The 288358-nt window shown below is 35.9% G+C and overlaps 1 protein-coding gene across 1 annotated transcript; it reads left to right on the plus strand.

Annotated features, from left to right (window-relative positions):
• The first annotated feature begins 56225 nt into the window (after positions 1 to 56225).
• On the plus strand, positions 56226 to 230240 carry SEMA3C (semaphorin 3C). The gene is made up of 18 exons (XM_046021382.1): positions 56226 to 56660; positions 58671 to 58811; positions 142946 to 143106; positions 144231 to 144293; positions 152369 to 152488; positions 159840 to 159930; positions 162031 to 162150; positions 163551 to 163693; positions 164959 to 165073; positions 167442 to 167511; positions 169240 to 169384; positions 178197 to 178419; positions 205694 to 205782; positions 209821 to 209862; positions 213079 to 213236; positions 221909 to 221976; positions 225371 to 225501; positions 229190 to 230240. The coding sequence occupies exons 2-18, from the start codon at positions 58709 to 58711 to the stop codon at positions 229598 to 229600; spliced, it is 2253 nt and encodes a 750-aa protein (XP_045877338.1). The 5' UTR covers positions 56226 to 56660; positions 58671 to 58708; the 3' UTR covers positions 229601 to 230240.
• The last annotated feature ends 58118 nt before the right edge of the window (positions 230241 to 288358 follow it).

Genomic DNA, 288358 nt, shown 5'->3' on the forward strand with positions numbered 1-288358 from the left:
TTCTTAGGCCTCACATCCCTACTGATCTTGCTGGACCTTCTCCTTACCTGTATTTCTCACCAATTCAACTGCTTCCAGTCCCCAGAAAATGTCATTCTCTTATGAACAGCCTTGGGAAATCTTGAATCATTCTAACTTTATTATGGAGAGATATTTAGTAGATTTATTTGTCTATCTTTGCCTAACTGAACAGGACTCATAGAAGTACTACTCAGGAAAAGATGGATCCTTCCCTGAATAATTCTGTCAACTAGTTCTCAAATGGACTATTTCTCACAGCTACACCCACAAGCATCTTTTTTGTTATTGATGTTTATGAGATAAAAATTGGCTCATATAAATGATGAAGAAAGAATGTCCCTGTAGAATAAGCACTATTTTCCAAAAGAAAAGACTGTTTACAGAATTCAGAGTCAATCTGCTTTCTCAAGTCACATCACCACGAAAGCATAAGCTATCCAAAAAAGCTAATGTTTATAACTGATCCAAAGATGCATTTATCCCATCCTCTACCTCTGCCTCCCTTCCCCTAGATGGTGGTTAGACATGAAAGAGCCTTTTTCAGTGCTTTTTGGGTTGAAATTGTCCTGGCATTTTTTTGATCCTTGCCGTGGTTAAAAATTCAGCTCACTTGTTTATTTTTTTCCTATTTATCATGCTTGTATGTGTAACAAGTTCCAGACCTTGGATCTGGCAGAAGTTTCTAAAACAACATTCAGGAGTGATATTACTATGAGACACTCTTAGATGTAGACTCTGTGGAATGTGTGGTTTGTCTTTTAATCTAGGTGTGTACTCTGAGTAATTCTGCACCATTATGAATCCCTTAGGGGAAGTAGTTATAGAACTTAAAGTTGGAAAAATGTATGTGTGTAGGTATGTATTTATGTAAGTTTAAATAAATGTGTATCCATTGGTCTTAATGATATATTACTATACAAACATAATTCTTGTCTTAATGCTGAATAAACACTATAGGAAAAAATGAAGGGGAATAAGACACTGTTCCTTTGAGGACAAGATAATTCCAAGGGAAACTGGGAAATGTTCATACAAATCCTCAACATTTTTTTTATCTATTTTTTAATTTCCTGTTAGTGTGTTAGGTTTCAATTTAATAAACCTGATAATTAAATTCACTTCTAACCAACTTTACTGAATTTTTGTGTTCAGTCTCATTTGGACAATTGGACAAGTCTTATTTGTTCTCCATAACAAAACACTTACACTTAATATTGGTATGACCTGATTTTTTTTTTTTTTTTTTTTTGTAAAATAGCATATTTGAAGAGAACCAAGTTGAGTTATTTACTTTGTAACGCAGTGAAGTGATTTGAAATGAGAACAAGTAGAGTCTGGTCACCTGGGTATAATCTTGTTTCTTCCCGGATCTAGCTGTTTCAACCTGAAAAAATTCACATAAACTGTCTGGTCCATTTTAAATTAAATATAAATTAGAGGAGTTAGATGAAATGATTTCTCTGTCTGTATGGTGTTGGGAAAACTGGACAGCAATAGGCAGAAGAACGAAACTGGACCACTTTCTTAAACCGTACATAAAAATAAATTCAAAATGGATGAAAGACCTAAATGTAAGACAGGAAACCATCAAAATCCTACAGTAGAACACAGACAGCAACCTCTTTGACCTTCGCTGTAGCAATTTCTTACTAGACATATTGTAGGAGGCAAGGGGAACAAAAGCAAAAATGAATTATTGGGATTTCATCAAGAGAAAATGCTTCTGCACAGCAAAGAAAACAATCAACAAATTCATGTCTATCAATGATCACTCTGAATGTAAATGGACTAAATGCTCCAATCAAAATCTGACATAGGTATCAATCTGACATAGGGTATCAGAATGGATTAAAAAAAAAAAATAAAAGACCCATCTATATACTGCCTATAAGAGACTCATTTTAGACCTAAAGCCTTCTCCAGATTGAAAGTGGGCAGAGACCAATCTGTCATGCTAATGGATATCAAAAGAAAGCCAGAGTAGCCATACTTATATAAGACCAAAGTAGATTTTAAACCAGAGATTGTAACTGAGTGCTAATGTATTACCTGTAAGGTCGATGTTTCTGGTGATCTCTTGTCCTTTCTAGTCTTTGTTGCTTTTGGTTTTTCTTTCCCACTCAGAGAGTCCCCTTTAATATTTTTTGAGGGCTGATTTAGTGGTCGTGGATTCCTTTAGTGTTTTTCTGTCTGGGAAACTCTTTATCTCTCCTATTCTGATTGACAGCCTTGCTGGATAAAGTATTCTTGGCTGCATATTTTTCCCATTCAGCACATTCAATATATCATGCCACTTTTTTCTGGCGTATCAGCTTTCTTTGGAGAGATCTGCTGCTAACCTGATTTGTCTTCTTTTATAGGGTAGGGATTTATTTTCTCTTGCTGCTTTCAGGATTCTTTCCTTATGTCTATATTTTGCAGATTTTACTATGATATGTCTCGGTGTTGGCTGGCTTTTGATTTTGATAGGAGTTCTCTGTGCCTCCTGGATTTGGATGTATGTTTTTTCCCCCAGCTAATGGAAGTTTTCAGCTATAATTTGCTCAAATAAATCTTCTGCCTCCTCCCCCCCACCCCCCCACTATCTTCTTCTGGGATTCCCAGGATGTGTTATTATGGTTTTTGGAGTCACTGCATTCCCTAAATCTGCATTTGTTAGCCAGTATTCTTCTTTCCCTGCGCTTTTCAGCCTCATTATTTTCCATGTTTTTATCAGCTATATCACTTATTTGTTCCTCTACTTCTTCCATCCTTGTGGTCACTATATCCAGTTGGTTTTGCATCTCAGTTATAGAGTTTATTATTTTGGCCTAATTGTTAGGTCTTTTATCTCTGCAGTGAGAATCTCTCCAGTTTCTTCTGTGCTTTTCTCAAGGAAGCCCTCACAGAAGGCCAAACAATTTCTTCTCTTGTGTCCTAGGCTTCCTTCAGATCCCTGCCTTCACCCTGTCTGTGTCCTTGCCATCTGCCTGCCCAGCAGTGGTACAGTGCTCCTGTGTTTTATCTCAGGTATGTAGCTGGGTTTCAAAACTCCAAATTTTAGGGACCCACAAGGTGCAGACCCATGCTGATATTCTGGGGGAATATTCACCACACTGTCACTGATACCAATTTGTCCCAGAAAAGGAGTTGCATGACTGTGTAAGGGCTTGGAATTTATGGTAAAGCACAGCAAAAAGCTAGCATCCAGGTCAGCTGCCCTCAGTGAGCATCTCTGCTCATATGATAACAAATGGAGCAGCTCAGCTCAATGGCACCTGCTGGCTCTTTTGTCTCATGAAAGGAAGTGCCATAACTCCCAAATATACTCCAAGAAGGGGAACTGTCCTCCCAGCATGGCCTAGGGGATTCTCAGAGCACTCTGTCCACTCCCATGCCTTTTCCCTCCTTCTCTGCAGAAGCATAACTATGCCCACCAGGCTCAACCCTAGTGATAGTGTGGACTTCTAAAACTTCAGACTTTCCATTCTGCTGCTTGTAAACCTTGTGGTAATCAGCCCCCTTGTTGACTCAGTCAGTGGTTTTGGGTTAGTGTTTTTCTTGTACAATCCCCTATCTGCTGCTTTATCTCTCTCCCTCTCTCTTTCTCCTCTCTCTTTCTTCTCTCTGTGATCACCCATCTGCAATACCTGTAGTTCTTTTCTTCCCCTAATCACATCACAGCACCTCCTATCTTCTGCAAGTGGCCTCTTTTCTCCCTCCAGTTGTGCTCTTTGTTCTCTCAGTCCTCAGAATGATTTCCTGGGTTTTCAGAATGATTTGATAATTATCTAGCTGTGTTCAAGGGATGAAGCAAACATAGGGTACTCCTACTACTCCACCATCTTAACTCCCCTATATAGTATTTACTGCTCTCTTATGTAATGTTGCTTAAAATAATTATATAATAATAGTTATTGTATTTATTCTATAGTGACTTTATTTTAATTGTTCCTTTCGTTGTATTCTCAACTTCAGGAGATTCAAAATACTTTGATTATCCCTATTACTATAAATCTGGAGTAAGAGGTCTCTATTTAACAATTTCAGTCAAAAATTTTGATGGTCAAAAACTTAAATATAAATTACACACCTTAGTAAAACGTTGAAATAAAAAGTTACTTTTTTCTACCTGGGAGTACTACTCATTTCAGTGTCATAGATGTGTGAATAAAGAAGCCTGCATAAAAGAAAAGGATGAAGTACTAAAAATTTTACCATAAACCTTATCATTAGTCATTGACTAAAATTAAAATTCAAAGTCTGGTATAGCACATGTCATTATATTACTTAAAATCTGTTGAATACAGGGCCTGCTTTAGTGATTTCCCAAATTACTCTTAGCAGATTTTATTTTCTAAACAAAATCTTACAAGGAGCAACAATGATGAATAAAATAAGACATGAAAAAAAGAGAGAGAGAGAGAGACTGGTTTTCTGAAACAGCGATAGGAAGATGAGACTTCTCCAGCCTAAGTTCTCTGTCATTGTTTGCAGCTGTTTATGACCCTACCAGGGACCCCTGTGTCTCCAAAGAATGCAGTTCCAAAACTTGTCATTTTTAGTAATGTCTAATGGCTTAAATGAAACTAAGTCTCCTGCAAATAACAATTAAATATGGATAAATTGTATTTTTAAAAAATTATTGAAAGAATTGTAAACTGACACAAACCAGGCAGAAACTTGAGGGAAATTGATGCTTGAAAAAAAGAATTTCACTGGGTGAGTTCTATGCTAATATGTTGTCATTGTTGTTGTGTTTTTCTTCAGACTTAGCCAATCCACAATGTTCAGGAAAACTTTAGCGATCAAACAGAAACCTGTGGTGTTATTGTTTTGAGGCATAGTATAAGATGCACAGACTTTAGTGTTACCAGATAGTTGAAAATTGAGATTAATTCAGGAAGGTAGGGAACCATAAACATAGAAATCTGTAAATTTTCATATTACTCCCTCATATCCTTGGCTGAACTTTTAACTGCATGAACAAGAAAGACTATAAGAAATCATGCAAGGAACAAAAGCTATAAAGAAGAAAACGTTAAGTGGGACTAAGAGTGCTGCTCACTATAGGGGAGTTAGAATTTAAAATTTGAAATGTAGCCTTTGAAGTCTTTCTGTCTGTAGATTGTTTCTATATTTCTGTTCAATGATATTCTTAGGATTTTTTCTCTTTTATAGGACCCCCCCTTAATATTTCCTGCAGTGTCGGCTTGGTGGTTGCATAGTCTTTTAAGCTTTGCCGGTCTTGGAAACTCTTTATCTCTCCATCCATTTTAAATGTCAGTCTTGCTGGATAGAGTATTCTTGGTTGCATGTTCTTCTCATTTAGTACTCTGAATATATTTTGCCAGCTCTTCCTGGCTTGCCAGGTCTCTGTGGAAAGGTCTGACGTTATTCTAATGGGCTTTCCTCTGTATGTAAGGAGCTTCTTTGTCCTAGCTGCTTTTAAGAGGGTCTCTCTTGAAACATAATTCCTCATTCTAACTATAAGGTGTCGTGAGGACTTTCGAGAATCTAAAATCTTGGGAGGAAATCTCTCTGCCTCTAGTACATGAACATTGTTTCCATTTGTGAGATTGGGAAAATTTTCATAGACAACTTCTTCCACTATATCTTCTAGACTTCTTTCTTTTTCCTCCCCTTCAGGGATTCCAATAATTCTGACGTTGGAACGTTTCATGGCATCGTTTATTTCCCTGATTCTGTTTTCGTGGCTTCTGAGCTGTTTGTTCCAGGCTTCCTCCTGATCCTTTCTCTCTATCTGTTTGTCCTCCAGATCACTAATTCTATCTTCTGTCTCAGTTACCCTAGCTTTTAGAGAATTTAGATTAGATTGGAACTCATTGAAATGTACTAGGTTAGAGGAGATTCTGCTAAAACTTAAGAGGGCATACACCATCTCATAATTCTATGTCTTAGAACTAAGAATTTTCCTAAGACCAAGGGCTAAACTTAAACTGATCCTTACTAATAAAATCTAAAACCAAGGCATCAGTCAGTAATTTAATTCCATGCCAGAAGATTAATTACCACTTTTCAGAGGAATATAGCAGTATCCAAAGTCTGTACAATGTATCACCCACAATGTTCAGTGTACAGTAAAAAAGATTAATAAATGTGCAAAAAAACCCAGAAAAACAGGTGGTCCACAATTAAGATAGAAGACAATCAATAGATCCAGACCATGAGATCACCCTGATATTAGAATTAGCAGACTTGAGCTTTAAAACAGCTGATATGTTCAATAACTAGCTTAAAGAAAATAATTATTATAAGTGAACCAGAGAGGACTTTCAGAGGATAAGTTGAAACTGTTCTAAAAAGACTCAAATTGGAAATTCTAGAACGAAAAATTACAGTATCTGAAATCTAAGTGTGATCTAAATCCATTGTGTAGTCTTAGTATTGGAAAGAACAGAAGGAAAGGGCAATAAACGAGGAGAAAATCAGTAGCAACTGTCTAATATGAAGAAGTGGGGGAAAGTTTGAAAATGAAATGAGCAGAGAGACTATGATCTGTGAGACAATATAATTTTTTTCAAATATTTTTCTTTCTCCATCTGTTAACATTCTCTTTCTTGAACTTCAAGTACAAGTACATTAGACAAATTGATATGTTTGTTAGACCAGATTAAGAAGTGAGATCTAATATCCAAAAAGAAACAAAAAAAAGACTCTACTACATTTTGTCTGCAAAAGATGTACTTGAGATACAAAGAACAGAGAGAATGAATGTAAAATGATAGAAGGATTCATTCTTTACAAAGATAAAGCAAAATTTGACAAAGCTAAAAGTAGCAATTGACTAATCCAAAATCATATTTAGAGATTTTAGCATCCATCTATAAGTAAATGTTTGTTCAATAACTATCTACCTAAAATATTTTAATAGTACTATCAATCTCTTTGACCATAACCCTATGTTGTAGAATAAACATTCTTTTAGCTGCACCATAAAATGTTTCAATAATTTTGGAAAGATTTAAGTCTCAAAATATTTTCTTCTACCACAGTAAAATTTAATTATTCACAATAGGATAAATACAAAATTACTTAAGTGATTTTTAAAATCATAAATCTTTTAATACAAATATGAAAGAACAGTTTTCAATTTAATTTATTTGAAGAATGGTATTAATGACTTAAAAACTGGATATAGGGTGCCTGGGTGGCTCAGTCAGTTAAGTGGCTGCCTTCAGCTCAGGTCATGACCCTAGGGCCTGGGATCAAGTTCTGCATCAGGCTCCCTGCTTCGCCCTCTCCCTTTGCCTGCCGCTCTGCCTACTTGTGCTATCTCTCTGTCAAATAAATAAATAAAATCTTTTTTAAAAAAATTAAAATTAAAACTGGATATATACATATATATGTGTGTGTATATATATACACACACATATATATTCAGGATTTATACTATATCAGGAAAATAAAATGCAGAATTTCCTTAAATGGGTACTTTGTCACTCTGCTTTTTAAATAATTTGAGTGAAATATTTTCTTTAGATAATTGGTTATTTGAAAATTCAAAATATAGTAAATAGTTTTGAGTTCCCATTCAACCACCTAATTGCATGGATTGAGCTGCTGAACCAAAAGTTATACATTTAGTTTACTTTTGCTATTTTATATGGTAAGATACTCAACGTTGGGGACCATTCTCTTCTGATCCTTAGGAGTCAGTTTTGTGGCTTAAAGATGTTCAATAAATACTTGTTGAATTGATATTTTTGGTTCAGTAAATGATAAATATTTATCAAAAGAAAATGAAAGAGTAAACAGGAAGAAATTTAGAACTAGTATAGTAAAAGGTATGAAGATATAAGATATAAAGTCCTATTTTAAGTCCCACTCTGCAGCATTTTGGATGGTATAAGAAAACAGTTTATGATAAAAATGATAATATTTGTTTTGTTTATATCTTAGGATTCCAATTTATAATATGAAGTTGCTTTTGGATAGTATCTATGAAACTATATTTTTTAGCATTCACATCTCGTTTTTCTTTGTTCATTGAGACTCAAAGAATAATCCTTTGTCTTTCCTGAATTGGATTAGAATTGAAGACCTTAGGACAAATGGCTACACAAAAAAGTAATTCTCTTTACTTCATAAATAGAAAAATGAAAGAATTATAACATAAGCCCTTAGGATTTAAAAATTCTTCAACACACTCTCTTATTCTTTATTCTTCCTTTACCTCTTCACCACCAAATAGCTGGCTCAAATGTACTTAGTCACTACGTAACCCAATGCCGTTTCTCTTAAATTATACATCAGGAAAATTCTATTTAAAGCCTTTGTCTTTTATCACTTTATCTTCACATCAACAACTCTTTTGTGTTTTTATCCATCTGCATCCCACTGTGATATGGTTGGGGGGTGCAGAGTTATCAGTATGGAAACAGAAGCAGAAAGAACAAAGCAATTTATCAAGATTATGTACATTATCAATGATAATGGAAATAAAGCCTAGATATCAATCCTTAGATTCACAATGTCTTCTTCTGAAAGCTGAAAATTGTACTTGAAACAAAAGGAGTCTTAGAGATGTCAAATAAATTGGTTAGTCTAATGAAACATTAGACTTAATTTGTCTTAATTTGGGGCTAGAAATATGTTTAGACCCAAGTAAATAAAGTCCATTCAAATTAGAATTACATAGCATGACTTCTAGTTAACTCAAATTATTTTGACTATCTCTGGACTTATCATTTTGTTATTTCATGGAAATAGCATTAAATGGGAAGACAGAAATCTAGGTTATAGCTAACTTTAGTTAACTTTAGTTGACTTTGGGGAAGTAATTTCAGTTTCCTGAGACTCAATTTCTTTATTTATAAAACAAAACTTTAAACCACTTTTAGGTAAAATTCTGAACCCTTAACTCTCTAGATAGCAGCTAAGTGATTTGAATTAGAAATATAGGCTTGTGTTTTCAGTCTATATTATTGAATGTTTGGTATGTAGACAGACAAGCAAAGCCCAAGTTCATTTTTGAGATTGTCATTTCTGTTATTGTTCTTTTGTGTTATTTTGATGTATTTGTACCTAAAACAAAACAAACTGTTGGTTTTCTGGATCCGTCTAAGAGAGAGACACCCAAATCATTATGAACAAGAAAATAAGGTGAAGCTACATCAGTGCTGATGATATCCATTAATTCAAGGGAATCTTTCAAAAATTTTAGTGGGAAATTTTACTTATATCCCTAAATTGGGATATAAGTATTCAGTATTCAGACGCTGAATATTGGTTCTTTTCTAATTAGGACCATCTTCATTCCTTATAATTTTATCTAGATTTTACAGGACAGCAAAGTGATTTGTAAAGGGCTGTGGAAATACAGAACAAATGATAGTTTTTAACCCACAAACCAAGGACCCAATGTGGGGTTGTACCACCTACCAAGTATGTCTAGTCTATTCTAATTATACATTCTGGAACTGGGTAATAACCACTAGGTGGATTCTATCATCCCCTTTTTGCCATAAGTGAGCCTAGTTCTGTAATGGCTTTTCTTTCTATCATCCCTGGCTTACAGCCATCAATGAACCCATCTTTTGGTAAAGGTTCATCATCTGTCCCCTCCACAGTGGGTTTTTTCTACTCCAGCATGGCCACTTCTCTGAGTCTAGCAGGTTTCACAACCTCAGCACTGTTGACATTTTGGGCAGATAATTGTGCAGGTTTGTGTAGAAGCTGCTGTGTGCATTGTAGGATGTTTAGCAGCATCCCTGACCTCTACCCAGTTGATACTACTAGCACCTCTACTAGCTATTAGTAGTACTATTGGTAGTATACTAATAGTATAGTTGGACTAATAGTAAGTAGTAGTGCTATTAGTAGCTATTAGTAGTATTCCATTGTAGCTAGTAGTATGTGCCCATATTACTAGCGCCAAAAATGTCTCCAGACATGGTCAATCCTGGGAAAGAAATAGTGGCAAACTTATCCTCAGTTAAGAACTACTGTGCTATGGCAATTCTGGAATTGCAAGCTGACATAGCATAGGCCATATCTTTAAGCTTACTTCTACAAATAATCCAGTCTCAAGTTTGCACTCTACTAACAAATGCTGGGGGGAATTGGGAGGTACTTAATCCTAAGGAAGCTGGAATGAATACAGAAGATTCTGATTTTAAGTTGGACTAGATTTATTGATATGCACATCCTTATGAGTTGTGATTCAGAGTGCTAACATAGAATTGAGACATTTGAATTGTTTGCCTACTTGATTGACTGAAAGCAGAATCCACTGGGGGACTATTCCAAATAAAGCTCAAATGCCAACTCATGAGGCTCAGAGCAAGAGAAGAATCTCCAAGGGATCCAGGGTGAAGTTTAAATAGCTTTATTTCTGGGTGCTTATGAATTAATATATTAAAATGGATTTAAACCATGTAAGGCATTTTGGGATCCTCCAGTGGTAAGATCTTTGTGCAGTGCTCCTGGTCATCAACTTCGTGTGAAACAAGAAGTGGTTTTAGATTAAGAGATATGTGAAATCATGGTCAGAGACAATAACCCACCTGGCTGATCAGGGACCTGGAAGGAGAAGAATAATTTCAGAGATAAATTCTGGAATAGAGATGTGTGAATGTACAAACAGAAGTGGGAATGAAGTATGAAGATCTGTGTATCATGCACTCATACTCACCAGAGAGTATCACTAGAGGAAAGGTACTAAACAACTCAGCAGACAAAATAACCTGTCCATGTGTAGTTAATCAAGCCTTTCCATTGACCACTCTAATGCAGGCAGATGGGCACCTGAGGGTAAAGTGGCCTTTGAGGTGGAGATGAAACTTGTGCATGGGCCCCAGAATACAATCTTCCAGAAACAGAGACTAATGTTGAATTCTGTATTTAGTACAATCCCTTAAGGATTATATGACAAGACAATGAGTGGCAAATTGACCACACTGGATCTCCTCTACCCTGATAGGGACAACCAGATACTCACTCTGAAAGGAAGAGATGAATACTCTGATATGTTTTTGTCTATCATCTACAAGATTTACTTGCATGAGGTCACATGAATATGACATCAGAGAAGGAAACACATTTTAGAGCAAAGAAGATTCCAGAGTCGGACCATGAATAAGGATTCTATCACCTACCATATCATCCAAAAGCTGCTGGACTGACAGAACAGACCAGCCTGTTAAAGTCATAGCTTAAGTGGTAGTTTGTAGATGACACATTATGTAAATGGGGCACTGCAATAAAGAAGTATACACTTTAAATTAAAAGCCTTTATGTGCCACTCTACTCCCAATAGGAAGAATAGATGAATTCAATAACAGTGAAATGATAGTAGCGGGAATAGCCCCACTTACTTCCAGCGACCCACTTGGGAATTTGTGCTATTTGTGCTTGTTCTGCCCATTGTAGATTTAGAAGTCCTGCTTTCCAAAGGGAGTGAGGGACATCTTCACCTTAGGACACAGCAAGAATTCCATTGAATTATATTAAAAATGATAATAATAACAATGTACATTCAAAACATATTTCTCAAGCACCTATTATTTGCCAAGCACTGCCTCAGTTTTGACACTTCCTGGACAACTATATCCAATGACAGATCAACGCAGGGGTGTAAAGGACCTACTATCTCAGTCCAGCTTGGGACAGACCCAAAGGAACATTCAACTCCATTTTGATTCACTGAATGAGATTTTTCAAAATAATGTGTTGAATTGACTTGAATGGAGACACTCAGATATCAAAATCAACAATTGAACATAGATGTATATTGTCTATACATATACTGCCTATACATATATTAGCTCTTAATCCACATTTCATTACCTGTTCTTCAAAAATAGATGAGCGCTTTGAAGATTTTACTTTTACCAGCTGGACTGATGTTAAGCTTTGTCAGTAAAAGTGGTTGGAAAGATATCTCAGGTAGGAGTTTTCCAGTATGCTGTCTTAGAAAACTTTTACAGTGCACAGTTTCTCTAGTACCTGGTTACTACAGTGAGGACAGCTTCACCAGCATCTGATTCTAACAGTGCAGGCAGCTTCCCAAGTGTCCACCTTCCACAGTAGGGGTTGTGTATTAACCATGCCTTTTATACTGGTGCTTTGACACACTGGGGCCACACTGACACTGGAGAGATTGCCCCTTCCAGGGTTAGTTAATTCCTATAGAAAGCAAACAATCAGTCTCCAAGAGCTTCTTTCATATGCACAGTGACCAATTCAGAGCACAAATCCCTAAGGATTTCCTCTATCAGGTTCTCACACTCTTGAGCCACTATCCACCTGCCCCAATCACCCCTGGGCCAGGTACTAGACCACTAGTGACAGCCCTTAAGTCCCAGATGCTATTGAAATTATTCAAACTAGCCAATCATAAGTCTGCTTACCTTAGCTTGCCTTTTCTTTCCTTTGGAAACAACTATAAAGTTCTTGCCACATTTTCTTCTCACTCCCTTTGCCTCTCAGCTGACACTGGTGTTCCCCCTCACCATGATATGTCCCCTCCTCTTGGATATGTGAGTATAAGAAACTATTTTCTTTCAATGGCCATCATCTCCTGATCCACCAGCCTCACCATACCTGAGTAATAATACCTACATTTTAAAATAAGTAGCTTCTCCAGCACTAGACTTCTGCAGGGCAGTAATCAGTAGTTCTCAGGGATCAGAAGCTTTCCTCAGCATACCCCATCCCATGGTGGTTTCACAGTACAGTGCCTCAGTGACACAGCTCCCCAAGAATAGCTTTCCCCAGATAATCACCGAAAGAGTGATTGTTGGCAAGTTCTAAAGGACAGATTTCCCTTTCAGGGAGCGGGGATTATTTTCTCTCCCACAAAGTCTGGATCTCAGGCCCAGCTGCTTGGGGAGACTCTTTTGTGGATACTTTATCTCAGCCCTAGGGTGCTGACTGTTCCATATATGGTCCATTTCTAAATTTGTTAGCATTCCCTTTAATTCTTACTAGCCAACCCCTTGTTACTCTAACCCCCTGTTATATTTAATAATTCTTTATATTAAATTCTTCCTGCTCAAATTCCTATGTGGTTTTATCTCCTGATTGGATTCAGAGTTATACATTGTTAAAATATATACAATTATGGAGAGATGACTGATTTTTCCTGTTAGCAAACCCAATAGGAATCATACATTTTTTTTTAGCATTGGTATTGGCATTAAGTATTCAGCAGATGCTTAAAAAACACGTCCCTTCCCTAATACTTAGCATACCGATTTGACTTATATTAGTTATTTAACCAGTTGTCATTACAAGAGTAATAATATTATGCTGTGTGAATGAAGAACCAAATCTTCATTTTTTACTTATATATAACTATTGCTATTTAATCTTATTAAAAATTATTCTGGACCAAGGAAAATGTCAAAATCTATAGGACCATATAGAAAATAGAACTTGGGAAAGAAACTCTGCTAAATCCTCCTAAACTACATGAGGATATGGGATATGTGATTGAAAGTCTTCATGCTCCTAGTATTGCAAGACAAGTGATACATTTTACTAAAGAAAAATCTAATTGTTCACATTACCTTTGATATACTTTCTGGTCATCCTTAGATGATGTGCTGTTTCCATTGATTAACTGAATTCGGCTTCCAACAATTCATTCTACAGATTAAGAGGTCATGCCATGTGCCAGGCACCCTGTGGAAGATAAATTTTGGTGGAGTCACACTGAAAAAGTGTGAAAAAGTCTTAAATTTTCCTCCCTCTCTTTTTTCTGGAAGATTCACTATTGTGAGTCTGTTTAGAATTAGTATTAATTCTATAAAGCACTTAGAAGATAAAGATCGGGGATCAAACATCATGAGTTTTATTAATTTCCCACCTTATTTCTGCTATTGACATTATGTTTCCCCATAGCTAATTAGCAATACAGTCCTTCACACAAAAAGGAAAATAAAGGAGTTTATGCAAGCCTGATATATCAGAATCTGGAAAAACAGGTGTTAGATGACCACAAGATTGTTTCTCCATGTGTGAAACACCAAACTGTTAAATCCTTTGTTCAACACAAGGTTTTTCCCCTCCTTACCATTATCCCTATAACTACAAGATTTCTTTGTCATAACTTAGAAGCATTCCACTTGGCCTTCATATATGATTAAAAAAAAAAAAATCTATGAAAGGAAAAACCTAACAGATGGTAATGGGCAAATAAGTAGGCCTTGAAAAATAAAATCCTTGAATTCTAATTCCAGATTTGCTTCTCACTTGCTACACTACAGAATTTCAATTCCCTAGATTGTGAAACAAGAAATAGTATAAGGTCATATTATAAGAACCTGAAAAGAACACCTTTAAAATATATTTTTTTATAATGTACAAGAACTTATACTTAACAGTTGAAATGCTTTTTTGATAATTCCAAACACATGTTGTCTTAGTCTGTTTGGGCTACTGTAACAGAATATCATAGACTGAATGGCTTATAAGCAACAGATACTCATTTCTAACAGTTCTGGAGTCTGGAAAGTCCAACATCAAGGCACCAGCACATTTGATGTCTAGTAAGAACCTGTTTCCTGGTTCACAGACATCTGTCTCCTCCCTGTGTTCTCACATGATAGAATGAGAATGGGAAAGGAAGCTCTCCCAGGTCTCTCTTTTTTTTTTTTTAATATTTTATTTATTTGACAGAGAGAAATCACAACTAGGCAGAGAGGCAGGCAGAGAGAGGAGGAAGCAGGCTCCCCGCGGAGCAGAGAGCCCGATGCGGGGCTCGATCCCAGTACCCTGAGATCATGACCTGAGCCGAAGGCAGAGGCTCTAACCCACTGAGCCACCCAGGCGCCCCCAGGTCTCTTTTTTAATGGCACTAATCCTATTCATCAGGCCTCTGCTCTCATGACCCAATTACCACACAAAGACCCCACCTCCAAATACCACCACAGTGAGAGGTAGGATTTAATATATTAATTTGAGGAGATAAAAACATTCAATCTATAAAACATATGATAACTCCTTCAGCTACCTACATTTTAAGGTGTGGTTGGTGAGTATTTTTTACAGTAATGTACTACATTCATTCTACTCAGCCTTAAAAAATAAAAGAAATAGACTATTTCAGATCACAGATGCCCATTTTTCTCTCCATCCTTTAATGTATTTTATTGGTTTAGAAGTTGCGGTGATTTTCAGTTTTTGTAAATATTTGATTGTAATATCAAATAATCATCGGGATTATGTTATGGTATTGTGGATGGCTCATAGTTACTAAAATCTCTCCCTTCTGATAAATTTTATTCCCATATACAAGGACCACCCACTGAGGTAATCAGGCAATTGTTTTCCAGCTCATTCTTTCTTCATGACTTAAGTGAACATCTCAGTTTACTATCCAAATCCTGGGAATACAGAGAAAAAGCAGAAATTCTTTTAAGATGTTTATTAAGGAAGCAAAGAAGAGAATAAATGAGGAAAAAAAACAAAGTGTTTAGAGGTTTTATGGGGAAAGCAGAGAATTCAGATCATTTGATACATTTAAATCAGACTGGGCAAAATATTTGTGGAAAAACAGTTGTGGTCTCAAGGGAAGAGGAAAAGTGACTTAAGGTGGTCTTTTCCATTTCTTATTGATGTGATTAAACAACTTGATCTCTGGCTTTTTACTGACTTCACCAAAGAAGAAACCAATTGGTAGCAATTGGAATGTTGGCTTTACCATGTAGACACCTGCTCTAATAGCTAAGCTGACAGCAGATAAATTTTAAATATGTCAGCAGCTGTCAGGTAGCAACAATTTCAAGTCATTTCTGTCCTCAGCTGGGAGCAAACCAGGAGTATATGGGTAAAATTCAGCTTAAGAATCCATGGATACATCAAATTCCTATTACATAAAACATTTTGGTAATTTCTTCAGTTCCACTCTTCTAATTTAAAGACATTAGATCATTCCTAGTCTTTAATTTACAGATTATTTATAAAAGGACTACATGGCAAACGGGGTTGCCATTTTACCAGTCATATCATATAGTCTCCAAATCAGCACAAAGAGCATGCTTTTAAATTCTAACTTAAAGTGCTTTATATCAACAAAATAGCATAGAATTTTATGGGCCTTTTAACAACTCCTAAGTGTTTACTCTTATTGTGCATGCTTTAAACCTACAAATTTTATATTCTTAATTGCCAGTTAGTATTGAGTCTTGTTCTGCATATGTTATTCCCCTGTTTAAAGCTTCCCTGTGCTCCTAAAGTGATAAATCTCATTACACGGGTTTAGCACAAGACTGGCAATTGCCTCCATCTTTTTCTTCAACCTCGTCTTCCATCACATTTCCCCTTCTTTTCTCTTTTCCAATCACTCTGGTCTTCTTTCTTGTTCTAAACCAGTCATGTGCCCTTCTACTGCAAGATCTTTAACCATGTCATTCCTTCTACTAGAACACTCCTCCCTCTCTTCTTTAACAGATTAATGTCTGCTTCTGTTCAGAGTTCAATGCAAGATCATTCCCTCAAGAAAGTTCCCTGAGTCTCCCTAGGTCAATGCCCTATTGTAAGCTTTCATAGTGCGTCTTTATCCCCTGTCATATTCACTTGGGCTATGTTAAATTAATGCCTTTCTGCTGCACTAGAAGCTATGCTCCAGAAGGTTAGGGGACTGCCTCTCCTTTGTTCACCATTATATCATTAGCACAGAACAATGCACCATACATATTTGTTAAATGAATTACAGGGAAGTATCTAATTGAACATTGTTACAGAAATCAAATGAGTTTTAATCCCCATAGAAATTGGTCCTGTAAATCCAGATTACTCCAAATTCTACTAGATAAACATTAAACAATATAACATGAAAGGATCTAACTAAAATGTACTTCTTTTTATATATGCTCCTTATTCAAAGAAGAGTCTGACAGAAGATAAGCAAAGTACATCTGCCAAAATATCTGCCAAAAATAAACCAAACTAGCAACAAATTTAATAGCCATTAGTAATTTTAGAATTTGTAGAATCACACACTGACTCATGTTTTAGAATCAATGTTGATATGAGTGGTTTTCAAAATGTAAATTTAAGTCGTATGGTGATGTTTGAGAGACTCTCTAACCAGTTAATTAGAATTTAAAAGTTTAAAAGTATATTTTAACCTTCTAAAAGTTGTATTGAGAGACAACATCCATAGCAAATATATTTTATATTAAGTTGCAATCTTGTAGAACCACTAACACATCAATATGTTCTTCAGGGTTAACTCATCTTGTGCAGATATTAAAGCATCTCCAGCCATTTCTGTGCATGTACTTAAACATGTTCTCATTAATTAAGAAAGCACTGTGTTTCTCAATTTTTTAAAAATTCAGGCTTCTGAGCATATTCATTATTATAAATCAGTATAAGCGAGTATATTATTTAGGCAACTGTACCTGTATCAATCTCCATCAGCAAGGTACAAATGCATTTGCTCAGGAGTTACACATGTCGGAATAAAAATGCAAATGACTAAATTACAAGGTAACCATATTTTATTACAAAGTATTACCACTAGTCAATTTTTGGGTTTCTTTTTCTGATTTTATATTTATGATAAAGATACATTTATGATAACAGTGCTTCAATATTTCCTACCACCTACTCATCCACCAAGTATTAAAAGAAGATTATCCTGAAATTGCAAGGTAAAGTCTGGAACAATGTTATCTTTGCAACTACTAATCTGTGACAATCAAGATGATCCATATATGGTACAATCAAACCAAAATAGAGCAATAACACATATTATCTACAGCTGTGTTTTCAAGCCCTTAATTTCAATTTTTAACATCTCTAAGACAACCAAATTGTTCTCATTCACATACATTAAACAAGGAAAAGCTTTACATGTGAATTGAGATTCACCTATTATTTACTTTAAAAAGAGTTTTTGTTAAAAAAAAAAAAGGATAACCTAAACACTATTAAAATATGTGCAAAAGGATCAGTAATACACTCTTGCTTTTTGAGTTTTACATGACAAGATGGATATACCTAAGACTGGATATTTTTAACAAAGGAATGGAATTCTACATTTGCAGAGAATTAAAGAAGATGTACTTCGAAAGCAGAAGCTGCATTAATCCATAATGAGTTTATCAGCTGGCATAACTTAAAACCTTGATTGCTTCTAGTTTATTTCAGTTTATTTTATAATACACTAGAGCGTGAGAAGTATAGATTATGGAGCCTAGCTGCTTGGGTTCACAATTCCAGTTCTAGCACCTAATCCCTGCACAGTCATAGGCAAGTAACCTCACATCTCAGTGACTTAACCTCCTCATCTGTAATTCAAATTGAGTGAGTTCAAAAAGAGCCATTGTCTATAGAATGTTTAGAGCAACACTGGACACTTAGTAATTGATAAATAAAAATCATCTTTTAAAGTTTTTTAAAAGGCTGAAACTATGTAATAAATAAAATTCTAATTTCAGGTTTGTAGAACCACTGCTATGCCTCAAAAGGCACCATGTTTTCTTTTTTTGCAACCATTGATTGAGCCCTACTTTTCTCAAAAGGATTCTTGGATTTCAGAGATAACATTATCTGAGTCTCAAACAGCAAAAATGATTTTATGTACCATACTCATCCTTATTTATATGATCATCTCAGTAAATGCAGAAGAAGCATTTGATAAAGTATAACATCTATGCTTGATAAATACTCTCAACAAGGCAGGTTTAGAGGGAATGGACCTCAAAGTAATAAAGGTCATATATGAAAAACCCACAGCTAACATCAGACTCAATGGTGAAAATCTGAGTGCATTTCTTTAAAGATCAGGAACAAAAACCAAGATGTGCATTCTCATCACTTTTTCTCCAACGTAGTACTGGAAGTCCTAGCCACAGCAATCAAACAAGAAAAAAGAATAAAAGACATCCAAATTGATAAGGAAGAAGTAAAACTTTCACTGTTTGCAGATGATGTGATACTATACGTAGAAAACCCTACAGTCTTCACCAAAAAAACTATTAGAACTAATAAATGAATTCGGTAAAGTCACAAAATACAAAATTAATACACAGAATTCTGTTACATTTCTATACACTAATAATGAAGTAGGAGAAAGAGAAATTAAGAAAATAATCCCATTGACAATTGCACCACAAGTGATAAAATGTCTAGGAATAAACTTAACCAAGGAGGTGAAAGACCTGTACTTCAAAAACTATAAAACACTGATGAAAGAAATTGAAGATGACACAAACACGTGGAAAGATATTACATGCTCACAGATTGGAAGAAACAATATTATTAAAATGTCCATACTACTCAAAGCAATCTACAGATTTAATGCAATCCTTATCAAAATACCAACAGCATTTTTCACAGAACAAGAATAAATCACCCTTAAATTTGTATGCGGAAACATCAAATCCTGCATAACCAACGCAATTTTGAGAAAGAAGAACAAAAGTGGAGATAACGTAATCTCAGAATTCAAGTTATACTACAAAGCTGTAGTAATCAACACAATGTGGTAAAACAGACACATGGATTAATGCAACAAAATAAAGAGTCCAGAAATAAACACACATTAATATGGTCAATTAATCTATGGCAAAAGAAGCAAAAATATGTTAATGGAGAAAAGACAGTCTCTTCAACAAGTGGTATTGGGAAAACTGGACAGCCAAATGCAAAAGAATGAAACTAGACCTTTTTCTAATCACCATACATAAAAATAAACTCAAAATGGAGTAAGGACCAAAATGTGAGACCTGAAACCATAAAATTCCTAGAAGAAAACATAGGCAGTAACTCCTTTTTTTTAAAATACAGGTGTTTTTTTTTTAGATTGATTGATTGATTGATTGATTTGAGAGAGAGTGGTGTGGAGGACCAGAGGGAGAGGAAGAGAGAGAGTCTTAAGCAGACTCTGAGCTGAGTGCGAGGCTTGATTTCACAACCCTGAGATCATGACCTGAGCTGAAACCAAGAGGCTGGCACTTAATCTACCACACCACCCAGGTGCCCCAGGCAATAATTCCTTTGACATGAGCTGTAAAGACATTTTCCTGGATCTGTCTCCTCAGGAGAGGGAAACAAAAGAAAAATCAAATTATTGGGACTACACCAAAATCAAAAGCTTTTACACAGTGGAAGAAACTACCAAAAAATCCAAAAGGGCAACCTACTGAATGGGAAAAGATATTTCCAAATGATATATCTGATAAGGAGTTAATATCAACATATCTCTTAATGTGACTATAAAGCTGTAGATTTCTAGAAGACTATTTGTGAAAATGACATCCTTTTGGAAGTCTTAGCAAACATGTTTTCACTGATGATGTTAAAAAAAAAACTATCATATCCAAATTTTTCAGCTTTGACCTATATTCGTAACTATATTATAGGAATAAAAATACAATTGACTGTTTCTATTGTATTTTTCTATAGAACATGATATGTGGGTGGCAGTGGATTTGGGAACTACTAACTATGGTCCCAGGGAATACTGTTTTGGAGCAGTTACTGCACATATTCTTCAATAGTTTTGTCCAAAGGGTGATTTTGAAGCTTCATGTGCATTTTCTAAGGGCCTATAAAATTTCTCCTATTATTCAAAATGTCATGTTAACAGCTATTCCTTTTGGATGTGTAACACTGTCAACCACATGATCATGAAGATACCAGTTCAAATTGGTGATTAACTTTCTAATCTATCAATTCAACTTCTGCATTATGTTTCCCTCACAGAGCAGTTAGTACTGCAAGATTTCATTAAACAGTCCAACATATTTTGGCTTATTACATTTTAAAGACAGTATGATATTTATTTTTCCTATTGGAAACCACTAAATAGCTCCTCCAGACTGTCAGCAATGTGATTTCAAGCCATATGTTGCATTTCGCTACCAAGTTCCATTGAAAAGGAAATATCTTAATTCTCTTTATTTGTATTTTCTACTTTGGATTTATAGTAAGTAACTCTTTTTTCCCTCAGACCTACATAGCATTTTAATTTGCTTTCACTATTGTCTTCTTTGGAAATTTATGACTCATTGGTATGACCAGTTACTTCCTGGAAGTCATTTTTATTTTTAATTTATTTTATTTTATTTTTTATTTTCAATTATTTGAGAGAGAGAGCACACCAGTGGCTGGGAGGGGCAAAGGGAGAGGGAGAAGCAGACTGCCTACTGAGCAGGGAACCCAGCATGGACTCCATCCCAGGACTCTGGGATCATGATCTGAGTTTAAGGCAGACATTTAAGACTGAGCCACCTGCGTGCCCCTGGAAGTCATTTTTATATGGTTTGAAGCAAATTAATAGGTTTTACAAAAATCCCTGTCATATCCAACTTGTTTTTCCATCTCTAGTCATTTTTTTTTAAATCTCTATTATTTTATTAATAAGGCAATTTGAGGTACATACATAAATTATTTTAACAGAATGTGGTCTTAAAGACTTCAATTTTAGGGGCGCCTGGGTGGCTCAGTGGATTAAGCCGCTGCCTTCGGCTCGGGTCAAGATCTCAGGGTCCTGGGATCGAGCCCCACATCGGGCTCTCTGCTCTGCGGGGAGACTGCTTCCTCCTCTCTCTCTGCCTGCCTCTCTGCCTACTTGTGATCTCTCTCTCTGTCAAATAAATGAATAAAATCTTTAAAAAAAAAAAAAGACTTCAATTTTAAAGCATTTTTGAAATACCAGGTATTTTTCAAGTTATAGACATTTTATATATGTATTCACTCACACATATAATTTTGAGGTATTAAAATTCCTATTGATTTTCAATAAAATGATACATATTAATACTTGTAAGAATATGAAATATAGGTGACAATAACTAAATTGTTCAAAAGCAAAAATATCAGGTTATTTGCAAAAAATTACACAATGGAAAAACTATTTTAGGCAAGAATGATTTACTGTGCACATACTACATATAGAAATAAACATATCATGAAAAAAAATGACCCTACACTTACAGTGTTCACAATCTAATAGAAAACATCTATTATCCAATATTTACTCAGCAGACTATAAGAATTAAGTATTATAATAAATATTTTAGTTAAAACTGGTACAAATAAATAAGTATAATGTAAGAAAATGATCAGAATAGTATTGCTTTGGATAGTTAAAGGAAATATCCTATGGATGGTTTGTCAGCAATCAGATGAGAAGGAAGAAACAAAGTCATATTTTTAGAATAAAAGATGAAGATGATCTATGAAGAATTGCAAGCATAATTACACAAATAAAATCATGGGATGATACAAGATGTCAAGGACTGGAGAATTCTTGCATTGCCTCAGTGTACCATGCCCTATATCTCCTCTGTTGTGTATTGGCACATTTTGTTTATTCATATTTACATGCCTTCCCTCCTCATTCTTTTCCCCATGATTCCTTGGCATACTTTTCACCTTTAAATATCAAGTCAATAATGACCTCTTCTTTGAAGGTTTTTCTGACCCATCTGGAGGGCTCAGGAATTTATTTTTTCAAATTCTAATTAGTTTTAATTTAGAATCACTCTTCTGTTTAAAAAACCACTGCTTCTCAATCTTCTCACATTGAAATCATCAAGGAAATTTTAATACATTGGTGCTTCAGCCTCACCTCAGAAACTCAGATTTAAGTGGTTCAGGAGTACCCAGGGCATTGTAACTTAAAAAAAAATTTAAAAATCTGCAATCCCAAGTGATTCTAAAGTTCAGCAAATTTTGAGCACCACTAGTATGTGAGTTGGTAGTTATATTTGAGATGCCCACATAAAGCTTCCCCCATACTCATGTAAATCTACAAATTTGTACAGAAGGGACCTTCTTATTTTAGTGGTACTGGTTGGAATCCTGAATTGTATACTGCTAAAAAGCGGCGGTTTTACCGTGAGACCAGCTGAGTTGATATTGCACCTCCCTGACTTACTAAGGAAGTGACTTTGGGCAAATAATTTAATCTCTAAGCCTTAAACTTTCTTGTTACTTTATTGGGATGATTAAATGAGATGTAATATATATAAACATTAACTAGAGTGCCTAACACAAAGGTGACCTTAAATAACTACAATTGTTGTAATTTATTCATTGAATGTGTGTTATGTGCCAAGAACAGTTCTAAGAGCTTAAATATATTCCATTAATTTTCGAACACTCTAAAATAAAATGTAAGTAAATTATAAATATTATTTAGTCTTATTTTACATATGAGGAAATTTTCATTCAGAGAAGCTAAATAATTTGACCTAGAATTCTGCTGAAGCTCACAAATCAAATTAAGAAGTGAGATTTGAAACCAGTGAGTCTAACTCCTGGCCCTGTTACTTATATCACTATAGTTTCCTAGAAAAGAATGAAACTATTTTAAAATATATACTTTTGTTAATCATATGTGATACGTGACATATGAGTGTTGGAAACAAATATTTTAGAAGTTTAGGAGAAAAAAAATCATTATGTCCAAAAGCTCAAGAGAGGGTTCATGGGGGAAGTGAAATTTGAGCTGTATTACTGGGCTTTTTCCAATAGTATGAATGGAAATTCATGTTCACAAACATACACATACACAAACACATGCACTCAAAACACCTTATTTAAGATATGCATAATAGCTATTCATGAATTGCAGTGTTTTAGATGAGAAGCAGTATTTCTTGGAGATATATAAAAAGCAACAATTGAATAAGAATGAATGCAGCTGTATTTGGGATCATGAAGTACAGTAGATAACTGTTATTAAAGAGTACAGGATGTGATTCTATGCTAGAATGAATATTTTAGTCTTGAGAATAGACACAGATTGTTAGACAAATTTACAGGAAGAGTTCTCTTCCAATGGGAATACCATGTTCCTGAAATCACAAGTGCAAAATTATTCACTAAACACTTACAAATTACTACCATTTAAAATTAGGACAAAGGCAAGGATGTGCACTGTTACCAGGACTGTAATATTACATTAGAAGTTCTAAAAAATGTAGTAGGATACAAAGCAAAACAAAACAGTGAAAGATTTAGAGAAGGAAAATCTATATATTTTTTTATTTGTAGGTTATACAGAAAACCTGAAAGAATCAACTTTGTATCTTCTAGAATGATTAAGAGTTTGACAAACTGGAGAAGGCAATAAATAAATAAATAAATGGCCAACACTAACCTATTAGAATGATAAGTAGAAAAGACTACATTTGTGATAGCATCTAAATATGTATGATGTTAGGAATAACTTTAACAAGAAATGTACAGAGCATATAGAAAAAATATATATCAAAGAGAGAATACCAGGTCACTGAATGAAAAGACTGATTTTGTAAAGCAATTTTCTTGATGATTGTATAGATTTAATACTATTCAAATCACTATCTTAATGGACTATTTTTGGTTGCTTGAAAAAATAATGTCAAAATGTACATTAAAAAAAAGAAAATATTGGGCACCTGGGTGGCTCAGTGCATTAAGCCACTGCCTTCAGCTCAGGTCATGATCTCAGGGTCCCGGGATCGAGTCCTGCATTGGGGTCTCTGCTCAGCAGGGAGTCTGCTTCTCACTCTCTCTCTGCCTGCCTCTGCCTGCTTGTGATCCCTGTCTCTGTCAATAAATAAATAAAATCTTAAAAAAAAAAAAAAGAAAATGTAAAATTGAGTTTTAGTTCAGCTATGCAAGTTCAGTGTGAAATTATAAGAATTAAAACACCAAAGAGTTGGTATAAAAATCAGCACATAGATTAGAAGATTATTATGAATAACCCTGCAGTAGATCTTTTAGCATATGGGAACACAATACATAATAAAAGATGCTTGCAATTGATAATGAGGATATTTATCATTGAGTAGATGGTATAGGAAAAATTGAATCTTTATGGCTATGTACCAAATTAAATCATGTGTATTTAAATAACTAAATTTCTAATTAAGCCAAAAAAATTAGAAGAAAATATAGGTAAATATTTCACTGATATTAGTACATTAAACCATTTCCTTTTGCCAATTCTATAATTCTTGGTCCAGATTGATTTGAAAATTAAGTGAATGATGGTTATGAAGCCTCCCTCTGGGGGGAAGGAAGAGAAATATATATAAGCACATATAGAAAATCCTGCATAGAATTATAGATAATTCATAAATATTGGAGAGGAGATGAGTGGGTAGAGGATAAAGAGAAGTGGTAAATCATATATGGCTATTCTCATTCCATCCCTCAAAAATCAATTTTCTTTTATGTAGTCCTACTGGATTCCTGAATTAAATTGAATCTTGCTGGGGCACCTGGGTGACTCAGTGGGTTAAAGCCTCTGCCTTTGGCTCAGGTCATGATCCTAGAGTCCTGGGATCGAGCCCCACATCGGGCTCTCTGCTCCGCAGGGAGCCTGCCTCCTCCTCTCTCTCTGCCTGCCTCTCTGCCTAGTTGTGATTTCTCTCTGTCAAATAAATAAAATATTTAAAAAAAAATTGAATCTTGCTTAAGTTTTGGGATCATAAAAGATAAGATTAGGATTATGAGGTGGTGTGGGGGAGTGGGGAGGAGAGTGTCAATTGTTAATGTATTCTCTTTACTTCCCTCGATAAACACTGTTAGTGGGCATGCAAGCTGGTATAGCCACTCAGGACAACAGTGTGGAGGTTGCTCAGAAACTTAAAAATAGAAGACCGTATGATGCAGTAATTGCACTACTAGGTATTTGCCCAAAGGATACAAAAATATTAATTCAATGGGATACATGCACGCCCTATGCAAACCACAGCATCCTCAACAATAGCCAAATGATGGAAAGAGCCCAAATATCCACTGACTGATGAATAGACAAACAAGATGTGGTGTGTGTGTGTGTGTATGTGTGTGTGTGTGTACATCCATATATAACATATATTATGTGTATTGTGTACATATATAGAATTACATATATGGAATATTACTAAGCCATATAACAGACTGAAATCTTACTATTAGCAACAACATGGATGGAGTTAGAGTGTATTATGCCAAATGAAATAAGTCAGTCTGAGAAAGGCAAGTACCATATGATTTCACTCATATGTGGAATTTAAAAAATGAAACAGATGAACATAGCGGGGAAAAGAGAGAGGCAAACCATAAAACAGACTCTTAACTATAGAGAACAACTGAAGGTTGATATAGGGGAGGTGGGAGGAACAGGCTAAATGGGTGATGGGGATTAAGGAGGGAGCTTGTGTTGAACACTTGGCATTACATGTAAGTTATGAATCATTAATTCTATTCTTGAAACTAATATTACACTATAAGTTAGCTAACTGGAATATAAGTAAAAACTTGAAACTAGAAGAAGAAGGAGGAGGAGGAGGGGGAGGAAAAGGAATGAAGAGAAGGAAGAGGAAGAGAAGGAGGGGGAGGAGGAGGAGAAGAAAAAAAAAAGTGGTGCTACTAACTGTACATTTGTGTCTTTCCAAAACTCATGTGGTGAAATCCTAAGCCTAGTTGTGATGGTATTTGGAGGTGGGGCCATTGGGAAGTAATTATATAATGAGGATGGAGCTTTTATGAATGGGATTAGTGTCCTAATAAAAGAGACCCTAGAGAGATCCCTTCGCCCTTCTCCCATGTGAGGACACAGCAAGAAAATCTGTCTGTGAACCAGGAAGCAGAGCCTCAGAAGACATTAAATCTCCCCATGCCTTGATCTTGGACTTCTTAGCCTGCAGAACTATAAGACCATCTAGTCTATGGTATTTTGTTATAGCAGCTTAAACAGACTAAGACAGTGGAAAGAAGACAATACAGATGAAAAATAGAGATGCCTTTAGCCTATTGATACTGCCTCCCTTCTTTGGTTGCATAAACCCTTTGATTCCCTCCATCTTAAGCAGAAACGTCATTTCCTTTGGAAGTGTCTCTTGACTTCCCCACACCCTGTTAAGTCCTGTGTTCTTAATTCCCACTTTATCTGGTGCTTCTTATAACACTTATAATGCACATATAATTATTCTCTAATACCTGTCTTCTAGTTCCTTGAGAACAAGAAGTATGTCTCTTTTTAAAAAATCACTGATCCTTTGAGTCTGTTCAATACTCAGCACAATCTAGGTACATGAGCAATAAATATTGAATAAATAAGGTAGCATGAATGGTATGTCATCATTTCCATAATTTTGCATAGTTTTGCTGCATCACTCAAAATTAGCTTGGCTACTATGGGAGGCACTGGCTCTTGGCCCATAAAACAGGATTTAATTCAAGACATGTCTCCAAAGGCAAAGGAAACAAAAGCGAAAATGAGCTTTTGGGACTTCTTCAAGATCAAAAGCTTCTGCATAGCAAAGGAAACAGTCAACAAAACAAAGAGGCAACCCACGGAATGGGAGAAGATATTTGCAAATGACACTACAGACAAAGAGCTGATATCCAAGATCTATAAAGAACTCCTCAAACTCAACACACACAGAACAGATAATCATGTCAAAAAAATGGACAGAAGACATGAACAGACACTTCTCCAAAGTAGACATACAAATGGCTAACAGACACATGAAAAAATGTTGATCATCATTAGCCATCAGGGAGATTCAAATCAAAATCACATTGAGAGACCACCTTACACCAGTTAGAATGGCCAAAATTAACAAGGTAGTAATAGTTGGAGAGGATGTGGAAAAAGGAGAACCCTTTTACACTATTAGTGGGAATGCAAGTTGGTGCAGCCACTTTGGAAAACAGTGTGGAGATTCCTTAAGAAATTAAAAATAGAGCTATCCTATGACTGTGCGATTGCACTACTGGGTATTTACCCCAGAGATACAGATGTAGTGAAAGGAAGGACCATCTGTACCCCAATGTTCATAGCAGCAATGGCCACAGTCGCCAAACTGTAGAAAGAACCAAGATGCCCTTCAAGGGACGAATGGATAAAGAAGATATGGTCCATATAAACAATGGAGTGTTATGCCTCCAGCAGAAAGGATGAATACCCAACTTTTGTATCAACATGGATGGGACTGGAAGAGATTATGCTGAGTGAAATAAATCAAGCAGAAAGAGTCAATTATTATATGGTTTCACTTACTTGTTGAGCATAAGGAATAATACAGAAGACATTGGGAGATGGAGAGGAGAAGTGAGTTAGGGGAAATCAAAGGGGGAGACAAACCATGAGAGACTGTGGACTCTGAGAAATAAACTGAGGGTATTGGAAGAGAGTGGAGTGGGAGTTGGGTGAGCCTGGTGGTGGGTATTATGGAGGACACATATTGCATGGAGCACTGGTGTGGTGCATAAACAATGAATTTTGGAACACTGAAAAAATTAAAATTTAATTTAATTTAAAAAATAAAATGAGATTTAATCTCAAAAATTGAGAAAATTTTAAATTCATGTGAAATGTCTACAATATAGAAATATGTTCAGCAAATTCTCATGGGTAATGATATACAGCTTTGTTCTGTTTTATGATTCTTTATGCCATATCTTATGAACTAAGTGCCCAACTATGGGGCCTTCTGGTTCTATCCTGGGAACATCATCTGGGCAGGCATTGGATTAGTAGATGTACAAAAATCAAGCGGGTTTTGTGATATGATAGACCCTTTGGAATTTGAGGATCAAATTTCAAAAGCATCAGACATGCTCTGGCAATTCTTGGCAATGAGGCACCATACTCAGAATAGGAAAGGCAGAACCACTTACACTGGACTCAGAAGATAACTCCTAGAGTTCTGATGATCTATATTATCAAACTGTCTCTCTTCTCTAATAGTTGTTTTAAGAGAGATTCTCCACAAAGTCCTCTAAAAATATCCCCATAAAAATATCATTTGGTAAGTGACATTTTTATTAACAATTTAACCTATCACTACTCCTATGATAACTTATTTTCAGCCTTTTCAGTGATATAAATGGAATAATAATTAAAGAAAGATTAATTAATTTGCACCTCTACCCTAGCCATGAGAGTGAATGTTTAGGTCTCTAAAAATTAATAAGTCATTAGTTAATCATCCAAGCCGAACACTTATAACTAGGCATAATCTTCCAGCAATCAATTATGAGCACTTGCTTTCATAATTATTTTCTAGAATTTGACCTTTGTTATATGTATTAGAATGTAAAAAGTTCTATTTCATATTCCATAAAATGTAGATTTAGTGGTAGTGTTTAGAAAATTTAGCCAAAAGCTTTTTACTGTATCTTTTTGCTGTATCTTTTTACTCTTAGTAAAGAAAGCTATTTGTTGACAAAAAACATTAACAAAGGAAAAGAAATTCCAGGGGACAGATTTCAAATGCAATAAATGCTAGAGAAATTCAAAGAATAGCATTTTAAAAACAGAAAAATATAAAACATTGTACTGTACGTAATACATGATTTAACAGTTGGTGGTGGTTTCTTTCTTTTTTTTTTTTGGTGGTTTCAGGTTTAATGTATTTTTTGAAGCTTTGATAGAATCGATCCTTAAAACATTCGGACAGTGACTAACTATTGTTCAGGAACTGAGTAAGAATGACACTAAAATGACAGCATGATGATAAGCCAATAATATTTTGCTGGAGCTCTAGGCAAAAATAGGATTTTAGGTATGGGACTGGTAAAGCTCTTTATTTTTTTATTATGTTCAGTTAGCCAGCATATAGTACCTCATTAGTTTTTGATATAATGTTTAACGATTAATTAGTTGCATATAACACCCAGTGAAGCTCTTTAAAACAACAAGGAAACAATCCTGAATTGAAGTGCAGGTATTCTCAGATCATAGACAATTTCAAGCTGCCAATGGTTTCCCAGCTGGCTATCACAATTACTGAATATTTAACAACCATGTCCTCCTGGGCATAAGCTGTCTCCTCCCTGAACTCACGAGTTTGTTGAAAGAAAGAAAGAGAGAGAGAGAAAGGGAGAAAGAGAGAGAGAGAGGGAATGAGAAAGAGAAGGAGGGAGGGAGGGAAGGAGAGAAAGGGAGAGAGAGAGGAAGGGAGGAAGGAAGGAAGGAGGGAGGAAAGAAAGAAGAAAAGAAAAAAGGAAAAAGAAGCACAAGTACACAGATAGAGATAGAAAAAATTGTTTAAAATGTCATTTTCACATCAAACGCCATCAATGCCATCCAATAATATCGGGGAAGTCTAATAAAAAGCCCTTGTGGTATGATGGTTACATAACATTTTCACCATGTTCTCATGTGCCTGACTCTATGCTAACTCCAGTGGTGCTCTGGGAAATATTTAAGAACACACTTAGTGAAAGGACCCATTTCTGTAACATATATTCCCATCATGGCTGATTTAAAATTACCAACCTGCCATCAATGAGCAGAGTTGAAAAGTGATGTCAGGAATACACCATTAGATAATATTTTTACTATAGAAAGACAATAGATTTAAATAGCCTCAAAGCATAGATAACAGCAGTATATAGTAAAATTAAGAAGTCATTAAGTTCTGGATAGTAATTACCTTTGCTTTTAATATAATTGAATTGTAAATGTGCATAATTAAAATTTTATTAATTTTTTAAAGGTTTTATTTATTTATTTGACAGGCAAAGATCACAAGTAGGCAGAGAAGAAGGCAGAGAGAGAGGAGGAAGCAGGCTCCCTGTTGAGCAGAGAGCTCGATGCAGGGCTTGATCCCAGGACCCTGGGATCATGACTTGAGTCAAAGGCAGAGGCTTTAACCCACTGAGCCACCCAGGCACCCCTATAATTAAAATTTTAATAATGACTGTGTGGACAATTGTATTCCAAAACTTCTGAAAATTTAACAACCAATTCTACAAGGCCAGTGCAAGCCTACTCAGAATGCTACTACCTTTTACTGTCTACCTGCCTCCCTGACAATCATATAAAATAATAGAAAAACTTGGAACCTCAAGCCAAACTGAGAGACCTCTACACAGAGAGATGCCTAAGGGTCACTGAATGGATCTCCCAAATCTTGGACCTAAGGTCACTACCAGAATATCCTATGATAGTTTCCTATCCCTTTCTATAAACAACAACAGCAACAAAGCTTTGATCATCTGTCATTTTAGGCCCGAGTTGTCATCAAGTTCAAATCCACAAGTGATGATACTGGATATAGGACTAGGAATGCAAGCCAAGACCAGTTACATCAGATACATTCTGCTCTCTCTTGTCTCTCCATTTCCTGAAAGCACCTGCTGACGAATGCTAGTCCTGTGAACAGAGCCTGAGATTCAGAATGCCAAGTGCTCTAATGTCTGGCTGCAGCTAACTGGGAGCAGATTGATATCTTCTCAGCTAAGATTTTGCTGTGCTCCAGGCACTATGATAGACTCATAAAACAGATGTTCTCATTTAATCTCGTTACTTTTTAAATATGTCTTATGTTTCCATTTCCGATAAGAAGAAATTAAAGTTTAGAGAAATTATATGACTTGGCAGCACTGACAGCTAATAAATGATAGAATAAGGTTGGAAGTTAGGCTTCAGAAACTGTGCTCCTCACAATTTCACTATCCTTCATAAGGTAATCATGATGATGTTTATGATAATAATGACTGGCATTTGTTGAGTGATAGTTATATACTAAGCACTATTCCGAGTGCTTTACTTATACTTACTCATCTAATCCGCAAGACAACTAGACATTAATTAGCACATTTCCTCAATTCTAAGATATTAACAATTGTACAGACACATTATTGACCTGAAACCACCATTCAAGGAAAAATAGGAGCATGATATGTACTATGTTAAATGCCATATGGATTATACTATGCATCTTATCTATTTTGGGGGGTGGGGAGAGAGAGAAACAGAAAGATATGAAGGGCAGAGGGAGAGGAAGGGAGAGATTCTTTTTTTTTTTATATTTTATTTATTTGACAGAGAGAAATCAACTAGGCAGAGAGGCAGGCAGAGAGAGAGGAGGAAGCAGGCTCCCCGTGGAGCAGAGAGCCTGATGTGGGGCTCGATCTCAGGACCCTGGGATCATGACCTGAGCCGAAGGCAGAGGCTTTAACCCACTGAGCCACCCAGGCGCCCCAAGAAGGGAGAGATTCTTAAGCGGAATTCATGCCCAGCACGGAGCCCAACGTGGTACTCGATCTCGCAACCCTGAGATCATGACCTAATCATGACCTAGAAATCAAAAGTCAGATGCTTCACCAACTGAACCACCCAGGCACCCCTATACTATGCATTATATATTAAAACAGATTGCTTATGTCAAGGACCAAAGAAATACAGTACATTAACTCCTGTATTAAGGACACCAAAGGAAGAAAATTTGTCTCAAGAAGCACAAGATGTGAGAGAAAATGGGAAACTGAAATTCTAAATTACTTGAGCCTTAATTCCCCTTTGCCATGTAACCCAACATATTCGCAGCCTCCATGGATTAGAATATGGACATCTCTGGGGGGCAGTTATTCTGCCAACTGTAATGACCAAACTACAGAAACACATTTTAACTTAAAACTGAATCTAGAGAAGAATTCCAATCAGCCTGGCAAAAGGCACCTGCCCATTCTTGTGGCAAAGATGGGATTGGGAGCCAGATAGTATATTATAATTGGCAATCCCAAAGAGAGCCACATATGTTTTTAGTGAGATGTGCAGTAGACAATTAAAAAGAGGGGATTGCTTTTCTCAGAAGGAAGGAAGGGGGCTAGGGAGAGATCAAATGGTGGCTGGCCAGTGTGCTGTAATCTTACCCTGATCTCTTGCTGCTTCCTTTTAGGTACAAGATGTTCTAAACACACCGCGATGCTAGCTGGTTCCTCCAATCCCCTTTCATTTTCATACAGCCCTTCCTATCTTCTCTCAGACAGTACAGCCTTCCTGTCATTCTCTGCCTATAGAAATCTTCATTCTTCTAATTATACCTGAAATGCTTAGTTCTTTTAGAAGAGAAGCAGATTTCTGGAACTGCTTAGCTCTCAAATATTCAAACCATTTACTACTATATGAAAAGTTTAACAATAATATTGCCATCCTTCTGAGAGCAAATGTTGTCTTTTCTCATTGCTTGAATGTTTCTGAAACCCTTCTAACTCTTGACTTGGAAAAATTCATTTGTATTTATCTGCCCTGTCCTTGTATTGTCCTCTGCTTCAAGAGTTATTGCAAATGCTTTCCAAAAGTCCAGGATATTTGATTTTGCTTTAGAGTGATTTATGAATGCCAAGTTTGCTTTCTAGTTCAAATCTCTTTTCCTACAGCACTAATAGAAAATAGTGACAATGCCACACCTCCAGGCCATTTGACTTGTTTTTGCAAAGGAAAATTTTTATCCTCAAAGGGTATTTTTTTAATTAGAAAGAATGTCATTGAATCAAAATTAGATTTTACTAGGCATTACTTTTTAAAATAAATTATTAAATTCTGACATAAAAATCTAAAAAAAACAGTATTTTGGCATATACTTTATCATATGTTATTTTTGTATAAAATGAAATTTGTCTTAAACATATTCATGAACATCAGTTCACTGCTCTAGCAGGGAGTTCTAGGACCAATACAATACTGTGTTCTCAGAAAAATGTGTCATCTGATGTGATCAATGTTCTATTCAATTTTTTTCTCATAAAGGAAAGAGGAAATGTCTACCCATTGCTTTTATAATAAAATTCAAAATCCTGGGTATGACCTATGAAAGTCTGAGTACTCTTGATATTGCTAGACTCAGCATAAGACATTTTAGCCATAGGTTTCTGCTTTCCACCCATATCTGCCTTTTTCATATCTTTGAATGCATTCTATACCATGCAACCATGGGCCATTTGTATAGACAACTCTTTAATCCTGGAATGCTCTGTCATCCCCTCTTCACCTAACTAATTCCTGCCATTCCTCATATCATGCCTAATATCAGTCCCTCATAGAAAATTTACCTGGTTAGATTGTATTGTTCTATTCCATGCTTCTTTCCCCCAAGTCTCAAAATTATAATGTTATTATCTGAATATTTCTAATTTATGTTATTGCACATTAGTTATTTTCTTTCTTTAACTTGGGAATATATACTGTATAAAAGATTATATCTGTCTGTCGTGTCAACTCTACCTATCACAATCTTTTATACAGAGAAGATCATCAATAAACATTTGTTGAAGAGAAAATAAATAAATCCATACTAAGATGCTGTTTAATGTGTTACCCCTTCTAAAAGAATTTGCTTTATTAAGGGAATAATTCTAATGGCATAGCTTTCTTCTAAAATTATATCCATAATCCACTTCTCTTAATTACCTGATATTTCTCAGTCCTATACTAACTTTGTTCTAAAGGTAATAGCCAGTTCATCCCCAGGCAGATCTATAACTGTCACTACACTTCAATAAATTTAAAAATTGATACCTATTTGGAACGCTGGTATAACAGAAAGTGTTTATCTTTAATGCACTGAACAATACTCAGCTAATGAGAAGATCCCATAATGCTGTTTCTTATATATACATTCTGCTGTTCTCTGAACTTCAGTTTCCTTATGGTTTCCCGTGACTTCTGCCTAAACTTCCCAACTGATGTTGACAAAGAGTTATTCAAAGAGCCCAGAGTTTAGTGAGGACTGTTCAGAAATAAAGTATCAGGCCAAAAAAAAAAAAAAAATGTTGTAATTGAAAAATCTTCACAGCCTCAAGAGTCCATAGTCTTTCAAAGGATAGTAACCATGTCTTTTCCTTAGCAGAGCAACCTAAAACAGTGTAGACATTTAGTGTTTTTGTCGGCTTCTAAAAAGTCAAGTGAGTAAATAATTATCTTGTCTGGGACGCTCAGGGAAGAATTCTAGATATTACAGCATTTAAACAAAGTCCTAAAACTGAGAAGAAATGATAGTATGAGGAAGGAAGTGATTCCAGCTAAAGGGAAAAGCAAATGCAAAAGCATAAAGACATGAAAGAGAACCATGTGTTGATAACAGTGAGTTGATTTAGAGCACACTGGGCTTAGAACCTGTAATGTGACAGAGAAAGAAGCGTTACAGGTATGTTGGAGAGCCCTCCTACTGTGCTAAAGGGTTTACCTCTTATCTTCTAGGAAATTGTATGTCAAGACTTAAACAGGGAAGTGGAATATTTTTTTATTTATTTAAGATTTATTTATTTATTCAAGATTTATTTTTCTTAAAAGAAACATTATGGGTATTTTAAAGCATGAAGAAAAAGGATGAATGACTACAGTTACCAGAACAAATAGATTTTATCTTTTTTGCCTATTCCTGTAAATCACAGGCACTTGGATACATGTCTCAAATGTAATCTCTGCAGAAAACGTTGTAAATCCAACAGTGATGTCTACCATATGTGGGGAAAGGGCGTGGTGTGTGAGTACAGGAACATCAACACACTGGGTAGAGGGTGAGGTTCCTGAGGGAGCAGTTCCAATGGCAAGGGGACATTGGCAGTGGGGACCAAATGGGGTGCTTGAACTGAAGAGATATTTTAAAAAAGTTAACAGCAGTGTGGCATCTTGGAAAAAACAATTAAGAAACAGTGATAGGAAGCAGTTTTCTTGAGTCAAAAAGAATATTTGTCCATTCCTATACTTTGGTCTTGATATAGATAGGACTACAAGGGATGAAGAGTTTCTTCTGCATTCTGTCTATATTTCACTATCTTTAACATGTTTTTGTTGTATTTTATTAACTTGTTCCTTTTGTTTGTTTGTTTTGTTTTTAGATGACTACCTTTCTAGATAGGCAGCAACAATTTTCTTTTGGAGGCTTACTTGGGACAAAAAATAGAATATTGGTTGAAAGAAAAGAATACAGCATTTAAAGAACCTAACATACTTCATATATGAATCACCATGTTATTTATTAAGGCAGCAAATGTTTGTTCAGTAACTCTTTTGAATCATTTTGTTTAATTATTAAAATCAATAAACATTTGTTCACTGACTCTTTTTTACTTGAGTACATACTCATTGATCCAAGGGGGGAAAGAAAAAGAAAAAGAAGTAGTGTAGTCCCTCCCGTTGAAACCAGTGTTTTCCATATTCTCAGAATAAAATTAACTACTTAGAAACTATCTCTCTCCCATAGCCTTCAAAGCCAACGTATTAACTACTATTTGATCACAGGAAGGAAGTGGTTCCTTCTAGGGCTAATAGCCAAGAATCTTGCATTCCATTCCATTCATTGCTTCTGTTACTGATTTATTGAGAAATATTAAATAGCAATTCTGTAGAATTTCCCTTTGTCCTTCTAAGTGGGAAATGCACTGGAAATTCTACTAATGTGGGCATGGCTTGGGGCATGACAAATAAATAGGTGGAGACCAGAAATACATCTCTGGCACGTCTCAGGAATGTCCCTAGAGATGGTTCATTTCTGAATAGCTGAGCAGAGACATGACTCAGCAGAGTTTCTGCAATGGTCTGTCTGGGGCAGCTATGAAAGCTCTGGCAAGAGCCATGGATCAGCCAGTATTTCCTGGATGTAGAAAAGAAAACTGAGCCTTCTATTTAGAATCATGACTTTTAAATTGTAATCTGATTATACAAACTTACTTGAGTTTTTTTTTTGTCAGCACTGCAATATTAAGAAGAGAAGTCTTCTATCTCCTTACAATAACTTTTTCAAATATTATAAATGTATTTGAATCATATTGAAAAGAATTATTATTTAATCAGCTGACATTAGAACTTCTCTTTGGGGTGGATTTGTTAGAAAAATACCTTGTTTTCACAGCTAAGAAGTGAAGAAAGTCTCTGTTGGCAAAGAGATAACAAAAGGATATGTAAACTTGTTTCTTAAGAAATAAACACTAAACTGGAAATGGAAAAAGGGGGAGAGGAAAGAGAAGAGAGAGAAGGAAGGTGACCAAACAACAAAACAGTGACGATAATGGTTCTATTGAAGAGCAGTGTTTAAAAAATGGCGCTTATATAAATTTTCCTTGTAAGAGCTATGGTATCCATATAGAAATATATTTTGCATTAGGGTTTTGATAGTTTGGTACTTGTTTTGAGATTGTGTTCAGTCTCTGATATGAAGAATTTAAAAAATTTCTCCATTATGCATCATTGTGTTTTTTAGTGCCTAATTTTTTATGACAGAAACTGGGCAATTAAGACCAAGTGTAATCATTTCATTTCAACTTATTGGGCAATAGTTGCATGATCCTCTGTTTATAGGAATTTGTGTGTCAAAGCTCATGTGACATTTTCTTTATGGCACTGAAAGAAGACTGTCTTTGTCTCTGCTGTGTTCCTCTTGCCTACCCTTGGTGTATTCCTTATAACAACGAGTTTGTATTTATGAATCAGAAAATGACTAGTTTCCAACTACAAAGCTACATTTAACCCCCCATGAAGGTACCAGCTGTCCCCAACTGAGATAATTGCCATTATCCTCAGACCAAAAATTCCAGTTTTCCTTGAGGCAGAGCCTTGAAATGGGAGTCCCCCAAGAGGCCACTTTAGATCCAGTGATCTCTTTCAGAGTATCAGAGAATTTCCACACACAAGAGCAGACTCAATTTCTTTTGTGATAAAAACCAAAGATTCCCAGAGTGGCTATCCCAGACCCATTGCTCAAATCTAGCTTACATGTTCCTGGTTTATTAACCAGGACATAGTAGAATGGTCACAGGACAGAACACAGTGAGCAGATAGTAAATTTTATGGTAGAGTTGATTCAACATCTGAGAAATATGTAGTGAACAGTGCAGGAGCTCTTCACATCTCCTTTTGGATTCTTTTTACCATTTCTGTGTGGGGGTGGTAGGGTGTTAATGGTTTGTTTGTGTATTCAACAATCTATTTCCTACCCCTCAACAATGACAGAAGACTGTCAGATGCTGTGAAATACAGTTCTCTTGCTTCCAGTTTGGGCACCTCTAAGGCACAGGGTGTACTTCAGAGCTCCATGTAGGCTGAAGACTCATGCTTGAGACTAATCTGCACTGTTGACTTGGCTTTCTTCCCTTCTCTCTCTTGCTTCCTCCAACTCCCTAACCGGTATCCCATGGGGGCACTTCCTTTATAAATCATTTACACATATGTCCTTGGCTCAGGGTCTGCTTCTTTGGAACCTGACCAAAATTAAAAAAGGTAAAAGAAAAGGGAGGAACAGGGAAAATAGGAATTTTCAAGTGTGAGATAGGAAAATAGATTACCAGATGCGGGATGAGAAAGAGTGAGATAATCCGGGGGTCGGGGGGGGGGGGGAGAGTTAAAGTAGAGTGAAGGAGGGGACAAAAAAGCAAGTTACTAAAAATCTAAGACCGTGGTGTGTGGGGCCTTCATTTAGCAATCCTGAAACATGATTAAATATGAGCCCTGAACTCAAACTGATTGGGGATAAAATTCCAACTTTGCCACATCATAACTGGGTGACATTTGGCAAAGTGTATTATTCTCTAAGCCTCTATTTTTCTATCTATAAAATGAATCTAAAATTTAACCCTTAGAAATACTTTTGCATATGGAAAGAAGTTTTATACCTAAAGCTTTATACCTAAATACCTTTAGGTATAAACGTTTAATTTAAAGATGTGTTTCCCTACTGGGGGTGATTTTGTTCCCTAGGGCACATTTGGCCATATCTGAAAACATTTTTGTTTTCACAACTTGAGGATGGGGAAGTCACTAGTTACTAGTGGGTTAAAGGCCAAGAATACCACTATACTCTTAGATGGAAGAGACCGCATCCCACCTTCATCTCCAACAAAGAAATATTTGGACCAAAATATCAATAGTGCCAAGACTGAAAAACTTCAGTTTAGAGCAACAAAAAGTTGAAAGCTAACTAAATATTTTGAACAATGAAAAATAGATAGTGATTAAATTATAGCGCATCTTCTAGATGATGTGGCATAATTGAAAATACATTATTCTGTTGAAGATATTCATTAACTCCTATGATGAGATTATAACATAGAAAGTGCTGAGAGTCTGTAAATCATATAAGTTCATTGATTCATTCAAGTCATAATTTCTGAGAACTACTCCGTGCCAGGCATTGGACTAGGGAAATTATAGTTGTGAAAGAGACAAATTTATTGCTATTATGAATTTACATTCCAGTGGAGAGAAAAGACCATCGAAGATGATAGGTAGATAGATAGATAGATAGATAGATAGATAAAAAGAAGTTATGGAAAATTTACTCATTAAAAATAAGAATATAAAGTAAATGAATAATTAAAATAATGAACAAAGTATGATAAACATAAATAAATGAACAAGAAGCAATTCTCTGAATAGCTGACATTTCAACTGAGATCTTAATGACTAGAACCATGCAAGGATGGAAGGGAAGCATTCCCAGGCAGAAGACCCCAAAGTGAGAACAAATTTGGCAGTTTGAAGAACACAGATGTGAAGAACCAAAGTATGGTTAACAATATAGACTATGGAGAAAAAAAGACTTGAATTGGAATTCCTGTTCTGAGTGATATGAAGTGAGATATTCACTCAACATTTCCTCTTCATCTGTAATGGGAGATAAGAAAACTTCTCAGGGTCATGGTGAAAATTAAGAAGATAATATATGTAAAGTGCTATGTCTTTTGTGTAGTAAGTACCCTATAAATAGTTTTAATTGGATAAAAAAGTCAAGATTTAAAGATATGCATAGGATATAGACTGAATACAAAAAATATTCACATACTAAGCCTACACAATATTAAACATAACACATCCTATAGGGGTGCCTGGGTGGCTCTGTTGGTTAAGCAGCTGCCTTTGGCTCAGGTCATGATCCTGGAGTCCTGCGATTGAGTCCCACATTGGGCTCCCAGCTGAGCAGGGAGTCTGCTTCTCCTGTGACCCTCTCCCCTCTCATGCTCTCTCTCTCTCTCAAACAAATAAATAAAATCTTTTAAAAAATAGAACATATACTATAAGGGTATAATAGATTTGATACCCTCTAAGGTCTTATCTGATGATACCAGGTCGGTGAATTCTTGTACAATAGTAAGTGATAAATTGCTGTACAATAATAAATGACATGTTTACCTGTTCATCTCAGTTCTCTGAATCAATGAAGAATGAATATCTAGTTTACTAAAGTATGAAAGTATAGTGAACACAATGTGGAAATGGGAAGAGCTCTGGACTTGTGACCAACAGATATCAGTTCTAGCACAGGCTCTAATTCATATTAGTTTTATTCTAACAATTCACCAGCCAACTCAAGCATCAATTTCTATAGGTATAAAGAATACATTGGACAATATGATCTCAAAGATTCCTTCTAGGGATTCTAAATATTACAGATGATTTAGGAACAAAAGGCCATTTGACCAAGTATTAATTTAATCAAGTAAAAAAGTAGTTTTTAGATAATACTACTATTTGTTCCCAAAAGAAAAACTAAAGAAATCTTCTGAATTAAGGAAAATGTCTATTAATAATTTGTATAAAGTTATATTAATTATCACAACACAAATACAGTGATTATAAACTTTTGTTTTAATGCATTTGCTTTTAATTTAACTTTTCAAACAGAAGTGAAGATGGCCAGGTTTTTACAATAAGTAGTCTGAGGAGACAAAGCAGTCACATAAGGAAACTCTATAAATAATCACAGTGGAGAAAGACAAGTTGGCCTAAACATCATTGAAATAGCTGTACCTTAGAGAGAGGCTATTCCTAACATTGGAAATGGCATCACATGGGAAGTTCAGCTCAGATGCACCGATCCAAAATTGGTGCACCAATATTATTTTTATATCATAATTTAAAATAATTTTATCACGAATTCATCACATCAGTAAAAGTGATTTATAAATATTTCATCACATAGCAAAAGAAATGAATGGAAGTGAGGAAGTACTGGCTTTGTTTCACACAATTTAACTGATTAAAGAACATAGGTCTAATGCTTTACAGAAAGTCACATACAAATAAGATAAGGTCAGGGTCAGGATCCACTTAAAATCCATTAAAATGTCATGAAGTCATTGCTCCACTACACGTGAGAAGGTAATTGTGCTGTCAGGCAATAAAGAAAAATATCCTTACAAGGAGATATAGAGACTTGCATAGTCTTTAAGACTAGGGAATACATAAACAATTGTACATTCATGTGCTTAATACATACATCCTTACTTACTTATTATTAATATATTTTTTAAATTAGAAGACATAGTGTCTAATGAAACCCTATTTAAGTTCCTAGTTGAACTTAACTCACTTCAAGTGAATTAACAGTGTGGGGGGAACTTTGCTCAAAATGGTAGATGGAACTTTTATATTTATGTCCTTTCCCAGTTAACTTTACTTTAAAGTGATATTGAAGGGATATGTAACAACAGGTGAGCAGAATGGGGCTATTTATGAGACCTTTATATACCTCCAGAAGACGGAAAGCATATGATAAAGTGGTACTATTACAAAAGGATAGAAAAACTGTGACCTAGAGAATATGGGGGTAAGGCAGCAGTTGGTGAGGAGAAAGTCAATATGTGCTGCAAACCTAGGAGGTTCAGAACTGGGGATGCCAGTAACTATAAAAAGTGGATGATTAATTTAAAGTCAGTAGTTGGAAAAACTGGCTCACTCCATTTATCACAACTGAATATAAAACACTTGGCAGCAACTTTTTAATTCTAAGATCAAAAATTAACCTTTACGGGTGGCTCTATGTCTGGAAATAATCATCATAAAACCAGCTATCATAAGACCATCTATATTCTGATATTTAGGGATCCAAGTATGTAGCAATCCAATTTTCTGACTTTATTCCAAGCAGTCTGGCAATCAGCAAATACCTCACACATCAGAGAAACTCATAGCCATGAGTCCACATAAATGGACAACCAAAGTTCACAGGAAAGTTTAGAAACATACAAAATATGAAAAAATCAAAGTGAACAAACAAATAAATGACCCCAGGGAAACAATTCACAAAAGAGAATAGAACATAAAAAATATATATAATAGGGTCATTAGACTCTGGTAAAAAATATACTGTACCCATCATATAAAAATAGGATTCTTTGACAAAAGAATAATCAGAGAACAAAACTGATCTCCCAGCAATTATAATTTATTGCCTCCAAATAATTCACTATGAGGTTTGGGATATAAAGTCAAAGATCTTTCTCAAGAACTTATAAAAGATAAAATAAATAGAAGATGAAACCTGGGAACAGAATATCAAACTAATAAAAATTTCTAGGAAACATGAAGAGAGAAAATACTAGGAAGAGAATTATAAATAATAGACAGTCACTTTGGAGAGATAAAGTTTACAGATTAAAAGGGTTAACTGAGGAGTTAACTGTGAAAAAGATATTCATTTAGAAAACTATTGTAAAATTTCAGTGTGGCAAGGAAAAAGATTGTAAAAGACTGAACTGGTTAACTAGAAAGGAATAATAATCAAACTGGTATAAGACTTCTTTACATAACTGGATCCTAGAAGAATGCAGTACAATACCCTTAAAGTTGACCAGTCTTCATACTGGAACACATGGAGATAGGAAGAGAGTGGTGGACAGAAAATTCATCACTACACAGGTTAAGGTGTGAGAGTATTACTTTCCACATAGTCTTTTTAAAGGAAGTTCCTTAAGTGTGAGTTGCAGAAAAATGAAAGTGCAAATGGACAAACTAACACAAAAAGAGGAAGATGGACATATACAATGTAGAAAAAAGAGAACTGAAACCTTGTGAGTCACAGATATGTACCAGAATATTTTACTATCAGCCAAGATTGAAGCAAGACAATAAAGGGTAGAGATGGGAATTATTTCACGAGGAAAAAAAAGAATTTCATAGGTTTGTTATTTTGAGAATTTTGAAGAACATAAAAGTGACAAAAGCAAAAAAAGTCACCTTAAACTTCAGTAAAGATATAAATAGTGGAATGAATGAATGAATGAATGAATGAAACTAGATAGAAAAGAAACACCTCATACTGCCTGTCAGTTGTAAAAAGTAAGCTATAGATGAAGACCAGAAGCATTAATTATTGTAGAACTGAATAAAATGTAACCAACCTTAACAACATGTAAGAAAATGCTCACATGACTGAAGAGAGAAAGTTGGAGAACTGAAGAAAAGGATGTGGGTGGTAATAACATACAGATCCTACAAAATGAGAATTCTAAGGATGCTGGCTATTGTTGATGGCATAACGAATAAGAGTATAAGAATAAAATTTACAATGGAAACAAAACTAAAAATAATAATCATTACTCCTTTTTTTTTTTTTTTTAAGATCTTGTTTATTTGAAAGAGAGAAAGCAATAGAGAGAAAGGGCATGAGCAGGGGGTGGGAGGGCAAAAGGTGAAGCAGACTCCTCACTGAGCAGGGAGACTGATGCAGGGCTGAGATCAGGACCCGAACTGAAGGCAGACCCTTAATGACTGAACCACTCAAGTGTCCCAGTAATCCCACCTTATGGAGAAAGAAGATTGAGAATAAGTTAAATATTGTATGAATTCTCTGCTTCCACCTATCATTCTGTGAGCACAAAAGATCACCTCTGAAATTGATTAAGAAATATTAACATAGATTTACACGTGTTTAAAAATACAGTGAGGAAAGGGCTGGGTGGCTCAGTCAGGTGGACAAAAGACTCTTAATTTCAGCTCAGGTCATGATCTCAGTGTGGGTCATGGGATCCAACCAAGAGTTGGGCTCTGCCCTGGGCATGGAGCCTGCTCTAGATTCTCTTTCTCCCTCTCTCTCTGCCCCTTCCCTGCTCTCCCTCTTTCTTTCTCTTAAAAAAAAAGAAAAGAGAGAGAGAGGGACTAGAGGAAAATAGGAATAAGCCAGAGAAATATCATTTCTTTTATTATAAGTGCACATGTACTATTTGATTTTTAAAATTGGTGCTTTGTGGGCCGCCTGGGTGGCTCAGTGGGTTGAGCCTCTGCCTTAGGCTCAGGTCATAATCTCAGGGTCCTGGGATTGAGCATTGGGCTCTCTGCTCAGCGGGGAGCCTGCTCCCCCCAACCCCGCCTGCCTCTCTGCCCACTTGTGATCGCTCTCTCTCAAATAAATAAATAAAATCTTTAAAAAATTGGTGCTATTGTTGGTTTCTATTTTGTAATATTTTAGATTTACAGAAAAGTGACATAGTATAGAGTTCTCATACACTTTCATTCTGTTCCTTCCAGTGTTAACATTTTACATTACCATGGTACATTTGTCAGAACTAAGAAACTGACATTGATACATTACTATTAACTGAACTCCAGATTTTATTTGGATTTCACCAAGTTTTTCATAATGTCCTCTTTATGTTCCAGATCTAGAATCCAAGGTCATACAATGCATTCAGTTTTCAGGCCTCCCTAGTCTTCTTTGGTCTGTAGCAGTTTCTCCGTCTTTCCTTGTTTTTCATGACCTTGACAATGCTAAGGAGTACTGGACAGGTGTTCTGCATAATGCCTTCTAATTTTGTTTTCTCTGTTGTTTTCTTACTATTAGACTGTGGTTATGGGTTTTGGAAAGAACAGGTGAAGTACCCTTCTCTTCACATTATCTCAGAAACATGTTATCTAAATTATATCACTCATGAAGTTAATCTTAATTACTTGCTAAAGTAATGTTTTCCGTGGTTCCCTACTGTGTAGTCACTATTTTCTCTTTTGTTGCTCTATCCTTTGGAAGTGAGGTATTAAGTCTAGGCCACCAGCATGTGTGAAGACAGGAATGAATCTTCACCTCCTGAGGGTGTAGTGACCACCCATTCTATTTGGAATTCTTCTGGGAAGAAATATTTTTCGCTTTCAACTATTTATTCATTCAGTCATTTATATCAGCATGGCTCATGTATACTTATTTTATGCTTTAGATTATAACCTAGTACTATGTTACTTATTTTGTTGCTGAAATTGTTCCAAGTGTGGCCATTTGGAACTCTTTTAAGTGGGATTTCTTTGAAGGGTTTCTATCATTTTATTTTTGAGTATTTCCTTACTTCTTGGAAATACAAGATAATCCAGGCTCTTTTGTTGACTTATTTTTTTCCCTGGTCTTAGAACCAGCCATTTCTCCTAAGTGCCCTGGTTCCTTTTTATTAGAGAATTATATTCAGAAACCAAGGTCTAGATAATTATGATGTACTTGTTGTTACTGTGGTGTTATTGCTTCTAGGACCTCTCAACGTATACAGCTATTTATTATATGTGTGTATACTAATCCATGTATACATACTGTATTAAGTTTTCCAGAAAAATAGAACCAGTAGGATGTATGCATTGTAGAAAGAGATTTATTTTAAGGAATTGACTCATGTCATTTTGCAGGCTGGTAAGTACAAAATCTTCAGGATGGGCCAATAGGTAGGAGACCCAGAGAAGAGCCCATGTTTCAGCTCAAGTTTGAAGGACATCTGCTACAAAATTCCTTTCATGTTCAAGAGAGGTCAGTCTTTTATTTCATTTAGAATAATATCATATGGGTTCATCTATGTTATTACAAGTGACAAGATCTCATTCTTAGCTTAGTAATATTCCATTACACATGCGCGTGCGCACACACACACACACACATACCACAAATATATTTATATATATAATATATATATAATATATATACATAATATATATAGTAATATTCCATTATATATATGCACACATATACACACACAAACACACACCACATATATATTTATATATATGTACCACATCTTTATCCATTCATCTGTTGATGGACACCTAAATTGGTTCCATATCCTGGGTATTGTAAATAATGCTGCAATAAACATAAGAGATGCATATAAAAAAATAAGAGAGAGAGAGAGAAGGAGTCTTTTTGTTCTATTCAGGCTTTCAACAGATTGGATAAGGCCCACCCTCATTATAGAGGGTAATCTACTTTATTCAAAGACCAATAATTTAAATGTTAATTTTATCCAGAAACATTCTCACAGAAATATCCAGAATAATGTTTAACCAGATATCTTAGTACTGTGGTCCTGTCAAGTAAACACATAAAACTAATCACCACACGTATATTGTAACTTTGTTTCCAATATAAATATATCTATATATTAAGCTAAACATGAGTTGATATTTATGTCCCTGGCTCTAATCCAGTCTCAATGTTATTTTTGCAAATATGGGTTTTTATTTTTTATTAAATATTTAAGACATGAAACATCTTGACTTTAATTAGTAACTATGAAATTTTAAAATTGAGAATTTTAAATTATATATAATTAGAAAATGTTTGAAACTAGTGAAGCAGGGAAATAACCAATGACTCCTAATACATGTCAGATATTTCAAACTTTTTATTTGGTTTAAGCTACACAGTTATGGGAAGGAAACATCATTGGACAAGACAGGAATCTGAAGCTGAGAGAAAATAAAGAACTTGTTCAAGTTCTCATAGGACGTTAACTTACAACAAGTAATAGATTTACAGGAAAGAAAATAGCACAATGCAGACAGCAGGAGAAGAAAATTAATTAACATTAATTAAGTTCCTAGGGCTTCTATAGAAAGTGCCACAGACTGGGTGGCTTAAAACATCAGAAGTGTATTCTCTCACAGTTCTGAGGTTAGAAATCCAAATCAAGGTATCAGGTGTGCCTTGCTCCCTTTGCGCCCTCTATGAAGGGAATCCTTCCTTGTCTTTTTCAGTTTCTGGTAACCTCAGGTATTCCTGGGCTTATGGGAGCTTAATGCTAGTCTATCACCGTATTTGCAAGGCCTTCTTCTTTTAAAGATATCACTCATATTGGACTAAGTCCTACTCTAATGACTTCCTATTTTGGTTATCTGCAAGGGCTATTTCCAAAAGGTCCTTTCACAGGTACAGGGGGTTAGGAATTCAACATATATTTTTGAGGAACACAATTCAACCCATAATTCCTCCCAAGTGATGCTGATATAATTCAGAAAGCCACTGAAATTGTAGTCAGAGAATGTAGCCATAACCAGCTAGGAGAGCGGACATCCCAGAGGATATAGCTGTGCACAATGGTGATGACCTAAAAAGAATCAGGAGGGACAGAAATTCTGTCTTTCCTACGTTTCATTCAGATTTATTTCCTTACCTAGCTTTCATTGTTTTCAAATCTTGATTGGGGTGTAGGAGTGTATATGCTAAAAATATAATTTATAAATGCTAACAGAGTTGTTCCTTGCTAAATTCCTTGGGATAATAGGATACAAACTGAACTAATACAGCTCTCTGTTAGAAATTACCAGAATGGGGAATAATGTTATTTCCCTGCACCTCCAACTTACTTTGAAATTATATGAAGCAAAACTTTGATCCCCTATATGCTTCCATGTTTCAGCAGAAGGCATGGGGATTTTTGAATCAGAGATGAGGGTGAGTAGACAATACAAGAGGAAAGAGACAGTAGGTGTAGGTGCCAAGGTAGCTGACTGTGTTTATTTGTAACATCATGTAAGAAATATTTCAGGAGGGCACCTGGGTGGCTCAGTGGGTTAAGCCTCTGCCTTCGGCTCAGGTCATGATTCCAGGGTTCTGGGGTCGAGCCCCACATCGGGCTTTCTGCTCGGTGGGGAGCCTGCTTCTCCCTCTCTCTCTGCCTACTTCTGCCTACTTATGATTTCTATCTCTGTCAAAGAAATAATCTTTAAAAAATATTTCAGGAAATGCTATTATACTGTACATTATTTGGGTTAAACTATTGTACAAATTGGCAAGTTCATAAAATATGGATCATTAATGTGATTTGATTAGTCACCAGGTTGCGATGTCCGAGGAAAGTAGATTTTAAAAAAAGATTTTATGTATTTATTTGAGAGAGTAAGACAGAATGAGAGAGAGCACAAATGGTTGGGAGGAGAAGAGGGAAAAACAGACTCCCCACTGATTGGGGACGGTGACATGGGGCTCCATCCCAGGATCCCAAGATCATGACCTAAGCTAAAGGTAGATGCTTAACCGACTGAGCCACCCAGGCGCCCCAGAAAGTAGATTTATATTTAAGTTTCTGTCTGTTTGTGATATCTTATCTTAAAAATGGTGAAACTGAGCAGTGGAGAGATTATTTCTTTCAAGTCTAAATATTTAAACTTTAAAAGCAAAGAGCATTTGTTTGCCCTTCCAAATATAAGATTAAAACATGACACATTCAAAGCTCCACTGTCAACAGTGCATTGTTTAATGACTCATTGTTTAAAGCTTACTTTCTCCATTAAAAGTAATTTCTTGTGTTTAATTTGTAGATACTCCCACCATATTTTGGTTTGATTCAAATTGTTATCCTAAGGAAAAATTTTAAAAGACTGATAAAGAAAGAATTAAAGAAAAAATGAAAACAACAGATGATTATGGGTTTAGAGAGTTTTAAATGAAAATAGAAGGCAAAAAGAATCAAAATGTATATTCTATATAAATATGTCATGTAACCAAAATGTACCCCAGGAGATACATAAGGTATGTAAAGAACATAAATCCCGTGGAGAAGCAATATACTGTGACCAAAAGGCTACATACACTCAAGAGATTTAAATTAAATGGGATTCAAATAATGAAGTATTTTCTAATATTGAAGACTGTTGCTCTGTAGGAAACTTTTCACTGGTCTCTCTATACACACATAGACAAATTACAATATTAATAAATGGATGTGTTAATCTAATTTATACCTCAAAATTGAGGTTATGTCTTTAGGCTGCCTATGTTGTAATAGAATTACAGTATATTTTTGTGTTTGTTCTTAAACACTGCAGATCCAGGGTCAGAATATTCCTAAAAGCTTTTAATAGGATACTTTTTCAAAATATATGCATGTGTATTGGTGTTTGAGGGGTGGGCTTTTTAAAATCAGGAAGAAAAATAGTTGATTGAAAAGAGAAGTTCTCTAGAAGAAATCTCACTCATATAGTGAATTTTCTAGAGTTACAGGTGTACATTTTCTGCCTTCTAAGTTATCAAGAAGAAAAATATCCAGTAATAGCACTTGATTCTATGGCACAGCTCAATGCTTCTCAATAAGGTTTACTTTTGTAAAATTTTCATATTTTCCATAATGATGAAGTACAAATGATTTTTTCCCAGTTGATATGGATTTGCTGTAGATAAAAGCAAAGAATATACCATATATTTCTGAAATAATATGCTTATAATTATAAAAGTTTTATATTAATTTCTTTCATTGCATTTTAAAACTAAATGTTTAGTCTTATAGATGATATCTATTGATGATAGCTATTATAACTCTATTTATTAATTTATTTTAGAGAGATAGAGCTCAAGCTAGGGGTTAGGGTGGCAGAGGGAGAGGGAGAGAGAGAATCTTAAGGAGGCTTCATGCCCAACCTGGAGACCAATGCAGGGCTCGATCTCTCAATCCTGAGATCATGACCCGAGCCAATATCAAGAGCCAGACATTTCACCAACTGAGCCACCCAGGCACACCTGTAACTATTCATTTAAATCATAGCTATTTTTTTGAAAATCAATGTATAATTTTTTTTTAACTTAAATGTATTAGGGTAACATGCTGATTAGAAGAATCTTTTGGATAAACTGAAGAATCCTTTGATAAAGCAAGTTTTTATTAGCTTGCAAGAATTAAAACAAGAATTAATAATGCTATTATTAATCCATTCGTTAATGCCAAATTTTCAATTTATGAGATTATTTCAAATGATATATACTTTAAAAATAAAGAAATGGAGATGGAAATCTACAAATTGATAGATCAAAATATGAAAATACAGTTAGAAAATTGATTTTTCTATTTTTAGAAAATTGATTTCTTAAAAGATGATATTCTTGTTTGTTCAGATTAAGACCTTGATAGAAGGCTGGAATGAAACAAATCTATAATGAAACATGAGAAGAAATACATCCAATTTCTGAAAACAGGTTTTTTTTTTTTCCCCTCTTTCTAATGCCAAGAAGTGCTGCTACTGGTTTCTTTTTAATCTGCTTTTATTTTTATGTTTAATGAGACAAGATTTTCAGAGAATCTTATTCTAAATTTTAAATGGAGAACGCAAAACATATTTTCCAAATTTTAATTTTAAGACTTAAATAAAAAAAGAATTCAAGATTAATGCATACCACCTGTTCCTATAGTAGTTGATTATCAAGAATCAGCCAGTTCAAATGTTCCCACCGTTTTTACAAACTCAGATTAAAATTCAGATATGGCCTAAAGGGGAAAATACAACATAATTACCATTGAGAGTAAAATTATGAACCTTGGAAAGTGGCTACTTAAGAAGCCTAAGAAATTTCATGTGTTTGAATGCAACACCAACAGTGACAATAAAATATTTTATTTAGACTTGTTAAGGTTCACAGAACATCATTGAAAGAAAAGTTTGGTTTAATTAATTGAGTGACCATTTGTCCAGCAGTCACTATGTGACAAGATTAGCTTTGCTGCTGGCTACAAAACTTCTAAGATTCCTATGTTCTGCTCTGTAGAATTTAACCATCAATGGACAAAATGTTCACACAACTGTAGCATTAAATGATATGGCAGAGGGATAAACAAATTTTGGGGGATATAGAAATGAAGGAGTATGTATTAACACACATTATGGTATCTAATTAACAAAGCAACCTAACAGTAATTGTTATAGTTCTCATTTTGCAAATAACAAAACACTGGCAATCAAGCAATACTCCAAATTATATAGTTAGCAAGTTATGTATCAGAGATGTAAATAAAAATTTATTTGACATCAAAACTGGTAGAGTTACCAATCTACATATAACATCCAGGACTTGACTGTTTTTGCCTAGGATTGTAGAAAAGGAATGTTCTACATAGAGGATTTATTTGAGGAGAGTTTCAGTGGATAAGAAAGAATTTGCCAGGTGGGTGAAATGGGGAAGATAGCGCGTGCAGAACCACAGACATGTTAGGAGATAGATATGATCAGAGAATTGTAAGCATTTATCTGATACATAATGAAGTTTAAGTTGCCAGAGGAAGGAATGGGTAAGAGGCAGTGAGGGATTAATACCAACAAAGCAGTGAAAGAGCATGTAAGAGCCATGAAAATAAGCCAGAAATTTATCCTTCAGTAAAGAACTAAAGATTTTTCGAGAACCCTTGTGACAATTAGCATAACAGGTGATTTGTGAGTTGTAATTTTAAAACCAGACTTGACTTTCCCTGATATTGATGAATCTCATTGTATTTAGGCTTGAGTCCGCTGTGCAAATTTGTTTCTGGATGAGCATTTACTAAATATACCTAAGTAACAAACTCAACATTTGAAAGGAATAAAACCAGTTTATATATCTATAAAAGTATTTAGATGGATGATGAAAGAATTTGCATGAATTTTTGTTTCATAATTGTGTGGTCTTTTACATACCCAATTTATTATCAGTTCCCTATTCCACCTATATTCCCAAAATCCTCCTCCCGTTATATGCCAGCCTGTTCATTAATCATCAGAGTTCTGGCATTCTCATAGATACCAAGGAGGATTAAACAGTGACTTGCTCTCAAGCTGTCTAGAATTTCATGATGAAGATGGGATGTCTGCATTTATCATTCAGATCTCTGAGACAAAGTGTTACAAGTGTCCAACAATAACAGAAAACCTTCTTACCTTAGAAGAGGAAAGGGTCTCCGCTCCCCCTTCCTATTTATTGGACTATTAGATTGATGCACGAAAGCAGTGAAAAACAGGAAATATATGGACTCTGGAACAGGCAGATCTGAATTCATTGCCTCGGGGGAGGGCTTAGGAAAGGGAATGGTGCCTCAGATTTCTGAACTGGCCTTCTTGTTCGCACAATGGACATACTTATATCTTAGTATTTTTTTAAATATTAAAAGAAGTACTCTTTGTAAAATATCTGATAAATAATGCATGCTCTTTCGAGCATACTAACCCCCTCACCCCACCCCATCTGAATTTCGGTGAGCTCATTGAAATGGACCCAATCCATCAAGGAAAATTATTTCATTGAAATGTATCCTGAGAGTTACATGTTTTAACTTATGTTTGTTAAAAAGTGAAAATTATATATCCTTCTTTAAAGTTGTTAAATGTCACCTGGAATTTCAAAGCATTAAGTATCATGACAAAAAATAAGTAAGTAAAATAAGGAGATGATCCTTTTCAAATTTACTATACAGTTCTATCTTCTTGAAATTACTGGTTAAAGAAGACAACTGAATTTACCATATGATTTTCATCATGAGAATGCCTCTACTAGGATGTGAAAGTTGCTGTTTACGCAATTTAATTCTCTACTTTCTAGTCAGCCATTTAAAGTCCGCAAAGAGTAGAAAAATGGTAAAATCTGAAGACTACATGGAAAAGGCCTTTGACCATGTGGAAGGGCTGTAGATGGGAGTCAATTAGCCGTAACTAACAGTCCTGAATTCATTACTCCAGCTGGTTATTATTTTTGAGCCTCATTACACACAGCTGACAATCAGAGGCACTTACACAGCTCTGTCCTGGCAGTCCTGTGAGAATAAATATGGAAGCCGTTTTGTACTCCCAGGTGAAGAGAGAAAGAGAGCTTTAGATATAAGAGGGCCATATAAACAGTTTGCCTTACTTTAAAGAAGTCTTACTGTGGATGCACTATATATATTCAATAAACATTATCTATTAAATAACGGTGGGTTACTTTGCAACTGTAGTTGTAAGGTTCATCTTAAAGACATATATTCCTGGGGTGCCTGGGTGGCTCCTGGGGTTAAAGCCTCTGCCTTTGGCTCAGGTCATGATCTCAGGATCCTGGGATAGGGCACTGCATCAGGCTTTCTACTCAATGGGGAGCCTGCTTCCACTTCTCTCTCTGCCTGCTTCTCTGTCTACTTGTGATCTCTGTCAAATGAATAAAAAGAATCTTAAAAAAAAAAGACATATATCTCCCCCACAGAGGTTCACATGAAATGTTATAATAAGGACAAAACAGAGTTTTCATTTTACACCTGTGAGAAAAGCGTGAATGATCATAACATTCTTAGGACTTGGTCAGGTGCAAATACTAAAAAAGTAAAATCACTAACAGACATTTCTACTGAAATTCTTTATAATTATATTTTTACATTTGAAGTATTATAATATGTAAACATTAGAAATGATGTGCTCTTATTTTGGTTGAAATATAGCACTTTATGATGTTTGAGATGTTGAAAGGTATTTTAAAAATGCTGAAGAATTAAACTTTGAATTTTGTTAAGAGCTTATAGTTCACCTGGTTTAAAATTACAAAGGTGAAAAGAGGGAAACAATGAAAATTCTCTCTCTGGCCAGTTTTCCTCTCCAGGACTGTTTTATTTGTTTACTTAATGCCAGTGACCCTACAGAGTGAGAAGCCTAGTCTAGTACCTATCAACAGAGAAAGAGATCAAGGGTCAGGATATAAATTAGCAATGTGTTAAGAATGAAAGTAGAGATACAGTCATCTTACTGTAAAATAAAGAATGATCTTAATGAAGGAAATACTAAAGCCTATCAACTATGCAGAGAGTAATTGCACACACACATTTCTAGGCCAGACCTGTTTGACCGGCTTGGTCCCAGAGCAGCTAAGGTAACTGGAGGAGAAGAAAGGCTGATGTAAATAAAGTAAATAAGCATTTGAAGTAGAGACTTTCAAAGATACAGTTCAGGAAATTTAAAATGCTAGTATCTGGAAGTTGAGAAGAGGAGGAAGATCAAGAGGAAACATTTGCTCAGGTTCCTATTCAAGATCCTAAGGCGGTGAGTCAGTCATGCTTGGGATAGGGCACTATCTCTTTCTATTCCAGTATTTACTATCCACGTGTGACTTTGGACAAAGTTTCAGTGTTCTCATTTGTGAGATAGTAAGGTAATTAAAGAATGCTGCTTGTAATACACAAAGTGCATGAAATATGTATGGTCTATGTATTTGTTTCCTGAGACAAATATTAGTTATGACATAAGGAAACAACTTTTGATCTCTGGAGGATTGAGGTTCTCTTGTTAGATGAAGTTAACTCATATAGCGCATCTATATGATGGAGAAAAATATGGGAACAGTCTATTTTCTTTAAATTTGAAACAAGCGAATTCATAGTGCTCAACTCATAAGGAATCGTTGGGTAGATGGCTAGAAATCAGTGCAAGAGTTTAAAGTAAATGGCTTTTTTCAGGATCACCAAAAATATAAAATATTTAAAATAAGGCCACTACAGCAAAGCAACCTCGGTGTATAAGATGTTTCTTTAACATCTTAATAAAAGTGACTCTAAGTATTTTAAGTTGGATGTTTTTCCCAAGACACCTTGATGAGGGCAAACTGTAATTAGTGGCCTCTAAATTGAATCGTGTCATTACTCCTGTGGCTCTATTTAGTGTCCTCCTTTCCCAAACTAGCTGGCTCAGCTCATATTATTTCCCTCCTATCAGGAAAGAGTCAAAAACTCATCCTGGAAAAGCGGCACTGGCCACCAATGTTTCTTATAAAGGTATTGTTGCATTAAGGTAGTTTAGATTTCTAAGTAAGTTTGGAGAAATGGGGGTAGAGATGAGTCTTAGTAGGGACAACTACTGCCACTCTTAAAATTTCACTTATATGGCCCAAGTTTCAGGCAAGCATGAGCATTCATTTCATCAGTGTGCTTGAATCTGCCTTGGCTAATGCCTATCAGTAATTTCATGACTTATTTTGAGGCCAGTGGTAAGTGTCTCAGTACTAAGTAAATACCATTAAATGTCTCAGTATTAAGCAAATAGCATTCAGTTAAATACATTGAAAAGAAGTTTATTTAGGCAAGGTAGAGGGAATCACAGTATAACTTGCATAGACTACAACTAAATCTAAGCTATTTGTCATAGTTTCCAAAGCCTTGTGAACGTGTGTAAAACATGGATTTAATCCTTTGGATATTTGAAAATTGAGATAAGTAGTAAACTTTCTTGTAAAAACACCATTTGATATGCATTTCACCTTGCCTTTCTTTATCTTGGTTCCCTGAAACTTAAAGGTAAAATGTGTAAATATATTCTACTTTATACAGATGTACAGATCAATCAGTGTCTAATGGTTACACATTTCTAAATTGACAATTATATAATTTGTGTGAATGCTCACAGCAATCATCTTTCTAATGATTTACTCTCCTCCCTCCTTAATTGATAAATGCTGACTCAGACATTAGTGCTCAGTATAGAGGGTCTTGATCGGTTTCAGAATTATTTCAGAGAAATGTGCTTGGTGTTTCTTCATGTTCGCATCTGCTCTTTAAAACTGTCAGATGTTTTGTGGTTAAATTCATTATCATAAACTTAAGGAGCTGTTCACACTTTTATCGCACTAATCACAAAAATAGTTTAACTGTATTAAACTTTTAAAAATAACCCATCCGTTGAATTAGCAATTTCTTTCATAAACATAGACATTTGAAGATAACATTTGCCCTGGAATATAATTTTTTAGTTTTGAACTCTTAAAATTACATTTGATATCATCCCTTCGTAGCTCATCTGTACAGAAAGAGTTAAAGACAGGTTTATGCCAACTGGACATAACAGGTAGTGCTTGGCACGTGAAAGATGTCTTAATCACCTGTTCACTTCCTCTCACCTGGTGTTTAATTCAACTGGCCCACACCAGCAATGATTTTGCACTCTCAGAAGTATTTTCTGTGATTCAGTTTATAAGAATTTAGTGATCTGCTTTATTTCATAAAGAAAATTATAAGGAACAAGATGGAGAAATCACATTCCATATTCTTTGTATAGTGACATCTGTGGGCTGTTGTAGCCCACAGTGGTTTATTTTTAAACAATACCTGCTCATTTTATGGGGGAGTGGGTGTCAAAGCTCATTTGTCCTCCTGTTTAAATATCTAGTCCACTGCGGTCCAGAGAAATAATTTTCACTTAAATATTAAAGTCAGTTCCAGAGTGTAACAAGTTTTCCTGAAAGTAGTGCTGGACATATATCCTTAATGTCTAGATTTGTAAACTTCTATCTGTTAGCATAATTCAAACAGCCTTCTTCCACAGAACTGTGAAATAAATTCTTGTAATTATGTTTTGAGACTACCCGGGAGGGAAGAGTTCTGCATATGAGTCAATGTGTAGAGGTCAACAGAGTTACTGCCTTCGGGATATTAAGGAAACGCAATGGAAAACAACACCCATTAAAAGGGTAAACTGCGATGAGATAGTTGGTTTATCTCTACCGGTTTTAGAAAATCTGCTGCAGGAAAAGGATAAGACTCATGCCCTTTTACAAACGCATCTCTTTGCCTTAAAAGGATGCAGTGATCCTTTTCTGGGGCGGGGTGGGGGGGGGGCTGCTTTGCACTTTGATATTTACGGCTAAGCAAATCCTGAATGCCTTCCAAGAGCTGCCGGTAACAAAATCCTTGGAGCTCACCCTAGGAGTTGCTCACTCCACCGCCGACCGCGAACCGAGCAGAGTTAGCGAGCTGGTCTTCCAGCCGGCAGCAGCGCATTCCTGCATCTCCCGGCAGCCTGTCCTGGGGTCGGCCCCGCCCGTCGGGCGGATCGCCGCCCGCCCTCGGGGCTCCCTGCCACCCTCTCGCGGGCGTGCTCTGGGTGGGGCCTCGCCACGGCGGAGATGCAGCGGGTGTGCTGGGCGGGTGAGGCTAGCCGGCTGGGCGGTGCGCCCGGGCAGCCCGACCCGAGCGCCGCGTCGCTGTAATCGGACACCCGAGCGCTCGCCCCCGGTGCCCGGCCACTTTCCATTCACTCCGAAGTCCTTGATTGAGCGACGCGGAGTAGGGCTCCGGGTGCCGCGGCACTGCGACGTTCAGGATTCCTTTACAAAGAAACTCAGAGGACCGGGAAGAAAGAATTTCACCGCTGGGACGCCCTAGAAATTAAAGTCTTCTGGGAAAAAGACTAGAGAGACACGCGGAGCCACACCGGTAGCAAATTGATGACTTTTACGCGCTGATCTCTTCCCATCTCGGTAAGCTGGATTCATTATTTTCGGCATTACAGATTTAGCAAAATATAACTTTTGCTTCCGTGTACCGACTTTTTTTACACATCGGTGTGCTCAAGTCTGGACATTTTCCTAAGAGCACATGCAGTTTGTCAGGGCAGTGTTTCCCTTGCTGAGAGCCCTGCTTGAGTTGTTTCTTTAGGCTATGACACCTGCGGCGAGTTTAAAGTTGAGTATTTCAGTGCTTTCTAATGCAGGGTTGCTCGAGAGGACGTAAGATTCCTTGTCCTGCACGTTATTAGTGTTGAATCCGTAGAAGTGAAAACAAGCAGCATGTCTAAGTGTCTCAGTTAAAGGGAAGTTATAATATATTGGGGAGACGCACGTGGAAGACCCTTGACTTTCCCTCACTTCTCATTTCCAGGTAGTCTTGAAATCACATTGCTCTGTATACTCACTTCATTTGACTTGTCATTTCATCTCCACTGTTTATCTCTGCAATTTTTAGCATATGTTACTTTTGGTGAGACATACCAGATAAAATACTAATAATAGCAATATGTAAAAATGTGTAAATATTATCCGCCTGCTTAATAAAGAGACAAAGGTTAGTCGTATTTATAGTCTTTTTTTTTTAAACTATTAAGCCACAAAACCAGGGAGCAAATTACTAAGGGAAAGTTATCCCATAAAATCAATTTTCTTGTAAGTTAATTTAGGGATGACAAGGTGAAGAGGTTGTGGAAGCAGGAAGAAACTGTTTCATTTGAAAATTACCAACACAAACATCTCTAGGGTTTCCTCCATCTGTGTGGTAAAAGAGGCAAACAGTTTTGTTTCTGTGTCTCATAACATATGTATCACCTAGGAAATCAACTGTTTAAAATGTTTAAATTGTTTAAAAATGCATGTTTAATTTATCTGTGCTTTTTCTTCTGTGTTCATGAGGCAGTCTTTTCAATTTTTGTGGCCTTTATTAAATAAAATAATGTTAAGATTTTAATATTAAAAGACACATAATAGTGAAGATTAGAATTGTAACCTGTAAAAATAAATTTCTAGATTAAGCTCTGTCATTTTATTGTATAATTACATCAGACTCAAAATTATATGATTTCTTTCATGGTCTTGGGTTTATTTGCATATTGTGGCCAGTGGAGCTGCTTTGAATCTCTAGTTACCCATTACCTGATCTTCCTTGGTATTCAGACATTAGTTAATAGCATGTATCAATGTTATAGGTACAGTTTCAAAAGGTAATGCTTTTCTCTCTGATTTATCTTTTGGAATTTTGACAGCCTGCTTTCTAGTTGATTTATTTTAAATATGCATTGAGGGATACATAGTTCACTAGATTATTCACCAGTAAGTCATTGGTTTGAATTTGGCACTAGTCCATGGTTACCTCATCTACATCATTTAACAGCTGCATGGTCATCTGTATAAATTGGCAGATAACTAATTTGAGTGATTTTAGTGGTCAAGGATTGAGCACACATATATTTATGTGTAAAAACATCACTTCAGATGATTACTCCAAAAGAGCTAATGAGGCTGGAAGTGAGTGGGTGCACATGAATGTTCATGTGGCATTTTCCTGCTACTACTATATTTATGGTAGAAAGAGAAGTTTTCATCCACTAATACATATTGGTACCATTCTCAAGTCTTTTCAATGTTATGTGATTGTTAGAAGATCAACTTTAAATATTGGGTTTTTCTTTGGGAACCAGTACCTTTTTCCTGGCTGCTTTGTTCTGCTTTAATATTAGCATGATTTGTTGGAAGAGCAAGCAGTTTCTTTTCTCCCAAAGACTTCCAGATACAAATGAATCAAATCCAAATTTTCACATCTAAGAAACAAAGTCAGAGCACCTCCTACTGTTTGCATGACTGTCAAAGTTTAGATATGTGTTCTGTGAATAAGGTGCTCTGTCTAGACTGCTGGTTTTGTATGTATCTCTGTGTATGTGCATAGGTGTGCTCCTAAAATGTGAAATGAAATATGACAAACTTGTTACCTCTCTTTTAAAGGTATTTTCCCTTGGATACTAACTTGCAAATCTGAAGATATGGCATTCCAGGCAGTTTTCATGTTGGTTGGAGTATTTGTTTATTCTATCTGTGTAAAAGGATCGTCTCAGCCCCAAGCAAGAGTTTATTTAACGTTTGATGGTAAGAAAGTTGATAAATACTATGGGAAAATGTCATTTGAAAAGTTTTTTAATATTTCACATCCAGATCCAAATATTAGTACTAAATTAAAGATAGTAAAATATCGACTATTGATTAATTTTGAAAATATTTACTGGACTGCTTTTTTGGATAACATGGCTATTTGAAATTATTGGTTCATAGACAAAAGCCCTCTATTGTATTTGTCTATGAAAATGCTCGAAATAGTTTCTTCCCGTTTTGAAGTATCTTCTTTCTAGTCATCTGGTGTTTGAGAAGCACCCTCTGTGTGCTAATCCTTTTCAGCAGAGAGGTCTATGCAGGCTTAATTATTTAAAATTTTTCTTAATAAATTTTGGTCTTATTCTCCAAACTGGTTCCTCCATATGTTGTTCTAATGGTGCTTCTTCCATGTCCAAAAGGAGTTCCTGAGATTGGCAAAATCTCCTAATTAATTGAAAAGGATCTAAAAGAATTGTTGGAAATATGTTTTTAATTGCTGTTGTGTACAAATGTTATCTTCAGAAGCTTAGGAAAATGCATGTGATTTCAAATTTGCTCAAACATAAAAGGTGTAAGAGCCTCTGAGGGAATGGTTTGCCAAATGTATGCGTGAGTTTTAATCTAGATAATCCAAACAATTTATAGATGGATGACTTTGGTCAGTGCATGCTAATTGGACAAGAATAAGAAATGGATCAAGAAGATTATCTTGCCAATCAGGGTTATTTAGTTTATTACTTTTTTCAACTTACTTTTTGTATAAACCTTAGTGTCATTGAGCATATTTTTATTTTACTTGAGAAATAGTATACTCTCAGACCTTTCTATAGCATGTCTTTGAAAAGCTTTATTATCTTGAATTTCAAAGAGCAGATGACTGACACTTATCAGTCAAATGGGTATCTTTTTTCTTTCTTTCCTTCTTTAGTCACCAAGGGCTTTCCCCAAGGTTATCATAAGCACTGAAAGAGCTTTATTTAGAACTTAAAGTGTGTAAGCTTCTAATTGCTTCCTTAGCTTCTAAACCAGCCATTCTCCCTTAAAACCCATGGCTATTCAGTTAAGTTGTGAAGAAAGGAAAAACAGACCCTTGGAAATGTCTTTTTTTTAAATTACTATAACATCAGTCTACTTATACCATTTCTTTCAAGTTGAGAACTAGGAAATATCTAATCAAACAAAAAATAAAAGCATTAGGTAGTAGTGCAATTTTTCTCTTCTATATTTCTCTCAATCTACATAGGAAGATGGAGTGGTCTCACAGATTAGTTATCTAAACTTGTTCTATTACATCAAAACTAACCAAAAATTTTTTTAACCCAAACTTAACTCAAAATGTGTAAATTTCAAAAACAAGTGTGTCACCAGAGATAATCCATCAAGTCCATTATTTGAAAACTTTACAGTTTATCTTTTATAGAGGAAATTAAGTGGTATAAATTTTTTTTCAAGATTTATTTATTTGACAGACAGAGATCACAAGTAGGCAGAGAGTCAGGCAGAGAGAGAGAGAGGGAGGAGGAAGCAGGCTTCCCGCTGAGCAGAGAGCCAAATGCGGGGCTCGATCCCAGGACCCTGAGATCATGACCTGAGCTGAAGGCAGAGGCTTTAACCCACTGAGCCACCCAAGCACCCCTAAGTAGTATAAATTTTTAAAACCAAACTTCAGTACTAAGTGGGACAGTAACTGCTGTGTATAAAGTGACTAGAAGTTATGATGGGCTTTTTAAAATACTCCATGTTTAATGCTCTCAAACTCAAAACAGATTCTTGCAGAATAAGATGTACCTTAATTTATAACATATGTAGAATACAGCATGATAAGATAAGCTATTGATCTGAGAGTTCTATAATATTTTATTCTTTCTAGGAGATAATCAGACAGAATATCACATAATTTGTTTTAAAGAGATATATCAACAGGGAGAACAAATAATGAAATTCCATAATTTCTAAATTAATACAAAAAATTCCTACAGTGAACGATATTTTAGACATAGTATCATAGAAAAAAATTCCTTGGACAAAACAATTGCTAAAATGTATAAATTTTAATCATTAATTCATAATCATTTTGTTAAGAGATGTGACAGTTAAAAAAAAAGAGGTGTGACAGTATACTTGTTTCAGGTGCCTTTCTCAAATTTCTTATTATTTAAAGTTTCTCATTGATTTTATGATGACTTTTCTGTGTATCACAATGAGTAACTACATTTCTTCCAAAATTATTTACTCTTAACATTAAAATATAGAACTTTTACAGAGTTGACACATATACGACTATATATTATTTAAAATATATATGATATATACTTGTTTTCGTTTCTTTCAAAATTTCTGTGACTAGTTTTCAGCCAGAATTTATGAGCTGGAAAATGATTCTGAAGAAATTAAAATAATATCAGCTTATATCACACAGAGGTCATTTGCATCTTTATATTCTCTCATAATTACCTTGCCTCCTAACTCTTTTGTCTTGAATTCTTTTCCTTCACTATTACTTGGTCTTCTGCCAGTCTCTTTCTGTATGGGACTTCAGAAGAATCCCCTCGGTCTTGTCTTACAGTCCAATTAACAATCAAAGTCAATTTAAAAACGTGTGAAACAAGAGATCTCTTCTCCCATCCAAGTTTTATCCCTTCTTCTTGTGGTAGAGTGATGGACTGATAACATTTGGGAAACAATGATTTACAGATTTGCCTTCTCTATTGATCTAGTGCAAGGTCAACCAGATGGTCATCAGTCCTCTGGGAGAATGTACTTCAGGTGTTATTAATTAGTTACATTTGTACAAGCTAAATCTTGCATGTTAAAGAACTGTGCTTCCTATTAAATGCTACATTTTATAATTGTTATCATTCTAATTTTTTGCCAAATATCTTTTCAAATAAATATAAGGTTCATGCAAAGACTTTTTGATTAAGTAGAATTTTTATTAAGAAAAAATCCAGTTTGACAGAATCATATTTCATAGCATTATTGTAATTGTATTTTTTTTTCCTCAGAAAATCTTTGGAATCTATAAGGGTCATAAGGAAAGTCAAGGCTACTTATGTACAATAGACAAATTCGTGCTGCTTGTTAATGTACAAGGGAAAGCATTGTTGAGATGATTTTGCCTTTATCCAATAGGGATTTTAGCACATAGTATTTTGCAAAGCCAGAAATAAATACTGTACAATTTGATAATAGGTATCACTTGCACGTCATTTTACAAAAAGTCTTTGAGCTTGAGAAAAATGGAAATATTGTCTATATTTTAAAAGATATAAAATTCTAAGTTAAATGTGTTAAGTATTGTTTCTGTTTTAAAATGAGGCAGATTCTTATAAGATTATTTTTTCACTTAGTAATTAAGACTGTGAATCTAAGATATACAAGTTATTGACATAAAGTTGTCTATAGTATTACCTTATTATCCTCACTATGTCTGTAGGATCTGTAGTAATGTTCTTTACTTCATTTATGGAACTGATAATTTTTGTCTACTTCCTTTATGTTCTGACTGATCCATGTGGAGATGAACATTTTCCTTTTTATTGATCTGTTTAAAAATCAGCTTTGGTTTTGTTATTATTATTATTATTCTGTCTAATATTTCTTTGGTATATGCTCTAAAATGAAATTGTCTTATTTCTTCTTGCTTTGTGTTTAGTTTGCTCTTCTTTTTGGAAATCCTTAACATGGAAACATAGGTCACTGATTTGAGAACTTTTTTCCTAATGTAACCAGTTATACTACAAATTTCCCTTGGTACACTGTATAGCAGTGTTCTGCATATGTTGATAAAATCTGTTCTGATTTTCAGTCAGTTCAAAATGTCTTCTAATTGCTCCCCTTATTTTTTATTTTACTTACAAGTTATTTAGAAATATGTTGTGTAATTTGAGGATATTTGTGTGTTTTTTTATATATCTTTATGTTGTGGGTCTTTGACTCAGTCTCTTGTTGTCAGAGAACATACATAATATATCTCAGGTTCTCTAAAAAAACTATTGAAACTTGTTTTATGGCACTGACTATAGCCTACAAAGAAAATAATGTATATTCTGTTTTTGTCACACTGAATGTTTTATTAATGCCAATTAGATTCAATCAGTTGATGGTTTGTTATGTTTTCTATATTCTTACTGATTTTCTCTCTACTTGTTCCTTCAATTACTGACAGAAGAAAATGAACTCTCCAACTATAATTATGGATTTGTCTATTTCTCTTTTCAGGTCTATCAGTTTTTACTTCATTTTTTAAAATTTCTATTATTAGATACTGACATATCCCTGATTATTCCTGGTAATAATTAGAATTCTAAAATGTATTTTTGTCTGTATATAATACTTCTACCTTTTTTGTATAATGGAAAATACCAACAAAATTTTAGTTATAATTAAGTGGGAAAAATGTTTGTCATCATTCTAGTGGCCTCTAGAAAGTTTTTATTAAAATATTAGGACTGTGTTTAAAGATTTTTTTATTTATTTATTTGACAGAGAGAGAGATCACAAGTAGGCAGAGAGGCAGGCAGAGAGAGAGGAGGAAGCAGGCTCCCCGTGGAGCAGAGAGCCTGATGCGGGGCTCGATCCCAGGACCCTGAGATCATGACCTGAGCCGAAGGCAGCGGCTTAATCCACTGAGCCACCCAGGCGCCCCTAGGACTGTGTTTAAACATATATTTTTGATGTATGTGAAAGTGTGAGCATTTGATATATGTGAAAATGTGAGCATTTGAATGCTGTGAGAACAGCTTTTACATGGAATATCAGGATTTTCAAACTTTGTTTCTTCATTAATTAACTCTGAAACTTTGTCAGGACCTTTGTTCTCCCAACCAGTTAATTGGGGGGCTAACTTAACTCTAAGACCCCTTAGCAACCAAATTTATAAGATGTCTAAGCTTAGTTTTGCTTTATAATGTCATCTCCTTTGAGGAAGTGTTCTACAATAATTCCTTTCAATGCTTTCAAAAACATTTTGTAGGAAGGACCCGGACAAGGGAGAGAACAAAACTAAACAAACAATTTTTAAAAATTCATGAATTTGGAAGTCATATAGAGCTGTTTTTAAATCATAGTTCCCTGCTACTTTCTGGAGATGCTACATTGGGGTAGTTACTTAAGCTCTCTAATCCAGAATTTTATCATCTACAAAATGAGAATAACACAGAACTGTTTTTAAAATGAAATGAATTAAATTTGTAAATTGTATCATATAGTATATAGTATATGTCTTAAAAATACACAAAGACTTACATTAGGGTTAGTATTTATAAATTCCTTTAGGGTAAAACTATGGTCTTTTGTACTATAATTACTTCCCCTCCACTTAGTGTGGAGATTTCCACTTGCTATTTTTCAATAAATGTTGAATTAATGTACATTTTGATACTTCTAACCACTCTACCTTCCCAACTAATAGAGCCTTAGTATACTACATCAGTCTTTCATCATGAATCTTGGTTAATTTAAGACAATGAAGAGTTACTAGGTAGATGCAAAATTTCTTCATCTTAGCATTAAGATACAAGTACCATGGGAGAAGAATTTTTGTTACTTTTTGCACAGATAGCTTTAGACTCGTATCCTGGTACATAGCTGGTGGTCAAATATTTTCTATCTATTATATCAAACTTTTCCCATGTTATATACACTAGAGATTCAACATAGTCTGGGAATTCAACTTTTATATTTACTCTTTCCAGTTAATTCTCAAATCTCTTTATCTATTTCTTCTCTAAAAGACATTTCATCGCTATAAATTTTAGATGTTTTCTTCCAGAGAGTTTTTTGTGTGTTTTGATTGGAAGCCTAGTTTTCTATATTAAAGGGAAGAGACCTCAAACATACACAGCCTTCCACAGGGCCTTGACTGGTGACCTGTCAGGAATGTTGCCTTAATCCTTAATATTGTTGGCATCTATATATGCTAGTATGTCTAGCATGTCTGGATATGTCTAGACTTTTAAAGTAATGCACAAATGCATTAAGATTGTATTTTTTTAAAAGTCCAGTTTTTCATGATAAACTTGAACTTAGTAAGAACCCTACCTACTTAGTTTACTTCTTATGATTATCATGGCACAGTGCATGGCTTGAAATTTTAGACAACTATTTGCCAATCTTGGAACATTTAAGAATACCATAAAACATCAGGAATGTGGAGGGCATGTAGGATAATTTCTGATCCACTTCTGTACCATGACATGAAATATATCTGTATAAATATACCCATAAAATAAAATACAAATATAAATATATTCATGTAAATACCAAATACAGGTTATAAACATACTCCTAAGGTAATGGCTGTTAGATAGTATATTAGATTTTTCCCCCTTTTCCTTTGTTGAGTAAATTGAAATTTACTGAGGAATACTTGGTCTTTGGAATACATTTTCTGTACAGAAATTAATAGATCCTAAAGTTTATTTTAATTAAGATTTTTTTTATCTAGTTGATCTTATATGAACTAAAGAGTATTATTAAGTTACTGACATAGCAAAATTTCTTGCTTGTTTATGTGTAAGATTGTATATCAGCTGTAATTCAGGAGTTAACTTATCCAAAATTAAACAGTAGTTCCACCTCTGTTACCTTAAAGGTAATAATTCAGCCATGAACATGTTTTATCTGTCCAGTACAAACCTCTAAGACGTCAGACTTTTTTTTTAAGTAATCCTGATAAATTCTGGATTTTCATTTATATTTGCATGGTTTTCGATCTAGAAACATAATATCCTGAAATAAAGAAGTAGGATATCCCCACATCCCTCATCACTTTTCTCTTAGGTAAACAAGCCTGGGACACACACACGCACACACACACACACCCCAAACCAAAATAAAATAAAGAAGGAGGATGCACTCAGTATCCCATAGGCTTCAAAAAGCCTGTATATAATTTTACCGAATAGGCAGCAGTCTGGTTCTACTTCAAGTTTTCCTTTGGCTCAAAACTCTTGAGTTATCAAGGTGGCCATGGAAATATATAAAGCACTTATAGAGCCACGAAAACTCAAAAATAAATTTGCCAATAGTTAGATGCTTTGCAGAAAAGTCAGTTATTTGTGATTGCTAATAATTTTTTGCTTGTGTTTACTAGAACAGTGAAGAGTTCCTACTACTAAACTGCCCCCCACTCCACTGAAATCTGCAACTAATTGCCTTAAGCTCAAAGGGAAAATGACAGTTAAAAGATTGAAACTTTATAAAGATTTCTACCATTTGGATACATTTTTTCCTTACCTTATATTTGCCAATTTTCTGACTCAGGGTTGAGTTTTGCATTTACATGTGCATGATGGTGGCTTAAAAAAAGTTTGAGTTCTATTGGGAAGCAAGTATATGAAGTGTAGAGACTAAGCTTGCATAGGATTATCAGTTCTTTCAGTGATTTACTTTGTGATTCTTTTTTACCTTCTTTCGGTGCTCAGTTTTCATTAATAAAATTGTCAAAGTCTCCAGGTCATCGATAGTATATAAATGAAAGATGATGGAATTTTACAAAACATCTTTTATCTTTTAATATCTGCCTCATTTGACAAGAAGCTTAATTAAACAATAAATAAAAGGACCCCTGTGAACTAGTGAGCTAAACCTGAAAGCTGATGAATTGTTGTTGGACAATAAACTCAAAATAATAAATTGTCTCTTTATGAACTCTGGTAGCATTAACATTACAAGGCACATTTGTTGAAAACAGTTTCTCTTATGGTTGCCCAAGAGATAAAAATAAAGCCAATTGTTCTTGATTTCTCCATTAATCTTGGAGAAAGCTCATTCAGGTTGTATTGAATCTTCTGAAATATTTAGTTCTTGGGAACATTTGTGTTGATACAGTTTATTTTAATTCCCCTTCTGATAGTTTCATTTAAATGTCAGTTAAACATCTTTAAGAACATGAGCATATTTAATAAAATCAAACTCAACAAGGAATGCTGCTGTAAGAAATTCTGCATTCTTCCCCCGTGAGAGTGTTTTTGAAATCAGGAAGGGATTGATGAATATAATTGTGAGCACCTAAATCATAAAGACTTTTAAGTAGAGTAGCACTAAATTGTGATATAAAGAACCAGTTAAAACTGTTATACTGAGAACAGAAGATGAGAAGAAATTGCTAAGAAATTTTCTAAGTCTGTTTTTTCCTATTATATATTGGTATAGGATTCTAGTAGTCCAAATGAAACAAAATCTCTTTCATAGTCTTGCATTAGAGAAGTTTTAAGTAGAGCAAGGAATGTCTCTTGAGAAGTATTAGGATAGAAATATGTTACAATGATGTGTTCTTTTAAAGATTTTGGATAAAAGTTGAAAATTCTCATTTTCCTCTCATAAAAAGAGTAATTCTTGCTCTCGGTGAGTTTTGTCAAATTCCAGTAAGCTTAGTTCTGTTGCCAAAAGATGATGCTGTGATGTTAAGCCATTTCTAAAGGTACAGGGTTCCTGCAACTACAAACAAGGATGGGATGCTCCAGTGATATATTGAAAGAATGAGCTTTTGTTCTGCGTTTTTTTCAGTCATCTCACCAAAGCCATTCCCTAAGAAAAAGTATGTCCTATTCCATGATTATACATAGATACGTATATGGGAATTCAACTTTTATATTTAACAATTATGATCACAATTATGATCAAACAATTATGATCAAACTCTGTTGAATGAAGATAGTTCAAGTGATGTTAGATGGTTTAACTAATTAATGTTATTGAAGTATAATTGATAAACAATATTAACTTCAGGTGTACAACATAGTGATTCAGTAATTTTATACATTACTCATTGCTCACCATGATAAATGTAGTCACCATTTGTCACCATGAAATGTTAGTACTGTATTATTTCGTATATTCCCTATGTTGTACTTTTCATCTCTGTAACTTGTTTGTTTTATAACTGGAAGTTTGTACCTCTTAATCTCCTTCACCTGTTCTGCCCATCCCCCCCACCTTCCTCTTCTCTGGGAACCACCAGTTCTCTGTATTTACCAGTTTTTTGTTTGTTCATTTGTTTTGTTTTATAGATTCCATATGTCAGTGAAGTAATATGGTATTTGTCTTTTTCTGACTTACTTCACTTAGAATAATGCCCTCTAAGTCTATCCATGTTATTGTAAATTGTAAGATTTCATTCCTTTTTATGGCTAAGTAATGGTCCCGTGTGTGTGTGTGTGTGTGTGTGTGTGTGTGTGTGTGTGTACCACAGCTTCTTTATCCTTTCATTTATTGATGGACACTTATATAACCCCCATATTTTGGCTATTGCAAATAATGTTGTAATAAACATAGGGGTGCTGGTATCTTTTCAAATTAGTGTTTTAGTTTTCTTCGGAATTCCTGGGTCAAATGATATTTCTATTTTTTTTAATTTTTTGAGGACACTCCATACTGTTTTCCTAAAGGCTGCCCCAGTTTTCAATCCTGCCAACAGTGCACAAAGTTTCCCTTTTCTCCACATCCTTGGCAAGACCTGTTACTTCTTGTCTTTTTGATACTAGCCATTCTGACAGGTATGAGGTAATAGCTCATTATAATTTTGGTTTGTATTTCTGTGATGATTAAGTAATGTTGAGCATCGTTTCATATGTTTTAGACCATCTGTATGTCTTTGGAGAAAGGTCTGTCCAGGGCCTCTGCTCATTTTTCATTGAATCGGGGGTTTTTTTGGTGTTGAGTTGTTTAAGTTCTTTATATATTTTGAATATTAAGCTCTTATTGGCTATGTCAGTTGCAAACATATGCTCCCCCACAGTAGATTGCTTTTTCATTTTGTTGATGATTTCCTTCATTGTGCAAAAGCTTTTGAGTTTGATATGGCTCTCATTGTCTATTTTCGTTTTTGTTTCCCCTGCCTGAGGAGAAAGATTCAGAAAAATATTGTTAAGACTGATGTCCAAGAGATTACTGCCCATGTTTTCTTCTAGGAGTTTTATGGTTTTAGGTCTTACATCTAGTCCTTAATCCATCCTGAGTTTATTATTGTATGTGGTATAAGACAGTGGTCTACTGTCATTCTTGCATGTGGCTGTCTGGTTTTTCCCAACACCATTTATTGAAGATATTGTCTTTTCCCTATTGTATATTCTTGCTTCCTTTGCACAGATTAATTGACCATATAAGTATGGGTTTATTTTCATACTCTCTATCATGTTCCATTGATCTATGTGTCTGTTTTTGTGCCAGTACCATACTCTCTGTTTTGAAATCTGGGTTTTGATACCGCCAATTTTGTTCTTCCTTTTTAAGACTTCTCTTGTTATTCAGGGTCTTTTGAGGCTCCATACAAATTTTAGGATTATTTGTTTTAGTTCGGTGAAAAATACTGTTGGTTTTTGATAAGGGATTACATTGAATCTGCAGATTGCTTTAGATAGCTTATTTTAAATTTGTTTACAGATTGATCAAATATTTGATATGTTATTCATATATGTAGATTAAAAATGTAAGTTACATACCTTTCTTTGCAATTTTGAGTTTGAAGAACATACTTAGAACTAAAGTTAGGCATTTTTCCATTCTTCATAGATGTATGATATTTTGTCTTCTGTTTTTTCAAAATACTTCTGATAATTTATTTTTATTTGTTATAATAATCACTAACATTAATATTGCCTTTGTGCCAGGCATTATTTTTAATTCTCTAAACAAGACTGTGAATTAGGTACTATTTTTATCCTCATAAAATGGAGAATCCAAGAAAGTAACTTGCCTGAGGTCACAGGGATGGAAAAGGACACACACACACAAAAATACAGCAATCAGACACCAGAGCCAGAGCCATTTCAGTAGATGCTGCTAGAATTAGTTTTAAGACTCACAAAATCACAGTTAAACTTACTTTATCATGTTAAAGGTGTCACAATAGACTTCTTCTTTTTCTTTTAGAATATCCTTCCTTCCTGAAAATAAAGGAAATAAAATCCACTCTCTATACCATCCCTAAATACCCCTTCTATTCTGGATTCATCAAGGTGAGGATAAGGGAATTACTCTTGTGGAATGTACTTCTTTCATTGCAGTAGTTAAGGTCTTCCTTTGTGGCTAAGGGAGCAAGTCCGAGCTAAGACAAAGGATAGCTATAGGAAAATTTATTATTCATTCCCTTTAGCTAACCGTGCAAATTTATCAGAGTAGTGTCTTCATGAAGTTCAATAAAACCTACATTTTCTCTTAAAGAAAAAAAATGATTCAGATGTTCTTTTTTTATGGATACGACTGCAGCATCCACTAAAGAGAGCACTGAGATATGCTCCATTTTTCCCATTTCTTCAGTATCTTTTATATGACAAGGTATAAGAAACTATCATTTTGGTTTTAGTTCCATTACTGTCAAAAATAAAAGTATTGAGAAAGAGAGCTGTGAGCTTTGGGCAATTTCCAGCACTCTTTTGCCTTCTGTACTTTCATTTGTATGTTCCTGAGGACCACTGTTGCTAATGAAAACAAATTTAAAAGCAGGGGACAGAAAAGTTAGACATTTCTGACACAGAGTATGAGTTGGCAAGAAGGGCACATAAAAGGCAGAGCTAAGTGCTGAGCTGTGTGCTATTTATGGCAGTGCTCTCCCTGAAACAATGTGCTGAGCTGTAAAAGATGGCAAGTTCACCCCACATTTCCAAGGTGCATGCTTCTCCAAAGCTATCACTTCAGTCTTCCCTCCTTATTCAGTGGGAATTAACTGCCTTTGAGAACTCTGTAGTGAAATGTTACTGTTGCAGAGTGCTTTTCACTTTTTGGAGGATTTCCATTTTTATGTCATTTATTACAGAATGCCTATGAAGTAGTTAGGCATGAAGGCCCAGAGAGGGTAAGGACTTCCAGCCCATTGGTGACAGAAGCACGACTGGAGGAAATGGTATAAGAAGAGAAACGTTAATTATAGCTGTGCTTGTAGAGAATTCTGCGAATGGGTATTATAAAATCTTCAGAAATACCAAGCCATTAATAGAAATTTTAACAGATTTACCTCATGTGATGTGCTTCCCAAAGTATGTGCAACACTGCACCCTTAACAGTCCCTAAATTTTCAATTAACTACTGTTTTTAGCAATAATTTGTGGATTATTATGTTGAATTTTAATTATATTGTAACACTGTATTAGAAACATTTCTGAGTTCTCTGAGGAAAGAGTGAGGCTATATATAAATGTCAAAAATTCATATTTTTATTTGTTTCTAAGTCATGTAAGTTAATGAACATACTTTCTTTGTCTTGCCTTTCTCAAATTATAACTCCCATAAGTCAAGAGTTTTGATTGTTGTGCTGTGTACATCAGGATACCATTTTCCTCTTTGTCAACACCTAGAATAGAATATTCTACTCTGTTCATTTATGTATTGTCTTAGAAGGAAAACCATCACTAATCTTATGTCCTAGTTTGAAGTGATGTCAGTGAAAATGCCTAGTATTCTTGCCTTTCTCAATTTTAGCACTTGCTAGCATTTAAGATTCTAGATTAAAAAGTATGAAATATTCTACCTAATTAATTCCTAACTTACTATCTCACTGAAATGATTTCCTTAGAAAAAAATGAACAAGTACCAGAGTTTCAATATAAGATTATTCATATTTGATCTTCTATATAATATAATGACTAATGTCAAGTCTCTAGTCTCTATGGACTTGATAAACCAAAGGAATCAAAGTAATATAATTTTGCAACAGATAATTGCTATTCCTCTAAGAAGAGGGTCAGACTACTAATCTCATAAAAACAAAACAAAATAAAACATGTTGATTCTCTACAGGAGTAATAGCAGTAAAGAAACAATTGATGAATTCTTTCAAGAAAAATATCTTATTTCCTTAGCATGGAGTTTCACGTTCTAAAGATAGAATCAGTTATGGAGAGGGGATGTATATCTGAGTAAAAATAAATGTACTATCTATACACACACATACATACATACATACACACACGTATGCTGTGAGTTAAGATCTGTTGTGTTTCGCTACTGATTAAGTCTTTCCTGAGCATATACTGTCTTGTAAATGCATAAAACAAAAGTTGAGAGGTCAGGAAAAAAGCTGTTGTATAACTGGTATCATTTTTAATGTATGATTTATGCTTTCTTATGTTCAAGTTTCAAATACCACAAATTTATACTTACATAATAATGTGGTGATTAGCTTGGCAAACACTGTAGTTCTTAACATATTATTGCAATGCAGGTGTACATAGAGTAACAGCTCAGGGCAAGTGAGCTGAGGAGCAGAGGAAGAAACTCTAGTGACTTCTGTCTTTGAGCCTTGCCTCCTTCCCATCAGTGATGGTTAGTAATGGTGAGAACAAAAGGATTCGCTGACCCTGAAGGTGATCCATGGTTAACTACAGATAACAGGAACCGGAGCCTACAGGGAATGAATGGGGCGAGTCATATGCACAGACACTACAAGTATGTAAATTGGCTCCCTATGCTTGCTGCCTTTACAGCCAGTGAAAGTCTTGCTGCCCAGGTTGCTCATGTTACTATAGTTAGCATGAATTGCCAAGGAATTAGCAGATTTCCAATTATAGCATATGAAACATAATCTTTCTTTATGTGCTTTGTTTTCTAAAATCTTGATTTCACAAAATTTAGATTAGAAAAGACATTATCTCTTTTGTAAATAGACATCATTTTGTACAAACTGTGTGAGGTGCACCAAACTGGCACTTCATTCATTACTGAAATTTGATAGTGCACACGAGTCTGAAAATTTTAAGACTGCACTAGCAAAATTAGAAGCCGAGAGTAAAGGGAGTCCAGGACCCTAGTATTCCTGACCTTCTTTATTTGGCTCATGTAGAGGGCGTATGTGTGGCCACTGTTCTCTCAAGTGTTAGAGACCTTTACATGTAAAACCACAATTCCAACAGAACTGTCATTCTTAACACAGGGACCTTTTGTTTAATGAATAAGGGAATAGCACCAAAGTGATTATAAAATGGACTTGTATAAACTAAATAACATTTGTATTGAATTTCATTATGAAATTAGAGTTATGTCTGTAGGTATTCAAATCGTTCAATAGACTGCCTTGAAAAACTTTCAATGAAAGAACTTAAGGTGATGACCAGGCATGTAGAAATTCTGATAATATGATGCAGTGAATATTTTGGAGCTCTTTTTTTATAACTTTCCAACCTCTTAAATACACACTAGTTGTTATAATTCAAGCAAAAACAAAAACCTCATGGCTTAAGTTATTCCTTGGTTTGAAAAGACTTATTAGATAATTTATTTTGGGTTACTTGCCAATAAGAGCCTCAAACATTCTCCAAACATTATCAACCTAGCTCTGTATTTACATGTAACTGTTATTATGTAATAATGATGCAAACAGTGTGGAGCAATTAGAATCTCATTGGTATCACATACAAATCTGGCTTTAAATAGAAGCACTCTTTCTGGCATCAAAAACTTCCAACTTTTGCTGGTCCATCCAGCTAGATTGTTGCTACATAAATTCAGACTCATGAGGTTTTTTTTTTTCCTTCCTTTTCCCTGAACAGTAATACTCACAGCATTCCAAGAGACCAGAACATTAAGCCGGAATAAAACAATGAGTGTATTGTCATCACCAAAAGGAACATTTTGAATTTTATTAGAAGAAACCAATTAAGATGTTATTTTCAAGCACAGGGCTTGGCATGGCTTCAGAAAGTTACTTCCTGGAATCGGGCAGGGGTTTAGATGGCACAGAGAGAAGATCTTTAGCTTAACGTCTTGACAGCTTTAATGCACATGCAACTGGGATTTTTCTCTGTACGCTGATTCTCTTAAAAGCATGCTTCCTGCCACTGTTCAACATAATTGCATCAATTCCATTTTCCATTAGTACTCAAAACCTGCTGATATGACTGGAGTTGTAAAACCTTTGTGTGAAAATCCAATTATGCATCTTTTTTTTTTCCTGGAGGATCTTATAATGCATATGTTGTATGCAGTTGTATGTTTCTTTATTTTGATATCTAAAGTAGGATAAGCAAAGAGATCTTTATGCCAGTATTTTATACTTTGGTTATTCATTTAATTGTATCAATAATAGTGGTGTAAACAATTTTCTATTGCAGGAGGAAAAGAACATTCAATAGGCTATATTTTGTTGAGGAAAGAGCAGTTATTGCTTTGCTATAGAATAATAAAATATGCTCATTTCAGGTGAAAGGGAAGGATTGCTTCTCATTTATGCTTATAAAAGCTATATCTTTTTTATAATTTATTTTCAGCAGTTTGCCTTTATAGAATCTTGTATGATCATATGCATTGGTTTAGCTCATCTTGTATCTCTCTACTTTCCTGATATGTACCTGACACTTTTTTATACATAGGCAGTTATGTGTAGACATTTCAGATATTACATTAGAAATTTAAAGTGTAAAATACCCTCATCCAGCAGTTAATCACCTTGCGTTTGTTTTCCTCAGGTCCCCTCTTTGGTTTTCTTTAATTGAAGTGAGAAAAAGATGATCAAGCTTAGTCTGAAATTATTCACAAAATGGTGAAAGCCTCAGAGCCCAGGTGCTGATGGAATGTGTAGCAGGAATTGAGTTAAAGGTGGCCTAGTGTTAAGATGTGTCATTTACTCATGCTTTGGAAATGAAATTCAGTACCCCAGCACTTAGGTGAAATGATTTTTAAAACAAAGAACCATCTTTGGTTTCCAATTTTTACAAAAAATATTTTATATTAAAATAGAGTTTTAAAATCTTTTCTAAAATTGCTTCTGGGTAAAAAAAAAAAAAAAAAAAGTTGGGTTTTTAGAACTAAAGATAAATTTGATGAGGTCCCTTAATAGCTTAGCTCTTTTTCGAGTATACAAGTAAATCTGTATTAAGTGCCAGCAGTACAAATTATGTTCACCTTAAAGTGAAAGCTGGGAAATCCGCTTAGAATTGATTGTTGGCAAATTATGGGTCCATATGAGAAAAAGCTGTTAGGCTTTTATAAATAATGTTGTGTCCATCTGTTTCTTAATCCTTTGTTCCCCATTCATCCTCCCTACTTTAGATAGGTTCCATTAATACATCATTTCAATTAAAAAAAAAAAAAAGACCCAATGAACTGCACTGAATTCCAGGAATATTTTAGAGGACCCACCACATGCAATGTTGTGTGCTACATCTTTCAGTATAAAAAGAAGTACGGCGTAAATCCTCTCCGTGGTGACCACCCATTCTAGTCACCAGGACACGCCATCTACATAAAGAAGTGTTATACCAGGCTCACCTGGCCATAAAAGAGGCACAAACAACACATAGAAGAGGTCAGTTTTGAAATAAAAACATTATCTTAAATTGGTTTAGAATATTGGCTTTAAACCCGTTGTGGGCACTAATCATTCTAACAGGGATTAGAGTTTTCATCATGGTTAGAAACTAGATTGAGAGGGGAGTTCAGTTGCAATGCCAAAAAGGAGGTATTTGCACTTGAGGAGAGGTCTCCAAGCTCTGAGGTAAAGCACTTTTGCTGGGTTTTCTTTTCTTTTGTCTGTTTTATTTACCTCCAGATTCCCCTTAGTGTCTGTAACTATGCAGAATCATTATCTCTACCTGACTGATCAGTTGACAAACAGCTTGACTCCAGTTTGCCAAATTGTCTTCTAAATGCCCTGCATTAAAAATCCTAAACTGTATATAGTGGGGGTAGGGATGGGAACTGGTTTTATCCTCTCCACTTCTTGATTTCCAAATCTCTCCTTTGGTCACTCTCCAGCGCAAGTGCTCTTACTATCTCTACTCTCTTTCCTTCTCCCCTTCCCTCCCTCTTCGCACCCCCCCAACAATCTCAGCCATATTTGAGGGATAGAATGAAGGACCCAGACCAGAGGTTCAAGATTATTAGGTCTTCAGAAATATCTTCCATGCCCCAAAATGAATTCCATACCAGAGGTTGTGCTTTCTCTAAACTTTCATTCCCATCAGCAGTTTGCTACTCCATCATTGTAAGTCTATAAGACAGAAAAATTAAGCCAGGGGGGAAAAAAAAAATCAGTAATTCTGAGTGTTGGGAATCATGGCTTGGGTTAAACCTAAGACCTCAGAACAGTGATTCTCAACACTGGCTACACATTAGAGTCATCTGGGAGCTTTAAAATCCTGATGCCCAGGGGCGCCTGGGTGGCTCAGTGGTTAAAGCCTCTGCCTTCAGCTCAGGTCATGATCTCGGGGTCCTGAGATGGAGCCCTGCATTGGGCTCTCTGCTTGGCAGGGAGCCTGCTTCCCCCCTCTCTCTCTGCCTGCTTCTCTGCCTACTTGTGATCTTTGTCTGTCAAATAAATAAATAAATAAGTCTTTAAAAAAAAGAAAAAAAAAATCCTGATGCCCAGACCACACCCAGAACAACTGAGTCAGTTTATCTAGTGATGAGGCATAGAAACTCGTGTTTTAAACTATTCCAGACAATTCCAGTCTGCAATCATGTTAGGAATCACTGTCTCAAATCCCTAAAGTTCAGTTTCTATGAGAGAACATGAAATCTCCCAGGAATTTTTAAAAATGAAAGAGAGCTATAGTCAACCTGTTGCTCTAATGGTATCCAAGATAGTGCTAAACAGTAAATTTTAGCTCCTTTACTCAACAATTAAGATTTTTGGTGCCAGAGAAATCATCATTTGTGTAGCCATAATGAGCTTAAGGGTTAACAACCCATTAAGAATGAACAGATAACAGGGCGCCTGGGTGGCTCAGTTGTTAAGGCTACCTTCAGCTCCCGTCATGATCCCAGGGTGCTGGGATCAAGCCCCACATCAGGCTCCCTGCTCATTAGGAATCATTTTTCTCCCTTTCCAACTCCCCCTTCTTGTGTTCCCTCTCTTGCTGTATCTCTATCAAATAAATAAGTACAATCTTAAAAAAAAAAAATGAACAGATATCCTTCATTTCTATGTGAAACGTGAAGATCTGTTTCAAAGCCACAACCTAGAAAATTATGTTCTACTATAATTTCCTTTATATTTTGAAATGTAGAGAAATCTCACTGAGGTTCTTGATAACCTAAGCTAGGTCTTGATTTATGTTACATCACTGGTCATAGAGTATGCTGCTAAGAAGATTAAATAAAGTTTTGTGTAATGGATACTCTCTCCCAGACAATTTCATTTGTATGTACTTTGTGTCACCCTCCAGAAGGTGAAGAGCTTACAAATAGCAGTGGTTAAGGGAGGGAGAGGTGTAAGAAAAGGAAGCTTTCTTCTCAGGAAAAAACAAAAACAAAAAACGTGTCACCTATGGCAGTGGGAACACATTCTGTTCTTTTTTCCTATATCCTTCTTTTCCAAGCTCGTCAATGAGCATAGAAGCTGTTATATTTGCATTAGTGATGAAGAGTACTGGAGGGGAGCCGAAGTAGGTCAGAATAGTGAATCAAACTCTGACTAGCTCTGAGTTCCAGGATCATGAAGGGCCAATGACTCAGAGACCTTTTTTAAATACGCTTTTAACCTTCTTTTTAGAGAGTTATCTTGGTTTAGGTCTCTGGGCTTAGTAGTGTCATCCTATTATTGCTATGTGGGCAGAAAAGATATGGCTTTTATTAGCTTATGAAATGTATCTGCATGCTTACAAATCAGAAGATTTGGATTCAAATACCATGCGTAAGGGTAATGAGAGAGAAATTTAAAAAGCCATGTTACAAGCAGGTCAATAAACGAACACAAAAGTACTTGAGGCCTTTGTAGAATCAGTATTGACTATAAAGGATACATCATGTTTACTTGTTTATATTAAAACAACATGAATTAAAAACTTAGCCATTCTCAGGAGCTTTATGATATATGTTTCAGTGTACCAATATGATGTCTTTCATTAGAGGGAAAAAAACTGTTTTTGTGGAAGATAGAAGTTTAACACCTGAAATGCACAGTATGCATAAAATGGGCAAATTCCAGAAAGCACATTTTGCTCACTAGATGCAGTTTATGAAGGAGAAGAAAATTAACTACTTATTAACAAGACAACAATGGTGTTCTAGGACATTTTGTGCTTTTAGGATTCCAGTCACATCAAGCTAAGGTTGTTTGTTTTTTCCCTAAGATTCCATCTATAACTTTATTCACTGATCTTTAATGGAAAGATATATATTTTGCCTTTTTAAAAAGAAATGATTAGATGTGGTGTGCTCCTATTAGGGCTTTGTAGCAAGTCTTGCAAAGTATATAACAAAGCAAAGCAAACAAAAAACTGACAAATAACTAAATAATGGCTTAAAATATTTCCAGAAATAAAATACCAATATCCGGCTTCATAAGCTCTATGAATACAACTCAATGTATCAAAATACAAATTTCACAAATGGAACATACTTTTGTAAAATACTATTAAAATAGCCACATTTGTAAATTTTAGGATCATGAGTGAAGGAATATTTCCCTTATCATTTATTTGTTTAGGAGAATCATTGATAAAACTCAAGTCATCATTTAATTCTAACATGACAAATGGAAAAATTGCTTGACTTTTTAGATACTATACAGGTTCCTAATTTATTTCTGGAGTTAATCCACCAAAATGAAGTACAGTAACTCCTTGTACCACCCTCTGTAACAGGCAAAACTGTGACTCATTTCCCCAACCCAATTATGCCAGATTGTTTAGCGCTGTGTAACAAAATGAGGTGTTATATTGCAGTATTTCCCAATTTATTTTTAAGCCACTTAGGCAATATATCCAACATCTTCTCTTCCAGGAAACACACACTAAAATAATAATTACACATTTTTCACATTTCATTCTTGTGTCTGTGTTATCTCAGTAGTAAAGAGAGAAAAAGTGATGGAGAGTTTATAGGGCAGTGCAATGAACTAGTCACGGAAGAACTAAATTTTATGCATTCGCTTGTTATGTAGAAGGATTTTATTTATTCACATTTAATGGACAATTTATAAGATAGTAGTGAATAGTCCCTCCTAATTATTATCTTTGCCCAGTTTAAATCAAAATGGAACAACTGTTTCTGTTTTGTACATACTCTACAGCTAAGGCATGTAGGTCAGGCTTAGGAGTAGAGTGCCTGGGTTTGAAATATTCCTCCACCAGTTGAAACCATATAACTCATGGCAATTCCCTCAGCTTCCCTAGACTTTATTTACTAGGCAATATGGATAAATTAGTTCTTACCTAATACTTTCATTATGAATATTAAATGTGATAATTTATGTAAAACATTTAGCAAGATATGACACACAGTACAAATATACTATGTTAGGTATTATTTTTGTAATTTTGCATAAAGCCGAGGGAGTTAAAAGATGACTAGGATATACTCCATGCCCTTAAGAAATATATTGTCTGTTTATATTAAGAAACATTATTCTAAATGTGGAAAACTTGTGGGTCACTGGCCTAAAAAAGAATGTTCTTGGCTCCATAATATTTAAAAATGAATTAGCCAACTGACCATAGTAAGATAATAAAAATTAAAGTATTTAATAAAAAATGAATTAGCTGCTAACATTTAAGAGTCAGATTTTCACTGATGGTGTATATTTCTCATTGTTCTTGAGAAGTCAGAAGACCCAGGAAGGATAGATGGGAACTGAGTAGGGCTGTCCCCTTCTAGCCTGGTTTCCTTTACTCATTTATGTTCACCTGTCTAAACCTTGCCAACATGAAGTTTTCTACTCCTGGTCTAGAGTTGGGCACAATGACAGATGAAAAATCATTTCTGGGTCTCATAGGAATGCTATATCTTTGGTGGCATTAGAGCATAAAAGAGAAAAAATAAAACTCTTTCTTTCAAGAATATATAATTAGAAAAAAAGAAATGAAAATAATAAAACAAGGTTTATATCTTATCTTCCTTAAAAATATATTCCATGTTTATGATATGAATAGACCCAAATTAACAAAACAGACATTTTGACCCAAATTTAATGAATAGATCCAAATTTAACAAAATAATACATTTACTTTTGTCCTTGTTTATGAAAATACTAGTTATGAAAAAAGTATGTGTAAAGAGTATGTAAGAAAGTTTAGTGAAGGGAATCAAAAACAACACAACTTCTTTTTCATAAATGTGTAGGTATGTGGGCATGTGTTGAGGTTTGCATGAAGGCACAAACTGTCCATAAAATAACAGGCTATGTTGACAGACTCTGGGATAGAATTTATCAGGCACTATGATCAGCAGTGAAGTTAGAGATGTTTTGGGCAGGTTGTGGTTAATGTTGTGATCAAATTGCCTGTTATGATGTACCTGAAGACGTTCATAAAACTTTTTATTCGGGGCACCTGGGTGGCTCAGTGGGTTAAGCCTCTGCCTTCGGCTCAGGTCATGGTCCCAGGGTCCTGGGATCAAGCCCCACATCGGGCTCTCTGCTCAGCGGGAAGCCTGCTTCCTCCTCTCTCTCTTTCTGCCTGCCTCTCCAACTACTTGATATCTCCGTCTGTCAAATAAATAAAATTAAAAAAAAAACTTTTTATTCAATCATTTTTTTTAAATAAAAACAATAACATTGTATTGAGGGATTTGTAACATGTAGAAGTAAAATGTTGGTAACTATTAGCACAAAGAATTGGAAAGTAAAATGGAAATTTAGTGATGTAAGAACCCTTTTTTTTAACATTTTAATTTTATTGTATTTTTGTTCAGTGTTCCAAGATTCATTGTTTATGCACCACACCCAGTGCTCCATGCAATACGTGCCCTCCTTAATACCTACCACCAGGCTCTTTATTGAAAATCTAGTGCCAGATATCCTAGGTTCATACATATTCATTTAAGGAAAGAGAGCTTGCATTAAGTGTTCTGATACTCGACATAGTATTATTATGGTAGTCTGATTCCCAAGTACTGTGAGCTGCAGGATTGATATGATTTGGTTCTGCCATATTTTGCTAAATATTGACAGAAAACATTGCCTGGAGCTCATATATACTAATAATATAATAATTCTTGTCTTATTATTATGATGCATATATATCTCTGTTTCTGTTATTCTTATACATGGAACTCAGTGTTACTCATCTTTAATAAGAATTATTTAAGATTGAGTCCTTGGGTTCATATAGTTTTCATTTTTTAAATCTGGGAAGTTATTTAGAAAAAACAAATTTTCTTAATATGGTCTCCATAAACCACATCTAAATTCTATCCTGTTATTCTTTGTGTCACTTCTTATTGACAATTATGTCAAGATGTAAGTACAAAGAAAAAATATTTACAATTCATAAAGACTTTAGAAATTTTTATTATATATTCATTCAACATGGGAATGATCCATTGCTTAATACTATCTGACTGTACTATCAATTTAGAAGGGTACTGAATAACAACCTAAAAAAAACTTAGGAGTTACAGTTAAACCAATTAGCACAGTAGCCTTAATCTTTAAACTGTAAATGCAACTTTCTTAATCTTCTTAGACTGAATTTCCATGCAGTTCTTTGTTTTCCCAAGTATCCAACCTTCCACTCATTAAACAGCTTCAGACTCTTTTCCAGCAGTTTTCCTCAGCTGGTTACCTTTCTGCTCTTCAAGTTCCTGATTCTCATTCTTTCCTCTTTTGTACCTCTGAGCACTCTTTTCTGTCTGTGTGCGCTGCCCTGCACACCTCCTCTTGCTTTTATTTATCCTTCCAAGAACTGACCTGGGCATAGGAGCAGGTCTGAAGACTGTGGTCTTCCCTAAGCAGCCCTTTTACTGCTAGTCATCTACAGTCTCCAACCTTAAAAGAAGACATTTCTTCCCTCCAGAGAGCTACTTATTCTATAGGGAGCAAAAGAAAAGAATATTGAGTTTTTATGGACTTCGGTTGTTTTATGTTTTGATGCAAATTCCCAAATTTAGTATTTCTAGTCACTGCCCTACAACTCCATACACTGCCCCACAACCCAGGAGACAAGAATGAGTAATTTTGTATAGCTCTCATTCACTTTAGATCCTTATTTTTCTAATATGTACTTAAAGGAAAATTGGAGAGAGAAGTGAACAGAATTACTAACTTTCAGAACACATTGGCTGGTGGATCAGGCAGGCCACGCCAGCTGCTGGACAGTTCCACAGCCCCATGCTGTGCTCAGGGGTCTATGTTCCTCTCTCATGCCCCTCTCCTTCCTGGACTGCTGCTCCATGAACCCTACCATCCTGCCACACACCACCTCATCAGCTTTCCTTTATTGGGAGGTTGATTCAAGAAGTAGCAGAATATTTTTTAAAAGCTGGCACGAAAGGAAAAGAAGCTAAGATGTAGGTTAGCTGAGTTGCAAGATGGCAAGGCTCGAGTAGGGCCCAACAGATAACCCTAAGATAGCCACTTCTGAAGAAACAACCCTTATGATTGAAGGAGGGTCATTTGAGATCCTATTTGACTATAAGAGCTACTAGTGTACTCCACCTGGGGTTCAGTTCACTATTATTAGGCAGATCTAGGTGGCTGCTAAGATGGTTTTTTGCTTCCCTTTTAATACTTTATTTTATTTTTAAATGGAGAGTCTCCTTTTATGAAAGGTAGTCTCCTTTTATTAAAGGGTCTCCTTTTATGAAAGGTAACCTGAAATGGACCTGCTCTTGATAATAGGTGTATGATTGAGGCTTGGTTAATTGACAGCATCAGGAGACAATAAAATGAAGAACTCTGCACAGTTGGAATGACTAACGGTCAGATGACAAAAGTTTTTACTGTTACCTTGATTCGACACAAGTGATGATACCAGTGGCTACCTTTAGTTATCACCTTTAGATGCTGATTTTATAGTGGTTTGAAGCATTTTCAAGTTCTCTACAATTGGCATTGTTATTATGGATTAATAAGCAGATCTAATGTTTGTAGTTGTAGGGCTATTTAAAAGATAATTTAAAAATCATGTAGTAATTTGAATTGTAAGTGATTATGCTAAAAATTGGGAATACTGAGTATGGTTGATGTGAGAAACTAAACACAAATCTTACATTTACATTACTGTATTCTCTATATTTTCTCTTTTTACTTCATAGCATTTTAGAAAATATTAAGAACATTAATTAGGCAGTACCTACAAACTTTATTCATATAGTGGTATCATATGCCTAAAGATCAGTCAATGTTTAAGGATGAATTATAGAAAAAAACCTTAAAAATGAGAACAGTTGACATAATTCATTTATGTAGGACAAACTTTGTTTTAGACAGCCCTAAATTGAATCATCACCTTGATTTTTCCAGATCACAGAGATATTTTAGAAAATGAGGTAACTGGATGTTTCCTAAGAGATTTTTTTGAAGCGTTTTCCTCTGTGTTTTTGAAGTAATCATTGTTTCTACATAGATAATTAATAGATTCCCCATATTACAGAGACCCTTTTGTGTTTAAACTTTTAAATCTCTGCAATATTCTGATCACTCTATGTAACGTGTCATTTGCTGTGCATATTAAGTATTGAATTTGTTTTATTTATCAAGGATTAGAATTTCTGCAGATTTTCATTTAACATTTTGAATCTTTTGCCACTTTGTTAAGCATCGTCAGGAAATACATTTTAAAAATTAAAAGATTACTGTATCCCAACATTGGACTCAGGGAACACTGCCCTGCATTGTCAGTTTACATAGGGAAAACTAATGAGGCTATAAAGAAATACTATCTGTTTTATTAGAATTTCTTTTACCAGTGAAACAGCTGGAAAAACAGAGTGAGTCGGCTGGCTTCCATTTTTCCATTGCTTTCTGCCCTTTAAATTCAGATTTCCTCTTGTTCGTGACCACATGCTCACCACACACAGACTCCTTGGTTTGTTACTTTAAGCCACATGGAGATTAAGCACCATTAGTAAAGACTAGTTTAGGAAAAGTTTTAACTAAAATAAATGGCACTTTCAGAGTGTGGATTTATGGAGAGGGTGTATGTGTGTGGGTGGGTGGGTAGGTGGGTAGAATAAATCAATTAGTAAGAAATCAGGTGGTTGGGTTGGGTGCCATTAGTGACTAAGGCATGTTTTATGTTGCAGTCCCATTTCTAACAGTCTAATTGTACCAAAATGTTAAGTGGCATTCTGGTAGCCAGAAAGAATATGCATCACTTTCCTATATTTAGAATCAGAATTCTATTTCTGGAAGAAAAACCAGAGGCCCTTTTATATAACCGTTGAAGCCTAGGAGATTAAGTGCCTTGGCCACTAGGCAAATAAATAGAACTTGGGTATATTTGTTGCTTGTCTACGGCATTCCTATGTCATCATCACTCTCTTCTCTACCTATTCATGTAAGGCGTATGTGGAAAAATTAGAAATGTACCATGAAGGAGAAGAGAGGGAGGAAGAGTCGATCTAATCAAGCTTTAAAAAGATATAATCATAAAAGATAAATTGAGTACTGTGAACTAGGAAAGTTTTTGGACCAGAAACAAATAAAAATTTGTTGATGTTTTATACCTACTGTTTATGGTTAGTATCTTAAAAAAAAAAACATTTAAAGTCATCTGCCTCCAAAATTCATGAATTGCTACTTAGCCAGTGTCAGAGAGGGTTCAAATCCTTCTACTTTGGAAATGTGTTCTTTAGGGAAATAGGTGAATTTTGTTTAAAAAAAAAAAAATCTGGTAGAAACATGCATCCATAACCTCAACATTTCAAAAGAACTTCTGTAATCATTGTGACAAAAAATACTTTTTAAAAAATCATGTAAGGGTTAATTCCAATAAATATTCTACTAAGATGACAGTGAAATAACTGTATAAGACATAAGGAATGATTTATGTTCTAGTTTTTTAGGAAGGCGCAGTAAATTTAAATTGCACATATGCAAATCTAACTCACTATGTTTTTAATGCTCTTTAGCAATAGAGCCCCCCCCATTTAAATAAGAATAAAGTAGTACATCCTAACACACTTTGATTCAACTGCCACAGTTAAAACTGTAATTCACAATATTCAGGAACTAGTTTGAAGTATTGTCTACCAAGAGAAGAATTATCTCATTGTACTATAAACTGGATATTTATATCATAGCAATGACAGAAACAGTTTGGGCAGTAGGGTTAGTTTTCTTAGCATTCATGTGTGACAACTCAAACAAGTTATAGCAATATATTCAAAGTAGAGAAATGACTTCAGTTTCTCCTTTCAGTCATGACACAGCATTAAAATCCTTGTAACTTTAAGGTTTGTTTACATTTTTAAAATGGTTGTCTGTTTCATAACGGCTGAAGGGCAATTTAAGTTAATTTTTGTATAAGGTCTGGTCTTTCTTTTGTTTTCAGGAATTATTTGGTATACCTTGGGAATATCCTTAGTATATTTCCCTGCATTATTCATGTAATCTATGAGCTAGAATCTGTATAATCACAGGATGACAACTAACACAAAATATACATTAATATGATACCCCCATCAGCCTTTCAAGATGTTTCCTAATTTAAAAATTTCTGATTGAGAACCTACCACATTTAAGGCATCCTCTCTCCTGTATTGAGCAGAACAGTGAATGAGGGACACCTTGCTTTCCAGGGATATACAATCCCATTAAGGAGATGCAGAGAATAATAACTGTACAATGTGACATAATTAGTGATTGGTATTGAAAGCTAAAGAGATAAGGGAAAAAAAACAAAGAGACGGGGTAAATCTGAATTTTACCTGAAGCAAGAGTACAGTTTAAGACTATGCCTCCAGGAAAGAAGGTAAAGAGTCTATCTGATAGAGCAATGGCATAGACATAAATTTCCTAAATTCTGTTTGAGTCCAAGACATTATGTGATGGATTGGAACAGTGTTGATTCCAGGGATTAGGATGAAATGGGACTGGAGAAACTAACCTGGCTAATGTGTTTCCCAGATGTCAAGATAAACTGATGGACATGACAAGGCAGTTGGTTGGAGTTTAATGTACAACATTAAGAGAAAGGGAGTCAGACAAGGAGACCAATGTAAATAAACTAACAGGGGATGATTATGATTTAAAAATAAGTAGAATTTCTGGGTATCATATTTTCTGCCTCTTTGCCATTAATTATCCTCTGATGAAAGAGTTTATGTTCAAGGGTTGAACTACAACTTTAATTATCTAATACAGCACTATTCCTGACTTCCATTCTTTTCTGGAAAAAAAATACCTAAATATTCTAAGGATAGCCAATGTCCTGTATTCTTTTAGAATAAAATGACAAGCAACAAAATACTTTCACATTAGAGCAATGAAAAATGGAGGGGGAAAAAGATCATAATACAACCACCCAAATTTTACCAAATTTTACCAAATTTTACATCCCAAATTTTAACAGGGGAGTCAGTTATTCGGAATGGGAGTTTGTTTAGGAACTCCAGTAGATCCAGAGCAAAGTACTTAAACCTGAATCTTTAGAAATACCTTGTAAAAAAATGAATGTTAGAGATCATGTTTTTGAAAAATCTGTGTTTGATCTAGTGACTTATATTCTTTAATTCAAAAAATATTAGAGTGTCTAGAGGATCTGTTAGCTGTAGGATGCTTTAGGTTTCTCTTTTTCCCCGGGGGTTTCAGAGCTTTTTAGTATATCATTTTCCTACAATGTCTGGGACCTACTTCTGTCTCCTTTTTTAGGCAGTGTATACCCTGAACTTAATCCCAGGTCTATAGTAAAGTAGAAAGTCATATGAAAAGAAAATATCATGACTACCTTTGAAGCATTGTATGTAAAAGAATCTATATAGCTCTGCAAGATATAGATGACCTTGGTATTAGAATAATCTTTTTTTAAAAAGACTCCCATTAACCGGTAAAGTGGAGAATGGTCTCCCTGTAAATACATTTCAGTAATCTGTGCTAAGTCTCCCATTAAAGTGTTGGTGGGTATTCAACATTTAACTGTGAAAGATTACAGAGAACTGCAAGATAAATCAAATGTCACAGTGATCTTACTCAATTTGTAAAGCAATAGTTTATTGTCTCCTATAAGGAAACTCTGTACAAGCCGATGATTTCGTATGTGATCCTAAGATTTTAATATTATGCAAGGAGTATTTACAAAGCTGTATTTCTAAGGGAAGCAGCCTATAACTAATAGAAATATAAATGGAGGAATATGTGTTTTTTTAAAAAGACATTTACTATTTCAAACTTTTGCAGAGGTTATTATCCCAAGCATTTGGTACATACTTTTAGAAGAATAAGAGGGAAAAAATAAAATTTTCTGGTAATCATTCTTGTTTAAATTCCATTATTTCAAATGCTTTTTACATTCAAGAGTAAATGTCACAGTTATACAATTTTCTAGTTAGCATGGGGAAAAGAATTGTGATTTAGGCAAGTATAATAGTTCAGTAGTCTAACAAATGTATTTTAGTTAAGTGGATAAAATTATTAGTGCTTGTAGTTTTGTCGTTTCTAGTCTGATTTTGACTATTATATTCAGCAGAAAAGGTAGAGTATTTCCCCCCAGAATTCAGGAAAATAATATGAATATTTGTTCTTTAAAGAAATTTGGTATTTCCCCTTCAAAAAATTTTTTTAAATCTATCATTCTCATGTATTTTATCATTCAAACAAGAAAAAAATGTGAAAGGAACCATAGTTATGTCTTCTTGCTTTTCATTGCTTTTTGATTCTCTTTTCCTCATTCTCATTCCTCTACTAGGGTCCCAAGTTACTTGAAGATTTTGTGTATGTGTGTAATATAATGGATAAAGTTCCATTTATCAGAATTTTAGGGAGGCTGGGGAAGATAAACTGGCCTTAATTATGGAGGGGGATTGGACCACTGCAATAGATTGTGAAGAGTAAGGAGGGACATATACCATGAGTTTGGGCTCGAGAATGGGTGTAGAGGAAAGATGGCAAACATGCTTTAATGACTGGTGAGATACTCCTGTCTCACTCATGGACCATTTAAATTAGCTGAATATCACAAAATGCTGAGCATGTCCGAAATTCTGTGGAAATTAGCAGGAAAGTGCAACATCCATGCCCTGTCTCACATGGGACACGCATATGACAGACAGTTCTGAACCACAAAGTCAAACAGACTTTTAATTGTACCAGACTCAGAAACTGGGGTCTCAAGCAAGATTTTTTAAATCTTGTTAGTTTAGGGAGGACTCAGTTAACATACAGATCAGATGTGCTTTGTAGTGAAACACTAAAATTTAATACTGCAAAGATCATAAAATAATAGCATTATCCCTAGATAATGCATTTATTTGGTACTCAGGATATTTGCCATTTTGAGTTTTGGAGAAAGCGATAGTATACTAGTAATTCAGGACAACATTTAGAAAACAACAACAACTTTGCCAGAATCTTAAACTTTCTCTGTAGAGAGATTACTGAGCTTTGGTATTTTTGGAACTCCATGAACTGTGTGGTTAATTATGGGCCAACCTAGGGGGAAAGTTCAGTCACTGCTGAACATGTGTGTTTCAGCCTTCAGACCAACAGATTTGAAAAGTAGGTAATATATATATAATAAAATAACTCAGCCAAACCTCAAGTGAAAAGCGACTTCGGTCATTTTTGAGCCTTTAGGTTTGGTTGTTTAGAGGTGGTTTCTAAAGTTTATTTTACCAAGTATTCTTTCAAGAGTTTAAGCTTTATGAACTTAATTTCATATTCCTTTATACACTTTTAACATTGTCATTAATCTTTTTATTGAGTTTTATGGTCTATGTTGAAAAGGGTGTGGCAGGTAAAGGGTACCTTTGAAACCTTGGAAGACCCTCAGCTTCCTTCAGGAACATTTGCCCATATCAGCCACTGAGGAGATCAAAACTAAAAATGAGCTTTCTTTTTTCTTGCCCTTGATCGAGCCATGGTAAAATTTTATCCAAAAGTGACAGCAATAAATGTTAAAGATTTACATATTGAAAATGTGATAGATTAAATTGGACAAGTGCCCAGATTGTCTTAGCCACAATGTCAATGCCTTCAATATGTTAGATTTCTAAAAACAAATGGTTTCTCTTAACACACATCTAATCTGATTCATTTCTTCACATTTTAATTAGGGTTTCTAAATATGAGAACAATAGATGGCATATGAGAACATCAAACATCTAAAAACTGAATAATATGGTTGCTAATTTTGCTTAAAGTGCAAAAGATATAATTTGAATGGTTATTCGTCCTCTCCCAGCTCCATGGTTGACTTGACTGAATTAGTTATTTGTGACTGTGTTATTAAAGATTGTCATAAATACGAAAATGTTTTTATCATTAGGTATTATTTAGGAGGGTGATACACAAATGAATTCTTTTTTTATACTATATATCATCATTTCTATCATCACATTTCTGCTTAAAATATCTACATCTCTACCTTTACAGCATTGCACTCTATTTAGAAATGTACATAGTTACTTTGATTTGTTGTATTTGTCTAAAATTTATCTAAAGTACATTTCTATTTACTTATTTTTATTTCAAATTTATTTATCTATTTGACAGAGAGAGATACAGTGAGACAGGGAACACAAGCAGGGGGAGTGGGAGAGTGAGAAGCAGTTCCCTGCTCAGCAGGGAGCTTATGTGGGGCCTGATCCCAGGACCCCAGGATCATGACCTGAGCCAAAGGCAGATGCTTAATGACTGAGCCACCCAGGCGCCCCTAACATACATTTTTACTAACAATGCATACTCAATTTGTAACCATACCTCTTTGATAATAATTTTTTTTTTTTAAGATTTTATTTATTTGAAAGAAAGAGTGAGCCGGGGCGGGGGGGGTGGGGGGTGTGCACAGAAAGGTAGAAGAAGACTCCCTGCTGAGCAGGGAGCCTAACATGGGTCTGGATCCCAGGAACCCTGAGATCCTGACCTGAGCAGAAGGCAGATGCTTAACTGACTGAGCCACCCAGGTGTCCAGAGAAGAATGTATTTTAAAGGTTAAATGGAATTATAGAACTTATATGACAAGTATTTTAAGTCAATCACAGGTACAGGTGATGATACAAGAAAGAAGAAAATGACACTTTCTATATTAAAAGGGAATCATCGATGATAAGTAATTGTTTGCAGATTTATTTATAGCATAAAAAGGTGATCATATGTATGTGAATATATGTAATACAAATTATATACAATTAGGAATTCTGAGGCTGAGTTCTAGTTTTAATTTGACTATCCCAGTCCTTTAAACTCTGCAGTCTTTCCTTTTCTCTTACCTAAATGAAAATATCAATAACTGTCCTTTCTCAACAGGGCTATTGTGAGATCAACTGGAAAAAAAAGATATTTATTTTTGTAATATAGAATTCAAGATACGTAATTTCAAATATATGATCAAATCAGAGCACTGTATTTGGCATTTAACTATGAGACAAAATACAGCATACTTTGTCTCTTTAATTAGTCTTAGTATATTTCTTTAGTTATTATGGTTATAAATATTTAAAATGTTTGCTATGACCCAGCATAATCAAAGCCAATTCAAGGATTATATTTGTGATACATGAAACAGAGGTAGTGGTATAGACAAAAATTTGGACACCTAAGAATGATACCAGATCTTCTGTATTCTTTGTTAATTACTATATAGATATATGTCCAGGATGTATCTCCTTCCTTTCAGACGTCTCTTCACTGCATTGTCTTATAAACTTAGTATTCATGTCAATATGTTCATATTAACTACACAATTATTTCTTTTTAAATCTCCTGGAGGCCATCTCAGGAATTATCTCTGACTTTAAATGGTGTAAGCAGAAAACAATGTCAGAGACATCTTTCCAAAACATTTTATTTATTTTATAATGTGTAAATCTGTAATGTTAAAATATGCAAAGAGACTTCTTTAGACAAAGAACCTTAATCTATATTTCTGTCCCCCAAACTACATTCTTTATATAAACTATTTACTATTGTTAAACTAAAATCAAAATTATACTCTTTGGGATGTCTAAGATAACATACAAAATCAATATTTTTATAAAGCCTCCATACTAGACTGTGTTAAATATTGCAATTATCGCTTTAGAGACATAAATTTACTTGGAGTCTTTTAAGATTCTTTTCCATGATAAGCAACTGCAAGTTGGTCTCGAGTCTCAATTACTCTGTATACTCAGGACAGTCAGTGCTTTCAGTTGATAGAACAAATCCATGTTATAATGAATCTAAGAACCATAAAACCCATAACCAGCATCTCAAAACTGGTTTGGCAGATTGAAGGTAATATTCTTTAACCTTGGCCTTGAGGCTACTGTATTTTTTAATGCTGTAATTTGTTAAACACTACCAGTGCTTTGATTTGGGGATTTGTTTCACCCATTTAATCTTGGTTTAGAGAGCTGAATCATCAATTTAATCTTTCTACTTCATTCTAAATTCAGTGTTTACTGAAGATAAAACCTCAGTGAGAGGCATTCAGTGGGTCACTCTTCTCGACTTATTGACATTTGTTTTCTCAACCTATTTCTAGCTTATCAAATTGAAATAATTGTTTTGGATGCTGTGTACAAAGTGGTAAGCTCAATCTCTTCAAACATTCAATAACTCTTTTCATTTAAAACTTCATCAACATGCTAAATAAGGATTCCATGCAAGAGTATCTAAACTTCCTTGATGAATCATGCCTTAAATTTTGGATCTGCTCTGTAAAATTACATAGCTACATTAAAATGCAAATCTTTTCATGGGATAATTTAACTACCTAGTAACAGTATGTGTGAGCTAAGCACTGAGAAGCTGCCCGTATATGCCATAGTCTAATTACCCTAACCTATTAGATATTTTACACGTATTTGCACACTTTTAAAGATTTAGTGGTCAATGATGGAATGAGAGAAAAATTGAACAGTATCTGTTACCTAGAAATGCCCTAATTCCTTTCTCATTGGTCTCGTTATAAGAAAATACTGACTCAGTGAGATTTTTAATATTTAATTTATTTTTTTAATATTTTATTTATTTATTTGACACAGAGAGAGAGATCACAAGTAGAGCAGCAGGCAGAGAGAGAGAGGGGGAAGCAGGCTCCCCGCGGAGCAGAGAGCCCGATGTGGGGCTCGATCCCAGGACCCTGAGATCATGACCTGAGCCGAAGGCAGCGGCTTAACCCACTGAGCCACCCAGTGAGATTTTTAAATGTTTGTATAAATTCAACCATATATTCGGCATTAAGGACTAGACTACACACTGGTTCCTGAAGCACAGAGCTGACTTAATCAGTTTTAGGATATTGCATTGACTAACTCCTAGAATCCTGAATCCTTGCTCACCAAGTCACTTCTCATAGTCACTTGGCCATGGTTAACCTTGTGAATGGAAGTGATCCTTAAGAAGTTTAATTTCTGAGTGTATATACGAGCTCAGCTAAGCCTTTTTTTGATAAATACATGGACATATGAATACATACTGCATATACAGTATATGTTTATTGCACAAATACCAACTGAGAAGCACTTTACCACATGTTAGAAATAAAATAAACTAACAAGAGTAAAAAAAAAAAGACTCAATATGTACAAAGCTGTAATTAATTAATTTGCTGATTGGTCTTTACTGTTAGCGTCTTCAACGGGGATGCATTCACCAGTGATTAACTATCCCTCTATTTGAATTACTTTGAATGGATAATGTCGAGTGTGCTCTGGGCTCAGTGGAATCTTACAAAAAAACGCAGCTGCTCCAAAATCTCAGGGGAGACAACTGAAACTAAAAAAATCAATATGTCACCAGCAGCGTTGTTGTCATAGATGCTTAGCACAGCAGGTTTATATAAACCTCACCAGGCAGTGACAAGACAGTTAGATTAAAGAACTGCAAAGGCAGATTCATTGAGGCAGCAAGTCAGGCAAATACAGAAATGCAGGATTTTTGGCAGTGGTATGAGGGCAGTGTGGCTAGAGGTTACAGTACTACAAACTGAGAATAGGTTTTAAACTTCACAAATGTTATGTGGGTATAAAAATCACTTTGAATTGACTCATGTATTTAAAACTCACTATGAAAAAGCTGTTACATTTTTACTGTATTAGAGTTTATATGAATTCATCAATGGACAGTTTGTTTTTTATAGGAAAGCAAAAATTATTCTTTACACAATTGACCTAGGGATTAAAGAGGGAAAAATGAGAAGAGCTATGTTCCCAACATCTCAAACCATAAAAAGAAACTATTATTTGCATTTCAGAGAACAGGTAATATTCTCCTTAAGAACTAAGTAGGGGTGCTTGGGTGGCTCAGTGGGTTAAGGCCTCTGTCTTCAGCTCAGGTTATGATCCCAGAGTTGGCTGTGCTCAGTGGGAAGCCTGCTTCCTCCCCCCGCCCCCACCTGCCTCTCTGCCTACTTGTGTCTACTCCGTCTGTCAAATAAATAAATAAAATCTTAAAAAAAAAAAAAAGAACTAAACTATGGGGAAAATTCCAAGTTGCAAAACATTCAACATGTTAACAAATTTAAACATAAGAGTCATCCTCCTTCTCTCATTCTAAAGAGAAATGTTGTCACAAACCTGTAATCTTATGAAAGTTTGCAGCAGCAATGACTTCATAGAAAGAATGACTTCAACTCAACAGTAAAATGTTTTACTTGTACCTACAGGAACCAAAGATTTCCTTAGAGTCCTTTTATTTTTTTTAATTTTAAAGGATATCTAATCTATTTTGTTAATTCATACACTAGCCTTAACATTTATTATTCTTTAGGTCTTTACACAGTTTTCCTCAACAATCAGCATATTATTACAACCTGGTTTGTGATATGTCATCACAATCTTGTGACCTTTAGGCAGAAATTTATGATATACATCAAAGCAGTAATAAACACATGAAGAAATTCTTCTGTAAACAGACATCAGTATTTCTGCTGAACACGTGGCAGCAGCTTCCATCTGGGGTGTCTTGCACCAGGTTCCATGAAAAACAATGCCACAGTTTGTATGAGAGTGGACGCCTTCTGTTCTTGCATCCACCTTCCCTGCAAGTCTGAAGTTTCTCTCTGCTCAGCCTTTCTGTTTACACTGCTGGAAATTATTTGCTGCTCATCTTCACTGTGGAATTGTCCATAGAGTAGTCTGTAAAATATGGGCTTCGTTCATTTTTTTGCCATATTGGAACATGGTGGTATTTTTAAGATCAGATAGTCTTATAGCCTATCTCATGTTTGAAAAGTTAGTTAAGGAGGGCTCAAATTTTTGTAGCAATTAGATAGAGGCTAGTTAGGTGGTTAAAAGTCTTCTATGGTGGAGTTAAAAAACTTTACCTTGATTCATTCCTTAATAGCCTTTTGGTCTTGGACTGATCTCCAGTTTCTTACCTGTAAAGTGTGGAGATTTCTTAATATTTTTCTTAATATTTTAAGGGAAATGGGGTTATTGCATATATGAAATTTTACTGAGATATGTTCATATATAAAATTAGGGATACATTTCTTTTGCGTAGAACTTTTTATGATGTAAAGTAAACTTATTAATAGATAAATTAAGAAGTATTAAAATTCAGTTGAAGAGGGCAGTTTAACATAGCAGGTGTTGTTTTTTACTGAAAGGAGATTTCTGCTCACAAAGTGATCATGATGCTGATTTTAACCCAGATTAGAGTACAACCTCCTGGGTTTACCACAGTGCCTCACACTTAGTGTGGATTCTGGAAACATTTCTTGTAGGAAATCATGGCTACCAAGTGAAAATGAAAGATGAGTGATGATTCTTGCAAATTATGGTAATTGTTGGTATGAATTCATTTATAATGACATCTTTGATCTTTTCCTCATGATTTTCCTCATGATTCCTCATGCTTTGATACCATGAAGGACCACAGAGAAGCGAATCACTGTAAAGCTGCTTCTAAAGCAAGTCTTAGGGCAAACTGTGAACCTTTATTTGTGTCCAGGGTGGGAGGAACAGCAAGAAGCATGCATGAGTCATAGGACAAAAAGACAAAATGTCACTCCAAGGAGAGGGTGAGAGCCCTTATGTCTGAGTGCGCAAAAACTACTGGGGAAGTGAGCAGCCTGTTCTCAAAAGTTCATGTAATGAGAGAAAAACCAAAATTTTCCTTTAGAAGTTTATTCCGTTGGATTATACAGTTATTTTTACTGATATTCCAGATGAGCTGCCTCTGATTCAGTTTGAAACTATCCCAGAGCAGGCAGAGTGCAGACGCAGACTTGTCTGGGCCTAGTTCTTGCTCTTTGTGATTTGGAACAAGAGAACCTTAATGCGAAAGTGTGTGCTTCTGCCCTCCGAGACTTGGAACCGAATCCAAATTCCGTGTGTGCTGTAATGTGCTTAGGCAGACTCAACCTGTCTTTTATTTTAGAAAGAGTCTGTTGGGGCGCCTGGGTGGCTCAGTGGGTTAAAGCCTCTGCCTTTCGCTCAGGTCATGATCCCAGGGTCCGGGATCGAGCCCCGCATCGGGCTCCTTGGCGGGGAGCCTGCTTCCTCCTCTCTCTCTCTCTGCCTGCCTCTCTACTTGTGATCTCTATCTGTCAAATAAATAAATAAAATCTTTAAAAAAAAAAAAAAAAAAAAGAAAGAGTCTGTTGATTTATTAGATTTAACTTTTTAAAAATTTGTACATTTTGTATTGATCGCTAAATATGAAAAGCATTACATACAGGGTGATCTGTGGCCTATTAACAAACATTTGGGAGAAAAATATGATGAAGTATTATAATAGGAAAATGTGAAAGAAGTCATTTAAACTAACTTACCCGATGGAAGAGAACGTCTAGTTTTCTCATAGTCTGGTTTCATGGAGTGTCATGCCATAGGACCCTCATTCTTTTAATCCATTCCTTTTGCTTTATACATGAGTTTAGGTGAAAGTCACTTTCTAATAGGAGACTCCTCTTCAGGACTTTTTTTTTTTTAATTTTCATATGTGCATATCCATTTTTTATGTGGAAACTGTCCAAATGAAACATTTGCTGTATAAAAAATTTTCCAGATAACTCTGAGACTTCTATTGGATGTCCTTACTGTATTACAGGACTTACACTAAAAAAAAAAAAAAAAAAAGGAGAGGGGACAAAGACTATATCCAATTAAAACAAGGAAAGAACTCTTGAACTCAGTCATGCATACAAGAAAAATAAATCGTTTGAAGTGAGACATGAGGTAATCGTGGCTCCCTAAGGGAGAAGCCAGTACTAATCTGGCTTCTAATGTGCCTGCCTGTTGGGGATGAAATGTTTCATTGACATTAGTGCTTAACAAGTCACCAAATGTTCAGTGAATGCCTACTATGAGTCAGGAGTTCTATTAGTGGCTTATTTTTTTATATGATTGCATTCTAGCCAATATGTAAATTATATGAGGCATAATTGACATGTAAAATATCGGAAAAAAAACACACTTTCTAAAAATTCCAGAGAGTATTTTGAGGTTTCGCTCAGTGCTCTACAGTAATTCAAAGTTCTTGCAATGGTCCAGCCTCTGAGAAAATAAAACTGCCAGAAGATATATTGCATTTCAGGCCAATAATATACCTCCCAGGAAATAAAGACATGTTCATAGACAGGGTTAACACATCTCATTTTATAAATTGAGATTATTTGAGTCTTGTAGGGTGAAATTTTAATGGTCTAATCCATGCAGTACTGAATAATAGCATTTGGGGACCTAGGTGTAGTAATCTACACTATCAGTTATAATGACTAAAGTCCATTGTGATTGGGGTTCCTTTTCATATGATCTTGGTAAATTTTGTACTGCATAGGTGACAATTAAAAGAACCCAGGCCCTTGTGTGCCTACATGAAAACCTGTTTTTCCTCTTACTGATATATTTATGTCTTATTTAAAGATAGTACATTCCAAAATATTTATTATTAGATTAAATCAACAAAATCACATGAGTACTTTTTTCACGATTTTTCCCCAGTAAGTATCTGCATCCCTGTATGGGTGAACTTCCTCAGGCTTTTATGATTTTCAGCAAGCCTTCTTTGTCACTATGAACTTTATGTGGCTTGACATTTTCCCCTCACACTGTCATCAAGTTAATGCACTGGCTGATTAGAGGTTTTCAGGCCTAGTCATTGGTTATCTGCACAAGGAACAGTATGAACCTAATTCTCTAACCTTATTTCAACTCATTGCTGCTGGTGCTGTGAAGCCAATTATAAATGCAGATAATAGTTTCCATGATTCCTAAGATAAACACCACATGTAGGAGAGGTTTGACTTTCCATACTACAAAAGATAAGCTCTGGGAAGAACGTAGCAATTGTAGCATTCAGTTTCCTAATCAATTACATATGCAAAACTCTTTCAATGGTGCCAAAACTTGTCTACTATTTCTTATATGCACTGGATTAAACTCGGGGTGTGCATAGAGGAAGTATCAATCTATTTTCTTGGAAGCTGGTGCTGTTATGTTTGTGGTAAAAAAAAAAAATATGACTTCATCATAAAGCATAGCATAAAACGTATCTTACAGGTTGTTTCTGAATATAAAAATGGTGTGAAATTAACTAAGAAACCATAGATAGAGCAATATTTAAGTTTCCTTTGGAAGAATAATAGTGTTAGTCTTGTTGACTTCTTGGGTAAAATGGTTGATAAACTTGAGTGAATGTGTGTGTCTCCTTCCCCAGGGGACAAGAATAACACTCAGCATGAAATTTTTGGTAGAAGATCATTTTTTAAAAGATTTTATTTATTTATTCGAAAGACAGAGAGATAGTAAGAGAGAGAGCATAAGCAGGAGGAGTAGCAGGCAGAAGGGGAAGCAGGCTCCCTGCTGAGCAAGAAGTTCAACATGGGGCTTTATCCCAGGACCCTGGGATCATGACCGGAGCCAAAGGCAGATGCTTAACCAACTGAGCCACTCAGGTGCCCCTAGAAGATCATTATTTACCAGAAACACCATTATACATCCTAACAATCAAATTAACTTTAGCTATTTTCATCAAAGTTATAATTCCATAACCAGGATTATTATTGAATATTTACAATGCAAGATAATTCTCTAAAAGACAAGCTGATTGATTTCTTGCTATAGTATGATCTACTTTTGGATAAGGGCATTATTTATAAGTACAGGTAAGAGGGAAACTTTCAATTGCATTTCTCCCCCAAATACACTAAAAGGCATGGATCTTTGGGAAGATTTCTGTAAATTATGTAGCATGTATTTCTAAGATAAACAGCCATTATGATTTTTAAACATAATAAATCATATCATCAAATTCATTTATTCATTCAACAGATAGTTATCGGTGCTTATTATATGCCAGATACTATTTTTTTTAAGATTTTATTTATTTATTTGACAGACAGAGATCACGGGTAGACTGAGAGGCAGGCAGAGAGAGGAAGGGAAGCAGGCTCCCTGCTGAGCAGAGAGCCCGATGCAGGGCTCCATCCCAGAACCCTGGGATCATGACCTGAGCCGAAGGCAGAGGCTTTAGCCCACTGAGCCACCCAGACACCCACCAGATACTATTTTAAGTGCTCAGAATATCACTGAAAAAAAAAAAAAAAAAAAAAAAAGGCCCCTACCAGAGTGGATCTTATATCCTTGTGGAAGGAGGCATAAAAAAAAAAACCCACTACATATGACAAATAAATTATCAGTGTCTTAGACTGTGATAAGTATTATGGAAAAGCAGAGGTAGAGTAGGATAATGGTGTTCTACAGGGCTGAAGGCAAGGCAGGCTATGGTATTATGTGGCAACCAGTGTAGGCCTTCTTGAGACTGCAGAAATTTGAAGGAGATGAGTGATGATCAAGGGGATGTCTTTGGGAAGAGCATTCTAGATTGAGCAAAGAACCAAAGCAAAGGAACAAAGATGTGAGGGAGCATTCCCAGCGTATTTCAGAAAGAAGGACAGTGCAGCTGAAGCAGAGTGAGTGAGAGGGCAGCGGGGTTAAACTCAAAAAGGTATTGGTTTGAAGGCGGGGTTGGTGCACATTTGTCTTTTGCATTATGGCTTTAGCTCAAAAAAAGAAAAAGTAAAAGAAAACTATACTTACAAAGAGAAGAGTTCATGACATAAGCCAAGGTAAGGAGTAGCTAAAATTCCATGCATAATTTAATGCATGGCCTGCAAAGTATTTTCACAAAGTGTTATATGTGTTTGGAATTTGTGCTACTTTGCCTCCCCTTCCTTGCACAGCATCTTGAGAGCACAATCGGGTGCCTGCAGTCTTACCGCATCCATGTCTCTCTCTGTTTCTGGCCCTCCTGACTGAAAAGAACTGAGTGTCCTCTTTCTGATTCCTTGTGCTCTGAAATTCCATATACTTTGTCTATGAAGGGACTGTAAGTGTTCCATCAGTTACTGTCCTTGTCCTGTATCTCCAACAAATCCTGCTTAAATGACCATTTCCATTAATGCATGCTGCTCAGAGGCCTCCCATCACTTTAAAAAAAAAAAAAATCCCTTTCTAGGTCCAGTTTTTTGGCTTCTCTTGTTCAGTACCGATGTCTGGATACATTTCTGTACTTGCTGTTTGCATGCTGTCTTCTCCTTTTGTTAGGCTTCAGATCTCTGCAGATGGGATTCATCCCCATTACTTCACTGAAGTATCACCAGTCTTTACTGCTACATTAGGCTACTTTTCACTTCTTAGCTGATTTGATCTCTGTAACATTTGATATTTCGGGCCACTTTTCTCCTTGAAAATATTCTTTAATGACACTATCCTTTCAAGTCATTTCTACCTCTCTGGTAATTTCTTTCTCATCATTTCAAATCCTTCCTTTTGTGCCTACTCTATAAACATCATTGTTCCTAACGTCACACTCGACATTCTAGGCAGTCTCATTCCCTGGCAAGGCTTCCTTTCACCATCTTGGTGCTACAAGCCTTTCCAGTTATAACTCCACTTGAGGTCTCCCTTGAACCCAAGGCTCTTACAGACAATTGTGTACCAGACACCTATGTGAATATCCATATCCTGTATGTTCCCTGAAACTCAAGATGTCTAAGTCTGAATACTGATTCCTTCCCCCAAATTCCTTTCTCTTCCTTCTGTACCTGGTAAATGACAACCTATATATCACAGGGTCCAAGCTAGGAACCTCAGTCCCATTATTATTTTTATTGTTATCATCATCATCATTACTAGAGCGGTTTTAGGTTCATAGCAAAACTGAGAGTAAGTTATAGAATTCCCCATAAACCTTCTACTCTGACACATGCACAGCCTTTTCCATTATCAACCTCCCCCACCAGAGTGTTACATTTGTACAACTGACAACCCTATGTTGACACATGATAATTGCCCAAACTCTGTCAAGTTTCACTCTTGATATTCTACATTCTGTGAGTTTATACAAATATATAATGACATGTACCCATTACCATAGTGTCATATGGAAAATTTGCCATCATGGGTACCATTCTTTATTACTTTTTCACTCCTTACATTCCTCCTGTATAATCATTTACCTTGTCCTTTATAGCTTACAGCATAAAACTTCCTAAATTACTTTAGTGTTTCAATGTCAATTTTTGTGAAATTATATTCATTTTTATTCTGTAGAATTTGAAGGAAATATAATAAATTCCAGTGTGAAAATAAAATTCACATTAATGGAAGAGGCCGTAATCATAAAAAGTTATTAAATTTGAATGAAGATTATAAATTTTAAACTTGTCATTACAGAACTCTAACCAAAAGTGTGATTTAGGTTGAAAGAAATAATTTCACCCTGAGTGGGAATTCAACACATAGGATCCATTGAGAGGAATTTTGCCGCCTTTAACTCATATCGCTTCTAACTATACTACGTCAAATCTCACACATCATAAATTATCTCTTATATTTCAAAGTTTGCAGAGAAGTTAATTTGGGGAAATTTTTTAAAGTACAAAATACATTACAATCAATTATCAATACAGAAAAAAGGACTAGACAGAAAAATATATATTTAAATTATATGTTCATTAAAATTGCATGAAGATGGAATTAACTTTTAAGAAAAGAGGAAACTGTTGGGCTGAGTATAATTTCTTTAGTTCCATCCATCAACTAATACGTATATTTAAGCAGAAATGTAGTTAAAATACTTTTTGAAATATCAATGGCTGTTATCACCAAGTGGCATGAAAACATGAGACAAAATTAGGTGATGGAGTATATGATCATTAAAATCACACTTTAGATTAATATTTACAGGGATTTAAAAGACAATCCTTCAGTACGGAAGAAGTTAAAGAACTTTGTCTATTGTTGAAGTTAAAGAACTTCAGCCTACAAAGAGCTTGACAGTTGGAGGAGAATGAGGCAGAACATTCCAAATTTGAAGACTTCAGTAGGGTATGACTAACAAATATATCATGGAATATATAATAAATTAGGACACTTGTTAAATATATATGGTAACCACTTTTAAAAGGAAGTTTGTAGTGTAAGAGGGACCTATGCATATCTCTTGTGATACTGTGCTCCAAATTTCGTTACTATGTATTTTCAATGTATACTCCCAATCTTGCTATGATCTTTTGCGAAAATAAACTCTAATTGCTCCAGACTTTAAAAGGTTGGCTCAGAAGCAAACTGTAGCATGTCAGAAAAGTAATCTTCATCACTTATAGCTAGCTAGTGGCCATCTAACATGACAGATGGCGCTCTGCCCATCCTCGGCAGCTTGTGGGACAAAGCTGAATGTCAACACCACTGGGGTGTAATTATTGCAATCTCTTGGGTCTAGTTTGGCGTGACCCTGAAAGCAATTCCCCGGGAACTGCTGGGAGCAGTGCAATGATGGAAAGAGCAAAGAAATGAGAGCTTTTGGAGACCAGCAGCATTTTCATTTTACTGACAAGTGTTTTCACACTGCTTACGAATAAGTATTTTACATGTGACAAATCACATTGACAAAGAAATTTAAAAATTTGTGGGACTTTCAGTGTGGCCTGTTTTAAATATTATCAAATGGCTTTCATTTATGTTCAGGAGGAGCTTTTTAATTATCAAAAAGATTTTTAACGATAAAAAAGCAGTATCGTTTTACTTCAGTTTGCTAAATAATTTAATAATGCTTTCTTAAATTTTGGGACATAAATCATACATTACCACCAAAACTCATTTAATCTGAAGTAACCCTACAGGTTAGATATTGTTATTAGCCCCAATTTATAGATGGGGTGAGTGAGGCACAAAAAGGTTAGTCATGATAGAAAACAAATGGTAGATCCAGGACCCCAGCCAAGTCATCTGGTTCCAGAGTCACTCACTGTTCTTTTTTTTTTTTTTTTTTTTAGATTTTATTTATTTATTTGACAGACAGAGATCACAAGTAGGTGGAGAGGCAGGCAGAGAGAGGAAGGGAAGCAGGCTCCCTGCTGAGCAGAGAGCCTGATGCGGGGCTGGATCCCAGGACCCTGGGATCATGACCTGAGCCGAAGGCAGCGGCTTAATCCACTGAGCCACCCAGGCGCCCCTACTCACTGTTCTTAATCATTTCACTTCTTCTATGTTGCCTTCTGTATTTCTTTACAACACTCAACCCACCTGTGTAGGGTGGTAGCAGCTATAAAGATCATGGAGCTTGATACTGGAAATAGATAACGTGAGAAAATCTGAAATTCCAACGTTACTTAAAAAAAATCATTAGGGAAATTATTAATGTATAAATTGACTAATTATAAATTTCTTCCCAGAAAGATGTCTTTTAAGTCATGTATATTATATATATAGTAATACATATTAAGCAATTAGGTAATATATATAATATAATGCATGAAATATAAAGTATAGTTATATATATTTATATTCTGAGGGTGCTGAAAATGTTTTTTTAATAATAAAAAATTAATATCATGAAAGTATTCTTCCATACACCATTTAGTGAGGAGGACTTTATAAAAATGGCAAAATTTTTTTCTGATTTAGGAATAGCACAGACATTTCTCTTACATACAAGGACAAGCATCTGGAAGCTGTGCTGCTAATGGTCGTTAATAAGAACTGAACATGGTATGTGTATTATCTCATTTAATCTTCATAACAGCCCATCAGTGAGGCACTATTTATTCTAACTCCATTTTACAGATGAGGAGACTAAAAGATAAGTTCAATGACTTGCCCATGGTCTTTTAAATAATACATAAACAGGGAAGTACCTGTGGTGTAAAAGAAGTTGCTTATACTGTACATTTAATTCTGGTCATTTCTCAAAGGTCTGCCTATCCTGATCAGTCAGCCAATGAACAATAGATCATAGGAGCCTAGACAGCATGAGGAAAGCACCTCAGGAATTGTAAATGCTGTAAACACCATGCTGGTTGTTGTGATTTTGCTCATTGGGGTTGGTAGGAGCAATCAGTTCTAGATAGTAGGAAAAGTAGAGAGATAAGTTCAGGTCCTCAAGGAATTTATAGTCTAACTGATAAGAATATTCTGATTGTGAAGAGGTCTAAAACCTTGGATTATAATGTTGTAGGGTAAACAAGGAGTACTGTAAGGACCTCAAGGGGTGATTGTGGTCTGGGAATACCGCCCACCCACATCTCCACTTTGAGGAGGGGGCTTTGAGGTGGATCTTGGAGGAAGAAAAGTTAAGGTGAGGTATGAATGGGGGGCAGGACATTCTTGTGGGAAAGGCAAGAAAAAAGACAAAGTTTGTGATGCATTTGAGGGTGGGAGGAGGTGCAGATGGTGAACATTTCAACAGGAGCTTCTACTCTGCCCCCTACAATCTGTTTTCCAGGGAAAAACTGGTTGTCTTTTAAAAACATAAATGAGAGCATTTAACTTACCATAATTCAAGGACTTCTCACCTCAAGTGAAAGTGAAAGCCAAATGCTACAAATCCAATAAATCCTTCCTTAGAGCTCTCACATATGCCACATGTCTGTGGCACATGGCAATGACTTTAATAAGTGAAACAGGCCTGGATGAATGGAAGCGGAGAGGGCTTCACCTTTGAGGAGGCAATAAGGAGTGGTGGGGACTGTGGTTCCCTCTGATGTAGTAAGTGCTGCCATACTTGGAAATAACCCTGCTATTACCTGGCGTTCTGGTCTATTTAAGAGAACCCATAAATACAAATTTTATGTGAAATTCCCATTTTAAAATATGTGTCTCAATGAGGATAGTTAAAAAAAAAAAAAAAGCACTGTGCAGACAGAATGCATCTGTAAGACAGATGTCCAGATCAGAACCACAAGCCACTAGTTTATGACCTCTGCGCTGTTCAGTCTGCCTGTGCCTTGCTCTGCAACCACAGTTCATAGCACCCTTTCCTCTGTTTACCACATTCTCACCACAGTGACCTCCTTTTAGATTCTTTTTTTTTTAGCTCTTCCATACTCTGGGCCTTCTGTGTTTTGTTTTCTGTATGCATACAGTTTTTTCGGGTCCTTCTCATTCTTCAAGCCTCACCTCAGCTTTCACTTCCTCAAGCAGTATTTTCTGACCCCTATCTAAAATTCTTGCCTCACTCCTTGACCTTTGTTTCCTTCCCTTATACCAGTGGTTCTCAAAGTATGGTCCAGGGATCCCTAAAGGCCCCAGGATCCATCAGGGCGGTCCACAAGTTCAAAATTAGTTTTATTACAGAATAAGATGTCGCTTTCTTTTTTTCACTCTCATAATTTCATGACTGTATAGTCAGGTTTGACATGGGGTATTGCAGACTGAATGCAGAAGATATGAAAATTCAGGTCTCTTCTATTAAGCCACATACTAGAAAGATCTAAAAAAAAATTTAAAACACTGCCACTCTTCTCTAATTTTTTGCTTTGAAAATACAGGTATTTTCATAAAATCACATCAATTATGTTTTTATGGTTATTTTTAATATGTTAATGCATATTTAAACTTTTCTCCATTTTAATTTATATTATAGTAATAATCAATAAATATAAAACCAAAACAGGTTCTTTGAGGTGCATAATCATTTGTAAGCGTGCAAAAGGGACCCAAAATTTTGAAAGTTGTGTTAAAATAGGCATCAAATGCTAAAATTACCTCTTTTATTTACTTGTTTCTTTTACTAAAATATAAGCACTGGATGGGCACAGACTTTGTCATATTCACCACTTTCACATCCTTCAGCACCTGGAACAGTACCTGAAGCATTGTAGACAGTCAGCCTGAGAACAGGTGAATTAATGTCTAAACAAAAGGGGTTTGAAGGAGAGTAACTCTTAGGCTAGGTGTGAGCCAGCTCTGTAGGAAGCTTTGCATACACGGCAGCTCGTAAAACTGATCATGTAGCTAATACAGAAAAAATTAAGGTCTCCAAATGGGAAAGTAACAGGGTAAAAGCTGGGTACTAAAAAAGATGATCCTAGAGTGACAGATTTGTCTTCCTTTTCCCATCCATCTTTACCATCTCTTCTACTGACTTCCCCCTTGGCTCTTTGAGGGGGCAGAAGTTTGTGAAACCCTTGTGTGTTTCTTACAGCTATAAATACATTTGTGCTAATGAATGAGGTCACATCAATTTAAATGGAACACGGACAGAAAATACAATTTAGTTCGTTAGTAAGGCATGACAAATTTACAGCCAGAATCTCATGTTGACTTTTATAGAGCAACATAAATTAAAGGTGGCCAGTATTAAAGTCTGAACTCACTCAGGGAAAAATACACATACCCCTCCAAGGCAAGCTGTTAATATATAAAGCAAGGATGTGTGGTATCTGTGGTGTGATTTGAAGGGCTCTCGGGAAGGTCTTTCTCCCACCCAGGGGCACAAATGTCTAAACGCTACCATTAAAGAGACATTCTTTAAAGTGTCTCTTTCTGCTGTACTTCTTAAAAATACAAATCCCATGGAGAGCATTAGGAATTGGGGCTCTGGTACCAAACTCCTGTATTTAATTCTGGCTTCATGTTGTGTTAGCTACATGATCCTTGAGCAAGAGGTTGAACATCTCTTTGCTTCAGCTTCTGTGTTTGTAAAATAAAGTTTCTAGAGTGTCCTTGTGAGAATTAAATAGCACATGTAAAAATAATTAAAACAGTCCCTGACCCCCGGCGCGTCCTCTGGTAGCATTCGTGTTTATTGTTATGGCACAGTGGGTAGCGTAGCAGGCTGGGAGGAGGACTCAAGGAGCACTAGCTTTACAGCTACCTGGCCAAGAAACTCCAATTAAGTCATTTAGCATGTCGAAGCTTGGTTTCCCAATCTAAAAGTAAGAGGAGAAGAGGAAAGTCTTGCTTTCATTCAGTTAAAAGAGAGAATCTGTTTAACAAATGCGTTTGCTGAGTGAAAGGAATAAATGATGACTTCTAAAAAATTAAGATCCTCAGTCTCAGTCAGTTTCCAGTTGAATGGGAAAAGAAAATATCATACAAACTCTGCAGAGAGCTTTAGTGGAGGCGTCCCCGAAGGTGCTATGGAATAATTGAAGAGGAAGATGACAGTTTTGATTAGTGGCATCAAACAAGACATAGAAGGGAAAGCAGCTTTTTGGATGGACTTTGGGCACATTAAAAGGGCTTTGTCATGCTACTCAGGTAGGGCAAGGTAATTCCCAGTAAGAAAAGAAGGCACTGATCCATCCAACCCGTTTCCATAATGAAGAGTGCACAGTGCTTTGTACCCAGTAAGAGGTGGTGTAGTAATAACACAGTCTGGGAGAAACAGCTCAGAAACAGCCTGGAGAACACAGATCTCTCCAGGGTATAGGCTGGGCTTTGGCTCTGCAAGAAAGAGAGGGGAGGGAAATTTTCGAACATGGGAGTTTTTGATCATCTGTTATCTCTTCTGTAAGAAAGTCATCTTTGGTGACAAGGTAAAGGAAGAATTGATGCCAAGAGAGAGTCAAGTTTGAGAAAGTAGTCAGGAAGGAGAGGAACCTGAAGTTGGAGTCAAAGATTAGGAGATGTCAGGATTAGATCCCATAGGAATCTTTTTGATTTGAGGAATGGGGGCACTAAGGGGTCAGGGATGATATTGAGGTCTGAATCCAAGAAACTGGAAAGAGACTATTAAGCGAATAGTGCTTTATGGAAAAGGAGACACTGGTTTGGGGAAGAAACTAATACATCTAGCAATAAATTCTATGACTTTTAAATACCAGCAGGAGGAAAACATATTAATCAAAAACATATTTGAGGTGCTCGTGGCTCCTCTGATTCACTTTTCTCCTGCCGCAGTGCCTGGCACAGGGAATATCAATAAATAGAAATCCAGCCCTCCTGGAAGGGCTCTGGTGTGGGGTCTGGAAAGGCGATGAAGAAGAATGTAGAAATAGGAATGAGAAATGGCTGTGTAGAAAAACATCACCTACTGCACATTTTTACTTCTGTAAGTTTTTATGTGGCTATAAATGTTAAAAGTTACACAGAAAATTCGTGCTTTTAACATTTAAGAACTAATCTGTGAACAAGTGCATTTATACATCAAACGCTCTCTGCTGGTCTGGTAATGAGATGCTGATTTTCTTTGCTGCTAAAAAACATACTTTCATTAACATTTTGCCAGCTAATTACAGTTAATTATGAACATCAAATTCATGTGTGATTACTGGCAGCGTTGCCAGATCTGTGTGTGTGGGGGGGTGGCATTCTAGTTCATTCACCTAAGTTACTAAAAATTGCACTGAGTTGTAATACCAGGATTTTATATGAAAATACCCTTTTGAAAAATCTCTGCTCTCCTTATTGTAGTTACAATTGTAGTTGCTCATAATTTCTTCCACTGAAATAATGCAGGGCGTTTTATGCTCTTAAAAATACCATTAAGTTAAGTTTGGGGAATAGTAAACAGTCTTTCCTAATTATAAATGTGTTCTAATACAGCTTTTGCTTTGACAAGATAAACTTGTTGTGCCTTTAAGATGGGTAATTCCCAATTTACTGATAAACTTTCTTCCAAAATATTGTCGGTTGTTTGCTCCAGTTCCTTTTCTGATGCCTGGTCTGGCCACAATAGCGGGCTCTGGAACCACACACACATCAGCTATAGGTTCCCGTAATCTGCTTGCTGGGTTTGGAATTTCCCCAGATTATCCAGATTACAGTGACCTCGCTTCCCTTTAACCCAAATCACAGATTTTGACATTGTCCTTTAAATGTCATGAATAATCTTTGCCTCTGAAGAAAGGAAAGTATATGGTCATGGGTTGGTTACAAATACATGACTAATGCATGCAGCTATTAATACTCAGTGTCCTGTTTTAAAATGTAAGGGAGGGAGCGAGGAAGGGAGGGAGTATTTGCTGTTCCTGGTGCTGCCTCAAGTCTGTCATTTGTTTTGTTTGTCTTCCTGGTATCCCAGCCCTGAGACCAAGGCTCGGTTCCAACTGACCATCCATTTGTAACGTCTCCTGGTCTGCTTCATTCATTTGCATTACATACTTAGTCTCTAGGGCATGGAGTGCTTCCCTCTTACAATGTCTTTTTTTAAAATTGCCTTATGTATACACCAATAGAAACATACCTTCTCTTTGTTTGAAAAAATATATTTTATTTATTTCAAAATATTTTCCTATAACCACTAATCAGAAGGTATTATGGATTCCCATAATGGTATGTTAAATTGTAATTGGTTGTTTTATTTCATGTGCTAACAAGTAAATGGTTTCCCAATAGGCATTCCTTCAATAGGCATTTCCAACAGGACTCCTTCCCTGGAAGCCTCGCTTTTTTCTGCTTACTAAAACTTGCTCTTTTTTGCTGGTTCACAAGCTTCATTGTTTCCACAATTTCAACCTTAAACTGCTCTCTGCATTCTCTCTAAGTATATCCAGTTGGCATATGTGTCAGCTTTTAAGCTATATAAGCATGAGAACTTACTTTTGTGCAAAGTTTTTGTTCTTGTTCAATATTTCTACCATGGAAATCTTATGTTAGAAATGTAATGTCTACAAGTGCAAATGAGGATTCCATATCTTCTCATGCTTCTTATTTTGAGTATTTAAAATAAATTAAAATTACTACTAAGTTGTAAAAAGCTCTAAGAATGAACTCCTTCAACACTAAGTTAATACTTGTTTCTTCAGAATGCACAGATAGTTTTCAGTAAAAACAAACACCTTCTCCAGCTGCCCCGCCGCCTTGCAGGAGTGTTGATTATAATTATGCACAGGCATCACCATGGAATTCACTGATAAACCAGGCTTTAACTGGGTGACATGACTACTTTTTTTTTTTAAGCTTTTATTTATTTATTTGACAGACAGCGATCACAAGGAGTCAGAGAGAGGCAGGCAGAGAGAGAGGAAGGGAAGCAGGCTCCCTGCCGAGCAGAGAGCCCAATTCGGGGCTCTATCTCAGGACCCTGGGATCATGACCTGAGCCGAAGGCAGAGGCTTCAACCCACTGAGCCACCCAGGCGCCCCGACATGACCACTTCTTAAACAACTGTGAAAAATAAGAAGTAAAACTAATTTTGCTAGAAGATTTCATTCCAGATCTTTTTTTTAAAACCAAGAAACTTCCTTTTTAAAAATTAATTAATTTATTAATTTGAGAGTGAGACTGAGTGAGCACACAGAGCTAGAGACAGAGGGAGAAGCAGACTGCCCGCTGAGCAGGGATCCTGACACAGGGCTGCATCCCAGGACTCTGGGATCATGACCTAAGCTGAGGGCAGATGTTTAACCGACTGAGCCACCCCGATGCACCCCAAGAAACTTCATAAAGTTAGGTTTTCATTATGTAAATAAACTTCTTTTAATTTTAATTTTGACCATAACATCATAGACGAAACACTGAACTCCTCAGAGGACAGTCTTTTCTTTGAATCTTGGGCCCGAGTTTCACCATCTCGTTATGTAATCTTGACAAATTACTTAATTTGCTTGAGAATCAATTTCCTTATATGCAAATTGAACCTATGGTCTGCATCATAGAGTTTTATGCAAATTATTGAGGAAATATATCTGAAAATACTTTGGAATCTTTAACCTGTTATAATAATGTAAATTATCTCATTACAGTTGTTAGGTAAATGTTATTAAAAACATAATTACTTAATACTTACTGTATGCAAAACACTAAATTAGGCAATCCAGGAGATAAAGAGTAGCAAAATATAGTACCTCCTCTTAATACATTTATAGTTGAGAACTATAATGTGTGAAATTATTGCCTTACAGATAAGTAAAGTAAAAGCAGTATAAACTAAATTCCATGGACATTGAAAAGAGAGAGCTCAGAAAAATCTGGATGTTTGATATGCATCTTTAAAGACAGATGAACTTCGGGAAAGAATATTCTAAATAACAAAGAGAACAAAGCCAAGACATGGAGACAGAATGATTGAAATTATGTTTGTGACATATTAAGTAGACCACCAGGACAGAGTGGAAGACACATTTAGAGTTGTCATGGAGGACATGGCCAGAGAGGATTAAGTATTTCAGGGTCTAAGTGTATATTTAGTGTATGTGGAAATGAGGTTTTTAAAAAATATATATATTTCTGTGTTTCTGTTTCTTTTAGATATTATTTAATTTCAAGAGCTTATGTGACCTGTTTAAGATCACAAAGCTAATTAATAACAAATTTATAGAAATATGATTAAGGAAGATTCATATTACCCCACAGCATTTGTCAATGCTACAAATGATTAAGATAGTAAAGAACATTTAAGAAACCATTTCAAGGGACAGCTGGGTAGCTCAGGTGGTTAAGCATCTGCCTTCAGCTCAGCTCATGAACTCAGGGTCTTGGAATAGAGCTCTGCATTGTGTTCTCTGCTTATCAGGAAGCCTGCTTCCCCCTTCTCTCTTCCTGCCTCTCTGCCTACTTGTGATCTCTCTCTCTGTCAAATAAATAAATAAAATCCTAAGAAAGGAAAAGAAGACCATTTCAATATTCAGATGATGAAAAGAAACATACAATATGTGATGCCAGGTGATGTAAAATCCAACAGAAAAGATGCAGCGAGAGCTGGGGAAACATTAAGAGAAAATGAAAGATGTTGGGTGCCTGGGTGGCTGAGTCGGTTAAGCGTTAGGCTTTGGTTCAGGGCATAATCTCAGGGTCCTGGAATCGAATCCCACGTCAGGCTCTCTGCTCAGTGAGGAGTCTGCTTCTCCTTCTCACTCTCTCTCTCAAATAAATAAATAAATATTAAAAAGACAAGTGAAAGGTGTTGATAGAAAGCATCCGGGAGACTCACAGCCCCTTTAACAGCAGAAGGTAGACAAGGTAGTGACTGGTTTGAAGGCAAGATAATGAGTTCTGATCAACATATGCTGAGTTGGAATTATATTTACAAAGATCAGGCAGAGATGTTTAATAGATATATGGGAAAGTGATATTTTTATAGCTCAGGAGAGAAGTAGAATCTAGAGTGATAGACTCAGGAACCACCTACATCCATGTGACTCTAAGGGAAAAAAATTATTTTATCTGATAATATTTTGGAGGCTCTAAGGTGTTTGTGGGTTTTTTGGTGTGTCTTTCTTTATTATTACTTATTAATCTCCTACATTATATCCAGTCTTTCTCGATATTTTTTTCTGATCATTGTATAACTGAAGTTTATGTTAGTAACAACATCATAACCCTGCAGCATTAAGTTAAACATTGAATGACAACTCCATGAGGAGAGAGACGTGGTATTTAATTCAATATTTATATTCTTGGAGCCAAATGATTGGCCAAAAATACACACTCAGGAATATTTTTGAAAGAATGTAGCCATTTAATAATAGTTATATTTTTCCAACTTTGAAATCACTTTTTGAAAGACTTTAACCATTTAAATTTATAGCTATTTAATTTGTATGAACAGAGCTAGTATCTTCTGGCTTGATATATATTTGACTTGATAGATTGCCACAAATACTTATAAAATTTGATACAGCCATAAAATTAAGTAACTTATAAAATTTGGGCATTTTATTGGCTATTCAAAGTGGGCATGTAATATTGAAAACCAATGCAAGTAAATATGCAACATCATACTATTTAATGACAAGTTTAACTGCAAATTACATGTATTACCTTATTACAAATGATGACTGGATTATTTCTAATGTGTTTATAATAAGTTTTCAGAACTAACTGATCTGGAAGCAATGCCCTTTAGAAACACTCGTTTTCCTCTTAAGGAGAGACTTTTCTATGGTTTAGGAATAATGGATGGATGCATAGATTTAAATATCAAATGTAGGAGAAAATTTTTCAGAATATAGGAGAAAAACACCTTTGTAATGTGTCCTGTATTTAAAATCTGTTCCGTAGTGTTGTCAGGGAAAAAATGACAAAGTAATGTTCTTATCAGTATGTTTCCATTTTGTGTGTGTGTGTTTGATCAACTGGATAAAGGTCTTTGTTAATAAGGTGAAAATCCATATTATTTCTTCCTATGTGCCTTTGACTTAAAGTCACATACAAGGCTATGTCAACATTGCTGATACTAAATAAACAAATTCTAATTAAAGGAGAAATGCAAAACTATGCTTCAAGGTACCTATGGAAGAAAAAGCACTTACCAAGCAGCCAGTTTCCCCAAACAGAATTTTTCAAGCCCCATAGCACCTGTCTTCTTGGTATTCTGTGAAAAGAACCAAGCAAGCAACAAAGCTTTGTGTGGGTGGCCTCCTACTCACTGTTCATCCCCTTTGATTGAATGCACTTGCTAGTTCTGTTTCTGCCACTGCCGGAAGAATAATGACGGTAGGCCCTTGACCTCTGCAGTTTTGGATCTCCAACCTGCACTCTGGTTTTCTGCCAGTTAAACTTAGATCAGGCTCTCTGATTGAGCTTATTTTCCTACTATCATATGGAAACAGGAAACTGCCTCTGTAACAATCAGGCTGTTGGACAGAGTTCAGGCTGTATGAACAGGTTTTACCAGGCTGAGTCAGTTTTCTCTGCCATGTTGTAGCAGTGTTTTAAGGGCCATAGTTTGGACCTATTGTAGGACCAGCAGAGCCTTATATTAGCAGAAATGCAATGGTACTCCATTCTGAAAAGTAGCTGTAATCAAGATGGTATAGAATCTTGGGAAAGCAATAGCCGTGTTCAAGTATGCCCAAAATAGTAATGAAGAAACCAGAAAATGGTTGGCCTTTGGGAAGATTCATAATCTTTTTAAAAACGTATTTTTATGATTATAAACTTAATATAACTTATGCTGGGCCATAGTTATAGTTTACTTTATTTGGTAAAAACTAGACAATAGTTCATTTCCTCTGAGAAGGAGTTTTATTGCTGATTGGTGAGTGGTATAAAAATACTGGCCTATATGCATTTGCTGGGCATACATTTAAGCACAAGGATTATTACAGAAAAATTAAAACTTACTTGAATAAAAGGTGAATATTATATAAAGAGCATTTTATATTTTATACCTCTTCATTAAAATATTATTTCCCAAGTTTACACATGAATTTGTAGCCCAACAGAGGAGACATTCTTGAGACTGATTATTTAAAACATAAATTGTGTTTGGCAGACTTACAAAGGGACTCCTAAACCAAAGCATATGTGAAAGGTGTTGGAGATTTCTAAATTTCAGTTCAGCTCAGAAACATTTTCTGTGCCAGCCACTGAGCTGGGAGCTGAGCTATCATCACCAAATAAGGCCTCGTGCCTTGTCTCAGAGATGAGCTTACCATCCAGTGAACCCAAGAGACACCCAAACAGAGGCTGTCAACATTCAGTGGCAATGGTTTCAGTTTCAACCCCTGAACAATCTTTTTTTTTTTTTTTTAAAGATTTTATTTATTTATTTGACAGACACAAGTAGGCAGAGAGGCAGGCAGAGAGAGAGAGAGAGAGAAGCAGGCTCCCCGCAGAGCAGAGAGCTCGATGCGGGGCTCGGTCCCAGGACCCTGAGATCATGACCTGAGCTGAAGGCAGAGGCCTTAACCCACTGAGCCACCCAGGGCCCCCCCGAACAATCTTTAACACAGAAAACACACACTCCAAAAATCATGTCAGCTGGATATTTAATTTAAATTCTCCCTTTTGGTTGTTCTCAACCTGTGCAGTTCAGTTCATGTGATCCTTTAGCCATGATCGAGAGGGCTGGCTTCTACCCTGACTTAGAGCAGCTCCTTTTTGGATTTATGAGCTTACTGGATCCACCTGAAGCTTGATGTAAATTTTTAGGATGAACTTGGAAGTGACTGATCAGGTATCCTTCCTGTGGATGCGTTGGGTACTTTTCCAAAGCAAAAACAAACTCGAAGACAGGCATGCCAAAACTTAGTAATACACTTGCTATAAACAGCAATGGAAGTGATTTCTAGACCCACATACATAAAGGGGAAAAAAATTATCGAAGTATGTGTGTCTCAGCATGTAACTAGGATAAACCATTACAATGCCTCATTAATATATTCAAGGCAAATACAATTTTCATGTACAGAAAAAAAGAGGGGATTATCTTGAGTTTTCACCACTATTTACTTCTCTTGGGTTTATGTTCTCAGAACTTAAAAGTATGATGGATGTCTGTTTTGTGAGGGAGTTTCAGACAAAAATTTCAAATAATGAAGGTTTCAAATGATGAAAGGTAAAAGCAAGAGAGAAAAATAAGCCTCAAAACCCAAAAGCTCTTATAAAGTTCAAGTGTTGCAGTGAGGGGAACAAATGATGTAACTCTAAGGAAGGAGTCCAGACCTCATCCTTTGTAGATACCACTTGGTTCTAACATGTCTAGGATTCAGCTATATTCCAATTTAAGCTGACGTGAAAACATTTGTTTCCTCCCTAAACTAAGACTCCTACAATAAATGGAAAAGGATATTGTAGAGTTACCTCTACCTCAAGGCTGGACCCTGTCTAGGCTAAAATGCATTTGATCTAATTAAACATCCCAGGGCTGTGTGGGAGGATAGAAAAAGAATGGTCTGGGCTCTACACCTAGCAGCTTCATGAACTTGGATGGCTCAACTGGATACAACTTAGTCTTCTTGTTTCTATTGATCTTATGCATTTTAAAAATTTCCTCTTCATTTTGTACACCCTCGGATGAGCATGTGTGATTTGTAAACAGTGATATCTGAAGCCATCATCTACTTTATTCAGTTGTTTCCTCATCTATAAAAATAGGGACCGAAATTCCTCCTCAAAAGTTCTGTGGTTTGATGAATTTACAACAGAACTCATACATATTATCTTAAGAACTCTAGTTTGCTCCACATTATTCACTGAGGTTTTTCAGTTTGGAATATATCTGGACATATACATAACCAAACATTTTCCTCTGGGGTCAAGTGTCAGGCCATCAGTTAAACCAGATGGAAGCCCTACAGGCAAACATCTTTGTTCTGTCATGATGTAGGTCAGTAGGTCTCAAACATGCTTGAGATTCAATATTGTCAGGAAGATTTATTTGAAGTATGCATTATTGAGCCTCACCCAAAGGAATTGTGATCCAGGCTACGTATCTTGTCAGGCTCTCCTGAAAGCCTTCTTCATATACAGATAGATTTAGTAGTTTACACCATCTTCGGTAGCAAATGCCTAATGGTTATTTTCAAGACGTCAGTACTTGAAGTGTTGTTGAGTCCTTCAGACATATTAAAAATAAGGTGAAAGTAAAACAGTATCTTAGATCACCCCGTATCAGTGTCCAATATCCAAACACTATGGAAGTTTAGGGGAGGAGAAAAGTGTTATGTCTTATCAGGCTGTCAGATTCAGTTTCCTATTTTGTGAATATAGAATATCCTTGGTCATATTTAGAAACATCGCAATTAATGACAAGGTATTAGTAAATTTGTCCTGCAACTAAGACACTAGTAAATGCTTAACTGTTAAAATGTTTGAGCTGGTGGGTGCCTGGGTGGCTCAGTCAGTTAAGTGTCAGACTCTTGATTTCTGTGCGGGTCGTGATCTCAGGGTCATGAAATTGAGCCAAATGTTTGAGCTGGTAAAAATTCTTAGTTTGCTTAGTTAACAAAGAGCTTTTAGTTCCTTTATGTATTCTTCATGCTGACTGTAAGCTATAACTGGTCTGATCAAAATATTCCCCTGAATGTTACTGTCAGGTGCTTTTGGGTCCAGAGAAAGGGAAGAGCTAACTAACTACACTCTCTAGAAAATTTTTGATAATTCGAAGTGTTCATAATGATGTGATTTTAAGTTTTTTATGATGTATTCTTAGATGGAGAGAAAATCCTTTGTATCAGGTTATGGCTATTAATTTTTTTAAAAATTTTTAATACATCATAAGTCAAAAATTAAAACAACTTAAGAAAATATTTTATCTAGGAATAAGCAACTCTGAGATGACCCAACTGATCGGGGAATGAAACATGTAATTTAAACAGTCCCACCCCTCTTTTTTTTTGGTCTTTGCTAGTTTTTCCTTTCCTCCTTTAACTGCTGAACATTTATGAAATTATTTTATTGTGTGATTTGTTGGGTTTGAGAATATATGGCACGTGAGTATGTTCTGAAAATTCAGATTCCCTTCAATAAAGGACCCCATGTCACTGCTACCAAAGCCAGCATTGTTTGATGCATTGATGTTCTCTTCTTGGAAGGCAGGAATTTGACTCTGATTTAAAGAAAATATGGTACATATTTAAGAAGACAAAAAGAAATGAAAATGGATTAAATTCAGGAATTAATTTAATGGAAAGTAGGTGGAGGTGAAGAGAGGTGTTTTTCATTAACATATATTGATGGTGAAATTTGTAAGGTTAGGGCCTCAGTGATTGCTCCTCTTGATCCCATTATCCAGTGGCATGTGGTTGTTAGAATGAAATAAGAGGGAGGAAAGGGAGGATGGGATAATGTTGATTTTTGCTTCAAACTCAGCCCCAAGGGCTGTAATTTTCATTCCAAAGCACAGGGGAGGCAAATGGAGTGACCATTTAGGTTGATAACACCCTTGAATTTCTGCCATACTTAAAGGGGGTGGGGGTTCCTCTTGGTTTGCACCAGGGGCCATAGGCCCAGATAAAGGATCAGGTCCGTTTCTTTTCAGTTCTGGAGACTTCAGCAGTAGAGACATGTAGGTGAACGAGTTTTACCCAGTAACAGAAGTGTCAGTAAGATAATAAGATAGAGTATGTAACATATTTTTCTGGAAAAGAATTTTATACACAATACTTCTTTGTTTATTAATCCTTAAACTCTAAGTCCAAAGTACACAGTTTTTATCTGCATAAATTCCTCTTCTGACCTACTTTCCCAGACAGGATTATATGTCCTTTGCAAGCCTGGTGGGGGTGTCACCGTTATTTTGAAAGCTGTGCCTCATGGCAGTGCCAGCCTCTCCCTGCTTTTGCTAATCCTTGTTCCTTCCAGGTGATCATATTGTTAGTTCACCATGAATTCACCGTCATGGGTATTTTCTGTGTTTGAGTGTTGACGTTTTACTGTGTATCACAAGCAGATATACTTGATCCGTTCCACGTGGGAGGCAATGGACAGAAAAGGGCAACTGTCTTAATGTGCAGCCTCAAGGGGTCACTTTTGAAATTCAAATTATCTAGCAAATCCAGTGTTATCCTGACACCTTTATAGAATTGGAAGAACAGTGAATTTTTACCTCATATTCATGGAGAACCCTTCAAGAAATAATAACAATTTTAAAACTCTAAAAAAAATGGTAACAGTATTTAATTAAGAATTCTTTTGTTGATTTATGAAAGACTATTAAAAACTGTATTATCTGAATACATTTAATCCAAATATCTCCTCACACACAACCCCTTTTTAAGAAGCAAGTAATAAATTCATACACACTTAGTTTTATATAAACACATGATAATGAGATTGCTTAAATACATGCCAAGTCTAGCTAAAACAACCTGAGTGATTGAGAAAAGTTTATTTTTTTAAAGATCTTCATGGTGAACTGAAACCTAAACACCAGCAAAACAAGTAATCTCCCTAGCGCAAACTAGTGTTAACAACCAAATATCAATGAAGGTAAATTGTTAATAGGATAATCTCCTTTCATTTCTCTTAGTTCCCTTGAGTTTACATTTGTGGATTCTGCTGCAGTCAGTCATCCAGGCTTGTGATTAAGGTCAAGAACGCTGGAGTCTGACTGCTCAGGGAGTCAGTCCTGATTCTGTCACTTCATAGATGCCGTGAATGTGGACACGTGTTTTTTGTTGTTGTTGTTTTTGTTTGCTTAAAGATTATTTATTTATTTGAGACAGTGAGAAAGAGCAGGAGGAGCAGAGGGAAAGGGAGAGAGAATCACAGGCAGACTCCTCACTGAGCATGAAGCCCAGTGCAGGACTCAGTCTCATTACCCCAAGATCATGACCTGAGCCAAAACCAAGATTTGGTCACCTAATTGACTGAGCCACCCAGGTGCACTGTGGTCATGTGTTTGAAACATTTGTACCACAGGTTCTTTACCCATATAAAGTTAAAATAGTTCTCATACATAGGGTAGCCATCCCTCTTAGTTTGCCAAGAATAGCCCCTATTTATACCAGTTGTCCTGAAGTGATTATTACTAGTCCCCCCCTTTCGCATTCAAAAGCTTTCCATTTTAGGGGTGCTTAGGTCATGATCCCAGGGTCCTGAGATCCAGCCCCATGTTGGGCTCCTTGCTCAGTGGGGAGCTTTTTTCTCCCTCTCTTCCCCTTCCTCCCCCCCACCACTGGCGCTGTCTCTTTCCCCCTCTCTCTCAGATGAATAAATAAAATCTTAAAGGAAAATTCCATTTTAAATGATAAATTATAGGGTGTCTTTTCTTATACAGAGACTGTGAAAATTAGATGAGCTGATCCAGAATTATGTAAAGCACTTAGAGAAATGTTTCTTATCAATACAAGCTTATTATATTTCTTATCGATTTTAATCCCACTATAAAGAAACAGAGGGATGCCTGGGTGGTTCAGTTCGCTAGGCATCTGCCTTTGGCTTGGGTCATGATCCCAGGGTCCTAGGACGGAGTCCTCTATCAGGCTCCCTGCTCAGGCGGGAGCCTGCTTCTCCCTCTGCCCCTTCCCCTGCTCATGCTTTCTCTCTCTCTCTTTGACAAATAAACAAAATCTAATATATATATATATACACACATATATATATACACACACACATATATACACATATATATACATGCATATATATATATATATATACATATATATATATATATATATACATATATATATACATATATATATATATATTTGACAAGGGAAATCCAAAAGAGGGGCACATGCAGTTATATAGTAACAAGAGAAAATGGAGGAGCATGGTACCCTCAACACTCTGAAAATATGTATTTTCAAAATATCTGGTTGTGTCTTTTCATACATCTAAATATCAAAACAATTTGTTGTATCAGTGGGTCCACATTTTAATAATTTCAAATCACTAAAATAATGAAATACAAAATCAGGAAATAATGTTATTGGTAAAAAACATATATGGAAGTTAGTCTTGAGCTTTCAAGCAGCTATTATTTTAGGCAAATAATAGGTTATATATTAGGTAAAATGTAACTGGATTTAATTGTTGAGTAAATATCCTCTCCATAAAGGTATAAAAGAGCACAAATGGCCACCCATTAATACAGTGGATGCAGACCTGATATTCAGCTGAAAAGTATCATTATGCCTGTACTGCTATTAAAATATTGAAAAACCCAGGTGACTCTTTTCTACCTTGGTCACCTCAGCCCTACCCAAAAAATACTTGGTCTTACTCAGGATCTAGCAACTAAGAGGTTCCTTTCTGGCCCAACAGTGGGTCCAGCTTTAGGCTGTGACCCTTCTAGTGGGTCACAGAGATACCTGTGCTGTTCCTTTAATAACTCTCCAAGTGGATGGCAGGGAAAATTGTCCCAAAGCAGGATCAGGAAAGAAGAGTAAGTCTCCTCTCTCCATGTGGATTCAAAAGCTGCTTTCTTGTGCAACTTCATGTTGAGCCTGCTGTAAAGTTCACTTCAAACAACAACAAAAAAACCAGATGGGAATCCTTGGAAAGGCCTTCTGTCATCTTTGACAGCATTTTTGGGGGTAAGAGATGATTTTCCAGAATTATAAGAATAACCTCAGTAACATCACTTGAAATATGTAACCTTTTCTGGATCCTCCTGATATCTAATTTGTAATCATACTATATCAGTTAGAGAAAAATCATTTTTGAAAATCACATAATAACCTGAGTTTTCACTGTGGAGAGTAAGACAGCAAAATTATTTCATTTCCTTTGAAAGTGATGACAGAAAAGACTATCCTTTTCTTTTGAAGAGCTTTGTGAATAACAAGTGACACCAGCTATGTTCCAAGGGGATACACACGCATTTCAAGCCAGTGACACTGAGAAGGTCAGAGATTAAGCTGCACATGTAACAATAATGCAACAAGAATGTGGGAGTAGACATATGAGAGTTTGTCCACTCTCCACAGGATTGCTCTGAGACCTGACTAGGGAATGTAATGAACTGGTTCTTCTGCTTCCACGAAATTGTGCCCAGGTCTTGCTGTAGTGCCTGAGTGATGGTGAAACGCTTTGCCCCCAGCCTCACACTGTCAGGCTGTTTGCATTAGCAGCCTGGATAACTCTGCATAAGGGGAATAAGCTTAGGCACTTAGAGATGGCAGAGGGTTGCTGAAGTGTGGGAAAAACCCCAGACAAACAAAAGTTGTCCATGACTTTTGCCTTTCAGTCACGTTTTTGTTTTGTTTTTTAATGCTGAAATGAAGATTTTCATTGGCGCGATTTTTGACTGTGTTAAGAACAGCTAAAATGGATATTTTCTCTTTTCATAATAACGTACCCCATTTTAGGCACATTTTCATTTGTTTCTACCAGTAGTGGATTATATTAATTTTTTTTCTTTATTACCTGGCATCCTCTGTGGCCATTTGGGTCTATGACTCCCTTTTCTTTACACGTTCTGATACCATTATCCATAAACATGCAGGTCTCCCCTCCTGCTCTGTGAGCCCTTCTCAGCTAATGTTCACACTATTCTAGCATCCTGATTACTGTCAATGGCACTACGTATGACAAATTGTGGCTCCATGAAAGACAGCCACATCCTAATCCCCGGGACCTGTGAAAGTTACTTAATATGGCAAAATCGACTCCGCTGGTATGGATAAATTTAAACTCTTGAGATCTGGAGATTATCTTGGATAATCCAGGTGTGCCTTAAGTTCAAATACAAGTTTGCTTATAAGACAGTGACAGAGAAATTTGAAACAGAAGTGGAAGGAAGGCAATGTGATCACAGACGGAGAGAATGGAGGGAGGTGGTTTCAAAGCCAAGGAATGTCAGTAGCCCCAGAGCCTGAAAGAGACAAAATAATTTTCTTCTAGAACATCCAGGGGGAGTGTGTCCTGCTCCATGTCAGCCTGGTGATTCTGATGTTGGACTTCCTGGCCTCCAAAACTGAGAGAATGCAATTCTGTTGTTTTAAACCACAAAGCTCATAGTAATTTGCTACAGCAACAACACACCCTGATTCAGAAACTATGCATGGGTAGATTTAAATATATCTTCTTTTTTACAATGCAATTTTCCACAAATCAAACATAGGTCCAGAAAAAGTGCAGAAAATCCTCTGTAAGAGTGAGTTCTCACATGAGTTAGCACCAAGCAACCACACTTTACCCAGACTGAAAAATCTGTGTCCTCTTTTGTCCCTCTCATTCTCCCTGAAAGTGATCCTGTCCCAGCTTCTAACATCATAGCGCAATTTTACCTAATTTAAACTTTTTATAAATGGAATTGTGTATTTTATTTTTGTCTTATTGTGCTTATATTTTGTTTGAGAGATTCATTGACATTGTTATAAGTTGAAGTACTTCAGTTTTGTTTGTTTGTTTAATGGCTGAGTACTACCCCTTGTAGGAAAATACAATGTTTATCCATTTTCCTATTTGTAGACATTTATGTCTTTTCCAGTTTGGGGCTATCATGAATAAAGCTGCTGTGAACTTTCATATACATGTGTTTTGGCACATACCTAAGAATTGGATTGCTGGGTCACATAGTAGTATATGTATGTTCAGATGAAGTGGATAAAGCCAAATTACTTTCCAAAGTGGTTATTACAAAGTTATATTCCTTCCAGAAGTAGATGGAAATTCTATTTGTTCTATATCCTTGCCAAATCTTGAAAATTACTGTCTTTAATTTTTTTTTTTTAATTAGACGTAACATTTAGGCAATGGTATACAGTGGTATCTCATAGTTCTAATTTCTGTTCTCTGCATGACTAATGATTTGGGGCACTCTTTCAAATATTTGTTATTTAATTGAATATATTCTAGGCAATTATTTCAAGACATTGCACATTTTATTTTAGGTTATATTTTTCCTACTGCTTTTCAGGAGTTCTTTATACATTCTGGATATCAGCCCTGTGTAGGTTATAAAAGTTTACAAATATTCTTCCATCGGGCTTTCTTTTTAGCAGACTTACTGCTGCATAAATGGAGATTCCAAATTTAATGTATTCCAATTCATTGTTCTTTTCTTCTGGTCTATACTTGTTAGCCCTTTTTAACAAATCTACCTATTCCAAGGCCATGAAGGTAGTGTTTCCTATTAATCCTCTAAGGGAATTCTTGTCTAACTTTTCAATCTATGATTGGCCTGCCTTTCAGAAAGAGTATACAAATTTATATTTGAACCAGTTGAAATTGAGAGTATCTATTACTCTATACCCTCATCTATAGTGTTTATTTGTTTTTCTTTGCAAAACTATTACAAAAAGGCACATTATTTATTATCCACTATATTCAGCAGCATCCCCCTTTAAGAAAATGTATTTTCAGGCATGCAATTTTTTATTATACATGGAGTAGAGACCTTGATAAAAGGAACACGTAGTTGGGGCGCCTGGGTGGCTCAGTGGGTTAAAGCCTCTGCCGTCGGCTCAGGTCCTGATCCCAGGATCCTGGGATCGAGCCCCGCATCCCGGTCTCTGCACGGCAGGGAGCCTGCTTCCTCCTCTCTCTCTGTTTGCCTCTCTGCCTGCTTGTGATCTCTGTCTGTCAAATAAATAAATAAAATCTTTTAAAAAAAAAAGTAACATGTAGTCTATAAATCTGAAAAATACATTAAGGCTTTAAAATCAGGGAAAAGTATTTTTTCAGCAATAGTAATTTTTCTTTGTATGTGTCTATCAGCAAAAGCATCAAAAGTTCTTTAATTGCCCCCATATAGTAAAACTTAGTCTTGCTACTTCTCTGGTTTGAAATTTTAGGTAGAAAAGCGGTTTATAAATGATATAAAATAAAGGCTAAATAAACATTCTTGTATTATTTTTCATGGAGAATAGTAATCATAAGAGATTAAGCAATTATCTCCTCATGGTGGAATTGGATAGACATTTTTAAGGCTAAATTTGGAAACTTATCTGCAAAAAGATGTTTTGTATGACATTCAAATGCTGGGTTAAAGAGGCAGTAAAACTTTTTAGTTTAAGAAACGTGTGTTGCTGTAAAACATATTAATGGTAGGGTGCTGAAGTGATCTTATCATCTTTTCTGCAAGAGATTGTGTTCAGTTTGGAGGGATTCCAGAGTCAGAAAAAGAATTCCTTGATCTAGATTCCACAACAAAATCATCATGAATAGATCCATCATAGATTTAAAAAATGAAAGGAAAACATGGCATGAAAATGACTACATTCTACAAACTACACAGGCTATGAAATAATATTTAAGAAAGAAATGATAAGATAAAAGGTTGATCAGAAAGAAGTTTGATTTGAAAAAAAAAAAAAAAAGAAATTGGACTTGGAGTATTTTGCCTGTTTTCTAAATATACTTACCAGAAGATAGAGAGAAATTCTTTAGAGAATAAAACATCAATAAGTATAAAAAGGTTGGGACTAAGAAGTTGTTTTAGACTTACCTAATGCAGGCTATCTTTTTTGTTTGTTTTCTTTTTAATGTATTAAGAGAAGAATCATTTGACAGTGACCCATGACCTGACCTTTAATGCTAGTCTATGTCTAGGCTATGGACACATGAAGGTAGTAAAGTTATCACCTAATAAATAATAATTTTTAAGTTGCTTGACTTAATGCACAATTGTGTACTAGATAGATATAGGGATCTCTTGATAGATGTAGGATTTTAATCAAGAGAATATAGGACTTCCTAAAGAAAAAGAGAGAGAGAGAGAATATATGATTTCCTAAGGTCAAAAAGTAGAGCTTCAAGTTAAGTCATGAAACTAAACAGGGGGCATAGTACTAGTCAAAATCCAAAATATTACTTGAAATGTTTTTTTATTTTCCCAAGCATTAGTTATGTGTTCATTTTCATTATTAAATCAGGGGGAACTAGAAATATACAAATTGAAATTTAGTTAAATACATGTGCTTGGGCATTGCTCAGAAATTTTGTAACTGCTTCTTAGACACTAGGATTAGTTGCATGTGTAGCAGTGAAAATAATATTGGGAAGGAAGAAAAAGCCTATTATAGATTAAATTAGAAAGAATTCAGGTTATGTTGGGGTAGAGATTAAGGGTTGTTTTAGAAAGTCTAAAAGTTGGAAAAGACCAATGCTAGAAAGGACCTTATTATTTGGTTCCACTCTTTCATTTAAGGATGCAAAAACTAAGGCTGAGTTAGATGATATGTGTAAGAGTAAAAAGCTGGTTATAAGAACATGATTGTTGTTTGTCTGCTACTGATTCTTTTTCTAGTAAATGCCTTCCACAATGCCACCCGACTACTTGTAGCAAGAGTAGCTCTGAGACCTGCTGCTTCAGTCAGCTCTGTGTAAAGTGCTCAGTACTAGGAGCCTTGTTGACAGAGTACATTGTTTATCCATTCATTGTTTGTCCTAATCATTGCACAAGCAAAATGAGAACGCCAAGTGAATTTACTCTTACTACTTTTAGAAAAGGAAAAAAAAAAAAACCCAAAAAACAAAAACTTGTTTGTACCAATGCTATTCAGGCATAGTCCTCCATAACTGACAGAGAATGCCAACAGTTGTTACCAGTCCACAATGTGGTAAATAGAGAAAATGATAGTATAGCCATTTGACAGAATATGGTCTACTGCGTCGAATGTGAAGACATCTGGGCTTTTATTTTGTATGATGGAGTTGTTAATTTTCATTTGTCTAGAAATTCACTTTTATTATATGTTAAAATTTTTTTAAAGGAAACAAAAGCACTTGTCCTACACCACTGATCATTTGAAACGGTTTAGTCTATGGCACTCTCTCCTCAGATTCCCTGGCTGGTAAATAACAAATACTTCAAGTCAGGAAACACTACCTGCTGGGACAAATAATCCTTTCTCTTCTTTTCTCCCTCCTCTCCCAGATTGGGTTGAGAATTTAAGGACTTTTACAGATCGATGCAAACAACTTTCATTAAATAGGTACAGTTTGCCAGTCTCTTTATGGCATTCTGGAAGCTTCTAAAAATACATATAAAAATTTAAAAAGTGCCTAGTTTTGTGCCTAGATTTGCAACACTCAAGACAAATGAGTCTGATTAGGTCTAATATGTGTGAGAATAGATGTGTACTCAAAATGTTATAATGGAAAGAACTTTAGGGTCAAGCTTTCCTGGATTCTGGATGTCAATCCTGACTCTACCACTCCATAGCTATTCGGGATCAGCCCATATTTAACTCCTCTAACAGTAGTTTCTTTATAAGACATAGAATATGATGTTTAAATCTCATGGTGCAGAGATTAAATATAGGTAATTAAAACACATCTCAGTGACAGTCAAATCATATGTTACCAATAAAGGTAAGTCATTCTCATTTCTCAGAGGAGAAAGTGAGAATTGGGAAAGACTTTATAGAAATTATATGATTAGTTAAGCCTTAAAAACATGGAAAAGTTAGCCAAGCAGATAAGACAAAGAAGACTAATATGAACATAGCTGAGAAGCATAAAGTAGTAAGATGTTTTTGTCAGGCACTACAGGTAGCTCAACTGCAGAAACAAAAAGATCAAGGAGGAAATACCAGATGTTAAGGTTGAGGAAGTAAGAAAGGGTTAAGTCATCAAAAGCCTTACTTAGCACACTTGTAGGCATGGAATTTTCCCTTTAGATGGGAGATTTATAACCTGGGTACATGGAGCCTCCTCATTGAAAATGGGGTATTTGAATGAATTCCAAGGTATCAGTGACATCCTGAAGTTGCATACAATATTTTATGACTTTAATCACATATGAAACTTTTGAGAAAAGAAAGGCCCTAAGATTTGCTAGGTTCTTAAAATGTCCCACAGCTTCTAACAAGCTCAGAATAATCAGGTTAGGAAATAGGAAGTCACTGAATAGACTTAACGTGGGACCTGAGTGCTGTGTGTGTAAAAGACGTGATTATACTTAACTTTTGGATGATAGTTAACTCAAGTGGATACAGGAAACTGATGTGAGAATTCAACTTGATTTATAGTTTAGGGTCACAGTCTTTGTATCCCTAGCACCCAGAACAAAGAATGCCTCATAGTGCCCATGTTTTCCCAACATTCAGTAAATATTTGAACAAGGGATAAGACTAATGACAAGAAGAGAAATTATCTATTTTATGCTATTTTCCAGTCAGAGATGGCATGACAAGTGTGTAGAATTAAAGAGTGATAATTGGGATGGAGAAGAAAGGACAGACTCGAGAGAAATTTTAGAGGTACATCAGCAACTCTTGACAACTAATTGATTGTGAGGGAGGAACTGAGAATGATATCCTGGTTTATAGGTTGGATGATAGATGCTTGTGTCATTCTGTGCCTGTCTTTAAGGACAGTTATTTTCTACTGCCTTGTATTATATTACAATGAATGTACTATATCTCCCCTTGAAGACTTTAGGTCACTAGGAGACATGATTTATTTTTCAATTTTTATGATATTTGCAATAGCAGTTGGTTTAGTGGTGTCCAACTAAGAAGACTCAGGAAGTGTATGTTTTAAAAAAGTTAAAGATGCCATAAAGGATGTTGTCCCCTTTTTAGTACCTGCAGGGAAGATTACATTTTATTTCCCATTTTTAAACTTCCTGACAGTTTTTGCCTCACAATAGTTTCCAGTTTATGTGAGGAAACAGTTGCAATGCCGAAACCTTTCACGGACTGGGAATAAAAAGTTGAGTTTTGTAAACAGTGAAGTGGGAGATGTTGGACAGGCAGGGTTCAGGAGCTCCTACTCAAGACTCAACAAGAACAATTTCTCACTGATATGTTGTTGAGTTTCTGATTTCATTTGGTGAGTTCTGCTCCTTAAGCATGTAGGAGTGAAATGCTTTGACAAAGATAAAGATGTTTTTACAAAACAAATGCAGAGATTTAAAGTGATATTTTAATGGTGGCCTTAATACACACACACACACACATAAAAAATACGTATTACATACATATTTTATATGTATATATAAATTATATCTTGAAAATTATTGTGGTGATGTGCTCGATTAGCACTTTGCATGCATTTCCTTAAAAAGACTTGGTCTACTGGAGTCAGGTAGAGTTCAAGGGGTGGTGCCCTGACAATGTAGAAAGATGGTTTGGTGAGTTGTAAAGGACAGTGGCTCTGGGGACAGAAAGACCAAGTTTCAGTTCTCCCATTGTGTCACCTGGAGAAAGATGTCTGACCTTCATGGAGGATATTGCTATTATTCCCTGAAAATAAGAAAATGAGAGCAGCTACTACATTATGAGCAATATAATGTACCTGTAACTGTTCTAACTACTTTAATATATTAATTTATCCTAACAAACTCATTAGATATATGATTTCATCATCCCTATTTTATAGATAAGTAAATTTAGGCTCCAAAGAATTAAGTAATTTTCCTTGATAACACAGGATGTGACAAGGAGGGTATTTACCCTGACACCTGACCACACACAGGACCACTATAGACCTTGTAGGACTGTAATGAAGATAAATGATCACTTATGTAAAATCTTAGAAAATAATATTGGACATATATTTGCTTCGACATCATTATTAGTAATATTAACATGATAATTAGAGAGGCTTTTTTTGCAAGGGAGAACTGTGGACCTCAGTCCCACTTATAACAATGGTTTCTTTTAAAGGAAAAATTAGTCTTAAATCTCAAATAATTAGCTTGTTCATGAATTTTTGGATCTTATTTATATATCAGTTAGGGATCTTCTTTACCAAAAACTGGGGAGAAAGATTTTCTGCACCAGTGTTTCCATCTCATGCATTTTTGAGACTCTCCAAATTCTTTGTGGGAAGAGGAAAATTGGACCAAAGTATAAATTATCTCTAATCTTCACAACAAATCTTTGTGAAGAAAACCAATTTCATCTTTTGGAAGATCTGGAGTTCTTTGTGAGATGATATTGTAAAAAGTAATTGTCAAAAATTCACATGTAAATGCATAGATTCCATAAACAATTCCAGTCACATATTGATATTAATTCTATCCCAAACAGCATAATATTTAAAATAAATTTGAGACTTAAGCCCAGAAAAAATTTTAAGCACTTAAAGATAATAGAATAGGGCTACAACATAGAGAATAATATGAAGGGGCATTTTTTTTTTAACTAAAGATTTTATTTATTTATTTGAGAGAGAATGAGTGAGAGAGAGCATGAGAGAGGAGAAGGTCAGAGGGAGAAGCGGACTCCCCGAGAAGCTGGGAGCCCCATGCGGGATGAGATCCCGGAAGTCCGGGATCATGACCTGAGCCGAAGTCAGTCGCTCAACCAACTGAGCCATGCAGGCACCCCGGGGCATTTTTTTAAAGCTTTATTTATTTGAAAGAGAGAGAGGGAGAATGAGCAGGGGGAGGGGCAGAAGGAGAGGGAGAAGCAGACTCCTTGCTAAGTGGGGAGCCAAATGAAGGCTCAATCCCAGGACCCTGAGACCATGACCTGAGCCAAAATCAGACACTTAACTGAGCCACCCAGGCGCCGCTGGGAGGGCATTCTTTAGGTAAAGCGAGCACAGATATGTCTTGGACTAGGTGCCAGTTAAGGTCTGAATTGTAAGAAGGAGGCAACCTTGGGAAGATCTTGGTTAATGTTTTTGTCAATCACCCTGGTACTACCACAGATTTGGTACGTTCAACAGAGAGATCTGAGAAGACTCTCTGAGTAAGTCTTTCTGGAAGGAACTATTTTTACTCCTATGAATTTTTATTTTTAATAAACAATTTATACACCTCTTCTCTGTATATGGAAATTTGAAAACCACTGCTCTACCCAGAGAAGAGGGAAGGAGACCAAGTCTTCCAGCTGAGTGTGTTCTCATCCTCTGTGAAGGGCTGGGAACCATGGACTATGGGACACACAGACTTACAAACTAGGGAAAGTTACCCAAGGTTCATCCACAATTTTTTTATTTATTAATGCAGAAAACAGTAGGATTGCTATGAAGATTAAATAAGACAGTGTAAACTTTTTAGTAAATTGATAGGTACTTCATATATTCTCAGTAGGTGGAAGGTAGCATGAGTGGTAACTTAAGAGAAGCAGACTGCAAAAAGATGAAGAAAACTTGTATTTTTAAAAAATCATTTGCTTTTGTGATGGAATCTGAGAATTATTTTTGCTAGAACTTGGACACATCCTACCTTTTTAATTGGTATGCAAATTATACTTTAATATAAATTAGACATTAATTCACAGATGTTATTTTAGCAGGATTAGCTCAGAAAACAATTGCAGAGTAATGGCCTAAAGCTAAGACAGTGTACAAATAACCTGTTTAAAACTGAAACTATCATCTTGGCATGGAGACCTTGTGAGAGCTACTATGCTGGAGGTGCTTCACACATTTTCTTGTTCTATTAGCATAATCGTCCCATGAGATAGATACTACTTCCATCTTTCAGGTGGGAGTACTTAGGCACTAATAATTTAAATAACTTGCCCAAAGCCCCATAACTAAACAGATGCCATGTCAAGATTTGAGCATAGGTCTCTCTGTCTTTAAACGTCAGACTTTTTTCTAGAGATGCATTAGGTAAAAAAAAAAAAAAGAGAGACACAAAAACAAAGCAAACAAAAAAGAGTTGCATTTTAATTATCTCTGTGTGTTAGGTTAATATGATTTTTGGACTTGAATTGTACTAACTTGAATTAATTTTCCACTTGGATGTTAAAAGACAGTCTTGGTTATTCTTACATTCCTTATTTATGAGTAATAAAACTTGCAAAGCTTTAAAATTATAGAGGTACAACCTGTATGTCTCTTTGATGAAGAAAAACCAAAGGCAAATGCCTAACTAGAAACCTGTTTATCCACTCTTCTGGTTTTAGGGCACAAAGTGGCTTGTTTCACTTAATCTTGCTAAGTCACTTGAACTGTGTAATGTGAAATCCCTCAAATAACACCATCCCAACTATCTGCACCTGTCGCTTTGTCTAGTAAAATATGTTTTGCTCTTTGAAATTCAGGAGAAAAACTGGCTATAAATCAATGGACTGAAACTTCCCTCCACGTTAAAAAGACAACTGTGAGCTGTTAATACTCAGGTCAAACTTTTGGTTTCCCATAGCTTGTCAGTTCCTCTTTTAAGTGTGCCTTGTTTCCACAGAAAGATTTTACTTGTACCCTGAAAATTAAAGAGACAGTCTTGGCTAATGCTTCCCTCGCGGAGGCAATAGCATTTTGTAAAATACATACACTTTGAGTCCATATTCTGCTATTCTCCTTGAAGTGCCTCCAGGAATGATAAATATTTTGCTTCCAGAGCAAAAGCAGAGAAGTGCCAACAGTGATCTTCTCTTTTGAAAGATTGAATGATGCCGCACCCACTCCATCTCAAAATACCATCATGTGAAATTTGGAAGCAAATGGTTTCCAGGTCTAGGATGAAGAAAAGAGAAATGTGTTGTGTATACATTGTATATGCAAGCCATTGTATACATGATGAGTCTTAGGCTTTTCAAAGCTGCAGGAAATGTGGTCTGATCCTTTGTGTTTCTCTTGAAAAGAATCAAAGGGGAGCTCTATTACTATGTAAAGGCACACTCCCAACGACTCCCTTTAAATCTCTTCTCCAGCAGCTGAGCACTGAGAGTCACTGACCTTGTATTTTAGACAATGTCAGGGGAGAGAGTACAAGAAGAAAGGAGAAAAGGAGGCTTCGGCACTGAATGACTAGCGAATGTGTTTAAAGTGAAATGAACATGTCTCCACTGTCCCCTACATTTCTCCAACTTGTTTCTTTGTTTTGAAGCCAAATGTAGTAACTTGGCTAAACAATGAGTCACACTGAATTAAATAATGTTTAGATAAAATAGCTGTCTCTTTAGGAAAACATCTCTTTATTTCTTTGTTCATGAAGCCTGGTTCTGTAGATTTGAGAGTTTACTGTATACAGTTTATGATATTTTTCTGTGTGCCAATGAAAATGGGTTTAAGAATGTGTCAAGTGAAAGCCGAGTTCAAGAATTTTGGTTGGTGGGGGTGCCGGGTTATTAAAATCCAAATAGTCTGTCTATGTCTGTCTTACTAAAAGTTGTGTGTGGTCCATCCTGAAAGAATCTGAAGATCAAAAAATTTTGGCAATATACAGCCATTTTCCAGTTAGCGATAACTGCTATTTCTTCTTCCTTTTTGTAGCTCTCAGCATTTTGTTAGGTGCAGTGACTCCAGATTCCTGTATGAGAATATATTTAAATCATAAAGGTCTGTAGAGAGAGTTTGCACTGCCTGACTCTTGATTAAAGATAATTATATTTCTTTAAACTGACACAAGGTTAAACTGAGCCCTCAGTACTATCAGACTCTTATTTTTAACTGAGCACATCATGAAGAAGAGTAATAACAAGTTGAATATTTTCCAAGACTTTTGTCTATGCATATGTATTTCTATGCGGACATCGTATAGTTTAGTTATGCAAATATTTTTATTCTACTTTAGTCACTCAATATTGCGTCATAAAATAATCTTGCCCTTGAGAACTCTTTAGTAGCAGAATTTATCTAACAAACTTGTCAGTGATCATGTCCTGCACTTGCTCAGATTTTTTTTTTTCCACTGGAACCTTCAGCAGCTTTGGAAAATTCAACCATTTTGGTTTGATACGTGAGGAGTTTGCATCATTGCTTGTTGCTTGTGTGACATCCAAGAAGTTTGCTTTTTTCCATGTTGGTTGAGTCCTTACTTCTGCTTGACAAAGCCTGCCCAAATCCTCCTCTTTATCAACTCCAAAAACTCATGGTTATCCTTGAATCTCTCATCTCAGGGCTTCTATTTAAGCTCTTTCCACTCCCTGGAAAATGTTTCTTTATTAACCCGTATTTATTCCTCAGGACACAGCTTATATGACACTGGGCTGCTGCAGCTTTTTCTGACTCCTGACGTAAAGCAGCTGCCCTTGCCTTAAACACTTTCCTGTCTTTTAGCACACTTTCTTGGTGTTTGGTAAATGTTGGCATTTATCACTGTGATTATTAGTTTAATAGATAAAGTGCCTCAACTAATATTTGTTGAATGAAGACAAAAAATGAAGATGTAAGGTCGAGCATTTCCTTCTGTTTAAGATTTCCTTTTATTTCCAGGAAAACTTAACCTTCCTTCGGTTCTGCCTTAATTTCCCAAGTCATCTTTTTTTTTTTTTAAAGATTTCTTTATTTATTTTAGAGAGAGAGAGAGAGAGAGAGAGAGCACTAGCAAGAGGGGCAGGGAGAGGGAGAGAGAGAATCTCAAGCAGACTCTGTGCTGAGTGTGGACCCCAGCGGTGGTGGAGGGTCTTGAGCTCAGGACCCTGAGTTCATGACCTAAGCCAAAACCCAGAGACCCATGCTTAACCAACTGAGCCACCAAGGTGCCCCTGAGTCATCGTCTAATGCTGTACTTGTTTGTGTCCCTCCATTCTGCACTATCCACTTTGAGGAGACCAAGAATGTTTATCTTTTTACCTAGCCCTGGCTTATACACTATGTATTAGATAACTCAATAAATATACATCACAAAGAATATTTCAATTTTGTATAGAGCCTACTGTATGATATAAAATGTAAGCTTTGTGTCCTAGAGAACCGTGGCATGAAGTTTACAGAATTTTATGGGGTGAAAAGTGACAGGAGACTCACCCTGCACATGGAATCTCCCACTACCCTCGCTGCAATCAAGGGGGCTGACTGGAAGTTCCCACTGGAAGGCTACAAGATATCCCAAGGAATTTTTGTTTCAAAGTGTGGAAAACCAATAGCCAGTTCAGATTTTGTGACAGACAAGTGTTAAATGCTTCTGTAAAAATCTTTCCATATAATGGATCCAGTGTGATCACTTTGGGGATTATCATGGAGGAGTGGGGTATATTGTATTCTAGGTGCTCTGGGATTTTGCTGGTGTGCTATACCCCGTTAGCTCTTCACCCCTGCCCATTGTACACATGTTGGTTTGAGGGATTGTCTTCTTGTCTTTAAATTTCTATGTCTCACCATCAGAAGCTTCTTAGCACTAGTATTTTAAAATAGGTCCTCTTACTCTTTATTTTCTGTGAATAATTTTTAACAGTTGTTTGCATATTATAGCCTGCTTTTAAAACTTAATAGCATGAAAAATGTTTGCCATATCTTCAAATCTCTACATATATAATTATAATGAAAGCATAATACTATATTTGCTGTAATATTATATTAGCATTATATTATATACTAATTTATACCATTCTCCAATTGTTATTATATCCCCTTAGTTGTTTCTGTTTTGTTTTGTTTTTGGTTTTCTCTTGTTACATTTCTGCTTTTGTTTTGCTAACTCCCTTGGACTGATGGTTTTGAATACCTTGCCCCAAGGCAGCTTTTCCAGAAGTGTCAAGAGTTGTAGAAAGGAGGTGTCAGATGAAGTGTTTCCTCTTCTACAAGTTATCTCCCTTGTTTACATCTCAAGTGGACACTTTGAAACTGAGGCCTTCCTGACAGTAGGAACACCAGTGATGAAAATGATGGCTCAGCTCCTCCATGCTGTCCTCTACAGCTTAACAATGGATTCAGATTTGGTTCTGCTTTCCAGAAGTTACTTCCTTCCAGTTTAGAGACTCTCAGGACATCTTAACTATTTCCCAATTGTATATTCTTCATACCCTGAGATAGGATCTAGCCACCACTTCCCATACAAGGACCAGAGATTGGCACCTAACATCCTTGAAGTGTGCTTTTCTGTCTCCCAAATGAGCTTAGAGGAAGAGGTCAGAGTTTGTAATGCTCCAGTTGATTGAAGTATACAACACAAGTTGAATATGCTTTAGGTAGGGGAAAGGAATGCCTTAGTTTTTGGTTTAGCTTAATTTTTCCAGAAAAAACACAGTTGTGTTTCTTTGGTCATGTTTCTAAGATACGTTTTTAAACAAAACCTTTTTTCCTGTGAGATTTATGGTAATGTGAAAGATTACATTAGCTTTACAGATATTCTACAACAGTAGGTAATACTTATAAACAGTGGAAAAGGAATTGTTTTCATGGATATTTTTATTGCTGCAAGGAACATTAGAGATCATTCTCATTTATAATCTCTTTCTTCCTTTTATTCTGTAGATATTAGAGCCAAGGTTGGGGTGGGTAGAAGGGAGTGGTTAGGGGAAGGAGGACAAATTAAACCCTGTATCAACAAATGGTGAGGCTAGAACTTCAGTCCCAGTTGGCTAATTCCAAAAATGATTCTACCCTCTTCCCTCTATGCACCTTACCCTTTAATAGGAATAAATTATAATCATGTAAGCCTGAATTTTTGAAATTTGATAGCATTTTTTTCTCATTTTATTGGCTCTGGTCATATTTTTTTGTTTGTTTATTTTTGTTTTAGAGAGAAAGCATGAGTGGAGGGAGAAGCAGAAGGAGAGGGGGAGTTTTTTTGTTTTTGTTTCTGGTTTTTTTTGGAGAGCGATTGAGGGAATGTATGCAAGTGGGGGAGGGGAGGGAAAGGGACAAGGGGAGAGGAAAGAGAGAATCTCAAGCATGTTCCATGCCCAGCATGGAGCCTGATTTGGGGCTGATCACAGGAACCTGAGATCATGACCTAAACCGAAATCAAGGGTCAGACACTTAACTGACTGAACCACCCCTCGGGCACCCGTCATTTTCATAATTTTTAACTCATCAAGATTAAAAGATCCTAAAACAGTATAGAACGGAAAAAGGTAGAATATGAATGGACAAAGAATTCTGTCTTGTATTAGGGGCAGTTCCAGCTGTAAAGTTATGCAGAATACAGAGATGGTATTAGCAAGTCATAGAGTGGAGTCCCCCCTACCCTCTACTCCATGGTATTTTAGAACATTTTAAGTGATCTTCTAAGCAGTCTTAAAGTGAAAACCACAAAGGGTAATTGAGCAAATATCAACAGACCTGAGACATAACCTCATCTAGAGGATTAAGGAAATCTTTATGAAGCATCCAATTTAAGTTACATGGAAACTACTGCTTGAGTTATGAGTGGGTGTTAGAAAATGGCAGGAGGAATCCTGTCAGCAGAGGAAGAACATGTACAAAGGCCCTGAGACAGAAAGGAGAAAGGCATGTTTGAAAATGTGAAAAGAGGGTCAGAAGGGTGAAAACACAAAGAAAATAGGCAAAAAGTGATGAGTGAGAATTTTAGTGAGGTAGTCTCTAACCAGATCATTGTAAGGACACAAAGAATATCAGATGTTATTCTAAAGGTAATGGAAAGCCATGCCAAACAAGAGAAAGGGTCTTAAAAGTGGAGTGACCATATAATTTAATATCCAAACCATGAATCCTTTCAGACTACAAAAGAAGCACTATAGATCATTTTGCTGGAAAAACAGCCACAAGCTGTACTGTCTAGGGCAAACTAGAGTGAGAACCATCTTCTTAAAGTCTTCTGGATATTGGCTAATTTTCCCTCTGACACAACTCCTGGGAGATAGTCTGTATTCACTGTTACCCATCCCTGGCCAGGCTCACTGAATAAAACTGTTTCCCTTGTTCCTTCTGTCATCCAGGTGGCATTTCTCTTCCACTTAGCTATATCATGCCCATCCATCCAAAAACACAGAGAACTAGATCTTTCTACCTTTACTTGAAATTGTTTGACTCTTTTCATCTCAGTTTCGTAGTAGCCTTTTTCAGACTTCGTTTGATGGCTTAGTAAGAACAGCATCCCTGAGAATTTTTGATCATTCTCAAGTTGTTTGGAGTGTGGGCACCCCTTCCCCTCACCCCCTGCCATGCTCCTCAAGCTAGCAAAGACAATTTGAGGTTCAGAGGCATTTCTTACACTACATTTGTTATTGCACAGGTGCAACTGCACATGTATGGGAAGAACATGCTGGAAGCCCAACAAATAGCGTTAAAGTCTGTTCGATTTGAAAAAAACGAGGGTATTCAACTGAATTTATGGATTAAGGAACTCACCTTGCCTTGAATCCTGGCTCTACCCTCTTCTACTCATTACCCTGTGACCTCGGTTAGATTGTTCAAATTCTCTGAATTTTAGTTTCATTATGTGTGGAACAGGAATAATATTAAGACCTAACACAAAGACTTTGAATGCCAGTTAAATGAAATAAGTTTATAAATACCTGGAACCATTTCTCCTACTGGTAAGCCCACACGTGGTGATTATTAGGGGCTGTTATTTTTAAGCAAATGTGGTTTTAACAACATGCCTTCTAACTTCTCTTTGCTTTAGGAATTAGGAGGTATCTTTTCATTCTGGTGAAGTTTGACTGCTCTTGTCTCTATCTTCTTGTTTGTCCTAAAGGGACAGGTGAAGTTCAGTTTCTAACCCAGTTTCAAAAACAGTGAGCCTTGGGGAGAGGATGGGTCATTTAAGCCAGTACTACTTAAAATTCTTCCGAGATAAGACATTCTGGAGAGGAAATTATCCTGTCACTAGCAATAGCTCTGAAGTAAAAGATATCCTAAGGATTTACTTTGAAATCTGTAGATGTGCATTCTGCCTGGGGGACAGCTAAGGGTTTATGTTGAGAAGGTCACGGTGGGCTAGCCAAACAGAATAACAGAATGTAAGATAAGATTTGGAAATGTTGTGAGGGCCTGGGATCTTCATATTTGTGGCCTCTATTTGAGCAGTGTCTAGTCGGCTGTGATAAGGGCTCAATATGTATGTATTGAACACATAAGTTAATAACACATCATGAACTTTAAATATAATTAATAAGTAACCATAGCATATACTTCTAATAGAGAGACCCTGGGAATTGATTTTCACTCAAGTAATCTTGTACTTGTCATTTATAAATGGCCAAAGATAATGTAGTATTCTGAACGAATGAGTTCCCCTACTTAGTAGTTTAACAGATGTATGTTGTTCATTAGAAAGAAGGACTCGCCACCCTCCACCAAGATCACGTTTCTCAGAGCATGAATGAGTTTTTATTGACTTAGTCACCACAGAAATGTTAAGATGTCTCACTAGTTCAGCAAAGAACAAAAGTTAGTTCTTATGTGGTTAGAGATAGTGTTATTTATAGACAGACTATATTACTGTATATTAAATTATGTTGTAATTGCTATAGCAATATATTGACTATATTAAAGTGAACCCAGAAGCTTGTATTGCTAGGTTTTATATTTTGGAGGAATGTATTATTCTCCCAACCTTGGTGAAATTCTCAAGGCTCCTGGTAGTTTCTATTACAAGGGAAAATCCATGTCAATACATGAATTTCAGGTAAGCATATTGTGCTGCAAATTTTCCCTCAGGGAGCATTGGCATGGGAGGCATTACAGTAATTTTCCATCACAGAACTCTACAATAATGTGGATTTCAGGATAGAAGCATGCATTTTTTTTTTTTTTAATACTGTTTCCCAGGAGATTTTCCCAGGGACTTAGAGACCTACACTGCCCTTTGTGGGGCACTGCATTTTCTAATACTACATACTCTCAGCCAAGGTTCCTTCTCAATCCGTTGAGCATGTTCTGAGAAACAACACAACTAGTTTTACCTCCAACACTTAGAAAAACGATGACATCATTGTTAAGATTTAAAGAAGTAAAAGGACGGTGCTTTCTTTGACTTGTTTAGATGAAAGACCAGAAATAGTGATTTCCTTCTCACTAGCCAAATCATTAAATCATTTTCTTTTACTATGACCAAATCACTGAATCATTCATTTGACTTATGTTGGATCTGCATTAAACCAAAATGATGGATTCTTCAGTCATTCTTTTTATAGATAAAAATCCTCAATGCTTTGAACTCATCTCTTTATTCTAAAAAAAAAAAAAAAAAAAAAAAAATGTCTGTTTTGTTTTGTTTTTTCCCAAGCTCCAGAGTTCAGTTATGGCTAACTAACAGTAATTTAAATAGCATTTAAACAAAATAACCTTGGCTTCTAGGTTTCTAACAGGGCACTTCCTAAGTAAATCTTTCTTGGTTAACAGCTGTCAACTGTCAATGGGCAGCAGGTAATTAAATTTGAAGATAGCTTTATGGCTCAGGAAAATAGATAAAATCCTTGAACCAGAAAGGTCTTTAGTTAATGCGGTTATTGCTCCCTCTGGTATTTGAATTAATGCAAGAAATTGATTATTTTCTAATGAAACAGATAAAGAGGAAAGCTGCCATTGTTTCTTACTTGCAAGTAAAGTTCGGTTGAGACTGTTTTCCCGGCTAAGATCACACTCTTGGTTTTATTTCAGTATAGATTAGGAAGAGAAGGGAAAAAGAAAAAAGAATATTTAAAAAAATACTGGAATGAAACAAACCATGATAGAAAGAATGAGAAGGTGGCAGGTAGGGGCTGTGAACAGTTGGAAGACATGGCAGTTAAGAAGGGTTTCTTTTTCTTTTCTTTTTTAAAAATTTTTCTTATTTATTTTAGAGAGAGCGCACACAAGCAGGGGGAGGCAGCGGGGTGGGAGAGGGAGAAGCAGACTCCTGCTGAGCAGAGAGCTCTGCACAGGCTGGATCTCAAGACTCTGGGATCATGCCCTGAGCTGAAGGCAGACACTTAACTGACTGAGCCACCCAGGCATCCCTAGGAAGGGTTTTAACAACAAGAAATGAAAACCTCAATATGTCTTAAAAAAAAAAAAAAAAAATGCGTGGATTTTTGTTTTTTAATCTTCTGTAACAAAAGTGGTCCAGTGATAGAGCAGTTCTAGGATGAGTTCAGAGATTAAATCATTTCTTCAGCCAGGTTTTTTCCCAAATTTTTGCTTGCCATCCTGAGCTCCCAATGTGCAAGGTAAGCAGCAACTGCGGCCCATATCATAGCCCTCATGTACAAATGTCCAGAGGCAGAAAACAAAATCACTTCTTTTTTTTGGTGCCAGTCTTAAAGACAGAAGAAACCTTTTCCAGTAATCCTGCAGAAGACTTCCCTTTAGTTCTCAAGGACCAGCACTCATCACATGTCACATTTAAGCCATTCACGGGCTAGGGGTGAGGTGGGACAACGATGGTAGATATAGACGGGCTCTGCCTACGGGGAAGACAAGGAAAATTCTCTGTTAGATGGAAGGTCAAGTGTCTCTTGCTCAAAGGAGCACACCCTGACCCACTACTGGGTGTTAGCATAACATACAGATGAGGAAATCAAAATTGGGCAAAGAGTGGTAGCTTTCTTAAAATAGTATGTTCAGTAAGTGTTTAAGCTTGCATTTCAATTCAGGACTGTCTGACTCGGATTGTATACTCCCACCCCCATGGCACACTGTTGCCTATATATCATGATTCACTTTCAGTTTCAATTACAGAGCTGCTCCTTTTGGGTGAAACAATCAATGCATCTCTATGTTTGGCTTTTCACTTCAGATTCACTACCTCAGAGTCTCTTCTCAGGGCTTTCTCAGAGCTGTTGACTCTCAGAAACTCAACGTAACCCCTGAGAAGAATTGGAAAAACTCTACCTGCTGACTTGATATTTCTTTTACTTATTATTTGACAGAGAAGACACAGAGAGAGAGAGGGAACAGAAGCAGGGGGAGTGGGAGAAGGAGAAGCAGGCTTCCCACAGAGCAGGGAGTCTGATGCGGAGCTTGATCCCAGGACCCTGGGATCATGACCTGAGCCAAAGACAGACACTTAATTACAGAGCCACCCAGGCGCCCCTGACTTGATATTTCTGATGGCAAACAGATACTTTAGTTTTACATGTTTGTGGGATGTATCTGCTTTGATTTGAATTTAATCTGTCAACACTCAAGCAATCTCTCTACCAAGGAAATTTCCCTTTCAAATCCCCTAGAATCAGTAAAGGCATGTTCATTTCTCCTGTTCTTAGCTTACAGCTTCCTTTTACCCCCCAGACCAGCTTCTTATAAAATCGATTCCAAATCCTTTCTTTTAAGCATTCTGCTCATCAATTCTTTTCCATTTTTAGCATATCAGGTCTCTATCAACATCATATCTGGAATACCCTCATCTCTTAGTTTTCCAGTCTCACATACTTTAAAATTATCCTGCCGCTCAAATTATTTTCCTTAAAAATGATTTTCTTATTTTATTCTCCTGTTCAAATAATTTGAGTACATTCTACCTGTGAAAAAATGAAGTATTAAATATCTTAATAAATAAAAATCAAGCCATCTGGTCCTCCAGGTTTCCTCCATGTGTAAAGAATTGTTCTTACCTTGCTGGTTGAAGATTGATGTCTTTTCCCAAGTCATAATAATATATATAACACATGTCACTATGGGATGGGCACTCTTTTAAGCACTTGATGTTTATCGACAATTTAAACCTCACAACACCACTATGAGGTAGGTACTATTATTATTATTATTCTGACCTTACACATGTAGACACTAGAGTACAGAGGGATAAAGGCACCTGCCAAGTATATATAGAAATGAAATGGCATGGGGCACCTGGGTGGCTCAGTGGGTTAAAGCCTCTGCCTTCCGCTCAGGACATGATCCCAGGGTCCTGGGATGGAGCCCTGCATCAGTCTCTCTGCTCAGCAGGGAGCCTGCTTCCTCCTCTCTCTCTCTCTGCCTGCCTCTCTGCCTACTAGTGATCTCTGTCTGTCAAATAAAGAAATAAAATCTTTAAAAGAAAAAATGAAATGGCAGAGCTTGGATTCAGACTCTGGTGGCTGGGCCCCAGAGGCCATGAACTCAGTCGTATTTTACTTTCCTCGTTTGTGTATTTCACTGGAGAGGTATTTATTGAAGAGGTATGTGTTGAACATCTATTCTTCACCCCAACCTATCCCTTTCTCCTGATGTTTTTTATAGAAACTTTATACAACCATGAGTCTCTTCCATAGGATGAAAACCAAGCTTTATATAACATCTTGAATTTTAGGCAAAAGCAAGGCAGACTTTGTCTCTGCAAACTTTGAGTGAAATTTCTTGGATACTATATTCTCTCATGTTCTGAGCTCTTGGATTTTTTTCCTTTTTTCCCCCTCTTTCAGCAATAATCTCCGGTCTGACAGGAACTGGCTTTTTTCCTGAATGACATCCCTCTCTTCAGTCTTGCTTTCCTCCTGAAAGAAGCAGTTGCAGTTCCTGGACCAGTGTCACCATGGTTGCCAACCGCATCACCTTTCTGTGATGCCTTCTGAGGCCCAGTAACTTAGAACTAGGTTAGCACGCCACACAGCGCTCTGCATCTCAGATCTCCGATTTCCAGATCTGTCATCTAGTCTCTTGTTTAAATCATCTTTCAGTGTCTTTTGTTTCTGTCTTCTCACGTGATTTACTCAAGACTCTTCTGAAGTATTTTTATAACTTCCACATAAAAAAATTTCTACACTGTACTGTCATTGTGTGGACAAAATATCAGAGACTATATTTTATGATTATGTGTTAGTAATTTGAGAAATCTAGTTCCTTAAATTAGAAGAAAAGGGGGAAAAAAGAAAAATGTGTATCTATTTATCCAATTCCATATGTCATTTGGATAGTAATTCAAATTTGATAATACTATACTAATAACTAATCAATAATTAGAACTTTTTGAATACTTTTTCTGTCAGTCATTTCTGATATTTACATGTACTCAATTGATTTCCATGGAAGCTCTTGGTAGAGGTGATATCGTTGGTTTTTGCAAATGAGAAAATTAAAGCCCGAAGATGTTAAGTACAATCTTAACATGTTTTAGTTAAACATGTTAAACTATTTTATTTAAATTTATTTAGTTAAAAATGTTTAGTTAAACATTTAGTTAAAATGTTAAGTTCAATGTCACAGGAAGTCTGGTACCACAGCCTGGCTGCATAATCACTGTGCTACTCCCATGACATTTTCAGATTCTTGGCTAGATATAGAACTGCTTGAAGAATATAATGGCAAACATTCTGAACTGATATGCCCAGGAAATAGGTTAAATTTGTGACTTCTCTATCCTTGCATATGGAATATGGCCCAAGAGCTCACAGACTATAGTTCATGTCTTTCTATAAGAATTCTTACCTTTTCAAGCTTTGGTTTAAGTCACACCACAGCCTACAAGAATTTCTAGAAGTATATTTGTGAATCAATGTCTAAAATTTAGAAATAATTCATCATTGAAACAGTAAATTATGAAAGCAGACTGCTTTGTAGAGTTTGTCACTCTCTTAAGATCATAATCCCAAGAATGAAGAAATACTTCACCATTTGAATGGGAAAGGCATAAATTGTAAAAAGAAGTATTTTGGCTGGGAAAAAAATCGAATGTGCTATATTGATTGTTGTTTTTTTTAATTGTCACGGTGGATTCACTGTCTTCAAAGTTCAGCTGTATGGGCACATATTTTGCACATATTGTAAAAGAAGTCAAATGAGCATGAGTCAGTGATCATTAAGATACTAAAAATCTAAACATTCAGGTCATCTGAATATTTGTGGTTTACTTTTTGATATATACATAGTCAGACTGTCATTTAAACAGCATTGTCTTCTGGATGAGGTATAACAGGCAAAGAGTAGATTTGTTTTCAAGTAATTTATAGAAAAAAAAAATCAAACTAGTTAGAATTATGTTGAGAAAGTAAGGTAAATATTTCAAGTAGAAAATACCAATCTTAAAATGATGAATGTATTGATTATAACCCTAAAACTTTAAGAGAAGTTAAGAAGACATCACACTGTCATTGTTTTGTTTTTTTTGTTCAATCTGCTCATTTACTCTGTTTTTTTGGTTGATCTATTTTAGTTTTGAGCTGATGATAGCCAGTGATAAAACTGAGATGAAATTCTTGCATAATATGAATAATTTTGCAATAAAATAGAATCATAAACTTCAACATTGCATTTATTGATTTATTTACATTTTATTTCAATATAGAAGCAATTAATGAAAATAACCACTAACATAATTCTTTTAAATTAATTTATTATCATAGGAAGGAAAATATGTCTTAACTTCTTTGGTAAATATTTCTATAAAGTAATTTTCATTAAAATAATGGCTCAGTGGATTAAAGCCTCTGCCTTCGGCTCAGGTCATGATCCCAGGGTCCTGGGATCAAGCCCCTCATTGGGCTCTCTGCTCAGCAGGGAGCCTGCTTCCTCCTCTCTCTCTGCCTGCTTCTCTGCCTACTTGTGATATCTGTCTGTCAAATAAATAAATAAAATCTTTAAAAAAAAAGATTAAAAAAAAACATAAAATAATAGAATTATGGAACCAAGATACACTATGTTCACTGTGCTGTTCACTGTTTCAGAGCTTCGTGAAACCAAGACCTCTGAATACTTCAGCCTGTCCCACCACCACTTAGACTACAGGATATTATTAATGGATGAAGATCAGGACCGGATATATGTGGGCAGCAAAGATCACATTCTTTCCTTGAATATTAACAATATAAGTCAAGAACCTTTGAGTGTAAGTTTATCATTTCTATGAAGGCCATGTTGAGTTAGGTTCCTTTTTCTTTAAAAATTTCAAATAAAATGAAAAAAGTGTGTATTCCATTAGAACTATAAAAAATACAGGCCGCATGTCAACAAATAATCGGAAGTTAGTACTTCATGGACTGAAAATATAATCAATTCAGTTCTCACTGTCTAGCTTCATAGATTTTAACACTTGATTTAAAATCTAAAACTAAATGAGAAAACACTTCCTGTGTATGTGTTTGCATACGATTGTGTGTGGGTGTGGATACAGAGAGAGAGACAGAAAGATAGACAGACAGAAAGAAGCATATAATATAGCCTGAAAAAATGATCAGACTAAAGAAAGATCTACCTTGTCATCTGTATGTAATCCAAGAAGGCCTTAAAAGAACCATTATTAAGTGCACTGTACTTTGAACAAGTGTGACCATTCTATCTCATAAGAAGGACATAAATTGATCCTCATGGAGTAAAGTAATAAAAGTTAATTAATTATAAGTTTATTACAACAAGGAGACTTCTGAATTTATTATTTTAACAAGGGTCAATGGCTGACAATTAAAAAAAAATAATAATCATCACTGTCAGACTTGACCCAAAGCTATTGTGACTTAGAACACTAGCTGAGTATATCAGAGAGGGAATCTCTTGGATTCAATCCAAGTTATTTTAGCTGTTGAAGCTAGAGGCCTGTTTTAACTAAATCTACCAGCCTGACTGTGGTTTATCAAAAATAATATTAAACCAAAATACTAATATAAATATAAATTCATTGTGATGTAAGCAGTTGAAAAAAAGAATAATGGAAAAGGAGGGAAATACACATTTTATTTTACACATGAATGACATTATTTTAATATTATGTCATTAGGAAATGGGCACATGTTATTGAAAGTCTTTTGTTAAAGGAAAAGTTGACGAGAAAAATAAGTTATTAGAATAAAATAATAAAATCTTTATGAATTTTAGTTTATAAACTGAAAGAAAGAATCTTGAAATATAAATATAGAAATGCCTTAAAGAAATGTGTTAACATAAAGTAGAGGAAGAGCACTGAGCTGTCGTAAGTATAAGTGAGATTATGTAACCTTTATTTTCCTTTCCGAGCAGGTTTTCTGGCCAGCATCTACAATCAAAGTCGAAGAGTGCAAGATGGCTGGCAAAGATCCCACAGTGAGTGCCTAAAAAAGCTCTAAAACTTAAATATTTGGTCTTTGAATCCATGTACCTCGAGTGCAGCCAAGAGTGAGACAAAGGGTGTTGGTATTTTAAATCCTCTGCTGGACACATGGTAAAAAATGAAAATGCGAAGGAATTGGAACTCTTAAACACGTAACTTAGGAATTCCTGACTTGGTAAAAACTTCTTGCCTTGCTTTCATTATTGCATTCTGACACTTTTCATGATGGGTTTCACTAATAACCCCTGTTCCAGTGGATCCAACCTGCAGAATTCTCAGCAGGCCACTGAAATAATGATAATGCAAGTGTCTGGAGAAGCTCCCAGATACCATGTGGGCTTTTCCAAAGAAAGATCTCGGCAAAAGGGTACTGGTGAGCCAGCACATTCCAGAGACATAAATCACCAATGATTACCGATATCTTTATTAGTTAAAAATAACCACGGAAACAAAAATCAAGGCAGCTATGAATATCAATAAATGTTCAGTGTGCAACATTTGTATAAATTGTATATCTTATGTGGAATTCCATATAGAGTTAAGAAAGAAATCTATGTGGATTTCTGCAAACAACTTGCTGAAACTGATACATTAAATTATTCTCAAATATGCTAAAACAAATAGATGGAGCTGATCCTCAGTGTACATGTTAGTTAATTTTATAATGAAGCATGTACGTCATTTTGCCTTCTTGTCTCAAATTGTGAAAACTCTCATAATGGAACTGTATATCAGAATTACCCATCTTACACAAATAATTTGGTAAAGAACTTCTTTTACGCATTGATTCACTTTTTCGGTCATTCATTCCACCAATATAGATTGAGCCGCTATTATTTGTCTAGCATAATGTTTATTGCTACAGCCATATGTATACCAAAATAGACAGTCTGATTCTCCTCAACTTTATTATCTTGCTGGAGAAGTCAACATTAATTGAAGGAGCATGGAAGTGCTTATGCAGGTATGAAGTTGAAATACGGTGACTGGTTAGAAAAACTAGTATTTGTACACATACGTACACACAATCAGATCTGAGGTCATAAGAAATACAGCTTTGACTTTGTGTAAAAAATGTTGACTAAGCATTCATTAAAAGTGTAGAGGTAAGAAATGTTGATTTCAGGGTCCAAGGCTATGCATTGAGATTTGATAGTGAGGGTTTCAGAGCTTCGTCATGGTGGTTCAAGGAAAAGACTAATCCTTGTGGAAAGAGGAAGTGTGAAAATTAAACTTTTATTTTCATTGACTCTTTGCTCTCTGGGATGAGGTTCTGAAAAGGTCTGGTGCAAGACAGGGCCACGGAAGACCCTGGCATCTAGTATCTCTGGGTCTCACTGGAGGGTGTTGTTGAGAGCTGGTGATTTAGTTCTGGGTCTCACATTTCCACGTTTAGAATTTATCTTTTAAGAGAAGTTTTCAAATGGGCAGAAGGAGCTTGCAAAGGCATATTTGCTTCCCATAGGATCTGCTGGACCATAGTTTATAGGAAAAAATCCGGAAAAATGTGTAAGAAAGACTCAAAAAAATACATTATGCTTATCTTCTAGGTAACAAATAGTAGAGAGTGTAATGTTGTGGAGAAGTCTTTTTTTGTCCCATGAAGCTATTATTTCAATAATGTACATGAATTTAAATGTTTTCTTCATCCTTTAATGTAGAGATTTGCCCCACTGATGTGCATTCTTCCATGTCTTGTTTTTTGCCACAATAGTATCCTGTGACTGTAATTACTGTATTTAGTTGTCGTCTTTGTTCAAAAAGATTTTCATTTCCCATTCATACAAAGTGTCACAGATAGAATATGTAGGATTTAGATACCATTGCACATTTTCTTTCCAAAGATTGGTGTTGATTTTATGAAGAATCTTAGCCAAATCATTTGATGTCTTTCCTCCTTTGGCAAAATGGAAATGCCCTGTCATTTGATTTCTTGTAATTAAGAGTCATTAAATGAAATCTTGAATATATGTTTACATTTTCCCATAGTTTTATCATGCTGTAATATCATTCATGGATATCTTTAAATTCTGCTCTGCAGCCAATTAGTATACATAACAGAAGTAACTGGTAGAGGGTTCTGTTCTAGGATGACCAACACTGTTAGGTGCTGGGAGATAATCTAACTTCTAAATGCATGTTCTACGAAGAGAAGAGAATGTTTGACAAACCCAGTTCATTTCATACATGTGAAGAAGTACTTACAGAGAAGTGTCCTTTAATCAGGCCATAAGAAAAAGACCAGTGGTAGAGTAAGGTTGTTGTTATTGTTATTGTTGTTATTATTATTGCATTCTTTAATGAAACTAAATAGTTAAGCATCTCTTAATTCTGTTAGAAGAAATATCAACTAATATTTTCTATTTTATTTAAAAACAGAGGAATCTTAATTTATAAAAATCATTTAACTATTATGAAGGAACCAAAGGTGAATAAGATGGAGTCTCTATCTTTAAGAGTCTTTATAATACACTAGAGATGATGAGACATATACGCAATACCTATCAAATAACAGTAGTCAACATTTAATGGAATGGGCCAGACACCGTTCTAAGTCTTTCTTTTTTTTTCAAAGACTTTATTTATTTATTTGAGAGAGAGAGAGAGAGCATGAGACGGGAGGTCAGAGGGAGAAGCAGACTCCCTATGGAGCTGCCAGCATGATCCCAGCACTCTGGGATCTGAGCTGAAGACAGTCGTTTAACCAGATGAGCCACCCAGGTGCCCTCTAAGTCTTTCTTTTAATCCTTGCAACAATGCTACAAGATGGACATTATTGTCACCATTCACATTTTTCAGATTAAAAAAACAATCACTAAAAGAGTGAGGAACTTACCACAGCTGTCCTGCTAGCAAGTGGGCAGGAGGCCACTGTCTTATCTGATAAAACATGGCCTCTCACTAGGAAGAATTCGGTAAATGCTAAGGATACCCACAACAGACAAAGAAAAAAACAAACAAACACTGCAGTTGGGGTATTTAGGAAAGTTTTGATAGATTTACTGGCAACTATACTGGGTCTATATTCACTTTCTTTATTTTATTTCAATGATACTGAAATTCAAATAAGTAGTACCCTTTTCCTCTTTCAGCCTTTGACACCAAGTACATGTGGCTCCCTTATTCAGTCATCTTCTCATCTTTTTAACCCCAGTCGTCCACTCACCATCTCAAATGACAGTGCAGATGTCACTTCTCTGGAAAGACTTATTTGGGTGGCTGTCCTCTGTGTATGCTGGAAACACTCTGACATATATTGCTGTGTTTGTAATTATAACTCTCCCCTTATTGATTGGAAGTACTGGGTAGTGTCATTATTCTCTGTGTCCAGACCTGTATCTAGGCACTTAATAAAGTTGAACAAGAACTGAAAAAATTCAAAGCATGGGAATCTGTCCCAAGTGATTGTCAGAAGTTGGGGGTAGGATGCAGTGGATGGTGAGCTTATTAATGCCTTTAAGTTAATAATATTTGTAATAAATTCATTATGCACATGCTTTAGAAGTTCATTTGGGTAGAAGTAATGTTTCTACTTAAGCAAAACATAAACTAGTGACAGTTAAAATCCATTCTGCTGTAGCTATTGAAAGAAAATATACAGCATGGACTCAATCTTAAAAAAAAAGGAATAAGCATCTCTTATTCCTTTAGTTTTTTTTAAAGTATCAAATTTTAATTACTTAGAAAACATAACACTTATTAGAGAATAATTCAAGATAGACAAAAATTTGATCCCAGTAATCATATATCATAATAAACTGATGTTTATAAAGAAAATACATGATCCTGGTGGGAATATAACTAATTTTCTGCGTAGCTAAAGGGACTATATAACCTGCCTCCTATGTCCCTCTCTGCCTCTTTGTATTCACATTCCTCCATGCTCCATTTGTTTCTAAACATTAATATTTTATTCATACTCGAAATAAATTGAGCTTAAACAGTAGCACATACTGTCAAACATATCCAGTGAGATAGGGCATTAATGAATGCACTGAGTAAATACTATAAGAGATTGTTGGAAAATTAAGCAGGATTACATATATTTAGACATGTGCATTAAATGCACAGAATGTCAAACTTTATTAATTGAGGAATATCGGTATCCCTATTTATGTGACCAAAGGATCCCAAACTACTGGATAATATATTTTCTTTAGAAATATATTTATCAAAATACCTTGATTTACTGCTCACATCAAAGATGTGTAGGCCAAGAAGAAAAGAATAAGGGATTTTTTTCTGCATTGCTTCGTTTAGGCGATGAAGAGTCAATATTTTTAAAGCCTTATGTATCTGGGCTCCAGGACATATTTCAAAAACATTCCTGTTAAAAATTACATAGCAAATACATGTTCAATATGGAAATCTTTGAAGACTAGAAAAGCATGTAAAAAGCGACAGAAAACAATCTCTTCTGAGCTCTTTGACCCTAGAAACTTAACCTCTCTGTGCTTCTGTTTCCTTGTCTGCATAATGGGCATTCTCATCATCTCTACCTTACTGGGTTGTTACGAGGATTAATGAGTTAATATTTTAAGAGAGCTTAGAACAGTACATCGTACACAGTAAGTGGTATATTACTATGAAGTAAATAAAATGAATTCCACTACCCCAAACTAATCACTTAAAAATTAGATGTATATTTTTGCAATACTTCATTGTTTGAAATGTATAGGAATATAGATAAAATAGTATTATATTCTGCATAATGTTAACAGCTTAGTTTTTCATTTAGCATTGTACCAGGAAATAGTTTTTAAAAAGAACTAAGCAATTAAAAAAGAAAAAATCCACAGTATTCAACTTCACTGAAGATGCATTCTCCAGACCTTTCATAGAGGATCTGTACTAATCTCTGTTCAGGACAAATGCCCTGTCCACTTCACCAGGCTTTTTCTGACCATTGAAATAAAAAAAATACATATGAAAGAATCCAATATCTGACACTGTGCATGTTTATTATTTGCCAGACAGGATTCCAAGTGCTTTATTAGTATATTGTTCACAACAAATGTTATCATCACCATTTACAAGTAAAAAGATTTAAGCAAAGAGAGGCTAAGTAAATGTCTCAAGTTCAAACACCTACTGAAAGGTAAAGCTAGAGTTTGAACCCGGGTCTGGCTCTGATATCTGTACACTTAAATCCACCATCTACTGCCCATCTGAAGACTATGGCATGATGACAGACCAACTCTAATTGCCTCTCTGGTTTCATCACACAGTAATTTACTATCCCTTCTAGGCACTGCTTCCTGAGTAAACCCTGCTCTGTCATGCCCCCATTATTTTGTTCATATTCTCTTTCTTTCTGTTGGAAAGCTCTTTCTTTATGCTTTTGCCTGTCAACGCGCCAATGACACCCCTTTTCAAACCCTCACACCTAAGTCAGCATTATTCATTCTCTCTTCTCTCCTCCTACAGCATATTTTTGAAAAAAAATATAACTCTAATATAGCATGTAGCCTCATGTATTATGGTTTCCTTTCTCTGAAAGGAGAAATTGAATTTATTCATTTCACTGTTGCTGGTACCATATACAGTGTTTACATAGAATGAGTTCAGTAAATATTTGCTGGATAGCACTGATGTGATTGCTGTGGTCTAAATCAGAAATAATGTGAACAAAAACTATGGAAATGGAAAGGACCTAGAAAATAATTTTCGGTAATTAACTGATTTTTTCTTTTGATTTTTTTCTCTGTGGGGAAGGATGACACCCCGTGTGTACACTGCGTATCATCAGGTAGCCTGGAAATCTGTCTCATGGTGAACCCACCCCTTTCTTTACAAAAACTGGCTGGTGGAGGGTAGCCATGGTTCAAGACCCAGCTCAGTTACTTATTAAAACTAGAGTACTTCATTTAACCTCTTTGGGACTCAAGTTTCTCATCACTAAAATGGGACTAATACTTTAATTGGAATATTGCTTTGAGGATTAAAAATACTTAACATCAAAGTATTAAGAGCTCTGTAAACATTAGTAACTTGGAAAAACTCTCCTCTACCCACCGTAGATTCCTTACCCAAGGACAAATTATAAAGTGATTGAAAGTACAAGAAAGTACATTTGTGCTTGAAAATCTGTTTAACCTATTTCTAGCTCAATGACCTCAAGCAAATTAACTAAAAAAGCTCTATGCTCTATTTTGCTAAAAGGAGTTAAGTTGTACCAAACTGAATGAATGTGAAGTGCCCAAATGGCATAAGTACCTTCAATAAATATAAGCTATAAAGGTGAAAAATCAAACCTCCTGGGAAGTAAAACAGATTAAATATGTAAAATGATCATTCTAAAGTCTAGGGAATGATAAATTCCCAACAAATGTTGATCATGATAAGTAGATATAAAATATACAGAGAGATAGAAAAACATATGCATGAAACAAGTATAATATATATTTGAAATATAGAACATATTAGTGATATCTTTCTTCTTACCAATACCAGTAATTCATGACAGTAAACTGTCTACAAAACTCAAGATGACATATAATCTATTATTAATAGAATTGAATTCATGTCTTATGTGGGAAAATAGTATATACAGAATCCCAGAATGACTAAACTTGGATGTGAAAAAAATAAACACAAGTCTCATTGCTCACAGATAACCTTAACATGGACGTGTTATATAAACACCATACTTCATCTATTCTTTTTCTACAGAGAAACACATTATCATCTACAATTATGTACTCAATTTCCAGGTCCCCCTATAAACAGGTGTCAAGATATAGTGACACTATATATTTAACAAAAATTCTTGATGTCTTAAAAATGAAGTGTATAGTCTGGTGTGTAAGAATTAATTTGTTTGACAACAGAGTGAATGATTGATTGTTTCATATAAAATCCATAATAGAAATTGTATAAAATTACTACATATAAAAATAAGCATATATTCACTAGCAAGTAATAATATAAAAGGAGAATATTATGAAAAAAAATAATATTGACTTTAAACTCGACTTCTAAAAAAAACTAACTTGTACTTTAGGGGAATTTTTTTTTTAACTTTCCTAATAATATAAAAAATAAATGTGCTTATAAAAAATTAGTAATATGGTACCTAGAAGAGTTAAAAAGAAGAAATATATATTTTCCGAGACAAACCAGAGGTTAATATCTCAAGGTTCTTGCTGCCTGCTTTAGCAGCATTTGATGGGAAGACTACCCAAGGGAAAATCACTGTTACCTTTTAATATATCTATTAATAAAAAAATTTGTCCTTGTAACATCATTTTTATTTATCTTTTATCTTTTAAAGATTTTATTTATTTATTTGAGGGAGAGAGAAGGAGAAAGCACCAGCAGGGGGAAGGGTAGAGGGAAAGGGACAAGCAGACTCGATGCTGAGCGGAGGAGCCTGATTTGGGGTTTGATGCCAATCCCCTGAGGTCATGACCTGAGCCGAAGTCAAACACTTAACCAACTGAGCCATTCAGGCACCCCTTTAACACCTTTTTTATGATGTTCTTTGTGAAAAAAATGACTGAAGAAAACAACATTCAATCTCAGGCTTGCTTAATTTGTAATAAGCAAGGGATAGTGAGCCTAGCAATACACAGCACCCAATGATTAATTCAGTCACAGAAATCTACCTTTGATGCTAACTGTTTACATACTTCTGTAAGGTCAGAGTCAACTTATAATTACAATAATATTTTGCATTTCACTGAATGAACAAATGACACCTTTTCCAATTGTGGGACTAGGAGCAGGTGAAAAATAAACTGGGGGAGAAACAGTTTGGTGTACTTTTCAGTTTCTCAACTTCCTCAGATAAAGAGTAAGTTCATAAAGTTTCAGAACATAAAAACTTACACAGTATATAAAATATTGAAATATGAGAGTGACATACCATTTTACTCATTATCCAAGTTGAACTACCTTTTTCCTGAAGTAAACCAATAGAATAAACCATGCAATTCTCTTGTTATCTCCTAACAACAACAAAAAGGTGAGAGCAGGAAGGAAATATATGGTGGAGTATGAGAGTACTACTTAGAAATAGCAATAAATGTCACTGAATTGCTAACTGCTTATTCATTTGTTCTTTCAGCATGGCTGTGGGAACTTCGTCCGTGTAATTCAGGCTTTCAATCGCACTCACTTGTATGTTTGTGGGAGTGGTGCTTTCAGCCCAGTGTGTACTTACTTGAATAGAGGGAGGAGATCAGAGGTAAGTGAAACAAATTTCATTGTTAGTTTTGGTGTTAGTGCCAAAGATTTCTTTCTTTCTTTTTTTTTTTTTTTTATTTATTTGACAGAGATCACAAGTAGGCAGAGAGATGGCAGAGAGGCAGGCAGAGAGAGAGGAGGAAACAGGCTCCCTACAGAGCAGAGAGCCGATGCGGGGCTCGATCCCAGGACCCTGGGATCATGACCTGAGCCGAAGGCAGAGGCTTTAACCCACTGAGCCACCCAGGCGCCCCAGTGCCAAAGATTTCTTAAAATGTATTTGAGGGGCACCTGGGTGGCTCAGTTGGTTAAGCAACTGCCTTTGGCTCAAGTCATGATCCCAGAGTCCCAGGATCGAGTCCTACCTCAGGCTCCCAGCTCCATGGGGAGTCTGCTTCTCCTTCTGACCTTCTCCCTCTCATGCTCTCTCTCACTCTCTTCTCTCAAATAAATAAATAAAATCTTTTTTAAAAAAACTGTATTTGAATCTAAAAAAGTTGTAATCATAACATAATAATAAAAAAAGTTGTAATCAATCAAGTTTCAAGCCCTTTTAACTCAAAATATATTTAATTTGAAAAAAAAATATTTAATTTGATTGCTGTCCCCCACAATTACTGAAGTGTGGCTTTTGCCTTTAACTGAATAAATATATTTCTGAATAAAAAGCTACAAAAGATAAAAGAAAGAAAAATGGTGTAACTTTATAATTATTTAGAATATGTATTGATGCTATTTGTTCCAAATTATAGAAATATTATAGTATAACCTCACTTTCTTAAAGCTAATTTAAGTAATTTTTTATTTAACTTTTAAATTTGGTGAACTTTTATGAGGTACCTATACAATATACATAAAGTAGGGAGCCCAAATGTCCTTGCTGAAAAGAACTTCTGTAGTTAGTAGATCATGCTTTCATTTTAGACCAACATTAGTCTACACTAGACTTTTCTAGCTTTATTCTTACATTAGTTAAAATGGTTTGGGGTTCTGTGAACAAATGCATTTGCTAAACACTAAGTACCTAATATGTATAGACAAATAAAGGCTGGTTGAACTTCACCAATGATACTTAAAACTGTGTTTTTCTGAGTTTGTAATTAGTGACTAAAGAAAATAAGCATCAGACCAAAAGAGCCTTTCCTCCTTCCTTTAATCGAACATGTTGTTTTACTAAATAGAAGCATTTAAAAAACTTAATTATTTCAAATTATCTGGCTTCATTTTCCTTATGCAACTTAAATCTAGAATGTCCAGTTCTTAAAGAATGTCAATTCAATTTTAGAGTTTAGAACTGTAAAAAAGGTTAAATGTTGCTACTGATACACCTTATTAAGTTTATTTTCCTTTCACAGAGATTAATGTACTCAAGTACAAATATAATTGAACAATGCTTCTCTATATATTGCTTTACTATTAATTTTTTCAGACATGGTTATTTATATACACATACCTTATGGTAAATAAAAAGTCATTTAAAAATAGCTGAGTAATTATACGTTGACCCCAAATGAGGCATTTCCAAGTGGTTCAACATGATATGAAATATTACAATTCTTGAAGAAAAGTAAAGCTATGCTTCTTGGAAGACTACAGTTGGCTGCATTGAGCTTGTCATTAGAACCACATGCCTGTGATCAATTGATTAAATAAACTACTGCCCCAGACGTCTGCAATCTGTCAGACACTCCACTGAAGGCTGTGCAGTCACTGTACAGGCCAACAATAGCATAGCAGTTTGCAGAGCACAGATTTCAAATAAAATCATTTTCCCATGTACAAATTGCCCACTATGCACTTCGAGGCTTAATTGGAAAGTCGGTCCAAAAAATAATCTCCTTTGGAAAACCAGCATGGAATAAAATTTAATCACTTTACTAAGTATGAACTACTTTAGTCTCACTTCAAAAGATACATTTCAAAGGGGGAAGCATTTCCATTAATTAATCTCTTTAAATAATATGTGAACATCATAAGAGCCAATTTAAGTATGAAAAGCGTTATGAATTTTAAGCTTTGTGTATAGTCGATTCAAGTCAAAGGTTTCACCATAACATCATTTTTTATATATCTATAGTTTATAAATAATAACATAAATATAGAATGCATGATCTAGCAAGCATCTACTGTATTTGTTTTCTTTAGGATAAAAGATCCCTGAGCATAAAATGACCACATGACCACATGATCCATGTGATCCAGAGAGTTGTATTTTGGAGAATTTTCCTTCTTATGCATCACTAATGTTGTATTTTGTAATGACCAGAGGTAGTACTTACTAGTACTTACTAGTAACACCATGTGCTGGTATAAAGATATGGCCATTTTGAGAGTAAACCAAATTAGGATGGCACAATCATTCTTACTCAGTTTTATTCTTGAGACATTATCTACCACCTTCTATCTGCCTATCAAATAGCAATGCATTGGTTCTTGGATATTTTATGAGCCTACTTCACATTTGGGACATCACACACTTTCATCATATCCTATGAGTCTTCCATTATTCTGTGAGACTGAGTCAGAGCTTTCGCAGAGGCTATCCAAAGATCCTACAAATCCTTGCTACATCAATTCCTAATCATGGTACCTCTCTTCTATTGTCTTCATTCTCTGTCTTCTGTTCCTAAAAACAATAACACAAGTATATAATGACTTGAAATAATGAATAAAACATTAGTTTAAAAAGTATAATTGGTTAATTTTGCTGCATATTCTTAGAATATTACATCTCATTTCTGATTGATTTTATCAGATATCTCCAGACATTGGTTCCAGCAGTTGAATACCCTTTAAGCCACTGATTTTGTCAGTCATCAAGTAGATAAACTTATCTTTGAATGACCAAGAATATCACAGGCATCCAAATTATTCCCAGAGCCTTTTGAAGCAAATTAGTCACCAAACTTTTTTGTTTATGTATCTTTTCATAGCTTTCCTCTTCTCAGAGGAAAAGTTGTGGATTTTCCTTATCAATAAATTTCTTTAATCAATAACCTTCATTAGTCTGTTTACTATCTTTGTTTTCTTTCTCCTGTGTTTACTGTTTCTCCTGTTTTAAAATAGGATGTTTCTTTTCCTTAAAATTATTATCTCAGATCTGTGACTTTTCTCAACTTTTTCGTTTTCTCTCGTTTACTTATCACAAAACTTCTCAGACTAGTAGGCTATATTTCCAGCTTTTATATTCCCGTTTTTCATGTCATTATTAAGCCTTTCTGATCTGACTTTCATTACCATCCATAAACTAATACTGTTTCTCAGTGACCAAGATTCCTCAGTGATCAAACTGACTCCTCTAACCAGCATACTTTCTCCTAGACTGATCTATAATATGTTGGTCATGCCCTCTGTTTTTCAATGCCTTTATTGGCATCTATAACCTGAGACATTTTGCTATGCCTTCTTTCCTAATTTTTCACCACCTACTCTCTTTCTGGTCCTACTTGATTCTCTCACTGATCCAATCTATAAGTAGGTTTTTATTTAATGAGAATAATAGAAAAAACAAAATTGTATCAGAACTTGTAAGCTACCTTTAAGATGTTGGTCTTTATCCTGTGTCAAAGGAGGAGCAACTGTAATGATCTTAAGCAGAAAATTGTATGGCAAAGCTTGTGTTTTTACCTGTGAGTTGCGTTACAAATGATTTAAGGTGGGGAGGGAATGAGAGGCCTGTAGTGAAATCAGTTAGAGAGTGGATGTACTATTTCAAGAAAGAAAGAGAGTGGCAATAAAGACAGAAAAATAGGCATGAAGTATAGAATAGTATAGTTGATATTAGTGGATTTAGCTATATAAAAGAAAATTTACAATGATATAGGTATTTGTTGTTTGTTTTTTATTTTTGGCCTTTCAATCATATATTGGTCATGAACTGAGATGAGATGCAACAAAGAGAATCATGTTTGAATTAAGATTTTAAGCCTGAGCTTTGTTCTCTTGAGTTTGAGTTGCTGTTGAAAGATTCAAGTAGAAATGTCAAGTAGGCAGTTGAATATACAGTTGGCTATATTAATGTTTGAGCCATTGTTTTGTAAGAGTAACTGAAACCGAAGCAATGCATGGGTTTAGTCATGCAGAGAGGGAATAATGTGAAAACAGAAGTGTGACTGTGATTGAAACTTGAGGGTCTCTTAACTTAATGGCAAGATGGAGAAAAAGGGACCTTCGAACATGACCAAGAAGAAATAGCCAGGAAAGAAGAAGAACCCTCCAAGTAGGGAGGAAAAAACAAAAATGTATTCATTCTTGGAATAAAAATAATATCTATATATTATTTAGATATATATATATCTTAAAAAGATATAAAAAATATCTTTTTTAAAAGATAGAAATGGGTAACAATATAAAATATCATTGAGAATCCAAGTAAAATGAAGTCTAAATAATAAACACGAATTGTGTAGTGTGGTTGCCATTAGGATATAAAAAAGGGTTTCAATAGAACAATTGAAGTTGAATATTGAAATGGATTGAAAAGAAAGTGAGAAGTCAGGAAATGGTGATGAGTATATGTGATTCTTTAAGAAATCTGATTCTCAGTGAGAGTAATGTGTAGGAACTGAATGGGTTCTTTAAATGATGATATAAAGTTTCCAGTTAATAAGATCCAAGAAAGAGGAGGGATAATGGAAAGTATAAGTTGCCTAAGAAGATTGGATACAATGAGATCCAAAACATTGGTGGAATGACCTTAAAGTAAGAGAAAGAGTTCCTCTCATGTACTAGTGGATGTATTAGTGGATATTCATTTATGTGTTTGGAATGAGAAATTAAAGATATCTCATTTAAAGGCTTCACTTACTCTGCAATCATATGATCAATTATTTTTTGATCATATGAACTGAGAACAAATTAGGTGATTTGACTATAGTGACAATGGTTTGAGATTATTAACGGAAGAACTAATTGATAGAGTATCCTTGAAAGTTTACTGAGCAGTACTAAGGATCCATTTTGTGTTGGTGATCACAAATCTATACTATGTTTAATTTACCTTGTAGAATCACTTTCTGCAAAATGCTTAGATGTTTGGACACAAGTATGGAGAATGTATAGATAGATATGTCCTTCCAGGCTGTGGTTTCAATGAAAAAAAAATTAGAGATTTAAGGAACTTAATATTTCTGCAGAAAATTAGTGGAACTAAAGAGCACAGAATCTAAATGGGTTAACAAAGTCAGGGAGAGAGAAGGCTGATGAAATGGGTTCCTAGAAGATGGAATTGAATTTCAATTCAATTTCAATTTCAGTCAAAGAATTGTTGCTGCATGCATGAAATTAGTGATTATTCAAGTAGACCACACTCTTTCTGGTGATAAGATTTAGACTCAAATTGTGTGAGAAATGATGCTGAACAATGGAGGAGTAGTTCAGTGGAGAGCAAGTGGTACTAAACAATTTCATCAATTCCTGCAGTACCAACTCTCACATTTGTAGTAAAATATGTGTATGTCTCTAAGTAATCACAACTGGCCTTACTAAATTTTATTGTTTTTCCTCAATCATTTGTTTAGTTTAGTCATTTTGTAAATACTAATTTTTTTGGAAAGCAGACAGTAAAGAGTCAGGAGACTGAACTCTAATTTTACTTTTGTCATTATTTAGCTGCATGATGTTGGGCGAGTTATAGTTCCCTCATTTATAGAGTTAATTCATTAGAGAGGATCATTTTATAAGACCTTTCCAGGCGAGAGGACTGTGATTCTTTTTAAACTCTATGATTTTTAAATTTTTTAATTTTAAATTTAAATTTTTAAACTCTATGATTCCCTAAAATCTCAGGGATTTCCTGCCACCATATCAAACTCAGTGTAATAAAAATGAGCTAGTTTTATTTTCTTTAAGGAGTCAAAACTTCAGAAGTCTTTCTTTTCTTCATCTTCCTGAACATCTGATCTGTAATTGATTGCCAAGTCTGCTGATTTTTACTTTACAACTTCTCTTGCATCTTTACTGCTGTTACCATAATCCCTGAAAAGTCAGGTTATTATTACCTAATTCCTGGACTATTGCTAGTGAAAGCAAATCTATTTCTTCAATCCAGTGTCTGTTTTTAAAACAGCCATTCTCAGGGTGCCTCAGTGGCTCAGTTGGTTAGGCTCAGATCATGATTTCAGAGTCCTGGGATGGAGCCCCACAACAGCATCCCAGCTCAGCGAGAGGTCTGCTTCTCCCTCTGGCCGGCCCTCCCCTGCTTGTTCTCTCTCTCTCTCCAATAAATAAATAAATAAAATCTTAAAAATAAAATAAAATAAGATTGCCATTCTTAATCTTCTTAAAACACCAAGGTAAGGCCCAATCTTCTTAAAGCAATGTTTTGATCCTTTCACTTCCATACTCAAAAATAATTGAGCCTGAATTTCTTTCAGGAAAATTTTGAAAAACCTTAGCTTTATAATTAAGATCTTCTATCATCTAATGCAACCTACAAAAACGAAAAATTTTGTCTTTAAATTTTAATAGTAGCTTTTGCTAACTTTGTTTAAGAAAAAGGTAAATATACCAACAAAATATTCCTTCTCCATTAGGCTACACTGACCATCATATTTCAGATTGAATCACTGCCTCCAATCCTGGGTTTCCCAAGTTCCATTTTCTACTTAAATTTTTTCCTAAACACTGAGCACCATCTAACATATTCTATATTTTCTGTACTTATCCTTTGTATATTTATACCCTCCATCATTATATTATAAATTACTTGAGGATAAAGATTTTTGTCTATCTTATTTACTGTATTCCTAATGTTTTGTTAGTGTCTGGCATATAGTAAATACTCAATAAATTTTTGTTAAATGAATGAAAGAGTAAAAAATATTTTTATCTAAATTATGAATTCAACTTTGTTGAATCTAGCATAATGCTTATATAACAAAGTTAGCTAGTAATATAAATTTTACATTATATATATTATATATATAAATGTCTTGTTTATTTTGGAAATATTATAAACCTTGTATAGATTATTTCTCTGTGGATAATTTTCTTCTTTTGGCTAATTTTCAATGTATCTAGTTTGATTTACAATGATCGTTGATTCCCAGGTGGTTTTTGCTGATATCATTTGTTTGTTTGTTTTCTGGTACTGATTTGAGAAGAACTTTTGGATCAGCTTTATGTAGATGGTAGTAGGATGAGAACTTTGGTCTGCTGAAGTTTGCTTATCATTTCCAGATGTTTTCTTCATATAGGACAAGAGAGTCTTAATAAAGTAAATTGAAGAGGCATAAGGAAACAAATGGAAAGCATATTATTTATGATGATGCTTTGTTTTACTAAAGAGCAATTGGTTAACTAAATATAAAGTTATTTATTGTTGCTGTATTTATGTTTTTTCTATAATAAAGGACCAAGTTTTTATGATTGACTCTAAGTGTGAATCTGGAAAAGGACGCTGCTCCTTCAACCCCAATGTGAACACAGTGTCTGTTATGATCAGTAAGTGGAAAATAAAATAGGGAGGGGGAAATACCAAATGAAAGGGAAACTAAAATAAATGCATGACATGGTATGCCCATCAAGATAGTCATATGAAGAATGAGGTAACAGAAAGTTGTAAGCTGAGAAATTGTAGTTTATCAGTTGCAAGAATTTGCGATGAAGTGATAAACATGTATTTTTTTCATTCACTGTGATGATGCTATCAGTTCTAGAGCAAGTCAACCATTTACCAAAAAGTGTGTGTTCATATACTCATAGTGATAGGGATGCCTGAGTGGCTCAGTTGATTGGGTGGCTGCCTTCAGCTCAGGTCATGATCCTGGGGTCCTGTTTCTAGCCGGAGTTGGACTCCCTGCTAAGTAGGGAGTCTGCTTTTCCTTCCCCCTGCTCTCACGCTCTTGCTCAGTCTTTCTCTTTCTCTTTCTCTCTCAAACAAATAAGTAAAATCTTTAAAAAATTAAGAAAATAAAATTAGTAAAAATTTAAGACAGAATATGAAGCCAACAAGACAAGTAGGCTCTTAGCATAAATAATGAGGTGGTGCAGTAGGATTAGAATCAGCCCTCTCTGCCGTACACCATCCTCTGAGTGTCCTTTTCCTTTTCTTCCTGGAAACAGATAGGATAATATCTGTGCTAATCAATCTATTGAAAAGCTGGAATTTATAACCCACCATTTTGGGGGTAATCGATATAGTAAAATGAAAAATAATTAGTTACAAAGTTATCTTAATTTGACAACTGTTCTGTCTATAGAATACTTGAGCTGATGCTTCGCAGGTATTCACAAAATGAAGCTAAATTGCTCCAAATGCTTTCATGAACATTTGTTATCTTCCTATAATCTGTTTCCATGGGTTTCAGACCCCCACTAGGAAGCAGAACTGGGCAACACAATGGCTGCCATACCCACTTGCTAACCGATAGGGGTCAAGTGCATGACCTGGTGAGCACATATTAAAAACATTTCATTCTCCATTCTATCCTGGGTTAGTTGGTATCACTTATTACTAGGCAGTGAGTTTGGAGTGCTTCAAAATGTTCCAGCCCTGCCAAAAAGACCATGATCTGAAGATAGCCAGGGGAGTAATTATAGAACATCAGTCAGAGAAAAACCTGCACAGTGGTTCAGTGGGTCAGACCTGATACATTTTATTCTTTTTTAAATAGACACTTAATTACTTTTTTATTCTGGGGTTACACATAGCAATTGAATACTTACTGTCCTTACTAGGGTAGAAATTAATATGGACCTTAACAAATAAGCTCAATATCTAATGTTATGCAAATACAGATTAAACTATCTGATTTTGCCATTAATGATGATAATTTAGTTTTAAAATATATTTTCTTTTTTATCTCTGCATTCTGTTCTTTAAGGCTTAATGTGTCAAACTACATGTGGCTTAATATAATATTATACTTTTAGCATAATGTTAGTAATATATTGTGTATTTTAATTGAAAAATTACCTTATAGAAAACTTCTAGCACTAAAAATTACAACATATACTTTTAAGGATAAAATAACCTTACTAATAATATTTTGACAATAAAAACTAATATTTTCAACCTATGTAGTGGAATCATGGAGTTTTTAACACATGGTGGAAATTTTGAGATCATAAGCCAGGTCCCATATTTTAAAGAAGAGAAGGTAGAGATTCAGGGTACTAAATGACTTAGCCCTAATTCCCATTTGGTTAATTCCTGCCAAAATTAGAAACTGAGTGTTCTCTTATAGTATTTTTGACTTATTAAAAGAAAGTAATAATTAGGCCATTTTATTAACTTTATGCATATTATTATTTCTGTCATTTTTGATACACACTGTATAAACTTAGGTTTTTAGTATAATTAAGTATAGGCAGAGGAATTTTTATTTCTATGTAGAATAAAATTGTTTTGTAATCATACAGGCAATAATGAGACCAGATTAAATTTAATCCAATTTTTTAATTTAATGGACAATGGAAACCAACAATTATAAACACTCTGTAATGTGTGTGGTTACCTAATATGTGAGTTTTCCTTGATTTTTTTAAAAATAGCCTTAAAAACATTTAAAATTGTGTTGACATTTTCTTACTTTTTCATAGACGAGGAGCTTTTCTCTGGAATGTATATAGATTTCATGGGCACAGATGCTGCTATTTTTCGAAGTTTAACCAAGAGGAATGCAGTCAGAACTGATCAGCACAATTCCAAATGGCTAAGTGGTAAGAAACATTTTCTGCATTTTGAGAATCATGCTTTAAACTGATTTAGTTCTATAATGAAGAAAGGTTAAAATGGTTGAAAAATCACCTGTGATGTAACAATTCTGTACTCTATGACTTTAAATATTTAGGAAAAATAAATAATTGAAGTAGTCCATAGCCCATATTCTAACTCTTTGTTAACTGTCATATAATTATCATAAATTAATAAATAAAAATGACAATGATATTTACTATACAGGCTCAGATGCAAGAATCTTCTCCAGTTGTCTACTTGTAGTATATAACAATTAAATATGCTATTTATTCATTTAGTCTGCATGAATATTTTAATAATGTCAAACCTGAAGATTTTCCTAAATTTATGACAATTAGATATAATGACTAGGGTGTTTTCAGGAACTCCTCATATTTGTTTATACTTGAATTCTTAAATGATAAAACTGGTATATATAATTTTTAATCATTGATTTAGTACTTAGCAGAAATCATATGTATGATAACTTTGTGATTATCACTATTCATTTATTTCTAATTTGGGGTAGAGTCACATGACATTCACATCATGAAAGATGCTCATTTGACTTTAATGTACAATTTCAATCAGTTGCTGCTGCTTAGAAGAAGAAACCGCTACGGTCTTTGTCATTTCACCCTGGGGATGATTTCTAGCTGACCCTAAATTTGACAATTCATTTAACATGGCACAGTGAAGCATGAATCACCACAGTTCAGCATCTTACTTCACTGATCGCCAGGCACAAGAAAGCAGTGATTGTTCATTTACTTCTTCAATTTATGACTCCAGTACATCTGGAAATAGAGTATTCTAAAACTTGTTTTGTTCTTGAAATAAAAAAATCCCTCTATGTCTTCAGATGACTGCATTTTTTTCCTTGAAAAATTTCCCCTTCATTTCGTATGCCATCTTAAGAAAAAAGCATTTTTGAGATCTTGGACTCCCGGCTCTACATTCTGCTTCAGTGAATTTGAGGTTTTATGCACTAGTTTGAAAACTATACTTCGAATAACAAACTTTTTTTTTTTCCCCTATAAAATGACCATTCAATTCCATGGGGTATAGCTGGTAGAAAGCGTTTTGATTTTTTAGAGCTCATCCCTGCACAAAGAATTTTTGCATTTACTGAACTTCTAGAATGTATTGCAGACAGGGGAAAAATAGTTTAAGCTATTATGTTATAGATATATTTTGTAGCACTTGACATTCCAAATATAGTATGTTGTGTGAATACAATTACTGCTGTTAGATTCTGCCTATGAACATGGAATTATTCTTCCATACCAAAGATGAAGAAGCTATATGCCTGTGGTCTACTTGGATGAGCCGTAGATGGATTTCCATCAGGAGCATATATATAGTCTTTGTATTTTTTCCTCAGAACCTATGTTTGTGGATGCACATGTGATCCCAGATGGCACAGATCCAAATGACGCTAAAGTGTACTTCTTCTTCAAAGAGAAACTGACTGACAATAGCAGAAGCACAAAACAGATTCATTCCATGATTGCTAGAATATGTCCTGTAAGTATTAATCTTGTCCTAATTTGAGGAAAGACACAAATTCAAATCATATAAATATGTTTTCTTTTGCCGATAGTTTATTTTCCCACTTTTATTTATGGTTACAAATTAATGAAATATTGAGGGAGACATTTTAATTTACTGTTTATTCACATCGGTCATATGAGATAAAAAAGCTTAATTCAAGGAAATACTGTTGTCATGGTTTTATACAAACAAATGGTTTTTGCTTAATTTTTTTTGCATTTAATGCATTTGTATTGAAAACAACTAAATTGTATGTTACAGAAAGAAACGATGATTCTCGTGAACAAAATATAGCAAAACCTCAATAAAGACAATTATTGAGGAACTTTTCATTTTTCTAATGAAAAGAAATGCATTAGTAAAATATAGTCCTAGTTAAAAACAGTAAACAAAATATTCTTCTGGTATATATAGCAAGTATACATAGCAACTCAAGAAAACTCATGATGCCCTCTCAAATAGGAGTTTTATAGGTTTGCCCTGACTTATTTATGATTAACATATTTTGGCAAAATTATTTCTTAAAGTGTTCAGTGTTTTAAATAGTTTATTTTTAAATATTATAATCTTCCATTAATTGTGGAGCTCATCTGCTTTTAAGTCATTTGGAACAAGGCAGCAGAGCCTGCAGAAGGAGTGAAAGGCTTCTGGGCATACAGAAAAAAAAAAACAAGAGAGACTATTTGTGAATGGCCCAAATGCCATTTTCCCTTCCCTGGCTGGAGAAATATATCTAGTGAAGCATCTGCTTGGAAATACTGAGGATTAAATGATAACACAGAGAAATGAAGGAGAGAAAATAGAGCTATTGGAGACCACTTGGTATAAGTATAGCCCACTATCCTGACCACAGTAGACTCTGCAAGCTTCACAGTGTACAAAAATTTATGTTCACTTTGAAGACAATGAGTTATTAGGACAAATTAGATTATGTGTTCTCCATACATTTTCCAGATATTTTCATCATGCACTGTTGAAGTTAGAAAGCTTTAGGGCATATATAAATTGAAACATTTACAGTTGATACCATACTATAGAAAATTAATAGTATAGCTATGGCTACTTTATAAAAATACTGTAGATCTTAAATATTCATCTTTGCTGGTATGCACATGTAGTTAGCATTTCCACCCTTCAGATTATAACCAATCCTCAAGTAATCCAAGTCCAAGCTGACTTTTTAATGCACTTGAGTATTTATTTAAGCTATCTGAAGGGTGTTTTCAAAATGGTTTCAGAATGACACCGGGGGACTGCGCAGCCTTGTCAACAAGTGGACGACTTTCTTAAAAGCGAGGCTGGTGTGCTCTGTAACCGATGAAGACGGCCCAGAAACACACTTTGATGAATTAGGTACATGGATGTGAGGTTGAGAAATGTTTTTTGAAAAAGAGTTTGTAAAGTTTATTTTAATAACCTCTCAGAAGAGGGTGTATTTTCCATGAAGGCTTTTAACATAAATAATCTGCCAATTTGAATGAATGATCCAGACACTGTTCATAAATTTCCTTAAGTGTTTTTTAAATCTGTTTTGCCTCTGAGTGCACTACTGAGACATTTAGTTCATTGAATTCACCATGTTATATAAATAAGTGTGTGTGTGTGAGAGAGAGCAAAAGATGTATTTGCATAATTTACATATGAATAATGATATATTTTTGCTTATCTGAAAGACTATGCCTTTCGTATATATTTAAATTCTAATATTCTGATTTGAAATCGGTTGGTATGAAAATGGAGCTATATATTTTAATAGTTACGGAGCAGAATCAAGGTTGGTTGGGACCATGTCAGAGTAGAAATTAGACATGTTCTCTAGTCTTAGTCCTCCTTGGTGACCCTGGGGATTAAGTATTCTCAGCATGTGTGACATGAAGAGGGTGACACTTTCCAGGTCAAATAAGGCTAACAATCTTATGCCTTTCTACCAAGGAACAGTTCTCTTTTTAATCAGAATAACTTGATACACATCATAGTGTCACGTTTACTAAGTGCCATTTAGAAATGACTTTTATTTTGCTACAATCCATTAAAATGTAAAATGCTGGCTAGTCTCAGATTTTGAGGCAGGTGATGAGGTAAGCAATAAAAACGTATTACAATATAGAACAATCTGGTTCTAGCAGTTGTAGAAACTGGAATAGGTAGCTGAACTCTTCAAAAGCCAGCCAGTATATTGATCATAGAAACAAAAGTCTTTGTATTAGTTGTTTTTTTTTTTAAGATTTTATTTATTTATTTGACAGAGAGCGATCACAAGTAGGCAGAGAGGCAGGCAGAGAGAGAGAGAGAGAAGGCGGCTCCCCGCTGAGCTAAGAGCCCAATGTGGGGCTCGATCCCAGGACCCTGAGATCATGACCTAAGTGGAAGGCAGTGGCTTAACCCACTGAGCCACCCAGGCGCCCCTGCATCAGCTTTTCTAGAAGCAAGTTCCAAGCATGATTTTTGTGGTATAACCTACTCACACATTATATCCCCCAAATTCTTTGCAAGTGTGTTTACGTTTTAATGACTTAGGGTATTTCAGTCTTACCTGTTTGTTTTTTTTTTAGGGAAAGCCAGACAGTTTAGCCTTTTGTTCACATATGGAAGGGCTTCTCTTTATTAATTTATTGCTTAAGAAGTCCTAAGTTCATTGTGAATTTAAAATAAACACATTTTTCTTTGTATTTCCCAGCAAGAATCTTAATTTGCAAAAGTTTAACTAAATTCAAATTTTTCTTTTAACTGTAACATTGTTGATTGTTAACTAAGGGTTTCCAGCAGAAATCTACTTCCAGGTTCTCATATGTGTTACTGAACCAAACTACCTATACATTTGGCTTTGCCTTAATATACTTTAAACTTTTTGTCATTAGGGGAATTATTGATTAAATTAAACTACCAGTAGCTCTTTTGACCATAAACCAAAAAAGTCTTATTTTAAATAAAGAAAAAAAGTCATGTTGAAAGAGTTTTCTTTAAAAAAAAAAAAAAAAAAAAAAAAAAAGGAGGGTTTCTTCCATATTCCAACTTCTAACCTTAGGTAAAAAAAAAATTGTAATTTGTAAATTTTAAGAAGTGGCATATTATCCTTAAAGGACATTTAGAAAATGCAGAAAAAAGGGGCACCTGAGTGCCTCAGTCAGGTAAATGTCCATCTTGTGATTTTGGCTCAGGTTGTGATGTCATGGGTCCTGATCTCATGGTTCCTGAGACGGAGTGCCCCTTGGGCTCCACACTCCAGACTCCAGGGGAGTCTGCTTGAGATTCTCTTGTCCTCCCTTCCCCGCACTTGGACTCTTTCTCTAAAATAAATAAATAAATCTTTAAAAAAACGAGAGAAAATGCAGAAAAAAGAAGACAATATTTCTTTATTTCTGCTAACCAGAGACACTCACTGGTGGTCTTATTGTATCGTGGTGTATAGGTTTACGGTTTACATGGTTCTAGTCTATATTATATACCACTGTGCCTTTTCCATTTTTAATTACTTCATTAGCATGGTTTCCATAAGTTTGCAGTCTTCATAAATCACTTTGTGTTTGTATAATATTTTATTTAACTTACTCTACCATGTGCCTGTCATTGAGTTCATTTAGTTGTTTCCAGATTATAATGATGCTGCCAGAACACCTATCTCAATAATACTTTTCATAGTTGAAACTGTTTTCTTAGGGTAAAATTTTAAAATACAGTTAATATTTGGGAACTTTAAAAAAGTGATATTTTCCTTTTATAGAGGATGTGTTTCTACTCGAAACTGATAATCCAAGGACAACACTAGTGTATGGCATTTTTACAACATCAAGGTAATTATTAAACAATTACAGCTTATGGATTAAACAATAAACCTTATTGAGTAATAGTAATTATTACAAAATATTCTTTTCAATTTTTAATTTTACATAACATTCAGGATGTAATTGTCCTGTTTTACTACTTTTTCTTGATTACCAAAATATGTTTAAGCTGAACTAATACTTTCAAAATAGGTTTGAACAGTGTTTATGATGACTATATGCTATTTTTCTCAAAGAAAGGAAAACATGAATGATAATGCAGGAAGTACGTAAGCTATTTTATTTTAAGGAAGTAAGTGGAAGACTAATGTTTCACCTAAGACTTTTGGTATTTCTATTAAAATAAATTTTACTTCTGGAGCAATCTAAAATGATGACTATTCAGAAACTAATAAAGTACTGCACCAATTTTCATGTTCCATATGACGGTATTTCATATATTTGAAGATAGGTTTAATGTTTTCTAACTTCTCTGGGATATCCAATCCCAATTGTCATATATTTCCAGACAATTGCCATATTCTCACCCTTTCCTAGAGATGCTTCTGTTTACTCATTTTACACTGGAATGTTACTCAGAATTCAATACAATACTCCAGCTGTGACATGGCCAATGCAGAATATAATGGGTCCCTTTTATTAGACCATCAATTATAAAGCAGAAACTTAAAGATTTTAGCATTCTCTTCCAGTGGGGCAAGCACAACATAATTGTAAACTGTAATGGACCCTTCAAAGTAAAAGAAAATCACAGAAATATTGATTATAAATCATATTTACACTTGCCCTATAAAACTTGTAAAAAGCTGTCCTTCAGGATGAACAGTTTAACTCCTGTTCTAACAGAGAAAGTAATCTCGATTTAACTCACAAGGAATTAAACAAAGTGAAAAGAACCAAATTCTTAAGAAGAAAATGTTCATCCCCAAAAAATATTTCTAGAGTGTTTGTTTTTTCCCAGTAGCTTTTTGAAAAATTCAAAATTGTCATTTCTGACCAGTGATGCTAATGATTAATAATATATCTTGTTTTTTCCAATGGGCATCTAAGTTTTCCATTAGGCATCTGATGTAGGAGATATATATAAGTCACAATGTTTGTTTCAGTCAGTCTGCCTTAGTAACAACAGAAATAGGTTTGAGTAAGGATCCAAACAAATTCTGAGATTTTATTGACAAAGTTAATGTATCTATCTATCTTTCGGAATCTATCGGTTTTTTTCCTGTTACTAACAGGGAAAATACAGAGACTATAACAGACTTTTCTAGCTACTATTTAGGATACATGTAGGAACATTCTCACATTAAAGTAATCTTAAGACAAAGAGATAGCATTTTCCCTTAATGAGATTTATTTCTCTGAATTATGATAGATTGTATTGACGGTGACTTAGAATTTAAACTCATATTTTTTAATAAATCTTCAGTTTATTTTTTCTCATTAAGATAAACTAGTTAGAAATTTCTTTGACTTGTCCTATATTTGGGAACATTGAAGACTCTTTTATAACTTATTACTGCCTACTACCTCCATGGATGAATTAAATGTTTTAATGTTTTATGTGTCAATGGCTTACTTCAAAATAATAGAAGTTTTTTAGCTTTATAGTGTGTACTGTAGCATTCAAGTTTTCTTTGATGAATTATATCAACTTTTATCACAAGCTTTATCTGTTTTTTAAAATTATATTTAAAAGTTTAAAAAAGTGAGAAAATCTCTTTCTGTTTGTTTTTTTAGCTCGGTTTTTAAAGGATCAGCAGTGTGTGTGTATCATTTATCTGATATACAGACTGTGTTTAATGGACCCTTTGCCCATAAAGAAGGGCCCAATCATCAGCTGATTTCCTATCAGGGTAGAATTCCATATCCTCGTCCTGGAACTGTAAGTATCCAGGAATGTTTCTTTGTTATTTTGGTTTTTAAAAAATATAATTTAACAATATATGAATATCATGTTGATGTTTATTATATACAGCCATAGACCAACTGATATACTCATTATAATTTTTCAGGTCACTTGGGACTTTACAAATATAGCACCCTCTACAATTTTTTTCTAAGTACTATTACTAATAAAATCTCTTTTCGGCTTCAAGACAACTGGATATATGAAAAAGGACAGAGATATTTCCTAATTTTATTCGCATAAAAGCCATAGCTTGGAAAGTGTTAACATTTTGGTGTCAGCCTGAAAGAATTTGAATGCTAGTTGCTTTTAGCAACCCTTCCTGATATTAATAAATCTCACCTATTTTAATAAAGGAATAACCATACAAGAATTAATTTAGAGATAAAATATATGTGGATCTTTGAATTTTAAGGGATATATGAAAAATTATATGTTGTGTATTTCTCAAAGAAAGAAAATAGTATGTGTAAATAAACACAATGAAAGTGATGTTTATAGTTCAATAAAATATTTATGAACTATAAAGTGTTGAGGTGTATGGTATATTAGCAGTATTAAGAAGTACATTGAAAGCTAACGTTTCTAGCTGAAGTTACAGACAGTGTACTCACAGATTGGAATTGAACTTTTCCTGGGATAACAATGATCATAGTCCTACTATTTGTTTTTCATTTGGCTCCTTGTAATGCTTTATTGAATTCTAGAATATTGATTAGTTTTTATCTCTATAAAATGTCATAGAGTACACTGAAAAGAGACAATCAAGAGGAATATAATTTTCAATTGACTATCAAGAGGAATATAATTTTTTTGTATTTTTGCATTTCATAGAATATGGTTATATTTATAAATAGGAGCGGATGTGAATAAAGAAGGATGTTTTCATGGAAAATAATTAAAAAATAATTGTTAAAATATTATTTTCCTAAAATGTTTCTTTTTCCTTTTTACTTGAATATGAAATTCCCTCCACCAAAATTCTTTCAGATATTCATCCCACATAATTTTTACCGATCATTGATTCACTTTATTTTTTGTGTTATTATTAGAGTTTATTTGCAGTGTATTATTCATTCCATTATTTTTTTCATCATCTTAAATTATACTGCTGTCAAATTTCTTTTAAAAAATAGGAAAAATAGTTTGCTAAGCCTTTAAACCTAATTTATTCAAAAATAAAAGCGCTCAAATTCGGTTCCCTGGCTAAGAAGCTCAAAGATTAATCATTGATATATCTTTTACAGGAACAATTAACTTTTAATTAACTGGAAAGATCATTATCCTTGCTCTTTAGCTATGAAAGAATTAAATTTTAAAAAGCCACACTTAATCATGGCTGGGGATAAAGTCCTATTAAACAATTCACGGTCTCCTTATACATGATCTCTTTTCGATGCTCATAGCTCAAGAGAAAGTGAAAAGATAATTATTTGGTGTAACACAAGGAAGATATCAATAGATATATTGATCTTAGGGTACCTCAAGTTGGGATGTGTTGGATAAAAAGCAGAGATTACATAAGAGGAGGCAAAGTGAAGGGGAAGGCAAACAACTTTCAAATTCCATTGTAACTCACGGCTCTCTTTATTTCATTCACTGTATTTCATGCACTCTCAGGTGACTCACTGATAATCTATTCAAACTAAATTTTCTTTTTGAGAATTATTTGCTGTTTGTACTTGACCAAGTCATTGCTTCATCTTAATACAGAAAATTAACGATTGTGATTGTATATGCTTTCATTAATTGTTCTTTTTAACAACATACATATACAGGAACAGCTGGGTTTGTAAACTCAACAAAATTCTGTTTTCCCCCAAGTATTACCTTAAGATAAATTTCCCAGATAAATAAAAACAGATAAATGAGAGCCGTGCTAATTGATGAATCAGGTTTGAGGCCTCAGAGCCTCAGTGAGTATATGTGGGAGCTAGTTTATACCCAATTTACAAGAGCAAATTGTATGTGCCTCATCTCAAGTAAGGATTCACAGTGCTCACTTGAGATCAGCATGGTGAGAATAGTTACAGTCTGGAAACTGACAAATATTAGAATTCAGGGAATTTTTTTTCCTGAAGAAAAGCCACTCCTGTTCCTACCCCTCGTCAAGACTCTTCACCAAAATGACAGTTCAAAAAGACTCAGGAATCATACTGAGAAAAGCACTCGTGTCAAATAGCAATTATTCTACATAAAATGTGGGAATAGATAAAACCCTTTTAGTATAACAAAGTAAACCAATGTTAAATTAGAAAATTCTGTTAACAGTCCCACTTTTCACTATTTCCAAGCTCCTAAGAATAAGCATGTTTTTTTTCTGTTGTAAAGTAGTGTGTTATACGCCAGGGCTTAGTAACACACATCTGGAGCTGACGCTGTGAAAAAAAAGGGAGTAGTCAGTCCTTGAGACATATTTCTATAATGTGGTTTCTTACATCTGGTGCTGAGACCAGAGCAGCTCCCTTAAATAAAAAAAATTGTCAGATGAGTGATCCTTAGGGAGTGAAACAGGCAGGGTGGAGGAAGACCTCTGGAACTCCTTCTGGAAAGCATACCTCCCAGAAGATCCCTCCACCCTTCCCTGAGCAGCACACCAGGAAGTCTCAGCTGTCTGACTCACAGTGGCCAGCGTCTGTCTTTTTCCTAGGCTTCCAGGGTTTCGTATCCCACTGATGTAGCAGGAAGACCTACAGCCAAGTGACCCAGAGCATTCCCTCATCTTTAGGGCTAAAAATGTTGCTTCTGAAGTCCTCCCATGAAGGCTCAACTGTGATTGCTCTACTTTATTTCCCTACGCAATAGTCCAGTTGCCGGGTCAACCTCATAAATCCATGACTGGATTCTTAAAGAAATGACAGGGGCAGGAGTTGTCTACCCTCATTCTAGTGTTCCCTGTAGGTGATTCTCTTAAAGCCAGGTTGATGGCAATGTTAGCAAACTGCCCCAACTAGCAAACCCAAGTCAGTGGGAAGAAGCCTGCCAATTGTGTCATAATGTTTTTCCATAAGTAATTCAAGTTTGTGGAAGAAACAAGACACCTTTGGTATGTTGCAAAGGGCGGCCAAAGACTGCATATTCTCTCTGTGGCTGAGCTAACACATGACATTATTCTGTTGCAACGTGTATAAAGCTTCCATAGAAAATTGTTTTTGCTGATACACTTCTGTTTAAAGCAGAACCTAATAGAAATGTTCTGTTGTAATGTCCATTTATAAGTGGACTAGAACCATTTGCATTCATCATTGTGCCTGGTACCTGGTACAGCAAAAGAACATGGAAAATCTGTTACCCACTTAGTGAGTGACGGCCAGAAAAAGAATTTTATTGCTGACACTTTTGTTGATTCCGTGTATCTTTTGGTGATTCTTACATTAGAAATATTTCTAGTCTTCACAGATGTTTAAAACATTGTTAGGGAGTTTACAATAAAATTAAGTATAACAGGGGTATAGACATGGAAAATGCATTATATGTTGTTTCATATCATTATTCAAGACCCATGAATAAAATAGACAATAAATACTATTGAAGTTTAGGGGAGAGAGAGAGACTGTTGTGGGACAGCCTCATGTAGAGAAGGCATATAAAAAATAGGAGACCAAGCTTGCCCCGAAGGCAGTCAGATTTGGATAACTTAGGTGGAAAAAGAATAATATTCCAGAAAGGCTGCAGCTTACATTATAAGGCAAAGATAGAAATTAATAAGCAAGTTCTAGAAGCTCTGCCTGAACTAGCAGGACTGGAATAGAGCACTCCTGTCAGCAATGGTGGATAAATGGAGGTAAAATGAAGATCAACTGGTACATAAGTCCACTCTTCAGCTATGTAAATCTTTGAGCTTTAAATAAAAGGCCTAGATTATCAAGGCCTGAAGCATGAGCTCAGTTTCTCTGAGAATACTAGTTCCAAAGGCCAGTGCCAAAAACTACCACAGATTCTGGAATGCCATTTATTTATGTTCATAAATTTATCCATACACCACTCATCTTTCAAGTGTTTAGGTCAAGCTCCCCTTGACCATGCCCAGAACTCCTTCTCTGACTAGTTTTGCTTTTATGTTCTGTAGTCTTTAACCTCAGTTCCTACCTCTTTCTTCCACTTTGTGCTCTGTGATCCAGCAATGTCCCAGGAATTATAGTTTCCTAAATATTCCAATTTTTTTTTCCATCTCTAAACCTTTTCACCAACCCTGAGAGCCTTAAGTTCTCTTCTAGTCTGAATTCATTTAAAAAATATTGGATCTTACGCATATGTGGCAATTGATCATGAACCAAGATTGTTATTTATCTTATTTTTTATAATCTTATTATCTTATAAATTATTTATCTTATATTTGTCTAAATTATTATTATATACCTTGTTACTTTACTTTGAATATGCCCATCTTCCTTACTAGAATACTTATGTCTAGAAGATAATGGTGGCTTATTATGTCCCCCACTGGGCACATCAAAATGCTTTTTGAATAAAAAGTATCCAAAGAATAGCTATGTGAATTAATATATGAATATATTAATATTGAAAACTAGGACCATATATGTGAGATTTAGGAGCATCAGAGGATGGCAGATGTCAAGGATACCTAAAAATAGGAAAGAAATTTGGTTGAGGGCAACAATTGCTGATACTTCCTTAACATGGCATTGTTATTGTTCCTAGCATTTCACCCAACACTTTAGTAATCAAAACACTTAAAATGTCTTTACTCAAAAAAGGAGTCTTATCACCGCTTGATAAACAGAAAACTAGAACTGGAAAAAAAAAGTTTAAAGGAGAAGTTTAACCCGAACTACTTAATGAGTATTTGTATAGCTCAGTCAGCCTTCTGAAGAATGAGACACCAGCCTCATTCATGGACAGAGGCTTTATTTTATGGCAGTTTGTGGGTATTATATTATCTTGAGATTTCAGTACACATGCTTTCACATATCTCGAGGTGAGGGATAAGTTAATTGCATCTTATTTATTCTTGGTAACATTACACTGAACAAATTCACAAGTCCAGATAGAGACTTTCCAAAGAGTCATCCATTTTTGTTCTTATCACCATCATTGTCACCCATCCTGTGTCTTATCTGCAAAGTTTATGCCACAAATCAATGGAAAAAATTCATTATTGTCAAAAAGGCTTCTTTTGTAATTTTGAAAATACTCCTGCCAGGAAACACCGGTTTCTAAGCAAGAAGTTCATAAAACAAAAGTCCCAAATGGGGGACATTTGAATGAATATAAAGTAACTGATTTGAGTTGATTTGTTTGGGTTACCTATTTAATAAGTTCACTTTTGAGCACATGAGACATAATTTTTTTTTTAAAGATTTTATTTATTTATTTGACAGAGAGAGATCACAAGTAGGCAGAGAGGCAGGCAGAGAGAGAGGAGGAAGCAGGCTCCCCACGGAGCAGAGAGCCCGATGTGGAGCTCGATCCCAGGACCCTGAGATCATGACCTGAGCCGAAGGCAGCGGCTTAATCCACTGAGCCACCCAGGCGCCCCGAGACATAATTTTTAACCGAATTTAAGTAAAATCCAGAAACTAACACACTTACAATTTAATAATCTTATCACATATGAAAATAAATGCTAACTTGAAATTATATAAATTGCCTAGTAATATATGCTAACTTTGGATCTTTCTGGAACTTACAAATGAGAATGTTTGCAAATATTTAAGGAGACATCTCAGCTTAGCAAACCATAATTAGTGGTGTTTTATGAGGAACTGGATTGCCCATGCATTTGTTCTTTCCATTTTTTCATTCAGTGAGCAATGCATTTCCCTTTTTCCACTTTGTGTGAGGAATGCGGATAGAGAACACCCATAATTCTACACTTTGCAGAAGTATGGAACACATCCATCATTTTAGAATACCCTCAGATGAAATTCTTTGTCCCCATTTGGGTTTTTTTGTGGGCAATTTATAAACATGTATATTTAAATATAATGCTTTTTCCTAAAAGAAAAACGTATGAGCCCCAGATGAAAGTCATTTGATGGGATAATGAATCAGAGGCTTACTTTTATTACTTGTCTCATTTTCTCTCCTTAGTGAAGTCATTTAATTGCTCCCTGTGCCTTTCTATAAAAAAAAAGAACTGTATTTACTGGTCCTGTAATAAGTCCTAGTAATGTTAACTGGTCAAAGTGTGTCTAAAAATTGCATTCAGTAGAGTACAGTCTAAGTGAGTGAGGCAACATTAGTAATTTGCTGAGAGTTATTTGCAAACATGGGTCTGCCCAACGATACTGGTCCAGAGGCACTAACACTGTGGGTTAGCTATTGAAAGGATTTAACCTAGAGGTTACCATCTTTTTGGGGTCCCTAAAGTTGTTTTTCTTTTCTTTCTTTTTTTTTTTTTTACCTTGAGTTAGCATTATAATTTTGGCAGATATCACATAATGCTCCACATTTCTATCTTTTGTTGAAATCTGGCCACATTAGGCTTATATTCTGGCACAGAAGCCATCACCTAGAAATGAGTGTTCATGGGCGCCTGGGTGGCTCAGTGGGTTAAGCTGCTGCCTTCAGCTCAGGTCATGATCTCAGGGTCCTGGGATCGAGTCCCACATCGGGCTCTCTGCTCAGCGGAGAGCCTGCTTCCCTTCCTCTCTCTCTGCCTGCCTCTCTTGTGATTTCTCTCTGTCAAATAAATAAATAAAATCTTTAAAAAAAAAAAAAAAAAGAAATGAGTGTTCATTGCCAATTTTAAATAATGCACAACTTTCCAGTTTGTTACTCTTCTATTACATCCTATGGTTTGCCCAAATGCTGTACCCATTGCTGTTGATCAGAAAGTTTGCTTTGTTCCCTTCCTTTAGCTTCTACCTCTCTTAAAAGAATAAATGAAAAATAGAACAGAAGTGCTTTTCTTTCAAGAAAATATGACAAAGTATTTTTGCTTTTGAAAGTGGAGATATTGTCAGGTATTTAATAAGGTTACACAAATAATGTGTATATGCGTTAAAGATTATACTTAACAGTTTCACTTGTATAACTTAGCACTTGGATCCTATTAATGGATAAGTTTGAGTTCTAAGCTTCAGCAGCTCCCAGCCTACCCCTGAGCTTGGCCTCAGATGCCCTATAAATGGAATCTTCTCTCCAGAAGCCCTTGTCATGCCTTCTTTCCAGAACTGCTGAAGTTGTCCAGCATTCCTTTTTCAGATCTTGTTATTGCTTTCTAGCTGCCTCTTTGAACTTAGTGTTCTGAATCTTGCCTCTCCTGGCAGAATTGAGGCTCTTGTTTCATACATCCCCTGTACCAAAATTGAATGCCAGATATAACAGAGTAATTCACTCATTAATTACTCTTTGATGAATATCTACTATTTGTCAGCTTTGGTATAGGTCTAAGAGTGAAACAGTGAACAAAATATACCCAGTTAAGGTCAACACATAGCTTACATTCTAGAGGGAGAAACAGACAAAAAACAGACAAACAACTAATCATAATATACAGTTAGGTAAATAGAGCTGTGAAGAAGAATAAAGCAGGTTAAGGAGATAGAGTATGGAGATGGAGATGGGGTGTATTATATGTGTCACCACCTTTAAAGAAGTCACTTTTGAAATGAGAACTAAAGGAGGTAACAGGGAAACCATGGAACTGTCTGGATAAGCATATTTCAAATGGGGAGTAGTAAGTGCCAGGTCCTGGAAGGGGGGAGCATGCTTGTACCCCAAGAACAGTGAGAACTATTCTGGGAATGATAGAGGCAGACCAGAAATAGAGGGTTTTGTAGGTCATGCTAAGCTGTTGGAATTTTATTCTAAGAGTAATAAAAGTCACAGGAGTCTTTTCTAGAAGGAAACTATCAGGTCTAATTTACCGCACCCAATCCATGCCCCAACTTCGGAGATCCCTCTTCTGGGAGGAGGGAATCAGGTGGAATAAAACTTTTGCACATTAGAGTTCTGACTGAATTTGATAATGATGATCTATTTTAGCCAGTAATGGCATTAGATTATATCCACAAGATTTTTTTTTTTTCTTTTTTCCCTAGTAACACTGTCAGTGGCACAGAATAAGAACAGAAAAGGGATGGGTGGAAAGGGTAAATGGCATAAACTGCTCTCTGAAAACAAATGGAATTAGGATCAGTGGACTCAGCCTTGCTCTAATGGTCGAACTGTGTATCTTTTTAAATAATTTTCTATAGATAGGTGTATAGTCATGCTGCTTTCTCCTCAACAGGTAGCAAATACAGATGGTCCCCACTAAGGATAGTTCATCTGATGGTTTTTCTGACTTTATGATGGTGCAAAAGCAATACACACCCAGCAGAAGCTATCCTATGAATACTTCATCTTGATCTTTTCCCAGGCTAGTGATTTGTGACACAATACTCTCTCCTGATGCTGGGTTGGGCAGTGAACTGCAGCTCCCAAACGGCCACAAAGGTCAACAAGCCATACACTTACCACAATTCTGTTTTTCACTGTTAATACAGTATCCAATAAATTATTCAACACTCTATTATAAAATAGGCTTTGTGTTACATGATTTTGTCTAATTGCAGGCTAATATAAGTGTTCTGAGCATGTTTAAGGTGGACTCAGCTAAGCGATGATGTTTGGTAGCTTAAGTGTACCAAATGCATTTTATAAACTTACAACATTTGCAACTTATGATGACTTTATCAGGATTTAAACCCATCATAAGTTGAGGAGGATCTATATTTACAACAACTTAAGCTTCTAAGTATGTTGAAAAGTAGAGGCCTTTGGTTATCACTAAAATAAAGTAACGATTTACTATTTCTCTTTTAAAATATTTTATTAGTGTCCAGGAGGAGCATTCACACCCAATATGCGGACCACTAAGGAATTCCCAGATGATGTTGTCACTTTTATCCGGAACCATCCTCTCATGTACAATTCTGTCTACCCAATCCACAGAAGGCCTTTGATTGTTCGTATAGGCACTGACTACAAATACACCAAGATAGCTGTGGATCGAGTGAATGCTGCTGATGGTAGATACCATGTCCTGTTTCTCGGCACAGGTAACTATTTGAGCTCAAACTATACTTTAATGTGTAACAAAAGAGCATAAGAGGTAAGAACTATAATATTGGAACCAGAGAGACTCCAGTGTTGATGTCTGTTGGACCCTCACTGAGACATTTAATATCTCTGTGCCTATTACCACAGCCGTAAAATGGAGTTAATGAAATACATTATTTCATAGGGTTATTGTGAGGAACAAATGGGTTAATATATGAAAAGCACCTGGAACAGTCCCTGGCACATATTATAGTGAAATACAATGATTATGAGCCAAGCGAAAAGACGGGAAGAAATTTTAAACATGGGTAGTGTTTCTCTCAACTGAAGCAAATTCTGCAACTTTTTTAATAAATACATGGAACAATTTTCCAGTGATAATGATAATGATAGATAGTTCTAGGTAACATTTAAAAGTAAATTTAATTAAAAAATAAACAGCTTTTTTGAAAATATTAATGTTAGTATTTTAATACACTCGCAATTATAGTTTGTCAATTTAATAGACAAGTTGGGTGAAAAATACTCTTGTTTAGAGATCTACATGAATGTAGAATGGCTGACTTTATAGCAGAGGTTCTTAAAATGTGTTCCCCAGACTAACAAAATCAATGTTACCCAAGAAGTTGTTAGCAATGCAAAGTTTAGGGGTCCAATCCAGGAACTCTAGGGAGAAGATCCAGCTATCTGTGATTTAACAAGCCCTCCAGGTAGCTCGATATACATTAAAGTTTGAGAACCACTACTCAAGAGAAAAAAACTCTAGTTTGCCAGTCAGGCAGTAGTTAATATCTTTCACACATTCCTGACCACCTTGCAGGAAGTGATGAAATCTCTTTATTTATAGTACCAGAACTACTTTATGAAATTAAGTAATTCCTCTACTAGCTTAAGAAAGAGATATAAGATGTGTCTGTAAACCTCATTGTAAGATTTGCAGTGGTGCAACAGGTATTCTGAGCTAAGAAATGAATTGCATTGAGACCTCAATCAATTTAAGATGTGGATATTTCTTCTTGGCTAAATAGTAATTTCAAAGTGTGCCTTTCTTATAAAATTCTTATTTTGGTCTTACTTAAAACCCCAGATCTGAACCTTTCACTCCCATAATTTCAGCTTGTATTGGTCTGAGGTTAAGAATTTGCTGACGTGTACTCCTTGGCATCCTCTTTACACTTGGACAAATTGGTGTTTTCACTGATCCTCTCTTTGTTTGCCCCACACCTGAGAAATAATCCTTCCTTCCCAGACTAACTATTCTCTAGCCTGTTCTCAGTTTATCCATTCCTGCCATTTCTAAGACCTTTCTTTATCAGCTATTTTCTTATTGGCTTTATTTGTTCATTTCATTCTCTACTGTATCCTTGGCCTAGAAACCTACACCAGGATACAAAACTAAACTACACCTTGACCCATTGGTCACCCTCTGCTAGCCTGCTGATTTTGCCAAGGTCTTCAATGTCCTCATCATAAGAAAATCCAATGACCTTTAACCACTGAGATACTTCCATCTCCTCTTTGCATCATTTGGTAGTGTAGAATCGCTCTTTACCTGTTGCTTCAGACTCAAGTAATGTAAGTTCCTTCTCAGTTTCTCTCATCAGCCCAGCTTCCTTCTGCTTCTCAGCATAGGTATTCCCTGAGATTCTGTCCACAGTCCTCTCGTTTTTACATATTCTTTGGCCATCTCACCTATTTATTTGGTTTTAATTATCTGTAATGTACAAACAAATCCCAAATCCCTAATTGTTGTCATTTCCTGAATTCAGTATTTGCATTTACATCTTACTTGTTTTTTTGTATTTTATTTTACTACTTAAAACATTATTTTATTTTAATTCCAATAAGTTAACGGTGTTATATTAGTTTCAGGTGTATAATATAGTGACAACACTTCCATACATCACCCTGTGCTCCTCACAAGTGCATATTTTAATCCCCGTCCCCCACCTACCTCTCCACTGGTAACCATCAGATTGTTTTCTGTAACTAAAAGTCTGTTTCTTGCTTTGACTCTCTCGCTCTCTCTTGTTCGTTTCATTTGCTTTTTTGTTTTGTTTCTTAAATTCCACATATGAGTGAAATCATATGGCATTTATCTTTCTCTGACTTACTTCACTAGCATTATACTCTAGCTCCATTCACATCATTGCAAATGGCAAGACTGCATCTTTTTTTATAGCTCAGTACCATTCCATTGTATATGTACCATCTCTTCTCTATCCATTCATAAATCACACACTCGGGCTGCTTCCATATCTTGGCTATTGTGAATAATGCTGCTATAAACATAGGGGTGCATATATTCCTTTGAATTCGTGTTTTTGTATTCTTTTGGAAAATACCCTCTAGTGCAATTGTTAGATCATAAGGTGGTTCTATTTTTAACTTTTTGAGGAAACGCCACATTGTTTTCCACAGTGGTTGCATCAGTGTACATTCTCACCTAACAGTGCCCTGAGTGTTCCTTTTTCTCCACATCCCTGCTAACGTCTGTGTTGTTGATTTACATCTTACTTTTAGGGTAACAAAAATTGTGAACTCCTTAACATTTCAAACATCATGCTTCAAACTCAGTTTATCCACTCCTAAGACTTTAGAACAAGTGCTTAATCCAGTCTCCCATATTATGTATTTTTACCACATGCTCCTTTCAACATTCAATTTCTCCATGATATGTAATTTCTCTGTAGGCATATCACCATGCCTGGTAAGCTCAATAAATATTTGTCAAAATGAATTGAAAATCATGATTATATCCATTGCTATTCATATAATGAAATGAATTCATAACTGTTTGCAAAAGCTCATCTTCATTTTGCATATAAACTGTGTTCTCCACAGATATAACCTCCATATGGATGACTTCGAAGAGTTGCTCCTAGCCTTGGCTGGGATTATCTGGCATGGAGTTTGCATTTTTAAAAAAATTCCTGAAGTGAAGTGGTAATTTTAGAGTCATACTTCCCCCTAATATCTCATATTACTCATAAAAAGTGACTGCTTGCTTGCTTTCTCCTTTTGGAACTTGTGTTTAATGTGAACTCTGATGTCACCGCCGGGTGGTGTCTCATGAAGGTTTGCATAAAGTATGTAGATTTAGTGGATGAAATTTTCAAGTCTTTATAAACTGTGTGGCAGTGTTTATTCAGAGAGAAGGCAGTAAGACACATACTTATGCATAAATTCTTTGGCTTTTCTTACCATATAAGTATCTGGCACCTTTACATAGACTTTTTGTGTTGCTATTTAAATATTTGTGTCATTTTGAAAAACAGTATTTAGGAATATGTTTTTAACTGTACTGGGAAGCAATCCCTAATGATTGCTTACAAAGCCACATGAGTCTCTGAAAGACTCTATTCTAATAGGAAAGTACATGCTATGACAATCCCCTTACCAACAGCATCTTTCTGAAGAGAGGCTAACTAACTGAACCATTGCATCTTATCCTCATGGTCATATCAGACTGTACTAGAATTTAGAAGCAGGGATTTCCGTTTGCCTGTAACTCTAACAGCCCGTATATTGGTATAAATATTTGTTGCCCAAGTAGTTCTTGTATTGCTGGTGAAATTTCTTCAAAAGAGAGTTCCCTGTGCTTGTTGGCTACTAAAAGTGAATAGAATTGCCTTTTCTGAAATGGAGCTTGGGAGAATTACAGGTCACCGCTCCCAAGGATTTCTTAGCACTATGTATCTAAATGTCTTAGGAAGGGCATAATATGTCATTGTGTTACCAAATTCCTCACTGCCAGAGGAATCTGGCAATCATTAGAGAAACTTCCCTGTACAGTTAAAAACAGCTTCTCAGCCTTTATAAGTAAATAATTATGTTCCAACCCTTGCCATGAGGCAAGCTTCTCTCATCGCTTCCTTCTCTCTTTACCATTATGGAAATATCGTAAGAATTCAATGAAGACATTAGTTGTGAAAGAAGATGTCACTAAAAAACAAACAGAAAGGGGCACCTGGGTGCTTAGTGGGTTAAAGCCTCTGCCTTCAGCTCAGGTCCTGATCCCAGCGTCTTGGGATTGAGTCTCACATCCGGCTCTCTGCTCGGCAGGGAGCCTGCTTCCTCCTCTCTCTCTGTCTGCCTCTCTGCCTGCTTGTATCTCTGTCTATCAAATAAATAAATAAAATCTTTAAAAAAAAACAACAACAACAACAAAAAGTAAGTAAAATAAAAAAAAATAAAACAAACAACTTACATGACAGCTAATTGGAACACAAATAGGATATCATGTAACTGTATTCACCTTCGAATATTATGAACAGTTTTGTAGCACTCAGAATCTCCATGGTAGTTACATGGACCCAATGTCTGCAAACCATTATAGTTAGCCCCTTACAGTGGGCTGAATTTAAGAGACTGGTAGTCTGACCCTCCACTCTCCTGGTACTATTTCATTATACTTTATGTATTGCCAGATGCAAAGATAGACATATGATAGGTAGATAGATAGATAGATAATAAATAAATAAAAGAAAGGGGGAAGTAAGAAAGAGAAGAAAAAAGGAAAAGAAAGATAATCTGAGCTTTGTCTCCTTATGTTTTATCTCCTAGAGTTTGCATTATTAATGTCTAACTTAGGGATTAGCAAACTACAACCTGGACTAAATCTAGCCCACTGCATGTATGGTACATAAGCTAAGAATGTTGTTTTATACTTTTAAATGATTGGAAAAAAATAATAAGAACAGTATTTCATGAGCACTGAAAATAAAAAGATTTGTAGATTACCATATCCATAAATAAAGTTTTATTAGAATATGGCCACATTCATTCTTTTACATTTTGTCTGTAGCCGCTTTTGAGCCACAATGCCAGAGTTGAGTAATCGCCACAGACACTGCTTAGCTCCCAGAGTCTAAAATATTTGTCACTTGGCCTTTTAGAGAAAAAAGTTTGCTGACCTTGTTTTGTCTGATAGTTGGATAGTTTTAGAAAAATGAAGACTTCTTGAAGAAGCTATTTTCTAACATGTAGATATAGTACAGGAATTCATAATGTTGCCCAAAATAAATATTTCTCCTTTTATCTTGAGTGAAAAGTATTCTGCTGTTCTATTAAAACTTAAACTAGAAACTAACTTTACTTAATTACATTCCCATTCATTCCTGCTACTGCCCTCTAAAAAAGATCTCAGGTTGAAAAACAAAAAATGTATTTTCCAGTCAGTGCTTTGTTTTATTCTATAGCATTTGTTGATGTTTTGTAGTGTGTGTTGCTTTGTTTTGTGTTTTTAGTTCTTGGTATTAGTGCTGTGCTTGGTATTAGTGCTGGGTATTTGTGTGATCCTTACTCCCCTACCTCCTTTTTTTCTTAATCTTTAAGAAAGGCTGTAAAACAGTAGGCCAGAGCTCTCATAGGATTAACATTTCTATTTTAACTTTGCCACCTACTGCTTACATCCAGGCCATTTGTTCAGACCTGACTGTATTGCACAGTGAAGACATTTTTGCCTGTTTTCCTTTTGCCTCTGGAGTTATGAAAATATTTAAGTGTCTGGGTCAGGTTTAGACACATTCTATCAAATTTATATTTTTAGCACTATATATGAATCAGAATGACATGCAGTTTCTGATGAAAGAACGATAGTTTTCTTGTGAATGAGTGTTAGCGGTTTGGGATGATTTAATGCCATTATGATTTTTTTAATGTAAGGTCGATATATGTGGCGCTCTGCCAAAGTTCTTATATAGTATGTACTGTTTCATGCTTCTTATTAGCTTCCGTTTCACTGGATGAGTACTAAGTTGGAATGTTGGCTTCAGTAAGTCCTTTGAAAGTGTGGAGTTTTGAAGTGTGTGCCACATATGTGACTAAAGCCTTAATATGTTTGCCTTGCAGCATTACAGGATAACTACCTTCATAATAATGACGCAGTTTTGGCAGTCACATCTCTTGGAATGGCACACTTAATGAACCGCAGAGCCAGGCATTTTGATTTTTAAAGGGCTCCCTAAAATACTCCATGTAAAATTTGATAGCTGGAGCAGTCAGTGCTTTTGAGCTCAGAAAAGACTCCCATCAGATGGAAGCTGTGCATGAATGTCACTCTGAGGATAATGTCTAGACTTCCCCTTTGCTTAGGAATAAGGAACAAATCCCTTTATAAGTCACTGGTTTTTAATAACATGGTGGTTCACTGCTTTCCAAAGCAGAATCTGGAAACTTCTGAGAGTTTACCAAGGATTCTACTGGGATTTTCACAGCAGGAAAAACTAATGGAACAGAGTGGAATGATGGCTGAATTGACAGGAGAAGATAAATCATGGTGGGATGACTGCTTGATTGTGTAGAAGACCAGCAAAAAGGGTATATGTGGAGAGAGGGAGAGAGAGAGAGAGAGAGAGAGAGAGAAAGGAAGCCAGCCCATAGAGTGATTGCTAATCCAGAGATAATGTTCTCATTTCAAATTTACTTCCAAAAGAGAGCTTATTAAAAATACATACATGGCCAATTGCTGAAAATTTTTATGCCAAAAAGCAGATTTTTTTTTCTTTAAGCTACTCTTCAGAGATATTCTTTTCTTTTTTTTTTAAGATTTTATTTATTTGACAGACAGAGATCACAAGCAGGCAGAGAGGCAGGCAGAGACAGAGGAAGGGAAGCAGGTCCCTGCTGAGCAGAAAGCCTGATGCGGGACTCAATCCCAGGACCCTGGGATCATGACCTGAGCCGAAGGCAGAGGCTTTAACCCACTGAGCCACCCAGGTGCCCCTTCAGAGATATTCTTTTAAAGACAAATACAAAATCTCATGTAATAATAATGTAAATTTTAGTGTTCTTAGTTTACCTGAATAACCCATTTGTTTATTCAGTATTCTTATTATGCAAAAAGTAGACTTTTTCACATTTTTGAAATATCTTATTTCTATTATAATGATGCTAATTACATTTATGTACAGTACTTACCTTTGCCAGACATGTTATTGACTCTCATCTGGCCCTTATTATTACTCTGAGAATTGTGAGCATGTATACTCCATGGAGGGTGGGGGAGACAGCATATTTGTTGGATTTATTCATTGCCATATCTTCTGTACTTAGAATAGTGCATCCCTCAGAGTTGCCAATCAACAGATATTATTTGAACGAATGAGAGAATGAGTTGTACTTATCGTCCATCATGTTTGGACAGAAGCTTAGATAGGTTAAGTTCACGTAGATATTTGGTGTACGATACAACTAGAATATCAACTCTTACTGTCTGTTTTTACACCCCGAGCATTTATTGTCTCCATATTACTACCTCATTGACCATCACCACTTTATATCATTTACCTTTTATGAAGTTAAGATAATTTCATCTATATTTTCTCACTTTACTGAGAAATAAGTGCTTTATCCATCTAAGTCAGGACGATGTCATTGACGCGCTGACACTCAACATCAGCATCACATTGTTTTGTTTGAGTGACATCACTTGCTTTTGCCACCCCCATGTTGTCACCAAGTCTTACACATGAACAAGATACATCTTACAAGGTGACAGAAAAGACTTGAAACAGACTGGATTTGTGTGTGAATTAACTAAACTCTGCTAGCATTTAACCTGTGAATCTGATATCTTTTCATGTCAGTTACCATATATTCAGGAAGGAAGGAGATTATATTTGGGGGGAGAGGAGAGGTTGCAAAAATGGAGTAGGTCTTCACCTTTATTTTTGATATATCAGTAAATCTTTGTGCATTTCCAATTTTTTTTTAAATGGGGCTTATATCTGTCTTCAGTATGTCTTACGAACTCACCAAAAACACATGCAGATCTCTTTGGCATGGTTCTATTACTTAATTAAAATGAATTCTGCATATTCAATTGATGTATTTGGAAGATTTCAGAATATCATGAAAGAAGACAGTGCCTCTCAACAGGAAAGATGGTGATGATTTGCTCTGTGGCACTGACTCTTTTACTATTTAATCACAGATATTTTCCTAGATGACCTGAAAACAACTATAGCCAAACCTCATTCTTGTATGTTGCCTTCATTTAACCCTTTACTCATAAATGATGTGAAAAATTTCCTAGCATAAAGGCAATTTAAAATCTTTTGTCTGTGTATTAAGAAGAAATAACCACCCCATGTTTTTGTTCTTGATGTGCTGCCAAGTTCCTCCGAGGCAGACTTGGCAGCTTTTGTCTCTAGGAGAAGAATTCGCAGCCTTAGACTCAGTAAGGCCAAGCATTCTTAATGTGATTACCCAAAGGAGGTGTATAGCTAGGTCTCAGTTGTGGGGGTGGTTTCTGTGGAAAGCTAGCTTTACAAGTTTTTGTTTTTGTCATTTTTTATTAAATGGAGAAGAATCCAATTTTTGTAGAAAATTGAAAGAAAGGTTTCATTTTAGAATATGAAATATAATATAAATTGGAATAAAAATATTTGAAATTGGATTTTCTGAGGTCATTCTGTGGTAGTAGAGTCATAAATGTTTTACTTCGTTGTATGCTATTTTCTGCTTTCACTCATGTAGCAGGTAGAATAATAGCCCCCCAAAGGTTCCATCCTGGTATCTGGAACCTTTGGATATGTCACCTTACATGGCAGACTTTGGTATAGACCTTGTGATGCGGAGATTTTTCTGAATTGTCTGGGTGTGCTCAATCTAGTGACTTGACTGCGTAAAGGCAGAAAATCTTTCCTGGCTATCATGGGTAAGATATGACAATGGAAGCTGTGTCAGAAAGGTGTGATTCTGCTGGCCTTGAAGATGGAGGAAATGGGACCATGTGCTAAAGAATTTGGTTGGATTCTAGAAGTTGGAAAACTCAAGGAAGCAGATGGTCCTTACGGTATCCAGAAAGGAATACAATTCTCCTGACATCTTGATGTTAGCCCAGTGAGACCTGTGTTAGACTTCTAGTCTACAGAACTGTAAGACAATCAGTATGTGTCGTTTTAAGACATGAAACTGGTGGGTTTTGAACTCTAGCTTCATTGAAAGACTACAATAAAACTATATGATATTTCTCTTAAGAATTTCTAAAATAAAGATAATCAATCTGATGTTTTAAAACTCTAGCAAAGCCTTTACTCATGAGTGCAGAAAAGATATTTTTTTCTACAACTGCTTTTCAACCAATACAGAATAACGTAGTGATACATCCCAAAGATATTATTTATTCACTCAGTGGAATTTATTGTGCCTATTGCATGCAGAGCTTATAATATATAAAGAAACATAGCAACAGCACTTACCTTTAAGAACTCATGGCCCAATGGAGGAGGCAATTTGATCTAATTCAGTAAATATTATTGAGCCTATTATGTGGCAGGCACTCTCACTCTCACAGGTGTTTGGGATATACCAGTGAACCAGAGAGACTAAGATCTCTCTGCCCTTCTGGATCTTACATTCTACTGGTAGAGAACATAACCATAATACATAAGCAAATTCTATAACCTGTTTGAATTCGATCAGTGCTATGAAACACCATACATACACACACACCCCTGGTGAAAGACTTTAGGGTTTGTCGCGTGGTTAGAGTTTAGCAAAGACTTGAAAAAATAAGAGAATATTTAGTGAAAGAGCTATGTAAACTCTTCATAGAGACCAATGTGTTAAGATCTATAATGTAAGGATCTGTAGAGTCCAGGAAGGAAGTGGCTGCCTGATACACATTTGAGATAGTTTTCTGATGCTGCTTAGCAAATTACCAAAAGATTAGTGGCTTAAAACTATACACACTTGTTATTTCAGTTTCTGTAAATGAACACTTGGCTGGAGTCTCTGCTCAGGGTTTCACAAGTCTGCAAAATGTAAGCCAGGCTGCATTACTTTCTGGAGTTCCAGTGTCTCTTCCAAACTCACATGATTTTTGGAAAAAATTAAATTCTTTAGTTTTGATGCAGAAATGAGGCCATAGCCATTCCTTCCCACATGGATCTCTGTTGGTCATTCAAATCCTAGTTGTTTGCTCCTTCGAAATTAGCAGTCTTGCCCTTCAATCTGCTAAAATGGGATTTCATATAATGTGGCATAATCATGGGATTGACATGCTATCAATTTAGCATTTTTCTCTTGGTTAGAAGTAAGTCACACATTCCACCTACACTCAAGGGGAGAGGATAGACAAAGACATGATCATTAGGGGCACCTAAGAGTGGGTCAGCCACTTCCTATATACATAGTAAATAAATGACTTTGGCAAGGATGTGGAGCATGCATTCAGACAGAGAAAAGGAAACCAGTTAGGAGACTTTTTATTATATGCAAGAGAGGATGAGAGCATAAATTAAGACAGGTGTTAGAAGTTGAAGGTTGAGAGAGATTACTGGATTTAAGAGATATTTTGGAAGAGGTAAGGACTTTATGGTAACAGATTGATTTGGGAAAGGTGAAAGGGTGAAAACTGTGTTTAGAATGTTTTATAGACTATAATAGAGTGTTTATTGTAACTTGGCAAATAGATGGGAAGATGTACTATTCACTGGTCAAGGGAGTATGGAATCACCAAGCAGATTTGCAAAGTAACGAATTCCTTTTTGAACAGCACACCTACACTTTCCTGTGACCTGTTCTCCATCAGAGACTGAGTTCATCACTGAAAATACATTACCTTATCAAAATCTCACAACTCACTAACTCATAGGGATGAGTTAGAATCAGTACCCTCATTTTACAGTTATGTTAACTGAAGCTTTGAGAGGTTAAATGGCTTTCCTAGGGTTGTGATGCCGTTGGAAACAGTAATTAAATTCAAACCCAAGTCTGTCCCACGCTGAGTTAAAGATTTGGTGGACCATCTGAAGAATCAGTCAGAGAGTGTTGTTGGAGATATGCTTCAGCAGAGAGGGCTGTGCTAGAGATGTAGATATGGTAGTCACAGCTATGTAGGTGTTAGCTGAATCCACGACAATTCCTGAGGCCCCGCTAGGAGACTATTCAGATAAGAATTTAACTCTGGGGAGGGCGCCTGGGTGGCTCAGTGGTTTAAGCCTCTGCCTTCAGCTCAGGTCATGATCTCAGGGTCCTGGGATCGAGCCCCGCATCGGGCTCTCTGCTCAGCGGGGAGCCTGCTTCCTCCTCTCTCTCTGCCTGCCTCTCTGTCTATTTGTGATCTCTGTCTGTCAAATAAATAAATAAAATCTTTTTTTTATAAAGATTTTTTATTTATTTATTTGACAGAGAGAGATCACAAGTAGGCAGAGAGGCAGGCAGAGAGAGTGAGAGGGAAGCAGGCTCCCCGCTGAGCAGAGAGCCCGATGCGGGACTCGATCCCAGGACCCTGAGATCATGACCTGAGCCGAAGGCAGCGGCTTAAACCACTGAGCCACCCAGGTGCCCCTAAATAAATAAAATCTTAAAAAAAAAAAAATTTAAGAATTTAACTCTGGGGAGCTCATTTAAAGTTAGGAAAATAAAGAGAGTTTACCAAGGAAATGGAGAAGGAGCGATCATGAGAGTTAACCGAAGAGGAGGAAGTAGCATCATGGCGGCCTGGAACAAAGAGAACAGCAGTCAGGAAAGAAGCTGTAGTGGAGAGCATCAGAGGTGCCACTGGGCTGTGTCTGAGGGACCTAGTCATCCATTCCTTTCCTCATTACCCTATCTCCTTTCATACCAGCAAGGTTTGAGAGGGGAATGGCCATTGCAGTTGAAAAGAATGAAATGTGAACAGGAGGAAGTAGGGAGAGGTTAGAAGGGCAAGTAAACAGTAGCTTGAGAGATGACCTAATGAAGAGAGAAAAGCTCCTCTCTGTACCTGAGCACCTAAGCACGACTTAGGTTTGTGCTCCAGGCCACAGAGCATCCATAAGCAGTTTAAACTTTGACAGTGAATACGAAGCGGCCTATCTTCCAGTCAAAACGGTGCAGGAAAGTAGGTTAATTAATGATCATAAATTTTATTACTCTCAGATGAGTAATTCTTTCCCCAGATGTTGAAGGGTTAAATAGAAAGAGTTAGCCCCCATTTTGCATCTTTGGAAATTTAGGTGTACATAGAAGGTACACCTGCATTGTTCAAAGTAAGTTTATTTGGTTTAAGTTAAATGTAAATAAATTACGTGATGTAATGCAATAGAGATACTAAAATGTGATGTGAATGTTTTAGCAGTTTACAACATCCTCAAATGTTAAGTGATTTCTGAGACCCTACTTGAGTATTCTTTAGTTGTATCACTAGGAAACTATAATAATGCAGATGTTGATCGGTTATCACATGGTCTAATACTAAATGATAATTTTTTTCTAACCCTCACAGAGAAAATTAGCTTCTAGAATTAGAACAGGCAAGCATATTATAATGTAAACTTATTAAATGTATTTTGATACACTGGCTATAGCAGATATTTTTCATGAGAACACACACCTTAGTTGAATAAATAAGTCAAATTTTTTAAAAAATGGCACATTTTTCTGCTTTCTGGTTTTTTGGTAAGCCTCAACCAAACCAAAACTGGTAATTTAGTACTTCTTACAGAGCTGCTAATTTCATAAAATTGTTGGCATTAAGATTTCTCTTTCAGCTTTGCCCCAGAACACGACTTTTCAATCAACTACCTAAATGTGTAATTCTGGCACTTGAACCAGCAGTACTGGATGCGAGCACGCATGTACCTCTGATACTGTAGATCCACATGCAGCAGCATGATATGGCAAGTGAGAATCTCCAGAGATTTTCCTCATAATGACCAAATCTAATTTTGGTTGGGATTGTTCTAAAACCTTGTTAAGCACAGAACAACTTGTTAGAACAAGTATAATAAGTTATCCTTCTGATGTGTTTTTGTTTGGTTGGTTGGTTGGTTGGGTTTTTGTTGTTGTTGTTGGTGGTGGTGTTTTGAGTAGTGTTGTTGGGGTCCACAGCCAGTGGCCAAGAAAGAATTCTTGAGACGTCTTTGGTGCAAAAATGTGGTTTTATTCAAACACAGGGACAGAACCTGTGAGCAGAAGGAGCTGCTGCCTCAGGATTGGGAGGGGCAACTGATTCTATACCTTAGGGTTGGAGGAAGGAAAACTAAGGGAAGTTCTAAAGGGCTTTCATATGCTAGGGGTGCCTGGGTGGCTCAGTGGATTAAAGCCTCTGCCTTCAGCTCAGGTCATGATCTCCGGGTCCTGGGATCAAGCCCTGCATCGGCTCTCTGCTCAGCGGGGAGCCTGCTTCCCCCTCTCTCTGCCTGCTTCTTTGCCTATTTGTGATCTCTGTCTGTCAAATAAATAAATAAAATCTTAAAAAAAAAAAAAGGACTTTCATATGCTAAAGAAGACTCCTTGGATCATGGAGGCCTTGCTATTGTCAGGCTAAGGTTGTTTCCCTCAAGCAAAGCATTAACCTTAAAATCTGCTGGGGGTTTCCTGGAGGAATGTTATAATCTTAAGTATTTGTCAAAGGGCTGTAGGTTATAAGGACATTTAATTTAATTTTTATCCGCATTTCAGTCTGCCTTTGTGTCCCAGATCACTTGGATGATTCTAGACTAAGAATTAGGGAATAGGCTTTGATTTCAAAGGATGTAGGTTTAAATCCTGTCCTCTATCTCTTGTCCTTGTTATGATCTCGAGCAAATTATATAGCATCTCTAAACCATAGTCGTAATTGTATCTACTTTTTGAACATATTTCAAAGATTAAATGAGATGATGTATGTAAAACCCTGAAGTTACTGCCTAGAAGTCAGTAAATATTCAGCAGGTACTTGTATCTACATAGTAGATATATATTTATTGAAATCAATCGTATATGTCTATGAATACAAATATACAAATATATATGTACACACATAAATATCCTTGAATTCCTATTATGAATCCTGATGCTATCCTATTCACTAGACATAAGCAATAAACAAAATACAAAAATGCCTCTCCTCTCACAGACTTAATATCCTTGTGGAAGGAAGCAGGCATATAATTATTTCAGTATTACCTTTGAATACGCTACATTAGAAAAAGCAGAACAAGAAAAAACCCTAACTCCAGGTGGTAGGGAAATCTGCTGGTCACGTAGGAGGCATTTCTTTAGTCTCAAAATGATAGATAAGAGTAAAAACACTGGTATATGAGAAGAGTAAATAACATGAAACAAAGAGTGGGAATAAAGAAAGATAATTTCAGGCCCTGGAGAGTAAAATTAGTTACATTCTCTGTAGAGTTTGTAGGAAAAGTTCACACGGGCTCTCTCCTTTGATCTTGAACAGCCTTGTCGGGTATATAAGGTATATCCACATTTTATAGAGGAATAAAAAGGATTACAAGAGGTAGGTTTGCTCAAATTGATCCCAATTACAAGTGTAAAACCAGAATGGATACAGTGGAAAGAGAGGACACTAAGCAGGTTGGTGGAAGCAGGTGTATGTTCTTTTTCAACAGTGAGGCAGGAACTGCCATTAAGGGCGCTGTTACCAGTAAGGCTTACCCACCCCTGTGAGCTCATTGCAAAAAGAGAACCCTCCGAGAGCTCAGTTACACAGTGTTCCGCCTGTGGGGGAACAGTGCAAACTGGTCGTATCCCTTCTAATGTAACTGCTATTAGGTGATCTCAGGAGCAGTGTCCTGAATTACTAGAGCAGCTCTACTTAGGTCTGCTTTGGAATATTTACATTCTCCTTTATCATTTTAGTAACAACTGGAACATAATTTCAATCTACAGCTTTACCTAATTATATCTCTGAAATTATTTTTTTACTGCTCATCTTACCTATGCTTATTTTTTTAATCAAGAAAGAGATGAACAAAAAAAGAAAAAAGAAAGAAAAGCCATCTTGGTTTATATTCCCTATTTGAAACCAAATGTATTTCAGCCTTCGAAAGTATTTGAATAGAAAAAGGTAATTTGTGCCTATGTATTAGGTAAAGTGGCTTGCAGAACCTTGGACCACACCTAGTGAAATACCTAGTGCTATTTCTGGAGTGAGACAGAAGTCTTCAAACCAAGTATAATAAATAAAAAACCATAAGTAGCCTTAAGTAAGTGCAGGTCAGGTTTTGGGACCAAATTAGTTCAAGTCAGGACAGATTTTACCACCAAAGGAACTTAAAAAACAAAAACAAAACAAAACAAATTAAAAAAAAAAAAAGATAATGGGTGTCCATTAAAAATAGAGTGTAATCTCTGTTATGCCCCCCAAAAATGGGTCCGTGATTAAAGGAGCGAGACTGATAAAAAGTGAAGGTCTAGCAAAGCTTTATTTTGTGCCAAGCATCAACAATCAAACTGACTGGCCAGGGCCGTGCCTCTTACAGAGAGGGCGATCTTTCTCTGTTTCACAGACTAGCTTTTAAGGGCAAAGGCCATGCGGTTGGGCCTGGCCACACACAGGTGACCAATGAAATTTTAACACGCAGAGAAAGCTGCACAATGATGCTAGGTGACCAATTAAATTACAATTTACCCTATAGTAGACTTTTGACCCAGCCTGTCACTTTGGTTAGAATTGGTGCCCAAAAGTCTCTCAAAGGGTGGGGCCCATACTGCTTGGTAGCTAGGGAGACAGTATGCAACCCCCCACTGATCGGATGTCTCCACCAGGCCTGACCCACCCTTGTATCTGGACTTTGTTACCTGGAGCTGGTTTCTGGGACTTGTTTTTAAGTAAGTCCCCTGGGGGAAGGGGAGCAGGGATAGTTTAAGGGTTAAACAACGTTATTGTTTTAACCTTGATGGAAGCCTTTGGCTAAATAGGTCCTTACAATCTCCTGCTGATATAAAGGAATTATGCTATAAATACTGATTATGTTTTCACTCTGTACGATATAACAAATGGCTGTGCTTGGCTTTTTGAGGGAGAGAGGGACATTTTATTTTACTGGCCCTTAATAGTCTAGGAAATATTGTTTGCTTGTTAGTAAAGATTTATTGGTTCACAGACCTGAAAAACAGTGGTAGGGTGGCTTTAGAAGAGGTTTGACTAGGGCTCTAGCTTCTTTCTTTGGAGTCTTGGGCTCTTTCTCCTTAGCAGGGAGCAGGAATCAGTTTTGTTCTTCTATCAACTATTGTTCTGTTAACATTCAAAAAGATATTTGCACCTCAATCAGGACAGCTAGAAAGAGGGTCATATCTGGTTCTCTTTGTTCTTCCTATAAACCTGAGTTTCCATTTTGCATTATTTCCATTTAGACTAAGATACGTTCTTCGGCATTTCTTCAAATGCAGGAGGTCTGTAGGAGACAACTTTTCCCAGATTTTATTTGTCTAGAGAATGGCTGATTTCATCTTCATTTTTAAAGAATATTTTCACTGGCTTTGGAATGCTGGGTTAACTCCTTTTTATTTTTATTTTTTTTCCCCCTTCGGCATTTAAGAGTCATCCCATTATCTTCTGGCCTCCATTATTTCTAATAAAATGTCATCAGTAATGATAGTCCTTGTTCCCATGACATAATGTCTATTTTCTGATGGGTTTTTTTTTCCCCTTAAGTTTTTTTTTCTATAGCTTTTGTTGTCAGCAGTTTAAATATAATGTGCCTGGGGTGGCTTTTTTGTCTCTCTTCAGTTTGGGTCTCACTGCATTCCTAGATGTGCAATATAATATTTTTCATCAAATTTGGAAAATTTTCAACCATTATTTCTTCTCATATGTTTTCTTCCCCAATCTCACCCTGTTCTCCTTTCAGAGCTCTATTTGCACATATATTAGCCTATTTGATAATATCACACATGCCTGAAAGATTCTGTTCACTTTCTTCAGTTATTTTTTGCAAGTGGGTAATTTCTATTGATCTGGCTTCAAGTCATGGACTCTCTTCTTTCAACCCTAGTCAGCTGCTATGTCTATCGAGTTGAAATTTTATTTTAGTTATTATACTATAGTTGTCAACTGTCCATTTAATTTTATATAATTTTTTTGCTGAGTTTTTCTATCTCTTAATTCATTAAGACCATGTCTTCCTTTCATTTCTGAATTTCTCTTCAATATTTTCAACATATTTATGTAGCTATAATAGCTGCTTTAAAGTTGTCATTTGCTAAGTTTAACATCTAGATCATGTGAACTCCCTTTTCTTCTTGATTATTAGCCACACATTTTCTCACAATCTCTTTCTCTCCGTGTATAATAATTTCTGTTGTTGTTGAGTACTAGATATTACAGATAATATCTTGGCTTTAGGTTCTGTTATCGTCCCCTGAAGAGTGTTCATTCTTGTTATAGCAGATAGTCAGTTATTGGCCAATCATGTATAATGTGTTTAGACTTGTTTTAGTTTTTGTTAAAAATCTTCTGTTCAAGGTAAGTTTAATTTAGCAGGACTCAAACTCCAAACCCCTCGTATGTCTTATCAGGTCTTGATTACAAGTTTTGTTAGGACAGCCCTAAAGTTAAGTCTTACTCTAAAATGTGGCGCTAACTCTTATACACTCAGGCTTTTCATGTCAGCTGTATGCCAGAAGTTTTAACAACGTGTGAACGAGATGTGTGTACTCTGGTTAAGGCCAGAACTCCCACTTCACCTAGGATTGCTCTTCCCTAAAACTGCTGAAACTATCATTTATTTATGATAAATGGGAGATATCCCATTCTCCCGATAGCAGCTGCAATTGGTTAAGCCCTGGGTGGTCCTGCTCTGCAAATAAATACCCCAGGAATCAGCAGCAGACTCACAGGAGAGTTCCACATGGACTTCTGGAACCCCTTTTCTGCACAGCTTTCTCTCTCTGATACCATTTGCCACAGAATTACTTTGCTTCTGTTGCCCCAAATTCTCACATCTGTGTCCTCATCTCAGTGGGACCACCATGCGCTACTTGTACAACAGCTCTTTACACCTCTTTTGGGAAATTGTTCCCAGGCAGAAAGTGGGGTGATCATGTAGATTATCTTGTGAGTTTTTCTTCTTTTAGTCATGTGCTATTATCCCTTACCTAGAAAGAATTACCTCATGTAATTTGTCAGTTTTATAGTTGTTTACTGCAGGAAGGCTATTCAGGTATTAGCTACCTCATCATGGCCAACTGCCACATTGCCCTCCAGAAAGATGTTTTGGAATGTGTTTTCCACCAAATGTTTGAAAGCAGCAATTTGTTTATATCCATGCCAACTCTAGGTTTTGTCATTATTTTAAGATTAAGTGGATATTTTTATAACTTCATATATATATATATACACTTTAAAAAATATATGTACTTTTTCATATATACATTGTTTATATACAAATCATATATATAATTATATAATTTTCAAAATGTCTGAAACTTTTTATTACAGTTTTGCTTGGGGAATCTCCCAGAGTATTTTAGTACATTCCAAATAAGTCATTGATTTTATATATTAGTAGAAAATATATTATTTTAGCTAAACTTAAGCAGAAAGAAAAATTTAAAATTAATAGGCATATAAAAAAACTAATTTTGTAGTTTTTTCTTTGACAAATACAGACTACTACCAAGACACAATACAGTTTACAAAGAATTGTATTGTTCATCTTCTGCAATACTCAAACATTTGAGGAGATACATATTTCTTCTGTAAAGTTTGTTTAAAATTAACTCTTCTAAGAATTTTAAGTCTGTGGTCTGACATGGGAACCAACACTCAAATTTTCTAGGAAACTCCCTAGGTGGTTTTGAGTGAGAAAGTTTGAATACCACATTTTGAGAAACTGTTTGTTCAATAGAACATGGTCTCTAAATGAACATGGATGGTAGGTCCTTGGGAGTGAAGTGAAATTAGTGGTATCAGCAAATAAACTTGAAATTCACTGAATTCTATATTCACAATGCAGAAAAGTATTTTAACAACTCTAAAAGGTTCTTCAGCAAACAGCAAAGTAACCTCTTTAACCTAGGTAAACCTAGTAGTATCCAAATTGACTTGACCCTACAAACTTTTTAACACCATCACACTTCAGGAGATCCTGAATAGATAGCACTTGTTGATACTGCCTTCCTAAGGGCCTACCCTCATATAGAGACACTGAGATGACTTTGATGGACAAATGGGGCTTTAACTGCCCTAAGGGGTGCTGCCGAATGTTGTCAACATCAGCGCACTTAAATTATCTATTTAGTGTGAAAAGTTCTGCTAAGTGTGAGAAACTGTGGTGACCTACTTTAGAAAAGTTTCTTTTGTTGTTGTTGTTAAAAGGAGAACATTCATAAATAGAATTGCTGCCTTTTAAAAGTACATTTGGTAAACTATTAATAAAGATTATAAATTTATGAAATTCTCAAATTTCTAAAAAAAAATACTTTTAAGAGAATGTAGCTCATATGTGCAGTTTGATAAACTAACAGGAAAAAAATCTATTTTGAATACATATTTTAACTAACATGAAACAAGGCAGCCAACTGGTAAGATCTACTTTTAGAAACTTATCATGTAGGATGTCCAGCTATCCGTCCCTTGTTTATCTATAAAGCTTTCGTTTGTCACACAGAGTTATTGCAGGGGTTTTTTGGTTTTGGGTTTGTTTGTGGTTTTTTTTTCAGTTTTAATTATGTTTCTTTCCTTTAATAAATTGGCTCAGAAAATCAAGATGAAGGAAGAATTGTCATTTAATAAATACATTGATTTTATCCTTTATAATACTAATTTTATGAATAAATACTACTACTGATTTTCCTGCAATAATTTGCCTTGGAAGTCAGACTTAGTGCCGCTTAGGTTGACATGAAGACAGAGGAGAAAGAAGAATGTGTTGAGTGTATGACTTCATGATTTGTATGTTTGTCTTGACTAACTTGAATAAGGCTGCTCCTTAGATGGTAGAAATTCCCGTTAATCACCAAAACCTAGAATCAGGTTGACTACGTAATTTGCAGAGCCTGGTACAAACTGAAAATGCTTAAAGTTATTATGAACTTCTAGGAGGTAACCACAGAACATGAAACCAAGCATGGACCTCTGACTATAGGAACTTGTGTGATTACACAGGTCTTACACCACAAAGCCAACCCTGACTAGAAAATCTTTATAGATTAGCAGTGGGGAAAGGGCTCTGACAGGACATCTAATTAAGGAGGCAGTGTTCCCCCAAGTCTTCAGGTGACTGGTGAAGCAGACAGTTTGGTACAGCAACTTCCAGTGAAACACCCTAAGGATTGTAGTTTAAGTGAGACTCAGCTGATAGATAACACAAATGACTATTCCAATGAACTGCTGGGTGATGAGTTGTTTGATCACCTGTTTGAGGCAGCTGACATTTACTTGCCATAAATTCAAATCATTCTTTTGTCTGGAGATAGTGGAAAGGTTTAAGGATAGTATTGCTATGATTCCTTGTATTAGAAAAAAAAATCCTAGGTGGTCTAAAATGTATAAGGCAGGAAAGAAGCTTTCTGGGGAATTTTCTTTAAAGATTCAATGAAACAAAAGAAAATAAAAGTGATGAATGTGGGTTGGTGGGTCTACTGTGTTATCTTTGTATATAGGTTTATATCATGCAAATCACTAATAAGACTTGTCCTGCTTGGTTCATGTCACAATGCTTCAATATACTCAAGATACGACGATTTTCTATATCTCATAGATGAGAAAATTGGAGTTCAGAAAAAAAGATGATTCCAATAATGTCAAAATTTTTGTAGGTGGTTAAGCTATTAAAAAAACAAACAAACAAACTTGTATTTATTGAAGGTATACTATGTACCAGACATTATGCTAAGCAATTTCCACATATTATTCACTTAGTTTTTATTTGTCAGAACTCTTTCAACTGAAAGTGAGCATACACTCTTCTTAATCTAGTTTAAAAAAAATAATGTTCCGTGTGTATGTTCAACTGGAAAATGCAGGAGATAGCCTCAGACATAGCTGAATTTGTGCAAAAATGATGTTGACAAATGAGAATTTATCTCACTGTCTATCAGCTCTGCTTTCCTCTGTATTATTTATTCTCAAAGGGAGTCTCTGCCTGTGGTGGGAAGGATGCACCTCCAGATTCACACATCTTTAATCACCTTGATCTCAGAAAGAAAATGACTCCCAAATACCTAATTCCCAGGGAAGCCTGGGCCCTGACTTGTTTCTGGACCCATTCCTGCATGAATCACCAGGGCAAAGGGATACACTTATTGGACAGGCCTAAGTCATGGCATCTCCCTGGAGCTGGAAGAGAGAGACACACACCATTCCTTAAGTGCATAATGTCTCAGGGTGTTGTGACCCAAAGAAAGGGGCATGATTCTGGGTAAGCCTTAGGAACAGATATCCATTATAATAGGGTAATTATTATGTATATTTACACACAAGCAAACTGAGGCTTGGGGGAGAAAGAAGGATACTCTGCTTCACTGTAAATATATTGTAGGGATGGAGCTTATCCCAAGGAGACAAATGCAATACCCCAAATTCTACAAAACAATAAAAAGGATTTATGTTTTGAGTACGTTCAAGGAATGCCAGTCTCACTACTGTCAGAAAGAAGACATTTGGTAACTACATTATCATCTTCAAACTAAAAAGTACAGAGATTACTTTATGTAGACATAAGTAATTAGGAGTTTTATGGACATTCTGGAATGTGTATCTTTCAATGACTAACACTTTTTTTTTTTTAAGATTTTATTTATTTATTTGATAGAGATCACAAGTAGTCAGAGAGGCAGGCAGGGAGAGGAGGAAGCAGGCTTCCTGCCGAGCAGAGGGCCTGATGCGGGGCTGGATTCCAGGACCCGGAGACCATGACCTGAGCCGGAGACCATGACCTGAGCCGAAGGCAGAGGCTTTAACCCACTGAGCCACCCAGGCACCCCAATGACTAACATTTTAATGGGAAAACACTACTCAAAAAACCATAAATGTTAGACTGTCAACTATTGAGAGCTGTGCCTATTTATTTTTGCATCCATACTAGATATGCCTGACACACTGAAGGCACTCAGTAATTCCTTGTTGAATCAGTGAGTGAAAATGGGTGGGAGACAATCCAAGTCAACTTAATTACTTAGTAGTGAATGATACAACCCAGGGATCCCTCAGAAGTATTTTCTATATGGGGAACTGAAGGATTTGTATGTCTTGAAAACAAAGCTATACATGTCTACCATGACTGCATTTTGAGAATAACTATCCCATTAGCATGGGCCTGCTTAGGAAGCAGCGGCAAACCGTATATTGGCTCTGTCAACCAATTGAAATGACACTTACCGACTGGTGACTGACTGATCTCCAAGTACTACTTTATGCTGTGCCTTAGTCATGATTAGATTGGACCAGATTAAACCTATGTCTTAAGAGTCTGAACTGGAGTTTGTGGGAGTCAGGCAGTTTATAACAAAAGCAGAAATATAAAGACATTCAGAGTAGAGCCTTGTAAATGGTGTACACTAGAGTTAGCATATTTGTTTCTGTGGCCCCCAGGAGTAGAGATCCTACCAATCACCTAAGTTTTTGATCTATTACTAGATCTACATTTTTTCACTAAGCTTTTAATTTTAACCCCAGCATAGTTAACATACAGGGTTATATTAGTCCCAGATGTACAATATAGTATACTATTCAGTAATTCCATGCATTACTCAAAGTAGTGCTCATCATGATAAGTATGCTCTTTAATTCCCATCCCCTCTTTCAACCATCCCTGTACCCACCTCCCCTCCGGTAACCATCAGTTTGTTGTCTATAATTAAGAGTTTGTTTTTTTGGTTTGCCTCTCTCTTTTTTTTCCCCCTTTGCTCGTTTGTTTTGTTTATTAAATACCCCATATGAGTGAAATCATATGTTACTTGTCTTTGACTGACTTGTTTTGCTTAGCGTTATACTCTCTAGCTCCATCTACGTGGTCGCACATGGCAAACTTTCATTCCCTTTTATGGCTGAATAATATTCCATTGTATATACACACCACCTCATCTTTATCCATTCATCAGTGGATAGACACTTGGGCTGCTTCCATAATTTGGCTATTATAAATAATGCTGTAATAAACACAGGGGTACATGTATCTCTTTGAATTAGTGTTTTTGTATTTTTTGGATAAATGCCCAGTAGTGTGATTGCTGGATCATAGGGTGGTTTTATTTTTAACTTTTTGGGAAACCTCCCTGCTATTTTCCACAGTGACTGCACCAGTTTACATTCCCGCCAGCTGCACGAGGGTTTGTTTTTTTCCACGTGCTTGCCAACACTTGTTTCTTGTGTTTTTGATTTTAGCCATTCTGACATGTATGAGGTCAACTACCTAGAACTATTGCTGTGCCTTTTAAATAGTCCAGTTTCAGTGAGGTCTGTCATTTGGTAAAATAACAGCATAACCATCTACAATTCTGTTCACATTTTAAATAGGATAATGCCAAACTGCACAGTGTCCAGAGACAGGCAGGCAAAAAGGTTTGGCTTTGAATTTTAATAAATATACTTGAAGAGAGTGCTGATGCTTAGGCCAGAGGAAGAGATTATAAAGATAAATATAGAAGGATGTAAAAAGAAGATTGAGTATCTTCTTTATAGCTATAGAAAAAAGACCAATCAATAAAAGCAACAGAGAGGTAGATTTAACTGAAGAAGACATTTTTCAACCTTTTGCTAACTGTGAAAGATGAACTTGGACAATAAAATTGTAGTGATATTATAAATGAGATTTTGTTCAATAGAGATTCTTCAATATAAAGAATATGTTATCCAGTTTTATAAACAATTTTCTTTTTTTTTTTTTTTTTAGGAAACTAGTCTAATTATTAGAGGTGGACTTAGCACAAAATTGAGAATTCCTCATTTGCAGTCATTTGGGGAAGACACAACTCTGTTTTTGTATTTATGAATTATTTTCCCTAAAGAAGGCTTCCCAAATTACATAAATTCAAGGTCTCATAAAACCTAAATTACCCATTGTTAAAACTGATGACTAACAATGCCACAAAGATTTAAAACTATTATATTCATATTTGAATCCACACATTTGAATGACTATTCTAATTTATTCATATAAAAACTTTAATATGTGGAATTCTAAAAAGAACAAATATATTCATTTGTAATGCACTGATGAAAACTGAACTAGCATAATGAAGAACTCTGCAGAAATACTAGCTCATAAAGTACCAGTCCATGCCTACACGTGGAAAAGTAAAGGGATTAAAATGGGTAACTATTTTCTTGAAAGTCAGAATTAAATAATCATTTTTGTGATAGAACGAGGCACATAGTAGGTATTCAATAATTATGTATTTTTCTCTGGGGATCTTGCATTTCTATGATTTTATTTAAACTTGATTTTCAACTAGAAATGTTACCAATACTTAAAGTTACTTATATTTTTGCAAGAGTCTCAGATAAATTGACATTCAGTTTTACTTGGACCAAGAATATATTTTTAACTTTAAGGGTCATGAAATAAAAGGGAATCTACTCTTCATTACCAGCAAAACAAAAAATAACTCGAATAGGAAGACACAGCAGTATATAAAAGTGGTGTTTTTGCTTTTATTGCAAATGAGTCAAAAGAAATATTTCATTATCTTTTTATTAGCCCATTTTTATAGCTGCATTTGGGGTAATATTTTATAAATGGCATGCATAAAGTATGTTTGTTGTGGCTTCTTTCAAAAGAAATGATGATTTGTGTAAAATATTGCTCACATAGTTAAGTTAAAACCTTAGGTTAAAAACAGGAGCCAGTTATCTCATTTGAGAATACTTAATTTTTCTCAAAGCTGATAGTTTTATCTTTAGGAATCCCTGTAGTCAAGATTCCCTTTCTTGCAGTTTTATTTGGGTCTATGGTTATATAGAGTTTCTGCTCAGTCTTTGCTCAAGAAAGAGGGTTACTGCTGTCACAGAGAATGACAGTGATCCTTACAAACTGCAGCACGGAACCATAAAACTCTGTTGTGACCTCTTAAAAAGAAGAAAAAGAGTATAATGTTTATGACCTAAAATAAGGATGATTTTACACCCTCATTCTTTACACACACTCTCTCTCTTACATACGCATGCACTCACACATATGCATGCACTCACACACACATACACAATACTACACAAATCCTGCCTTAGCTATTATAATTTCAAAGCTTTCATTTTAGGGATTTTGGTGTATTTTATTCCCTCAGACGTTTCCAAGGTTCTGATGATGAATTGTTAATAGAAATTGGGGGACACCTGCAACCACATTCATCCATTTTAATCGTGACATGTCTCTGCACAAGATCCCCAAATGTGTTTTCCCTTCAAATTTATACATGCATTACTTATCTTCCAAGAAAAATAGTACAAATTGTTACCAGAGCTGATTCTAAGGAAGCTGATCAGTGAAACAGAGAAATTTCAAAACATTTTAATTATATCTAGAGCTTTCAAAGCTTTGAGATTTTTATTTATCTTTGAATATGGCATAAGAAATGAATTTTAAATTACAGAATATAGTTTGAAATTTCTAAGATCAGGCACACATAATTTGTATCCTTACAGGGTTCAGGGGTCGTTCTGGCAAAATCCCTATATCTTGTTCTTCTGTACCTTTCATTATTATGTAGTGGGTTTTAATTTTTTTAGCTGGTAACATTTTAAAGTAGAGTTTGTTTTTTATATTAAGAATTATTTTGAGGGACACCTGACTTGCTCAGTCAGTAGAGCATCTGACTCTTGATCTTGGGGTTGTGAGTTTGAGCCCCACGTTGGGTATAGAGGTTACTTTTTTTTAAAAAAGTAATTATTTTGAATCTTTCAATTAGGCTCGTAAGATAGAAAATGTAAGTGTGAAATAGGTTTTTTGTTTTTTGTTTTTTTGGGTTTTTTTTAGAGCGATTGAGAGGGGTAGGGGGTAGGGGCAGGGGGAAAGGATGAGAGACTCCTAAGAAGTCTCAATGACCAGCATAGAACCTGAGTGGGGCTCCATCTCAGGACCATGAGATCATGACCTGAGCAGAAATCAAGCGTCTATTGCTTAACTGACTGAACCACCCAGGGTCCCCTCAAATGGGATCTTTTATGTCAGAGATACTTCTGCTTGTGGAATACAGGCCAGTTTCAGATGTGGGATTTGGAAATTATGGTGTTTATCACAAAATGGCTCCTAGTTGTAAATTTAGCCTTGTAAGACTCAGTTCAAATGAACTCTTTCTGGGGGTGGGGGGAGAATTGCAAGCAGGTTCCATGTCCATGGTGGAGAGCTGACTGGGGCTTCATCTCAGGACCCCAAGATCATGACCTGAGTGGAAATCAAGAGTCCATTGCTTAACTGACTGAGCCACCCAGGCGCCCCTCAAATGAACTCTCATTGACGTTTCTCTACAGAATTTAAAAATGTTCCAATATCTGTTGATGATAATTCATCTTTCCAAATTATATACCTATAGTTGCACGCTCGTAGTTAAAAATAATGACTTGATAGTTAAGCTAGAACTCATTAATTATTGTACTAGAAACATATTTTGGTGAGGAAATATATTCTTACTTTATCAAATAATTTACAAATTTGCTTTAACCCCACATCGCTGAATCTCAGCTAGTTTCCTTTAAACCTAAAGTGTATGTGATTGGTTAGTGTGGCAAAATTTTATGCTTAGAAGTAGAAAATTATATGTGATATATGAAACTATCTTAACTAAAAATATTGACATAAGTAACATTTTCTGCATGTATTACATTTATTGGGCATGCCTATTTTTTGCAGTCTCATTGGAACTATTAGTAAATTTTTTATTTGCTTAAGATTATTTGGACCATCTAATTTCATATTTTCCCCTGATTTTTAAGAATATCCAAAAAACATTTCCAGAATGTGTGTTTGTGTGAAAATAGAATTATTCTATGAATAGGTGTCCACATCTGATAATGAGACCACGGTTAGGTTTCTGCTCTGAAAATTATTTTGAATTGTGAGTAAAACATTTTTAACTCTGTCTGAAATATCTCACAACTACAGATTGAGTGTAAATTTCTAGGACTATTGTTCATAATATGGTTATCATAATAACTCATCTGTAATAATCTTTTTTCTCAGATAAATCATTATGTGTCAAGGTTAACAAAACATGGGAGTGTCACTTTTAAAGTTTATAAAGTCATATAAGAGATTTAAGTACTATTCTTAAAGGCCAAACTTAAAATTATGTATTAATATTTGAAAAATACACACTTGGTTCAGAAATAGAACTTTTGACTTAATAAGGCATTTGGGCATTCTCTTCTTCTCTCATAGCTGTGACTATACCAAATATGTACAGAATATCAGATGTTCATATTGGTTCATTTTGAATTATGTATAATATCCATTTACACAAATGAGATTTGTTTGGATGGCTCAATATATTCAGCCTCTTTTTGATGGCTCAGTAATTACATAAATAATATTCTAAATGCTAAGTCAGTGGTCTTATGTTTAAATGTCTTTCTTTCCTGCATCTCATTGGTTTGTTTTGTTTTGTTTTCCTTTGGTTTAGATCGAGGCACTGTGCAGAAGGTGGTGGTTCTTCCCGCTAACAGCTCTGCCAGGGGTGAGCTCATTCTGGAGGAGCTGGAAGTCTTTAAGGTTCGAGCATCTCTTCTGTTAATCTCAGTACATGCATGATGGATGGAATTCTTTCATCTTAGGGCCACTTGGGAGGAAAAAAAATTTGATAAAGGATCAAATAAATATCATAAGTTTTTGAGGGTAGGAAACACCAGATAAACTGAGAAATATAGAACAAATATTTTTCTGAAGTTGGTTTTTTGGTTTGGGTTTTGTTTTTTTTTTTGCATTTCAAGTTATCTTAACATTAAAAGATTCACTTTTTCAACTATTATCACAACTCAAAGAATTTTGGTCATCGTTATTTTTATAAATGAGTTCTTGTGGTCAAGGTCGAAAAGATTTGCCAGCAAAGGGCTTTTATCATTTGCTTCACAAGCCACTGAAATCCAAGTGCCTCACATTATTGATTGTTAGATAAACTTTCTCATATTTTTTTTTATCCAGGAATTTTAAGAAAAACTGCTTTGTTTCCTCTTATTTTATGGCTTTCAACTCAAATGACATTCAAGTTACATAAAACAAATGTTGTCTCTTTACCGCTCAAAGCTTCATGTTCTGCTGAACTTGAGATTTCATTATTACTCTCTTTGTTCTTAAATTCGGGCTTAACAAAAAGAAGAAGAAAGAAAAACAATACACGACATCAACAAAAAGGCACACAATGGGAAGTTCAGTCCTGTAAGGCATCACCTGCTCAGGGCAGAGTGCTTATTTTTTCTGGATCTGTGACTTGGGAGAGCAGATCTGTGGTGTCCCTACTCTCCTTAAGATGTAAGCCATTGTAGTTCAGGTGATTTCTCTGATAAACATTTGGAAAGATGGATAAAACACAGCCAGAGAAGCTGTTAGGATTGCAAAGATACTTTGGCATGGAATCAGTCCTATTGCAGACTACTATTTCCAACTAAATCAATCAAGAAGAAATGGCCCGCACACAGACACCGCCGCCCCAGAGCCGCCAGGGCGGCCCGCCCTTGGTCAACACCCCTGGGTCTTTGACATCACCTTGGACAGTGAGCCCTGGGGTTCGTCTCCTTCAAGCTGTTTGTGAAGTTCCAAAGACAGCAGAGAACTTTCGTGCTCTGAGCACTAGGGAGAAAAAATTTAGTAATAAAAATCCCTGCTTTACAGGATTTTTCCAGGATTTCAGGGCCAGGGTAGTGATTTCACAGGCCATCGTAGCACTGGCCACAAGTCGATCAATGGGGAGAAATCTGATGATGAGAATTTCATCTGAAGCCCATGGGTCCTGGCACCTTGTCTAGGGCAAATGCTGGACCCAACACAAACGGTTTCCAGTTTTTCATCAGCACTGCCAAGACTGAGTGGTTGGATGGCAAGCATGTGGTCTTTGGCAAGGTGAGGGAGGGCAGGAATATTGTGGAAGAAGAGCTTTGGGTCCAAAAATGGTGAGACCAGCAAGAAGATCACCATTGCCGACTATGGACAAATCTAATAAATTTGACTCTTGTTTTAACTACTAGGCCATTCCTTCTGTAGCTTAGGTGAGCACCCCTTCACCCACATCTGCTCAAAATATCCTATAATTTTTGTGCTCTCATTGCAGTTCTATGGGTTCATATTTTCCTTAATCCCCTCCAAATCTAGCTGGATTGAGGATTTAAGTTTATGACGTAACATGATAAACAACAACAAACCAAAACAAACGGTCCATGGACATCCAAAGACCAGAGTCAGCCTTTAACTGAGTAAAGTTAGCACTTCAGGCCTCCCAGGAGCAGACTGTTGCTGGTTTAGTCAGTTGCTTTGCTTAGTTGAGTGAACTCAGAATATATTGATTTATTAATACATGTTCCCATAGTCACCAAAATTATTGAATTTATAAGCATATAAATGATCAAGATGCCTTGTTTAGATTATGCTAATTCATTTTAAATGTAAAGGAATATTTTTTTAAAGTAACCAAATGAAATCTGAGGAACTCTGGAAAATTTTCCAGTACTTGTTGAATTTATAATTTTAAATGCTAGACTCACTTTGGCATAAGGTTCTTTGTGATTAGTATGTTAATATTGTGCTTACAAAATGTTAACTAGGTACATTCAAGTGCTTTTTTCTATGCCTTGCTTTATAAAGGAATCGATTGTTTCATTAGATTAAGCAAAATTGCATTATGTATAAAATATTTTTTCCTCGTTCAGTTCAATACAGACAACTTGGCTAGCCAAAATAATATAAAGTACCTTATTCTGGAATTTGCTTGAAGAGACCAGAAAATGCCATATGGCAGACCTTCATTTTTAATTCTGAAATATAATTTTTTGATAATCAGAAAACATTAAGTGAGTTTGACACAAACCCAAACATGTAAGTTATGGAAAGCTCTTAAAGAAATGGGAGTCATTCTGATCATGTGCTAACTACTTATGGTGTGTTATATGAGTTGTGCTAGTGTTATCATCATGAAGAATAAACTCTCAGTGGAAAAACAGAGTCAGTGAAAATGCATGTGGGGGACATCAGCCCAAGAGAGAGACTAAAAAAGTTTGAACTTTCTTATGGACGTGTGTGCCAGTGACTGATAGGGCTAAATGGAGAGACACAGTTGCCAAATACAGTTACTTACTGTCTTCGACACTGTTTGTGTCATATTTTCTGAGGTGAGGTAAAAATAACTGGGTGTGTATGATACACTGTGATTAGCACGTGACGAAATAATGCAGTTGAATGGAAACAAATTCCTAAGCCAAGTGTCACACTGATACACTGCAGAAAACTCAAACTCAATGTAACCTTAAAAAACCAGACTCTTTGTTTTTATAGAGTGCAGACCCATAATCTCTTTTAATCCTCTATTCAGAATATTTCCTGAAAATACATCCAGCTTCTTCAAACTTAACTTGAATTGATGGTACAGCTATTAGTAGTTGCCTGGATGGATATAAATTGCAATACCTTTTTTGTATGTGCATTTCTAAGCCGTGATCAAAACCTGTTGTAATTGAGTATTTAGATTGAGCTAATCTAATAATATCACCATTTTTTTCCTTTAAATGTGTATAAGAACACACACTTCCAGAACGTGAAATAATTGTAGGTACCGTTAATTTTGAGAGTTTGCTCTCACTTGCATTTTTCAAATAAAACTTCACGGATGGTTATCAGTTTATTAAGAGTCTAGTTTTTAAAAGGAACTCATAATGTTTAAGAAGTAAACTCTATGTATAGAGTCACTTTCAAAAAGGATTACTGGGGTGCCTGGGTGGCTCAGTGGGTTAAGCCTCTGCCTTTGGCTCAGGTCATGATCTCAGGATCCTGGGGATGGAGCCCTCCAGCGGGCTCTCTGCTCAGCAGGGAGCCTGCTTCCCCGCCCCCCCTCTGCCTGCCTCTCTGCCTACTTGTGATCTCAGTCTGTGAAATAAAGAAAATAAAATAATTTAATAAAACAAATTTTTTAAAGGATTACTACTTCAGAAAATCCTTAGGTGCTTTCATTAATTCACATTTATCAAAAGAGAACATTTTATAACTATTTCTTTTTTCCTTTTTTTTCAAAGTTGTAAGATTTTTATTTTTTTTCTAACAGTATTTCTTTGTTTGCAACAGGAGAATTAATAAGGATGATTCAGGCTAATACGTCTTTCCAAAGCAACATTTGGCAGCTGCATGGTACTTATGCAGATGCTTGAGTTGTGGGGGAAGAACTTGAGGTGCCATTCCACAGCATCTTACCTACCCCCATCCAAGCCTAAGTTTTATTCATTGCATTCAGTATTCCAAGATATAATTTTTTAATCCTTCCAAATTTCTCAGATTTTGTTTTTCTAAAGATTATATTGATGATGTGTTATAATTGCTACTTTTTAATTTAATCATATATTTGTAAAATATATCATATATATTTAATCATATATTTGTTAGCACAACAGAGGAAATATACTTTAGAGACCACTATTGCTAAACTTTGAGTATATGTGCATGTGTAGAGAAATGATGATGTCTTGAATTTTAACAGACATGAGAATATCTTTAATACGAATCTTTTTAAAGGATTATTTGAACAGCTAACAATGTTTTTTTTTAATTTTTCAGAATCATGCTCCTATAACAACAATGAAAATCTCATCCAAGAAGGTAAAACAACTCCATTTTTATTTTCTTTACGTATTAAAAATTTTACTGTTGTGAAAAATATATTTTATAATTTTAGAAAAATTAATATTAGTATTAGAAAATAACTATTAGTTATTAGTTAATAACTATTAGTATAAGAAAAATAGAAAAATAACTATTATTTACAATAATTTTGATGCATAGTTGACAGGCTATGAATGGAAAACAAAATAGGTCTATTTTGTATAAAAGCCCAGGAGAGCAGAACATATAAATATATACGGCAAGATATCCCAAATTTTGTATATCCTGTATATCCTATATTCTCAAATATTACAGTGTGTGAAGCCAACCAAAACAAAAATAATCTTTTGAATGAAGACTTTCGTATACTGTTTGGGCTACTATAGCATCACAAACATTCTCAGGGGCTTGGAATGAGTAATCAGTCCTCTTCCGAGTTCCTGCTGCTATCACTTGTTTGAAATGTGCAATGCATTCTTCTATGCTTATTGCTAAAGAAGTGCTGTTTTTTAGAGTTTATATGTGTCATTTAAAAAATCTGAATTCTCAGATCTAAACCATATAAGGATTTGGGTTTGAGGGAAGAAATGTTTCATCTTCTAATTCATGCCTGCACATGCAAATACACAATGATCAGAAAAAAAGGAAAAGCCCTATCCCAGTATACACCTCTCCAGCCCCGAAGGCCTTCTCTCTGGAAGAAAGTTCCAAAGGGTGGAGGCATAGAGCCAGAAATGGAGTAGGCTTCAGAGCACAATGGACATGCATTTGAATCCCAACTTATCCATAAATTATGAATAAGTTGTTAACTTCACTGACCTAAGTTTCTGCCTCTATACGGTAATGCTTTTCTCACAAAAGAGTTAATTTATATAAATTGCCTAAAATAAAGCAGGTCCTTCATAACTGCTGTTTAAAGAGCCTGAGACTTATTTTTCTTGGAATATGGAATAAAGGTTTTAAGTATTAGCACAACTGATGACATAAACTTAGTGTTCTATACCTTATTTGGTCTGTTACAGATGAAGAAGTATTCCACAGTCAGTCCTGTACTCTTTTCACTTGACTCAATTTTATGAAGAAAAATAAACAGGGTACCATAGAGCTAAAGATCTCATCTGTAAAAATGTTTGCATGGTGCATAACAAACATTTTCCCAAATAACAATTCATCGTTTTCTCCAGTGTCCCAGGGAGCTGATCCCAAGTCAGAATTGTCTTTGAAGTCAGCAGGGAAGCCCCTTGTTTACAGTAGTTTAATGAAAAGAAAAAGTATCGGAGCAAAATTCAAAATGGACACAGAGCCATTTGTGTGGCCGAGTAGCCCAGTACACAGTTACAGTGACACACATCACTATTCAGGCTGTAATTCAGCTGGTAGACTCATAGTTCACAATCCATTCCATTAAATTGCAATATGCAGTACACATACACACATGGGAAAAAATGAGTATTAAATCTGTCTTCAACATCTTATATTGTAGATAATTAAAAATGTTTCTTTCAATTATTAGATTTAGGGCAGGATAATTATTTCAGTTTTGGGGAACTCATTTGCACATCTGCATACCTCATTATTTTTTCAGTGAGGAAGAAATACAAATTGCCAATGGTATTTTGTGTACATTTAAGCACTGTGAATTTAGTGCCTTCCCTAGTCTTCAAATTATTTTATTTTCTATTTTATGCTTCTTTATTCTCTAATTTATTCTTGCATTCCATACAGCAGAAAATAGTTGGATTAATTTTTTAAAAAAAGATAATTTCTAGAATGAAACTACTTGTAGTCTTTCCTTAAATAAAGCAGTTTCCTTAATTTAGCATAGCTGATGCTTTCATTATATTATTTATTAATGTACTCAATAAACACTTATTTGAAATGCTCCTAGAGAAATGATTATTGTCAAAATATGCCATTGTTTTCGTGTAGTTTGTCTCAACTGGGGATCAATCATTTTCAGCCCAATTTCTGCAAAATTAATTAATCTGAATAAAATGATTTTTTATTAGACAATAGACTGAGGTGTGATTCAAATGATTAATTAGAATTGACAATGTATAAATTGATAGTTTGTTAACTGGTAATTTACTCTACTACATGATTCATTCATTATTCATTGAGCTCTTAGGAGTCAGAAACTATTCTAAGTATTTCATGTGGAGTTAGCCCTTACATTTAGTTCTTAACATAACTCTATAGAATAGGTACTGTATTATCCCAGTTTTACCCAAGAATGGCCCGAGATTCAGAAAAGTTGCACAGCATGATTGTGGTTGAGCTGGGATTTGAATCCTAGAAGTCTGCCTCCAGAACCTGGCAGACCAATGGTGCTCCTACTGATTTAAATTTTAAACTGCATGTAGGTGACTATGTATAGATGTCTTTGTGTGTGTTGCACATGTGAATATATTTGAGTTCCAGCCTAGAGATTCTCTGCTAATTTGAATCATACGATATCACTCCTTTAGAAAATAAGCATCAGTTAGAAACTTACCCTTTTAACTCCTGAGAACCAATATATGCACAGAAAGAAGAACTGGAGCAGTATCCTAAGAAGTTCTTGACATCCTGTAAATGAAGGAGAGGGAAATCTTTATTTATGACTTGGGATGCTGAAGATCACTGGATCACACAGAAAGTTTAAGACATGACTAAATATAAATACTGATATTCTTCTAAGTAATTTACAAGTTGCTCTAATGAGTAATATGCCACTTTCAAAGGCATACAAAAAAATTTTTTTAATTTTATCTTATACTCACAGTGTATTTTTTTCCCTAAACTTAAAAATGCCCTTTATTTAAGACTTGACGTTTTCAAATTTACAAGGTGATGGGTTGCCAGATTTGAAGAAAAAGAAAGCTGCCTTGTGCATTCAAAAAATAAAGCAAGCATCATAATTTAAATCTGTAACATATTAGCACAAATTTGAGAGAACAATAAATCCCAATGTCTCAAATGTATGACCATTCTACACAGGGCCCTGAGTTTTGTTTTTTTTTTTTTTTCCTTTTAACAGGAAAGTGGTAATATTATAGGCATATTAACATAAGAAAATTCTATTTATTTTGGCTTATACCCTCTGTGCTTTGCTTCTTGTTTTCAGTCTATTTTAAAATGAATCTCAGGGTGTATAGACATAATGCGTTCCTGCTGAAAGTCCTCTTTTTTAATATCCACATCTGAATTAAATCATAATCATTCCTCCAATAGCAACAGCTGTATGTGAGCTCCAATGAAGGGATTTCCCAAGTGTCTCTGCATCGCTGCCACATCTATGGTACAGCCTGTGCTGACTGCTGCCTGGCAAGGGACCCTTACTGTGCCTGGGATGGCCATTCGTGCTCTAGGTTCTACCCAACTGGGAAGCGGTGAGTACCAAACATTCAGCTGAAAGTCAAAACTGATGTTGCCAAATACTCCACATCATTAGAAAAAATTCTTTTGCTGTATTCTTTTAAAATAGCACTAGAAGTAGTAGCTTTGTTTAGCATCATGTATAGTTATTGAATGAAGTAAATGGCTATAGTTTTAACTTGAAATTCTCAAAGATATGAAGGAATTCAGTACTTCGGGGACATTTATTTCTCTTCTTAAAGCTCCTCTAGCAACACAATTCCCCCCATGACCCAGCAAATATTTTAAGCAGCATTTAATGTTGTCCACATTACCTAATTTTTTGTATGCTTCTGTATATCATTAAATCCCACCTTCTTAGGGTTTCCCTGTGCCATTTAATTCTCCAGTGATCAGATGTTTGTCCTAGTTCAGACAACGGGAACATTGTTCCAAAATGGGTATGCTGAATTGCTTTCAGAACCTTGGTGACATGCTCTTACCTCTGAGAATGGGAAGTGCATGGTTGCTGGTCAGATTGAGAGAGTAAGACAGTCTGAGACTGAATGCCATTTATCCTAGCAAGGACTTAGATGAGAAACTTAGACCCAACTAGTATACAAGTTGTGACACCAGTAGTGACACTGATTATAGAACAGAGAATATGCAGAATTTAGGGTCAGCCAGGATCAGAGCTATGGGTCAGTCAGGGCGATTAAGGGGGTGATATTTGAACAAGGACTTGAGTGTGATGAGGAATGACACCAAGGCATTATCTGGGAGGATAGCATTCCAGAGAGAAGGAAGGACCAGAAACCCTTAAAGCTGTAGTGTGTCAAAATTGTTCAAGAAATAGCACCAAGACTAATGGGGCTTTCATGGAAAGAGAAAAAGGAAGGGTAGAAAGAAAATGAGCTCAGAATGGCATATGACATAGGATTTAGTAAGTCACTGAAGGCTTTTATAGAGTGAAATGGAAAACTACTGAGGGCCTTTGAGCACATGAATGATTTTTTTTTTTTTTTTTTTTTAACATTTGGGTTGAAAAGCTCATCTGGTTGGGTTTGGCTGGGATTGCAGCCCTGGTGTAGGCAGGGGTTGGGGGGAGAGGAGATAGAAGTTGCAAGGCAGTTAGGGCACTGTACGTTCAAGGTGAGATATAATGGTGGCTCACACAGGAATGATAGATGTGGAGGTCGCACAAGGTCTGATTCAGGGTAGAGTTCAGTTAGAGAAATAGAAGACTCAAGAATGAACCAAGTTCTCAGAACTAAGCATATGCAGATGTAATTTTCTGAGAAACAGAAGACCAGGGGAGGAGCAGGTATGTGGAAGGAAAGATGATGCTAAAAGTATCTATGATATATTCAAGTGGAGAGGTTGAGTAGACAGTTAGAAATATGAGTTTGGAATACACAGGTATGGCCTGGTCTGGATAATTTGAAAGAAACCAGTAGTCCTTAGTATCTGTGTTTAAAGACCTGTGTTCTTCTGTGTCATTTTGAGATTTAGGCAGGAAGTTTCTAGCCTCTTGATTTCTATCTTGATTTTCTGTTTGCACTAGACTGGAGATCTGAACCTGGACAGAGTATGAGGAAAGCAAATTCCAAATGTAATCTCAAATAAATGATTTTTGTAGTCATTGCTGGTAGATTTTAATCATATTTGTTTTATACTCCCAATTACAATAGCAGGGATATTTAAAAATTATTACCATAACTGTTTCTAAGGCAATATATTTTTCTTGAGAAAGAGTTGTAAAAATTGGCATATCTAATACCTGGAGTGCAATCTTCTATTAAACAGATTTAAAGCTAAAGGGAGATGAAGCCTCACACTTTCTAAGAAAGAAAGTGCTATGAGGATCACAAAGTGAATCTTACCATATTCCTCTATGCTTATCAGCCTCTTCTGTAATGTGGAGGAATTGGAGATTGGTACTCTTTCCCTGCAAAACTTCCAGACCTAGGCTTTGGCAAACAAGCATTTTCATTTAACAAACAAAGAATATTTCTCAAGTAAAATTTCATACAATATATAAACTATCATTGCATATTTGAGATTTTTGTTTACATTTTAGACATTTCTGCTAAAATTTGAGTTGACTCATTTGTTCTCCTATTCTCCTTCTAATTACAACCTCAGTAATCCTTTCTCAGATGCATGTATAAAGGTAGGTTCCACATTGTCATTCTAATGCCACAAATTTGATCTTGATCATGTCCTTATAATCAACAAAGAGCTGAAATTGTCTTGCAGTTTTTAATGTTGCAATGTTATGCGTGGTATGAAATCAGTTATCATAGGTTTGCTATTAGAACAGCAAACAGCAAACAGAAAAAAAAAATTCAGTAAAGTTACAGGGTACAAAATCAACAAACAAAAATCTATACATGACTAATGAGCTATCACAAAGAGAATTTAAGAAAACAATCCCATTTACAATTGCATCAAAAGAATAAAATACCTAGAAATAAATTTAACCAAGGAGGTAAAAGACCCCTACACGGAACTATAAGACATTGATGAAAGAAATTGAAGACACAAATAAATGGAAAGATAATTGACATTCATGGAGGAGTAGAATGAATATTATTAAAATGGCCATACTACCCAAAGGAATCTGCAGATTCAATACAATCCCTATGAAAACTCCATTAGCATTTTTCTTTTTTTTTATATTTTATTTATTTATTTGACAGAAATCACAAGCAGGCAGAGAGAGAGAGAGAGAGAGAGGAGGAAGCAGGCTCCCTGCTGTGCAGAGAGCCCGATGCAGGGCTCGATCCCAGGACCCTGGGATCATGACCTGAGCCGAAGGCAGAGGTTTAACCCACTGAGCCACCCAGGCACCCCCATTAGCATTTTTCATTGGATTAGAACAGTCCTGGTATTTGTATGGAGTCATGAAAGACTCCGAATACCCAAAGCAATATTGAGAAAGAACATAGCTGGAGGCATCGTACACCTTGACTTCCAACTATATTACAAAGCTGTAATAAACAAAACAGTATGCTATTGTCATAAAAAACACACAAAGATCCACAGAGCAGATGAGAGAGCCCAGCAATAAATCCATACTTATATGGTTAATTAATTTACAACAAAAAAGGCAAGAATATACAATGGGGAAAGACAGTCTCTTCAATAAATTGTGCTGGGAAAACTGAGCGACCAAATGCAAAATAATGAAACTAGACTACTATCTTACATTATAGACTAAACTTAGCTCAAAATCATTTAAGGACTTGAATGTAAGACCTGAAACCATAAAACTCCTAGAAGAAAACATAGGCTGAAACTCCTTGGTATAGGTCATGAAGAGCTTTTAGATATGATTCCAAAGCAAAGACAACAAAAGAGAAAATAACCAAGTGGGATTATGTCAAACCAAAAAACTTCTACACAGGAAAGGACATCACCAACCAAATGAAAAGGCAACCTGCTGAATGAGAGAAAATATTTGCAAACTATAGACCTAATAAGGGGTTAATATCCAAGTATATAAAGAACTCATACAACTGAGTATTGAGAAGATAAGCAATCTGATTAAAAAAGTAAGCAGATCTGAATAGGCATTTTTCCAAGAAAGAAAGACATACAGATTGCCAGCATGTTGTGAAAAGATGCTCAATGTCACTAATCATCAGGGAAATGCAAATGAAAGCCACAAGTTCTCATCTCACATCTGTCAGAATGGGTATTATTAAAAATAAATAAATAAATAACAAGTATTAGAGAGGATGTGGAAAAAAGTTTTGGTGGGAATCTTAATTGGTGCAAGCAATATGAAAAACAGAATGATGTTTCCTCGAAAAATTAAATATAGAACTCCCATATGATCCAGCAATTTTACTTCTGGATATTTATCTGAAGAAAACAAAAACAATAATTTGAAAAGATAGATGCACCACCATGTTCACTGCAGCATTGTTCTCAATAGTCAAGGCATGGAAACAACCTAAGTGTCCTTCAATAGATGAATGAGTAAAGATCTAAACACACATACACACACACACACACACGAATACTACTTTGCCATAAAACAGAATGCAGCCTTGCCATTTGTGAAATGGATGGACCTTGAAGCCATATGGTAAGTGAAATAATTCAGAGAAAGACATATAGTGTATGATCTCACTTATATATGGAATTTTGAAAAAAAAAAACAAAAACCAAGCTCATGGAGATAGAGAACAGATTTGTGGTTCTCAAAGATGGGGTAGGGGATAGGAAAAATGAGCAAAGGGGGTCAAAAGGCACAAACTTCCAGTTATAAAATAAGTCATGGACATGTAATGTACAGCATGGTAACTCTAGTTAATAATACTGTATTGCCTGTTTGAAAGTTGATAATAGAGTACATCTTAAAAGTACTCCCTGCAAGGAAAAGAATTTTGTGACTACCTATGAGAACAGATGATATCTAGACTTATTGTGGTCATTTCACTATATATCAATCATATATTTTATATATATATATATATATATATATATATATATATACTTTTTTAAATGGAGAAATAATTGACATAACATTATATTAGTTTCAGATATACAACATGATTTGGTGTACACCTGAAACTAATATAATGTTATATGTCAATTATTTCTCAATTTAATAAGGTATAAGCAGGAGGGAAAAAGTATTATGGGTTGAAAGAGAAGGTAGTAATCATTTAAAGAGCTATCCGAATCTCTAGCAGTGTCTTAATTCTATAATTAAAAGCTGAAAAATCTCTATCATTCTATCTTTTCATCTTTCTATAATCTTATTCCTTGGCCTACTCACACCCATCTTTGGCTAGCACAATGAAAGTTTCATTACAAGTATCTACACTATTTAACTTCTCAAAATTATTTTAAAACTAAACATATAGTGAATGCAAAACATGTTTGCTGAATTAACCATTTCCTAAATTCTCATATATATTTTTAAGTGATTATATAATAATAATAAAAATGATCACTTGTATTTTCCATACTAATTTTCTTTAATAGTGTTAACATACCTATTTTATTTCGATTGAGCTGTCTACCTATCTGGAATACAGAGATTATATGGAGGAGTTCATAGGAATGAAAATCAGAAAGGTGTCCTTTGTATGGAATAAGAATTGCAGTGATACTTGGAAATCAGTGGAGTATGTATTTTCATATAAAGTTGTTAAGATATAGAAACTACAGAGCCAATGATATTTTTCATATAAAGTTGTTAAATATCATTGGCTCTGTAGTTTCTCTTTTTTTTAAAGTTTGCTTATGGTAAATAATACAAGCAATTTTCCTTTTAATTCTAAAGTATCATAAATATTTATGCATTTGTACCAAACATTGCAATTTAATCTCAACTGTTATTTATTCTGGATTCAGACATGCACTTAAAAATTTTATTCTAAGACAGGATAATCAGTTCAATCTTCAAGTAAATATCTGTTTTACATACAAGAACAAAATGATTTCATTGTTTATCTGAAGGATTATACTATAAAGAAGAAAACATTGGTAACTTGAGCTCAAATCCCAAACCTACATTCACATATAATATTACTCTGCCTACCAGCTTTTGCAATGCTATATGACTATTCTAAAGGGAATCTACAAATATAAAAAATGTCAGATAGCTGTCTTGCTGATCTCATCATTTAGGCCAAGCCATAATAATTTTTTTCTGTACAGACTGTCTGGAAGCTATGTGATCCCATAAATTTGTGTTCCCCAACTATGCAAACCATAACATAGTACTGGTCACAGGACAATCAGTTTAACTACTGTGAGTGATAGTGCTTCTCTAGATGGCTGAAAATGACTAGCTCAGCCATAAGAACTCTCACATGGCGCTCATATAATATCGTGTACTCACAAGTTGATTGGTAGTAAATAACGCTGTGGCTTGGAAATATGGCAAAGGCAATGCGGTGAAAAGGTGATATAGGGATATAGGAGCTATTCTAGAGTAAAGCATTAATTGTATTTCCTGAAACAAGAGTGACTGCCACTAGTTTATGTGTGTGTGGTTGTTTAGAAATATAAAATTGAGGGGTGCCTGGGTGTCTCAGTAAGTTAAGCATCTGCCTTCCGCTCAGGTTTGAGCAGGGATTGAGGCCCATGTCAGGCTCCCTGCTCAGCAGGGAGTCGGCTTCTCCCTCTCCCTCTGCCCCTCCCCCATCTGTGCAGGCGTGCTCTCTCTTTCTCCCTCAAATAAATAAATAAAATCTATATATATATAGATATATAGATATCTAAAAGATATATAGATATATATAGATATCTATATCTATATATCTATATATCTCTGTATATATCTGTATCTATATATAGATAGATATATAGATATAGATATCTATATATCTATCTATATATATCTGTGTCTATAGATATATCTATATATCTATATCTATATATAGATATATATGGATTATATAGATATATCTATAGATACAGATATATATAGATATAGATATCTATATATCTATCTATATATATGACACAAAATTATATACCTGTGTTTCCATAGAGAGATTTACATGAACCATTGAATACACAAACTATTATTTGTTGTAACCTTAAAATGATCTTTTTCACTATTGATGACTTTGAGATTAGTTTCACTTTGTAAATTTGATAAGCTTTGTGATATTTTAATATTTCTGCCCTTCTCATTGAATGTTATAATTTATCTCTAAGGGTAAAAATGTTGAGACTTAACAGATGATCCAATTAAGTAATATGCTCATTTATATATACTTCAAAGCCTTGATAGTAAACAATCAATGTATCTCTATATTCCCGATATTTAAAGAGTAGATCTTTTCCTTTTCTCTCTTTCTCTCCCTCTCGTTAAAGACTTTTATTTACTTAGAAAGAAAGCACGTTCAGGACTTGGGGGGAGAGGGAGAGAGAATTTGAAATAGACTCTGCACTGTGTGTGGAGCCTGCCTCAGGGATTGATCTCACCACTAGGAACTGTGACCTGAACTAAAACCAAGGGTCAGACCCTCAACCAACTAAACCACCCAGAGAGCTCACTTTTTCTCTCTTATAATGATCTTCATATCCATGATTTATTGCTAAGAGAATTTCAGTTGCTTTATTTTGATTTGTTTCACTGTGTGATACAATTGAAACTCATATATATGTTTCAATTGTATATTCAATGCAATGTATATATTGTATATACAAAATGTATATATACAAAAATACATATTTTGAATATGAATATTTTGAATCTAAGACTCAGGAAATTAATTAGTATTCAAATAATTTAAAACATTGATTTAAATAATGGCCAACTTATTAAGAATGTAAATTTTGAAATGCTTAAGTTGATGATACATAATAATTAAAACACAATGAGTGAACTTTGGTCCTGACTAAATTTTTTTTTTTAAAGATTTTATTTATTTATCTGACAGAGACACAGAGAGAGAGGGAACACAAGCAGAGGGAATGGGAGAGGGAGAAAGAGGCTTCCCACCGATCTGGGAGCCGGATGTGGGGCTCGATCCCAGGACCCTGGGATCAGGACCTGAGCTGAAGGCAGACGCTTAATGAGCCACCCAGGCACCCCCTGACTAAACTCTAAAAAATCCATAAGGGATGTTTTGAATACAATTAAGGAAATTTTAACATAAAATATATATTATATGATATTATGGAATATTCATATATTTAGCATGATAATGATACTGTTGTTATGTAGGGAAATTAGAAGATTCATGCTGAAGCATTGAGGAATGAAGCATTATTATGTCTGCAATTTATTTTCTAAAGATTTTCATATATGTGCATAAAGTATATATACAACATAAAACTTGCATGTGAGGGGCGCCTGGGTGGCTTAATGGGTTAAGTTCTCTGCCTTCAGCTCAGGTCATGATCTCAGGGTCCTGGGATCGAGCCCCACATAAGGCTCTCTGCTCATCAGGGAGCCTGTTTCCTTCTCTTTCTGCGTGCCTCTCTGCCTACTTGTGATCACTCTCTTTCTGTCAAATAAATAAGATCTTTAAAAAAAAACAAAACAAAACTTGCATGTGAGAGAAAAAATAAATGTGGCAAAATATGACAATCATGAATCTAAATATGTGAGTATTTAGTGTACTCATACATCTACTCTTCGGTAGGCTTGATGTTTTTCAAAGTAAAAAGTTGAAGGAAAATTCTTATTCTAGTAAATGAACAATTTTGCTTAACTTTATTAAATGTCTATGTTCTATCTCTCTATCACCTGTTTCAGGAAAGTTTTAATATAACAGGAAAGTGTTAGGAAATGTTGACTTTTATAAGAAAGCCATGTTTATTTAAAAGCAAAATTATAAGAAAGAAGATGCCAGTGAGTTTATACTCTAGAAGTTTTCATCTTGGAAAATTTTTGATGAATGTCTCTAAACTAAAATTTATACTATTCATTTAGAATCTAGCATTTACCCAGGAAATGCACATAATAAGGATTTCATAGCCATTCTATCACCAATAGTAGATAGGGAGGGACGGAATTAATTCAGAATGAAAACAAAGTGAAGTACCAATCCTATCATGAAGGTGGTGAAAGAAATGTCAGATAGTTGTGCCAGATAACCAGACCTCTTCTCCTTATGAAAGCTTGGGCAATTAAAAGACTGTGAAATTAAAAAATCAATCTTTTAAATGTGGTATAATTGGCAATGTTAATTCTAAGTCAGTTTTACGTATGTCTTTGCACTTATAGGAGGAGCCGAAGACAAGATGTGAGACATGGAAATCCATTGACTCAGTGCAGAGGATTTAATCTAAAAGGTATTAAAACTGAGCAAGGGTCGGGGCGCCTGGGTGGCTCAGTGGATTAAAGCCTCTGCTTTCGGCTCAGGTCATGGTCCTAGGGTCCTGGGATCAAGCCCCACATCGGGCTCTCTGCTCAGCAGGGAGCCTGCTTCCTCCTCCTCTCTGCCTGCCTCTCTGCCTACTTGTGATCTCTATCTATCAAATAAATAAATAAAATCTTTAAAAAAAAAAAAAAAACTGAGCAAGGGTCAAACTTGGTAATGAGTCACAATGCTCCAGGTCACATTTCAGGGAGGGAAGCCTCATTATAATTCACTTCTTCTGTTTGTTTGTTTGTTTTGTTTTGTTTATTTTCAGCGTAACAGTGTTCATTGTTTTTGCACCACACCCAGTGCTCCATGCTGTACGTGCCCTCCCTATTACCCACCACCTGGTTCCTCAACCTCCCACCCCCACTCCCTGCCCCTTCAAAACCCTCTGGTTGTTTTTCAGAGTCCATAGTCTCTCATGGTTCATCTCCCCTTCCAGTTTCCCTCAACTCCCTTCTCCTCTCCATCTCCCCATGTCCACCATGTTCTTTGTTATGCTCCACAAATAAGTGAGACCATATGATACTTGACTCTCTCTGCTTGACTTATTTCGCTCAGCATAATCTCTTCCAGTCCCGTCCATGTTGCTACAAAAGTTGGGTATTCGTCCTTTCTGATGGAGGCATAGTACTCCATCGTGTATATGGACCACATCTTCCTTATCCATTCATCCGTTGAAGGGCATCTTGGTTCTTTCCACAGTTTGGTGACCGTGGCCATTGCTGCAATAAATATTGGGGTACAGATGGCTCTTCTTTTCACTACATCTATATCTTTGGGGTATTCACTTCTTCTGTTTTAATGAAAGATTATGAAGATTCTTGGTGTTCATATGGAAATTAAAAATTAAACGTATTTGTATGTATAGTGGGAAAAACAGAGGTCTGTGAATACACGGACCTTGGGTATGTTAGTTGGTTAGGAATTTCACATAGATATCAGTTACAGATTTTCCAAGCTATTATTTTTTTTTTCTGAAGAAACAAAGCTGTTGTCTTCTCTCTTAAGAAAAAAGTTGCTTCTTAAAAAATTTAAATGAAAATTTAATTTTTTTTAAAAAATTTACCATTTGGAAGTGTACAGTTCTGTGTCATTAAATACATTCACAATGTTGTGCAACCAGCACCATATCCATCTCTAGAACTTTTTCATCCTTCCCAAGTGAAACTCTATACCCATTAAATACGAACTTCCTTCTTCACCAGCCTCTGGAAACCACCATTCTACTTTCCATCTTTATGAATTTGACTCTTATAAATACCTCTTATAAGCGGAATCACACAATATTTAACCTTTTGTAACTGCTTATTTCACTTTTTCTTCGGGGTTCAAGTTGTAACGTGTCAGGATTTCTTCTCTGTTGAAAATGGAAACAAATTTTTTTGTATGTATAGATCACATTTTGTTTATTCGTTTATCACTAGATGCTTGGATTGCTTCCACTTTGGACTATTATAAATAACCCTGCTTTGAATATGGGTGTACCAGTGCCTTGGTTTTACAATTAATAATCATTCCAATACTTCTGACAACCTAAGTGTTCCTAAGAAGTAAGTGACTGAGCAACCTAAGTGTCCACTGATAATGAATAAAGAAAATGAGGAGTATTACATAAACACACAGGAATATTTCTCAGCTGTAAAAGATAAAAACCTGGCATTTGTAACCACATGGATGGAACTAGAGTGTATTATCCTGAGTGAAATAAGTCAAACAAAAACAAATTCCATATGATTATACTTACATGTGGAATCTAGAAAACCAAACAGAGACAGACTCCAAAATATAAGAAATTATTGGTTACCAGAGGGAGGAGAGGTTCAGGGGGGTAAAACAGGTAAAGATGAGTAAGAGGTACAAAATTCCAGTTATAAATTAGGTCTTGAGGATGTTATATACGGTATAGGGAATATGCAGTTAGTAATATGTAATAACTTCGTGTGAGGACAGATGGTAACTAGAGTTACGGGAATCATTTTGTAATGTGTAAAGATATCGAATCAGGATATACACCTGAATAGGATACTGTATTTCAATTACACTTCAGTTAATTCTGTCAGTTCTGACAGTCCTGCCTGTGTCTTATGATCACTCTAACCCATTTCTTCCCATCCCAACATGAAGATCCCACGGTATTATACTTTCCCCACTAACCTTCTCCCCTCCACCTGAACCCCACCAGGGAAATTTCTTCAGGCAGAGCTCTCTTGGCTCACTGAGGTGCTATAGACCCACTGTTGCTAACAATTAACACCAAAACTCCTACTGCTAATATTTTTGAGTCTGGGCCTTTCTTTAGTAAAGACTGATATTCTTATTACTAGCTACACGAACTATAAGGAGAAAATTCTGACATGTTTTGCTAAGTGGTTCTATACATCTAATTGAGGGAATAAATCCAAGTTACCATTCTCTATTAACTGAGTATTTTATAAATATGTGTGCCAGTTCTAATAGTAGTAGTTACAGTGGTACAGTGGTACAACTGTCAGTGGGGTTAATGATGAACAAACATGGATGTTGGCTTTGTGTTAGAATCTGAGTTAAGTGCTTTTTTTATGGATTGTCACAATTAATGCTCAAGACACTATACCAAAGTAAGGTCTATTATTATCACCATTTTATGAATGAAGATGCTATTCATGTCTAAGCTGCCACATGATTTTACTACATGGTCTTCCTGAATTAAGAATTTCAGTGCAGAACCTATATGAAAACATAATCCATGTTTTAGAGCCAAGTAAAACTGAGACACAGAAGGGTCAAGTAAGTTGTTGAAGGCTACACAGTCAGTCTTAGTGAAATCAGAATTTTACCTCCCATACCTCTGATTGCAAAGACTGTGTTCTCAACCACAACGTCCCACTGCAGCCACACTTGGCTTTCTGACTTTTCCTGATGCTTCTGAATTCCATCTATATTCCACTGAGTATGGATGAACCTGGCTTTAATAATGCCTGACACTTACTAACTCTTCAAGTAGGATGTGTTTCCTAATAATTCACAGCATCAGTTTGCTCAACTCTGAAACACTGAGAAAACCTAACTCGTAAAGATACTGAAATAATTAAATGTTCAAAGTGACATTAAGGACATTCCTTACTTTAGAGTACTTCTTGAATAAAAATTGGTTCCCTTATGTCTTTCTCTCCTTCCCTTTAGGTTAAACACAACAGGTAAACAATGTGTAGTAGTCTGCTTGTTAAATGACTAAAGATTGCCTTTTGGGTACTTTATAGGTAGTGACAATTTTATAGAGCAATAAACATATAGGAGTATATGTTCTGAATTCTCTTCTCTCTCTCATTTTTGCTTTTCAGCATATAGAAATGCAGCTGAAATTGTTCAGTATGGAGTGAAAAATAACACCACTTTCCTTGAGTGTGCCCCGAAGTCTCCACAGGCATCGATCAAATGGCTGTTACAGAAAGACAAAGACAGGAGGAAAGAGGTGAGTAACACACCACAGCAGCAATCAGTCAGGGCTTCGGAAAGATGTTCGATCACCATCCCTCGGTGAGGTTCAGATCAAACAAACAACAACAAAAAAAAGGCATATGAACATCCTTTTATGTCTTTGGGATGACAGGTGCCACTTCCTTTGAAATCCTTTGTCTGAAGAGATGATGAATTAATTAGAAATCCTTGCTGCCTGTTCACCTCTATAATATGGTGATTGAAACAAGAGCTTGGACACTCAAGACAGGGGAATTGATATGAGGAAGCATTCGTAAAAGAAACAAGATGTGTGCAAAACCAGACGCCAAGTTCTCACACAGCAGCACCTTTGTGTGATTCACAAGATAAAAGGGGGCTTTAAAAAAAGTTCAGTTTTTCCTCCGTAAGAAATTACACTAAACCATAACTTTTATGGTAAGGAGCATTTTTCTGCTATGTGGTAATCTGTTTCCCTTGCTTTATTATCCACGACTCTAGGGTTTTGGTTTGGTAATACAGGGAATCATTGTTTATGGGACCGTTGCCTTTATTTAGTGATATGGAAAAACAGTTTTTCAAAGAAAAGGACATTGACATTAACCTTTCACTGATCAGAAAGAGCTGTTTTAAAAGGGAAGCATTGTAAAACCGCTTAGGGTGAAATATTATAAATAATGAGCTCCATAATATTGATCTCATGTGCTGACAAATGAGAGGGAGAAGAAAAATATGTATGTATATAAAGGCTTAGGGTAGTCTAAAATGTAATACTATTAGCAGTGTCATAAAACCTGATAGAGTGAAGGAGAAAATGGAGCCTTCTGCATTTGGGTGTATCCTTCTGTTGTGGGTAGTTTGGGTACTAAGTATTAAGTTAATTGGAGATATTCAGAATGGATACAATCCCAAGCTATATAACACAGACACTTGCATCACAGTTACTGAAAGACATGTTGGCTCCATATGAGAAAATACTTTACAACTCAGACCTGCCTGTCCGAAGACAATATGAGCTGTTTAGGAAATTGTTGTGTCCCCGGTCACCAGACTAGTTAACCATAGGCTGATGTCCACTTGCGTAAGAGATGTAACCATCTGGAGGCGAGAGGAGCTAGTTGAACTTCGGAGTTCCTTCTTGCCCCATGATACTAATCAAATCTTTTTGAACATTTTTATTAATAAAAAAATTGTTTATTTAAGATCTCTTTTCTTTGCCATAAAAGTCTGTCATCAAAGAAACCTTGAAATTTCTACAGCCTAATTAATTTTAAATTCTTTTGAATGGATGCAAATGGTAATACTACTTGCCTTACTAAGTAACCTAGAGTAGAAGTCATACTGTGTGATGATGATTACCACACAGAAATGAAGTTCTTAGGCCAGAGCATGTCACAGGGTCATAAACGGTCCTTCCTAAGAAGTTCTGTGTGTTCATATGTGAACTGGAAATCTAAAACTCAAATGGGGATTACCTAACATGAATAAAATATTTTTCTTTAATTCAGTAAAAACTTAAAATAGAATAACATGCAATAAGTGAATAAAATTTCTATTTAAATTAAAGAAAAGGAATACATGCAAGCTTGAATACATGCCACAGAAATTAATAAATTAAAAATGGAATGAGTTATAGATTTAATGGCTGAGTCTCCTTTGCGATATTTCTAATGTTTTATTTCAGAATGCTCAAGAATGTAGACTCCATTATTACTATCTTGCTTTTTCTTCTAGTCTCAAAAATATAAGAATGCTGTAAGATGATGAAAAAATTAACTATAATTATGCAAATCTATTATATCCAGAATTACAGAGCACAATTCCACTCATTCTTAATTTAGTTGAACGAAGTGTTACTATATTATTAAATTTATCCTGATTTGTTATCAGTAGTTTAGGCAAACACATGCTTATATCTTATATTAATGATATATAAATATTGAAGACAAATCATAAAAGCTCATGGACAAAAATGTAAATAGTTCATATTGAATAGCATAAAGTGAAAACTGAAAGATCTCCTTACCTCCACTTCAATTTTTATTCATACTTCTAGAGTATGAAGCTACTAAGAATTATATATTCAGTCATAATGTATTCCTCAAAATATTCCCCATCATGTTCCTATTTTTGTCTTTCTCTCTCTGTCTCTCTGATGTACACACACACACACACAAACACACACACACACACACACACACACACACACTCTTTAATATCACTACATTTGGAGCTAACTTACTTTTCTTGGCTACATACTGTTCTACTATATGAAGATATCTGTTTCTTTAAAGCTATCTACTACTTAAGGTTAATTTTCTTCTTATAAAAAATCATGTAAATGAATATTTGCACACTTGTGAGTATATCTTCTGTATGAATTCCTAGAAATGAAATTTCTGTGTCAAAAACATGTTATATAAATTAATAAAATTTGCCTCCAAATTTTTTCCAAATTTTGCACACATAGAAAAGTCTTCCTTTCCTTTTGTTTCTAAGTGCATTTCTACATGATTGAAACTATTTTGAGACACCTTTAAACTTTAAAAATTAAATTAACATCAAAACTTTGCTTTATATATTTCAGTCCTTTCTTCTGATCTCCCTTTTCTAGATCTGTTCTATTATCTTGTTTCAATATTATACTTTGCCCTTTTGTGCTTTTTTCTGGAGAAGAGCATTACTTTTTAACTAAAACAATCTATCTTTGATTTTTATTTCATTAATAATTAAATACATATTTACACAAAAATTAACCATTTAGAAAAACATTCCTTTATTTTGATTTGGATCCATCCCTCCACCCACCCTACCCCCCGCCACCGCCCCGTGAAAGAGCAATCCAGAGTCCCCGTGTCAAGTAACTTCTTACCACTTAGCTTTTTAGTCTGTTCATTGACAATACTATAGCTGGAACTTTAAGAAAGAAAGATTGCATACATTTCACTAATATCTAGCACAGGAAAGTTTTTCCAGGATAAGCTTGTAAAGTAATTAAATATTAACCTCATAGTTTTTTATTACCTTTCCTTGGAAAGTAAAGCCATTTGGACTTCGAAGATGATGGCATTTCAGCTTATTTTTAGTCATTCTTTAATTTGGGATAATTGGGAAAAAACCCTTGATAGTGTTCAAAACTCTGCCTCTGCTTATATAATTTTTTTTCGGGTTGTCTTACTACTCAGTGAAGTAATAAGTTGTTTCCATTTTTAGTTAGGAGAAAATTCATCATTGAAAAATGGTAAAATTCAACCATTTAACTGTGGCTCCATGATTTTACTTATAAGAGAGTATTTTTGTTGCAATTAAAGGCAAGAACTCCGGGACTAAACAGATATTTTAAATTATTCTGTCAATTTTATTTTATAGTTGACTGTGATTCACACTCCAAATGCAACCAAAATTCTGTGCTTATATATACCGAAACTACTTCTGTCCAAAGGGAATGAACTTGAAGCTATTTTTGGTAATATGGGTGATAACTTCACCCTCCCTTTAATAGCTTCAGTGCTCCTGAAACAAAATCTCTTGTGCAAAAGAGGCAACCGAACTGACCAAAAATTTGTGTTCACTAAGAAGGAAGCTAATAAGTACTTGATGCTTTCCCCAAATTTGAAAGTCCAGCGATACTCTGTATATGTTGCTCATATCTTTTTAGAAGACATAGAGTCAGGTTTGGGATCTTTGATGAGTCTCTCTTTTAGGTCAAGCTGAATGAACGAATCATAGCCACTTCACAAGGACTTCTAATCCGCTCCGTTCAAGATTCTGACCAAGGACTGTATCACTGCATTGCAACAGAGAATAGTTTCAAGCAGACCATTGCCAAGATCAACTTTAAAGTTTTAGATTCTGAAATGGTGGCTGTTGTGACAGAAAAATGGTCCCCTTGGACCTGGGCCAGCTCTGTGAGGGCTTTACCCTTCCACCCAAAGGACATCATGGGGGCATTCAGCCACTCAGAAATGCAGATGATTAATCAGTACTGCAAAGACACTCGACAGCAACATCAACAAGAAGAATCCCAGAAGATAAGAGGGGACTATGGCAAGCTAAAGGCTCTCATCAATAGCCGGAAAAGTAGAAACAGGAGGAATCAGTTGCCAGAGTCATAATGTTCTCTTACTTGGGGCTTATGTGTCCAGTAAAGAATGGTCTGTCTTCAATGATCAAATTTTGAGCAAAGAATCTTGTGCTTTACCCATGAGAAATTCCTGAGAAAGGTGTAACTCACTCCTAAAGTGAATATTACATGAACTGAAATGAGCATGCATTTTCTTGTATGATATTGACTAGCACTAGACATGTCATGGTCCTCATGGTGCATATAAATATTTAACTTAACCCAGATTTTATTTATATCTTTATTTCCTTTTCCTTCAAATCAATATGGCGGCTATAAAACTAAATTTCTTACATCCCTTAATTGAATGATGGCCATAACCCTGTGATCTTCCTTCCTTGCCTTAAGGGTTTAGATTTGGAATTGTCAGTGATTTTATATATGGAAACAAATGCCAAGTTCACAACTTTTACATTGTAAAAGTTGTATAAATATATGTGATAGAGTAGCCATCAAAAGAAATGTAGACTAGGTACAAGTCAAGGAAGAGTGCATCTAAAAGTTGTACAAAACATGAGTGATTCATACAGAAAAATGAACAGTTTATATGTTTCCAGTGAAATACATTAATTTTTTAATTGTAAAAACGGTCAGTTACTGGTATCTGTTATTGATCTTTGTTTCCTAGTTTTAAGAAGATAAAATGAATGACCTTCACCGTAAACATTTTTGATTAGAGTTATGTCAGTGAAGCATTTAAGTTTATATACTTATGCTCTCATCTTCCAAACAAAAGCACTTTTTTTGGAAGTTATTTAAGTTATTATAGAATCAGAGAATATAATCTTACAGTGTTTAATTACTGTTTTTGTTCTAATTTTCTAGTCTGTGTGGTAAAGTAAACAATATAAGAAGAAAAAGATGAAATATCAAACTTGTATATGAGAGGTAAAACTATCAAAATGGGGGAAAATAAAGTAAGAAATAAAGTTTTATGAAGAGCTATTTATAAAAAATGTGACTAGTTTTTACCATCAGTGATTAATTTCAATAATTAACTCTCACATTTTTTTGGTTTACCAACCTCAAACATCATATGATTTTTAAGTCACCAGTTCTTTAGTGATGATCTTTAGTGTGTGCTGGCCAGGTGCTCATTTTGTGGAGAACTGAAAAAAAATTGAATATGAACAAAAATAGACATACTTTCTTTTGAAAGAATGTTGGTGCATTCTGTTCACTGGTTATAAATACAAATGTGTTAAGTTTTCTAATGAATAATATAATTTCCTTCTAATTGTATGTTTGGGTCATTTCATTAGAAAAAATTATTATTGAACCTTTTATTCCAAATAGCAATTAGATGGGAGAAATATGAAAAAATTCTTTATACTGTTATGTTTCCTTTTGAAACACAACTTTTGCCTTTTATTTGCTTTTAAAGAAATTTTTGTGTTTCCCAGCACAAATAGGAATTGCATCATAGGCCTATTCAAAAATCCAGTACAAAATTTTATTTGTAGTTAACAGTCCACAAAGAAGGTAAGGTAGACTTATTACCTTTTTAAGCACCATAGCATAAAAACTTCAAGAACTAAAATCATTGTCAAAATGAATGTAACCATTGATCAGAATCTAAGAATATGACTTACTATTTAAGTGGTGATAAATTATGATATTATAAGAGGCAACCTCAGTGGGGGCAAACATAGCAGTTAAAATATACAACATAAATAATGCTCATTCAAAAATAAGCTAAGAAATAAAAGCTATCTTCCAAATGTATATGATTCCAAATTATTCTCTAAAGCAGTTTATTATACAAATATTTTGCCTGCTATGTGCCCAAATAGAAATGTTTGTCAATGGAAGGCCAAAACCATCTTTATTGTTTATGGCCAGTATGTTCTATGTACAGAGTTTAAAGTAAAATTGTTTTAGAGTCAGAGGATAAGTAAACTACAGAGGTCCCCTTGCTTCATGTAAACACAAACTGATAGACAATAAGGGTGTTTAGTTTTGTAATTTTATTTGTGCTATTTAATACCTTCTCCTTAGAACATGATTCAATTGTATATACTTTTATTACTTTTGTTTTAAAATCATAGAAATTCTTCTTCAACATAACTGCCATATGTAAAGAAAATTTTCTTTCTCCAAAATAATGTCAACATATACTGAATATTGGTGGTTAATTAGTTTTATTTTGTGTAGTTTGACATTTCAATGACTTAATGCATTTTCCATTTATATTGTACATAAAATTTCTTAGGAATGCACTTTTTTCCCAAAATGTAGGTTTGTGGATAGATTTTAGCATGATGAAACTGTCATTACGGTGAATGTTCACTCTATGAGAAAATAAATTAAATGTAATTAGTACATTAATATTTAATTGGATATTGAGAAATCACTTGCCTGGCAAAATAAAACGTGTTGAATTCCCCAAGAATGTCTTCAACTTTTCTTTTTAATGATGGATATATAATTGCTTGTTGACAAGAAAGAATCTACTGAATCTTATAATTTTTAAGTTGTATTTATTTATTTATCCATTTTTGTAAAAATAATGCATCTAGGTATTTCTAAATTCAAAACTTCTAGAAGAATAGACATGGAAAACTCTCCCTGTACCATTATCCCTCATTTATTCAAGTCCCAGCCCCAGAGACATCCAATATTGTCAATTTCTATGTGTATTTCTGTGATATTTTACATATATGCAAGCAAATTCATATCTGGTTTCTCTTTAAGAGGCACAGTACAAGCATTCACCTCCATCAGTAGTCATTCAGACTGTGTTGTGACTAACAGTGGAGGGAAGAAAAAGTATAGTTTAGGCGTGCTTGGGCTTAGGAGCCAGACTACCTGGATTTGAATCCAAGCTCACTGTCTTGGAAAAGTTATTGTATTTCTCTCTGCCTTAGTTGTCTGCCCACGTTCATACCTGCAGAGTGTTGGAACAGAACATATGATGCAATAACTATTCAATAAATGTCTTAATATTTTCCTCATTTAGAAAGTGACATCCTGCTAGAACAGGAAGGACTCTTTCCGTTGTGTTCTGTGTCAAGTTAAATGCCAATGACCCAGGTTGGGGAGCCTGCAGTCAGTGGATCACGTAACACCTTACCAGGTAAAACCAGCCTTTATAAAATCGAGGGAAGGAAGTCATAAGCTAATTCGTAGTGCTGCTAACGCATTTGAAAGACATAAATATGAGAGATTTCTTCAATTTCTGGGCTTTAACTCTGTAATCATGTGAGTGGAGAAAACCTGAACCAAAAAATGTATATATTAAATGTTATCTCAGTGAATCTTCCAACCTAATGATTTGGCACTACTCTCTAATTGCCTCATTATTTTTCAGTGTCTCCCTTGCTTATATTTCATCTTAACTTTAGGTTAAAGTAATTTTAACATATTTCTTATCATTTCAATGTGTTTTTGAGGCTTATGGCTCCTACCTAGGGGGAAAAATTAAGAAAAAGATAACGGTTTCCTATATCTATTCTTGTAGCTGAAGTCAAGAGAGACATTGCCGCTTTATTTTACATGTAGTAAAGCCTGTAAAAACCATAAATCTAGACAAAAAAATAATCAGACTAAGTGAAAATGTTGACTTACCTAGAAGCAATGAAAATTTGATTGAATTTTATGCATCATGACAAACCTGTGGAAGATTGAATTTTTATTTTTTTCCTTAAGAATTTATCCCACCATCGTTTTATCCAGCCTCCTTTTGCACAAGAATACCAACCTTTCTGCAAAATCAAAATCAGTTGCTATAGATTCTGTGTATGTGCCACTCAGTGAACTTCATTGCCAATAAGTTGTTTTTCCTAAGGGGCTTCTGACATATATTTCAACTTTTATAGTTTCATAACAATATTACTTTCACAGTGCATAGGTATTGAGAATAGGATGAACTAGCTTCAAGACAAAAATGCCTTCCTACTATGACTAGTGTATTTATAGTGTATTTGTGTATTCACTCCATAAAATAATACTTCCCACAGAGTTTGAATTGTGTATTTCTCAGGGCTATTATGTTGCCATGCTTGAGTGTTACTTACGTAAAGTGCTATTAGAGAATGGCATTATAACAAACACATTAAAACCGTTTATTCTATGTAAGGTTTCCTCTGTGTTTGTTCCCCAAGAACAAAAGCAGGACAAAGTCTATTCCTTAAGAGTTTCTCTGAATTATTTATATAAAAATGTCATTCATACATTTTATGAGACCAAAAACCATAATGATTTCTGGATGGCAGAATGGATATATGATAAAATTATTATAAAAATAAAAACCACTCCTGTTGTTTCTCTGGGTATTTTTCAATATACACGTAATCTTGGCTCATAAGGGGGTACAGTGACATGAAAGGAATTTCCTATTTTCTTAGTCCTTTGAGAATGTTATTTCTACCACTCTATATAGGAAAACAGAGTTGAAGCTTTCTGTTTTATTTTTTCTGTTACTGATTTGTGCTTGCATGTTGGATGTGTGGGGGCTTATAATCATCTTCCTTTTTCTGCTACATCTTAGCTTATCGGAGAAGCTGGACCTTCAGAGTAACTTCTTTTGAGGTGATATGATTTGGCAGTTGTAAACTGAGGTTTGATGTTGAGAGTCAGCTTGACTCATGGGTAGGAGAAGCAGCTGTGAAAAACAAAATGCTGAGGAGGTGCTACCTAAGCCATATCAGCCTGGGACAATCAGTAAGGTTTTTATGTATGTATATATATGTATTTGTTGTGTCATGGATTATGCACACGTAACTCCACAACACACCTATATTCAATTTATTATTTCAAAATAAAGCTCAATTTTTTCTTCAAGTTCATATTCCTTCTTCTCCGCTTTCAAATGATATAAACTGGGAACATTACATCCCTCTTGATAAATTGTTGCTTTCTCTAAAATTGGGATTATAACAATATCTATCGCATGAAGTAGTTGTGAGAATTAAGTCAATATGTGTGGAATTCTTACAGTGCCTGACACATAGTAAAAGCTCAGTGAGTACATATGATTATTATTCTACCAGGAGAAAGAAACTATTTCTTTCAAATATTTGAGCATTGTTCCTCTTTTATCTCAGATGGCATCAAAATAGTTCAATTGATAGTTGATGTCATTTATCTATATTGGCATCCATGGTGACATCATTTTTTTTGTTTGAACTTAGCCATCAATGTACAGATGTCCCCTGAGCTGTCCCTTGTTGCTGATACAAAGTCCTCTAAGGGCAGGTGAGATTCCATGACCTCCAGACACTCTTAGAAGAAGAGGAATGTTTCTGCTATTCTTGCATCATTCTGAAGACAAGCCAATGGCCCCTCCTGACTTAAATTACTTAGGAGTGTGTGTGTGCGTGTGTGTGTGTGTGTGTGTGTGTGTGTGTGTGTGTGTATGCTTGACCCCTTCAGGATCCTGTACATTTTCAAGACACAAACCTGGCAATGAACTAGAAAGATAGGACCCACAACCCCTTTTATACTCATCACCCTTCTCTCCAATCTACCCTTCACTGTTGTGGTCTCTGATAGCAAGAATTGTTCCTTAAGTATCTCCCACGGGCGTCAGCAGTAGATTTCACACTCCACCCTCTAAGAACATCTCGAAAAGCTAGGTACCCCCTTACATATTTCCAAGATAATGTCTAAATTTTTTATTCTGAGTTCAAGTACTTGCAAAGGATATCATTTCTAGTATGACATAAATTATGACATTTAAAAAACTAAAGATTTTTTAAATTCCATGGTTTATAAGAGGTATATTGATATATTTCCAAGTTACTTAGGGATTTTTTCCAGATACCTTATTATCAAGTATCTATTAATTTCTAATTAAATACCACTGTGGTCAGATGATATAAACTGAATGACTTCAAGCCTTCAATATTTATTAAGATATGTTTTAGTAACCAATCTGTAGTATAGGCTAATGTCTCATGTGTATTTATTAGGTGTGGTATTCACTATCAGCTAGATCATATTGGTCGATAATGTTTTTCAAATCATTTGTATTTTAATTTTCACTTTTTTTTTGATGTTTTTATCAAATCTTGAGAGAAACTTGTTAAATTTCCAAACTGTGCCTTGTATGCCTGTATGTCCCACTCCCTTTCAACCTTTTGCTCACCGCCGTCCTGCCTCTGGGAAACATCAGCTTTCTCTTATTCTGGTTTTTTGTTTGTTTTGTTTATTAATTTGTTTTTTAGTGTCAGAATTTATTTTAATTAATAAGCTAACAATCTGATTATGTTCTCTAACAACTGTATTTAAGGAAATTTTTGGAAACCATCATTCTTCTCAATACTTGTACCAAGCCTTCCAGCCCTGCCTTGATGGGTTCTCTGTTTCAATGAACCACCTCCATAGTTTTCCCAGGATAATACTTTGTAAGACAGACTTCCAGCCACCACTTGCTTACTGAGTGGCCTTGGGAAAGTTACTTAACCTCTCTGTACCTCTTGTGCTTCTTATCTGAAAATATGAGGAAAGTAACATTATTCACCTCGTCGGCTTGTTGTAAAGGTTAGGGTCATGTTTTCTATGTATGTAGGTATATAGAGTGTTTACAACAGCCCTGCTACATGATTAAGGGATTACTAGTTCAATTAGTGCTCTTATTACCTGCTGTTATAAAACCCGTTTGTCTTATTCAAAATTTCCGGTGACAGTTTATCTTTATCATTGTTCCAATTTCCGTCATCCCCCTGCCACTTGCCAGCAGACAGTCTGATGATCACTGTTATCTTATGCCCTTTGTGGATCTTCATTTTTAACCCTCAACTTTTATTTTCCCAAATCAAGAGCAGGCTCTTGACTCACTCTGTCCTCAGCTGAATTCCTGCACCATTCACCTGGGAACCTTGGAGTTACTGTGAGAAGCTGGCTTTCCTGGAGCTTGATTTATTCATCTTGGATGTTAGCTGTCATCCACAGTGTTACAGACTCGACCTTTTGCATAAGGCTCCTTGCTCCTTGCTATCCTCTTTTTACAGCCTCCTGTCAGCTGGGTCCTGGCAACCCTCCAGGCACAGTAAATCTCATCCGAATTCATCCTGGGGGAGAAGCTAAACTATGCTAAGCAGCTCCCAGCATCAACAGTTACAGCACCATCAGAAGTCTATTATCATCCTTATAAAAATAACCATTTATTGAGTACTTTCTGTGAACATTCCTATATAAAGGTATGCATCCTTATCTATTTAAAAGTAGATAAGTATGTAAAGTAGATACATCCTTATCTACTTCCTTTACAGGAATCTGTTTTGTAAATGGCAAAACTGAGAGTCTTACACCTATATAGACTTGTCCTGAATTGAATAACTTTCTAAAGGCCCAAAAGTATGAAATACCAAGTCTAGCTCTAGGCTTTAAGCATCTTCTATATTTCATCTCACTAAAGAATATCTACTACAAAAATATTCGTATATAGTAGCCTTTGTAATGTGATTTATAGGACTCCAGGTAAAATGAGCTCAGGCCATGGAGTCAGAATGCCTAGATTTGACTTTCTAGCTTTCTAGTACCTAGCTTTACAGGTCTGAGATTACCATGATAACATCAATCTCACGGGACTGTCAAGGTTGAGATAATTCATGTAAAGCACTTCAAATTTACATAATGTAAAATGGATATCAAATAAATATTGGCAGTTTTATTACTATGCCCTTGATGCTGGAAATAACCATTTATTAATTCTTTCAACAACTATTTATTGAGCACTTACTATGTGAGTGTATTTTAGGCATTGTATTTTAGGACAGTATTTTAGGCATTGAGGCTATGGCAAGGAATATATGAGTATCTCTCCTATTGTGAAGTTTACTTTCTAGAGGGAAAGAAAAGAAAGAAAGAAACAAGTAATTAGGCATTAGCTTAGGCTGAGGTAAATGCTGCAAAGAAAGCTAGAGAAAGATAAGGAAGTCATGGAAAGAGCAAGGAAAAAAGAACATTCCAGGCAGAAAGACGAGCCAGAAGAAGACTCTAAGGTGAACAAAATTTTGGTGGATATGAGAAAAAGGAAAGAAAACCCATGTGGCTGGATCTAATTAAAAGAGGAAAATCCAGGGGCGCCTGGGTGTCTCAGTCGGTTAAGCGGCTGCCTTCGACTCAGGTCATGATCTCTAGCTCCTGGGATGGAGCCCCACATTGGGCTTCCTGCCCAGCAGGGAGATGGCGTCTCCCTATCCCTCAGGCCCTCCCCACTGCTCATTCACTCTCTCTGTCTCTCTTTCTCAGGGTGAGGAAATTTAGACTTGATTCTAAAGTTTGCAAAAGCTACTGGAGACTAACGATGTCACATGAGTGATCTACTTTAAATCAGAAATATTCGTGGCTGTATTTCAGAGAACTCTGAGAGCAAGAACACAAATAAAACAAAAAGACCAAGTAGGAGTCCAAGGCATATTTTTTTTTAAAGCACATAACTCTGATAGATTTAAGTATTGACTTCAATTCACATGGCAGTATAAACAAGCAGTAGTAGACCCCTCCTGGAGTGTACTGTTGAAACAGAGAGAAGGATTCATAAGAGACAGTACTTACCCTGTGGCTGAGGAAGAATTGTTAGTGTGGTGTACCCCATACGGGTGAAAGGAACACCAAGAGAGGTCAAGACGCGGCTTGAAGAAAGGCCTAGAGGTGGTCCTGAAGCTAGAAGATGCAGAAACTGCTAGAATGAGGGATTTATTTCCAAGTAATGTCCAGAGGAGAAATGGCATAGGTTTCAATATAGGGAACCAAAATAGTCGTGGATAAAAATCTAAAAGTCATTAAAGACAATGTTGTGTGGATGTTTTAAGACAGACTGTAGTCACATGGACAGTAGCTGTAAATAACAGGATGTAAATGGCCTTAACGGATGAAAGTCCATGATAAATAACCTTACTGAGGATACAATGCAACATGATTGATGGGCCAACTAGTTGCCAAGGCCAGCTGCTCTAATGGCCCCCTTACTTCATCCTGATTTTATTTACTGGGGAGTAATGCACTTGCATCTTACATGTAGAAACAAGCTGTCTAAGTGAATGGGACAGCTTTGAGAATGGAGCGGGTGGTGAAATGCCATTTTCCAGGAGGGTGAAATTACCGTGAATTTTATATAGAAACTTGTGTGTTTAATTAGGGCACTGGGGTCAGCATTAAAATAGTGATTCCCTGACTATTACTACCATTCACAGTAGACTCTCCCACCCCAGATTACTGCTTTCCTCTGCTCTACAGAGGAAGAGAAACAAGGTGTTTCTAGAAAGATGGTCTCTGGACTGACTGCCTTGAAATAATTTCATCAGAAGCTGGCATTGAGGTTTTGAAAATGGAATTAAATCCAGGTTTCTTCTTGGCAACAGAATAATTATGGATACTCATGGATAAAAATATTTATGGAAGATGAATTTGAGGAAGGGAAGAAGAAATAAAAGACTAATTCATTTCTTTACCTCTCCTTAAAGAGCATTACCCTGCACCACCCCTACCACTACCAAAACCACTAGCTTAGGTCAAGAAAAAAGATATTTATAACCAGAGAACAGCAAGGGGAGTGCTTAATGTGTTCTGAGATGATTAGCACTTGTTTTTCTTTAATTCATCAGGAGAAATCATAAAAATACTTTTTTTCAGGCTTTTAGGTTTTTACTGTCAGGCTTTTACTGTCATTTAGGAAAAAAAGTGTAGCTTTGTGAACCCTTCTCCTGCTTCCCCAGGTTAGTTTATTATTCCTTGTTTTTTCCACAAGGCTTGTTCATAGTGTAACATTCACCCTGTTTATTACATTTAACCTCCTATTTTCTTCTCTTGCCAGCTATTTTATTCCTAGTGTCTAAGGCATTGTTGACCATATAATAGGTACAGGGCCTTCCCTTTTTAATAGTATATAGTAAATCTTTTTAAACTCTTATCTCTGATGAATAGGGAATCAGTAATACTGCATATGATAATACATATTTCAGAATACGAACAGTTGTTGGTTTGAAAGTTCACAGACTTTTCATTATGGTAATGAAAGCCCTCACTAAAACTTACCACCAACAAACAATTAAAAATCTACCATGTACTTCTATATAAGAAATGAATAAGACCATTGCAGTTCTCCAAGAGAAAGCAAAGACAAAGATAAAATATGTGTTAGTAAAAGATGACAAACAACTGTCGTATGGCTTATATCCCAAGGGGAACAAGAGAACATGATTAAAATATCAGCTTTGCTCTATCAGTGCCCTATTGACTGTGTGAGTCCTAGTGCTTCAGTAGCTTATCAAATTCCCACAATGGTACTGATTTGGTAGGCATTACTATACAAATTTTATAGATGGAAAAATGGGCTCTAAGGTTCCTTAGGCCACAGGTTGGTGGGCTCGGATTGAAAACCACCCTTACTTTTTCCCTGTACCTCCCAGGTAGTAAGAGTGAAGAGAATGGAGACATCACGGTGGTAATTGGGGAATATTTCACGTTCCAGCGGGTCTTGGAACGGAGGGTGCAGTCCTGCATTCATATAGATGAATGAGGAGGAAGAAGGTTTACAGGTGAGCAACATAATAAATACACAAAAGAAAATCTACTGGTTGATTGCAAGAGTTGAAGTTACGAAGAGCAGAGATAAAGTTAGATGTATGTGCAAGAGAATGGAGTAAGTAATGAAATATGTGACCCACTCTTTGTTTTTGAGAAGGATATGTTTCAGAAGGGAGAAATGAGAGGCAAACATTTACTTTAATTGATAGATGAATGCCCCAGCGGCTTCTCTAAGGAAATCCAAGTGAGAAGATACCACTAGGAATCAATAAGGTTAAAGTGGAGGAAGAATCATGAGCCCTCATGTGTTGTCGATAACTCAGTGGGCACACTGAGAACTCGGTTTTTGTTACACATGTGTGTGAAAACATAGAAGGCCCTTGATATTTACATTTGGGTTAGTTGAATAATGACTGGATGGATTGGAATATTGCCAACTTTGTGCTTTAGGTTTTGGTAAAAGAAGTAATAATAATAATAAAGACAGTAGAGCTAACATGAATAGGATTTTTCTAATTGCCAGACATTATTACATATGTGCATTATCTTAATTCTCATTTTCAAACCTGAGAACTTATTATTTACCTTTTTATAGAAGATGACACCAAGGCAGAATAATATTAAGAAATTAAACATTAGGGGGTACCTGAGGGGATCAGTTGGTTAAGCGTCTGCCTTCAGCTCAAGTCATGATCCCAGACCCTGGGATCAAGCTCTAATTTGGGCTCCTTGTTCAGCGGGGAGTCTGCTTCTCCCCCTGCCACTCCCCCTGCTCATGCCTTCTCTCTCTCTCAATCTCAAATAAATAAATAAAATCTTTAAAAAAAGAAATTTAGCATTAATAAGAGAGTAAGTAGGTATTCTAAACTGTGATGCCCTATTGCATTGTAATTAGTTATCCACAGGTGCCCTATGAGACCGAAGTGATTTTTAATATTGGTGGTAAGTTTTGGTAGGAAATATTAGAGTAATTTCTATGAATGGGAACTTCTAGCTTTGTCTTCCTTTTATTACATATTTGTCTCCGTAGATAAAATTATTTAATCACATCAGAATTTCTAATAAATTCCAGTTGTGCCAACAACAATTATAACATTCCAGAACATCACTTTTATCACAGGAAAAATCAATGATTAAGATTAGGTTAAAATACCACCCATGTGTAGAATAATTCACAATATGCACACTTCAGTTAGGAAAACCTTTCCAACAAATTTAGCAACTGTGGGGCTTAAGAATCCAAAAAATCTAGGGCAAGGAGCACACTTTATCAGGATCCACTGAAACAGCCAGAGCTGAGGAACGAAGTGTTTTTAATTGAAATGCTTTTACGGATCAGAATACTCTGGGTTGGAATGTTTGAGGACAGGTAAGAAAACCAGCGTGGTCCCAAAAGCTGTTACATACAACCATTACACAGACTATAAAACCGAGACCCAGAAAGAAGTCAACAAGTTTTGTAATTCAGCCAGTTCTACTTATCAGTGTGGTGTTTTTTCTATATACGTAAGTGACCTGGAGATATGGTTATATAGTGCAGAAAAGTGAACATAAACCCCTCAAAATTACTCTTTTTGACTGTTAGCATACAATAAAAAAGAGCTTGGGTTCCTGGGATTCCAGTTTATTGCCTGGCTGCTGTTCAGTCACACTAACTAGACCAGATTTTTTTGGTCTTATTTGGCTTTGCTTAGCTGCACAGGGCCTTGGTGTAAAACAGGGCCAAAATGAAACGAGAATATGTTTTTCCTTAATCCACATTTTCTGCTTGGTGAAAAAACGAAGAGTGTTACCCTAAGGATCACAACACAATTTTCTCCAATTTTCTCAGCAGTAGTTGAGAATTATCTTGTCAGCATCACTGTTTTTATTTCTTTTTTTTCATAATAAAATTATTTTTTTACTTATTTTAATTATGTTCATTAGTTTTTGATGTAGTGTTCAGCGATTCATTAGTTGCATGTAACACCAAGAGCTCATCACAACATGTGTCCTCCTTAATACCCATCACCTTGCTACACCGTCCCCCCAACCCCCTCCCCTCTAAAATCCTCATCTTTTTTCCCAGGATCCATAGTCTCTCTTGGTTTGTCTCCCTCTCTGATTTCTCCCCCTTCAGATTTCCCTTCCTTCCCCTATGGTCCTCTGCTGTATTGCTTATGTTCCACATATAAGTGAAACCATATGATAACTGTCTTTCTCTGCTTGACTTACTTCACTTAACATGATCAGTCCTGGGAGTAAGACAAAACACCACAGGTATAGAGGATAGAAAAATGATCCAAAAAAGTCTTTTAAAAGCCCAAATTTGTCCTCTGCTTTCCCTCGCTTTTGTAGAGAAGCCAGCGTCCTATGGCCTGACAATGGATGGATGTACCTCTGACCTAATCTAACATCATCTTACCCTCCTCCCGAGCGACCTTCCTTTCCCTGTCTCCTCCACCACTCTATCTCCTCTATCCCAGTGCTTCTCAAAATCTAATGTGTAGGGGCGCCTGGCTGGCTCAGTGGATTAAGCCGCTGCCTTGGCTCAGGTCATGATCTCAGGGTCCTGGGATCAAGCCCTACATTGGGCTCTCTGCTCCGCAGGGAGCCTGCTTCCTCCTCTCTCTCTGCCTGCCTCTCTGCCCACTTGTGATCTCTCTCTCCGTCAAATGAATAAATAAAATCTTTAAAAAAAAAAAATCTAATGTGTATATGAATCACCTCTGAACTTTGTTAAAAGGTAAATTTTCACTCAGTAGGTCTAGGATGGATCCAGAGATTCTGTATTTCTAATAAGCTTCTAGAAATGCTAGAATTTTGAGTGGTAAGGCTCTATTTTACTTTTATAATTTACAGTTGAAGCATGAAGGTAGAGTTTGGAGGAGAAAATAATTTATTTCACCTTTTCTTCCCATTCTTCACAGAGAAACCCATGTTCCTTTTCTCTGCGAACAATTAGAAGCAATTGTGATCACCTGCGATTTTTAAGAAGCACAGACAGTATTTTTAAATCATGGTTATTCTAAGGAAATTTCTAAGACTAAAGTGATTTCATCTAAAGCTGTGAAACAGTCATAAAGGGTGAGCAACAGCCTCCTGAGAGAGGCAACAGGTAGTGAGGATCCGTTGAGGAGGCAGAGAACAGAGAGGTCATGGAACTTGCTCTGGGAATTAAGGAAATAGAGTTGTATAGGTTTTCACTTCAGGTGATTTAAGTTTATAGACAACCAAAACAAAGAATCAGTGACTGGGAAGAAGAATTCTTGAAAAAAGTAGTGTTTTATATGGAAAATACCTAGAAGGCTGCTGGGCAAAATAATGTTACAATTAAAGTACAAAATTATGTATTAATCTTGTCTAAGCTGGATGTTTTATTGAACTGTAGAGCTGTCAAAGGTCTATCTATATGTAGGTGCATGCACACACACACACACACACACACACACACACACACTCTAGTACCTCAACATTTATTTATTTATTTATTTATTTATTTATTTATTTATTTTTGTTTTATGGTTTTAATACCTCAACATTTTAAATGGCTTCTTGAGAATGTTCTGATGTGACTGATTTATCACAGAGATTAACTGGAAATGTTATGAGACGTTCTCTAATGTTAAGGGCAGGGCTACAATCTGGAGTCTATTTGATACTCTACCTGATAATTTTGTTAAATCAGTATATGCAGAGGTCATTATTTTAGAATGATAAAATATACCTTCTGAATGATCTATTCTCTCCCCTATTCTGCACTTCGCTGGCCATTACAGGACACAAGTGGAAAAGTAGGTTCATGCTATTGTTTGAAGTAGGATTATTTGCTTTGTTGCCATCATTGAGCTATACTTACAAATATATAGATTTGTGTATTGAACATTCGCTTCTCCAATAACAGTTACACAGAGGTGCAGGCTTGATATTTCCTGAGATAAGGAACTAAAATATTTTCTTAACTAATGGATGGATAATGATGCTATCAATTTTGTCACTTCTGCAGATTCATCTTTGGACACTGTATTCAGATTACCTTCGACTGTGCATTTAAGTATCAGATACCACCTAAATGTCAGAGAGGGGGAAACGAGACTAGTCTTGACAGTCTGGAAGAGCAATGTTGTCAAAGGTCATCAACAAGTCTGCCAAAACAGTCCTCATTAACACTGTCTGTCAGCACCTCCATTTGGAAGTCATTTGGATATTTGCAGTGACCCCATCAGTTCTGATTGGCTGGGCAGTGACCTTGACCAGGGTGAAACCTCTTCAATGTAGCTCATACAATGCACTGTAGGGGGAATCCAGGATGACAGATGGCAATGGGGTCAGCAAAGAGGAACTTGTCCATCACTGCTATTGAACATGAAGCCACTCAACAGCATAGTTCAACTGGCCCAGAAGCTGTGGTTTGCATATGCCACGAGAGAGTTGTTCAAGTTCCTTTATTTTTAAAGAAATGCTATCGTCTCATAACCTCAGAGTTCATGAGACTGATGAATAAGTGGGGGGAAAAAAGCATAGCTGTTGGAGGTTAGCAATAAACTAGACATTTCAAAATTTGTCTTTGACTCAGTAGCCAAGCCCTGAAAATTCATACTGGCTATATCTTTATTGTGGATAAATTCCTGATCAAAAACTAGCTTCTGAAATATTTTTCTTCATTCTTACTAACAAACTGGGTTAGTAAGAATAATTACTTTGCTTTTCTGCTAGACACATCTCGTCCTTTTACCTCCTTCACATATCAGATTCAATATGAAATGTAACTATGAGAATACAATACATTATACTTTCTAAGTTCTAGACTGTAAAAGCAATTATAACATATTCTTGAAATAATTAACTTCTGATAGAATAATATGGATCTGTTTTTTTGTAGTTACAGTAGCACTTCTTTTTAACATAAAGCATTGGGAATAGATTGGATATTGATATTGTGCCATATGGCACAGCACTTTGATTCTGGGCTCTGAGTATATCATTCAAAAAACATAAGGCACATTGACAGGCTAAGGACCTAACAGAACCACACCTGTCAACTAGGGTAAAATGATAAATCAATAAGAAAATACACATAACTGGGGCGCCTGGGTGGCTCAGTGGGTTAAGCCGCTGCCTTCGGCTCAGGTCATGATCTCAGGGTCCTGGGATCGAGTCCCGCAACTGGGCTCTCTGCTTGGCGGGGAGTCTACTTCCCCCCTGCCCTCGTTGTCTGCCTCTCTGCCTACTTGTGATCTCTGTCAAATAAATAAATAAAATCTTTAAAAAAAAAAAAGAAAAGAAAATACACATAACTTTCATTTGCTCATGGAATTTATTTTTAAGATTTTATTTATTTATTTGACAGAGAGAGAGATCACAAATAGACAGAGAGACAGACAGAGAGGGGTGGGGGAAGCAAGCTCCCTGCTGAGCGGAGAGCCCGATGTGGGACTCGATCCCAGGATGTTGGGATCATGACCTGAGCTGAAGGCAGAGGCTTAACCCACTGAGCCACCCAGATGCCCACTCATGGAATTTTTAACAATCTAGAAAAGCTTTTAGAACGTAAGACTTTTCTTCCCCACTGGCTGCTCAGGAATTTCTTCCAAATCTTCATCATTGACTTCCTCCTTGTAATGTTTTTAGACCAAATAGCCAATCAGTCCCAACCAGAAATGAATAAAAAATGACAAGTTAATTTATTTCATAGAAAAACAAATTATTAAAACTAGAAGGAAACAAACAGGTGATGTAATTAAATTGATTTCCTGTCCTGCGGATTACTCAATGTTCACATCTAGCATTTATTTGTTTGATTGAGGTATAGTAGACATACAGCATTATATTACGGCCAGGTGTACAATGTAGTGATTTGATATTTATATATATCGTGAATGAGCACTAATAAGTTCAGTTTTCCCCTGCTACCATATAAAATTATATATTATACAATATAACATTATTGACTGTAGTCACCATATTGTAGAGTATATCCTCATGATTATTTATATCATGGCTGGAAGTTTGTATCTCTTGACCATTTTCTCCAGTTTCACTTCCCCCACTTTCCCTTCCCTCTGGCAACCATCAGTTTGTTCCCTGCCTCTCTATTTGGTTTTGTTTGTTCATCTATTTTGTTTTTTTAGAGTCCGCACATAAGTGAAATCATATGCTACTTGCCTTTCTCTGTCTGACTTATTTCCTGGACCATCTGTATTGTCATTACTCGCAAGATTTCATTCTTCTTTACAGCTGAGTCATATTCCATTGTATATATACCACTCTTCTTTAGGTTGTTTCCATATCTTTGCTATTATGAATAATGATACATTGAACATAGAGGTGTATGTATCTTTTTAAATTGGTGTTTTCATTTTCTTTGGAGAAATACCCAGAAAAAAAATTTCTGGATCATATGAAATTTCTATTTTTAGTTTTTAAAGGAGGCTTCATGCTGTTTTTCACTGTGGCTTTACATTCCCAAATTTACATTCCCAAGATGGTGCACAAGGGTTCCCTTTCCTCCATATTCTGTCTAACACTTGCTATATTGGGGCTTTTTAGAATAGCCAATTTTTGTTATTCAACTGTATGAGTTTGTATTTATCTTGGCTACTAACCCTTTATTGGACACGTGATTTGACATATCTTTTCCCATTCCGTAGGTTATCTTTATTTTGCTAATTTTTTTTCTCCAAGAGCAATGTCAAGTTGCATACAGCCTATGTTTTCTTCTAGGAATTTTATGGTTTCAGGTATCATGTTCAAGTTAATTTTTGTGTATGGTGTAAGATAGTAATCCAGTTTCATTCTTTTGCATGGAGCTGTCCACTGGTTCCAACACATTTTATTGAAGAGACTTTCCCTTGTACATTCTTGCCTCCTTTGTCGTGAACTAATTGACTATTTATACATGTGGGTCTATTTCTGGGCTCTCTATTCTGTTCCATTGATATATGTATCTGTTTTCATGCCAATGCCATACTGTTTTGACTAGTATGGCTTTTAATACAGTTTTACATTAGGGAGAATGGTGCCTCCAGCTTTGTTCTGTTTTTCAAGACTGTGTTGGCTCTTCAAGGTCTTCTGCAGTTCCATGCAAATTTTAAGATTTTGTGCTCTATTTCTGTGAAAAATGTCATTGGAATTTTGACCGTGATTGCAGTGAATTGTACATTGCTTTGGATAGTATGGACATTTTAACAATATTAATTTTTCTAATCCACAAGTATGGAATATCTTTCTATTTATTTGTGTCTCCTTAATTTTTTTCATTAATGTCATAATTTTCAGTGTACAGTTCTTTCACCTCATTGGCTACCTTATTAATGCAACTATAAATGGGATTATTTTCTTAATTTCTCTTTCGGCTAGTTTGTATTTAGTATATAGAAACAGAACAGATTTCTGCATATTAATTTTGCATCCTGTAGCTTCTCTGAATTTATGTATTAGTTCTAACAGTTTTTTGGTGAAGCCTTTAGGATGTTCTGTATATAATATCATGTGATCTGCAAATAGTGACATTTTACTTCTTTCCAATTTGGATACTTTTCTTCCTTTCTTTTGCCTAATGGATGTGTCTAGAACTTCCAATAGTATGTTGAATAAAACTGGTGAGAGTAGGCATCCTTGTCTTGTTCCTTATCTTAGAGGAAGTACTTCCAGGTTTTCATCATTGAGGATGATTTTGGGTATAGAATTTTCATAAATGGCCTTTATTATATAAGGTACATCTCTTCTATACTCACTTTTTGAAAGTTTTGATTATAAATGGTTGCTGAATTTTGTCATATGCTTTTTCTGCATCTATTGAGATACTCATATAGTTTTTATCCTTTGTTTTATTAACTTAGTGGTTCACATTGATTGGTTTGTGGATATTTAGCCATCCGTATATCCCTGATATTTGTTTTTTCCTTTCTTCTACTAAATTTGGGCTTTATTTTTCTTTTCCTATACATTGACATGTAATGTTAGGTGGTTTATTTGAGATTTTTTTGGTTTATTTCTTGATGTAGGCATTTATTGCTATGAACTTCCCTCTTAAAACTTCTTTTGCTCTACCCCATATGTTTAGGTCTATTTTATTTCCATTTTCACTTGTCTCAAGGTATTTTTTTAAATTCTCTTTGATTTCTTCTTTGACCCATTGGCTCTTCAGCAGCATGTTGTTTAATCTTCACATATATGTGAATTTTCCAGTTTTACTTTTTTTTCTTGTTCCTGAGTAGAATACTAACTTTATCTTATATCAAATTAAACTTATATGAATTTTCAAAATGTAAAAAATCAAGGTTTTTAAACAACATCAAATAAAAATCAGGAATGTTCATCTTCATATCAAAAAAAAGTTCAAGTAGAGTTTCAACAAGAATCATATAAAATCTGAAATGAGTGACCAAAATTTAAAATTATTGGTAGATAGCTCTTCAATTTTAAAGGACCCCTCAGTATACTTTGGTTTGAAACAACAAAAAAGGACTATTGATTAAAACATGAAAAATATTTCCAGAAAGCTATCCAATTTGGAAAATGAAAAATGAAACCCATAGTAAGTAAGAAAAATACAAATCATATGCTGAACAAAGGGGGACTGAAAAAGGCAACCAGTCATGACAGGAATCAAGACAACAATGTTTTTCCTTATTGATTTTCTGTACAGATGGTCTATTAGTGCAAGTGGGGTATTAAAACCCCTACTATTATTGTACTGCTATTTCTCCACTTAGGTCTATTAATACTGGCTTTATGTTTTTAGGTATTACTATATAGGATGCATGAATATTTACAAATGTTATAACCACTTGTTGGATTGACCACTTTATCATATGTAAATCCTTTCTTTTTCTCCTATTACAGTCTTTGTCTTAAAGTCTATTTTTCTGAGATAAGTATGACCACCTCACCTTCCTTTTGGTTTTCATTCATATGGAGTCTTTTAGTCTTTATTATCTTTACTTTTAATCTGTATGTATCTTTACTTCTGAGGTGAGTCTCTTGTTAGCAGCATATAGACAGTATTTTTTTAATCCATTAAGCCCTCTCTGTCTTTTGATTGAAGAGGTAGTCCATTGATGTTTAAGATAATTATAGTTATGTACATATTGCCATTTTGTTCATTGTTTTATGGTTGTTTTGTAGTTTATCCCTATTTCTTTCGTTTTCTCTTGCTCTTTTCCCTTGAGGCTGATGAATTTCTTTAGTGTTATGTCTAGATTCCACTCTTATTTTCTCTTGTGTACCAACCAGAGGTCTTTGCTTTGTGTTTGTAATGTGGTTGACAGGTATCAGTCCATATGTATACCAATCTGTTTTAGGTTGAAAGCAAGTTAAGTTTGAATACCCTCTAAAACTCTATGTTTTTACTGCTATTTTCCCATGTTTCATGTTTTTGATGCCACAATTTGCATCCTTTTCTTTTGTGTATGCCTTAACTAATTACTATAATTATACTTATTTTTAATACTTTGTCTCTTAATCTTCATGCTAGCTTTGTAAGTGGTGAGTCTACTGCCTTTACTATATAATTACCTTTACCAGTGAGATTTTACTTCCACGTGTTTTCTTATTACTAATTAGTGCCATTTCTTTTCAGCTTAAAAAAGTCATTTCTTTTAAAAGTCAACATTTCTTTCAAGATTGATTTAGTGGTGATGAATGCCTTTTGTTTTTGCTTGTGTGGAGTACTCTTATTTCTCCTTCAATTCTGAATTCAATTCTACCTTGCCAGGTAGAGTATTCTTGGTTGGAAGGTTTTTTGCTTTCCATACTTTGTATCTATTATGCTACTCCCTTCTGGCCTATAAAGTTTCTTTTAAAAAAATCTGCTGATTGTCTTCTGGGGATTATTAATTTGTAACGAGTTGTTTTTCTCTTGCTAGGCTTAAGATTTTCCTGTATCTTTAACTTTTGACATTTTAAATATAATATGCTTGATGTGTTTCTTTGGGTTCATTTAATAAGAATTCTCTGGGTTTCCTGGATCTGCATATCTTTTCATTCTCCAAGTTAGCAAAGTTCTCAGCCGTTACTTTTCAAATAAGAAGAATTCTCTCCCTTATCCTTCTGGGACCCCTGTAATGTGAATATTAGTCCATTTAATGTTGTCTCATAAGTCCTCTAAGCTATCTTCACTTTTTTCATTCTTTTTCCTTTTTTTGTTCTGATTGGTAAATTCCATTGCCATGTCTTGGGGATCACTTTCTTTTGCTTCATTCAGTCTGCTGTGAACCCCTCCAGTGTATTTTTCAGTTCAGTTAGTGAATGGCAAGGTCATGGAGTGGTGCTGGACTGTGGCATGCCTGTCTACCAGGTTTAGTGGGACATTGAGTCTAGGGGATATAGAGCCTACCTGGCACGCTTAGCAGGACTGCACCACAGGTGAGTGGTGAGCCAGGACAAGCTTCCCCTGCCAGGTTTAGTGGCATGGACCTGTAGAGGAGTGCAAGGGTATAGTAAGTGCTGCTAGCAACATAATAGGATAGTGCAAAAGTGGCACCAAACAGTATCCTCATCTTGCAAGAAAATTCCAAAAATCCCTGTTCCTCTGTTAGACACTTTAAGGTGTGAATGAATCCCTTTCACATAGGGTCAAAGAAGCACTTTCAACCTGTTACTTTTACACTGAGTGCTGAGGCCAGCGAGACTGTGCATGATTCTTTAAGAACAGAGTCTTAGTTTTCTGGAGTCCTTTGTATCTCCTGAGCATAAGCCCTGTTGGCTTTCAAAACCAGATATTTTGGAGCTTGTCTCTGCACAGGTCCCAAAGGTGGCATGCTTGATATGGGGGCTCAATCACCTTACTCCTCAGGGATATTCTCCATATTTGTGAGATTCTCCTGCTCATGGGTTACCCCACCAGGGTAAAGGTTTTAGGCAACACCATGTATCTGCCTCTCCTGCCCCATCTCGATGTGGTATTTTTTTATTCTCTGTAGTGGAGGATCTTGTTTAGCTAGTTTTCAGGTCTGTTTCAGAAAGAAGTGTTTTATATGCAGCTGTAGATTTGGTGTGTCCATGGGAGGAGGTGAGTTTAGGGTCTTTCTCTGCTGTCATCTTGAACTGCCCTCCCTATATCTGGCATTTAGAATGCCTCGCACATATTTAGACCATGACGAGAATCCTTAAACTGAATTCTGCTTAGTAATTACACATCAGCATTTTTCCCTATTCTACTTTGAAAAGGAGCTTGCACAGGCAAAATATTTCCCTGACCACCCAGATCCCCATATATAGACATTTATGGTGCAGTTATCAATTCATTTGGTCATTTTATACATAACAGATGACATCATCCAGATGGCTTTTAGGATAATGCTTCATTTTCACTGAAACACTTTGCCTAAATGAATTTGAGATACTTCCCATTTGGGTACAGCAGCTTTTATAAAAATTGCCTCAACCATGCTCATTACAGCTAAATTTACACCACCTGTTTTAACGTGCATATTGTCATGACCCCCAGAGACTGCATTAAGTAATTAAGAGACAGACCTCATAGTGTCATTTGTTGTAACTGAATCTGTGGATTCAATCATAGCCACCTGAAAGTGCCTGGGGCTACAGGACTGGGGCGCAACCTGCTGAGTCAAGCCCTGGGGGGTCCACATGGGGGTGCATTAATTTGTGACACCATCATGCTGTTTTCAGTCCCATTTTAATTAGTCATAAAACACAGCATAAGCCAAGTTGTTTAACAAAACCATCCAAGACAGATTCCTTCTTCCTTAGAAAAGATCTGAAACAGAGCTAAAGATAAAAGTAGATCACCAGTTGAGGAGACATTAATCTTATCTGCCTTTTTAAGGCACAGTTTATCTCCTAAAAAGAGCTGAATCCTGTGTTTGCTGCAGGCTTTCTTGTTTTCTAAAGACTAAAAGAAACAGCCATTTTGAAGTGCTAATGCAACTGTAAACACAATTCATTTTATTTGAGTTTTTATAGTTCTACTGGTGAAAGGGCTGTGCAGCTGTTGTTTGCTAAATTGTCATTTGTTGGGTTAAAAGTTCGTCACACTCATCCAAAGTATGGTCACTGCTCAGGAATCAGATGACCACACCAAAGCTACATACTATATGGGTCATATAATTTATTTTGGATCAGCTTCTTTCCAGATGCTGAAATCTGGTGTATTTATTAAGAATTGGCTTAAGCCCTGATTCACTCTGGAATTCAACTGAAACAGACTAATTGAATGGGACTCTTCCCAACACATATGTCTCCTCCAAGCTGAAAGTGATTTAGGGTTTTGATGGCACTTAGTGACCATTGGGTAGATTTGTACTCATTCTAGTCAGATCACATGCCACAGTGTTTCCACCCTATAAGAAATCTTGAGGTGAATATTTCCCAGATGGCTTTTTCAGACAAAGGGCTCTTACAAAAGAAGAAAGGAACACTTTTACCAAGTCCAAAGAACAGTTCATATTTAAGAATCTTGATGGACAAATTTAGGAGCTTTTTCAAACTCTACAGGGTGCTTTCAGAATATGTTTGGAATATAAACACATGCTTGCATATTGCCCAGCTGTTACCTGGCCTAGAGTGTGACCTTTCATAGAATTTTTGTATTTTGAAACAAAAAGGAATCTTGGTGGTCATTGGGGTCAGACTGTCCCTTTACAGAAAAGAGAATAGGGCTAAAATAAGTTAAGTAGTACACTTATATGAACGCGATCCCCATCCAAAGTTCCACATTCTCTCCCATCCCAGAGGGCATCCTGGGCTCTGTGGCATGTTTGCAAATCAGTATCGTGGCACATACTGGCGACATTCTTTCTCTCCTGCTTCTATATTCTCTTCTTTCCTTTTCACTTCTGTTTCATTTTCTTGCTTTCCCCTACATTTACTCTCCTCTCCCACTCCTCTTTTGCTATCTCTCTGTTTAAGAACACCTCTCAATTCTGTCCCTCAGTTTTAGTTATTGTACCAATAAGAACAGCTTGTGGAGACAAAACAAATTTTAAAAATCCTATTAGGTAATTTCTCATATAATTTCTGACTCCTCTTGTTTTGAAGGGGCGGGGGGTGGGAGGTTGGGGGAGCCAGGTGGTGGGTGTTAAAGATTTTATTTTTTATTTGTCAGAGGGAGAGAGGGATCACAGGCAGACAGAGTGGCAGGCAGAGTCAGAGGGAGAAGCAGGCTCCCCGCTGAGCAAGGAGCCGGATGTGGGACTCCATCCCAGGACGATCCCAGGACGCTGGGATCATGACCTGAGCCGAAGGCAGCTGCTTAACCAACTGAGCCACCCAGGCGTCCCCAGGTGGTAGGTATTAAGGAGGGCACGTATTGCATGGAGCACTGGGTGTGGTGCAAAAACAATGAATACTGTTATACTGAAAAGAAAAAAAAAAGAATAGTAAAAAAAAAAAAAATTCTGACTCCTCTCAACTTTCAAATGAGAGTGTTTATTGCCTATTTAGCATTTGTCAGAAAAAAGTACTACCTTGTGACATCTGAGGTTTTATTGTAATATATTTACTTTTACTTTTTATGATTATATGTAGAAGGAAGATCTCAGATTACTTTGATTCCCCCAGAGTATCTAGTACAGTGCTAGATACAGTGCTATTGTATCTGGGTCTTTTAGGTCGGTGGCTTTGATTTAGAAAATGTATATAATCAATCAAATCATAGCTTATGACTAGTTTAGGTGGGGAAAAACACTTCCAAATGCAGATTATCTGTGTACCTTGAATAGAACGGGCATTTCAATCCCCATTTCATGATAAGGTGAGGTAATTCTGGTGTTTATCTTAGGAATTTTAAATTTTTAGGGATTTAACTTCTCTATTCAATTGAGAAATTACCTCAACTCTTTCATTAAATCTTTGCTTTCACCACACACACACACACACACACACACACACACACACACAAACACACACCCCATTACACCTGGGGTGCAAATGTACAGAAGAAATAAGAAGTTCCTTTTAATCACCAAAGTTTATTAACTTAATCTTCAGGCCTATATGTTCAGAATTTGTGTGATAGCTACAGCAAAATGAATGTTAGGAATACCATGCTGGAATTATAGAAATGTGTTGCAATCCTGATCATTCATCATAATGAAAGTCAATAAATTAAGGAAGTGAGAATAACCCAGGACAACAAAAAGAGCTTGTGAAAGAGCACCAGAAAATATTTGTAATAAGACACAGATGGAGAAATGTGTCATGTGCCGTGCAAGTGTGACTAACAGAAGGCGGGGTGGCCCAGAAGAGACTGAGGATTACAGAGTAATGCAGAGGCCAGTGGGAAGGAAGCGAGGAGTACACTGGCAGGAAATGCAATGGCTCATGCAGAAGGAGTGACTGGGGGACAGCACAGGAGCTAACTGGCCAGTGTGAACCAGTCTTCGCTGCTGACTAACGTGGGTCACAGGAATATGAAAGGTCAATGAGTGGCAAACTAGATGACATAGATTGACAATATAACTATAGGAGTACTCAGAGTTCAACGTGTGAGAGAGAGAGAGAGAGAGAGAGAAATGGGCAGAGCAAATTACTGAGATAATTTGTTTTGTTCTCACAGTATTTGTTTTTTTCCTACTCATCACTCATGCTTCAAAACAGGTAACCAGGCCATGCTATTCTCTTGCCCTTGAGGAGAAATTGTAGCTTGCAATTTGAAAATTAAAATTGCCTTGGAAAAATGGACTCTTTAAGATTCACTGCATAGGCATCATATTATGCTAATTCACATTATAGATATTAACGTTGTTTCCTAAATAATCACAATGAAAAATGTTTAAAGTTTATATTTCTGTTAATTTCCCAGTTTTATTGAGATATAATCAACATATATCACCATACAAGTTTCAGGTTATAGCATAATGATTTAACTTACATATATCATGAAATTATTACTACAATATGTTTAGTTAACACCCTCACCTCACATAGATATTGAAAAAAAAGAAGAAAAAAAATTGTTGTTTTTTCCCTTGTGGTGAGAACTCTTGGGATTTACTCTTTTAACAACTTTCAGATACACCATACTCTCATACAACTTTCAGCAGTGTTAACTATAGTTGACTACAGTTGTATGTTAGATCCCTAGTACTTATTTATTTTGTAACTGGAAGTTGGTACTTTTGAACACTTTCATCCACTTCCCCCTCCCCCACATCCTGCCTCTAGTCGTCACAAACCTGATCTCCTTTACTATAAGTCTCTTTCTTTCCTTTTTCTTTTCTTTCTCTTTTTCTCTTTCTTTCTTTTTCTCTTTCTTTTTTTTTCTTTCTTTCTTTCTTTCTTTCTTTCTTTCTTTCTTTTTTTTTTTTTTGTTAGAACGGAGGCCAAGAAATGAGTTATTATGTTGTTGGACACGATCCTGACTACCATGAGGAGGGTTGCTGCTACACAGTGTGGAAGAACAGAAGTCTGTCTAGAAACCAGGGGTTTCCTGGAGCATCTTTGGTGTTTTTATGCCTACTGACGAGCTTAATGGGCAATTGCAATAAACCCCAAACTGGCAACATTAAAGTAGGGAGCTCCAAATTCTCATGAAGCAAACCATCTAGACTGAAATTCTAGTCAATGGTGAGAAAAGCATAAAACTGGTGATAGAGGGAGGAGCAAATAAATAACTTGTACCTTTTAGGCTTGTTGTAGCAGGGGAGACAGCACACTGTTTATTGACTTTTGCCTATTAAATCATGGTGTGTATCCCAGAAAATTTTTGAAAAATAAATATATTACATTTTTATTGTTTAATTGTTGCTGATGCAAATGTTACATGATGATGTATACTGGTCTTTCTCTACGTGCATTCTAGCCAAGCTGGTCTGCACACTGATATGCTCTGCATATTCCTTTCTCTAACCTTTTCCATCCATTGGTCCCACGTGCCTTCCCCAGCCTCTCCTCAGTGACTTTAACCCAATCCGTCATTTATAACCTATTTTTCTTTTCAGCCTTGCCCAATTTTTTTCTTTCATTAATTTTCTGTATATTTATTATTTCTCTGTGCCTATTTTGCTCTGCTGATAAAATAGAAATATTAAACCAAACTCAAACAGTATTTGGGTTCATTTAAGTGAAGTCAGTGTAAGGAAACATTGAATAAGTGATTAAGCACTACAACAACATAAATAATATCATTCATATTTTCTTGTATTTTAAGTATATTGTCATGTGCATTATAATTATTTCTTGTGTTATTATATGGTGTGTGAGTATCACTGTTATATTAGTTATCACTTTGTGTGCCTCCTGTCTGTGTGCATATTGTCTTTTTACCAGACAATCAGGGCTTTAAAGGAGGATTCACTGTTTATCTATGGGCCTTCCACCGGCACAAAGCTGGCGCCTTGAACATGAGAGATCCGCAATGATGTCCATGGGGATAATAAATGCTATTACATTGTTCTACTATTTGGACTTTGAGTTACAAGCTATTCTATAAAGAATTTTAAAATTAAAACAGCAAAATATAAATGATGGTCCAGAATTTATATATAATCTGTTAAGAGAAATGCTCAGCCAAAGGGCACAGGCCCCTTGTACCAGTATGGTCGAGTCCACCAGCAACTCATGTAAACACACATCTGGAAGGAGTCTGTTGAATCTACTACATATAAAACACAGTTCAGATTACAACTTCTCTAAGAGACCTCTAAACCTCTCATACAGTTGACTCTGACCTATTTCTATGTCATCTTTTCAGCTATAGACTTTGCTTCACCTGATATCCTGCATGCAATTAGTCATTTACCTAGATTTTCTTCTGTCATGTGATGACTCTTTGAGGGCAGTGATACTGATTTTTCATCCTCCTGTTCCCGGTCCCTACCACAGTGCTGGCCCATGTTGTGTTTGCAAATGCTCATTAAATTGGAATTAATTAAAATTAATTAGAGGAAATGAATCATTTATAGTGACATAATTACAAAAATGAAAAGACTTGAGATATAAATTTGATCTGGGAAAAATATATATACATATATGTCATTATGTCATCATCATAAAATTTTGGTAAACTTAATGATAGTAAGAATACCTAAAGATGATATATTACTGTGAAGCATACAGTTGAAAAGAAAAAGAACTGCATGGTATCTACTAAATATAGCTCAGTCAATATCTATTTATGATGCCATTAGTTACTACCTACTGGTTGGTATTTAACCATAATCAGCAAATTAATAGATTGTATTTCTAATGATACTTCTATTTTCTGCCTAATGGTGTATTAAGTAGGCTCACATTGGGTGTACTGATTAGAATCAATCGGCACATTAGAACATTGTTTATTAATCATGGCAAATGTTTGCCTAAATTATTTTGCTTTCTTATCTTAAAAAAAAAAAAAAAAAAGAAGTGTGCTAAGGAGGCCTACCAGGAAAAGAAAACGAAACTGTTTAAGTGAGAATAGGAGCTTCCATAGCCCAGGGTCTTGATTTTCAGATCACCACTGTGACACCAACTGAAGATGGTCTTGGACAGATCTCTGAGTAAAACTAGGTTCTAAGGGATAGGCAGAGAAAAAGAAGCTGCAATAGAGACTGAGCTGTGCCCAGAGAGGGAAACAAGGAGATTCTAGTGTTAAAGGAATAATCTCCAGGAAGCCAGATAAAGAGTGTTTTCAGAAGAGGTTATGACCACAGAATCTAATTCTGGGATAAAGTCAAGTTAATTTAAAATCTAAAAAGTATTCATTGATTTGGACAACAAAACGGGCATAGTTTCAGTGCAGCAGTGGGGAGAAATACAGTGCTCCACCCAGATCCCTGCTCCAGGGTGTAAATGTCTATGTCTAGCCCCTCGATGCTCCAAATATCTGTGGTTATTTGCTCTCAGTTGTGCCCCACAGTGGGAATTGCCGCAGTCACTGGGAACTGTCTCACCAAGAATTACATCCTCCCCCTCGGTGGATCATGACCGAACACTTCCTGATGTGAGGAGATAAAGACCTCCTGTTTCAATTTAGGATAATTCTAAAGGGCCATCTCAATTCCAGAGCTCTTACAGTCTTGGCTGAGATAAGAAAATTTTCTGCTCATGATTCTTCATATCAGAGTACATTTCAGGAAATCCAATCTAAGACAGTTAGTACAAGAAGTGGTCCTACAAAGTAGATTCTAAATTGAATTTCGGAGTTGGGTCTCTCATTGACCAGCTGGCACTGGGGACCCCATCACTGGGAATAGTTGGAGTATGGATAGCCCCTGGCATGCTATGATAGTACAATTGCTGAAAATTTTACTGACGGTGAACTGGGATGGAATATCAGTGGGCAAGCATTTGTTGACTATGGAATGCCTCTGGCGTTTTTGAGGAATAGGTGAAAATACATTCTTTTTTTTTTAAGATTTTATTTATTTATTTGACAGAGAGAGATCACAAGTAGACAGAGAGGCAGGCAGAGAGAGAGGGGGGGGGAGGCAGGCTCCCTGCTGAGCAGAGAGCCTGATGCGGGATTCGATCCCAGGTCCCTGAGATCATGACCTGAGCCGAAGGCAGCAGCTTAACCCACTGAGCCACCCAGGCGCCCTGAAAATACATTCTTAACTTCTGTGGCTATTGCTGATCAACATTGAAGGGAGATAAAGTTGGGTTTAAGGTGATAAATAATTAATTAGAGGCAAAATGTGAGAGTCAGAGAGCATCCTTGACATCCTTATAAAAGTCTTAATCTCCTGCGACTAGAAGACAGAAAGAGGAGAAGACCAGAGTTTACAATTTATTTATAAGAGCAGGGGAACTATACAAGATGGGAACAGTATGTACTGGCAAGAGGCAAGAATATTTGTCAAAGACTGGAACCTAAGGGTGCTAGATCAAGGGAGAATCTAACATGAAGTTGGATGAAGAAAGTGTATCAATATGGATTTTATAACAAACCCAAGAGAGAGCATCTGATCCTGGGCCATCAAGTGCCTATGTAACCAGAGTTTCCCTCGTGAGCTGTAATCACCAAGTCATAAGCAGGGGAAAGGTCAGCAGAAACCCATTGTAAGATAGAATTGGTACATCTGGAAACAAGCATAAGCAGAGCCAGAAAACACAAGTAAACTGCACGAGCACATGTCTTGGATACTGAGTCATCCGCCACTGTTGTCTGGCACCTCTTTCTCAGCTCACTCCTACTGCCTCAGTGAAAGCCCTTTATGGTTTCCAGAGAGGAGAAAAAAGGAGCAGGATTAATGGATGGGTCAGCTGGATGATTGGTGCAAGTGGAAAATGGATATTTCTGTACTACAAGTGACAAGTTCTGGCCTAAAAAGAAATTAGTAAGAAGAAATGGGCAGACTTCCCTTTGGTGGACCTGGTCAGCCATTTTTGTAGGAAAGAGACATTGCCCAAGATAAGTGCCACACCCCTGAAGTTGAGCTGTTCCCTTTCTCTCCTCCCTTCCATCCTTCCTTCCTTTCTTCCTTTCTCTCTCTCTCTCTCTCTCTCTCTCTTTCTTTCTTGGAGAGGGAGAGAGAGAGAATGCAGAGTGGGGCAGAGGGAGCTCCACGCTCAGTATAGAGCCCAACACTAACCTATCTCAGAACCCTGAGGTCATGACCAGAACCAAAATCAAGCATCAGACACTTAACTGACTGAGTCACCTAGGCACCCCAGTTGAGTGGTTCCCTTAAATGTTGCACCCTAAGTCCTCACTTGCCTTATCTAGTTCCAGTCCTGCACAAGAACAAGGGATTCGCCGGTCCTATCACATTACTACATGACTCAGAATCAATCAGCCTGATGGACATGACTGGCCTCTTCCAGGCGTAGCTGAGGTGCCAGCTTGGGGAAGATCCCCTGTGAGAAAGGCATCACCTTCCTGCATGACAGATGGAGCCTAAATCAGGAACTGTTGTATGGAGCTAAGTCCACAGAGGTAGAATTGGGGACTTGGAAATGAAAGAGTTAAGTGGGAGTGGCTCTGATTGCTGTCATTCACAATGACCCTCTTGGAAGGAGTAGAGCAGCCACAGCGTGGGAGTGGCCCAGCAACCAGGGGCTCCAATCCTTCAGGAATGGTGGTGAGTCAAGCCAACCCAGCAAATTGCCTCATCTGGCAGAGGTGTCAGCTGAGGGAAGGGGCACCTAAAACGGGTGGTGGAGGAGGAGAAGATGAAAGCCTGTTGTAGTTTTGAGATCAGGTGGAGCCATAGGGGTTGTAGCTCATTCTACCAACACTTCTCACCTAATTTCCCCCAGGAAACCGGAGTAACCAGAATCCGGGTCAAGCTTTTCCCTGATGGGGAGAAATCACTTAAGAAGCCAGTGGTTATAAACCCCTCACAGAGTAGATGTAGTGGATAATGTAGTGGATACCATCTTGCTCCACCCACTTCCTTCTGGAAGGCCAAATACTCCATTCTTTGGTCAGGAATTACCACCTGCCATGGGCAGTTGCCCTCAGTGGCAGGACACTGCCATGTACAAGGCAGCCCAGGCCAGTAACTGTCTGTGGTGGGATCGAAAGGCCCACTCCCCGTGTTTCAACTGGAAGAATTCTAGCCGCCCCCACCGCACAGGATCACCTGAGCACTCAGTAGAACCTACACTGTGGGTCGCCTTCTCCATCTGCTTAATTCTGCCTTCTTCCCCTCCTTCGTGCTGCATCTCCTAAGAGCACATCCTGAAAACCCTTCTGTCCAGAATTCTCTGGTTGCAGAACCTATTCCAGAGATCCAGTGTAAGACATGGTGTGCTGCGTAAGAAAAATGGAGGGGAAGCAAAGGGTTTTTTCAGCAGAGGGCTCTTTTAAGAAGGCAGGAAACATGGTGGTAGCTGAAAGAAGCAGGTTGGGCTGAGAGTTTTTCTTTTGCTTAATTGGTTGGTTAGTTGTTTAAGATAGAAAAGACGTAAGTATGCTAATTTTTTTATTTAATTTAAATTCAATTAATTAGTTAATAATTGGTTAAATAATTAGTTTCAGAGGTAGAGGTCAGTGATTCATCAATCTTATGTCCAGTGCTTGTTTGTTTGTTTACACCAACAGTGTAAAAGGATTTCCCTTTTGCAGCATTCTCACTAACATCTGTCCTTTCCTGACTTGTTAATTTTAGCCATTCTGACTGGTGTGAGGTGGTATCACATTGTGGTTTTTATTTGTATTTCCCTGATGCCAAATGATGTTGAGCATTTTTTTTCAGGTGTTTGTTGACCATTTGTATGTCCTCTTTGGAGAAATGTGTTCCTGACTTCTGCCCATTTCTTGACTGGATTATTTGTTCTTTGGGTGTTGAGTTTGAGAAGTTCTTTATAGACTTTGATACTAGTGGCTGCCGCCAAGGTCAGAAAGTTTGTTGCCTGTGTTCTTCTCCAGGATTTTGATGGATTCCTATCTCACAGTTAGGTCTTTTGTCCATTTTGAGTCTTCTTTTGTCCATTTTGAGTCTACTTTTGTGCATAGTGTAAGGAAATGGTCCAGTTTCATTTTTCTGCATGTGGCTGTCCAAATTTCCCGATACCAGGTGTTTATAGAGATTATCTCTTTTCCATTGGATATTCTTTCCTGTTTTGTCAAAGATTAGTTGACCATAGAGTTGAAGGTCCATTTCTGAGTTCTCTATTCTGTTCCATTAATTTATGTGTCTGTTTTGTGCGAGTACCATACTGTTTTGATGATTACAGCTTTGTAATAGAGCTTAAAGTCTGGAATTGTGATGCCACAAGCTTTGGTTTTCTTTTTCAACTTTCCTTTGACTACTCAGGGTCTTTTCTGGTTCCATACAATTATTTGTTCAAGCTCTGTGAAAAAAGTTGATGGTATTCTGATAGGGATTGCACTTAATGTATGAATTACTCTAGGTAGCTTAGACATTTTTAAGATATTTGTTTTTCCAATCCATGAGCATGGAACATTTTTCCATGTCTTTGAGTCTTCATTGTTGATGGCAAAGAAAGAAAAAGGTGGAACATACAGAAAAAGGTGAGGAAAAGAAATTTGACAGAGGTGACAGAGGTAGAAGGAAGGATGGAATCAAAGGTTTAAGAGGAAAGACTTAACCTTATTTTAGTGTACAGTATGGTTTGTAAATATCACCCAATGTTTTGCAAATGGTTAGTCACTCATTTCAACACTATTCTCAACTAGCTCACTTTTTTACTACTTACATAGATTGCTACTTTTATCACAAACTAAATCCTCATACATTCATGGGCTTGTTTTTAAACTCTTGCACTGCATAGCCACTTTCTTTCTCAACCAAAATTACAATAAAATTACTCTAGTTTTTATGTAACATTTTGATAATTGATAGGATAAAACATTCCTATTTCTTCTCATTGCTTTTTTTAATTCCAAAATTTGTTTCTTATATATCATGTGCTTAGCTTTTTGGGTTTATTTTCAGGACTTTTAAAAATCTTTCATTGCTTTTAGAATTTTTGCATTTTTCAAATTTTTGTTAAGATGGAGAGGGCTACAGATTTTATTACAATGATTTCTCATAGGTCCCCTTATGGAATTTTTATGGGTGTTTTGCATTTATTCATTTCCTTTAGGGTTTTTCCAATTTTTTCTTTTTTGAATAATTTATATCTAATTTATTTCTTGTTAGCCTTCTTAGCTGGAACCTACTATACTGTGGAGGAGTATATAAGGTGGAGATTTGAGTGTGGGAAATTTGGGGGAGTGCTTGTGAAGGAATGCCTATGGTGGGGGAGGGGAGGAAGAAAACTAGTTTGAGGGCATCAGAATTGTGTGTTGTTACACAGTAACGGTCAAGTCCTTAGCTGCCCACAGGTTGCTCTAAAGCTCACCGGATCCTTCAGAATTGTGGCAGGGGATCCAGATGACCTGTCACTGGATGCTGGTTGTCCCTAAAGGGGGAATGGCCTTAATTAAGCCAGGGGATTCCCATCACATGGTGCCATTCCTGCACACAGCTGAACCTGAGAGCTGTGTTGGTTCGTGGGTTCCTTGGGAGCTTCCAGGTGTGATGTGAAACTGTCCCTGTCTTCAGAGGGCAGGGAGGCCATGAAGAGGCAGACCATCCAGGTTGGTAGGTGGCAGTTTTCAGAAGCAGAGGGAACTTACATAGGAGGCTTGTCTTGTGTTGGCGGTAAAGCAAATCGATCCTCATGTCTGCTGGCCAGGTCTTTAAAGTTTATATAGAGGCCTTAACTGGAATCAGTCATGGGTCCCATGCAGGTGTTCTCAATACCACACTACTGCCTCAAGGCTTTGTCCTGGGAGAAGCCTCTGGAAGTGGAAAAGGCAAGCAGAACCCGTGGGCCAAAGATGGGGAGGGGGTATGGGGGCTCTGATTTCCCACATCCAGCTCACAGGTCAGTTGGCAGTCACGTCTTCTTGGTGACATTCCCCCATCAGGCTGTGGACCAGGCAACACTCCCGGCAGCCTTCCTAGTGGCAAGAAAGTAAGTGCCAGTCCTGGAAGGGGTCTGGGTAAGCACATAATAGCATTTGCTGCACTACTTATATGAAAGATGAGGCCATCTTTGTGTTATGTTTTGAATGTGGTCAGGGATTAAATGACGTTCATAGTTTGGGACAAACTACTAAAATTAACCTGCACGTTTGTGATACCTTTTGTGTTGTCAGTGTAATATAGTTTCCCCTCTTCTGGCTTCCCTCCTCCCCGGTCCTCCCCACCCTAGCCTAGCTGAATCTATGTGATGGAACAGCTAGAAGCCGGGGAACCACATTTTTTAGAATCTTTACCAGGAGTTTCCAGTTTGGGTTCTATGAATCAGAAACACCTGCTTGAAGTTTGGAGGCAAGAAAAGCGGTGGACAAACGCCATGTTACCGCTCTTCAGACAACTGTAGGCAGATGGATGGGTTTTGGCAAAGATACCGCAGCAGCCTCTGGGCATTTTTCTGAAAGTCGTCTGCCTCAGTTTGCATGGCGTAACCTAGTCTAGTGACTTTCAGAACATCAGCATCATCTGGGAACTTGCAACGATGCAGATTTGTGGATCTACTCCAAGCCTACACTTTCATAAGCCCTAGAGGTAAGTGCTTAGCTGAGTCCCCTTATTGATTCCATTCCATATTGATTGATTCCATATACCGAAGCTGAGAACTGCTGAAGTCCCTTTTCATACAACAAACATCATGGCCACGTTTGCAAAGTGGGTTGGTTATCGGAATTACCAGAAGTGGTTCTAAAATCTGCAGATGCCTGGCGACCACCACCTACTTGCCCATAAATAAGGCTCTCCAGAAAAAGGGCCTATGAGTGTGTATGTTTCAGGGCATCCCCAGGTGATTCTGATTGTTGGAGTGTCAGAAGTTGTTGGAGTATTGCCCTATGGCTCCCCAGTTTCTTGTTTAAACAGTATTCCCTTTTTCCTTTTAGTCACCTAGGGAGGAAAAAGCAATTACATGAAAAAGCTGTGACTTGTTTGGAAAAGTGTGCTCATTCAGCATAAAATCCCTTTCTGAAACTTTCCATTCTATAGTTCTGTGTTTCTCAGTACCAACCAAGACTGACCTGCGTCAGCACAGTGATCGCACCGTCCCTGCTGAAACTGCAGACACCTGGGCTCCATTCAGACCTAGTGAATTACATCTCTGGGCCTGGGGCAGTTTAACAAACACAGCAGCAGACAAATGTTTGAGAGTCACTAAGCAGTTTTTCCATTGTTGACACAGACACCACACCAGAGCGTATCACCAGCCACGCTCTGTATGTTACAAGGGCACATATGAGAGGGACACTACGGATTCTCGGTGTTAGCTCTGGGCTCCCGCTTCCTCATGGGTCAGTGTGGGTGTGGAAAGAGATCGTCTCTAACTTCTCTAAAGTGATATGATTAGGTTGTGTCTTATCAACCTATACACACAGTCACTTCAAAGAACCATAAATAATATGATACAGTTTTCCATAGGTCTCCTGCTTGATCTTGTCATTTATTGCATTAGCTAGAGGAAAATATATTCATTTTATTGTCCTGTTGGTTCAAAATAAAGGGAAAGGGGGCAGAGAGGTGTGCTCTAAATATTTTGTTCATACTTTCATCTACTTTTAACAAATTTGTTATTTCTTTTTTACTCAAAATATCGAAAATGCTGATCACAATCTGGGACAGTCTTATAAGATGACTGAACTAAATTTTACTACTAAATGAAAATATCAAATACTTAAGTAGCACAAAGACAGTAAAACCCAAAATCATCACATTTTATTTCAATGTTTAATTTTAGTCATAACTGTTCTTTATTGTAAAAATATAGTCTAAACATAATATTAACAGCTAACAACGACTACATGTTTATTCAGTCTTTCTATCATTGTTTTCAGTTAAAAATGTATCGTTTTAGCCTATGAATAAACAATGATAATCTACGTGCTTATAGTGAAACTAAACCCCTGTTGAGAAGTGTCTAGCACTATATCTTGAATTGGTATTTAGTAATTTTTTTTTTTTAGTGGTAAATGTTTTTTGAGTGGCAAGTGAGTACTCCCCAACATATTTCTGACACGGAAAATAATCTTTAAAAACACCTTTTGCATAATTTGTATAATGAATAGTCTTTCTGTGGGTCTATACAGGCCTCAGTTTCTTTGTCTACAATTTTAATGTATGTTAAGATAATTTCCTATTGCCCTGAAATTGCTCTGGATAAATTAAGAGTTCTTATGGGCATGGGAGGGACAACTGTGAGATTACAGAAACCACATTATTTCTTTTGTAATGGAATTTTGGTGTGTGCAGGGACCATCTTAAGAAAGGTGACTTAGGAAAAATTTGTGTAAAGGTAAAATTGAACAACCATCTGAAATTGATTAAAAGCTCTCAAGTTGTGGCTTAATCTGGAATTAAATAAAAGGTGTTGGTTTCCTGGCTTCTACTTATTAAGATGTTCCCCAAAGTTATTTTAATAATCCCTTATTTCTGGAATATTCCAGTCTGGTAAAGTGTTATGAGCTAATGACAAGGAAGGGGCACAGCCATGGGTAATCGTCATGGTCCAATAAAGCCAAGTCTATTTACCTTCAGGGCTCAGTTCAGGATCTGTTTAGCTAGGTTTTTTCCTGGCTGAGAAGTCAGCGAGATCCTTAATTGCAAAATTGCATCATTTCATTTTAATTTGATGGCTTGGCTTTTGTATTCATAGTTCCTATGACGTTTATTATTGGTACATTTTTAGAAATAAAAGGCTATAGTGATCATTATGTTTTTGCCTGAAAGTAGACTTCATTTTATAACTGGGGAAAAAAAAATAATACTGGTGCAATAAAATGTGTAGTTGGTATAAAACATACCATAATTATTTTAGAACATGTAAGTGATTGAATAAGGAAATTTCTTGCTATCCATAAGACTTTATTCATCCTTTGGCATGAGAAATGTTAATATGCTGAGCAGAAAGGCTAATATTGAGAACTTTAACATTGTGGGACTCAGTTTTTTGAAAGAATGAAGGTTATTTTATATTAAAATCATCAAATTCCTGACCTAAGTTATATTTGATGTGATTAAACCGTGCACAGTTAAAGTCAGTTTACTTTTCATAAGAATGAATAAGAATTTTGAAATGATTTGTGTGCATTTGAGAAACCTATCAGACTTGATAAAATTGAATTTTCTTTAGTGATATTTTGTTGAAAGAAAAAGGGCCTTCTGTAAACTAACCAAAGTTCCCAGAGAATTGAAAGAATAATAATGACACATAAAGAATAATGAATTAGCATAATCAGAGTAAGATGTACTTGATTCTGAATTAGGAGATAGCCAGCCAGCCCAGACACTGGACTTTGTCATAACTTGTAGACTCACTTCAGGCAGAAACTTATGTCAGAAATACCGCTCTCTTGATTATACGGGACAAGCTTTTTCTGACTTGGAAACAGTAGTGGACTATCAGAATATTACACATTCTCTTATTATATATGATGCATTCTATAAATAGGGCTTTCCCTCCTTTGTTAGAATAAAATTTTAAAAAGCAGAAGGATCAGCATAGAAAGTATTTTGAGATTTTTCACTCTATTTACTTCTCTTGTCTCTAATAAAATAAAAGCATATGATAATTTCTTAATCTTTGTTTCTATAATATACAAGGTGTGAAATTAAAAAGATTCTATATATATAAGTTAATAAAAGAATAAAATAAGGGGCATCTGGGTAGCTCAGTCGGTTGAGAGGTTTACTTCTGGTCATGATCTCTGGGTCCTGGGATCCAGCTCCATGCTCAGCACGGGGTCTGCTTCTCCCTGCCCACCTCCCCAGCTCTCGTGCATGAATGTGCCTGTGCTCTCTCTCAAATAAATGGACAAAATCTTTAATAAATAAGAATTATTAATTAACTATTAGTTAGTTGATAAGAATAAAGTAGGAAAAATTAATCCCTCTAGCAAAAAAAATAAATCCTTTTTAAAAATCTCTTTTACAAAATGACTGCCCAAGACTAATGGTTCTCGAAGTCTGGCATCTCGACCAGCAGAAACATCACCTTTGTACTTTATCAGTGCAGATTTTCAGATCCTACCTAAACCCAGTGAATCAGAAACTTTGAAAATAGAGCCCATCAGGCTGAGTTCTGATAAGCTTCCCATGTAATTCTAATGTCCATTACAGTTTAAGAACAACTACCTTAGACCAGGGAACCTAAGTTAACAAAACTAAAATAGATAGGTCTGAATGGCTGGGTGGACTCATTGGTTCTCATTGACTCTCAGTCCTGCCTACTGATCTCACTTGGAGATGCTTTCAAGACCCCAACCCAGATCAAGTGAATCAGAATCTCTGTCTTTGTATCAGCACTTTAAAATTTCTCTGGTGGTGGGGGGGCCTGAATAGCTCAGTCAGTTGAGGGTCTGCCTTTGGCTCAGGTCGTGATCTCAGGGTCTTGGGATTGAGGCCCCCATCAGGCACTCTGCTCAGTGGGGAGCCTGCCTCTCCCTCTCTCTGTGTGCATTCTCTGTCTCTCAAAAACAAATAAAACCTTATTAAAAAAAATTTCTCTGGTGGTTCTCATGAGCAGCAGAATCGAGAGGCATGGTTATTAGTTTTGTATGCCTGTTCTCTAAGTCAACCACTTGCTGCATATTCTGCGTAGACTAATGTGTGGTTATTCCTGTTGCCCTTTTCTGCTGACCGATTCCCTGTTTTTCTTGGCTACCCCATGAGCTGAAACGAGAGAGCCTGACTCAGCTGCCAGAGGAGCTTATATGGGAGTTGCTCTTCTTTGGGGAACTTTTATATTCAATTTACAAATCGGCCCATTATCTCTTGGAATATTAAATACACTTCACTATTGTTTTTCTTGCTCTGTCTTATCCCTTTTCAATTAGTTCTCCACACGGTGCTGTAGCCAGCATTTTCTTTCTAAAATATAAATCTGATTCTATCCATATCCTCAAAAATGGCTTTCAGGGCTGCACATGGGAGGGTTCCATGTCCTCTATCCACTATTTCCCTCCCCGAATTCCTTCTGTGCTGCAGCCATACAAAATGTTCAGTTTGGTAGTTTGAACACAGCACATTTTTCTCAACAGAATACATGCTGTTTTCCCTGCTTGGAATGCTGCTCTCTGACAGACAGTTGGTCCTGTCACCATCACTCATTCACCCAAGACTTTGATATGATTTCTTCCAACTTCACTCATCCTCGAAGCTTGTGATAACACTCCCTGTGTTAGAATCTCCCTCATGACACTTCGTTATAAAGCTTGCTTGCTTATCTGGAATTCCCAGTGGACTTAAGGAATTAAAGAAGGCATTGTTCATATATTTCTTGTGAATTTTTGATTTCCTACATCTAATGCAGAGCTAATACATAATGTTTTCAAGAAACTTTTATTGAGTAAATGAAAAAATGAATCTTAAACAACCTGAAGATAGGTAATACAAGTGAATAGCCAGTTAAAAGTAAGGAAGAAATGCACCAAAAGCAATGTAGAGTCAGGAGTAAAACTTGTGCATTGACTGTGAAGTGATAGACCTAGGGTCCAGATGGCTGGGCTACCAGGTAAATGACCTTTTTCTTCCACCAGCCTGACAATTTAATCCTTTCCTTTCCAACTCGCATGAAGTAACTGTCTTCTAACCAATTCAGAGATGCCATTTTTTTGTAAAAGGAAAGTGCATTTCTCTTAATTGGTCAGCATTTTCCATACTGTGTTCCTGAAGCAGGAGATACACAAGATTTTAATGGATATTTCCTATAAAAATGTTCTCTGGCCAAACAAGTTTGGAAGGTACTAAATTAAAGTAAGCAACTTTCTTTAGTCTAAACATATTCAGGATTTTTATTGTGCTAACCTCTTTTGTTAATCTCCAAAAGAGAAAAATAGTAAGCATTTATTTCAATTTCTTTTGAGAGACAAACTTGCAGAAGTGATAGTTACTTAATAGAAATAGTTGGAGAAACAATAGTTGAAAACCAGCAAATGTTTTACTCTAAGAAAGGTGAGGACGGTGGGAGTGGGGGAAGGAGAGGGGAGCATGGCAGAGAGATTTCCTCCATCCCTCAGGAAATTAATTGATCAGAATTATTTTCTGAACTATGGGAACTTTGTGAACTTGCAAAAAGAAAATCTATATGAAGAAATATCAATTTATACATTTTCAAGGTTATTTAAAAGTATGCATTAAATATATAAATATATTTCATACAATATATGATATGAGGAGCATAAAATATTCATCTTTAACTACACATTCTTGTGGAACATAAAATTCACTGTGGTGCATCAATTTTCTGAAATGTAAAAACTATAAATGTTTAACTGTTAGAGAAAAAGTATAGTAATCCCAGCTGAAACAGGTAGGAAAATAAAAATTCAGGAGAAACCTAAATGGGCCCTGAGGGAAAATAATATGAGACCCTTTTGGAGTCTTGGAACTTGGGGTTCAGATTATATTCAACAGTGGAATGAGACACCATTCATTTCCAAAGTTAGGCTTTGGGTGTCAGTGGGTATCTTTAGTGGGTACGTCTACTCCATATATGCATTTATACTTAGTAGTCTCCTAGGAGGAAAGGCACATCTCGATCACTGAGATTTGAAGGCATAAGTGCCTAACTCATGACTAGAGTAGAACGGAGTGAATCCTGACAGTCTCAAACTCCCCACAGTAAGGGAAGCTGGACCAGTGAAGAACAGTTAGTACTAATGTCTAAGTTACCTGAGGAAAGTGACTTCAGGCACATTGTGCACTTAATTCCAGACTTTATCTAAATGGCCAGTGTGTCACTGAGGCAAAATTTAGAGATGAACAGTTTGACAAGTTCATGTCCTAAGAACTATTCAAGGTTCTGTTATACATGGAGACATGGAAGTCTTCAGTGTAGGATTCCTGACTGAGCTTATTTTGGAGGGGCCTAGTAGACTCTGTGTGTGTGTGTGTACATGCACACATGTGTTCTATTTCCACCGAAGAAATTTTCCTCTTCTTTTCATTGTGATTCTGAGGGAGGCTGTCAATCACATGCCCCCCCCCGCCCCCAGCTACAGGACTGGGCCCCACTTTGGCCTTGCTCATGAGGGTAGCCTATATTCTTAGTCAATGAGTGTGGTATTCCAATAGGTGAACGTGGAACTGCCACAGGACCTGAGTCCTTCATGAGATTAGATAAACACTGGGAAAGAGAGAGGCCTGCTTTTTTTTTATTATTTTTTTTTAATTCATAAAGGACTGAAATAATGAGCTGAGGCTGACAGCAGTCCTCTTTCCTACCATGCAGGAAAGCTGGCATGAGAATGAAGTTGTCACAAAGAGGGACACAGAGCCCAGAGATGGAGAAACTAAAATAGCTTTGTTAGAAACCCTGGGTCAAAATGAGCTCAAAGTCTACCCCATGCTTTCACTACCCATGTGTATAAATCAATATTTACTTATTTAAGCTAGCTTGAATTTGCTTTTGGTATCTTTTAGAGAGAGGCTTTTACTGATGGAGAGAACCTCTCACAAGGAGGAGGCAGGACATGGATGAGGTCACTGGCAGGAGTTTTCTCAGGATCTTTGGGAGCATGGCACTAGGGATTCAGGAAGAGGTGTTTGATGCTTAGGTGAGACATGGACTTGAAGAATTGCTAGGGCTTCCCGCAAAGTTGGCCGTGATGGGTTATATCCTGTTGTACTAGGGAAGAACCACCATCACTGACGCCAGAACATCACTGACACTGTCACATGGGCCATACTCAACTAAGGGCAGAAAGGGGTTTAGAAATGGAGTTTGACCTCTAGGACCCTTACTTGAGGTATTGCCCCCTTAGAGTCTGAAGGGTAAGTCCAATGACAAATATGTCATATTGCAAATGTTGGAAATTTCTAGAAAGACAGAAGTCCTTCCAAATATTGTAATTTCTCTAAGCAAGATTGGTGGAGGCTTGTGGCAATCATGGTTTAAGGTATAGTTTTAAGTGTATCTCAGACTTCTTATGTGGAAAAGAAAGGAGAAGAAGTCATTCCAGAGAAGGGGAAATATTAGCAATGAAACATTTGCAGATTCATAAGGCTTTGAGAGAACATCAGACTGAGAAGACAAAATGAAATTTTAGAGAGGGGTGTGAGAAATAAGTCTGCTAGATAGAAGGCTGGGTTAGAGTGCAGCTGGTTAGGAAAGTTTAAATTGAGTTTAATATGAAATAGTGGGTAAGAAGAGGGTTTAATATCACCAAATAGTATAAACTGAGCATCATTTATTTCACTTGGTGTCACTATAAATACAATTACACTTATTTTCTAGCTAGTTGTTTGAGTTTCCAGGTTTCTATCTATAGTATAAGGTCTTCTATTTCTCTTTTTAAGATGTTCCACTATATTCTCACCCCAACACTACACTGAACTGTCCAAGAACCAAGGAGCTTACTCATAAAAGAGATTAGTTCTGCTTCAAACACCAAATAGAGGAGAAGACTATAAAAATCAGATTAGCCCATAACTAGCTTTGGCTAGGTCACAAGCATCTCTCACAATTAGATGATGTTTCTCCCTTCCTTCAGAAGTGCCCTGCTGGTCCAGATACCTGCCCATGATGGAGTGGTGACCATCTTCCAGCTTCAAGGATACAGACCTTAAATAAACATTTATCTTCTAGATAAATTTATCTTCTAGTGGTTTCCTAAAAGAGGACACCATACCACAGTGGCTGGGGGTCTGAACCCATGCCGACTCACTCGGCATAGGATGTTCTTTGAGGGTCAACTCAAAACTCCACACGTTCTGCCTCCCAGCATCTGATCACAGAATACATTTTGCTGCCCTGCTATAAACTGGCTATATGCTGAACAACAGCAGGTGTTCTTGAAAATGTGGATAAACTGCAAATTTTATAAAATAGTGGTAAGAGTATAAATTGCTACACCCACCTTGAAAAACAATTTCACATTTAGCAGAGTGCAAGTTGTGACTATGGTAATTCTCCCAAAATACAAGCTCAAGATGAGCATGTTCATGACTGTATTGACAAAAGAAGAGGAATTGATTGAAATGGCTGGCAACAAAGAATGACTACATAAATTATGACATGGTTGTACATTTGATTAAAATTCAGCGGTGAAAATAAACGAACCAGAGCTATACATGTCCACATGGATAAATCTCACAAACAGGGTTGAGCAACAATAACAAAAGCAAGTCCTAGAAGAACACATGCAGTTTGAAGCCATATGTCATTTCAAAAATAAGAAAAACTAACAATATACAGTTAAGGACTGTGTACATGTGTCATAAATTAATGAAACACAAGGGAATGGGGATGATAGACACAAACTTCAGAATCTAGGTTATATCTGGAGAGGATGCAGAGAGCTGTGGTCAGAGCTAGCCTTATAGGGGGGGGCTCCAAAAATATTAACTTTACGTAATACAGAAAACATAAATGTTTAATTCTTTAAAGCATACGTATTTTGTGTTGTGCACACCCATCTTCATACAGATATAATTTCATTATAAAAAATTTTAAAGGGTCATTTTAGTGGACTTGTGTAATTATGTAAGTGCAAATCCAGTCAGAAAATCTTGGTCTCTGGCTGAAGAACTATTTGCCTAAAAGTCTCACTGGCTTTCTGAGAGAGGAAAGACAAACTATCAGCTCCTTCCTAGTTGCTCTCTGCAAACAACCACAGATACTTGTGACCAGATCATGAGACATTAGCAGAGTCTCCTCACACAAAAGCCTTCCTGTGGACAATGACCACTCACGTCTTCCAGCACTTTAACCTCCAGGTCTCTCCCCTCCAGGAGCCCATGGCTCAAGGGCGCAGCCTCCAGTGTAGCCATGTACTCTGCATTTGTTCAATGTTTCCTACTCTTCCAACTTCTTTCCTTCTCTCTCCTTTCTTCACCTACTTCTCTGTTTTTTTTTTTTTGTTTGTCTGCAATTTGCTTTTTACCTTCATTATCTACTTTTCAAATTCTTAAAATTCAAAGTAATAGGGAAGAGATGGGGTGGGAGGAGAGAAAAATAGAATGAGATATTTCTAAAAAAAAAACCTGTTCTAAATCTACTCATTGTGTCTTTGTAGGTGTTGGAGGGGAGACAATGCCTCCCTTCAGTCAGTACAGCAAGTGTTCTAAAAAATTTTTGCTTTGTATCAGGACTTACCAGAGTCTTTAAAACTCTAGGAGGAGGAGCTAGTACGCTGTAAATTTCCAAATTTAATTTTAATTTATTTTATTTATTGTATATTTTATTTATTTATTTATTTATTGTAATTATTTATTGTATAAATGTATAATATTTAATAAAATATTTCCCTCTTTTTCAAATGCCTATCTTGAATCATAATATGTCCAGTGAAATCATGATGGGAAATAATGAGTTTGAATTACAACCAAGAATGTTCTCATAGTAAAAGCAAAAGGAGTTAAATATTCCACTTTTCTATAATAAATGTTGATAATAAAATATTTTACTGAATTCTCCTTTTTTAAAGTTTTTATATTAATTACACTTAGCATACAGTGTTATATAGGTTTCAGGTGTACAATGTAGTGATTCAACAATTTCATATATCATCCTGTGTTCATTACAAGTGCACCCCATTAAAAAAAATCCACTCCTTAATCCCCATCACCCATTTCATCCATCCCCCCACCCATCTCCCCTCTGATAAATCATCAGTTAAGTGTCTGCTTCTTGTTTTATCTTTCTTTCTCATTTTTTCCCTTTGCTCATTTGTTTTGCTTCTTAAATGCCACATGAAGAAATTATATGGTATTTGTTTTTGACTGACTTAGTTCACTTAGCATTGTACTTTCTAGCTCCATCCAAGTCATTGCAAATGGCAAGATTTCATTCTTTTTAATCGCTTAATAATATTCCCTTATAGTGTGTGTGCGTGCGTGCGCACACGCACACTTCTTTTTCCATTCATCAACAGATGGACGCTTGGGCTGCTTCCTAACTTGGCTGCTATAAATACTGGAGTGCATGTATCACTTTGAACTAGGTTTTTTGTTGGTTTGTTTGTTTGTTTGTTTAATTCTTTAAGTAAATATCCAGTAGTGCAATTCTTGGATCATAGGGTAGTTATTTTTTAACTTTGAGGAACCTCTGTACTGTCTTCCACAGTAGCTACAGCAGTTTGCATTCCCACAAACAGTCCAAAAGTGTTCCCATTTCTCCACCTCCTTACCAATACCTGTTGTTTGTTGTGCTCCTCATTGTAGCCTTTCTGACAGATATGAGATGATAGCTCATTGTAGTTTTGATTGCTTTTCCATAATAAGTGATGATGAATATCTCCTTATGTCTCTTAGCCATCTATATGTCTCTTTTGGAGAAAGGTCTGTTCATGCTTCTGTCCATTTTTTAATTGGATTTTTTGGGGGGCGCTGGTGCTGAGTGGCGTAAGTTCTTTGTATATTTTTGATACTAACCTATTATTGGACGTTATTTGTGAATATTTTCCCCATTCAGTAGATTGTCTTTTAGTTTTGCTGATTGTTTCCTTTGCTGTGCAGAAACTTTTTATTTTGATGTACTCTCAATAGTTTATTTTTTCTTTTGTTTCACTTGCCTCAAGGAACCTATTGAGAAAAAAGTTGCTGTGGCCCATGTCACAGGCCCATGCCTGTGCTCTCTTCTAAGACTTTTATGGTCTCAGGTCTCACATTTAGGTCTTTAATCCATTTTGAATTTATTTTTGTGTATTGTGGAAGAAAGTGGTCCAGTTTCAATCTTTTGTAGGTAGCTATCCAGTTTTCCCAACATCGTTTTTTAAAACAACTGTCTTACCCATTGCATATTTTTTTCTGCTTTGGTGAAATTATAATTGACCATATAATTATGGTTTTATTTCTGGGATTTTGATTCTTTTCTATTGATCTATAGGTCTACTTTTGTGCCAGAACCATACTTTTTGGATTACTACAGCTATGTAATATAACTTGAAGTCAAGAATTGTGATGCCTCTAGCTTTGCTTTTCTTTTTCAAGATTACTTTTGCTATTCACCATCTTTTCTGGTTCCATACAAACTTTAGGATTGTTTGTTCTAGTTCTTTGAAAAATGCTGTTTGTATTTTCATACAGATTGCATATTGCACTAAATCTGTAGATTGCTCTGAGTAGCATAGAAATTTTAACATTTTTTATTACAATCCATGAACATGATACCTTTTCATTTCTTTGCATGACCTTCAGTTTCTTTCAACCATGTTTTATTATTTCCAGAATACAGGTCTTTCTCTTCGTTGGTTAGGTGTATTCCTACTATCTTACTATTTTGGTATATACTAGTAACTTATTATAATAAATATATCACTATTACATAGTAAGTATATAAAAATATATAAAAACTGACTATAAAAATAGTAATTTACTATTACTGAGTATTAAGTTTATTCCTAGTAACTTACTATGCCTTAGTATCTTACTATTATTACTGGTAGTAATAATACTACTATTACTATCTGGGTGCAATTATAAATGAAATTTTCTTAATTTTTCTTTCTGCTGATTCATTATTGTATAGAAATGCAAAAGATTTCTATACATTGATTTTGTATACTTTGACTTTACTGAATTTATCAGTTTTAGCAGTTTTTTTGGAGGAGTCTTTCAGGTTTTCTGTATATAGTATCATATTGTCTGCAGATAGTGGAGGTTTTACTTCTTCCTTACTGATTTGGATGCCTTTTATTTCTTTTTGTCATCTAACTGCTGTGGCTAGGACTTCAGTACTATGTTGAATAAAAGTGGTGAGAGTGGACACCCTTGTTTTGGAGCTTACATTAGGGGAAAAGCTCTCAGTTTTTCCCCATTAAGGATGATATTATCTATGGGCTTTTCATATTTGACCTCTGTTATGTTGAGGTATATTCCCTCTAAATCTCCTTTTTTTTTTTTTTTTAAAACCATGAACAGATGTTGTACTTTGTCAAATGCTTATTCTGCATATATTGAAACAATCATAAGGGTCTTGTCTTTTCTCTTGTTGATGTGATGTATCATGTTGATTATGTTGATTGATTTGCAAGTATCGATCCACCCTTGCAACCCCGAAATAAATCCCAGCTGATCATGGTGAATGATTTTTAAAATGTATTTTTGGATTTGGTTTACTAGTATTTTGTTGAGTATTTTTGCATCTATGTTCATCGGAGATATTGACCTATAGTTTTTTGTTTTTTGGTTTTTTTTTGTGGTGCCTTTATCAGGATAATGTTAGCCTCACAGAATGAATTTGGAAAATATCCTTCCTGTTCTATTTTTTTTTAGTAGTTTGAGAAGAATTGGTATTCACTCTTCTTTAAGTGTTTGGTAGAATTCGCCTGTGAAGCCATTTGGTCCTGGACTTTTGTTTGTTAGAAGATTTTCATTACTGGGTCAATTTCTTTGCTGGTAATAGGTCTGTTCAAATTTTCTGTTTCTTCTTGATTCAGTTTTGGGAGTCTTTGTGTTTCTAGGAATTTATATCTTCTAGGTTGTTCAAATAGTTGTCATATGATTTTTCATAATATTCTCTTACAGTTGTTTATATTTCTGTTAGTGTCAGTTCTTATTTCTTCTCATTTTTTTATTTTGAGTCCTTTCTCTTTTTTTCTTGATAGATCTGGCTAGAGATTTACCAATTTTATTTCCCCACCCCCCGAATCAGCTCCTGATTTTATTGATCTGTATTACTGGTGGGTTTTTTTGGTTTTTGTTTTGTTTTGTTTGTTTGCTTTGTTTACTTCTGCTCTAATCTTTATTATTGCTTTCCTTTCTCTAGTTTTAGGTTTTGTTTATTGTTCTTTTTCTGGCTTCTTTAGGTACAAAGTTAGGTGGTTTATTTGAAATTTTTCTTGCCTCTTGAGGTAGGCCTGTCTTGCTATAAACTTCCTTCTTAGAACTGTTTTTGCTGTATTCCAAAGGTATTTGTTTTCATTTTCCTCTGTCTCCATGTATTTTTTTTTTTCCTGTTTGATTTCTTGGTTGGCCCATTCATTGTTTAGTAGGTGTTTTTTAATCTCCATGTATTTGTGCTTTTTCCTGATTTTTTTCTTGCAGTTCATTTCCAGGTTCATGATGTGGTCAGAGAAGATGCATGGTATGACTGCAATCTTTTTGAATTAGTTGAGACTTGTTTTACAGTCTAATTTGTGATCTGTTCTGAAGAGTATTCCATGTGCACTTGAAAAGAATGTGTATTCTGCTGTTTTTGGATGGAATATTCTGAATATATCTATTAAGTCCATCTGGTCTGGTGTATCATTCAAAGTTTATTGTTTCCTTGTCAATTTTTTGTTTGGATGACCTGGCCATTGATGTAAGTGGGGTGTTAAAGTCCACTGCCATTATTATATTACTGTTGATTAGTTACTTTATGCTTGTTATTAGCTGTTTTATATATTTAGGTGCTCTCATGTTGGATGAATAAATAGTAACAATTGTTATATCTTCTTGTTGGATTGTCTCCTTTAATATCATATAGTGTCCTACCTTCCCTTTTGTTACAGTCTTTGTTTTAAAGTCTATTTTGTCTGATAAAAATATTGCTACTCTACTTTCCTTTAGACATCCATTTGCATGATGATGTTTCTTCATTCTCTTACTTAAAATTGCAAGTGTTTAGGTAAAGTGAGTCTCTCGCAAGTAGCATATACGTGGGTCTTGGTTTTTTTCCCCCCTTCAATTCTGTCACCCTATATCTTTTGATTAGGAATGTTTAGTCCATTTAAATTCAAGGTAATTATTGATAGATATGTATTACCTGTTTTTTGTTTGTTTCTGAAGATTGTTTCTGATCCTTTCTTGTCTTTCTCTCTTTCATGGTTTGCTGTTTTTCTTAGAGATCTATTTTGATACTTTCTCTTTGTTGTTTGCATATTTATTACCAGTTTTTGATTTGTGGTTATCATTAGGTTTGTATATAACATATTCTGCATATAGCAGTCTATATTAAGTTGATGGTTGTTTATGTTTGAACCCATTCTTTCCTCCTGTCCTCTCCGCATTTTAGTTATATGGTGTCATATTTTGCATCCTTTATTTTGTGAGTTCCTTGACTGATATTTCACAAAAATATTAATTTTTAGTGTTTTTGTGTTTCCTACTTTCATACTGTCAATTTTAGTCTTTCCTTTCTACTCAATTACTCCCCATTAATATTTCTTGCATGGCCGATTTAGTCATAGACTCTAGTTTTTATATGCCTGGGAAACTCTTTATCACTCCTATTCTGAATGGTACTCTTGCAGGATAGAGTATTTTGGGCTGCAGATTTTTCCCATTCATCACTTTGAATTGATCATGCCACTCCCTTCTGGAACTGTATTCTTCTGGCTTGGAAAGCTTCTGCTGAAAAGTCCCCTGATAACCTTATGGGGTTTCCCTTGTATGTAACTATCTTCTTGTATTGTGCCTTTAAATTTTTTTTCCCTTTATCTATATTTTGCCATTTTAATTGTACTATGTCTTGGTGTGGATCTGCTTTTGTTGATTTTGTTGGGGGTTTTCTGTGTCTCCTGGATTTAGATATCTGCTTCCTAGCCCAAATCAAGGAAGTTTTCAGTTTTTATACCTTCACATAAATTTTCTGCCCTCTTTTCTCTCTCTTCTTCTGCAACTGCTGTAATGTGAATGTTATTACATTTGATAGAATCACTGAGTTCCCTTAGTCTGTTCTCATCTTGTATAATTCTTTTCTTTCCCTTTGTTCAGCTTGATTATTTTCCATTACTCTGTCTTCTAGGACACTAATTTGTTCCTCTGCTTCCAGCCTGCTGTTCATTCCATCAGATGTGTTTCTCATTTTGTTTATGAAAACTTCATCTGTGTTATGTTATTCCTTATCTCCGTGTTGAGGGTTTCATTCATGTCCTCCACTCTTTTCTCAAGTCCAGTATCTTTATGATCATTACTTTGAATTCTGTCTTAGGCTTGTTACTTATATCTGTTTCACTTAGATCTTGCAGTATGATCTTGTCATATTCTTTTATTTGGGACATATTCCTCTGTCTTCTCAACTCATCGAAGTTTCTGCCTGCTTCCCTGTGTTACAAAAGTCAGCTATTTCTCCTCTTCTTGAGGGTCATGGCTTTATGAAGATGAACTCCCTAGTGCCCTGCAGTGCAGTGCCCATGTTCCCCAGGGCCTGGAGCTCCTGGGAGTTTTGCCAGTGTGTGCTGGCTGCCTTATCCTTCAGGTCAGTTGTCTGCAGAAGCTTTCTTTGCCTGCTGTGGGCAGTGTTTTGTCCCTGGCCTGAATGTGACAGGTTTTAAGTAGGTATGCTCTGGTCTGCTTGTGAAATGAGATTTGTCACCACCACTGCTTGAATGAAACCCTGCAAAACTGGGTTGGGAGATGCAGTATGGATAAGGCTTTGGGCCAGTCTTCTGAGGGAGGGACTGATGCACTGGGACTGAGGCAAGCATGCCTGGGAAAGGTTGTTCCACTGGAGTGCAGGGCAGCGGGGCCTTGATGTAAGCAAGTTAGGTAATGTATATTGGTGCTGTGCTGGTTTCTGCAGAGAGCTCCATGTTTATGCTAAAGAGTGGATGATGGAAATGGCACCTTCCAGTTCCTTTGTTCCTGGAAGGGTCTTTTTGTGAATGCTGCCTCTCTAGAACACAGTTTAAGCTGAGCAAATAACCTCACCACTGTATGCCCCAGGGACTCTTCACATCACTTTTTTCATGCTATATGTCTATGGCCTCTTTGTTTTCTCCACGGGCAGCCACAGTGCCTTTGGGTTATCCCCAAGCCAAACCTGCTGACCTTTAGAACTCCAGACTTTAAACCCTATGGGTTGCAAGAATCATGAAATTCAACCCCTCTCACTTTCCAAGCCAACTGCTATGGGGATTCCTTTCCCCATGTTCTCCTCTTGTATTGTCCTGTCCCTTGCCCTTTTCCATGACTGTGGCTCCCTCCCCACTACAATGGATAGCCACTATCCATTTCTCTCCCAAACTGCATCTCCACACTTCCTACCTTTTTCAGTGTGATCTCCTCTCTACTTTAGTTGTAGAGTTTGTACTTCCAGAGATCAGGTTGATTTCTGGGCTATTCAATAATTATTCAGTTGTATTCATGGGACAAGATGAGCCTAGGGTTCTCTTACTTCGCTGCCATCTTCTCTTCTCTGAATTCTACTTTCTACAATAGATTCTTTGTTGATATGGAAACATAAAATTATCGTTGGTAAATGTTGCAGTTTAGTGAATGCTTTTTCAGTGTAATCACCTTTTAATAAATTTATATCATGTTTTCTCCCCTAATAATGAATGAGTATCTACTCTATACTGGATAATATCTTAGTGCTAGGGACACGAAGTGAACAATATAGAAATAATTATTATTTTCATGGAGTTTTATAAGGAACAAAATTTTAAGACAACTTGAGTGTTATTTTTACTTCCATTTTTCCCCCCAATTTATTGCAACTCTATTCAAGTAAAATGCCTAGTTGTTTACCAAGGTATTCATTATTCAAATTCCCCATAGGAAAAAAATACTACATGGGAAGAAATAGTCATTATATGATGAAAAAATAATTTAGAGTTTTTTATTCAGTTAGTCCCTGCTCAAACATCCCTCTTGTATTAATAGGAATCCACTGCATTATAGGACCAGCAACATTTTTTGCCAATATAGGTTTTTAATTATTGTTTTTGCATTTCATGACCTGAAATTCTGTGCAAATATGATTCAAATGAAATATGAAATGAAATTATCAGTGTTACTGAGAATATAAGATTTAACACAATTGATGAAGATGGTGTTGGTAAAAATATTGTAATCAAATCCCTTAAATTAATTCCCAGCAGAATAAGATTGTTAACAAAAATGTTTTTTTAAAGAATGATAACAAAAAGGATTATTCAGAAGTTACTCATTGTGAAATTTGAAACACATTGAAATTGTGAAACACATTTTCAGAAATAACTTTTTTAAAAAAATATTTTATTTACTTATTAGAAGGAGAAGGGGCAGAGGGAGAAGCAGACTCCCTACTGAACAGGGAGCCAAGTGTGGGGCTGGATCCCAGGACCCTGGGATCATGACCTGAGCCAAATGCAGGCACTTAACCTACTGAGCCACCCAGGCATCCCCAGAAATAACTATTTAATATGATTACATACAAGCCAAGTGTGAAGGCAATCATAATCTATCATAGTTTTTAAATAGTATACCACAAGGATGTACTATTATATGGCTTTATTCTCTGTTCAACAATTCTTTTTAAACATAATACATACATTTGTAGAATTTTAAATTCCTCTGTGAGGAAAACATCCAGTCAACCTTTCTTATTATTATTTAATATGGATTGTTCTCCCTGTTTTAAGTGGATTTACTTAAAAAGCCTTTTTCATTGTCAGTTATTTTTAGACAATGAAGATTTTTGAGAGTGGTATTCTCCTAGTTTAAACATCTATCTGAAAGTCACATGGAAGTTTGGAGACCTATTTTCTCAGGTCCTGATTCTGGTTTTAGAAATATTCGATAGCTGGCTTAACCATGTGCCTGAGATTGTTAAAATATTGAATCTTTCATCTTTAATAGGATGGTATTTGTTTCCAAGTACTATGCTCTTGACACCAGAGCAATAAAAACAAATCTTTGTGGTAGGTTAGATAATGGCTTCCCAAAGAGGTCTATGGGCTAATCCTGGAACCAGTGGATGCATTACTTTGTGGTAAAGGGAAATTTGAAGATGTGATTATGCTAAGGATCTGAAAAATGGGGGAGAGTATCCTGAATGATCCATGTGGGACTAATATAATCATAAGCATCCTTATCAGAAGAAGGCAGGGTCAGAACATTTATAGAAAACATTTAGTGGATGGAATCTGAGGTCAGAGAGGAAAAGTTAAGCTGCAGGTTTTGAAGACAGAAAGGGACCATGAGGCAGGGAATATAGGTAGCGTCCAAAGTTGAAAAAGACAGGGAAAGAGATTCTCCCTTATAGCCTCCAGATGACATAAAGTCCCATGGACCCATTTAAGACCTCTTCCTGACCTCTAGATTGTAGGAGAATGTATTTGCATTACTTTGAGCCACTAAGCTGATGGTAATTTTCTGCAGCAAGAGGAAACCAGTACAATATAGTTTTGAATTTTTCGGAATTTTGTTTTCCTTGTGAAAACAGAAGGAAAACTTAGCTTTCTGCTTCTCAGGTCCCTTTTAGGAGGAGGCTGGCAAGGAATAAGAGAAATGGCTTTCCTTTTCTAACTGTTCCATTTATGGGTCAGTTCAAGTGTCTTTCCTCCATGAGGCCTTAAGTTCATCCCCTGGCCTCTCATACCAGGATGCTTTTATTTACAGTGACCATAGGTCAGTTCTAAAGGTGCGGCAGGTGAAATTAATATTTATGCTGGGAAAACAGGAATTGGCTGGAACTGTCCTGGGACAAGTGGTCAACCTACTTATATTTCCACTCCAGTGCTCACTGCAGTTTGCTTTTGAATTACAATTAAATACTTGTCTTCCTTCCCTATTTCCTTTTTCCTTCTGCCAGAGATAAGGAAGGTTTTCCTTTTTTTATGTTCTCCATATATATTCATCATCATCATTACCATCATTATCATGATCATTATAATAGCTAAAACTCCCATGGTACTTCTTATGTGCTGGGCACATTGTGCACATCGCATATGATAACTCAGTGTTTGCAACTGCTATGGAGAATGGCACTAATGTTATCCTCAGTTTATAGAGAAATTATTGAGGCACGGGAGAGGCTGAGTAATATGCTCCAGGTGATACAGTGGGAGGTGATAAGTCCAGGATACCATTATACAAAGTTTGACTTCTTTATCACTATTGCCTCCCCAAGTGGGACTTTTCACTGACAAGGTATATAAAGTCATTTGAAAAGTAAAAGACACTTAGATTTACACACTTATACCCCGAATTCTCAATATTAATGGATAAAAGGTCTTAGGAAATAAGCAATAATTTCAATATAGTAATTTGTGTTCTATCTAAACCTGTATGGCAATTTTTAAAAAAATGCTATTCACACAAAATGTTGTCCTTGGCTTATTGAGACCTAAGGTAAAATTATTAAAATTGATTTGGGGAAATGAGGATTATTGGAAAATCTGCACGAATTTTTTTCCAGTTTTGTTGAGATATATGTAATTACTATATAGCACTGTGCAAGTTTTATGTGTATAACACAGTGATTTACTTCGTATGTTGTGTAATGGTCACCACAATAAGTTTAGTTAACATGCATCATCTCATACTGATGCCAAAAAGGATAAAGAAAAAATGTTCTTTTTTCCTTGTGATTAGAAGTCTTAGGATTACTCTTTTAACTATCAGATACACACACCATACAGTATTACCTACAGTAATCATATTGTACATTGCATACCTAATAATTACTTATCTTACAACTGGAAATTTATACCTTTTGACTGTCTTACTCTAATTTCTACTCCCCCAGCACCATCTCCGGTAACCACAAAGCTCATCTCTTTGTTTGCTGATTTTTTTTGGGGGGGGGGTTCCATATGTAAGTGAGACAATAATGTATTTTTCTTTCTCTGACTTATTTCACTTAGCATAATGCCTTCCAGATCCACCCATGTTGTCACAAAGGACAAGATTACATTTTTATCAAATGAATAGTATTCCATTTTGTGTGTGTGTGTGTTTCATATCTAGTCTGTTATAAATAATGCTGCAATGAACATGCAGGTACAGATACCTTTTCAAGTGAGTGCTTTCTATTTCATGAGATAAATACTCAGAAGCATAATTGCTGAATCATTTATTTATTAAATCATATATTTATTTTTAAGTTTTTGAGAAACCTCCATACTGTTTTCCAAGTGGCTACACTGATTTACAATCCTACTAAGTGTGTGCAAGGATTCTCACACCCTCACCAGCATTTGTTATCTTTTGTGGTTTTTTTTTTTAATATTTTATTTATTTGACAGAGAGAAATCACAACTAGGCAGAGAGGCAGGCAGAGAGAGAGGAGGAAGCAGGCTCCCTGCGGAGCAGAGAGCCCGATGCGGGGCCGATGCGGGGCTCGATCCCAGGACACTGGGATCATGACCTGAACCGAAGGCAGAGGCTTTAACCCACTGAGCCACCCAGGCGCCCCTCTTTTGTGTTTTTTATAATGGCCATTCTGACTTGCATGAAGTGGTATCTCATTGTGACTTTGATTTGCTTCTTCCTTTGATAAGGAAAAAAAAACGTGATACTGAGTGCCTTCTTATTTGTTGAGCATTAATTTATCTTCTTTGGAAAAAATGTCTATTCAGGGTCTTTGCTTATTTTTTCAGTTAGATTCTTCATTTTTTCTTGTTTGTTTTTGCTATTATGTTGTATGAGTTCTTTACATATTTTGGATACTGATCCAAAACATATACATGATTTGCATACACTTTTTCCTATTCTGAAGGTTCCCTTTTTATTTTGTTGATCATCTCTTTTGCTGTGCAGAAGCTCTTTTCTTTTGTTTGATGTAGTCCTACTTGTTTAATTTTTATTTTGTTGCTTGTGTTTTAGCTGTTGTATTTTAAAAAAATCATTGCCAAAAAGAAAATAATAATAATTGCCAAGACCCATGTCAAGGTATTTTTTACCCTTGCTTTCCTCTAGGAGTGTTATTGTTTCTAGTCTCGCACTTAAGTCATTAATCCATTTGGAACTTTTCTGTATGATGTAAGATAGTGATCCAGTTTCAGTCTTTTGCATGTGGTTTTTCAGTTTTACTAACAGCATTTATTGAAGAGACTGTCTTTCCCAGCTGTTGATTATTGGTTCCTTTGTTAATTAATTGACCATATATATGTGGGGTTATTTCTGAGCTCTTTATTCTGTTCTATTGATGTATGTGTCTGTTCTCATACCAATATGATAGTCTTTTGATTGATTTAACTTTATAATATAGTCTGAAATCAGGGAGTGTGATGCGTCCAACTTTGTTCTTTATCAAGATTGCTTTGGTTATTCAAAATGTTTTGAAGTTCAACACAAATTATAGGGTTTTTTTTTCTCTTTTTCTCTGAAAAATGCCATTGGAATTTTGATAAGTATTGCAATGAATTTGTAGATTAATTTGGGTAGTATGACCATTTTAACAATATTAATTCTTCCAACCAAAAGCATGGAATATCTTCCAATGTATTTGTGTCCACTTCATTTTCCCTCAATGATTTTAGCTTTCAGTGTACAGTTCTTTGATCTCCTTGGTTAAAATCATTCCTAGGTATTTTATTCTTTTTGATGCAATTATAGATTAGATTATCTTCTTAATATTTCTCTTAGTTTATTATTAGTGTATAAAAATGTGACAGATTTTTATATGTTGATTTTGTATCCTGGAATATTACTGAGTTTGTTGATTAATTCTAACATTTTTTTGTGGAAATTTTAGGATTTTTTAAAAGATTTTATTTATTCATTTGAGACAGAAAGAAAGAGCATGAGCAGGTAGAGAGGCAGAGGGAGGAGAAAGAGACTTCCTGTTGAACTGGGAGTCTGGCATGGGGTTTGATCTCAGGACTTGGAGATCATGACCTGGGCCATGAGCCACCCAGGCTCCCCTAGGATTTTCTACATATAATATTATGTCATCTGCAAATAGTGACAATTCTACTTCTTCCTTTCTAATTTTAATGTCTTCTATGCCTTTTTCTTGCCTAATTGCTCTAACCAGAACTTCCAATGGCATTTCGAATAAGAGTGGTAAGAATGGGCATCCTTGATTTGTTCCTGATCTTAAAGGAAGAACTCTCAGCTTTTCACAGTAGAGTATGATTGTTAGCTGTGGCCTTATCATAAATAGCATCTATTACATTGAGATACATTCCTTCTGTGTGTAGTTTGTCAAGCCTGAACAGATGTTGAATTTTCCCATCATGTTTTTTACTAGTATTGAGGAAATCAGATTTTTTCATTCTGTTTATGTGATGGATCACATTGTATGGAAACCATCCTTGCATCCCAGGCATAAATCCTGCTTGATCATGGTAAATGACCCTTTTAGTGAGTTGCTGAATTCAGTTTATTAGCATTTTATTGAAGGGTTTTGCACTTATATTTACCAGGAGTACTGGCTTATAGTTTTCTTTTTCTTGTAGTGTTCTTTCCTGACGTTGGTGTTAGGGTAATGCTGGTATGATTGAATGAATTTGGGAATGTTCCCTTCTCTTCAGTTTTTTTGGAAGAGTTTTAGAAGAATTGGCATTAATTCTTTTTTAAATTATTGTTTAAAGTAAAGCTGTCTGGTCTTGGGCTTTTCCTCACTGGGAGATCTTTGATACCTGATTAAATCTCCTTAATAGTAATTCACCTATTCAGGACTTCTGGGGAAGATGGTGGGCTAGGAGGAAACTAAGCTCACCTTGTTTCAGAGATACAACTAGGTAACACCTGTATCAGTGTTCATAATCCAGAAAATGACATAAAGCCTGACAGAAACGACTCTCTATAGCTAAATGTAAAGAAAAGGCCTCAAGTAAACAGGGTAGGAAGGGTGGAGACACGATCCTGTGGGTCTGTCTGCAGGAGGGAGGGATACCACAGGTATGGGGAAGGGAGAAACAGACCCTCATACCAGGCACCTCAGGCACAGGTACCCTGTACAGGGAAGATGAAGATGAATCCCCATAACATTTAGTTTCAGAAGCTAGAGGGTCAAAATTTCATGAGTTCTTAGAATCAGCAGGGCTTAATACCAAGAACTTTAAAAACCAGCAGGCTTGGCTCTGGGAAAACTAGGAGGTGATGGGGAACTGAGTCCCAGCACTTAAAGGGAAAACACAACAACTAGCACTACTAAGATACAGCACAGAAACCGCAGTTTGAAAAATGCTTGGCGTATATGGGATGGAGACTTGTTAACTAATCTCAGAGCCTGTCCTGGAGGGTCAGGGATCATTGGGAGACTTCTCTAAGAACAAAATTGCTGGCTGGCTCCTCTTCCTCCCCCGCGCCTCAGTCTAGACACATAGATACCTGCAGGTGTCAGCTTAGTGCCTACACACTCTTGGCACTGAGCGTACCCTCACCTCCAACCCTTCAGCAGGAATCTCTTAAAGCAGTTCTGGGTCCCATCCCATAGGAGACCTGTGCAAACCCTGCTGATACTGTGTGTCCCCTACTCCTGTTCTGCTCCAGACCCGCCTACTCTAACACACTCTTGGCCAGAGCCCATCAAAAGTCATGCCACAAGTCTGCCGTGTGCAAGCAGCCCCAACATGGGCCAATACCACACCAAAGTGACTTCTGCACCAGGGTAAGAGGAAAATAAACACACATTCTAGTCTGACTTCATCTCCAGCAGTGGGTTGGGAGCAGGCATCTGATCTGACTACAGGGCCTGTTCACCAATGAAAGTTTTTCAGAGGACAACTCAGGGAAAGTTCCCTGCAGTTTGATGCTACTGCATCTCTGGCAAGCACCTTGTCTGACTCAACCCAAGCCCGAGATGTCCTTAGACTGGCTCACTAACAATGCTGGGACCAAACACTGTCCATATGGTAAAGAGAGCCATTGCAGATGACTGGACTGAAGGCAGATGTGTCTCAGCCACAGCAGTGGGGTGCACACAACACACAAGGGGACACCCCTGAAGTACCAGGTTCTGGTAAACAAGGAACATTGCACTACAGGGCACTACAGGACCTTCTTCTTCATAAGGCCACTACTTTTTTTTTTTTTTTTTTTTTTTTAAGATTTTATTCATTGGAGAGAGAGAACGGACAGAGGGGAAAGACAGAAGGACAGGGAGAAGCAGACTTCCTGCTGAGCTGGGAGCCCAATGTGGGGTTTGATCCCAGGACCCAGAGATTATTACCTGAACTGAAGGCAAATACTTAACCATCTGAGCCACCCAGGTGCCCTGTAAGGCCACTACCTTTAAGAGCATGAGATGCAGCTGACTCTCCTAACATGTAGAAACAGACACAAAGAGTTAGACAACATGAGGAGACAGAGGAAAATGTACCAAGTGAAAGAATAGGACAAAATTACAG

Source organism: Meles meles, chromosome 10 (assembly GCF_922984935.1).
Source record: "Meles meles chromosome 10, mMelMel3.1 paternal haplotype, whole genome shotgun sequence".
NCBI lineage: Eukaryota > Metazoa > Chordata > Mammalia > Carnivora > Mustelidae > Meles > Meles meles.

What these genes read in the sequence shown, in the direction of transcription:
- SEMA3C (XM_046021382.1), top strand. Translation starts at nt 58,709, where the DNA reads ATGGCATTCCAGGCAGTTTTCATGTTGGTTGGAGTATTTGTTTATTCT. An exon ending in AACACACTTTGATGAATTAG is followed by an intron (nt 165,074 to 167,441) that starts GTACATGGATGT and finishes TTCCTTTTATAG; the next exon opens with AGGATGTGTTTCTACTCGAA. An exon ending in CAGAGGATTTAATCTAAAAG is followed by an intron (nt 221,977 to 225,370) that starts GTATTAAAACTG and finishes TTTGCTTTTCAG; the next exon opens with CATATAGAAATGCAGCTGAA.